At 37.8% G+C, this 282266-nt stretch overlaps 3 protein-coding genes and 4 pseudogenes across 10 annotated transcripts in view; 3 read left to right on the top strand and 4 right to left on the bottom strand.

Annotated features, from left to right (window-relative positions):
* Positions 1-43922: 43922 nt before the first annotated feature.
* Positions 43923-152158, bottom strand: LOC147825816 (G protein-coupled receptor associated sorting protein 3-like; annotated as a pseudogene). The gene is made up of 3 exons (XR_015439976.1): positions 151944-152158; positions 85017-85139; positions 43923-76093 (listed from the first exon to the last, which is right to left on the bottom strand). The product of XR_015439976.1 is annotated as a G protein-coupled receptor associated sorting protein 3-like (transcript).
* Positions 145223-145749, top strand: LOC101716351 (histone H3.3A-like; annotated as a pseudogene).
* Positions 152159-154001: 1843 nt separating the features above from the next.
* Nr4a3 (nuclear receptor subfamily 4 group A member 3) lies at positions 154002-196442 on the top strand. Of its 3 annotated transcripts, XM_021244549.2 has the most exons (10): positions 154002-154515; positions 157693-157866; positions 158613-158655; positions 158738-158809; positions 160057-161021; positions 164809-164938; positions 165386-165558; positions 175036-175235; positions 178312-178490; positions 193181-196442. In XM_021244549.2, the coding sequence occupies exons 5-10, from the start codon at positions 160059-160061 to the stop codon at positions 193426-193428; spliced, it is 1893 nt and encodes a 630-aa protein (XP_021100208.1). In that variant the 5' UTR covers positions 154002-154515; positions 157693-157866; positions 158613-158655; positions 158738-158809; positions 160057-160058; the 3' UTR covers positions 193429-196442. The 3 variants fall into 3 exon arrangements, with proteins under 3 accessions (XP_021100208.1, XP_004864992.1, XP_087039737.1); XM_004864935.3 differs by lacking the exons at positions 158613-158655; positions 158738-158809; XM_087183611.1 differs by lacking the exons at positions 158613-158655; positions 158738-158809 and having other exon boundaries at positions 154089-156112.
* A 24040-nt stretch (positions 196443-220482) lies between these two features.
* Positions 220483-282266, top strand: part of Stx17 (syntaxin 17) — a 106194-nt gene continuing 44410 nt past the window's right edge. For 2 of the 5 annotated variants that reach the window (XM_087184247.1, XM_087184244.1), the window contains exons 1-3: positions 228779-228830; positions 240104-240286; positions 267127-267192. In XM_087184247.1, coding sequence (XP_087040373.1) covers positions 240164-240286; positions 267127-267192 — 189 coding nt within the window. In that variant the 5' untranslated portion in view covers positions 228779-228830; positions 240104-240163. The other 3 variants (XM_087184246.1, XM_021244506.2, XM_087184245.1) reach the window with 3 other exon arrangements.
* Positions 235370-282266, bottom strand: part of LOC147825814 (uncharacterized) — a 49768-nt gene continuing 2871 nt past the window's right edge. The window contains exons 2-3 of the mRNA XM_087184248.1: positions 263016-263118; positions 235370-235607 (exon numbers count right to left, since the gene is read on the bottom strand). Coding sequence (XP_087040374.1) covers positions 235577-235607; positions 263016-263118 — 134 coding nt within the window. The 3' untranslated portion in view covers positions 235370-235576. The remainder of the gene's footprint in view (positions 235608-263015; positions 263119-282266) is intronic.
* On the bottom strand, positions 248193-248731 carry LOC106007795 (non-selective voltage-gated ion channel VDAC1 pseudogene; annotated as a pseudogene).
* LOC147825815 (U4 spliceosomal RNA) lies at positions 272248-272327 on the bottom strand (annotated as a pseudogene).

The following is a 282266-nucleotide window of genomic DNA, read 5'->3' as shown; positions in this document are numbered from 1 at the left end:
CCATCAAGAAATTTCATTCAAAGAAAGCACATTTCATTTTCACTTGGCTTCCCAACAAAATGTTATTAATGATCTGTTTAAAAGTCTCAGAAGTATTTCAGTGGTGTTCAGCAACATCACAGGAGCTCCTAAAGACCCCCAGGACAGCTATGATTTAGAGACAATCTGCTCTTTTAGAAGGTGTTAGTGACTGAGCAACACCTAGAGACCCCTGCAAACCCTTCCATCTCGCCTGGTTTCACTACCGCCTCCTTTATATCAGCCACTTCAGCACATCATTGAATGGCCCCATCTCTTTTCCTGGCACTTTTTCATAAAGAACAGAGCAAAGGGAATACTGGAGATCTGACATCTCATACCTGGAAACACACTGGCCTTTTCACAAATGTAATTTATGGGATAGCATAAAGCAAATGGATAAGAGATGGGACTGTGAACTGGTTTGCCAAGTTCGCAACTGAAGTTACTAATTACTGTGTAAGTGATGATAATTAAAAGGTATAAGAAATATACAGCTGATGTGGAACCTGGATTCCACGTTTTTGTAACTCTTTAGAATGCAGGAATTATTCATTAAATATTGACAAGAACTCTTAGACTAAGGAGATGGTCCATTGGAAAACACAAATTTGTCCCTGTCCTCTGGTCTGTAGGCACTCTCCTGACTCCTAGAAACAAGGAAAGAGCTCTACAGTCCAGAAGGGATTTTTGACTCTAAAGTAACTAGTCAAGAATTATAAAGAAGTGCTCCTTCTAGGCAGGAATCACAAAATTTGAGAAGACCTAAGAGGCTGCGTTAAGGTGAAAGTGCCTACATAATGCATGAATGGCTTCTACAGCATTCCAAATGGGGAACAATGCAGATCTCTTGGGAGTGCACTCCTTACAACTGTTGGAAGAGCTTTCTTCTATATCCAGAAATGAATCCCTGTCCTGGAAAGTTTAACCTTAGGCCTAGGTGGTCCTGCCCATGTCACTTGGAAATCAGTCCTGGATGCTTCTCTCTAATATTGGAAAGACATGGGCAAACATGATGTTATTAATCTAGTAAAATAGTATAGTTTGTGAATGGGACCCATGAGAAGGACTCAGCTTTATCCATCCTCATCCATCCTTTCTTCCTTCTCTCTGAGGTTCTATCTTCTAATCAAATGTTACCCTTTATATCTGTATTCTATGCTGGTGGTTCTCAAACCTTAATGGTATATCAGAACTACTTGCAGAGTTTAAGAAAACATAGTTTAAGAAAATCTTCCATCCCAAGGGAAAGGAAAAAATGATGAGAAATGGAAAAAATGGAAATGAAGTCTTTGTAAATAGGGAAGGGTGGAGCGGGTGAAGGGAGGGCTAGGAATGGAGAAAAAATAAGAACCAAGATGCATTATATAAAGGTACAATTCCCAATGAGAAATGTAATTGTGTTGTATACCTACAATGTACCAATAAAAGAATTTAATACAAAAAAAAAAAAAGAAAGAAAATCTTCCATCCCAAAGATTCTAATTCCATAGCTCTAGAATATACTTTCCATAGCCCAAAATTTCTAATTCACTAGGTCTGGGGTGTAGCTCAAGAATTTGTATTTCTAAGTTCCTAGGTAATTCTGATGTTGCTGACATACTTTGAGAACCAGCATTCTAGATGAAGGGTCAAAAATCTGTCAAGGGCCAGATAGTAAACAGCTTAGACGTTTCAAACCACATAGTTTCTGTTGCAACTATTTAACTCAGCTATTGCAGTATGAAAGCAGACAGAGACAATGCGTTCTAGTCAGTTTTCTTACAAAAACAGGCCGTGGGTCACCCTGTAGTCTGTCATTTACCTTCATTGCTCTAAGTTCTTCTCTTAGCCTTCCCTCTACTGCCAAGTTTCTTGAACAAGTCAGCATTTATTGTCTCTGCTTTGACACTTCTCATTCACTCTACAACCCCTGTAATCTGCCTTAAGCACTCTCTTCTTTTTTTTTTTTTTTTTTTTTGGTACTGGGGATCTAACTTGGGTCCTTGCACTTGTGCAACAGGCGGCAAATCCCTGAGCTAAATCCCCGGCCCTGGCTTATGCCCTTTCTGTTCCACTGAAATTGATCTAAGCAGTCACCAGTGATCTCAGTCTTTCTCTTTCCTAACTTTTCCTTTTGCAATGAGTATGTTACCTGTTCTAACATCTTTTCTGGAACATTTTCCTCCAATGGCTTCTATTGACACTATTCTCTGACAGTTTCCCGTCAGGTTTGTCTTTTTATTTCTGCTGCTCTCTTTCTGCTATTTCTGAGTTTTCCATTTCTCTGAGCAGGGCCAGCTTCATGGGACTGAGACCAGTACAGCACGAATAATTGATAATTTCAAATAGGAAAAGATCCAAAGATGTAGGGGTGGAGGGAGGGAAAGGGGAAAGAAAAGAAGGGAAAGGAAAAATTATGAGAAAAGAAAATAATGCAAATGAAATCTATGTAAATAGGGAAGGGTGCAGGGGGTGAAGGGTGCACAGGTAATGGGGAAAAAAATAAGAACCAAGATACATCATGTACAGGTACAAGCACCCAATGATAAATGTAAACATATTGTATACCTAAAATGTACCAATAAAAGAATTTAAAAAAAAAAAAGAAAGTCCCCTACCTGGGGTTTAATATTTTGCAGTCACTATCTTGAAATTCTTCATTTCATCTTTGAACTCTGTTTTATATGTGAAGTCCAAATGGGACAAGAAAACATTATACTAAGCTTGAAGCCTCAACTCATGTTCATCCTGCCTCCTACAATCTCCCAGAGGTGGGTTCTCAGGGCCCACTCTTATTCTGCCTTGCATCTCAGGTCCTGCCAGGTGTTTCCCTCCTCACCTCCACCTCAATGTCTGGCTCTGGAAAGTGCCTGGACACCGTACTGTGAGGATCAGGGTTAGGCACACATTCTACCTGCCCTTCATTAGCAGCACTATAGCTGGCATGGTAGTGACTAACTGGGGCTGAGTGCTGACCCACAAACCTATTAGCCACCCCATCCAAGTAATAAGCTCACTGCGACACAAGAGAAGTTTAAAGATCTTTGGGGGTCACCTGTATGCCATGAATTGGAGCAGCATACCATGGGTAGAGGAAATGCCAGGCTTGGTTTCCCCAGCCCTCACCCTTGGTCAGGACATACGTGTGACAGAAGGGAAAATATAACAGCCTTTAGGCCCAGGCAAACAAGCATCCCATGTTATGGAGCAGAGTACCTACAAGGGTCTGTACCTGCTCCACAACCATCACTTTTGCCCAGAACTTTTGTGGCTGGCCCCATGGGAGTCGGGGTGGTGATCACCTCTTCCTTCTTGCAACTCCTCTGAGTTTGATTTGAATTTGTCTCTTCTATCCAGCTCAAGACACCCTCTAGAGATAGTTATGAAATAAAGTTATATTATTTCAGTGGTTCCATGTGTAAGTTAAATATTTCAATATTTTCACTGGAAATTGGCATTGCTGAAAGAAGCAAGTCACAAAAGACCACATAGGCTATGATCCAATTTATATTGCGTATCCAGAATAGAAAAAAACTATAGAAAATAAGTAGGTTGCCTGAAGCTTGGTAAAGGACTAATTAAGACTGCTCATGGCTACAAGGGTGTTTCTTTCTGGGATGACGAAAATGTTCAAAAATTACATTGTGAAGATACTTCCACAACTCTGTGAATGTACTAAATATCGAAATGAGTACTTTAAGAGGGTGAATTTATTATATGTAAATTATGTCAACAAAATTGTCTTCAAAATGGACATTGCCCAATATAAAAATACTGTGGACCCTTGACTTACAAACTCAGTTCATTTGCAAGGGCAGGTTGTGACTCAAGTTGGTCAATGAAGGCTCAGCCTCCTCTACATGGCCTTTGACATCTCTCTCCTGTATACAGACAGATCTCAGTGTCCCTAGAGAGACATTGGCCCAGGATTTCTCAATTAACTCCACACAGGAAAGGATGTTGTAATGTTCCTTCCAGAACTCTTTAAGAGTTAAATCTGTATCTCAGACTGTCTGGAAGCACAGGTGGCCAGCATTCAGTTCGTAATTCAAGACTTTGTTCATAAGTTAAAATTGAAAGTCCGATCATAACCCAAGTTATTCATATGTCAGGGCATAACTCGTAACTCAAGGGTCTGTTGTAAATGATAAAACACATGATAATAATTTTAATTATTTTATTTATAATTTTAATTATTAATAGTTTTAACTTGACTTTATTTGGAATGACATTAAATATCAATCAAAAGTCAATGTTGGCAAGAAAGATACCATATAAGATAGAAAAATGTTTTGCAGTATATCTTTATTTTGTATTTTATTTTATTAGTACGTTTATAGTATGTGAAGTTTACATTCATCTTAGGGAGTAGGAACATGAACTTAAGATATCTTGATTGGTTTTTATAACCCTCCACTCCCCACCCATCTCTCTCCCTGCATCTCTAGAGTCCCTTTCCCCATTTTCATTATTATATTATTATTATCATTTTAGCTCATATTTGTGACACATAATGCTTAGATTCATTGTGGGTATTTGGTACATGTACATAACGCATCTTAAACATTTTTATGATCCTTTGCTCTCCCTCCTTCCCCTTATCCTAAGTCTCTTGGACCCCTTCCCATATGCAAATTCCAAAATCTTTTATTTTGCTCATTATTTGTATTTTGCATTACTCAAATGAAAGAAACCATGTGGTATTTAAGCTTATATATCTGATTTATTTCACTTAGCATTATGCTCTCTGATGCATCCACTTTCCTACAAATGCCTCAAATTTATTCTTCTTTATAGCTGAGTGGTATTCCATTATGTAGAGATAACACATTTTTTTTATCCATCCATCTGTTAATGGACATATAGGATACTTCCAGGATTTAGTTTTTATGAGTTGTACTGCTATAAACATTGGAATGCATGAGTCACTGTAATGTGAAGTCTTTAGCTCTTTTGGGAAGATACCTAGAAGGGGATTACCTGGGTAGAATGGAATTTCTATTTTTAGTTCTTTGTGGTATTTCCACAGTGATTTCCATAATGGTTTTACTAGTTTACATGTCCACCTACAATACAGAATAGTTCTTTTTTCACCATATGCATGCCAGCATTTGTTATTTTTTGATTGTTTGACAGCCATTCTTTCTGGTGTGAAATGAAATCTTAGTGTTGTTTTAATTTGCATTTCTCTAATGGCCAGAGATGTTGAAAATTTTTTCATACCTTTATTGGCCATTTGTACTTCTTCTGACAAGTGTCTATTCATTTCACTTGTCCATATTTTGATTGGGTTTTTTATTTGGGATGGTGTAATTTTTGAATTCTTTATACATTCTACATATTAGCTCTTTGAGGAATAGCTGGTAAAAATGTTTTCCCATTCTGTAGGTTGTCTCTTCACTCTGTTGATTGTTTCCTTTTCTGTGCAGAAGCTTTTTAAATTGATATAATCCCATTTGTTGATTCTTGCTGTTATTTCTTGTGCAGTCAGAGATATGTTTAGAAAGTCCTTATCTATACCGATGACTTCAAGACTTTTACCTATTTTATCTTCAGTAGATTGTTTCTGTTTTAATTCTTAAATTTTTGACCCATTTTGAGTTCAGTTTAGTACGTGGTGACAGATATGTGTCTAGACTCAATATTCTGCATGTGAACAGCCAGTTTTCCCAGCACCATTTGCTAAAGAGGTTATCTTTCCTCTAATGTATGTTTTTGGCCCCTTTATCAAAGATCAAATAGCTGAATGTGTCTAGAATTGTTTCTGTATCCTCTATTTTGTTTATTGATCAATATGTTTATTTTTGTGTCAATACCATGCCATTTTTATCATTGTGTCTTTAAAGTCAGGTATTGTGGTGCTTCCTGTTTTGCTCATGTTGTCCAGGATTGCTTTTACTACTCTGGATTACTGCTTCTGGTTCTGTATTAATTTTAGGATTGCTTTCTCTAGTTCTGTGAGGAATGCTGTAGATATTTTAATTGGGATTGCATCTATGTATCAGGCTTGGAAATATGACCATTTTGACAATATTGGTTCCACCTATGCAGGAAAAGGGGATATTTTTCCCTTTCCAACATTCTCATCAATCTCTTTTTTCAGAGCACTGTAGTTTTCATTGAGTTATTTCACTTCCTTGGTTAGGTAAATTCCTAGGTATTTAATTTTTCTTGATGCTATTGTGAATGATATTATTCTCCTAATTTCTCCCTCAGTGAGTTCATTATTTGTGTACAGGAATGCTATTGATTTTTGTGTGTTGATTTTGTGTCCTGTTACATTACTAAAATTGGTTTTAATTCTAAGAATCTTTTGGTATTACCTGATCGTTCTGGCTAATGTTTTGAGTACTTTGTTAAACAAAATTGGTGAGAGTGGTCATTCTTGTCTTGTTTCTGATTTTAGAGGGAAAGCTTTTCCCCATGATGTTGCCTGTTGGTTTGTCATAAATGGCCTTTATCAGATTGAGATGAGGTCCTTCTATAACTATTTTTTCAGAATTTTTATCATGAATGGGTGCTGGATTTTGTCAAAAGCTTTTTCTGCATCTATTAATATGATTATATGGTTTTGTCATTACTTTTGTTTATGTGGTGTATTAAATTTATCAATTTGTATATTTTGAACCATCCTTGCAACCCCAAGATGAAACTTACTTGGTCATGATTTATGGTCTTTTTGATGATGTGCTACATTCCATTTGCCCATATCTTATTGAGGATTTTACCATCTATGTTCATTAAGGAAATTGGCCTGTAGTTCTCCTTTTTAGTTGGGTCTTTGCCTAGTTTGAGGATCAAAGTGATGCTGGCTTCCAGAAATGAATTTAGAAGCACTCCTTCTCTTTCAATTTCATTGAAGAGTTTGAGGAGTATTAGTACTATAACCTCCTTAAAGGTTTAGTAGAATTCAGTAATGAATCCATCAGGTCCTGGGCTTTTTTTTTTTATTACTCAATTTTGTTGCTTGTTAATGGATTCTTCAGAATTTTTATGCCTTCTTGGTTTATTTGTGGTAATTTGTATGAGTCTAGGAAGCTTTCTATTTCTTCAAGATTTTCCAATTTGTTGGTATATAATTTTTCATAGCAGTTACTATGTTCTGGATTTTGATGGTGTCCTGTAGGATTTCACCTTTTTCATTTCTAATTGTATTGATATGAGTCTTTTCTCTCTTTTGGTAAGTTTGGCTTGGGTTCATCTGTCTTGTTTATTCTTTCAAAGAACCAGCTTTTCAGTTTGTTGGTTCTTTGTACTTTTTTATTCTCAATTTCATTAATTTTTGCTGTGATTTGATGATTTTTCTCCTTAAATTCCATTTGGGTTTGGATTATTGTTGTTCGTGTATCTTGAGGTTCATCATTAGGTTAATTTATTTGAGCTCATTCTGTTTTTCTAATGTGCCAATTGATTGTAGTAAGTGTCCCTCTTAGGACTGCTTTCATTGTAGTATATCTTTTTTTTTTTTTTTTTTTTTTGGTACCGGGGATTGAACTCAGGTCCTTGAGCTTGCGCAGCAAGTGATGAAACCACTGAGCTAAATCCCTGGCCCGCACTGTAGTATATCTTTAACAAAGTTTTTTTCCCTGGATTTTGAAGAAAGGCTCTTATATTTTTACTTTGGTTCTCCCTCTGACCTCTTAAATATGGTGCTTTCCATGGTTCTGCCCTGAGTCTTTTATTCCTGCACAATTTCACTGTGCAGTCTTATTCAAGCCCCTAATTTTAGCTACTACACATTCCACCAATATCAAAGGCATAGAGAGAAAGTGAAAGGGAGAAAGTATACATATGGAGAGAAACAGAGAAAAAACACTCCAAGGGTGTTTAAAGCTCAATATGCCAATCTATACTTATAGTCTGTTCTTTCTCTGTATTTCAGACTTTGTTGAATTATATTATAATCTATTAAATAATTAAAAACAAATACACTGGAATCCTGTTATTTCTTCCTACCCCTTTCATCTAATCATTCACCAAATTCTTTTTTTTCTTCTTCTTCTAGGAATGGAAGTAGGGTTTATTTTAAAAGAAACAACTCCTTAGGAAACAAAAAAGGAATATTCTGCACTAGGAAGAAAGATATTCGGATATAAAATTACAAATGTTTTAACTCTAGCCCTGTCCCCAACTCCAAGAGAAGAGTGGAAAGAGACAGCTGAAGCAAACAGGCAATTCTGTAAATTACACTTAAAACCCTAAAAATTTGATTAAAATCTAAACTTGTTTTGCTTTTTAAAAATTTAATATATCAAAAGGCCTGTTTTAGTAACATGCTACCCCTACTGGAAAAGAACTCCAGTACCCCTGTAAGACATTCACCCAATTCTACAAATCATCAAACCCACATCTCTTTCAATCTAGGCCCTCTTCTTAAATTTCTTTTCTTCTGACCTAGTTCATAAATGCATTAAATCTTACCTACACTATTAAAATGGCTTTGCTATACATTTTTCTTTTACTTTCAACCACTTGCAACTCATTTTTCACTTTCTAAAATGTAAATCTGACCACATCACTTCCCAGCTCAAAATAAGTAGATATGTTATCATAACTTAAAGGATGAAATGAAAATTCCTTGTCATGGTATATAAGACCCTTAGATACATAAAGTACTTTTTAACTTCATGATAGCATTTTTATAGCAGAGAAACACTCAAAACACCCTAAATGGAGAACAAAAATATGGTTAAGAAACTTGTGGTACATCAGCTTCTTGTGTGGATGTATTTGTGTTAAAATATTAATTATAAAAATAAATGGTGGCATGTTATGTGATATATTATGTTGTCACTTAAAATCAAGACTTTAAAAAACAATTTGCTAAGAAACAACTAGAGTAAAAAGACAATTTACAGAATAGGAAAAAAATTTTTCCAGTGACTCCTCAGAAAGAAGATCTATATTTAGAATATATAACCAACTCAAAAAAATAAGATCCACCAAAGTAAAAGACCCAATCAAAAAAAATGGGCAAGCAAAATGAATAAACACTTTATGGAAGAAGTACAAATGACCAATAAATATGTGAAGAAATGCTCCATATCACTGGCTATTAGAGAAACGCAAATTAAAATGCAAATTAAAAACAGTGAAATTCTCTCTTACCCCATAAAAAATGGTAATCACCAAGAAATCAAATAATAACAAATGCTGGAGAACCTGCAGGGGAAAAAGATCCCTTCTACACTGTCTGTGGAAATGTAAACTAGTACAACCACTATGGAAATCAGTATGAAGAGTTTTCAAAATACTGAAAATAGAAATTCCATTTGACCCCAGCTATTCCTCTTATATTCCTCTTATTTCCTCATTTGTGTCTTTCCAAATGAATTAAAGACATGATATTACACAGATATATGTATACCCATGTTTATAGCAGCATAATTCGAAATAGCTAAATCTTGGAAGCAGCCCATATGTCCATCAACATATGAATTGATAGAGAAAATGTGGTATTTACATTCTAAAGCATATTGTTTTTCCAAAAAGAAAGATAAACTTGAGTCATTTGTAGGAAAGTGGATGCACCTTGAGGCCATAATATTAAGTGACATGAATTAAATACACAAGCTTAAATATCACATTGTTTCTCTTATATTAGAAACCCAGAGTAAAAATAAAGATCAAAATGAAAAATGGATTCTGGGAGGTAGGGAAGTGGTTTGTTCTCAAAGAGGAAAGGGAGGATCAAGAGATGGAGGGAGAAAAGGGATAAGGAATGAAGAAAAGTAATTGGGATGTGTTATGTACATATACCAACTCCACACAAAGAATGTAAACATTGTATACTGTAAACATGTACTAGAAAAGAGAGAAGGGGATCAAGGGATGGGGAGGGGGAGGGTGGGAAGGGAATGGGGTTAAAAAATGAATTAAGATGATTATGTACATGTTTATGTACATGTGTTATGTATATGTACCAACTTTCCACAAGAAATGTTAACATTATGTATTACATACATGTACTAATAAACTAAAATAATAAAAAGTAAAGTAATACTAAGCAATTGGGAAAAAAATGCTAAAACCAATGCCCATATTAGTGGCACAGTGGAGTAAGTGCCCAAATTGACTATCTCTGCTAAAAATGTTACAACATGAATACTAAAACTGAAAATCATTATATCTTCTAAACTTATTTTGTGATATGCCAAAAAAATAAAAGACACCAGTCCAAAATTAAATGAAGGCATAGGTTCAGAGCAGAAAAGGATATTAAAAGAAACTTTTACTATGATAATGCTTGCACAACTAGTTAAATCTGATTTTAAGTTTTCACAACCTCCCAGAGATTACCCAATGTGGGAAATCTAATAGGCAAATCTGCTCCTAAAGTTGAGGTTTCCAAAGGCTATGTTTCCATGATAAGAACAAAGCCAAAGTAAACTGACTCCCACCTTCAAAGAATATATGAAGACATTTTTTTGTGGATCTTCATAAGAAGCAATAACAAAATTTAAATCTCCCTTGAGAACTCCTCATAAGGACTTACACCCAGTCCTTATGTGAGTTTGCACACAAAATTAGCATTATTTGATAGGTTTAAAAAAAATAAATTTTTTAAATGAAGCTAAGAATTTAGTTGAAAATTCCACACACTATCACCCCAGGCACTTGTCATAAACAAATGCAAATTCTTTCTAAAAGGAACTACCTTCATCACAATTTCAGAGATCCACCCAAAGTTCCAAGGCACAGGACATGGTCAAAATTCACAAAAAATACAATGGAAGAATCAAAATGAAGCAATAGACAGCAGAATCAGAGCTGCAAGAATCAGAGCTTAATCAGAGCTGTTACTATTAGTGCCTGCCATTCTAAGAACATTTAATATTTTCAGTAAATAGTAGATTTGAAAATTAGATTGGATGTGAAAATATTAGCAATTATACTTTTAAAAGAGCAAAAGAAAATCTAGAAATTAAAAAATACATAATTGTTGAAATGAATATTTTAATTGAGAAATTTAAGAACAGTTTAAATGCAATAGAAAAGAGAATCGATTAACTGGAAGATAGAATTGAAGAAGTTATCCAGAATGCACTACAGAGGGACAAAGAGAAGGAAAAAAATGTGGAGGGGGGGGATAAAAACATAGAATGTGAGTAAAAGTCTAATATGTATTTATTTCTAGTTCTAAAATAATCTCATAATCTTTCAAAACCACAATAGTCTTATAATCTTTAAAGAAATTGGATCACAGATATAAAGTTTCTACATAAAGAAAATTCCACATCCAGATGGCTTCATTAGCAAATTTTCCCAAATATTCAAGAAAAATGTAATTTCAATTTATAAAAACTGCTCCAGAAAATAAAAAATAAGGAAACAATTTACAATTAAGTTCTCATTTTATAATGTTAGTGTAGCCTTGGTTCTAAAACCTGACAAAGACATAAGAGAAAGAAAAATTTGGCCAGCCTCAATTGAGAACACAGATTCAATAATTCTAAGCTATATGCTACTAAATCAATAATATATAAAATCCTATAAGTATATGAAAAAGATAAACTATCAATATTAAGTCAGATTTATGCTAGGAATCTAATATTAGCTTAATAGTGGAAAATCAATGTAATTATCCACCTTAATAAAGGAGAAAAAATATTATCTTAATAGATGAAGAAATTTTTTGAAAAAAAATCCTTTCATTATTTTAAGAAAAGATCTTAGTATTCTACACCTAGAATTAAACTTCTATAACTTGATAAAGAATATCAACAACAATAAACATAACCCTTTGGAAATCATCACAATTGTAGCTAAACCTTGAAAGCTTTTCTTTTTATACAAGGAGCAAGATAGAGCATTAACCCCACATCAATAAAGCATTATACTGGAAAATCCAAACCAGTATAGTAAGTCATGAAAAGAAACAAGTGATATAACAACTGGAAAAGAAAAATTGGGACTGTCACTTTGGGCATGGGGTGCGATTCAAAAATTCACAAATAAATCATTAAAATTAAAAAGAAAATTCAGCTATTTTGCCAAATACAGCATTAATTTACAAAATCAATTGCATTTCCATTACAGAAGAAGGAAATAATTAGAACATGTATTACATTTTAAGATATGCTATTTTCAATAGCCTCACAAAGAAATTGAATGAAAACATACAAGTCCTCCATGAAAAAAATCACTTTAAAAGTTAGAAAGAGCATTGGAGTAAACTTAAACCAAATGAACTATATATTCATTGAACTAGAAGACTCAGCATTGAAAAGGTCCATTTCCCCCAATTAATCTATTAATTCAATAAAATTCCAAGTAAAATCCCAGTAAGTTTTTTCATTGACTTTACCAAGTTGATTCTAAAGTTTATATGGAAAAATGAAGGGCCAAGATTAGACAATAAGTTCTTGAAAAGCAAGAGGGTTGGTTTTACCTGATATCAAGGCTTTATATGAAGCTGAAATAATGTTTAATGTACTGTTGGGATAATGACAAATTAAATAAAGAAACAAATTTTAGAGCCCAAAAACTGATCCGCATGTTATGACTCACACATATACCTCCACATTGCAAATCTGTGGGAAAATAAAGATTTTTAATTAAATTATGGTTATCTTTATTGCTATGGTTTGAATGTTCCCTCCCCAACTCATGTTGAAAATTAATTGCCATTTTAACAGTTTTAAGAGATGAGACATTTAAGAAGTGATCAGCCCATGAGGGCTCTGCCATCATGAATAAATCAATGCTATGATATTTTTATTATAGAAGTTGGTTCTTTATTTAAAAAAAGATGGTTTCAGCCCCCTTTTATGCCTTTCCCTTCCTTCTCTATCTTTGCTTTTGAACATGTTATGACACAGTGAAAAAGTCCTCACCAGATACTGGCCCTGGATCTTTGGGCTTCCCAAATCTAGAGCCAATGAGGTTCTGTTCATTGCAAACCACTCAGTCAGTAGTATTGTGTTATAGCAGTGCAAAACAGACAAGGATATTTATTTTTAAATGGAAAAAATGTACTTTTACCTCACATTATACACAAAATCTATTCCAGGTGGGTTAAAAACCTAACAGTAGAAGACAGAACTATGACATTTCAGAAGAAAATGTAGAAGAACATCCTTAACACTTTCAGGGAAAAAAAATTCTTAACAAGACACAATTGTCAAAAGAAAAGTTTCGATGAATTTGTGTTAAAATTATCTGTTCATTACTAAAGTCATAAAAATAATGAAAACAGAATGGGAGGATATATTTGGACTCATATAACTCAAAGAACTAATATCCAGAATATATAAAGAATGACTATGAACCAAGAAGAAAAGAAAACTCAAAAGAAATACTAGCAAAAGATTTGAATAAACACTTCAGAGAAGAGAGACTACATGAAGACATTTTGTCTCATTACTAATTGGAAAAGTGCATATTAAAACCAAATAAAAGGGCCTGGGATTTAGCTCAGTGGTTCCACCAACTGCCTCGAAAATGCAAGGTTCCAAGTTCAATCCCCGGCACCCAAAAAAAAAGCAAATGAAAAAGCATATCAAGGGGAAAGGGAAAGGGAAGAAGGGAAAGGAAAAATTATGAGAAAGAAAAACAAAATGGAAATAGTCTGTGTAAATAGGGAAGGGTGGTGGGGGTGAAGGGCACATAGGTAATGAGGGAAAAAATAAGAACTAAGATACATCATGTTCAGGTACAAACACCCAATGTTAAATGTTAATGTATTGTATACCTAAAATGTACCGATTAATATATAAATTTTTTAAAAAGCATATCACATCCACTACATTAGCAAAAATTATACTCTCTTATAATATCAAGCACTGGCAAGAATGTAAAACCACAAGAATTATCATACTTTGATAACGGGACCATAATTTAGTATATCCACTTTGGAAAACAATGTGGCACTACCTATATATTTGAAGAAGTACATACCATATGACCCATAGAGTCATTTCTAGGTATAGATAGGTAGATATAGATAGATGAACTACATCATAAAGAAACTCTCAGATATTTGTAATAAAATTTGTGTATTAAAATATCCTTTATATTACCAGTTATAATAAAGAAAAATGGAATAAATTATGGTATATGTATGTAATGGAATACTTGACAGCCATGGAAAAGAATACAACATAATGTACAATGACATGCAAAAAACATAGACAGACAATATTAGGTTAAAAAATCACAGGAAAATGCATCCAGTATGAGGCATTTAAATATAAATAAAAATAACCACTAAACTGTATGTTCCTTAGGTATACAATTCAATATTGTAAAATCAAAAAGAAAACCAAGGTTATATTAAGCAAAAAGATTTAGTTTGTCGATTTCATGGGTTTGGGGGGGAGTGAGAAAAACAATGAGATGAGAAAAAGCACGCATGGATCCTTAAAAATATTGCAGTGTTTTTTATCTTAAACAAGATGATAGGTATAGGAATGTTGCTTTATAATGTTTATTTATTCATTGTAGCTTATATAAAACATAAATTTTTGAATATACCCAACATTTAACAAATAAGAAAGACTAGTGAAATGTGAAAATCTGTCATATATTGTTTAAATCATCATTACAAAGAATACAATGTACTAACATGAGAACATGCTTTACTATATTATTTAAAAATTAAAGAGAGGCCGGGGATTTGGCTCAGTGGCACCACTCCTGCCTTGCAAGCGCAAGGTCCTGAGTTTGATCCCTAGTACCACAAAAAAAAAAAAAAGAAAAAGAAAAATTAAAGAGAAAATTCCATCTCAAACACTATGAATATAACTGCATATAAATTATATTTGTAAATGGACACGAAGCAAGGGTAAATAAAAGACATTTGATTTTTCCCTTAATTTTTCATGTTTATTTTTCTTTCCATTAACATGGCCATAACTCTGTGTCAAAAATGATGTGATGCAAGTAAAGCAGAAAACTGATGCTCTGAACTGGTCTTTCATTAAAGCTGTTTGGACTGTAGGCCAAATAACCAAGGTACCACCATTCACTTGGTAGCAGCTTCTCTCAACTGCAAACAAAGTATCCGAGGGGAAAAATAAATCTCTTGATTGCAGCACTTGTGACCTAGCTTTATATAACAACCAACACAGACCTCATTGCCTCCTTCATATTGCTTTTTAAGCATAATCCTGAAGGCCATAGGAATATGGTAAACAGCTGAGAAAAGATACTGCCACAAAATCTTTCCTAAGGCCAACTCTGCAACCTAATGACCTCATTTTGTAAAACATTAGTATTAGATCTACAGAAAAGAAAGATCATGACCAACTTATTCCTTACTACAAAGAGACTAAGAAAAGGGAATATGGAGTCACGCGGAAGACGCCGAATCACCCCGCTGCAGACAGGCAGCCACCTGGTTCCACACTACAAAGACACAGAGGACACCAGACCACCAGACCACGGTACTGAGTCTCTCTGCTCCCAGCCCAGAGGTAGGGGCTTCTGAGCCGCTGTCGCACTGCTCCTGGTCCAGAGGAAGGGGCTTCCCAGTCACCATCCCTCCCGCTGCTCCCAGCCCAGAGGAAAGGGCTTTTGGGCCACCTTCTGTCCTGCTGCTCCTGGCCCAGAGGAAGGGGCTTCCAGGCCACCATCCCTCCCGCTGCTCCCAGCCCACAGGAAAGGGCTTTTGGGTTACCATCCCTACTGCTGCTCCCGGCCCCTGTCCCACCTCACCCAGCTCAGAGGAGGTAATCCATGCAGGCGCTAACAGCCCCCCGCCCCAGTCGAAATGAGAAAACACGTAAAGAAGTCTCAAAACCAGACTTCCAGATCACCTACAGCAACCCCAAAGGGAAATGAGATGGAACACTCTGATACTCAACCACCTGGACCCACTGAACTGGCAAAAAAAAGGGGATCTGGAAAAAATGAAATCAGAAATAATTTCTCAGATAACAGGAGAAACTGTGCCCCTAGTGCAAGACATGATTAATAAATCTAGAGAGGAGCTCAGGAACATGATGGAATCCCAACATAAGAAACAAATGGAATCCATAAAACAGATGCAAATAGATTTCCAGGACATGAAAAACTCCATTGAAAATCTACACAGCAGAATGAGCCAATGTGAGGACAGAATTTCAGATATAGAAGATAAGACTGCAATTAGTGACCAGGAAAAGAAAAATTGCTTCAAAATTATAAGGGAACATGAGAAATCAATCCAGCAGCTGCTAGATGAGGCAAAGAAGAATAACATAAGACTGATTCGGCTCAATGAAGAAACAGGAGAGAGTGGAGATGACATAAAAAAATCTCTTCACAAAAATAATGGCAGAAAACTTCCCAAGCAGGGAAAAAGAGCTTGACATACAGATAAGTGAGGCATATAGGACTCCAAATAGCCTTGATCAAAAAAATTCTACACATAGGCATATAATTGTTAAGATTCCAGAAACTCAACAGAAGAACAAAGTTCTACAAGAAGTTAGAGAAAAGAAACAAATCACACACAAAGGAAAGCCCATCAGAATCACAGCAGACTTCTCCACACAAACCCTCAAGGCAAGAAGAGCTTGGAGTGACATATTCCAGCCCTAAAAGAAAACAGCCTTCAACCCAGATTGATGTACCATGCAAAACTATCTCTCAAAATGGATGGAGAAATAAGATACTTTCATGACAAAGAGCACCTGAGGAACTTCGTGAATACCAAACCAGCACTCCAAAGAATTTTACACAATATCCTAGGGACAGACATTGAGGATCATAACCCCAGGAAGCAAAGCAGAATGAACCCATCTGGCATGACAAGAAATTAAATGTAAAGGGGGAGAACCCAACAAAAAGAAAAAGTCATGGCAATGACAAGTCAGTATGTTTCAGTTATAACCATCAATGTTAATGGTCTCAATTCAACAATCAAAAGAAACAGACTGGCAGAATGGGTCAAGAAGCAAAATCCAACAATATGCTGCATACAAGAAACACACTTAATTCAAAAGGAAACTCATAGACTGAAAGTTAAAGGGTAGAAAACAATACTCCATGCGACCGGAACCTGAAAAAATGCGGGAGTAGCTATCCTCTTTGCAGATCAAATAGATTTCAAACCAACACTGATTAAGAGAGATGAAGAAGGACACTACATCCTTGTAAAGGGAAGAATCCAAGAGGAAGAGATGACAATCATACATATCTATGCACCAAACACTAGTGCACCCAACTATATAAAACAAATACTAATAGACATGAAAAGTCATATATGCACTAATACAATTGTAGTGGGGGACCTCAACACCCCACTGTCACAAATAGATAGGTCAACTAGACTAAAAATAAGTAATGAAATACTAGAACTCAATCGAACTCTTGAAAAAATGAATTTAACAGATGATTACAGAGTCTTCCACTCCACAAAATCAGAATACACATTCCTCTCAGCTGCACATGGGTCATTCTCCAAAATAGACCACATACTCACACATAGAACATGTTTAAGTAAGTGCAAAGGAACTGAAGTTATCCCCTGTATATTATCAGACCATAGTGCAATGAAATTGGAGATCCACAGCAAAAGAAACTCAAAAAATTTCATAAACACATAGAAATTGAGCAACACACTTCTGAATAACCAATGCATCACAGAGGAAATTAAACAAGAAATCAGACAGCTCCTTCAATTAAATGACAATGACAATACAACATATTGGAATCTATGGGACACAATGAAAGCAGTCTTACGAGGGAAATTCATAGCAGTGAATACTCATATTAGGAAAACAGAACAAGCCCAATTAAACAACCTGATGCTGAATCTCAAGCTTCTAGAAAAAGAACAGGGCAACCCCAAAGCTCATACAAGGGAGGAAATTATAAAGATCAGAGGAGAAATCAATGCAATGGAGACTAAGAGAATGATACAAAAAAATCAATGAAGCCAAGAGTTGGTTCTTCAAAAGAATAAACAAAATTGACAAACCCTTAGCCAACCTTGTCAGAAAAAGGAAAGAAAAGGCCCAAACCCATGCAGTGAGGAATGAAAAGGGTGAAATTACAACAGACCCAGCAGAAATACAGGGGATCATCAATACCTACTTCCAGAACCTATATGCCAATAAGATGGAAAACACAGAAGAAATGGACAGATTCCTAGATACATATCAATTACCAAAGTTGAATGAAGAAGACCTAAAAATTCTGAACAACCCAATATCAACCAATGAAATTGAAAATGTAATTAAAAACTTATCAACTAAGAAAAGCCCAGGCCCTGATGGCTTCACTGCTGAATTCTACAAGACATTTAGAGAGGAACTGCTGCCACTACTGTTTAAACTCTTCAATGAGATTGAAAGGGAAGCAATACTCCCAAATTCATTCCTGGAAGCAAGCATCACCTTGACCCCCAAAGCAGAGAAAGACCCAATCAAAAAGGAGAACTATAGGCCAATCTCACTAATGAACATAGATGCAAAAATCCTTAATAAGATACTGGCAAATAGAATGCAGAAGATCATCAAGAAGATCATACACCCTGATCAAGTGGGATTCATCCCAGGGATGCAGGGATGGTTCAACATATGCAAATCAATCAATGTAATACACTGTATCAATAGAGCCAAGGACAAAAACCATATGATTGTTTCCATAGATGCAGAAAAAGCATTTGACAAAAGCCAACATGCATTTATGATAAAAACCTTACAAAAAATTGAAATAGATGGTCTCTACCTCAAACTGATAGAAGCCATCTATGAAAAACCAATAGCAAATATCATACTAAATGGTCAAAAACTGAAATCCTTCACACTAAAATCAGGAACAAGACAAGGATGTCCACTATCACCACTCTTGCTCAATATAGTTCTGGAAATATTAGCCATGGCAACTAGACCAGAGAAAGAAATAAAAGGAATAAAGATAGGAAAAGAAGAAGTCAAATTGTCATTATTTGCAGATGACATGATACTCTATATAGAAGACCCCAAGAACTCCACCAAAAGCCTTCTAGACTTAATAACCAAATTCAGTCAAGTAGCTGGTTACAAGGTCAACACGCAAAAATCAATAGCTTTCCTCTACACCAATGACAGACTCACTGAGAGAGAAATAGGGCAAATAATTCCTTTCACAATAGCATCCAAAAAACTGAAATACCTAGGAATCATCCTAACAAAAGAAATCAAAGACCTCTTCTCTGAAAACTATGGCACTCTGAAAAGAGAGATTGAAGATGATATCAGAAAATGGACAGAAATCCCCTGCTCCCAAGTAGGAAGGATTAATATAGTGAAAATGGCCATACTTCCAAAACTGCTATATAGATTTAATGCAATTCCAGTTGAGATCCCAGCAACATACTTCACGGACCTTGAGAAAACAATCCAAAAATTCATTTGGAACAAGAAGAGACCCAGAATAGCAAAAGCAATTCTAGGTAACAGAGACATGGCAGGGGGTATCACAATCCCCAACCTGCAACTCTACTACAAAGCTACTGTGATTAAAACAGCATGATACTGGCAAAGAAACAGACTTGAGGACCAGTGGAATAGATTAGAAGATGCAGAAACAACGCCAGACACACTCAGCCATCTCATCTTTGATAAAGGAGCCAAACACCCTCACTGGAGGAAAGATAGCCTCTTTAATAAATGGTGCTGGAAAAATTGGACTTCAACTTGCCAAAGATTAAAACTAGATCTGTATCTCTCACCATGCACTAAACTAAAATCAAAATGGATTAAAGATCTAAATATTAAAATAGAAACTCTGAACCAGTTGGAACAGAGGTTAGGTAGAACTCTTGAAGACATCGGTGTAGGAAAAGATTTTATGAACAAAACCTCAGTTGCCCATGAACTAGCACAAACAATCAACAAATGGGATCTCTTCTCATTAAAAGGCTTCTGCACAGCAAGAGAAACCACCAGCAGTGTGAAGAGACAACCCACAATGTGGGAAAAAATCTTCACCTGCTCTTCCTCAGACAAAGGTCTACTATCTCGAATCTATAAAGAACTTAAAAAGATGAGACCTCCCAAATTTAAAGACCCAATCTAAAAATAGCCATCTGAAATGAACAGACATTTCTCAGACAAAGAAGTAGAAATAGCAAATAAATACATGAAAAAATGTTCAATGTCACTGGTCATTTGAGAGATGCAAATGAAAACAACGCTGAGATTCCACTTCACTCCAGAAAGAATGGCTGCTATCATGAAATCAACCAATAACAAATGCTGGTGGGGCTGTGGGGAAAGAGGAACCCTGCTCCACTGCTGGTGGGAGTGTAGACTGGTGCAAGCACTGTGGAAATCAGTATGGAGATACCTCAAAGAACTAGGACTGGAAGTCCCATTTGACCTTGCTATTCCACTGCTGGGGATCTTCCCCAAAGAATTAAAAGAATCATACCGCAGTGATATATGTGCACCCATGTTCATAGCAGCACAGTTTGTAATAGCTAAAACTTGGAAACAGCCCAAATGCCCATCAACTGGAGACTGGATAAAGAAAATGTGGGTTTTTTTTAAAAAATGGAGTACTACTCAGCCATAAAAAATGAGAAATTAAAGACATTTATAGCTAAGTGGATGCACATTGAGACAATACTCTTAAGTGAAATAAATAGGACACACATGAATAAATACCGAATAGTTTCTCTGGTGTGAGAAACTGTAAGTGTAAATAAGGACTAAAAATGTATAATAGGTAATGTGAAATAGGAAGAAAAGGGGCAAAGGGGAAGGAAGTGGGAGGGCTAGGGGAAAGGATAGAAGGGAATGGGATTAATATGAGAAAATGGAAAAATAGGAACAAAATCTTTGTAAATAGGGAGGACTGGAGGTGTTGAAGGGAGGGCTGGGCAAGGGTGAAAAATAAGAACCAAGAGAGATTATGTAAAAGTGCAAATTTCCAATGATGAATGCCATTATATTGTATACTTAAAATGTACCAATGATTAGAATGAATAATTGATAATGTAAAATAGGAAGAAAAGATCCAAAGGGGTAGGGGTAGTGGGAAGGGCAGGGGAAAGGAAAGAAGGGAAAGGAAAAATGCTGAGAAATGGAAAAAATGGAAATAAAGTCTTTGTAAATAGGGAAGCAAGGAGGGCATGAAGGGAGGGCTAGGAATGGGGAAAAAATAAGAACCAAGATGCATTATGTAAAGGTACAATTCCCAATGAGAAATGTAATTGTGTTGTATACCTACAATGTACCAATAAAAGAATTTAATAAAAAAAAAAAGAAAAGGGAATATGATTGAAAGAAACTGCATCAAGTTGTTTCATTTGCTGCCCAGACTGTCCTTAGTATTCTGCATTCCAGTGGCATGGATAATTCAAAGTCATCAGAGACACATAATCTCAATCACTTAAGGAATAATCTAAATGTTTCTCAAAGAGATTTAGAAATGAAATTCAGGAAACATTAATACTTACAGTTGTAGCTGCCCAAATATCTAAATTTGCAAAAGAATAGAAAAGGAAGTACAAATTATTGATTGTGCTAAAATGAATTTAAATTACAACTGAAGTGTTCAGACCATCAAACTTAGAAGAAAAAAATCAATGCTGCTATGTTGAAGTTAAGAATAAATTAAAGGCATGTAAAAGTCTGGAATAACAATATGCTATAAAAATTACTGATATAAAAATATGCCATTTAGCAAATTTGATACTACAGAGGCATAAAATTCTACATAGAGTCTGGAAGCAACCATGTGAACATAAGGAGGTAGCTGGGGTAATGCCAACATGGTTAATTCAGAAAGAAACTCAAATTTATAACGGGTTAGGTTTAATTTCTGTTTTGAAGATAAATTACACGCCAGAAATCTATATGCTTTAAATTTTTTCCTACTTACATTTAAAGGTAGAAACTGGACAATATAAAAATATATTTTCAGTAAATATCTTCCCTCTTTTCATCTCCAAATCTCAGAACACCTCAGTTCACATACATGTATGCACATACACACACATACACACACGTCTTTAAACTGACTTTCAATAATGAACAAGTCTAAGTTATCAACTCTAGCATATAGGTAAAAAATGTAATTATTTAAAAACTAGTTTTATAATTTTGGTGTTTAAAAACTGTCCAAAGATTTTTAAAGGAATTTACTTATGAAAAGTTGGAAAAGAAGCCCAAGTTGATTGACAGCTTGGAGTTTGTGTTTCCACCATCTGATCATAGCCAAAATGCAAATGTGATTAAGTTCTGAGAGACAGGAATCTGGGAAGTGTCTGTAGCTTATTAGAATCTTCCCTCTGAGTCCCATATAGCAAGGGCATCAAGGGTGACCTTTTAGCTTACTGTCTTAGAAGCCCTTAGGTTAGAGATGGAAAAATAATCTTTATTCCATGCACCAAATCTGATCCATTGGTGGAAAGGTAGAATTATGAATTTATGCCTGGGATCAATAGAAAAAAGAACTGATGGTTTATCTGCAGTGGCACATGAGGAGAAAATGGTGAAAGGGTAACAAATCTTTGCCCTAAGCAAATTCTGCAAATACCTACATCATTAGGAGGTAAAACACAGTCCTACATGTATATACAAACCACTACAAGTACAGTTCTCCACATACATAAAAGTTGCATAAACACAAATCAATTAAGTGTAATCCATTCAACAAAGATATTCAGTAGTTTATTTAAAAATCCATTTATGCCTATTAAACAAACTGAATCATAATTACCTGTATCACACATTATTCTAGGCACCTAAAAATATAGAATAAGTATTTGCTCATATCCCCAACAAATTCACAATCTAAACTCAAAGATTCAAAATCATCAGTGTATACCATGCCCAGTGGATGAATGTAAAAGTATTAAGTTTACCTAGAGAAACAACAACTAACCCTTCCTAAGAGAACTCACAGAGTTTCCCTATAGGAAGTGACATTGCTTTTGGTCTGGAAAGATAGATAGGAGGCATTTGTCACATGGGGAGATTGGCAAAGGCCATTCATCAATTAGTCAACAAACAAGATCTTTTACTTTTGCCAGGAACTGTACAAGTTACTGAAAATAGAAATAAATGTCATGACATACCTTCCAGAAGGTGTAATATAGAAATTTAGGGGCAGGTGAGTAAGATGGTAATGGAGATTGTGATTCAGAAAGATAATAGGAAGTTGTCTTACAAAATGAAGAATACCTTTATAAGTCACCATCTTGAGAGTTCTGATTCCTATCATAAACTGTTAAAAAAAAATGAGAAAACATATCTGTCCAAACCTCACAGATGAATAGACTGGATATCATAGCTTTTCTTGAACTATCACTGAGCTGTGGAACAATTAAATAGTCTGAGTTCTGAGGAAATAAGGATCTTTCCAAGGAGAGTGAGGACATGAGCTCTGCTTCACCTGAGTGATACCACCAGAGGAAGAGATACTGGGTACCATATAAGAGGATAAAAGGAATTCAGCTAAAATTTTTACCTAATTGCTAAGGGTCAAATGTAAGCTAGCTTTTATCTGTCTCATGACAGCTACCCTGCAGCTTCTTAAGATAATAGTCTTAGGTAGAAAGGCAGCAGCTTATTTAGAACCAGAAATAGTTGATTTTTCTAACCTTATCACCTCCTACATTTCTAGGTTCTCTCTATTTCCTCTGTTTCTGTTACCAAACCAGCTAATTCTGGCCTGATCTCATATCATTCTTGGAAGATACTGCTTAAAGCAGAAAGTAAAAGCCAAAACACACTAACACTTTGGCTCTTTGTAACTACTTCCCCTATAGCACTCACATGAGAAACAAACAAATGATCTTGTGTTCCTCAACACAAAAGAAAATCTTTAAAAAAAAATGTTTACAATAGGACTACACCAACTCGTACGCCTCTATATATCAAAGAATCTCAATCCAGTTCTCTTTCAAAATCAGTACTAACGCTTAGATGAGACAACATGATCAGAAACAGAACATTGTCAGGAAATAGACCCATTCACATACAGTCTCGTGACTTTTGGCAAGGCCACCCAAACAATTCATTGAGGAATGGAAAGTCTCTTCACCTCGTTTGGAATGACTGGATATTTCTACAGAAAGAGACATGTGGGGCAGGCGGGGTCTTTGCTCCTACCTCATACCATACATTAAAAACTCAATTTAAGGGCCAGGGATTTAGCTCAGTGGTTCTGGTGCCTGCCTCGAAAGCGCAAGGTCCCGAGTTCAATCTCCGGTAACAAAACAAAAAACAAAACAAAACTCAATTTAAGATGAGTTGCAGGCTTCACTGTGAAGGTAAAACAATAAAATTACAAAGAAAAAAAGTATAAAAGAAAAATCTTTACAACTTGGCAGGGGGGAAAAAAAATTAAAAGACATACAATGACCATATAAGAAAGACAGTCATAAGTTGTACTAACTTAAACTGTAAAATGTTTGTTCATCAAAAGATGCCATCAGGAAAATAAATAGCAAGCCATACATTGGACAAATATTATCAATCTATTGTGTCTAGAACATACAAATAAATTCTATAATTTAATCATAAAAATAAAACCCAATTTTTAAAATAAGACTTAGCTCACAAAAGAATATAAATGGCTAGGGGCCGGAGATTTAGCTCAGTGGTTCCAGCACCTGCCTTGCAAGCACAAGGTCCCAAGTTCGATCCTAGGTGCCAAAAAAAAAAAAAATATATATATATACATATATATATATATATGTATATATATATGGCAAACAAGTACATATAAAGGAACTCAACATCATTTGTCATCAGATTAATGTGAAGAAAAATACACACAAATAATTATAATTTTGAAAAATTAATACTGCTAAATGTTGAAGAGGGCATGGAGCAATCCCAATTTTAATTTGCTGCTGGCATGATTGTAAAATGATACAATTGCTATGGAAAACTATTTAGTAGTTTCTTAAAACATTAGACATACAACTGCTCTATGACCCTGCAATTCTACTTTTATTTTCACAAAAGAAATGAAAATGTGCTTATATAAATCCTTACATAAGAATGTTCATAGCAGCTTTATTTATACATAGGAAAAAACTGGAAGGGAGAATCTAGAAGTACATCCACAAGGGAATGGATTTTTTAAAACTTTGATATATTCAAAGAATGAAACATGATTCAGCAATAAAAAAACTATTGATACACACAACAAATATATTTCAAAAATACCATGCTCCATGAAATACACAAAACACAAAAGAGTACATATGGTAAGATTCCATTTAAAAGAGAGCTTAGAATAGACTAAACTAACCTATTGTATGAAAATCAGAATATTAGTTGGTTGGGTAATGAGTATGGAAATTGGGAAGGACCATGAGGGAATATTCTGGGCTGATAAAAATAGTCTATGTCTTCATATATAATCATCAAACTGAATTTCAAGATCTGAACACTTCACTGTATATAAATTATAACTCAATTTTTTAAAAGGTTAATAAATGCTGTTAGTAAAGGTTTAGATTTAGGGTGGTAGCAGCATAGACATAGTTTACAAAAAATGTAAACTTTTCCTGAAAGTCTGATTCTGCATTGGCTTTGACATATATAGATATTCTTATCTTTTTATTTTTTATTTTTTGTATCGGGGATCAAACTCAGGACCTTGCACTTCCGAGGCAGGCATGGTGCCACTGAGCTAAATCCCTAGCCCAGATATATATAGGTCTGGATTCAACTTGTACTTCAATGAACCTCTTGCACATAGGTTGAATGTGTGACCACCCTACACATCTGAAATTTTACATCAAATCTTAGGGTGGGGAGAATAGTACTCCAAAAGAAACTGTGAAAATGGGGTGGGATAAATCTACCCCACCAGGGGTAAGATACTATAAGAAGTATAGTATCTTACTTCCATGGAGGTAAGATACTATAAGAAGTATAGTATCCTACTTCCATGGGGGGGGATACTATAAGAAGAGTAAGAGCTTTACCACTCTACGATGGTACAGTGATTCAGAGCTAACTTGCCAGGTGCAAAACCATATAAGATGGTCATCAGGGAATGATACCCACTCCTCTGTGTGCAGATGTAAAGGGGTAACAAAGTGGTCTTGTGTTTTCAGCTAACCATCACCAGGATAAATTACTCAATTCTTTGATTGAAACTTTTCCATTTTGTCTATAGAGCAGTCAGCTTTCAATTTAATCTTGGCTGGATGAAGACACCTGAGCTTAGCTTTCACAAAATACCTTCTAAAGAAAGGAACACAATTGACTTTCACTTAAATGCTTTGTCTTTGAGGTACATTAAGTCATTGGTGCCAGCCTCAAGTTGGTCTTGCATCCAAAAATAACCAATTTGGCCCATAATTCTTGACAGCGGCTGGCACAAATCGAGAGTGCTATCATCCTTTGAAATCTTTGGGCATACCTGTAAATGGATGAAAAAGTTTCAGCAGAGGAAGTCAATAACTTCATTTTTAATGTGCATATTCCAATGCTGAGACAAGAGTTACTGGATTTTAGAGACATTTGGAATAAGAATGGAAGTTTGGTGTACTTTGGTCACAGGAACACACTGTGACTTCTCAAATATAGAAACACATTACTAATTCTTTAGAGGAAAAAAATGAAGCAGCTTGATGATTTTAGGTTGATGGTCTACTTATTTACAAATGGATGGGTCTTGTGAAATCTGATTCTGGACCACGATATTCACTAGCAAAAACTACAACCTAAACGTAGTTTACCTGCTTGTGGCCAGTAAATGCAAGGGTGGAAGCCTCTATTCTCATGGCTAAACTAGCCTTAAGTTTGATTTATATTCATTACTATATAAGTATCAAACTCAAGCATCCTCCTTATGATAGCAACACTGTTGGCCCCCAAGTAATTTCCTCCCTGGCAGACATCTATTGTTATTTAAGTCAGAGAGGTATATAGGAGGCTATAATTTTTAAAAATAAATAAATAAACTGGCCAATGTTTAAATTTCTGATTTCCCTGCTGTAATAAAATGTTTCTACCTCTGTGGCCACTTCTTTGCAGGTTCATCCTACTTGGCAGTTCATCTGACCCAAAGCTGCTATTCCACACAATTCAATTGCTGAGTGCTGTAGTGTTTTTCTCACTATACCCTTCACTTGTAGATTCCTCCTTTCACCTTATTTTAACCACCACAACTTTACTGAAAGTCTCCAATATCACAACTGCAATTCTTTTGTCTTTTTTCAATCCCAGTTCTACTGCATGCTACACACACTTGCACTTAGATAGCCTTTCGTGTCCCTGAACTTGAACCACCACTGCCTTCCAGTTTCCATAATATCCCTCAGTGGCACCATGGGGAAGCAAGACTCCCATATCTGAAACTCTTGTTTTATTTTTCTTCTTTCCTCAGTCCCATCCTATCAGTCCTCAAGTTCTGGTAAGTCTTTCATAAAGTTCTCTCCTCCCTGCCATCTCCCCCAGACTACTAACCTTTCTCTTGGGCCACTGAAACAGTCTCCTATCAGTTTCCCTAAGGGTTCACCTCCCCTGGAAAGCAAAAGCATCCATTTCAAAATGCAAAACTGAACATGTTATTTCCTGATTAGAATATTCTGATGCCTTTTTTGTTCAGAGAGAGAGAGAAAGAACAAAAAAGAAGAAGAAGAAGGAGGAGGAGGAAGAGGAGGGGGAAGAGGAGGAGGGAAGGAAGGAAAAGAAAAGAAAGAAGAAAGAAAGACAGAGAGAGAAAGAAAGAAAGAAAGAAAGAAAGAAAGAAAGAAAGAAAGAAAGAAAGAAAGAAAGAAAAAGAAAGAAAGACAGAGAGAAAGAGGAGAAGAAAAGAAAACTATTGTCAGGTCCCTGGTTTTCTTTCCAGCCTCATTTCAGCCACCTCTACTTCGCTTTCCTTATACCAATCTACCAATAATCCATGAAGGCCACCACAAGACCTTTGCACATTCTGTTTTCATCATCTGGAATGCTTTTATCCCTTTTCTTGCCTTTGTATAATTTACTCTTATTCACCCTCCCAATTTCAATTCAAACATCACTTTTTTTTCAAAGAAACCATCCCTGACCTCTATGTGATCCAAATTTGATCAAATTCCACTCAGGTATACATCCTCATATGTTTTTTAACTTTGCATTCACAGAATTATCATATTTGTTTACTTGATGAATGTCTGACTCCCTTCCTGGGCTGGAATGACAAAAATCATGCCTATTTGGATCACTATTAATCATTGGCATAGAACATGCTGCACTGCACTTTCTAAACACTCAAAGATCAGCTGTGGAATTCATGAAAAACTTCGTCCCATAATTCCTCTTATTTTTTTTGTCCTAGTCCCACTACTGCTGCTCAGGCCCTTCACCTCATGTTTGGGTGGACAAAATATTAAATGACCACATACCCCCAACCTCTCCTCTTTCCAATTTTGTCTGCACATCTTCAGTTCAGTTAACTCAAAGCATTGTTTTGTGACTTTCATCTGATTTAAGAATTATTTAATGCCATGAATTAAAACTGAAAATACTTACCTAATTTTCCCATCTCTTCACCATCAATTCTTCACCTACCTTTCCTGGTTTCTATCTCACTCCTCTACTAAACTCTCTAACACAGTCCTATTGATGCAACATTCAGGGCTGCCCCTAGAACACTATGCAGGTCATGCACTGAACAATCCCTGGAGTGCTATTTATATAAGTCTATGGAACAACACCCATGGAGTTATGCAAAGACAGCAGCCAAACGTGTTAGCCCTATGAACATCTCTTTAAATTTGTTCTCTCTCAGCTCTCAGCTTTGATGAGGCATTTGCTGTCTGAAGTGCCTTCTGTTTTTCTCCACCCATCAAATTCCAATCTATTCTGTATCTTATCCCTCTTCTCTAGCCAGCCACAGTGATCTGCATATTGGTGCAAATTCTCTTCGTAAATATTGTAATCTGTGCGTTGGTCTTTAACTCTCTGTGTGCATGTTAATGTGGTATGGTAGACATAGAATTAGAACAGGAGTACAAAGACCTGCCGGGATCTACTTCAGCAAGAGCGCAGGCACTTCAAATAGCATGAGCTGGTCAACTAAGCTAAGCTACTAAACTTCTCAGAGCCACAGTTTCCTATTTTTTTCAAAAAGGTAACAGTACCTCATAGGTTATTGTGCCAGTACTTAAAGAGTGTGATCCACAGGCAGTTCAGAGGAGAATGATTTTCCAGAAGCCACCTTGTTAAGAGTGAAGCACTATGATGGTTAATTTTATATGTCAACTTGTCTGGCCCATGGGACTTCCAGATACCTGGTTAATCATTATTTATTCCTTAGTGTGTCTGTGAAGGTGTATCTAGAGTCTTCTGGGACATTTGAATTTGTGAACTGAGTGAAGCAGACAGCTCTCCACAACACAATGGACATCATGCAATCCTTTGAGGTCCTGCAGAGAATAAAAAGGCTGGAGAAGGTTGAATTCCTCCACCTGACTGCCTGATCTGGGACACTGATCTTCTCTTGCCTGCAGTGCTCCTTCAAACTCACCCTAGAAGCTACACCATCTGCTCTTCTGTTCTTAGGCCTTTGAAATGCACCACTAGTTCTCCTGGGTCTCCAATTTGTAGACAGCTGATCATGAGATATCTCAGCCTCCATAATTATATGAGCCAATTTCTTAAAATAAATCATTATTAATAAGTAGTTGTAACCTATTGGTTCTGTTTCTCTGATTAATGCAACTCTATCCAAGTACTATACAAAGTGTTTGCTGTTAATTCATAGCTGTCTTCCAAACAGGAAACTTTTTGCCAAACAAGAAACTTTTTGCCAGAGAGGGGCCACGTGTCACACTCCTGGGTGTCCTCCTGAGTGCCTAGCAGAGTGTCCTCCACATGATAAGTGGTTGATAAATATTTACCATAAAAGAATGAAGTCATCTTGGCATCTGCAGGCAACAGATAACCATGTCCCACCATTCTGCCCTCCTGGCTGTCATTCTGTCCACCATGGCTGTGTTCAAGTCTGTGTCCCACAGTTCTGCCACTCCTAGCTGTCATCCTGTTACCATGGCTGTGTTCAAGTGTTCCTTCTTCTGCTTTTTCCACCCCCAGCCCACATAGCCCAGCCTTGCAGAGGCAACAGACACTCAATACATAGCCATTGACCAAGTGGCCTTGTGACATGGGAGCAGTGGCTCCTGGATAATTTTAAACTTTTTCCATTATCAATATGGAACAGGAGCAAAGATAAGATGCCAGCAGATTCTGCTGCAATATATTTGGCACCATGGTAATTAGCGTCATGAGTTCTCTCATGAGGTCATTCAATTATCTGTTTTATGCCCCAGGGAATCTACATGTGGTAGAAATCACACCTTAGTCTAATCAATAGAAGAAGTCAGGAGTTCTTATGTAATCACTTAAGAGTCTAAAGTCTCCATGGAGAACGCAGAGGTAGAGGGTAAGGATGAGAAGTGAAGGAAAAAAAACCCCATAAAATGCAAAATATTCCCTAGACTCTAGAATTGAAAGAGATCTTTGGTGTCAAGCTGAATTCCAATCAAATCCTATATAGATATCATTATACCTTTCTATCTCTTAATATGTCTCATAGCCTCTACTTTAACATTTCTAGTGACAAGAAACCCTGTATCTGGGAAGACAGCCCATTGGTAGACCAACTGTCATTTTCACTTGACAGCATATCTAATCCAAACTCTGACTTTAGATTATGAAACTGAGGCCTGAATTGTTGAGAGATTCAATATCATATAGTAACTTAGGGGCAGTAAGTCCCACTTTCTGTCACCCCCTCCCATAACAAAATATAAAAACATTTCTGTACCCCACCCCCTTTCACTTTTACCCTTTGCTCTGGTTCTAGTTTCAGAGCACCATGAACTCAAATTCAAATGTTTCAAGAAAGTTTTATTTCAGTTTCTGGTTCTGTGTGCAAAACAATTTATGTTTTTTGTCCCAGTCCTTTGGACTTTCTGCACTTGGTATAATTCTAATACACTCTTTGCTATTTCTAGCATTTAATTAAGCACAGGGCTTGGACACTTTAGGGACCCCCCAGAACTGAACACAAAATCTTTCAAGTAAAGAATATGAGGACCAGGGACCTAGCTCAGTAGTAGAACACTTGCCTAGCATGTTCAAGGCCCTGGGTTCAATCCCCAGCACTGCTAAAAAGAAAAGAAAAAAAAGAATACAGAAGGCCATGAGCTTCCTTTGATCTTGTACCATTGTACACGAATATTTCTTTATCTTTTTAGCAACCAGTCCACATTGCTGAACCTGTTCTAATATTTACCTGTTGAGCACATAGTGTGTCCCAGGCTAAGTAATTTAAATGTCTTAACTCATTAATTTTTACAATTCCAATAATATTATTTGGAACTAATATTATTATCCTTATCTTATAGGTAAGAAAAGTGAAGCTGCTTTTAAGGAATATACCCAAGATCATAAATCTTGTAAGTGGCAAAGCCAGGATTCTGACCAAGGCAGATAGCTCCAAAGCCTGCAATCTTAATTTAATGCTACAGCTGACTTAATAAAAAATAAAGTTCATTTAAAAAATTTGGTTGATTCTGTTCATTGCTGATGGGTGATCTCTTACAATTGAAGAAATGGAGTGTTTTACTTTATTTTGCACCCATCCTTATTAAATTTCAGATTTTGAGTTTGGGTGTCTCTTCTTTCTCCTCTTAAAGTTCTATTCTAGACTAGCTATTTTCTTTACATTGTGTCATCTTTATATTTGATAATATGTAACTATTCATTTATATTTTTGATTTTAAAAATATGACTAACAAAAGACCTAATGACATAATAACTTGATTGGTCAAGAAGGTTGACCCTTCTTTGCTGTCTTGTGTAACCAGTAAGAAAACTACATAGATATTCTGTTTTCTGCCTCACATTTTTTCATTCTATCAGAAAGATATAATAAAGCAATTTAACAAACACTTCATAAGAATTAAGGCATACTAAGGCTACAGAATTTACCGATCTTATATGCCAGAATAGCTTTGAAAAATGTAAGTCAAGGTAGTACAGTCTGACTTGCTCTTCATGAATCTATATTTCCTCCAAATTATTACAAATGCTGGTGAATTACTCAAAATCATCCATTTAATGATTTAGAAATGGCTGTTGACAAGTTTACTAACCTGCAGTGTCCAATATTCACCTTTTATCCTTTTTGAGATTTGTAGGAACTTAGAGCTTTGTTACCCCACATGCTTTCTTAGAACCCTAATAAACACTACCAGCAGTGCTACTTCCCACACATACACACATTCTTTTAGTACCACGGGCAGTTAGTCAATTGAACCTAGGAACTGGAACATATTTTTAAACTTCAGATTGTTAGGTCAAATTGCTTACCTGACATCCTCATTTATGTCTTTACTAATTTATGCTTTTTTGGAAAGAGAGTCATGCTATGTAGTCCAGGCTGGCCTTGAACTTGCAGTGATCCTCCTGTCTCAGCCTCCCAAGTGCTGGGATTACAAAGGCATGCACTTCCACATCCAGAACAAATAGTGCTTCTAATTATAACCCCATTCCAAAACCTGCTCTTCCTACAGTCTTCCCAGGCTCAACATATGATCAAGCCAGTGGAGTCATCCTTTTTCTTTTTCTTGTACATTCTGTAGATAATCTATTAGCAAATCCTGTGGGCTGCACCTTCAAAATATATTGAAAATGCAACCACTTCTCAACACCTCCCCTGCTATATTCTAGTCCCAGCCAAATTCACGTAGAAGCTATAGCTTTGTAAGTGGGTCTCTATTTTAACCCTTATATCATGTAGAGATGCTACTGGCATTTCAGTCAGGTATCCTGGAATCTTTTCTCAATCTAGGGGGTGAGCCCTTCCCCAGCTATAAGAGTGTCCATGAGACTTGTCCTTTGTTAATGAAAACCACTGCAACTGTATGTGCCTGGGATTTATTGTGTTCATCCCTTTCTCCAGAGTCTTTTTCCAAAACCCAGGCTGACAGTAAAAAGCCACTCTCCCTTGTCTCACTTTTCCTCGTGGGAAAAACCCTACACCAGAATAGATCTCTCTTTAGTCAGCTGAAGCTGAACAGCACCTGTAGTCACATTCCTGCCATTCTCCTTCCCATCCTCCACCCTGCTTCCCTCCCCCACTATTCTCACTCCTTCCATAAATCATGCACATCTCCACCACAGTTTCTATCTCTAGGGAAGTCAACCTAACACATTCCCTTACTGCAGTCACAGTGATCCTGTCAAAATTTTCACATCATTTATTGCTTTAAATCCACCACTGGTTAGATATTTCATTAAGAAAATAAACATCCAATGTCTACCATGGCCTATAAGAACCTATATGACCTTCCCCAGCTAACCTTCTGACTCCATCTCCTTTTGCTCTCCCTTGCATCCATTGCACTCCATTCTCACTGGTCACCTTAATATTCCTCAAAACATTGGGATCCCCTGCCTCAAAGCCTTTGTAGCCAAGTTTCCTCCACCAAAAAATCTCTTCCTCAATATGTTCGGTAGGCTTGTTCACCTCTTTCAATCTCTGTTCAAATGGCACATATTACAGAGATCTTCTATTCGTAATATAAAATGACACACACTTCCCACTTCCTTTCACTCCCTGCTCATCATCCATCTCCTCTTGCTACAAGAATGTAAGTTCCCTGAGATCAGGAACATTGCTTTGTACACTCTTGTATCCCCAGCACCTCGGACAGTGTCATCATATACGAGACACTAAATGTTATTTGTTGAAATATTTAAGTAAAGCATCTTTTGACTTTCCATACACAAATCACACACATATGATAATGATGATGATGATGATGACAACAACCTTTGATTTTAAAGCTCTAGCAACAATATTGTTCTATTTTTCTTACAGCTTGGAAACTATTGCCCAGAATGGAAGCAATAGAAGCAAAGTAGAAATTTGATTGTTATGACTTTTTTTCCCTGTAATCTTTTAATGTTGCTCTGTTGGAAGAAAAAAAACATGGATAATATGTGGAAGTCAAGAAACAATAGAACTTTGCAACCCAGAAAGCTTGAGAATTTTACTGTTAGTTTGAATGGCTCATAGTCAAGTTGCTAGGCAGATACCTCCAAAATATGGAGCACAGTTGCTATCATTAGTGAAAACCTAAGAAATGAAATTTAAAGTTAAGAAAAACTTATATAACAGTGATAATTGATATTTAGAACCAAAGAAAGTCAAATATTTATTTAATCATATGAAACGTGAATAGTTCATTACTCATAGGAAGGATTTTGTGGTAGGTTCTTGGAGGGACAAAAGGTGAAGAGAGGCATTTTAGATTTGCAACATTGTGAGTTATAAGTGGACCATGGGAATGAAATAAATGCATGTCATCCATAACTTTTCAATGTATAAAACTGCCCCTTCTGGCACCAGGGCTGATAGTATGAGAGTCACAGTCTGATCTGTGAAGGAATATCACACTTCACTTCGATCAAATCATAATTCCAAAATTTAACATGACATTTCTTACCCCAAAGCTCATGATATCTCCCTCCTTTGCCCTAAGAGCTCTTAATAGTCCTTTATTTTTTCCAAAAAAATTACAAAGACATCACAAGAAGTCAGTCTGCACAATGCACATATTAGCTAACCAGTTGTCAGGCAGTGTTCCAGTGTTTACAATCATTGGAGGGAATAAGTGAATGAGGAAGCAAGTGAATGACTACACCAGGCCCTAAAAAAGCTTCCCCTCCCACTTCAGGTTGGTGCCCAGTTTTCTGACTCCTCACCCCTCAAAGAGATTTCTCCACTCCCTTAGAGTGGAGCCCCCCAGAAAGAATCATCATTTATCTCCCAAAGGTGACCTCTTTTGCTCTTTGACTTCCCCCACAGTTCCTTCTACAATCTGCTGCAGTGTTTTTCAGAGTTATCCCAGCCCCCGAGCCAAGATCTTGGATCTGGGGCAGAAATTCTCAGTGCATCATGTGTCACTTCTAACAGGCTTCCTAGGAAACTTTGCCCCATGTGTAAGTTTAATAACCACTGCATTCATCCATGAGGGAGTGTTTTTGTAAATCACTCCAGAACAATCACTCTTCCAACTTCTTCCTGCAGAAGTTTCCACCACTCTTGGTGACAGCATCAGTGGGAGAGAAGGCCTAGGGTCCAGGCCTCTTAGAGGTCACTTCACTTCCAAGTTTTGAGAATGACAGTATTTTAGAAAACAAAGAAATGCCGAAAGCATTACAAAAACTGTAATATATTCTAAATGCTTATATATACAAAGAGACAGATACAGAGATATAGTGCAATATAGGTTTGCATAGGTTTATAAGTTCTAAAATTTATAGTACCCAGTAGCTAATGTCATCTGTCCATAAAACACAAGTTTCAAGTCAAGTGTTACTTTTTTTCAATTAGATCATCATATGCCTGTGGCTATATATTTAACCCCATTTGGAAATAACATCCAAAGTCTAAAATTGGGTCTGCTCTTGATGGTGAGACCTTGATAGTGTGACCCTCCTGGTGGGCACTGTGACTGGTCATATCTGTCATCACTACTCAAATGCCAAGAAGCCATGTCCAAGAATGTAGCCCTACACTTGCAATGGTGAAAAAAGGAATGTCACACTCCACAAGGGAGCATGTACCCCAGATGCAAGTGGAATGGCTAGGAGGGCTGGAGGAAATTCAGAGGACCAGCTCTCCAGCTGGGTGCAGTGGGACACATCTGTAATCCCAACATTCTGTGAGGCTGGGTTAGGAGGATGGAAAGGTCAAGCCCAGCCTGAGCAACTTTGAGATTTAGCAAAGGTTTGTCTCAAAATTTAATAAATAAATAAATAGAACTTAAGATGTGGCTCACTATGAAGTCTCTGGGTTCAACCCCCAGTACTGGGGGCCGGGGTACAAGCTTTCTTTAGCTGTGTTCACTTGCTCAAGGCAAACCCTGCACATGCCATTGATTCAGCCTAAGGAGAGAAAAGTATACCCACAGAGCCAGTTTGCACTTTCATTTTCTGTGGACACTTTTTTGACACCCTCATTCCCCACCTTAATCCCGCCCTGAAGAAAAGACTTGATTAAGCCAGCCTGGTCTCCACTTCCAAAATCTAGGGAAGATATGATACCTGTTTGGGCCAGTGTGGCCCTGCTGATGGACATGCCAATGACTAGTGAGAGACTCCCAAGGAAAAAGGAGATGACAGGATCACAAGTTTCTCTTCCCAGAGCCATGGACACCCTGCAGGGTGGGATTTGGTTCCAGGAAGAGAGCTAGGGGAGTTCATCCTGGCTTTCTAGGTTAAAATTTCCTCTATGCTCACCTCATTTTAATCAAGAAAATATGAGCTTTACAATCAGTGACACTCACTAGAGCAGTGTGGTTCTCTAAGGAAAGGTGGCTTATAGAACTTGGGGCCTCACTCCCGTGACCCTGAAAAGCCAAGATTAAAATCTGCAAAATTTAACAGATACTTAGTTTTGGGATAATTCTGTTCATCTATTTTTCTCCCCAGAGAGAAATAAAAATCCTCTCTACATCTGAAGGCTTTCTACTTTCTGCCACTGTATCCTAGTAAAGCAGAATCTCCTTGGCAACTTGTGTCTGGGGTAAGAAAATGAGAAGCCCTGGGTCAGGTGCCCTTAGCTCCAGTCTGTGAGGAGAAGTCTTTAGACTGACTCCTTCTCCTCCCAAACTGGCATTCTGATATTACATACTCTCCGTAACTATGGGTTTATTTAGCTACAGTGTTATCATCTCCATTAAGCCACAAGGAAGAGACAATTCTCTGCTTTTATTTATAACCTGAAGGGATTATTTTTGAGTTAAGGCTTTAAGAATTCAGATCTATCAGGAAAGAACAGCTTGGGTAATGAACTTCCTGTTTTCATCATATTTGGACACCAAGCCTCCTTGTTGCCTGTTATTATTACCCAGTTAATATGAACTGCCTGGAGTTTATTTTTAGCTGTGCTGACTCTATTGTAAGGACTGCATAACTGCTTTCAAAATGGGAAAATGTAATTATGGGATCTAACACTAAGTTGGGGATATTCTTAGTCCTTTCACAAGGCGATGGCTTAAAAAAAAGTGAAAATAGACCATTTAAATGGCTAAAGAAAACACAGTTATTTGATCCAAAATAGCCCATTGATCCTGTTACAAACTACACATTTTCTTTACAGAATAAAGTCTCACTTTTGTTTAAGTGGCCTCAACATGTGAATTTATTTCCAAGTTCAAGGTAGGAAGAGGAAAGTGAGGGGAAAAAATTGTAGAGAAAAGAGGCAGGAAGGTTCTAAGTATCTTTTACCAAAGGATTAAAACTGTGCTGAAAGTACCAAAACACTAGCAGTGGTTTGAAGGCTTGGGAATATAAATCTGAATGCCTAGTGTGTCTTTCTGCTTTCTGTGCAAAGTGCCTAAGTCCACTGTTTGGTGGGAGTGGATGGAGTTTCCATTCAGTGGACTGCTTAAGCTTACCTCTTTGCTGTAGCCTTGAGTTAGTCACCCACACAGGCCATTTATTGCTCACCTTATTGATATACTTGCCCACCCTGTTATTTGTTAATTCATTCAACAATGATTTATTGAGAACCCAACATATGCCAAACTCTGAGAAAGAAATGGCACAGAAAAGATCATCTTTGTTCCAAGTGTGACAAGCGCATCAGTGGAAAGAAGTTCAGGAAGTTCTAGAAAACGTAGATAGAGGGATACCTAGTCCAGGGGGTGGGAATAGGAAAAGCTTCCTGGAGGAGATGACAACCCCGAGGTACAAGCTGAGGTACAAACTGCGTTTATCTTAGAAAAGTGATATTATAAGCCAAGAATCTGGAGCAAAGACCCAGATCTGAAAGAGACTATAGCAAGGTCTAGAAGCTATAGAGGGAGAGCAAAAAGAACAAAAGCAATAGCATTAGGTGGGAGCCCTGCAAACCATAGTGAAGATTTAGTTTTATCCTAAGAGTGATGGGAACAAATTTCTATAAAGTCATAGAAGCAATAATATTTTTAAAATGTCACTGAAGTTCCCCTGTTGTACAAATGAGTAAACAAAATGTGATGCATACATATAATGGAACAGTATTCAATCTTTAAAAGAAGGGAATTCTGATACATAATCTAACCAGGGTAAACATTGAGAACATTGTTCTAAGTGAAATAAGCAAGTCACAGAAGGCAAATATCATATGATTTCACTTATATAAGGTACCTGCAGTAGTTAAATTCATACAGACCTGATTACCAGGGACTTGGGGGAGAAGAAATAGGAAGTCCTTGTTTAATGGGTTCAGAGTCTCAGTTTGATATGATGGAGAAAGTTCTGGAGATGGACAGTGGTGATGGTTGCACAATAATATGAATGTACTCAGTGCTACTAAACTCTAAACTTGAAAATGGATAAAATAAGCTTTATGATATTTATATTTTGCAAAAAAATTAAAATTTACTAAGAAAAGAAATACCATTGTGGTTGCTGGAGATATATATATATATATATATATATATATATATATATATATATATATATATGGTTGTTGAGAGAGAGAGAGAGAATATGCATGAAGACAAGTTAGTAGGCTGTTGCAATAATATGAGAGATACAAGTTGCTTGAACTTAGGCTGTGTGAATAAAGACAAGACAATAAAATCAAGAGTCATTCAGGCAGTAGCATAGGAAAACTTTGTATTGACTAGAAGTGAGTATTATAAGAAAAGAAGTTAGGATAAAATCTAGATTTCCGAAACAGAAACGAGGTGGATGATGTGATGCCAGTCACTAGGAAGAGTCAGTGATCAAGAAAAATCATCTCATTTCACAAGGAATTTAGAACATAGGTAAAATGAGATAATTTCAATAAGAAATCGTATTCATAGAACAGAAAAATATAAATAGAATGTAATTAAAACTACATTTAAAATTCAAATTTTCTTTGCAAACTCTCAAAAGGAAGCAAACATGGCCATGCATGGGACTAGCAAAACTCAGAGGAGTGAGACTGAGACAGAGGGTTAGACTGAATCCTGAGGATTGGCACATATTGCTTGGTAGCTTTTCATGTATTTTTACTTTCTGACCAAGTGATTTCACATGACTGTTTCCTCTGGCCCCATTATAATACCTTGCATCATTTCAAAGTCATCTCCCATCCCTCTTCTGAATGTTCCCTCCATGTCACTCTTACAAAACTTAGTCACCATCTTTCTAACACACTATACCTTAGACACCTCAGTATCTTCTCACCAGTTCATGCCTCTGTCTTAAGTGCCCTTTTCTGTCCTCCTGGGCCTGGAAATACTCACCTATTCTTCATATTCACTCATTTTGAATCTGTTAACATCTGTTGACCTGTGTTACAAACTATTTGGGGATAAAGATAAATAAAACACAGTTTCTGCCCTTGAAGAGTGTAGATCAACCAGAGAAGTGGACAGTAAATTGATAATTATAATAAACAAGGTACTGCTGTAATTAGAAGCAGGTTGCAAAGTGTCAGAGGAAAATAAATTGCCTAGCTAAGGAGATGAGTGGGAATCACAAGAAGAAGGAGGAAGAAGAGGAGGAGGAGGAGGAGGAGGAGGAGGAGGAGGAGGAGATGAAGAAGGAAAATAAAACTTTGATAATGAAAATGGTACCTGTCTCAGGAACCCTTTCTAACTTTCCAAGAAATTACTGTTCTTTCTTCTCTGGTTTCATGGGATTTTGTTTTGCCACTGTGGAAAATTTAGCACAGTTCACTATAAAGGTGGATTTGTTCTTTCATTCAACAGCAAACTTCTCAAGGTCATAATTCTTCACTGAACTTTTCATAGTGTTCAGCCTATTGTATATATTTAATAAATGTGTATTGGGGGCATGGGTGGTTATTTCCATGACAAGGAACTCACTGAACCTCTGCTACAATTTTCTGTGAAGCCTATGGATGTTACAGACATGAATTAATGTGATTCACTTACCATCTTATTGAAAGCAGATAATTGTCTTGGATATTATTTAATCCTTTGAAGCCACTAATATACCACTCAGACACTTGGTATTGTATAATGTATCTTAATATTCCAATATTTTGATATTCAACAAGTGTATGTTTTATATATGTTAGGTAGACTTTGTACTGAAGCAGAATCAGACCTGGGCAAAGCTGTGATGTGGGTCCATTTTCTTCTCCTCATTTAACAGCATTTTCTCAGTCGAGACCCTCAGAGTTTCGAGAATGAACCTGGTTCTGTTAATTCAATCACACTGAAGAGTTAAGCTGGGTATGAGTTTCCCATCTCAATAGTGTTTGTGCTTTGGAGACGGTTAGATGTTTTAGAGACCAAATTATCCAAACAGCAAGTATTTTTCTGAGTACTTGTTATACACAGAATCATGTGCCTACTGCTTCAGGGAATACAAAGAAGCTATGACATGCTTCAGTCCTTACATGTGTAATTACAGTGTAATTTAAGAGAAAGTCATAGTCCCATGAAATCACAAAACACAATACAAGAAAGAATATTCTTCATGGTATATTGTCCCACAGAGGGCTTTGGTCCCTAAGAAAAACACATAGAAATGAAAAGGAGTGGATATTAGAGGCCACCTAACTAACTGCCTCCCACCACTCTCCTCCTGCACTCAGTTCCTGCCACACCTGTCTTCTCACTTTCCTCAAACACACCAAGCACACACCTGCTACGGAGTTTTTGCACAAACTGTTCCCTCTGCATGGAAACTCTTTCCGGAGAGACTCACATAGCTTTCTCTTTCCAATCTCTGCTCAGATGCCACCTGATCACACTATTTAAAATAGCAAATTCCACCCCCACACAATGCACCCTCTCACTCCCTTACCTACTTGACTTTTCTCCATGGCATTGAACACCAACTGTAAATCCATGTATTTTTAATTTATTTATTATTGACTGTTGCTTCCACTAAAATGTAAATTCTGTAAGACTGAGGGGTTCTGTCTGCCCGGTATATTGATGGCATCTAAAATAGTCCTTGGACTTGCCCATTGAGTGGCTGAAAGAATGAGTGAATGAGTATGTTCTCAATGTATTTATAGGGTGAGACCTACAAAAACAAATCTACTCAGTCATTCACATGTTCCTCTCACTTCACAAACCACCAGAGTTTTACCTACCATCTTTCACTAGTTTCCTTTCAGAATTTGGGCAAAGGTATTGACTTAATTCAATTATGAACCTTATGTCATGATTTCCTTAAATAGTGGAGCTGTAGATGCTATAATAAAATGGATCTCTTCGCAGTTTAAAAAATCTATGAAGAACATTCTTATCTAATTTTAAATTTTAATGAATAGTTACAATGATGAGTAATTAATTTTGATATTTATAGAAAATGAAATGCATTTTTTTCTTTGTGAAAATCTAGCACTTTAGGAACAACAAATTCTTGGGGGAAAAATTTCTAATGAGATCATTAAAGTTGGAAGTATTGTATCTTACAAGGCACAGTATGCGCAGCAACTGAACAGGAACCAAATGGGAGCTTCTTCCTGCTGCCCAGTGTGTGATCAGAATGTGTCGATTCCCCTGATAGGTAAGAAACTGCCTGTGGAAGAAGACTAGGGAGATTAAGTTAAGCATGAGTTTCCCAGCAGCTAAGGCATAAAGAGAAACGCAGTTTGCCTATGCTGCAGGCAAAGAAAAGCTAATGTCCTCAGTACAGAAGGAATGTATCATGTCATTCTATAGTAATAGATTTTAGCTTTATATGAGACAAGACATCTCCAGCAACAATATTTGGAAAAATGCAAAAATACTGATTCAGTGGACAATGCTTTTATTGGTTCTCAAAAATGCTCAGAGCATAATATTAAATTTTAAACTCACTGAGGACATTTCTATCAGAAAAAGAGGTAATCCAGTTCAGATATGTTGCTTCCTGATACTATAATGAATTTCTGGAGCAGAGACTGGAGAAGAGGAATAGAAAGACACCTGTTCATTAAATCATCTCTCCCCAGTACTATAAATCTTGGGTGAGATTTTGGAGAGTGCACAGTTACAAGTCACTTCAGGATTGAATTCACTGACACGCCTAAAGTCCCAATAGTGTATGCCATTGATTGCCCATATGCTTAAAACAGCAGATGTGCAAGAAGTGAGACTGACATGCCGTTGTCAAGTTTCTAAAAACCTGACTTGTATTCTTGCCTTTCCATTTCTATACAAAGATAAGCTGTAGGGGATCCTGCAGATGATACCAGTATTTCCCACAAAATGGAGTTTGAATCCATTCGCACATCTATACTCTTTTGAGGACCCTGAGTTTTTCATGATAGTGTAGTAGATGATTTGTTCCAAGAAATTTCTGTGGGTGGGTGTGACCAATCAACCATTTCAACTTTTTTAAAAATTAAAACAATAAAGTTACTTAAAACCCTCATTGTGGCCCCAGTTGAACCTGATAAGCCTATAAGAATGAGTTTGCTTGGGAAGGATGCTGCTATGGACCAGAAGGAATTGACTCCTAGTTAAGTTTATTTAACATTATCAATTTAAAAGTTGGACAGTATCTGCCCAAAGTAGCAATTTTAGCTCTGATAGAGTTGATGCTAAGCTGCTCTTTCTAACAATAATTAGTCAGCAGGTTCAGCTGCTTCTTTTATAGTATTGTTTATTACAAAACATTACAAAAACATTAACAAAATTCAAAAGAAAGAAAATCCACCCAAAATTCTGCCATCCTACAAACCAAACTGTTTACAATTTTTTTTTCCTGCTCCCTTTCAGTCCTTGTCCATATGCAGACAGAATTTTTATAGTTGTAATCATAACACAGACACAATTTGGTATTCGGGTTTTTCTCAATTAGAGCTGTTAAAGCATTTTTACAGTTTATTCTATCCTCTTCGTTTCTGTTACTAAGAACACTTTATCCCACCATCCTGTGTAATCTTTTGAGATCAGAAAGGGTAATGAAGGCTTAAAAAGAATAATTACTAATAGAATTAAGGAAAAGAGTTATTTTAAATTCCTTGTTTAAGGAAAGAAATCTCTAAAATTAAATTTGTAAAGAGTTTCTTTTAGCCCTTGATCCCCTTGCTGGAAAATTTTATGAAGACAGTCATATTTCTCTCACCTTCCCCACCATCCATCATGTTTTTGTTACCTTAAGAAAGGCCCCTTGCAGTTATTTTCTCCTTACCAGTTCATTTTGAAGATCTGCTCAATATTTAGGATATAGGCATACAGAGGCATCTTTTCTTCTGATTGCTTTGAAAGATTTTTGTAACTGGGAGTTGTTTAAAATGTGGAGACTCAATGTTGAATCTATATGAATGTGAAGTGGCATATTCACATTTTTAAAAATCAGTCAAAACACTGATCACCTGGATGCATTGTTTATACATTTCAATTTGCAGCACATTAGATTTATCTGGGGGAGGGGGACTGGTAAAAGCCACAGATCCCAGAACTCACCCTTGAACTTTTGAAGCCAATCTCTGGGACTCATCTATGGACTGATATTTCCTAATACTGCACATCACAAAATTTTGGGGGTCACTCTTTCTTGGTAATAGCTCTGATCATTAGGAGCTGTGGGTTTTTAAAGGAAAGAAAAGGGAAAGATCTGTAAGGATTTGAAGATGGGATGGTAATATGGAAGAAGGGTATGGCTATGTGAGCTTTGTTGACTTTTCTTCTAGATAAGTAGGCCCGAAATATGAATCATCTGCTCCAATAATCCTAGCCAACATCATGAAATTAATAGTTCCCCATCTTTTGATGACCCAACCTAATCTTTATTTTTTATACACAACCCTGGAACCCCAAAGGTTCATGACCACTATGGGACAGGATGTCGGATGATGATAATGTTGGAGGAGTAGTAGTTACCAAAATACTTTTTTTTAAATTATGATGCTTTGAAAGGTTTTGTTTTAATTTTATGGTCTGCATTGTCTGGATTTTTTTAAAAGCATGGATTTTTGTATTAATTGGGTAATTTTGTTTTTACTTGAAGAAGAGGTACTTTTATGTGTCGCTTTTGGAGGAAATGCCCACTCCCACCCTTCACTCCACCCCCACCCCCCCATGTCCGGGAACTTGGCTCATCAGATGGCTGATACTTCCTCTTTGAAGGAAAACAAAGAAGGTAGTAAACAGAAGAACAGAATCTTTTCCTGCATGAAGCAAAAGAGACAGGGGAGAGAGAGGGAGAGAGGGACAGGGAGGGGGACAGAGAGAGAAAGAGAGATAAAGAGACAGAGAGAAAGACGGAGGGGGGTGAGAGATTGATTGATTCCAGGAACAAATAACACCAGAAAAGGAATGGAGGTGCTGCATAGCCTGGTATGTGGAAAAAGTTTGTGTTTCACCATTCAACTCCTATTTATAAATCAGGGGGCAATTTTGCTCCCCAGAAGACATTTAGCAAAGCCTGAAGTTTTGGTTTTGGTTTTGGTTATCAGCATCAATGAATGGAGTCCACTGGCATCTAGGGAATAGAGGCCAAGACGTTGCTGAATACCTATAATACACAAAATAGTCCCTCACATACACACACAACAAAGAATTATCTGGCCCAAAACATCAGTGGTGCTGAAGCTAAGACATCTGATACAATGTGAAGTATGAGGCAGTGAGCAGCAGGTAGAAAATAAACCTGATAATGCCAAATCATGGAAGACCTTGGATTTTATGTCAAGGAGGTTGGACAATTTTACTGTGGATGATGAAGAGCCACTGAAAGGAAATTACATAATCAAATTTGTATTTTAAATATGTCACTCTCGGGCACTCTAAAGCATAAATCTGAGGCATCCCTGCCTGGTGGCAAAGAAAAGCCCAGAGAGGACTTGGGCTAAAATAGATGCCCAGAAAGGATCAGGGGAAAGAACAGAGTCAAACATATCTAGGGTGTAAAAACCCACAGGCTTTGGGAATTGAGTGGCTATGGTGAGGACAAGTAATATTGCTGGATAAATCTCAAGTTTCTCAAATTATTGGATAGATGATGGTTACAGGTACTGAATACAGGAATAGATTGTGGAGTGAAACTAGAATATCCAAATAAAAGTTTCATATAAAGTCTTAGGTAATCTTTGGAGGAGATAAACTAGATAATAGAATCTGCTCATTTCACAAAAAGCAATGATCTGTAGGAAATAGTTTACCCCTAAAGGTAGTTAACTCCATATGCAAGCAAACTATTAGACTGATATTTAGCCTTTTGATTTTAAGAAAATTTGGTATTATTTTTGAGGAAATCTCTTATGAGCCTTAATGATTCTATAATTTCATGAGATGGAAGGTTTCCCTTTTTGAATCTGGAGTCATCTACACTCAGGGTTCTTCTTGAGGGAACCATACCTGTGGAGTTAATTAAAGTAAATAGGTTGGCAAGGAATTCAGCCAACTACTCAAGCAAGATTAAAATAATTCTGGCAACAAAGATTTTCTTCTGGAGCTCTTTACAGCCTTGAAAGATTGGATTTTTTTTTCTTTAGGGTTGATGAAAATATTGGATTCCAGCAATGTAGAAGACTGAAGACAATAAAATGCAGAGAGGTGGAGCAGAAATTGAGGTGATTTGTTTAGTAATCAATCCGTACATGTGGTTCTGAGTTTCCTTGAACTGAATAAAGGAAAATTAAGAAAGCTAACTTCCCTAAATCTGCATTATTAGTGTCCCTGCAGGTGATCCCAAGATGAACAAAAATATTTTTATGTAATTTAATTTATGGAAAGGATAAACTACATTGAAAATGAATTACAATGTAATGAGTCTGTAGATAGTTTAATCTCAGTTATTTTTTAAATAATATCTTGATAATATGGCCTAGAAATTATTTTTTGTTTTCATTTCAGACTGCTTTTATGAAGCAAGAGAAAAGAAATTATTCTTGAATCCCTATGACATAGTAATATAACCATAACTTTTTAATATTACAAATAGCAATTATTGAGATCTTCAAAATATATGCCATAAAGTCTTTATAGTCCATAAATTTGTTCACTTTAATTTAACCTTATCCCAAAAATCTCACCAATTGAGCTATGTATAGGGACAGATCCAAAGAGTATTTTGAAAGCTCAGATGATCAAGTTTAAGAGAAAAATATTTACTTTCAATGAATTTTAACTATCCAGCAAAAAGATGTAGATAACTTCAAAGAGCTAATTCTTCAATCAGCAATATTGCTGCCTCTGATTGAAAATGTAAATGAAAGGCCACAGATTTATCCCACAGCCTGCTATTTACCATTACTGGACTATGATTAGAAATGAGTTTGACCAGATATTTTCCTCTTTGATTCAGACAGTTATTCCTGGAGAAGTGCCTTAAAAGGAAGAACCTGACAATTGCAGTTTCTAATGGATGTAACTCTGGTGGAACCGCTGCCAATCCTGGCATTCAAGTCCCCTGAAATTATGTCAGCTAATGAATACCTAGAAAACACAAAGTTCAGAAGGCTGTCAAATTACTGAACAATTTAAAGTATCAGTATGCACACTGTAGAAAAAATACATATACCAGAGCCTAGATCAGCTTTGCCAAGGGCTAGATTAGTCTGCAAATTCTATAAAATCTATGAATGTAACTTTTATTTGTCCAGTAAGTGTCATCTCTATGCCTGCCACCCTGTGAGATGTTTTCGCAGCAGTGAATCTCCATTAATCTATACAACAGTCCTTTGAAATAGCTGTTATGGTCTCTTGTTTACATACTAAGAAGAAAAGCTAAAGTCCAAAGACGTCTTTCTAATAATTGTGGGAGTCAGAATTCAATCCAGGCCTTTATACCATTCTACCTCCTGCTCCTCCAACATCAGGAAATCAAGCCCAGAAAGTCAATCTGAGTTCATCATTGTCCTTCCCAACTTAGCGTCTTTCTATTAAAAACACACCAGTCCTGTCTGTCTTCTCAAATCCTATCGGTTCTATCCTCAAAATTCTTACCAGTGTGATTTACAGCCCACCATCATCGGAACCACCTGGCATCTTGTTATAATGGACGGATCTCAGGCCCCACCCAGACCTGCCAAACCAGAATCTGGATTTTTACCACCTTCTCTGGTTCACCTCTGATCAGGAGCATTTACTAATGCTCTAGTCTTTCCTCAATTCGTCACCAGCAAGTCCCTATTTATGAACCACTATTGAGATAGATGAGAACCACCTGACTCTCCTATTTTTCCCTCCCTAGCTGGAGGGGCGTGGCTTAGCTGGCAGCGATTGTGCCCCACCCCTTTGCTTCCCTTTGTACCCCCTCCACCCACCAATGGACTGGGACAATTTGTTTCAGTGTTCTCCCTGGCTACCTAGTGGCCATTATGCTCCACTCCATTCCAACATGAGAAGAACTCCACTGTCAGCACAATGCCCTTCCCCTACTCGAGCCACTTCAGAAGCTACTGTTGCTTTTTGAAGAAGGGGGATGAGGCTCCCTGGCAGTGGCTAAGACCAGGGACCGAGGGGGTGTCATTAATATTCCCAACTTCCACAGCTGGCCCCTGCTTTCAGTACTGCCCCCTAACTGGATCACTACCATGACAACTGAGTCCTGCACTAAGCACAGCCCTGTACTTGGTCCAATCACAGGCCTGTAGCTGCTATATAAGCAGCACTCCCCCCACACTTCTGGGGTTACCCTAGGAAAGCTCCCGCTGGTATATTGACTCCCTTGTGCTGCAGCACAGGCCCTGATGGAACACTCACTTTGGTGGTCTGGTAAACCTGCTCACGATTTATTTCTGATAGTATGGGCTCTGAAAGTCCTGTAAATCTACTCGAGATTCTTACCCTGAGTAGTACAGATACAACAGTCAGTTCAAAAGAAAGAGCAATAAACACTAGGGGTTGTTAGCACTGAAGAGCTCCAGAGACGAGCAGCAGAGACCAGCACCCAGCAGAGTCAATTCACAGTATCCGACACAAGCTGGCCCTAGATGGTGACAGCTGGCGGAAGCAGTGACCAGCAGCTGGCCATCTCAATCATTGGCATCCAGCTTTATCCAGTGTCATCTGGTGACATCAGGACTGCTAGCTGGGCTGCACTTTGCAATTCACGATTTCCATCTGAATCAAGTCAAAGAATACCACCAGATTAATTTTCCTAAAGAAAAGATTGAACTACTCTCTACCACACCCCTATCACATCCCACCTTCCACCTTCCACCCAACCCCTCTCCCTCAAATCAAAAACTTCCACTGGCTCCTTGTGTCTATTTAAAATAAGTAATGGAGCCAAACACAGTGGCACACACATGTAATCTCAGCACTTGAAAGACTGAAGCAAGTTTGAGCCTGTGTGAAGGTCCTGGGTTCATTGTCAATAGTTAAAAAGGAAAAAGAAGGGTGGAAGGGGCGAAGGCAGGGCTGGGAATGGGGAAAAAATAAGAACCAAGATACATCATGTAAAGGTACAAGTTCCCAATGAGAAATGTAAATGTATTATATACCCAAAATGTATCAATAAAAGAATTTAAGGGAAAAATAGCTTTTAAAATTTTCTTTTCAGAAATGACACAAAATATCTCCATTCACACATTATTGGGCAGAGTAAAACAACAAGCCCACTTCTAACTTCTCAGAGAGTAGGGCTGTTCAACTGTTCTATTGACAGAAGAGAGATTTGGAATTTCTTTGAACAACCCTAATGATTATGGGAAGGAGCATGCTATGTATTCCTTTTCTCCGGAGTAAACTCTTATATTAACACCAATGTGGCTAGTTTATTATCTCAGCCCTCAAAATTTATAGCAAGCAGTGGGAAGAAAAACTAATGGGGAAAAGAAAAAATATGAGAAAAGGAAAAAAATGGAAACAAAGTCTTTGTAAATAGGGAAGGGTGGAGGGAGTGAAGGGAGGGCAAGGGAATGGGGAAAAAATAAGAACCAAGATACATCATGTAAAGGTACAAGATCCCAATGATGAATGTAACTGTATTGTAAACCTAAAATGTACCAATAAACTTAATGAAAAAAAAAGGAAAAAGAGTAGTAAGTACATACAGTACTTTGTGCCATGTATTATAAACACTTTATGTGAACTAACTCCTTTATCCATCACATCAACCCTATAAAATTGGTACTACATTTATCCATATTTTAAAAAAGAAAAAATGGAGACTGAATTTTAAAAACTTGCCCAAGATCATCAGGTAGTTAGTAAATGACAGAACCAGAATTAAGTCTCTGGCAAACCTCTTGGTGTGGTTTCCAAGGTCTTCTAGGTATACATAAAAAAGGAAGGAAAGATCTTTATCAAAGAATCCACATTTTGCCAAGAACTTTGCTAGGCATCTCCACTTGTTTATACCATTTAATCATACAACAGGCTTGCAGCCAGGCTTTGATATTACTATCTCAATTTTTTATATAAAGCTAAGAATTTTTAAAAAACAAAGTTTAGTCAAGTCCAAATCAGAACACTTTCTACCATACAGGGCCACTCTTCCTACCTCTCTGAATGCTCTAATTTCACTGTTTTTTTAAGGTAACTGCAAATCTTATGCACAAAATTTTTTCTTTTCCTCCAATTTGGAAATAATCTTTCTCTTTTCTGAAATCTTAATAGCACTTGCCTCCATTTTTCTTTTAGGCTATTTTAAAATTTTCTTTTATAGCTATTTATACATATGTAAAGATATGTTATAAAGATATATGAAAATTTTCAGAATAGTGGACACAACTTTCTCTCAAGTTACTGTGGTTATTGTTCTTGAATTTTTAAAAGATTAATCTAAAGAGACAAGTTAAATTAGGGTCATAATGTTCAGAAAATGTAATGTGAGCTCATAAACAGAAAAAAAATTTCCAGTATGGTAATTGAGAATTGAAATAAGAATTATTATCTTGGATAAGAAAAACTTGAGAAACAGACCAAAATTAATATTTACTATTTTCCTCTAAAATCAAGCAAAACTCTGTTATGAGTTGATTTTTAATGCAAGCTGTTTTCTGGATTTTTCCACCAGCTCATCAGTTATTTTCTGTCATTTTGCTTACATCGTTCATTCTATTTTGTTTCTCCTGACAGCCACTGTCTGTTATAAACAGTCCTTTTGAATGGCTCCATTTTAATAATAGTTTCTAAATTACCTCAACATCATTCCAACACTTCCTTTCTTCCTGGTATATAGCATCCCAAAGTATAGCCCCACTTTAAACAAAATGAAATAAGAAGGAAAAAAAGAAAATTTGTAAATATTCTTTTAAAAAGACTCCTATAACATTAATAACCCATTGGCAAGTAAGTTTAAAAGTTTACCAGCCCACTATCTCTCCAAGGCATATGTCACCTACTAGATTATCACCCAGATACTTAAATTTATATTTTTTACTCTTACCCTCTGTAAATGACTTCTGATACCCAATAAAGAGTTTTATGCTCTATTCTGAATACAATCTTATAACTCAATAAATGTTGTCATTTTAAAAGCAACCAAGAAAGCTTCTATTTCCTCTTTTACTGATGCTATCTCTCACATCTAAATAAAGGTAAGGTAACAATTGTTCCAGTTATTCTTTTCTTTTTTCTAAAAGTGCTTCAAAAAGCTGAGATCTGAAGTGTATTTTCAAAAGTTTTTGAAGATGCACTTTAACAAAGGATACAGTATGCAGCTTTTGACCTGAATCCTTTCTAGACAGAGCATCTTCCACAGAAACCAGTGTAAGATACAGCAAAATTTCCTTTTACAGCAAATTGTGAGGTATTTGTTTTAAGCCAAAGGAATCCCCCCAAAAACAGCAACAAACTTCAGACCTACTATAAGGGTTTTTATCTGTGTTCAAACAAGAATTGTAACTAAGTGAAAGGATCCTAGTACAAACAGCACTGTAAACTCAAAAGGATCTTGGAGTTTATGTGACTTAAAAGTAGAATATACATTTTATCAAGGGAAGCATTTCACTCTTCGGTTCACAGGAGATTTCTCAGCCCCTGGCACAGTGCCTAGCGTATACTATTGCCTAACAAATACTTGTTGAATAAATAAATTCCCCTAATTTCACATTTGGAAAACTTGACCAAAGCAGTTGAATGACCAAAGTCACACAGTGATTTTGTAGCAATTCTGACACTAGAATTTAGTCTATAGTCCCTCATTTGGTGTCATTTTCATTGATTTCAACATAAGCAAATGCAGATGGTGAGGTGGAAAGAGAAGTGAATGAAAACTGAAAATAAAATAGAAATAGTTTTCAAACAGCTGATAAAAAGTTGCAAACTAAAAATAAAGTTGTATATAAGATTGGAAAGGTAGTACCTCCCAAAACTAATTTAAAAAATTTTAACTTTCTCATGAATACACAAACAAAAACTCCATCTGTCCAATTAATGGCCAATGCAATAATTGTAGGGGTAAAAAAATTAGTTTTTAATAAGAGAAAATTAGCCCATATAAAGAAAACAAGGAAACCCACAAAGCATAGCAGGTTAGCTATAAACTGAAAACCAGGTCAAATATCATTTGAGAAATTCTTTGAAAGGGATTCCAAAGACAATAAAATATTTTATACACATTTTTTAAAACAAAGTGGGCTGAAGAATCTGAATAATGATTTAATTATCAAGGTCTTAAAAAAGTACACTCAGGGAAAAGATCAGAGAGCAAATAGGGTGAATGAATCATTTTTCTTGGCCTTCATGGAGGGAAAACACTACAGAGGAGGTGCACAATGCATAGAGTCTTTCGAAATATACAAGTCAAGCCTCCTATATCAAATAGTGGTAAATCCCACAAATAAACATAAAAGGGGCAAAGAGGTTTAATGTATATTAAGTATATATTTATGCAACTGGGGAAGATATTCTCAAGCACATATTATGACATGCCTCAACCCAGGGAAAGAATGAAATCCCTTAAAGAACACTGCCTCAACAGGATGCTGCAGCCAGAAATTCAGTGAAAATGCTCCTGAACATTATCAAGCACAGTGTTGGAAACAGACAGAAAACATTGCTGACGTCATTTTAAAACTGGTTTATCAGCCACTATGAGCCTTTTCACCAGCCCACTCTGCACTCTGCTGAGCACTTCTTTTCAGAGCACTTCTCCCTTCTTTTCTTATCTTTAACACCTTTAATAAATGTGAAACCTTGCTACATTTTTCACTTGCCTGTCTAATTCTTTGAACAGAACAAAAGCCTAGAAAGGACTCCTGGGAAAAGACCACAGCACCACAGTATCCTGCTAAGAGTTTGTGGCAAAACCAGCCAGAGGGTAAAAAAAATGAATAGAAGCTGGTCCCATTAGTGGCCACAAGAGGAGAGCCTGGGGTGGACAGCACAGGGTCAGCGAGCACATAGTGGTGCAGCCCCATGCAGCCACCTTGCTTGGGTCCTGCTGTGAAGCCAAGCTGAGCACTTCCTGCTGCCAACACCCCTTAATGGAAACACAGCCTTGGCACATTGGCTGGGGTGGGGGTGGGGTGCCCGCAGCCTACTCCCAGGGAATGCAGCCCAGATCGCCGCAGAACCTAGGCTGGAGCTGGAGCCAACGCTATGGCTGCTAGTCTGCCCAACGGCTAAAGCCATGGCTGAGCCACAGCCCTTCTATGCAGGTCCGGATAGCAGTGCTGCTCCCTGCTGTTGTGGGAAGTTCTTTTAGAAATGGCGTGCCAGTTAAGCGTACCCCAGGTCCTTCTTGCCTCGAATAAAAAATTGGAGGAGACAAGCCAAAAATGGTGCCAAAAGTTTATTTGAAAAGTGAAAGTGAAGAGGTAAGGAAAGAACTAGCTCTGCAGAATGAACTTGGGCCAGAGAGAGGAAAGGATAAGGGCAAAACTAACAGTGCAGAGTGCGCTACTGTGAGTCACGATAGCGGGCTCCTCCTGGTCTCTTCTCTCTTTTATTCCCACATTTGGTGGGAGCCCAGAAGAAGTTCCACATAGGAAGTCCTGGGAATTATTCGACGGCATCCTGGGATCTTGTATTTGACAGGTCCCGCTTACTTTCACAGCCAGTTTTGTTGTGCCCTACCTCCTATATCATTGCCACTTCTTCCACCACTCTCCCTTGCCCCTGCACACACACACCCCGCTCTGCGCTCCTCCCAGACAGGTTTCCGTGGCGGCCTGGGGTGGGGTTGGAGGCTGTTCCGGGAGGCGTCTTCTGTGGCTGCATGGGTTGGGCACTGCCAGAGATCCTGGTCAGCTTTCTCACACTTTGGGGAGAAATAGCTAGGGGTTGCTTTTCCAGAGAGCCAACCCAGTCCACATGGTACCGTCATATTTTTTAACAGAAATTCAGATAATTTTAAAACATATGTTTGAGGGCCTAAGCGGAACAAAAGGACAGCCAATAAAGGTCAACTCCACTGGCTGTGACTAAGTTAATAGATAACAAACTCTATCCTTGTACTTGGAACTTTCAAAGTTTTTTTCTTCTTCTCTTAAATACTAAAAGAGAGGGTTCTACTTCTACTGCCTTAACCTAATTACAGTATTTGTAACAGGGGACTCCACCCTTCTTTCTAGAGTCATAGTGGACTATAGAGGGTTTTAAGAAAAAAATAAATAAGAAGGCACCAATGTGGCTTCAGTCAAAGACATGTGCCTAGAAGTAGTTGAGTCTCATGAAGGAAGCTTTGGAAACTCACGGATCTCCTCCTTCTGCAGAGGATGCCCTCTGAAGGACCCCAGACCTAGTCTTCCTTCTCTCACCATAGGCTCACAAAACACCATGGGAAACATCCTGCATATCCTAGCAACCTTGCCAATACTCTGTATCTTTAAAAACTGGAAATTATTTGACCCTGATAATTTGAAAAAAAAAATGTATCTACTATTTGGTAGGTACTGTTTGGGTTCAGTTAAAAAAAAAAAGAAATGGTGAAAGACTGGGTTCTGCATGGCAGTCTAAATTACACTGTTTTTCAGCTAGATCTCTTTCGCAAAACTCAAGCAAATTAAGGTGAAATCCTTTATGTTCAGGGTTTTATGGCTCTTTATCTTTGTCAAGGCCCTAGAACCATGGTTCTTATAGAGGTCTCCAAAAGAAAAAAAAATGATATCATTGATGATCCAGATGCCCACCTGTCTCTGGTCTTCCTCACGTATTTAATGAAAACAACCACATTGGGAGCTCCCTTTGACCTCCTCCTTGTAATACTCAGGCCAGGAATTCAACCAGAGCCCAATGCCCCAGAAATAACCAGTATTTTCACAAAATTTTGGTAGATTTGCAAAAAGGACCCAGACTCCTATGACCCAATTGTTAGACATGGCATTTTCTGTGTTCAGCAATCAGGATCTAGGTGAGGATGAGAAGAGCTGATAAAAAAAAAAAAAAGATAGATTGAAATTATGTTGCAAATGGTAATGTAAGCATACTCAGCTCTTCCAAGGAAAAACCCAAGGCCCAAAGGAAACCGGACACCAGACACACAACTGTACCAAGTCTCTGCTCCGCCCCTGCTCCATATATTGGGCAGCTGATGTGCCTAACTCATGTCACTGAGGGACTGACTCTCCCCACAACCAGAGAGGGGCTAGGTCAGGCAAAACCTTCACTTTCTAATCTGATGAAGAGGACTAAAGGGGCCCAGGGCAATCTACATTGCCCTTGTCTATAAATGTCTCCATCTTTTGCTAGAAACCACAGGTGAGCCTGGATGTCATGGGTAAGCAAATTCAATTACTCTGTTTTAGCTTTCTTCTCTAAAAAATACCCTTCCCTAGATCTGTACACATAATTGGTATTAAGGGGAGTCTTAGTTTCTTTATTCCAGCTTTGACATGTCAATTTGAAGTCAAATGTTTAACCATGAGTTTTTAATTGTCCCACAGTGTCTACTCCTTTACTAGGGAGAGACTTACTAACAAAATTAGGGGCAATTCTCCAATTCTGGCAAAGGCCAAAGCAGATTTTACTTGTTGGGACTACGCCAAGCCATGTTTCTAGACACCCCAAGGTCACCATAAAGGCTTGCACTACTCTCAATCCTGCCTCAGTGATGCCTACAGGCTCAGAGTTTAGCCTAGACCTATGCAAGCAGGCAGGACATCAATGATCTGCCCTTCCAAGGCTCTGATGAGGTGTAGTTCACTTTAGAAGTAACTTTGTCCAAGAAGGACATAAAAAGGCAGGTTATACAGCTGTCAGTTCACAACAGGTTTGAGGCCAAACCCCTTACCCAAAGGACCTCTGCTAAAAAAGCAGAGGTGATAGCCCTTACTCAGGCATTGATTTTAGGAAAAGGCTAAAAGCTAAATATTATATGGACTCCAAATATGCCTTGCTAGTGCTGCATGCCCATGTAGCAATCTGGAAAAAAGAAAGCTTGCCAACCAATAAATAATCATCTATAAAGTACAAACAGAAAATTCTACAATTCCTAGAGGTAGTCTGTCTTCCCAAGCAGGTTAGTTATTGCAAGGTACATCAAAGAGACATGTCTAAAGTCTCTTTGGGAAATCAAAAGGTTGACAGGAAGATAAGAATGGCAGTCTTACAGCCCCTCAATATCCTAGCTTTATTACATGTTCCTAAGAAGCCATTCTGGTCCTTCCTCAAGGGATAGTCTGGAAAGCTATAAAAACCCTACATGGGAAATGATCACTCATATTTTCACAGTACTAAGACAGTACTCCTGTGAACCTCCAAAAGACCAGGGCCTCCTCAAAAGAAAGTCTCCAGGACTGCTTTGGGCACAGATAAGTAGAGTCACTAATATCTACCATATCTTGAATGGATACTGGTAGCCTATCTAATATTCTTCTTTGGAAGTATGAAAATCTGACCTTCTCTAAATCCCCAACCTAATAGTAAAATGACTCTCTTGACAAATTCACCAAGCTTTCTCCCATTGAATAGGCAGCTCAACAATTCTCTGCATATAGGCAGTCACTGCTTTCTCATTGTCCTCTGACAGGTTTTTCTCAGCACAGTCATGAGCCATAATAACTCAAGGTAGTTAGAGAGCACATAATCCCCAAAGTAGGGCCCATAGCCCCTTTCAGCTAGATGTAGCTATATGAAGACAGACATCCAAACCCTCAGCAACCCATAAAAAATTAAGGGGATTTATGTCTCTCGGGGAAATGAGGCAGAAGATTAGGGCATGGCAAAGTGACTGGGCAAGTGGGTATGACCCGTCAATCATGAAGATCCAAGACATGCACCCACACCCTGCACCTGGTACCAATCAGAGAATGATATCTTCAATCCTTCTGGCACAAGATCAAGTCAGTTTTTGATAGGGTGGCCTAGATTTGACATCAAAATTGGGGATATGAAAGATAGCAGCCATTAAACTTGTGGCTACTATGAGCCTTTCCTTGGGACCACTGTGCTCTCTGCACTTCTTCCTATTTCTTTTCCTACTTTAAGTGGCCCAAAGTCATACTGCAGAACACTTGCTTCCAGAACACTTATTTTTCTTTCTTTCTTATCTTTAATAAATATAAAACCTTGCTACATTTTTTAAAAACTGATTTATCCATACTGGATAACAAACATTTCTGATTGCTGATGTTAATAATAATATAAAAGACCTAGACCAGAAAAGGAAAAAGAAAAAAGTAGAGACTAAAATGGTCAAAGATATTTTGGAATGAACACAGGCTGTCTACAAAGAGTTTATGCTCTTGAGAGTTGTGCTTCACCTAAATACACAATCCAACTAAGCAATATGCTCCAGTCTATGAATGTGGCTACCATTGTACCAGGATTTCTATTGATCACTTTATATTCATGATCTCTTTAAATTTAAAAATAATATGAGACTATGGGTACTATCATCCTCCCTTTCCAAATTAAGATATTGATCTAGATAAAGTAACTTGTCCTATTGCATGAACTAAATAAGAGCCCATGTATTCACCATTGATGGCCAAACTTCTCTATCAAGATTGTAGCCACCATATAACAACACCTTCCCTACCCTCACTTCTACCCGTTAATTGGACTGTTTGTATCCCTCCTACTCCTCAGGTGTGTCTGAATTGGTATCCCTACATCTCACCATGATACAACAAATTAAATAGCTGTAATTCTAAATAACTTGTCCCTCTACATCTGTAGGTTCCACACTAGTGGTTTCAACCAACTTTGGGTGAAAACATTTTAAGAAAAAATTATGTCTGTACCAAATATGTACAGGCTTTTAAAATTTTATTCCCTAAAGAGCACAGTATAACAATTATTTACATATCATTTATGTTATATTATATATTATAAGCAACCTAGATATGATTTACAGTATATGGGAGCATGTGTGTGGATTGCATGCAAATACTGTGCGTTTATATATTAGGGACTTTAGAATCTGTGGATTTTGGTACCTGAGGAGAGTCCTGGAACCAATCTCTCATAGATTATCAAGGGATGACTATATGTAAAGAAAGGACCATGTTTTACTTGACTTTCTGTCTCCAAAGCCTGATCATCACCTAGCATAAGGTAAATATTCAGAAGATGTTTGGTAAAGTGATATGAATTCAATAAACATGGTGCATATTGTAATGCAGCAAATTTCTGACAAGAAACACAGTTGATTATAGCTTGGTTATGAATTTTAAAAATTAAAATTTAAAGGGTTGCAACAGACAAAAGTCAAATTTTTATACAGTAAACACATTTGATGTGACATAAAAGAATGGTTACCATAATAGTAGGTGTAGAATAGGATCCATACACAGATGTCAAAAATAAGTGCAATTGAACCCATACTCTTAAGTGAACTAAATAGGTCACACATGTGTAAATACCAAATAGTTTCTCTAGTGTGAGAAATTGAAAGTGTAAATAAGGATCAAAGTGTATAATAGATAATGTGAAATAGGAAAAAAGGTCTAAAGGGGAAGGGGAAGTGGGAGGGGTAGGGAAAGAAAAGAAGGGAAAGGAATAAATATGAGAAAAGTGAAAAATGGAAACAAAGTCTGTGTAAATAGAGAGGGGTGAAGGGGTTGAACAGAGGGCAGGGGAATGGGGAAAAAAATAAGAACCAAAGTATACTATGTAAAGGTACAAATTCCCAATGATGAATGTCAGCATATTGTATACATAAAATGTACTAATAAAATTAATTAAAAAATAAAATAAAATAAAATTTTAAAAGTTCATTAAGGAGGGTTCTGGGCTGCAAATAATGGAACCCAACCCTGGCTAATTACTAAGAAAAATGAATTCCTTGAAAGAGGATAACTCACAGAATCAATACCTAGCCTAAAGAACCAAGCTCAGAATATAAGCAGAAACCAGAAACATGTAGGTAACCAGAAGCCCTGCCAAGGCCTCAAGAGTAGCCTGTTAGGTCCTGAGTTGTCATCACTGAACTTTGAGCCATCACCACTGAACTTTAGGCATCACCACAGGCACTGCCACCGCCTGCAGCTTGGGGAATTCTGCTAAAATTGCTAACAACACCTCCTGATTCTGGATGCTGTAGCTATCACCACTACCACCACAAGAAATTCTACAGGCCTCAGCTTCTTTAACTCCCTTAAGACTCAAATTTTTGGGCAGGAGAATCTCTGGCTGAGGTTAGCAAGCCTAAATTCAAGCCACAAGGGAGGACAAATGCTTGACTTTTTTTTGCCTCTATATGGGATGGGCCTTGCTCCTCCCCAAGATTCAGACAGAATTCCCCAAACATTTAAAGTGAATGAGGATGCTAAGGGAACACAACAAAAAGTTATGTATTGACTACAAAAGTGTGACCTGAGAAAGGGATCTAGAGATAGATTAGAATCGGACTCCCAGATAAGGGAGTCTCCCAAATCTAGTAAGAGAGACTACCCACTCCCCAGCTTGACTCTGTTTAGCAAGCAGGTTACATTTTAGAAAAACGAACACTGAACTGAATCAGCACCAAAGAGGGACATTACCACACATCATAAACTGGCAATTACAGTGTCATTCTTCCCTTCAAAGTCCCTGAAGTAATGACATGCCTGTGGTCATAATTTTCTTAGCACACTTATTAAGACATTAGTCAATTACTTCTTCCCCTACTCCAGGGATGCATATGATGCCCTTCATAAAAAATGAGTGGTTATACTTATTGAATATTTACTAAGTATTGGGAACAGTGCTATTGGCTTTACATGTACTAAATGATTTTATTCTCGTAATAGCTCTGTGAAGTAGGTGCTGTGATGACACTCATTTTACAGGTGAGGAAAGTGAACAAGTACACAGCAGTGAATATCCATACACCAACCAACTGAACTTTATACTTAATATTTTGTTCTATTTTCTTTATCATATCTATCCATCTGTACATCTTTCTCTTTACCCATTAATCCATCTAAATTTTTAATGCATTTCAAAGTAATTTGTAATATCAGAGCAGCTTCCCTTTAAATGCATCGGAGTGCATATGATTAATTAGAGGTCAACATTTATTTTCAGTTCTGTTTTTGAGACAAAAACATAAGTTCTGTAAATCTAAATATCTTAAGTGCAGCAATAGATGAATCTGACAAATACATATCTACATAGCCCAACATTTAACAAGTTATAGAACATTACTATTATCCCAGAATATTCCTTTCCAGTTGATCTCAGGCCACATCCCCCAGACACAACCACTGTTCTGATCTTTGTAGATTAATGTCTCTTGCTCTAGAACTTCATACAAATGGAATCATAAAAGATATACTTTTGTGTACTTTTTTCACTCAACATACTTTTTGAGTTTTGAAGATTTATTTCAGATTTTTTTCATGCTGTTGCACGTTGAATAGTGTCATTCTTATCGCTGCATAGCATTCATAGTTTGTATCATCTTTTCTTTATTCTCTTCTGGATGGACATCTAGGCTGCTTCTAGCCTTTATTTATTATGAATGAAATTGCAATGAACATCCTTTTATAGGACGTTTGTGGACATACACTTTTTCTTTTCTCTTGGCACTGCTGAATTATAAAGAACTTGTACAATTAACTAGTTAAGAACTGCAGATCATTTTTCCAAAGTGGCTAAACCATTTTACACACTCATCAATAATGAATAAATGTTCTAGTTGTTCCATATCCTGTCTAAAATTTGATGATAGCAGACTTTTTAATTTTAGTCATACTATTGAGTATTAATATTAGTCATTGTGATTTTAAATTACATTTCTCAGATGATTTTTGCTCCTATGCATATTTTCATGTCCTCATTATTGGCCATCTGTATATCTTCCTTTGTTAAGTGTTTAAGTCTCCTGTTCGTTTTTCTTAGGTTGTTTTTATTATCATAATATCTTATAATTTTAGCAGTACATGTTTGCTATACATAGTGGCTACATTTAGCTTGGAGGTTTGATGCATATACATATTGCATATTGATCATTTTTACTCCCCATGCCCCATCCATTCTCCTCTCTCCCTCCTTCCCTAGACCCCCTTCCCATCTCTAGAGTCTACCTCCCTGTTTCTTAACATGGTTCTTTATTTTGCTCTTTAAATTGTTTGTATTTTCAATCACTTCTTTTAGAGAGACCTATATTTAATTTTTGTGGCTGACTTATTTCACTTAGTATTATGGTCTCAAGATACATCCATTTTCCTACAAATGACTCAAATTTAATCCTTCCTTATGGCTGAATAGTACTCCATTGTGTACATATAGCACATTTAATTTGTCCACTCATCTCTTTGTGGGCATAAAAGCTGTTTCCATGATTTAGCTATTGAGTTGTGCTGCTATAACCATGGATATGCATGTATTGCTGCAGTAGAATAATTTTAGCTCTTCTGGGAAGATACTCAGGAGAAGTATAGCTGGGTCAAATGGAATTTCTATTTTTAGCTTTTTGAGAAATCTCCATACTGATTTCCAAAGTGGTTGTACTAGTTTACATTCAACAACAATGTAGAAAGGTTCCTTTTTCATCATAATGTCAGCAGCATTTGGTGGGGTTTTCTTTTTTTGTTTGTTTGTTTTTGAATCTTTGATAATGGTCATTATTATTTGGGAGAGGTGGAATCTCATTGTTGTTTTGATTCACATTTCTCAAATGGCTAAATACGCTGAACATTTTTCCATGTATTTATTGGCCATTTGTATTTCTTCCTCTGAGAAGTGCTTTCATCTCAATTTCCCATTTTCTGATTGAGTCTTTTCTGGCAGTCTAAATCTTTTTTAGTTCTTTATATATTCTAGATATTAGTCCTCTTTCCTGAAGAGTAGCTGATAAAAATTTTTCCCGTCCTGTAGGTTGTATCTTCTTTCTGTTGGTTGTTCTTTGCTGTGCAGAAGCTTTTTTTTTTTTACAGAACCATATTTATTGACATAGAAAGATGTTCACAGTATATAATCAGTGGGGGGACAAGTTACAAATATTTATAGTATGATCTTGTTTTGATTTCTTAAATGAAAATCTCAAAGCATGTACTTGATAGTTTCACACATAAAGACTTCCTCTACAGCTCAGACCAGGCGTTGTAATTCCTTCTGAATCTCATAACCTCAACCAAATACCTGAAATGTTTTTTGGGCAATAAAGACTTCCAAGAATCATTATCTTGTAGTTTGAGACAGTAGCCTCTCCCCTTGATTTCTTGTTCTATATGGGTGGAACTTCAGTTATGGGTTCAAATTTCTCCAATTAAGTTTACTCTGTTTTAGCTAGTACAAATGCAAACTGGGCTTGCCTGCTAGTAAAAGATTGAGTTCTTTGGGCTTTCATTCATGTGACACACAGAATAAATCATAAAAAAATAAAGTATGATTTTGCAAGAGAAAGAAAGCAACTATCTTTTAAATGCAAGGTATGAAACAATGTTTAGAACAATTCCAGGTCTTTAAAATACAAGGAACAGATGGACAGAAAAAGTAGGATATACGCTATTTTACTTCCTTATATGATTCACATCTTCATCTTGTTTGTTCAACAAAGTTTTTGATCCCCATTATTTCCCAGATACTGCCAGGCAAAATATGTACATCCATCTCAGACTTTTTTCCTGATCTTCAGTCCACTATAGCCAAATGTCTAATGGACAATTGCATTTGGAGGAAGTTAAGAATTGTAACACCTCACAGAGACATCATCTGCCACAAAATTAAACCATTAAAAACAAATGCTAGAGGGTGGGGATTTAGCTCAGTGGTTCCGCTGCCTGCCTCGCAAGTGCAAGGACCCGAGTTCAATCCCCAGTACCAAAAAAAAAAAAAAAAAAAATGCTCTCTGAACTTTGAATGCCACTACCTAAAAAATTGAAGGACCATAAGGTAGTGTCGAGAGATGGGGGTTGGTGTCAGACAAAACAGCTATGTCAACTGCCTGTTATGAGGGTCCAGAAAAAGGTATTTAACCATTGTAATTCTCCTTGAAGGATGCCCAGAATACTGAGTTCTAATAAAAAATATTCATATCTCATTCACAATCACTGTAAGAGGAAAATATTTCCAAAACACAGTGCCAACACAATGTTTCATGAAGAGCACTCAATAAATGTCTTCTCCCCATGCAGAACACCCTTTTCTTCTATAAAATAACTTTGACACAATGAAACTGCCTAACAATTTATGAGTTGTAAATATAATAACAAAATTTTAAGAGTAAACAAACATCACATTTTGTCTAAGATTCAGTTATTTCTGTTTTGAATGAGTTCTGATGTATCTGGAACAGGGGAAAAAATAGAAATCCCTTATGATAACCTAAGCCTCCTAAATGTATTGATAGGGTACACATTCACATGCCACATATACACCTATAGGTACTATTATTTATGTGTCCATACCTTATTTCTGGAAGTCAATTACAAATTCAACATTTCCCCCCTCCCCCACCCCGGAACCAGGGATTGAACTCAGGACCTTGCTCTTGGGAGGCAGGCACAGCACCACGGAGGTAAATCTCTGGCCCCAAAATTTTCTTTTTTGCCATTTGAAGCTACAAATGAATCTAAGCAGATACTAATGATAAAGCTAAGCTTATTAAGAATGAAATGGCTTACTCTAAGTAAAATTTTAAATATGCCAATCTAGACAACATAAAAATCAAAAAATATTTTCAGATGTTAGCATTCATTTGATACACACAAAAAAATGTTCTAGCTCAGAGCTACAGCCTCACAGGTAACACTGTTGAAGATGTAATGTATAATGTGTGCAATATAATAAAAATTATGCAAGGATCTTTGGAAATGTACAGCCTTTCAGAATCTGGAGATGATTCAGTATTCTCTTTCATTTCTGGGTGATTTTACATTGTTTCAATCATCTCTTTAACTTCACAGAAAATGGCCATAAGTGTATTATAGCTCAAGTGATCAACGACTACAATTGAGCCCTTTCTTATATGCTCCTTTATGTTAATAAATATGGCCACAGCACTAACAAGATTGGCTTTTGCCTCTTTCTGGTTAAAGATGAGTTTTAATGCTGCCAATGCCTTCATATTGATCAGGTCTCTGGCTGCAGTTGGATTTTCAGACATATTCAAAAGTACTTTCAAAACAAGATTTCTGCTTTTACGATTCCCCTGAGACAGCAAATGGAAAAGCTCTGAAAAGTAGCTAGCAACAATATAGTGATGGACAGATTCAGTAGTCAGTTGCCCAAGTATCTTTAATCCAGTCTGCTGTCCAGGTGAGTTTAAGGGGAAAGACACAGTTTCCTTACACATATGCTTAACATGTAATTCAATCTTTTGTTGTCTTTCATCCCCAGAAAGAGGATTCAGAGTAATTACAGTCTTTTTCCTCCTTTCAGGGGAAGGAAAAGTAAGTAAGCTTTCAATAAGTGTCACTACACCCACTTCATTAACGAATTCTTGGGGAAATGGATGAACATTATGGATACCCATTGCAATCTGTGCTATTTTATAAATGTGTAGAGGATCAGTGGTTGACTTCAGTATGCTAACAAGTTTTTCAAATTCCTCAGAATTCAAGTAGCATTCCATTTTGCAAGGGCAAGCAAATGGCTTAATCCCATTCACCTCCCTAATCTTAATTTGTTGCCTAATTTCATCTATGGTCTGGATGCAAGGGTCAAAACCAAATGGGGACTCAGGAATAGACTGTGAGCTTGAGCAGGTGTTCCTAGAAGGGCAGGCTGCTGCTGCGGCAGAAGAATGAGTACTTTCTTCAGTTGAGGAAACAACAATATATGAAGAGGGCCTTGTCTCAGATGGGACCTGAGATCTAAATCCTAACGCTGCTGGTGTTACAGCAGGGGCTTTGGGCCACATAGTAACCTCAGACCAGTCCTTGGGTCTGTTTTTTTGATTAATTGCATCCACAGGCTGAGGTCTAACTATCCTGTATACAGGTTTGGGCTCAGGGTCAAACTAGTGTCATCTCCTTCCCAAAACCAGTTCCCTATAACATTTTCTTCCTCCTCCTCATCAACCCCTGATACAGACTTACAGCTGGCCCCAGCCACAGACTCCAACTTCTCAGCACAGACCTGGGCACCAGTATCAGCTTTATTCCTGTCTTTGGCACTGGAATGATTACCCGCCTCTTCTCCCTTGCAGAACTAGGAACCAATACTGGCCTCTTCCCCAGCCCAGAACCAGGTATCAATGCCAGCCTTATCTTTGCATGTGGAGTGGGTAACCTCATTCATTCTCAGCTTTGGAACTGACATCTGCTATGGCTTTCACTGGAGCCTTAGGTTCTGACAGCACTCATTCCTTCATCTCAGCAGCAACCCTGTTCTTAGATACTACCTTCATCTCTGTCACTACATCTGCTTTATACCCTGCTTTGGCTTTTGTTTTGGACCGGGTCTTGGCTACTGCTTTGACTACACCTGTAATCTCCTTCTCTGCTCCAGCTTTAACAGGTACTTTTGACCTTTTTTCAGTTTTGACCTGACCTCTAGCCTTACTCTTTGTTCCAGTCATGGTTAAAGCTCAGTTATATAGTCTTGTCCAGTCTGATCAGTGTCTTTATACTTTTTTACAGGGTTAGAGATGAACTTGGTAGTAAGAGTTAAAGAGTCACTTGTCAGTTTAGCAGTCACACAGTCCCCTGTCCAAACACAACCTTTGTCAATGATATGGCCCGAGTAGAGGCACACCCAGGCTGCAGGAAGATGATGGTTTCTGAGTGCAGACCTGTTGAAGGTAATGATCTTCTACCAATCCAAAGCCAGCACAGTTACTAATGGACATAGACCTTGAATCCAAATGAACAGCTTTCGTTCTGTTTCTTAATTAACTTGCAAGTGAACAGCTACCTGAAGATCTTTGTAGGAAGCTCATTTACTGTCAATGCTCAGAAAGCAGGGGTTCTCAGGAGATGCTATCTTTCCAACCAAAAAGAATCCTGAGGCTGGAGAAAAGTCACCACCTTTGTGATGGTCAGGAACAATGTAAATTAACTCCAGGAACTCTCAAGCCTCCCCAGATAACCATGGGCCACGTCAGGAAATTTTCTGGAGGGACTGCTTCTTCCGCCCTCTGTGCTGGACACGGAGTTCGCACGCCAGCCCCAAGTCTTCCCGGCGGCCTACCCGGATGCCCCCGGCTCCATCTGCCAGGCCGCCATTTCTCCCGCAGCGGCAACCCCACCCCCGCCACGGCCCTCTCCGGGCAGGCACTGTGGAGGGCGGGGCACGGGCGCCTGGGAAGCGGGCCGGAGAGCAGTCCTGTGCAGAAGCTTTTTAATCTGGTACGATCTTTCCATTCCTATTCTAAACAAGGCTCTTGTCTTCTGAAGGATAAATCTTGACTGACTTTTTATTTGCATCAGTCCTTCTGACTTACCTTCTTGGTGTTCTGGAATCACCCCATTTGTGTTATCTAATCCACACCTGTAATCCCAATACTCAGGAGGCTGAGGCAAGAGGATCGCCAACAGGCTCAAGGCCAGCCTGGGCTACATAGTGAGTTCAAGGTTAGCCTGAACTACATATTGAGACCTTCTCTCAAAAAAATGCAGGGAGATTCATTGGTGGTTTGAGTGCTACAAAAAGGGCAAGACTACAGCAAGACCTCGAAGACAGATATTTAAATATAAGCAGCTTCACAACCAGAAATCTGAATACCACAAAGACTTCTTGTCTCCTCATTGCTTTTCTCTGCAAATATATCTTACTCTTTTAAACTAGCAACCAGCATGTGATGAGGAAAATCACAGTCAGGAGCTACCATTGCTACCAGAGAAAACACAATACTATGTTTTCCTTTGTTTATCCATAATACATTTTAAATGATGAGTTCTGGCCACCTTTCAGCCATCAATTAGACCCACAGGAACATGGTAGCTCACATTCAGGCAAACTGGCTGGAGCGCTAGGAGAAGCATTTCCCAAAGAATAGAAGAGTAAAATCTGTGAAGCAGGCAAACTTTTTTTACCAACTTTTCCTAACATCTCTCACCACTCCGTCCCATTTGTATTTATTGTTCTTGTTACAGTGAACTCACTGCATTCTCATGCTTGTTCAGATCTCTGTTTTTGCACAGTTTTTTCTTATCTACAATTCCTTGACTTGCTTTGTTCCCTTAATGAACTCACAGGATTTTCTTGTCTTCCTCTCTCCACAGAGAGGTAAGCTTTTTGTTCTCTTTACTTCTATGGATCCTGATTTACTTAGTTAATAAACATTTATGGGACAAGGCAAGTCAAGGAATTGTAGGTAAGAAAAAACTCACATTCAATACAATAGAAATTTTAAAATAAAATTAAATATTAAACCATTTTTGGCTTCAGTACATGAATACATCTATTTTGGATAAAAATTAAGCCTATCCTTAGAGTGAGATAAATTACTAAGTTTTAGCCAAGACAGTTTTATTCAACTATTTCTGCATTTTCCTCCAAATAATTTATGATATATTGATGTTGAAAAATAAATGCAGCTCATCTTAAGGGTAGCATCTTTATTTTTATTTATTTATTTATTTTTTGTACTGGGGATCGAACTCAGGACCTCGCACTTGCGAGGTAGGTGCCTGAACCACTGAGCTAAATCCCCGGCCTGGTAGCATCTTTATTTTAAGCAGGTAGTGAGTCAAAGTTGTGACTACCTTCTGGTTTGTTTTTTGTTTGTTGGTTGGTTTGTTTTACCTACTTATAATTTTCTCAGAAAGTGGGAAATTTGGCTTATTAGACTAGAGAATATCTTGTGTGGTATTTTGACATATTTGTTGGGGAGAAACAGCACAGAAATGGACTACAGATGGTTGGATTAAGGGATTTAGGGTCTAGTCTGTACAGTGGACACTTCACTTATGAACTCAATTTGTTTCCGAGGGCTGGTTGTAACTCAGGTTGGTCAACTGAAGGTTCAGGCTCCTCTACCCAGCCTTCAAAGTTTCTCTCCTGTATAAAGGTAAATCTCAGTGTCCCAAGAGAGACATTGGTCCAGGATTTCTCAATTAACCCCCCACACAGAAAAGGATGCAATGTTCCTTCCAGAACTCCTTAAGGGTTAAATCTGTATCTCAAACCATCTGGAAGCACTAGCAGCTGGCATTTGGGTTGTAACTCAAGACTCTGGTCATAAGTTAAAACTGCAATTCCAGTCATAACCCAAGTTGTTCATATGTCAGGCTGGTTGTAACTCAAGGGTCCATTGTATTGCATTGGGTTTCTTATAAACTATAATTAGATGTGGAAAGCAAGGAGCTGGGATATTTTAGGGCTAGCATTACTTATTTGTCTAAAAGAGCTTATCTAAGAGAAGGCAATGGAGAGAAGTCTATCTCTGTGCAAACAGGTTTTGCTCTTAGCATCCCACATTAGGTTTTGCTCAGTTCTCCTTTACTTTTGACTGCTTTTTCTTTCACCTGTTATTTTGTCTGCATTACAGATTTTAGTCTTCTACCCCTCTGGAAAATACTCCTCCTAGTTCTCCATCTCCTTAGTCTGAATGTGAGCCACCGTGTTCCTACAGCTGTAGTTAATGGCTGAAAGGTTTATATACACACAATATATGGTATGGTTGATTCACTTAAAGGGAGATAACTACATTCAGTGGAGCAGCCCATTCAAAGGCTCATGAGTGGAAATTCTCTACTTTTAGCTCAAGTGGGTAGTGGGCAGGAGAAGAGCAGAGGCATCTCCCACACAGAAATTCTCTCCAAGGGCTATCTACTAACCAGAGTACTTGTCATGCTTGTACTTGGGAAGTTAGAGAACATCCTGAAGGGCATTGTGGATGGCTTGTACCCTCCCCAACCCATGAAAGACTCCATGATGAGATAGGTACAGTGAGTTAAAAGGAAGTAGAGGGGCTACAAACAGTGACTGTTACAGAAGTGAATAAATGCTTAACAGGCAGCAAGTTGTGGCATGAGATTCTGTGACAGTAAGAAAGGCAGATCTCAAAATGTCCTGGAGACTGATATTGGTTGCGGAAATGATAGGTGAAATAATACAGTTGTAACACTTGAAATAGAACCAACCACCCTTTTACTGTCCCGATATACTTCTCTGACTTGACAGATCCTCTGAAGGGCAAAGCAAGTCTTGCTCTTGGGTTCTCAACTAGCACACATTTTTAGTTGACCAAAAGATCCTGCAGGAGGCTTGTAAAAACTATCCAAAAACACAACTCCCAGCACAGAGGAGGCTTCCATGTCAATGTGCCATAGCTCCCAGCGCAGAGGAGGCTTCCGGGTCAATGTGCGACAGCTCCCAGTGTAGAGGAGGTGAGCTGCGTGGGTGCCAGCAGCACACACACACCCCCACCATCGGTAGAAAAGAGAAGACACATAAACAGGCCTCAGAAACAGACTTCCAGATCACCTACAGCAACCCCAAAGGGAAATGAGATGGAACACTCTGATACTCAACCACCTGGACTCCCTCGACTAACAACAAAAGAGGACCTGGAAAAAATCAAATCAGAAATAATTTCTCACATAACAGCAGAGATGATGCCCATAGTGCAAGACATGATTAATAAATCTAAAGAGGACACAGATTTTAAAAAATAGAGGAGCAGGGCCGGGGATTTAGCTCAGTGGTTCCACCGCTTGTCTCACAAGCGCATGGACCCAAGTTTGATCCCCGTACCAAAAAACAAAACAAAACAAAAAAAAATAGAGGAGCTGAGGAACATGATGGAATCCCAACATAGGAAACAAATAGAATCCATAAAACAGATGCAAACAGATTTCCAGAACATTAAAAACTCCATTGAAAGTCTATGCAGCAGAATGAGCCAATGTGAGGGCAGAATTTCAGATATAGAAGATAAGATTGCAATTAGTGACCAGGAAAAGAAAAATTGCTTCAAAATTGTAAGGAACCATGAGAAATCAATCCAGCACCTGCTAGATGATGCAAAGAAGAATAACATAACACTGGTTGGAATCAACGAAAATACAGGAGAGAGTGCAGATGACATAAAAAAAACTGTTCACAGAAGTGATGGCAAAAAACTTCCCAAGCAGGGGAAAAGAACTTGACATATAGGTAAGTGAGGCATATAGGACTCCAACTAGCCTTGATCAAAAAAAATGTACATATAGGCACATAATTGTTAAGATTCCAGAAAGCCAATAGAAGAACAAAGTTCCACAGTTAGAGAAAAGAAACAAATCACATACAAAGGAAAGCCCATCAGAATCACAGCAGAATTCTCAATGCAAACCCTCAAGGCAAGAAGAGCTTGGAGTGATGTATTTCAAGCCCTAAAGGAAAACAGCCTCCAACCCAGATTGATGTACCCTGCAAAACTATCTTTCAAAATTGATGGTGAAATAAGATACTTTCATGATAAAAAGCACCATAGGAACTTCATGAATATCAAACCAGCCCTTCAAAAAATTTTAGACAAAATCCTAGGAAAAGACAATGAGGATCACAGCCCCAGGAAGCCCAGCAGAATGAATCCACCGGGCAAAACAAGAAATTAAAAGCAAATGGGGAGAATCCAGCAAAAAAGGAAAAGTCATGACAATGATAAGTCAATAAATATCAGTGATAACCATCAATGTTAATGGTCTCAACTCACTAATCAAAAGAAATAGACTGGCAGACTGGTCCAAGAAGATCCAACAATATGCTGCATACAAGAAACACACTTAATTCAAAAAGAAACTCATAGACTGAAAGTTAAAGGGCGGAAAACAATACTCCATGGGACAGGAACCTGAAAAAAAACAGGAGTAGCTCTCCTCTTTGCAGTCCAAGTGGAATTCAAACCCACACTGATTAAGAGAGACAAAGAAGGGCACTACCTCCTTGTAAAGAGAACAATCCAAGAGAAAGAGATGACAATCATAAATATCTATGCACCAAACACTAGTGCACCCAACTATATAAAACAAATATTAACAGGCATGAAAAATCATATAAGCACTACTACAATAGTAGTGGGGGACCTCAATACCCCATTATCATAAATAGATAGATTAACTAGACAAAAATCAAGCAACAAAATACTAGAACTCAATCAAACTGTTAAGCAAATAAACTTAACAGATGTTTACAGAGTGTTCCACCCCACAAAATCAGAATACACATTCTTTTCAGCTGCACACAGGTTGTTCTCCAAAATAGACCACATACTCACTCATAGAACATATTTAGGTAAGTGCAAAGGAATTGAAGTTATCCCCTGTACATTATCAGACCGTAGTGCGATGAAATTGGAGATCCATAGCAAAAGAAACCACAAAAATTTCATAAACACATGGAAATTGAACAACATACTTCTGAATAACCAATGGGTAACAGAGGAAATTAAAGAAATCAGACAGTTCCTTCAATTAAATGACAATGACAATACAACATATTGGAATCTATGGGACACAATGAAAGCAGTCTTACGAGGGAAATTCATAGCACTGAATACTCATATTAAGAAAACAGAACGAGCCCAATTAAACAACCTGATGCTAAACCTCAAGCTTCTAGAAAAACAAGAGCAGAAGAAACCCAAAACCCATGGAAGGGAGGAAATTATAAAGATCAGAGCAGATATCAATGCAAAGGAGACTAAGAGAACAATACAAAAAATCAATGAAGCCAAGAGTTGGTTCTTCGAAAGAATAAACAAAATTGAAAACCCTTAGCCAACCTTGTCAGAAAAAGGAAAGAAAAGGCCCAAATCCATTAGGAACGAAAAGGGTGAAATCACAATGGACCCAGCAGAAATCCAGATGATCATCAATACCTACTTCCAGAACCTATATGCCAATAAGATGGAAAACACAGAAGAAATGGACAGATTGCTAGATATATATGAATTACCAAAGTTGAACAAAGAAGGCCTAAAAATTCTAAACAACCCAATATCAATCGAGGAAATAGAAAATGTAATTAAAAACTTACCAACTAAGAAAAGTCCGGGTCCCGATGTCACTGCTGAATTCTTCAAGACTTTTAGAGAGGAACTACTGCCACTACTGTTTAAACTCTTCAGTGAAATTGAAAGGGAAGCAATAGTACTGAATTCATTTCCTGGAAGCAAGCATCACCTTGATCCCCAAGGCAGAGAAAAACCCAACCAAAAAAGAGAACTATAGGCCAATCTCACTAATGAACATAAATACAATAATCCTTACTAAGACACTGACAAATAGAAATCAGAAGATCATCAAAAAGATCATACACCCTGACCAAGTGGGACTTATCTCAGGGATGCAGTGATGGTTCAACATACACAAATCAATCAAAGTAATACACTGTATCAATAGAGCCAAGGACAAAAACCATAGGATAAAAATCTCCATAGATGTAGAAAAAGCATTTGACAAAATCCAACATGCATTTATGATAAAAAAAAACCCCTACAAAACATTGGAATAGATGGTCTCTACCTCAATCTGATAAAAGCCATCTATGAAAAACCAACAGCCAATATCATACTAAATGGACAAAAACTGAAATCCTTCACACTCAAATCAGGAACAAGACAAGGATGTCCACTATCACCACTCCTGTTCAATGTAGTTTTGGAAACATTAGCCACAGCAATTAGACAAGAGAAAGAAATAAAAGGAATAAAAATAGGAATTGAAGAAGTCAAATTGTCATTATTTGCAGATGACATGATACTCTATATAGAAGACCCCAAGAATGCCACCAAAAGTCTTCTAGACTTAATAACAAAATTCAGTAAAGTAGCTGGATACAAGGTCAACACACAAAAATCAATAGCTTTCCTCTATATGAACAACAGACTCACTGAGAGAGAAATAGGGCAAACAATTCCTTGCACAATAACATCCAAAAAACTGAAATATCCAGGAATCAACCTAACAAAAGAAAGCAAAGACCTCTACTCTGAAAACTACAGCACTCTAAAAAGAGAGATTGAAGAAGATATCAGAAAATGGAAAGACATCCCTTGCTCCTGGGTAGGAAGAATCAACATAGTGAAAATGGCCATACTTCCAAAACTGCTATATAGATTCAGTGCAATCTCAATTGAAATCCCAGCAGCATACTTCATGGACCTGGAGAAAACAATCCAAAAATTCATTTGGAACAAGAAGAGACCCAAAATAGCAAAAGCATTTCTAGGCAACAGAGACATGGCAGGGAGTATCACAACCCCCAACCTGCAACTATACTGCAAAGCTACTGTGATAAAAACAGCATGGTACTGGCAAAGAAACAGACCTGAGGACCAGTGGAACAGATTAGAAGATGCAGAAACAACTCCAGACTCACTCAGCCACCTCATCGTCAACAAAGGAGCCAAACACTCTCACTGGAGATAAGATAGCCTCTTTAATAAATGGTGCTGGAAAAACTGGGTTTCAACTTGCTAAAGACTAAAACTAGACCTATATCTCTCACCATGCACTAAACTAAAATTGAAATGGATGAAAGATCTAAATATTAAAACAGAAATACTGAACTGGCAGGAACAGAGGTTAGGTAGAACTCTTGAAAATATTGGTGTAGGAAAAGATTGTATGAACAAAACCTCAGTTGCCCGTGAACTAGCACAATCAACAAGTGGGATCTCTTCTTACTAAAAAGCTTCTGCACAGCAAAAGAAACCACCAGCAGTGTGAAGAGACAACCCACAATGTGCGAAAAAATCTTCACCTGCTCTTCCTCAGACAAAGGTCTACTATCTCGAATCTATAAAGAACTTAAAAAGATCAGACCTCCCAAATTTAAAGACCCAATCTGAAAATGGGCATCTGAAATGAACAGACATTTCTCAGACAAAGAAGAAGAAATAGCAAATAAACATATGAAAAAATGTTCAACATCACTGGCCATTTGAGAGATGCAAATGAAAACAACACTGAGATTTCACCTCACTCCAGAAAGAATGGCTGCTATCATGAAATCAACCAATAACAAATGCTAGTGGGGCTGTGGGGAAAGAGAAACCCTGCTCCACTGCTGGTGGGAGTGTAGACTGGTGGAACCACTGTGGAAATCAGTATGGAGATACCTCAAAGAACTAGGACTGGAAGTCCCATTTGACCGAGCTATTCCCCTACTGGGTATTTTCCCCAAAGAATTAAAAGAATCATACCACAGTGATGTATGTACAGCCATGTTCATAGCAGCACAATTTGTAATAGCTAAAACTTGCAAACAGCCCAATTGCCCATCAGCTGGAGACTGGATAAAGAAAATGTGGGGATTTTTTTATAAAATGGAGTACTACTCAGCCATAAAAAATGAGAAATTAGAGACATTTATAGCTAAATGGATGCACGTTGAGGTGATATACTTAAGTGAAATAAATAGGACACACTTGTGTAAATACTGAATAGTTTCTCTAGAGTGAGAAACTGAAAATGTAAATAAGGACTAAAAGGTATAATAGATAATGTGAAACAGGAAGAAAAGGGGCAAAGGTGAAGGGGAAGTGGGAGGGGTAGGGGAAAGGAAAGAAGGGAATGGAATCAATATGAGAAAATGAAAAAATGGAAACAAAGTCTTTGTAAATAGGGAGGGATGGAGGGGTTGAAGGGAGGGCAGGGGAGGGGGGAAAATAAGAACCAAGAGAGATTATGTAAAGGTGCAAATTTCCAATGATGAATGTCATTATTTTGTATGCCTAAATTGTACCAATAAAATAAAATTTTTAAAAAATAAATTAAAATTAAAAAATAAAAACTATCCAAAGCAGGAACTTATGTGACAGGAAGCCAGAGAAGCATATCATGTCACCCAAAAAGACCATGATTCTTCAGTCCCAGCGTTCATCCAAGATGTTATTTGTTGGGTGTTGGAAGATGGCCAAAGAATGCATATGCCAAACTGTCTCACAACATATTCAGACTCATCAAAATATGCCTGGAAGGATAGCATCGACTTGTTACCTTTCCAGGAACAATGTTACAACTGTCCTGGCTGTCAAATACGGGGCATAAGTCTTTATGCCCCACATTTAGGAAAATAGTGATAATGATTATAATAAACTTATTTATTTAGTACCTATCATGTGCCAAGCCCTATACTAAAAACTATGCATGTATTGATTCTTTTAATTCTTGTAATAGCTCTATAATAAACAGGACTTACAACTCCCACAAATTCACATGATTAGAAAGTAGTAGATCCAGGAATCAAAGCTAGGTCTTCTTATGGCCTCAATGCCCTTGCTCTTCACTATTATTTTGTCAGATCTGAGAGCCCATCGGTGCTGTATACTATGACATGTTGAAGTAACAGTTGCCCTGCTAGATATGGTAAACAGCATGTCTTCTTTATGAAAGAGAATCAAGATCACCCCTGCAGGAGCTGGTAAAGTGTAAGTGTTGTCATGCTTGTAAAAGAAGTGCAGTCTTGGGTTGACAAAAAGGAACAGCCTTGGCGCTGGGGCAGCAGAAACACCAGGTCCCAAGTCCCTCACATTTCATTCTGGTGATGAGCACAGCAAGTGAGGACAAAGGTCAAATTTCTGCCTTTGCATTTAAGGGGAAAAAAAGAGAATGGGAGGGAAAAAATGGAAACAAAGCTCTGTAAATGAGGAGGCGAAGAAGAGTTGAAGAGACGAGAGGAGAATGGGGGGAAAGAGAAAAATTAATATATATTATGTACAGATACAAATTCCCTATGATGAATGTATGGCAAATATATACCAATTAAAAAAATGAAAAAAGAACCCTTACCTGTATGTGGGGGCATTGTACAGAATTCCTGGCACAGAGCTGGCAGATAGGATAGCACATAGCTAGGGAGCAAGAAAATGATGGTGGCAGAAATATTAAGTGTATTAAGAGTGGTCTGGTGAGGATTTAGGGGAAGCTAAAGTAGCTTGAGCGTCTGAAAAGTGGGCACTCTTCAGACACAGTGTTAAGGAAGGTATTCTCTTCAGAACGTGGCCTTACAAATAAGGACAACATGGGCCAGGGATTTAGCTCAATGGTTTCGCCATCTGCTGCGCAAGCACAAGGGCCCAAGTTCAATCCCCGGTACCAAAAAAAACCAAAAAAACAAATAAGGACAACATGGACAATGTCAAGGCTTTTGAGTCAGGTAGGGAGCGTGGCCTGCTGAATCAAGGCTTCATCCAAAGAGCTGCCTAACACTTCTGTAAAGAGGCTAGGTTCCTTGATCAGGAGTAACTCTGAAATGTGCGACACCCTTCCTTAATTGAGACCTAAGAAATAGGTTCCCTGAGGAGTTGTAAGTGTGAACTGGCAGCAACAGTGACACACACACATGCCCACACACACCCCAGTAGAGAGGTGTCTGCATCACTAGCATTGCCTCTACTCTGAGCCCAAGGTCTGCCAGTTCAGAAAAGTGTTAAAAGGTTTCAGTACCAGTTCAGTGTGAAGGGCTCTCCTGAGGCCTCTGTGGAATTCAGCCAAAAAAACTGAATCATTCTTTTCCGTCTCCTGGGCAAGAGGCCAAAACAATCCCCGACCCCACCTCATGCTGACGCCTATGGACATCACGGATGGCATGCCCATCTGCTGTCACAGCAGGATGAAGAATAACCAACAATTACAGTGTGCTTTAAAAACACAGAATGTCTAACAAGACGTTCAGCTCTTTTCTGGAATCACTTTCTATTTAGTTTCAACATCCAAAAAATGGGGAGGGGAGATCTAAAAGTTTGTCTGCCAGGAATAATAATATTATGCCTATTATCAGAGCAGTTGTTTGTTCTATGACTACTAAAATTGCATGTGTTGCATGTGAAAATGATACAAAAGACTTGTGATCATTGTATTTGGCCCATAATGATCACTACTTATGTTCCATATACACTTACTATTTGATCTTTTCCACAGTGGCAAAAGAAAATGTTACTTCACTGCTACTTCTAAGGGAATTCAATCTTTCTTGGAACTCTGCTAAAACAATGATTCTTCAGAAATTCAAAGCTTTGCCGGGCATGATGGTGTATGCCTGTAACTCCAGCTCTCAAGAGGCTGAAGCAGGAGAATTGCAGTGAGTTCAAGGCCAGCCTGAAGTGAGACCCTGCCTCAAAAAAAAAAGAAAAGAAAAGAAATTAAAAGCTTCATCTTTAAGTTGACTTACAGAAATTTAAGGAACTAAACCTTGAGATCTGAGAATAAATACTTTTAAGAACACTTTAAATAATGTTCTTTTTCCATTCCCAGAAATGATTGATTACTTCTAAATGTGTAATAATGTTTCACATTATCTTCCCAAATATAACTTTCAGACTGAAAGCCAGACTTTCACTATAGAATGCACACTGTAATGACTAAGTTTCTTTTAGATAACAAGGGAATTGGCAGATATTTTGTATAAATCAGATGCTTAAATATGTATATAATAATAATTATTTAAATATTTGACAAAATATTCTTACCCAGAACACATACTATAACTTAGAGAATATTCCTGAATCATTTCTTGTGATTCACTGACCAAGTATTATGTGTGTTCAATATGCACAAGCATTGATCTCGTTGTTGGGTCAATTTTATAGTTTCCAAATCCAGTCAGATTTAGCCAATTCCCAAAAATAACTTTAAAATCAATCGTCACATCTAATCCAGAATGAAGGGGAGTAGAGGCTAGAACTTTAACAAACTCACAAACAAGTTGCTTAACTGCTCTGGGACTAAATTATTTATTTCTAAAATAGTTGAGGTTGAGGGAGAGAGGAACCTAAAATTCTGAGTGCTACTATTACTTGACATAGTTTTCATTTTCTTATTTCATCTCTCAAGTCTCATCTTTATTTGTCTCCAAATTATCACTCTAAAAGCCTCTTCTTCACTTAATAAGTCCTTATTTCAACTTTATTAAGTCCTTATTCCAACTTTAGTGGCCTTTCAAAACTTTCTCTTCCTCTAGGTTCCTAAAATTCCCCAATCACAAGACTCCACTTCCAGCTTACTACTTTTCTGAGAAAATAGAATCTGTCTGAGGAATTTTTTTTCTTTTTACTTCCTTTCTCTTCCTTTCTGAATTCCTCTGTCATGTATACTGGATTCCTCCTTTCCATCTTTCGCTCCAGGATAAAATATCTGTCTTTTTGGCAAGTTTATTTCCTTTATCTTCAGTTTTGCTCAAAAACACCTCTATTTCTTTACTTCCTTGCTACTTCATCTCCTTCTTGAATCCTTGATCCCTCCTAGTTTTTCTCTTCTTCTGCCTTAAGTAGACTGAGTCTTTCAAACTAATGTGTAAATCAAAACCTTGCAACTCTCTTTCAAGTTCCTCCACTTACTATTCCTTCAACACCCACATTATAAAAAGAATTCTTTACACGTGCTTTCTACATTTCTTCACCAGTCTCTTACTTGCCAGCTCCTTCTAGATCACAAACGGCCTACACACCAAACCAACTACAGTTGCTCAAGCTTTCTGCAACATTTAATGTTGCTGATGGTTTTGTATCTCCTCCTTTTTTGTTTCTGTTTTTGTGGTTCCTTTGGGGATTTTTGTTTTAGTGTTTGACCCTGTGCTATGCTGTTTCTCCTGAGCCTCCCCTGGTCGTGTCTCCTCTGGCCCTCCTCCCTTCTCTTGCCCTGTGCCATGAGGTATTCCCCCACTGTTTTACCTTTGGTCCTTATCTTTACACCCTTCACTCTATTCTTTAACCCCCTAGTTTTTGGAGGGACTCCATTAACAGCTAGATCTCCAGCCCACAAGTCCCCCTTACCCAAGCTCCAAACATACATCTCTACCTGACAGACAACTTCATCCATAAAACCAGGAATTCCTCATAAACTGTATTGCAGTTAATTTTGTACCTCAACCCCCTGCCTCCATCATCCAGGGACAGGACAGGGTGATAAATTCAATAAAAGCTACTTAAATTGCACTAAACAGTATCTTCTATCATCACCTGAAACTCAGTTGACACAGAACTAAACAGCTGTCAGGCTTTCCACGAACAAAAACAACCCAAGTTCTTAACTTCCTTATTTCTCTTAATGCTATTACCAGCTTCCAATTCCCAAAACTTAAAATCTCAGCTCCAACTTAATTCTTTTCTTTCTCCTCTAAATCCATTAAATGATGATACGTTGTTTTTTGTTGTTGTTTGTTGTTGTTGTTGGGGTTTTTTTGTGGTGCTGGGGATCGAACTCAGGACCTCGATCTTGCCAGGCAGGTGCAGCACCACTGAGCTACATCATGTGTTGTTGACTCTGGCTTTGTCATGTTTTACATCCATTTACTCATTTACCTTCCTTCTACCATAGCCTTAGTTCAAAGCTTTAATTACCTCCCACATATTTTACTGTAATAACTTCCCAAACCAGTTTCTGCAGCTCTCTAGATTAATCTTCACTTAATATAATTATAATATATATTACTCTGCGTTTCAAAAATTATTAATATTTATACCTTGTCTAGCAAATTACAAACGTCTTGCTCTAGCAAAGTTCTTCATAATATGGCCCTAAAATGCCCAAATGTTTGAGAGGACCAGCTCTACTGAAGTTAAGAAAAGAAAAAAATTGAAAAAACACTCATCGATCAATTAACAACTGGCAGGAAACAGGGAAGCTCTAAATTCAACTACTCTCTCTTTCTATCAGTGTTGTTGTTTCTTTTCAGTTTCCCTTTTCTTTACTGCCTGGCTTCCTCTGGTATTCAGTTTCCATTCCCTCAGAGTTTCAGTTAGCACACAGCATAATATGACTACGCTCAGACCCTTTTAAACTTTGGAAACTCAACTCATCCTTACAGTTTCTGCTCCCTCTCCTCATTGGCTCAGTCTCGTGATTTCCCAATTCTAAATTCTAAAGAGTCCAAATGGCCTACCCCATCTTTTCATGATGAGTTACAAAAATGTCACAGAATGCCCTATGGATTTTATGGATTGTCTTTGATTGGATCTGATATCCACCCTATTCCAATCTGCTGTGATTCAGTCATGCGGGAATGAGAAGGACAACAAATTCAGGGAACGGACTCTGGAAGCAGAGTTGTGGGCAGAAGATTCTTTTAGAAGGAGGTGGGAAGGGCAGGCAGAGATCAACATCTTTACATCAGACCAGCACATATGATATAAATGTATCTCATTAAGTATGTACAATTATGTGGTTTTTAATTTTTTTAAATGTTTAAGGAAATGGAAATACTAACTATTCTGATTTGAGATATATATATCTCAAATTATAGCAGTATACCCTATACATTTGTTCAATTAAAATAATAATTTAAAAATTTAAATATCTTCCCTATTCTATGTGAACACCACAATCCTACCAATGTGGAACTGCTGTCTCACAAACTCATTCCACAATTTTATTATTCCATGACTCTCTGCTCAGATTATTCTGCTTAGAATAATCTCTGTCACCATCTATCTCAAAATCTACTAATCTATGAAGGATGTGAACGCACATTATTCACAAGACAATGCACAAGAAAACAAAGCTAAAAAAATTACTTGAGCACAGTCAAAAAACACTGAAAGTAAGGGCAATTTTGTCAATTAAGTTAGCATGTATATTATAATAACAGATATGTGTCTTCTTATAAAATATAGTGAAAAGTAAATGCATTTGCAGTGTCAAAACTCCACAAAGATATTCAAATATAAACAAAAGAAGAGCATGACTAAAATCAAGAATTTAAAAAAATAACAGTACCACACTAAGTAGTGTTGAAAATACAATAAAGCCACTGGTCTTTTAAATGGCTGGTGATATTGTAAAACAGTGAATCCTTTTAGAACATGATTTACCAACATGAGTGATTTTGGAAAATTCAGAAAAAAATCCAAATAGGAAAACAAAATTACTTTTCAATATGATCAGAGAAAAGATCTTTCAACGTTGATACATAATCTTCCATTCCTTCCTACCATATACATTACCTTTCTCTTTTTTTAATTGAAATTTGGAATTAGGTATACTGTTAACTGTTCTATTATCCTTTTTTAAAAAACTCCATCAACTATCTTATCAACAGTCTTCAAAAATACTGTTTCTGTTGGTATAACATATGAATAGATAAGAATAAATCCTCTTTCTCTCTTTTGAGCTGGGGTTTCAGGATGGCATTAAATTTCTGGGATCAAGCTATCCTGCCTCAGCCCCTAACCTCAGCCCCCCTGCCAAATGACAGGCACATGCCACCATGCTCCACTAGATTTTTTTTAACAAAGAAAAATTCTTAGTGCTAGTTTTCAGATTTTTTTCTACATTTTCATAATTACTGATAGACTATAATGAACATCCCTGTATGTAAATCTTTTGTGCACACCTTTGATTATGATCTTAAAATAAATTCTCAGAGATAAACTTGATAGGACAAAGAGTATAACCACTAAAAAGAATTTTTTTAAAACTTCTAAATGTCAGCCCGGGGATTTAGCTCAGTGGTTTTCGCCGCCTGCTGTGCAAGCGCAAGGACCCAAGTTCGATCCCCGGTACCAAAAAAAAAAACAAACTTCCAAATGTCAATTTAACCAACATTGTGGTATTGCCTGTATTAGAATAAGGAGGGAGAGGCCCTGGGGATTTAGCTCAGTGGTTCCGCCATCTGTCTTGCAAGCACAAGGTCCTGAGTTCCATCCCTGGTACCAAAAAAAATTTTTTTTAAATAAGGAGGGAGAAGCAGAAGAGGGAAGGAATGGATAGTAAAGAAAGCTAAAGCCCAGTCATCCACAGCAAGTCATTGGAGCATAAAATGAAAAAACTTTGAAGTTAATATAAGCCTCTTATTTTAAAATAAAGAGATGAAATAGTAAAGTACAGAAGTGAATAGAAATCAAGCACGGAAAAATATGGGCCAGGATACTGCTATACTCTTTGTCAGCTTTTTCTGTTTGACTTTTAAACCACGCACTTATATTGATTTGATGAAGATACAAATCAATGTTAAAAGATAAAAATAGAAATATAATTCAGATATAAAATATAGTAGATACACAATTTTGGCCTGTGAGTCCACAATTCTTATAATAGGGTAGAAAAAATTCATACCAGGTACATTGTCTAGTAAAGAACTTATATTATTAATTTTGTGAGTTTCTACTGAGAACCTTCCATAAACAAAGCATGTGACTAGATGCTGTGGGAAATACTAAGAAATACTCTATCTTTTTATTCTGTCCAGAGAAAATAATTATTGTCATTAGGAGAAATAGTCCCTCCTTATGATTCAGCTATGGAACATTAGAAAACTGACTATTCAAGAAACATTCAAGTCCTCTCTGGAAAGAAATATTTAGATACCAATTCCCCAGGTAAAGTTGAGAGTAGTGATTTTTTTCCTTCAGAAATGTTTTGCATTTTTCCACAAACTTAGGAAACATACCTTAGGCAATCCTCAGCAAAAGATTTATCAGAAAACTGGAAAGATCAAAGGAAACTAAGGATAATGGAAATAAAGGGAGTGTTAAGGGGTCTTAATTCTCAGGCAATTTCCTCACAGAACTTGCCATTGGTCCCAGATAAATGTTTAGTTCCACTTTGTGTACTTTATTGTAGGGACAGGAAAACTAAAGAGAAGGAGTTTTGTCTAAAGAAATCATAGTGGCAACATGCCCAAATTATTCCCCCTCTTTACACAACCCTGTTGCAGGGCTCTTGCTTAGCAAATAATGAATCAGACATGTTTCCATTTCCAATGATTAAGTCTCTGTCTCCTTTATGTTACTTTCAGAAAGTACAAAAAGAGAAGACGGTGACAGACTCCTGTCTCTTGTCCCTCCCTCACACTCTCCTTTTACCCTCTTCCCCCTCTCTATTGCACATTTCTCCTTTAATCTCTTCTCTTACTTTCTACTTCCTCCTTTGCTCAAACCCCATTTCTGGGTTTCCCCTGCCTCTCTCTCTCCTACTACCCCCTCACTGCAACTATACCCATGTAAAAGAGCTGAGGTGAGGAAGGAGAACATTTGTAGTTCTTTCTCTACTTTCCTGCATGAAGAAGAACCATAAATTTACTTTGGGGTAATAGAAGTCTGGTAATGAAAACACCTAACAAAAGTCCAGCTAATTTCAAATACAGGTTAAACAATTGTTAGTTAATCACAACTTCATGAACTACTTTCTCTTTGTGTTTGAGTAAGTACAAATTTGGTTATATTTACTTTGATTTTCAATGGTAAACTAAATATATGATTATGTTCCTCATAACTGCTATTGATTATGTTTGTTTTTACTCTTTAATGCTAACCTAAATATATGATTGTTCTTCATTTCTACATTTATTAAAATCCCTTTAAAATGTTTGTCTAATGACTATAATGTACTTGAACATCCACTCCCATAGTTCTTCCTTCTCCAGCCTTGAAGATCGTGTCCTACATGAAGTGAACTCTGAAAAATGTGACTTAGACTCTCAAAAAAATCTGACTTTTGGACTAAACATTCTATCTTCCAGTCAGAAGGAATACATTACAGGAAGATCCTGAAAGGAGAGGATGAAATCAGTCTATCATATGAATATATCAACTAAGAAATAGGAGAGGACACCAGAAATAGCTAAAAATACAGCAAATATTTAGATTATCTTAGGAAGTTTTCACAAACTATCTAAATTTCAAAAGATATTCAAAATTATGCTTAAAGTATAATAAATTCCAAAATATCACCTTAAAACAGTCTATGACTAAGAGAAAACACATCACCAATATTTCTTAGTGAATAGACAAACTGGTGAATGGGATTAATACTTACATTTAGGATTCAAATGTTCTATTTTCTATCAGAATGACAGGTCCAACTACTATCACACAGTTTTCCTAATTCTTCCTTTGTGGTATCATGGGGGAATTAATTCATAACTGATGGAAAAAAACTTACAGGCCCACTATATGTTAAGCTTTGCACTAAGGAACTGAGAGCATTTCTGTGCCTTATGTGATGTACAAAATGTCAAAATTCTAAATAATACAATATAAACAATGTAAGTATTGCCTAAAACAAATATACATATAAAGTATATAAGTAATGCCTCAGGCTCCAATGTGGCTTGGCAAGGTATAGTTACTGACTCTATCCTTATTTAAAATTTCAACATTTTGAGCCAAGGATTTAGCTTAGTGGTGCTGTGCCTGCCTGGCAAGTACAAGGTCCTAAGTTCAATTCTGGTATCAAAAAAATAACTTTTTTCAACATTTTGTCCATCATGAATTTTTTTGTGTTAATATTTATCTTTTTAAGTATCATATTAAAATTTATTTACCCTTGATTGCTAGGCCCCTTTAAATTTCATCTTGTAGGTTAAACTTAATTTTTTGTATCAGCTTGACTGAATCATAGGATGCCCAGATCAACTCTTATCTCTGAGTATGTTTCTAAAGATGGGTATTTACATCGGTAGACTGAGTAAAGTATATTGTTCTCCTTAATGTGGATGAGCCATCCAATCCATGGAAGGCCTGAATAGAACAAAAGGCCAACTAAGAGAGAATTCTCTTTCTGCCAGCATCAAGCTGGCAGGTCAGTCTTCTGCCTTCAGACTTAAACTTGGAGTGACATTTACACCCTTTTCTTCTCAAGTCTTCAGACTCAGACTGGAACTAAACTATTAGGTGTCCACTTTGCTGACTTCAGATCTTGGGACTTCTCAGCCTCTATAGTCACATGAGCCTATTTCTATAAAGAGTAAATGAATAAGGGAATAAATAAAACTGTTGGTTCTGTTGTCTGGAGGAACATACTATACTAGGCAACTGCCTCACTTTCCTCATCATAGTTCTGGCACTGCTCTGGGTTTACGATCCACATGAGGAGTTAAGAAAATTCTTCTGAAAAGAGCCAGATAATAAATATTTTAGGATCTATGGCCATGTAGTCTCTTTGCAACTCCGCATCTCTGCCAATGTAACACTGAAATATTATATACAATACTTAAATGACTCAATGTGGCTGTGTTCCAGTAAAACTTTATTTGCAAAAACAGTTTTCAGGCCAGACTTAACCCACAGGCTGTAGTTTCCCAACCCCTAATGTACAGTAACTCCTCACCTAGTTATCAGTGCAAGAGAGTGAAGTAATCTTCATTAATAAGTTGTCTCTAAATAGCTAATGCTTATGCTTACAGAAGCAATGCTTATAGTTTAACCTGTTTTGATCAAAACTTTCCTAAAATGAAGAGAACGTAGAACTTCTTTGCTTTAAAATTTTTTTACACAGAAAAAGTTGCAAAAGATATTTTAAATTAAATTTTAATTTATTAAAAATTTTATTTCCCACTCTGCCCATAAAATTATTTTATAGGCTTCTTCCCCACATCATTAAATCTCTTTGTAGGTATATAGATATAACTATGTTATCAAGTCATTGTTAATTAAATATTATGATGTGTCAGTCATTTCCCTAAGTATTTTGCATATGTTTTTCTTTTTTTTTTTTTGGTACCGGGGATCAAACTCAGGACCCTGTGCTTGCAAGGCAGGTGGCAGAACCACTGAGCTAAATCCCCAGCCTGCATATGTTTTTCATTTAATTCATGTAACTAATCTATGAGGAAGACACAATAGTATAGTCATTTTATAGCACTGAAAACAAAGGCCTAGTGTGGTGAAATAGTTTTCCAAGGTCACACAGCTAGTAAGTGACAGATAAGAGATTCAGAATTATCAGATTTTATTTATTTATTTATTTATTTATTTATTTATTTATTTATTTAGAGACAGGGTCTCACTATGTAGCTCAGGCTGGCCTTGAACTCAGGATGATCCTCCTACCTCAGCCTCCCAAGTGCTGGGATTACAGGGGTGTGCCACCACAATTGGCAGGAATCATCAGAATTTAAAGCCTATCCTCTTAATTGATATGAATGCATATTAAAGAGGTGTAGTGCAGTTGTAAAACTTCTGCTGCAATGGGTTACTGACCAGAGAAAGCACATCATTGAAAGAGTGAAAAATGTTGCATCACACCATAAAGGACCAAGTATTATCAGTAATTTGTAGACAACAGAAACTATGGTTAAGTTAAAAAATGGGACCCACCAAAGGATGATCAAATTTTCCAGTCCTTGTGTTGGGGGAGGAGCTCAGTGGTAGAGCATATGCTTAATGTGACTGTACTGCTCGTCTTTTCCATCACTGGGAAAGAATATCCAAAACCTACAACTGAAAGAAGGAAAGGCTTAATCATGCCCACAGTTTCAGAGCTTTTAGTCCATAATCAGCTGTTTCCAAGGCAAGTACATCATGGTGGAGGGGTGTGGTGGAACAAGGTGCTCACTTCATGGTGGTTAGGAGGCAAAACAAAAGAATAGCACCAAAGAAAGGAGAACAAATACATGGGGAACTGTCTGTATTTACTGCATAATTTCCCTGTAAAGCTAAAATTGTACTAAAATAAAGTGTATTTTAAAAAGACAATAGGGTGAAGAGAAAATGGTGGAGTGAAGGCTGGTGGCATATTACAGACTCTTTAGGACCTGGAATTCAGACTCCTAGAAAACAACAATTTAGTGAACAGAAAAGGAAGAGCTTTGGAAATCAAGAAAAAGCAACAGAAAAACTAGAAATCACAGAAACTAGAGAAACTGAACACAATGCAAAGAAAAGAACAAAGCAGTCTGGAATGCTAACCCTGCCTCCATGAACACAAAATAAGCCTGGAGTGGGTCATCAACTCCAGGGAGAAACAACAGATTGGGCTGGCAGCACTAGTCCCAAGAAAACCCCATATTTATTGTAAGCTTCAAATACAGTATAAGATTTTACTCTGAAAGTAATTCTTTCTGTATGGCAGGCTAGAGTTGGAAAAGAAATCAATTGCAGGACCTGCCATATTTGAGAGTGTTTAACAAGGATCCATTTTGGGAAGACTGAGCTACAGAAGAACTACACTTAAGGGTTCCTGGAGTCACCCTACCACAGTGACTGGGTGGGAGACAGCCATAAGAGACAGTGGCAGAGAGATAGTCCAGATATAGACCCTCTGAGAAGTTTAAACTGAGACCAGGAAAGACATGGGGGTTCCACCCTCTGTGGTGAGAAGCCAGGTCATTCATGTGTGATTTTCAGTGGGCCCGGGTCAGAAAGTGCATGCATTAAGTCCAGTGGACTGCTTGACTCTACCCTCACCCCTGGCTGTTTACACCCAGTACAGAACGCTGATCTGTTTGCTCTCACTATCTGCAATGTGATCAAGGATACACCTCAGTATGGGTAGTTGCCATAGCCTGGGGTGTATGGACAAAGGGACCTCTGGGAGAAGTGGAGTGGAGGCAGACCTTTCAAAACCACAGGATGTAAAGCCAGGCAGAGAAAGGAGTGACTTGGGGAACATTGAGGGAACATGGAAACTAGGAGCAGCTGGAGGGAATACAGCTGGAGGGAAGACACCATTGACCAACCCTTCCCAGCAAGAAAGGCAGAGTAGTTTCAGCATTTACACACAAAAATGTGAGAGTGGAATCAAAATAGGACTAAGTTGTGATTCACTATCCTTCTCCCATATTTGGTAGATTTCAATACTACAGACCCTGGAAATAAACTACTCATTCACAAATACAGAGGAATTTTATGGACTAATTTCTCTTCAATGGTTTTTTTGGTATTTGGGAGTTTTTCCACTTTTTCTTTCTTTTGGTCTCTGTTTTTTCTTTTTTCTTCCTTTTCTCGTTTGCTCTTTTCTGTTACTTTTATCTCATTCTATTAATTTTCTTTTACTCCTTGATAGGATGCTTCAGCTCATTTTTCTCTCTTCCTTCTCATCTACCTTTTCTTTATTTTTCAAATCTTACCTCTTTTTCCCCTTCCCCACCCTCTCAATTTTTATTAGTATTACTATTAAGCTTTATTAACCTTTAGCTATTTAATAAAATCTATACAATTATTGTTTAATTCTTTTGTCTTGTTAGTGGTAGTATAAGTTGTTGGATTTAGTAGATATTTACTGTTTGTTAACATTAGGTTTGTCTTTGCATCTATATTACTATGGCAGATCTCTTTTTTATTGTCAAGGATAGTACACTGGCAGCTTTAATTGGTTCTTAAAATATGTCAATATCCAGTTTCTCTTTGACTCTATTATTGTTGCTGACTTCATTGCTACTGCCAGGATGCCAAAATTGTTGCTATTAATTGGTTTTTAATGTATGGCAATATCTAGTTTGTCTTATTATTGACATCACCACACAAATGGACTTCAAGCCAAAACAGATCAGAAGAGACAAAGAAAATCATTACACGTTACTTAAAGGAATAATTCAACAAGAAAAGATAACACTTAGACAAATATATACACCAACCATTGGTATATATACACCACCAAATTCATAAAACAAACATTCCCGAACATAAAAAATTAAATAAACATCAACCCAATTATAGTAGAGAACATTAATCACTAATCACAGTTAAATAAACAGTCAAAAAGAAATATCAGAGTTGAACCACACCTCTGAAAAAATGGCCTTTATAGATATCTACAGAGTGTTCCACACAACAACAGAATACACGTTCTTCTCAGCAGCACACAAACTGTTTTCCAAAATAGAACACATACTAGCCCATAAAGCAGGCTTAAATAAATACAAAAGAAACAAAATTATCCCATGCTTATTATCAGATCATAGTGCAATGAAACTAGAAATCAAAAGATACCAGAGAAACTTCAAACACATGGAAGTCAAAAAAAATACATGCTTGTTGCACACCCACCCAAGCCAAAGTCCTGCCCAGAAAAGACCTGCACAGGTGCACAACCTTCAGCCAGAGGCTGGCCATTCCATCAGTAAGTGCTCGCAGATCCCAGGGAACAGCTGTGAGGCCCAGACCAGCACCGCTGCAGGAGAATCCCAGCTAGGGCTCCGCCCCAACCCCAGAGGCTCCTTCACACCTGCCCAACCCAAAGGCCTGCCCAGAAAAGAACTGCACAGGCACACAAGCTTCAGCCAGAGGCCCGCCATACCACTGGCCACAGCCAAGGACCCTCCTGGAAAGGAACTACACAGGCACACAAGCAATACCGAGACGCTCACCCCAATACCATTGATAAGTGCATGGAGACCCTAGCCAAAGCCTGTGCAGCAACAGGGATGCACAGGGATGCACAGGGATGCACAGGGATGCACAGCCCCCAGGCAAAGGCACTCCCAGATAACAGCTACATAGGGGCCCTGGCAAAAAGCATTCCTAGACACCATCCCAAGTGTGCACAGACCCCAGCCAGAAGCCCACTCAGACAACAGGTCAGCTCAGGGATCCATAAGGCCAACACTCTGAACTCAGGAATTGGTGTACTTGGTAAGCAGCAGATTAAAGGCTGCTCAGTGGCTTACTGAGAATTCAAGACCATTGGGTGAGCGAAAAGTTGCTTCAACAAAGACACAGCAGACTGCATCTATTGAAATGAGAAGACACATAACTACCATCTCAAAACCAGACTTCCAGATCACCTAAGGCAACCCCAAAAGGGAATGAGATAGAACAATCTGATACTCAACCACCTGGACTCCCTGAACTGGCAACAAAAGAGGATCTGAAAAAAATGAAATCAAAGTAATTTCTCAGGTAACAGCAGAGATTGTGCCCATAGAGCAAGACATGATTAATAAATCTATAGCAAACACAGATGAAAAATAGAGGAGCTGAGAAACATGATGGAATCCCAATATAGGAAATAAATGGAATCCATAAAACAGATGCAAACAAATTTCCAGGAGATCAAAAACTCCATTGAAAGTTTACACAGCAGGATGAGCCAATGCGATAATAGAATTTCAGATGTAGAAGATAGGATTCCATTAGTAATCAGGAAAAGAAAAGTTTCTTAAAAATAGTAAGGGACCATGAGATATCAGTCCAGCAGCTGCTACATGATGCAAAGAAGAATAACATCAGACTGATTGGAGTCAATGAAGAAAGAGGAGAGAGTGCAGATGACATAAAAAAAAACTGTTCACAGAAGTAATGGAAGAAAATTTCCCAAAGAGGGGAAAAGAACTTGACATAGAGATAAATGAGGCATATAGGACTCTGACTAGGCATGATCAAAAAAATCTACACATAGGCATATAATATTTAAGATTCCAGAAACCCAACAGAAAAACAAAGTTCTACAAGCCATTAGAGAAAAGAAACAAATCACATACAAAGGAAAGCCCATCAGAATCACAGCAGACTTCTCAACTCAAACCCACAAGGCAAGAAGAGCTTGGAGTGACATATTCCAGCCCTAAAAGAAAACAGCCTCCAACCCAGATTGATGTACCATGCAAAACTATCTTTCAAAATTGATGGAGAAATAAGATACTTTCATGACAAAGAACACCTTAGGAACATCATGAATACCAAACCAGCACTCCAAAAAATTTCAAAGAATATCCTAGGAAAAGACAATGAGGATCACAACCCCAGGAAGCCCAACAGAATAAATCCATTGGGCACGACAAGAAATTAAATGCAAAGGGGGAGAATCCAACAAACAGAAAAAGTCATGACAATGATAAGTCAATACATATCAGTGATAACCATCAATGTTAATGGTCTCAACTCACCAATCAAAAGAAATAGACTGGCAGAATGGGTCAAGAAGCAAGATCCAACAAGATGCTACATACAACAAACACACTTAATTAAAAAAGAAACTCATAGACTGAAAGTTAAAGGGTGGACAACAATACTCCATCCAACAGGAGCCCCCCCCAAAAAAGCAGGAGTAGCTATCCTCTTTGCAGATCAAGTGGATTTCAAACCAACACTGATTAAGAGACAAAGAAAGATACTACATCCTTTTAAAGGGAACAGTCCAAGAGGAAGAGATGACAATCATTAATATCTATGCACCAAACACTAGTGCACCCAACTATATAAAACAAATACTAATTGACATGAAATATCATATGAACGCTAATACAATAGTAGTGGGGGACCTCAATACCCCACTGTTGCAAATAGATAGATCAACTAGACAAAAAATAAAAAATGAAATACTAGAACTCAATCAAACTCTTGAACAAATGAACTTAACAGATGTTTACAGAGTATTACACCCCACAAAATCAGAATACACATTCTTTTCAGCTGCACACAGGTCATTCTCCAAAATAGACCACATACTCATTCACTGAACATGTTTAAGTAAGTGCAAAGGAATTGAAGTTATCCCCTGTATATTATCAGACCATAGTGCAATGAAATTGGAAATCGATAGCAAAATAATAGCAAGAATTTCATAAACACATGGAAATTGAACAACACACTTCTGAATAACCAATGGGTCACAGAGGAAATTAAAGAAGAAATCAGACAGTTCCTTCAATTAAATGACAATGACAATACAACATATCAGAATCTATGGGACACAACAAAAGCAGTCTTACAAGGGAAATTCACAGCAATGAATACTCACATTAGGAAGACAGAGCGAGCCCAATTACACAAACTGATGTTGAACCTCAAGCTTCAGAAATAGAAGAACAGGACAAACTCAAAACTCATACAAGAGAGGAAATTATAAAGATCAAGGCAGAAATCAATGCAAATAGAGACTAAGAAAACAATACAAAAAATCAATGAAGCCAAGAGTTGGTTCTTTGAAAGAATAAACAAAATTGACAAACCTTTAGCCAACCTCATCAAAAAAATAGGAAAGAAAAGGCACAAATCTTTGCAATTAGGAATGAAAAGGGTGAAATCACAACGGACCCAGCAGAAATCCTCAATACCTACTTCGAGAAGCTATACGCCAATAAGATGGACAACACAGAAGTAATGGACAGATTCCTAGATATGTGTAAATTACCAAAGTTGAACGAAGATGACCTAAAAATTCTAAATGATGAAATATCAATCAATGAAGTTGAAAATGTAATTAAAAACTTACCAACTAAGAAAAGCCCAAGTCCTGATGGCTTCACTGCTGAATTCTACAAGACATTTAGAGAGGAACTACACCCACTACTGTTTAAACTCTTCAGTGAAATTGAAAGGGAAACAATACTCCCAAATTCATTCCTGGAAGCAAGCATCACCTTGATCCACAAAGCAGAGAAAGACCCAACCAAAAAAGAGGACTATAGGCCAATCTCACTACTGAACATAGATGCAAATATCCTTAATACGATACTGACAAATAGAATGCAGATCATCAAGAAGATCATACACCTTGACCAAGAGAGATTCATGCCAGGGATCCAGGGATGGTTCAATATATGCAAATCAATAAAGGTAATACACTATATCAATAGAGCCAGGGACAAAAACAATATGATCATCTCAGTAGATGCAGAAAAGGCATTTGATAAAATCCAACATGGATTTATGATAAAAACTCTCCAAAGACTTGGAATAGACGGTCTCTACCTCAATCTGATAAAAGCCATCTATGAAAAACCAACAGCCAATATCATACTAAATGGACAAAAACTGAAATCCTTCACACTAAAATCAGGAAAAAGACAAGGATGTCCACTATCACCACTCTTGTTCAATATAGTTTTGGAAACGTTAGCCATGGCAATTAGACAAGAGAAAGAAATAAAAGAAATAAGGATAGAAAACAAAGAAGTCAAACTGTCATTATTTGTGGTGATATGATACTCTATATAGAAGACCCTAAGAACTGCACCAAAAGTCTTCTAGACTTAGTAACCAAATTCAGTAAAGTAGCTGGATTCAAGGTCAACACATAAGAATCAATAGCTTTCCTCTATATGAACAACAGACACACTGAGAGAGAAATAAAGCAATCAATTTATTTCACAACAGCATCCAAAAAATTGAAATACTTAGCAATCAACCTAACAAAAGAAATCAAAGACCTCTCCTCTGAAAACTGTAGCAGACTGAAAAAAGAGATTGAAGACAATATCAGAAAATGGAAAGACATCCCTTGCTCCTGGGTAGGGAGAATCAACATAGTGAAAATGGCCGTACTTCCAAAACTGCTATATAGATTCAGTGCAATCTCAACTGAAATCCCAGCAGCATACTTCCTGGACCTGGAGAAAACAATCCAAAAATTCATTTGGAACAAGAAGGGACCTAGAATAGCAAAAGCAATACTAGGCAATAAAGACAAGGTAGGGGGTATCTCAAGCCCCAATTTGAAACTATACTACAAAGCCACTGTGATAAAAACAGCATGGTACTGGCAAAGAAATAGACCTGAAGAGCAGTGGAACAGATTAGAAGATGCAGAAACAACTCCAGACACACTCAGCCACCTCATCTTCAACAAAGGAGCCAAACACCCTCACTGGAGGAAAGATAGCTGCTTTAATAAATGGTGCTGGAAAAACTGGGTTTCAACTTGCCAAAGACTAAAACTAGACCTATATCTCTCACCATGCAGTAAACTAAAATTGAAATGGATTAAAGATCTAAATATTAAAATAGAAATGCTGAATCAGTTGGAACAGAGGTTAGGTAGAACTCTTGAAGACATCAGTGTAGGAAAAGATTTTATGAACAAAACCTCAGTTGCCCATGAACTAGCACAAACAATCAACAAGTGGGATCTCTTCTTACTAAAACACTTCTGCAAAACAATAGAAACCACCAACAGTGTGAAGAGACAACCTATAATGTTGGAAAAAATTTTCACCAGCTGTCCCTCAGACAAAGATGTACTACCTAGAATATGTAAAGAACTTTAAAAAATTAGACCTCCCAAATTTAAAGACCCAATCCAAAAATGAGCATCTGAAATGAACAGACATTTCTCAGACAAAGAAGTAGAAATAGCAAATAAACATGAAAAAATGTTCAACATCACTGGCCATTCGAAAGATGCAAATGAAAACAACTCTGAGATTCCACCTCACCCAGTAAGAATGGCTGCTATCATGAAATCAACCAATAACAAATGCTGGCAGAGCTGTGGGGAAAGAGGAACCCTGCTCCACTGCTGGTGGGAGTGTAGACTGGTGCAATCACTGTGGAAATCAGTATGGAGATACCTCAAAGAACTAGGACTGCAAGTCCCATTTGAACCAGCTATTCCCCTGCTGGGGATCTTCCCCAAAGAATTAAAAGAATCATAGCTCAGTGATATATGTGCAGCCATGTTCATAGCAGCACAGTTTGTGATAGCTAAAACTTGGAAACAACCCAATTGCCCATCAACTGGAGACTGGATAAAGAAAATGTGTTTTTTAAAAAATAAAATGGAGTATTACTCAGCCATAAAGAATGAGAAACTAGAGACATTTATAGCTAAATGGATGCACATTGAGGCCATACTCTGAAGTGAAATAAATAGGATACACATGTGTAAATACCGAATAGTTTCTCTAGTGTGAGAAACTAAAAGTGTAAATAAGGACTAAAACATACAATAGATAATGTGAAATAGGAAGGAAAGGTGCAAGGGGGAAGTGGAAGTGGAAAGGGTAGGGGAAAAGAAATAAAGGAATGGAATTAATATAAGAACAAGAAAAAATGGAAGCAAAGTCTTTGTAGATAGGGAGGGGTGGAGGTGTGAACGGAGGGCAGGGGAATGGGAAAAAAATAAGAGCCAAGATGGATTACATAAAGGTGCAAATTTCTAATGATGAATGTCATTATATTTTATACCTCAAATGTACCAATAAAATTAATTTTAAAAATACACTCATATAATCAATAAGTCACAGAAAAATCAAGAAATTAGACAGTTCCTAGAATCAAACAATTATGCCAATAAAACATTTCAGAACCTATGTTACACAATGAAAGCAGTTCTAAGAGGGAACCTTATAGCTGACAATGCCCACATCAGATAGCCTAAATAAATAACTTAATGATGCACCTCATGGTCCTAGACAAAGAAGAAAATCCAAATTCAAAGCTATACAAGGAAGGAAATTAGAAAGATCAGAGCACAAATTAATGAAATTGTGACAAAAAAATACAAGAAATCAATGAATCAAATAGCTTGTTTTTCAAAAGAATAAACAAATTAGACAAACCTTCAGCCAGTCTTACCAATAAAAAGGAAACAAAAGATGCACATCAAAACAATTGGCAATGAAAAAGGAGAAATCACAATGGGCAATGCCAAAATCCAGAACATTATTAGTAACTATTATAAAATCCTTCACTCCAACAAATTAGAGAATTCAGAAGAAATGGATACATTCCTAGACATACAAGAGTTATGAAAACTGAACCAAGAAAATATTTTTAAAACCTGAATAATCCAATAATAGGCAATAAAAAATGTACCAACAAAGAAAAAACCAATGGATTCACCATGGAATTCTATAAGTACTTCAAAAAAGATACAATACTGATATTCTTCAAATTCTTTAATGAAATTGAAAAGGAAGGAGTACTGCCTGCTTTGGGTATAATCAGCAGGGTGGTCTGCCACTAAAAGCTAGCATTACTTTGACTCCAAAATCAGACAAAGACTCAACTGAAAAAGAAAACTATAGTATCATTTCTTTAGGAAACACAGATACAAACATCCTCAATAAGATATTGGCAAACAGAATGCAATAAATCATTTAAAAGATCATACATCATGACCAAGTAGGCTTCAACCCACAGGTGCAAGGATGGTTCAATATACACACATCAACAAATGTGATTCATCATATAAATAGAAGCAAGGACAAAAATCACATGATCATCTCAATAGACAAAGAAAAGCTTTTGACAAAATCCAACATCCATTCATGATTTTTAAAAAAAACTAAAGAAAATAGGTACAGGACTTTATTTCAATCTGATAAAATCCATTTATAACAAATCTACTGTCAACATCATATTAAATGGTGAAAAACTGAAAGCTTGTCTCTCTAAAATAAGGAACAAAACAAAGATGACCACTATCACCGCTCTTGTTTATTATAGTACTCAAAACTTTAGCCAGAGCAAGAAAAGGAAAAAAGAGGGATACATAAAGGAAAGGAAGAAGTAACTATCCTTACTTGCAGACAACATGGCCCTTTACATAGAAGAATCAAAAAATTCCACCAAAAAAACTCCTAGAAGTAAAAAACAAATTCGGCTCAATATTAGGATACAAAATGAACACATACAAAAAAAAATAGCATTCTTGTATACCAATAATGAACCCACTGAGAAAGAAATTAGAAAAAAAAGTATCACTCATAATAACACTAAGAAAAATTAAATACTTAGGAATTAACCTAACCAAAGAAGTGAAGGACCTCTATAAAAAAAAACCTGTGATTTCCTCTGAACAAGGAGATCAAAGAGGGCACCACAAAATTGAAAGATATCCTCTGTTCTTGGATAGCCAGAATCAATAGGGTCAAACTGGCCATACTTCCTAAACTGATATATAGAGTTAATGCAATCTAAATCAAAATATCAACCACATTTCTCACAGAACTAGAGAAAACAATACTACAATTCATATGGAACTAAAAGAGACACAGAATTACAAAAGTAATCCTGGGTAACAAGAGCAAAGCAGGAGGCATCACAATCCTGGATTTCAACTTATAATACAAAGCTACAGTGATAAAAACAGCATGGTATTGGAAAAAAACCAGACATGTGGGTCAGTGAAACAACAGAGGATGTAGAAAAGCCGCAGGCATATTCAGCAATCTGATCTTTTTTTTTTTTCAGTACCAGGAATCAAACTCAGGACCTTGCACTTGTGAAGCAGGCGTGGCACCACTGAGCTAAAACTCTAGCCTAAACTGTCTGATCTTTGACAAATGGGCCAAAAACCTATGCTGGAGGAAAGAGTACCTCTTTAACAAATGGTGCTGGGAAAACCTGTTATCCACATGCAGAAGATTGAATCTAGACCTGTATCTCTCACCCTGAATTAAAATCGTATCAAAATTGATCAAAAAATCTAGATATTAAAAAAGATCTTCTGGAAGATGAAGTAGGTAAAACTCAAAGACATAGATATGGCCAATGACTTTCTGAACAGAACCCCAGTTGCACAAGAAATCATATAAAAAATCTACAAATGAGATCATATTAAATTTTAAAACTCTGCGCAGCAAAAAAAACAACCAACATAGAGAAGAAATGACCTACAGAATGGGGAAAAACTACCAGCTCATCCTCAGAGGACAAATATCTAGAATATATAAAGAATTCAAAAAATTAGACTCTCAAAATAAAAGACCCAATCAAAAAATGGGTAACTGGGGCCGGGGATTTAGCTCAGTGGTTCTGCCGCCTGCCTCACAAGCGCAAGGACCTGAGTTCAATCCTCAGTACCAAAAAAAAAGGGTAACTAAAATGAACAAACACTTCTCAAAAGAAGTACAAATGGCCATTAAGTATGTGAAAAAATTTTCAACATCTCTAGTCATTAGAGAAATGCAAATTAAAAGAAACAATGAGATTTTTACCTTATCCAGAAAAAAATATCTGTCATTAAGTAATCAAATAATAACATACTCTAGTGAGGCTTTGAGGGAAAAAAGTAACCCTTCTACATTGTTGGTAGGAATGAAAATTAGTGTAAAAACTATGGAAATCAGATTCCTCAAAACACTAAAAATAGAAATTCCCTTTGACCCAGTTATTTCTCTTCTAGTTATCTTCCCAAAAGGGTTAAAGACATCATATTACAGTGATACACACATATCCAAGTGTATAGCAGCACAACTCAAAATAGCTAAATCATAGAAGCAGTCTATATGTCCATCAACAGATGAATGGATAAAGAAAATAGGTAAAATTCCTGAAGACATAGGCATAGACAAGGACTTTTGAACAGAACCTCAATGGCATAAGAAATAATATCAATAGTCAACAATGGGATCATATCAAAATAAAAAGCTTCTGTACATCATAGGAAACAACCAACAGAGTGAAGAGACAACTTACAATTTTTGCCAGCTATTCCTCAGACAGAAGACTAATATCTAGAATATATGAAGAACTCAAAATATTAGACATACCATAATAAAAGACCCAATCAAAAACTGGGCATCCTAAATTAATAGACACTTCTCAGAAGTACAGATGCACAATAAATACATGAAAAAATGTTCAACATCATTGGGTATTAGAGAAACACAAATTAAAACAACACTGACATACCATCTTACTCCTGAAAGAATGGTTATTACCAAGAACTCAAGTAACAACAAATGCTGGTGAGGCTGCAGAGGAAAGGAACCCTTCTGTATTGTTGGTAGGAATGTAAACTAGTACAACCACTACGGAAATCAGTATGAAGATTTCTCAAAAAAACTAAAAATAGAAATTCCATTTACCCGGTTATTCCTCTTCTGAATATCTTCCTGTAAGAGTTAAAGTCATCATATTATAGTAATACATGCATAGCCATGTTTTTAGCAACACAATTATAAAAGCTAAATCTTGGAAACAGCCTATATGTCCATCAAAAAATGAATGGATAAAGAAAATGTGGTATTTATACACTGGAGTACTACTCTGCCATAAAGAGGAATAAACTTGAGACATTTGCAGGTAAATGGATGGACCTCCATACCATAATGTTAACCGAAATAAACACACAAGTTTAAATATTGCATGGTTTCTCTTACACGAGAAACATAAAACACAAATAAAAAGCAAAATCGAAGATAGATAATAGGAAGTAGGGAGGTCTTTTTCAAATGGGAAGGGGAACAAGAGAAAAGAAAAGGGATTTTAAAAAGGAGAATTGAAGAAAAATAGAAATAGGGCTTTTGCAAATGGGAAAGGGAACAAATGAATTAAAATGCTATGTATATGTACGAATTCCTCATAATAAATGTAATCATTATGTACTGCAAACATGTACTAATAAAAAATTTAAAGAAAGTTTGTATTTGCACACAATGGAATACCACTCTGATATACAGGAGAATAAATTTTAATCATTTGTAACAAAATGGATGCACCTTCAAACAATGATGTTAAGTAAAGTAAGTCAGACACATAAGCTTAAATATCACACGGCTTATCTTAAATGAGAAACCAAAAGTATAAATAATTTAAAGAGTAAAATAAAAGATAATAGGAAACAGAGAGATAGATCTTTTGCAAATGGAAGGGGAACCAATAAATAGTGGAACCAGGGAGGGAAGGGAGAAGAAGGGGAAGTAAAAAGAATTAAGATGTGTTATGTATATGCACCAACTCTGCATAATGAAATTAATCATTATCTGCTGCAAACATGTACTAATAAAATTTTTAATAAATTTTTTTAAAAAGAGAGAAAAGGCCAGGGACCATATATAGTGCCCAAGGTCATGTTTCCATGACATACCAGAAAAAAATATCCAATGCTGGCCCAGGGATTTAGCTCAGTCGTTCCATTGCCTGCCCCAGAAGGGCAAGGTTGCCAGTTGGATCCCAGGTATAAAAAAAAAACAACCCAATCCTTTCCTCTTTCTCCATGAGCTATCTGGAAAGATGACCGGCCTCTTCACAAGGTGCCTGGATTCTTAGACCATTTTGGAGGAGGAATCCTCAAGATATAATGTACTGCTGGTACCTTGGAAATCTGAAATTAAGCCAGGTTTCAGTAAGGAACAAAAATAGCCGGGTGTGGGTGGTGCAAGTCTGTAATCCCAGTATTCAGGAGGCAAAGGCAGGAGGATCACCACAAATTCAAGGCCACTGTGGGCTATGTAGTGAGTTCAAGGCCAGCCTGAGCTACATAGTGAGACCCTTAAAAAAAACAAAAAGAAAAAATAAGAAAAAAATTAAAAATAGTAAACAAAAGAATCTTCTTTGAAAAAAGATATAAATACCTAAGCTACTCAGTAGATGTTCTCCAACTAGAGAAAAATCGACATGGTGTCTGTTGCACACAACTTTATGTTTTTCTTGTATTCATGTCTTGTCACAATAATTCTACAAATTGTAGGATTCACTAGGTATCATCACATATCTTAGATTTTTATTGAACAAAAAAATTTAGATTTTAAAAGCACTAATAATATAGTCATTTAATATTATTACAAAAATTGTGTTTTAAGTAGCAAACCAAACCATGTATCAAACTTCAGTATATCAAGTTTTGTTTCAATAATAAGTCCATCCCTAGAGTTATCATAGAGAAAATAGATACATGAGAAATTTCTAATAGTTTAATTTTGTTTACCTAGAAGATGTATTAGTTTCTTAGGGCTGCCATAATAAATTATGATAAACTTAGATGGCAAAAAAATTACAAATTAAATGTTTCACAGCTCTTATAGCTAGAAATCCAAAATCAAGGTGTCACCAGGGCCTGCTTCTTCTGAAGTCTCTCAAGGGGAATACTTCCTGCCTCTTCCTGGATTCCTGGTAGTTGCCACTAATCTTTGGCATTCCTTGGTTTAAAGACCTATCACCCCCATCTTAGCCTCTATTGTCAAATAGTATTCTCTTTGTTTTTGTGTCCAAATTTACCTCTTTTTATGAGGATACTAAGGCCTACCTAATCTAATATGACCTCATCTTAAATTGTTTGCATCTACAAATATACTATTTCCAAATAAGGTTACATTAATAGGTACCTAGGGATAGGATTTCAACATATCTTTTTGACAGTCACAATTCAGCTCACAATGGGAGGCATAAATGTGAGAGATGATCAAAATATACAGTGAATTTTAAATTTTTAAAAAATTAATTACAGCAAAAGATACTGCCATTAATCCCCTTCAAAATACTCCCCCTCACTTCAACACACATTTATCTCATCATTCTTGCCACTTTCTGATGCAAGTTTGGAAGTCTTTCTTGTCTTTATGAAATAGGATTGAAAATAGAGTGAACGCAGCTGCTGTATGCCATCAAACAGAAATACAGGTTCATAAAACATTACAGTGTGTCCTCCTCAGCCTTATACACTGGATCTGACATTGTATGACTTCTGAATCTTCCCCAAAGCAAAAATAACCATGAAAGGTAAATGTTTTGAATCGAATCTGGACATCAAGGCAGCCATGACAATGCAACTAAACCTACTCACAGAAGAACGTGTCTAGCACCACTTCAGAGTGATAAGAACAATGGGTTAAGTGAGCCTGAAGTGAGGGAGAGTATCCTGAGGCAGATTAATGACATTGTCTTTTACTGTAATAAATTTTAAAAATTTAATCAATCACCATAATTTTTGATCATGTCTTCTTTGAAGGTGTGAGGACTACAGAAAAAGGATTACACTCCACCAACTCTAATGAGAGACTGTGTTGAGACTTAATAAATTTTTACCAGTAGATCCCAACTCAAACACTCCATTATAGCATTAAACACAGTTTCAGGTCTTCAGTGGCTTTTAAGGAGAAAAACTAGGTATATATATGCCCATATATAACATTATTTATTTTTTATTAATAAGAGGGACCTCAAGTTCAATTTGGCAACCAATTCATTTGAAAATTAAGAACTATCTATCATTTCTACCATTACTCATTTTTCTCCCTTTTTCTAAGAGCAGGGACTACATTAGTTAATACATACTATTTATAAATGCTACTGGACCTTACAATAACCCCTATCTAAATGATAAGCAACCAACATTAACAGATGAGGAGGGTGATGATGATGATGTAAATAATATCAATAAATCTAAATAAACATTTCTAAGACTGCAATAGCCATCTGTTTTTGTCATTTGAAGTAACGTTTTAAACTAGATAAATGTATTCGAGTGTTTATTTCTTACATAATAAGTACAGATAGAGATCTGGAGTTTATTTTAAAAATAAAAAATTTACCAAGGCTCAAAATAAATATATTCAGTAGGGAACAATAGTCTTATAACAATGTAGCCTTTAGCAGAGCACCTTGGAGTGATGAATCATTGTACTTGATGATTTTAAACAAGTTTACATATAATTAGAGAGGCATGGGAGTTGGGGGGGTGCTGGTATTGTTGTTTTACACAGAAACCTAGCACCAGACATCTAATAAACATTCAGAGATTTGTACTTGTATTATGTAAGAATTACAACCCTAAAAGAAAAAAAACTCTAGTCAAACTGTAAAATGATTTTTCACTTCCGTTTCTGAGTCACTTTTTGCAAATAGCAAGCCAAAAATAAAAGCACACAATTGGGAAGAGAATCAAACTAATTTTGTAACATATATATTAAACTTAATGTCTACAGCATCAAAGCTCCCTTCTCTCTCTCTTCTCTCTCTTTCTCTTTCCCTCTCTTCCTCCCTCTCTCTCTTTCTCCCCTTCCCTTTCTTCCTTTCTCCCTCTCTCCTCTATAGATTTGTTTTGAAGACTTATACACAGTTTTTAGTATATATAGAGAGAGAAAGAAAGAGACCTTAAGATACATTTAACTTAATATATATACTTAAGATATACTTATATACTTAAAATTTGAGAAAAATTTGCAGGGAATATTCACAAATACGTGCTAACGATAGATTTTTTTTAGCTTTTAATCTAATTGTTAATAGTTAAATCATCTAGAGGCCAAATGTTATTTTAAATACTTTAATAGAGAATTTTTGGAATTATATATTATATAATACATATTGCTCTTCTACAAATTAAAATCTTGAACAAAATTTCTGTTTCTCAAAACTCTGGCTTTTCATTGCTAGCACTCTATCCCTATCTGTTAGGCATACCCTTGCTTGATTCTGATGTCTAGTTCTTGCTTTTTAATCTAAACACTGGACTATCTTATTACTTCAAACTCTGCTCCCCTGTGTCTATTCCTGAGTTCCCAACTCAATTGCTTCTCTCCTGGGTCTTGACACTTTCAGCTGCAATCAATCCCTCTGCCAATGGAGGAAAGCACCAAGTAAGCCCTTACCTCCTACCCGAGGAGCAAAAACATGAAAGGTTGCACTCAAGGAGCAACAAACTCTCCCTTCCTGGAATCAAATATAATTGCATTTATGAGTAATACCTCAGCTGTGTCCAGCCTTCCTCTTACTTGCTGTGTCCAGCCCTCTCCCTGTTCATCACTTTATCAGAGCCTAGGAGCCAAATCACTATTACACCTCTAAGGGCTGAGAACTATTCCTTCTGGTTGCTTAGATGCTACTACTCAGCCTGTAATTCCCATGTTGGCAGGCCTTGGAACAAGTTCTATTTCCTACTACCTCTCCTGAACCTGCTAAAGAAACCTCTGATACATTAGATAAGGTTATAAAAATTCTGCCCCACAAATCCTTAAAAATGCCAAAGCTCCAGAAATAGCTGTTTATTTTTCCCTAAATCCCTGAATGCTCAAATCACTCTATCTCTTCCACACCAACTCTGTCTGATTCTTAAATGTCAAAAAAATCTGCCTGTTTTCCACAGAAACCTTCTGTTGCTGTTCCCGTAAGCTTACAATATCTGCAGGAATTGATTCCAATAAATATCATTTATCCATAGAATCCATGAATCAAGCCTTATCCAGATATCTTAACCCATTGGGGCTGTTATTTCTTCTTCTGTGGAATGAAAGAAGAGGTACAGTGATTGGTGAGTTGGTCAAGTCAGGAAATATTAATGCATATTACACCCAGAAACCAAGGAGCTAGTAGAAAAAATTCACTGCAACTTGCTCACAGAATTTTAGGAAATTGACTAAATGTTCATGCTTTACTTGGTAGCAATAGAGTAACTATATTTCTTTGAGGTCCTTATATGAAAGAGACCAAGAATCCAAATGGCAGCAAAAATTGAATAAGAAGGTCAAATGCCAAGTGTTAGGGCTTGGGTTTAGATGTCCCCCCAAAGCCTCATGCAGTCCAGGTGGGGCTTTTTCTGAAATTGATTCATGGTGCAATGCTAGGCTCAAGGGCACTAGGATTGAGGGTGTGAGTGCTGCCTGCCCTAAGTAATTCCATAAGATAGAAGGGGCAGAAAGATAATGTTCAGGGCCCCTCTCACTTCCCTTGTTGCTTTTGTTACCTTCTGGGTGCCATGAACTGTTTCTCCTCTTCAAGCCCTGACTGCTACCCCACCCTGCCTTGGAGGCTGCCAGTTATGGACTGACCACCTCTAAGAATGGTAAGCTAAATGAACATTTCTCCCTTTAACTTTGGGTGTTGGGTATTTTGTCTCAGCAATGAGAGAAAATTAAGACAGTAAGGAAACCTTGATGGTATTGGAGTATACTTCTGTGAGTGTCACTGTGCAACCAGGACCTTTGCCCAGAGACTATGCTCATATGGACAAGGTCACTTTATAAATAAAATCTAGAGAATGATACAATTAAAGTATTCTAAAACAGATATGAAATAGTTTAATATTTAAGTACCACTATATGAATATAAACATATATAGATAGTTACAATGTTGTTAAAGTGAAGTAAAAATTAATTCATGAAATTAAGCAGAAGGAATCCTTACTAATCTTTGTTATAGTCAGTCTCACAATTCTAGCCATTTGCCTCTAGCTGATAATAGAAGAATTATATACACCAATAGGCATTATATTCATGAGCTTGATGTAAGGGCAACTTCTCTCACTTGGAAAATTGAATTTTCTGAATTAATGGCCACCAACCTGATGCAATGTATTGTAGAAGTGCATTACTGATAAGAACAAATATGGCATAATAACAACTAATGGCTCTACAAATGGCGTAGAAGCAGACTTTCTTTTTAACTCATCTCTTCCTGTTAATGAAACTGAACATGATATGCATTGTTTCTTATCAGCACTGGTAGTGTTGGACTTTGGCCATATGTGGAAAGATATAATTTTGAATGAGTTGTAGTACCACTTATTAATTACATTCTGAAAACACTGAGTCTATACTAACATGGAATGGAATACCATGATATCCAAAAGAGATGCAAAAGGTAAAATATACAACTCAAATATCAGTAATTACATTTACATATCTCAAAGCAATATGACTAAAAGATCCCTTTGATATTTTTGAAATCAATAACAGAAGTTATATAAAAAGTGCTTATTATACATAAATTTAATTTATGATAAGAAAGATCATAAATCAGTGCAGAAGAGAGGGTAATGCACAATAAACATAACATGATAAATTTCTATCTTCATCTAACAAACTTCAAATGAGTAACAGAGTTATATGTGAAAATAAAATTTTATGATGCCTATAGTAAAATATGAAAATTATACGTAAAAAATGTACAGTAGAGAAAAGTTATCAAAGTCATCTTAGAAGTCATCTTAAAATCATGAAAGAGTTTTTAAAGTAAAAATTTATATATTTAATACATAAACTATTGAAGTTCCATATACTATAAAAGGGAAATAATTAAAAGACAGATACACCTGGGAAAAATATACCTGATGAATACAACTGGCAAAGAGTTTATATATCCAGAGCAAACAGAGATTAAGACTAGAAACCTTAAAATTTAAAAAAAATTATAAATAGTATAAGTAGATAATTCACAAAAGTAGAAATACAAGCACCTAATAAACATATAAGAAAATGTTCAATCCTACTTATGATAAAAAAATTAAAATTTTAGTAAGATTTTTTTGCCTGTACAATTAGCAATAATTTATTTTTTAAAAAAATACTTAATTCTACTTTACTCCCACCAGAATTAGTAAGAAAAGGGAAAAAAACAGAGGAAATGAGACCTACTGATTGTAAGAAAAAATATTTGATACCTTTGTGCTTATGATAATTAACTTGGTAAGTACTTACAAAATAAATGATGAATTTGATGTTGACAAAAATATTTTTAAGATGGGTGCAGGGAAAGAGGAAAAAAAGAATTGAGATGAGTTATGTATATGTATCAATTCCCCACAATGAGTATAATGCTTGTGTATTACAAACATGGACTAATAAAAAATTTTTAATTTTTAAAAAATATTTTATTCCCTCTGGAAAAAATAAAAATTCTACAGAGAATTAATTATCTTCTCTTATACTTCAAACAGCATTGATATCAGAGGTCCTGGTTTGTTCTGATTTACAGTCCCAGGTCATCAACCCTCCAAAATGGTTCTTTATGTTTCAGATCTTTTAAGCTTTATTCATACCATGCTATACTTAATTTTAAATTATTAACACTTTGATCTTAATTCTTGATCTTGTACCTCCCTGTCTCTGAGATGGAGTCACTAATTTCCTTTCCTGCTTACACAATATATGCTCCTTCTGCTCTATAGAATTCCCAGTCTTGGCCTCCCCTACCCAGTCTGACATGTTTCCTTTCAAATTGTATATCTCTGTGTTTTCTGTCTGTACAATAGAAACAATAAGAAGAGAGCCAACCTTATTTTGTACTTTCCACGATCCAGGCATTGTGTTAAATCATTTACATAAATTATTCAATGGGATCCTTAAAACCCTCTGAAATGAGTAGGTATTATTATCTTTACTTTACCTATGGGAAGTTATAGTGACTTCCCAGTCTCATACAGCTGCCGATTCTGGCCCTGGCAGATTTGACACCAAAGTGTTCCCTACTCCCTCTTTGGGCACCAGGAGCTGTGATTACATAGAACACACATCTGCAGACCATGATCTGACTTACAAAAGCAATCCTTATTATAATAAACAATGTAAGTATAAAGTCTGACTGCATCTACAGCAACTAGCTGGAAAAAGCAAATGTGTCTTGGGAGCCAAGTTGATACTAAAATAAACAGAGCTGTGTATTATTTTTTTATAAACCATTATTCTCTATGAACTTTCTAGCAATAGGAATTGACAGATTAAAAAAGAACAAATAAACAAAAACCACCCTATCCCATAACACTGAAAAGCCACTGACTGACAGGAGAATAAGGTCAAATGCAAAACTAGGTATCAATGTGCCAGGATGTTGAGTGGGATTTCTGTGATGCCAAAACTGGCCCTGGAGCATGTAGATGAATCCAGGGGCATTGAGTCTCCATATCAAAAAGGGAAGGCATGTTCCCTCAGGACTTACTAGAAAGCAAAGCCAACCTTACCAGTGACAACCAAGAACCCATATTGTATCCTCTTTCCAGACCAGGTGAGAAGCCTAGGGAAGAAGAGGAGCGTGACCAGAACCCCCAGCCTTACAGGCAACACAGTATTTACAGTTTTATAGTGTGGACATTTTCTTCCCCCTGTCTTACCAGCCAAGTTGGTTGGAAGGAGAAGAGATGGAGAAATTTCCCTGCAACTGGGAATGACTGTCAGAGAAGAAGACTAGATATCTCTCACCTCCAATTCATTCTTTGGGTTCTTTATACAATGGTTTAAATGGAATTTTTCAAATTAGAAATGAGACTGGATTAAGTTTTACTTATCAAAAATGATCAGGGTATCAGTGGTTGCCAAAGTTAAGAATGAGAGGGGCATAACTAGGTAAAGCAGAGAGTATTTTTAGTGCAGTGAAAATACTCACCGTGGTACTACTATTTTGGTATATAAGTGTCATTTTATATTTGTCCAAACCCATAGAATGTACAAGACCAAGACTGAACCTTAATGTAAACTATTGTCCATGTAAGTTCATTAATTGTAGCAATTGTATCACTCTGGTGGAGAATACTGATGATGGCTAAGGCTACCTATGCATCAGGTCAGAAAGTATATGGGAAATCTCTGTACTTTCCTCTCAGCTTTTCTGTGAACTTAAAACTGCTCTTAAAAAGCACCTGAAACATGGTTGGCACTCAATTTATAATCTGTAAAATGAATCAATGTATAGGTATGTTTTATCCAAAAAATAAAAAAGTTTCAATACAGTACTATCAATACCAAAAAGGAATGAACTATTGATATAGGCAACTATCAGTACTGATCTCAAAATCATTACAGTGAGTGAAAGGAGACAGATTTTAAAGAGTAAATGCTATATGGTTCTATCTCTATGAAATTCTAGAAAATTCAAACCTATCTCTTGTGACAGGAAGAATGTAAGGGGTCTGGGGAGGGAAGTGGAAGGATTACAAAAGGACACCAGGAAACTCTGGGGTGATAGAAATATTCATTATTTTTTATTGTAGTGATAGTTTCACAAGTGTATACTTGTGAATACTGTCAAAATTCATCAAGTTTTATGTTTTAATATGTGCAGTTTATCATATGACATTATACTTCAATTAAAATTCTAAAAATTAAGTGGTCAGAAGGTTTTGGTACTGCTTATGATGCCATTACAGAAGAAAAAAGACCCTATAGGATGTAGTGGAAAGAAGTCATCTGGGAAATAATAAAGTTCTGAGCATATCCCAACTGAATTGTCAATGAATAGACCACATAAATAACACACTATATTGGAAGAACTCTTTTCAGAACCTTTCCAAAAATAACCCACTTTAGAAAACAATGTGCAAGGATGACTGGGGTACACTCTAGTTTTCTAATCTTGTTTGGGGTGGGGAAAAGCACTTAATATAATTTCCCTTCCATCACTTAATACAGTCACTAGAAATCAGGGCACCACAAGTTTAAATATCAAATCAAAGAAATAAGTCAAATTCATGTATGACAGATGAACCTGAGATGGGACCTCCAGCCCCCTGCCTTGTGAGTCATCTTAAAACTACAGAAAGCTGTGACCCTACATTTCCAGGAAAGCCAGCTATACCTCTCTGCTGTGTAGATGACTCATGACAAACCTGACCAGCCATGCTTGACAACTTCAAACCACCTCCCGTGGAGCTGCCCGTTTTCTTTCTGCTCATCTTTGTGCTTTTTGCTCCTTCATTTATATTTCTTCATTTTTATTCGAGTTTGTATAGTAAGAATATCCTATCTGCTGCCTTATGAAAAGGACAATAAGACTCTCTAAATCACTCAACTACGAAATGATTCTACTATATGTTTCTTCTTACTTCCAAAAGTAAAATGAATTTTTTTTTCTCCACCAGAAAAAGAGTCCAGATTCTCCACAATCTCAAGTCTCAGTTTGATACCATGATTGCCATAAATAAATTTCTTACGCACTCCAACCAGTTTTGCCCTTTTCCCAGGAGACTTTTGTAAAGCTCAACATAAACTCAGTTATCTCATATGATGCAATTGCGATTTAGGAAAAGCAAAGACCATCATCAATACACAGTTTCATCCACCCACTCCAACAGCCCAATCTAACTGCAGCCAAGTCCCCAAACCCTGAAACTCCCACCCACAAGCTGCCAAACCCTCTGGTTGCCCTATCACTGGCAGATGCTACTATGCTCTGTCAGTAAAAGGTTTGTGAGAAACTGAAAAGTGTACAAAATCAAACAGAATGCAAAGACATTTTTACTGAATTCAGTATTTCCAGATTCTGGAATACTTAATGCTTCAGAACAGAGAGATTTGGGGATCCATAGCCCTGTGCTTCTCTCTTTGGCCCACTACAAAATACACTGTAGTGACTTCCTGCTTACTCCCATGGAATCAGAAATTGCATTTGGCAAACTTTGAACTTGCCCCACAAAAAGCAGATACACGCTTCTGTGTAAATATAAAATATTTCCATCATGAGAAGCTTATATCTTCCATGGTCAGTACTTCTATATTTAAGCAACACAATGGATACATCCAAGTGAGATGAAATTATTCTGTTAAGGGGGAAGCCATATTGCATTGTGACCAGATGTGCTAGACTGAGCTGTGCCCAAGATGTTAAACTCCCGAGACGTACACTAAAATGCAAGGACCATAATCACATTATTCCTAAAGAATCCACTAAGGGCTATCACCAAATTGTATAGTTTTTGTTTCAATTTAGAAATAAGTTCCAATATTTGAGCCTCTCATTTTTATACAGGAAAAGTGAGGCCCAAGGATTTTAAAGATTTTAAGATATACCCGAAGGAATCTCTAAGCCTCCATCCTAGGCTCCTAGGGCAGAGAAGCTCAGCTGGTCCCAGCACCCGGAAGGAAGCTCCCCTGCTGCCATCCCAGGCTCCTAGGGCAGAGAAGCTGAGCCGGTCCCAGAACCTGGAAGGAAGCTCCCCCGCTGCCATCCCAAGCTCCTAGGGCAGAGAAGGTGAGCCACGTGGGTGCCAGAAGCACCTCTCCCCCTGTGGAAATGAGAAAACACATAAACAAGCCTCAAAAACAGACTTCCAGATCACCTACAGCAACCCCAAGGGGAAATGAGATGGAACAATCTGATACTCAACCACCTGGACTCTCTGAACTGGCAACAAAAGAGGATCTGGGAAAAAGGAAATCGGAAATAATTACTCAGATATCAGCAAAGATTTTGCTCATGGTGCAAGACATGATTAATAAATCTAGAGAGGACACAGATAAAAAAATAGAGGATCTGCGGAACATGACGGAATCCCAACATAGGAAACAAATGGAATCCATAAAATAGATACAAACAGATTTCCAGGAGATTAAAAACTCCATCGAAAGTCTGCGCAGCAGAATGAACCAATGTGAGGACAGAATTTCACATATAGAAGATAAGATTGCAATTAGTGACCAGGAAAAGAAAAATTGCTTTAAAATTGTAAGGGAACATGAGAAATCAATCCAGCAGCTGCTAGACAATGCAAAGAAGAATAACATAAGACTGATTGGAGTCAATGAAGAAACAGGAGACAGTGCAGATGACATAAAAAAAAACTGTTCACAGAAGTGATGGCAGAAAACTTCCCAAGGAGGGGAAAAAAACTTGACATACAGATAAATGAGGCATATAGGACTCCAGCTAGCCTTAATCAAAAAAAATCTACACATAGGCATATAATAGTTAGGATTCCAGAAATCCAACAGAAGAATAAAATTCTACAAGCAGTGAGAGAAAAGAAACAAATCACATACAAAGGAAAGCCCATCAGAATTACAGCAGAATTCTCAATGCAAACCCTCAAGGCAAGAAGAGCTTGGAGTGATGTATTTCAAGCCCTAAAGGAAAACAGCCTCCAACCCAGATTGATGGGCCCTGCAAAACTAACTTTCAAAATTGATGGAGAAATAAGATACTTTCATGATAAAGAGCACCTCAGGAACTTCATGAATATCAAACTGGCACTCCAAAAACTTTTAGACATTACCCTAGGAAAAGACAATGAGGATCACAACCCCAGGAAACTCAGCAGAATGAATCCATTGGGCATGACAAATTAAACACAAAGGGGGAGAATCCAACAAAAAGAAAAAGTCATGATAAGGCTTTTAAAACTTTTAACTTCATCTCCCTAATGAGTGTATAATTCAATCTTATAATTGTACTGATTAGTATTTTTCTGATTCTAGAGTTGTACACTATTCCTTGTGCTATACTGGCTATTTATCATCTTATGTCTACATTTTAATTGGGTTGTCTATTAATGAGCTCTAAGAATTCTTTATATATTCTGGTCATAGGTTATATGCATTGTAAATATGGTCTGTTTAAGGACTACTTTTCATTTTAATGATGTCATTTAAAGTTTTAAATTTTGATGGAATCTCATTTATCAATTTTTTTCTTCTATACATCCTGTCTTTTGTATCCTAGGTAGTTCTTGCCTACCCTGAATTCATAAATATTTTCCCTTAAAATTTCTTCTTAAAGTTTTATACTTTTAGGCTTTCATATTTAGGTTCATAGATCCCTTCAAGTTATTTTCATGTATGGAAAAAAGGATTGAGGTTAATTTTTTATATATGGATACCAGGTGTTCTAGTGCCACTTGCTGAAAACACTATCTCTTCCTCGGCTCTTGAACTGAGTTTATATTCTATAAAATGCTAATGTTAAATAATCTTTCAAAACTCAGTGGACCATATATGTGTGGTTCTAGTTCTAGATTCTCTGTTTTATTCCAATGATCTATATGTCTTTCCTTACACCAATACTGCCTTGATTACTGTAGCTTTAGAAGAAGTCTTAAAATTAGGTACTAAATGTCTTCCAACACTGTTTTTGTTTTTTGTTTTTAACTTTTCTAGGTCCTTTGTACTCCTACATAACTTTTAAATTTCAATATCCAATTCTTCATTTATAGCAAGTATACACAGACCTGAATTTTTGTATATACCTTGTGTTTTCTAATCCTGCTAAATTCAAGTACAAGTTCTAGGGGCTCCTAGAGATTTCTTAGTATTTTCTCTGTAGATGATCATTTCATCTACATATAAAGATTTTGCTTCTACCTTGCCAATCCTATCCTAGTTGTGTCATTTTATTGCCAGACTATTTTGGTGGGGCCTAGGTTTCAAAGTTTAATGGACAGATAAAGACTAAGCATATCTGCCCTTGTTCCCCACCTGAAGGAGAAAGCATTGTATCTTCTCCATTCATATAAGGTGTTCTTGCTGGAAGTATGGAGTACATGTCTTTAATCTGTTGAGAAGGTTCTGTTATGCTTCTAGTCTCCTGATAGCTTTTATCATGAAACAGCTGTAGAATTTAGTCCAATACTTTTTCTCCAACTAGTGACAGGATCATATGGCTTTTTCCTTTCCTCTGTTAAAATGATGACTTTTGGGGGTGGATCTTCCAATGCTGAACCAACACTGCCATCCCTATAACAAAATCACTTTCTACATACTGCCAGATCTGACTTCTAATAGTTTGTTTTGTTAAACAAATTTCTATCTGTGCTCATACTTTTTTCTTCTATTATCTTTATCCAGTTTTAGGATTAGCACAATGTTGAGTTCCTAAAATGAGGGGAGAAGTGTTCCTTCTTTTTTCTGCTTTAATTGTTTGATATAATTTATCAGTTAAAATGTTTATGAGCCTGCTGTTGTCATATAGGTAGGTTTTCAAGCTAGGAATATACTTTCTTTAATAGGTTCTATTCAAATTTTATATTTCCTCCAGAGTTAGTTTCACTAATTCGTGTTCCAAGTTACTTCTTAGAAGTTGTCAAATTTATTTCAAAAAATATTTTTGTAATGTGCTTTCTATATCCTTTTAAATTCTGTAAAATCTGTGGTAATGTCTCCTAGATCTTAATATTGTAATTTAAAAAATGTATAACTGATATTGTGTAACAGGAAGAAAAGGTCTAAAAGAGCAGGGGAATTGGGAGGGGTAGGGGAAGGGAAAACAAAAAATATGAGAAGAGGATTTTAAGATATATCTGTGTCAAACAACTCAGATAGCAAAATGACTAAAATTCAAGCATCCACCCCTTTTTCTGTTTCCCAGACTAATACAAACCCACTATTTCCTCCACACACTTTCCCCATCCATCCCTCACCTCTGTGCTCTTACTCATATACTCCAACCCCTCAAACTGCTTCTCTGACTGCTTAGGCCAAACCTCTCTTTTCCTGATTCTTAATGCAATCCTTCCTGGCATGGCAATGTCTTCTCCCTAAGACCTAGCCCCTTAAATTTAGGCTTCTTTTCCATCCCAACCAGTACCCACTACCTCAGATTTTACTCCACTCAGTCCCAGGAAGCATTTCTCTGCTATTTGGGCCTCCAGCCTACCTCCATTGCTGAAACCTATTACTGCAGTAGTGTATTAACTTTCTATTGCATCAGCATTGTATCAGTATTCTATTGTGCTGCAACAAATTGTTACAAATTCAACAGTTTAAAACAACACAAGTCTATTATTTTACAGTTCTATAGATTGGAAACCCAACATGGGTTTGACTGTGCTAAGTCAAGGTGTCAGCAGGCTGCATTCATTTCTGGAAGCTTTAGAGAGAATCCATGTCCTCGCCCTTTCTAGATTCCAGAGGCCACTCCTATTTTTTGACTCATGGACCCTTCCACCATCTTTGAAACCAGCAGTGTGGCATCTCTCTGACCCAAGTGACATCACATCAGTCTCTCTGCCTCTCTCTTACACATAAGTACTCTTATGACTGCACTGGGTCCACCAGAATAACCCAGCATAATCTTCCTATTTTAAGGTTAGTTGGTTAGCAACCTTAATTCCCCTTTGCCTTGTAAACTAATATATTTACAGGTTCTAGTTATAATACATTCACAGGATGTGGATATCTTTGGGGGCAGCGGGGGCATTATTTTGGCTGTCACAAGTCATTTCTCAATTCCTTTTAGCATGTTCTCCTCCCTTGACACACTGCCCCTAGATTCTTCTGGAGAAGAGTGGGTTCTGGATTAACTGGATCACCAAATGACCATGGGGGCATATCTTACTCCACTACTCTCCTCAAAGGTCTAGGAGGACCACTGGCCAAACCACTCCATGGCCCTCTGTCTGCATGATCTTCTTAAAGCCAAGGAGGACTGAGGAGCATAGCGGTAGAGAAATGTGGGACATGATGTGGAATCCAAGTATCCAAAAAGACCAGCACAGTCAATACTATTGCTAAGGCTGGCCTGGGTACCAATCAAACACCAACAGAAACACACAGGCCACTGAATGTGCATGTTGAGCCTTATCAGGAAATTCTTTGAGGATAGATTTCAAATTCAAAATTATGAAAATCTATTGCATTTTAGGTCATCTACATTTTGCCTTAGGAAAAAAAAGCCTAATTCACACAATTGTGGAAGGTAAAAAATCAGCCTTACAGAGTCCTATATATCATCTTAGAAGTCTTACTATTTTTTTTAAACTTTGAAACAAAAAGTCATAGGAAGTGCAAAGATAGAACAGAGAGGTCCTTCATGCCCTTCACCCAGTTTCCCCCAGTGGTTGCATCTTACATAACTGAAGTACAATATCAAAATTAGAAAACTGACATTTGCATAAAATGTATATATAGCTCTATGCCATAATACTTACATTTAAAAACTATAAGTGGACAAATATATATATTCAAATTCACCACCCCACTGGAATCCTACAAAGTTGGCAGCAGCAGTCTATGAATTTATGGACTCACCTTCTACAAAAGGTCTGGATTGGGTGGCTTCTAAGCACCCACACAACCCTAACATCAAGTATACAGTAAAGTACAGAGAACTTGACAAGAATCTACACCAGCAATGTGAAACCACTGCCACAGACTTCCTCTACCCTGCCGGGAGCTCTCAGTTTCCCTTGGCACACCTGCTGAAATGAGGAAATGCTCCTCGAACATTGTAATACAGTTTTCCTCAAAGTATGGAAACTCTCATCAAACTTCAAGATGCCAGACATCTCAGAGAAGAAAGATAAGAGAGCTGACTGAAACACCATCTTAGGCCCTCAACTCTCTCTATCCCAAGCAAGAACTCAAGAAAAAGTTCTTTGAATCAGCTCACAAAGCATTACAGAGTGTTAGATCCACAACGGCCCTTAAAGGCTTCATAATTTCTGCTTTCATTTACAGATGAGGAAACTGAAACTGGGGGGATGGAAGTGTTTGCTCAATCATGCAGCTACTTAGTGGTTCCAGGATTAGAACCTGAGTCTTCTAATCCCAAACTGGCCCATTTTCTAGTATACATGCTATCTACCTTCAAATATATCCTCCTGAAATTTCAACATGCTTTTTTTGTTGAGATTTCAAGAGCATATATTTGAAGGTAGATAAGAAAAGGAATAATACAACCAGATGAACAGTGCCATGTACAATGAATCTGAGTAAGGCAGAAGTTGATAGGAGACCAGTAAAGAGGCTATTGGAATAGGCCAAAGAATGTATATCATGGAGGCTTCAATTTAAACTGATGGCAATAAAATTGGGGAAAAAAGCAAAAGATATCAAGATATATTTAGAAAGTAGAACCAGGATGAGCTGAACTCTCATCTGGATCATCAGCTACAAATTTCTGAATCATTCAAGGAGGCTTAAGCATCCAGACTATGACTATGGAACTGAACAAAGATGATAACCTGTGTGGGCTAATACCCGAAAACTTGACCTCTTTGTCACTGACATTATTAGGATCCACCAACAGCTTCTTAGTGCAACTGTTCCATTTGTCTTGGCAAGAAACATTTAATTCTTTCACACAATTATAGACCAAGTTTTCTCCATGTATTTAGACAGCTATCTGTCTGGAAAACTGACCAGAAGCTGGGCTCCAGAATTAGGCTCCACTGTGCACCTAGAGTGAGTCACTGATCATCCCTGTGTCAGCTCTGCCCTATATGTAGATAAGAGCTACTTACAAGTTACATCAGCACAGGTAGAGAGGGATAGTTAAGAGCTTCTTCCCACGTGTGTACAGAAAGGCAGAGCAATAGGTGCTGGTATAAACATCAAATGAAGCCTGAACTGTCTAAGCACTGAGCATATGGCTGGTTCATGCATCTACTCTTTCTACCAAAGATCCTCCAGCCCCTTAAGGAGCTGGAATCCAACCCTGCAAACCTAACCAGTGGGCCAGAAGAACCTCTTATCTGATATCTGCAGCCCTTTCTTGAGACAAGTTCTCCACACTCCTCACTCAATCTCCAACATCCCTCTTGGCAACACAGACACAAACCAACACCAAGAACAATCACTGCCCCAGAGGCCTGTTGCTGCTTTCAGAATGTTTCTCTTGGATAAGAAACAACCACATGAGGGCTGATTTTACCACATCCTTCCAGGGTTAGTTTTGGTCTTCCCATTGGGGATAATCTGCCTTGTTTGTTTTACTGTAGAAAAGAGAATGTGTAACTCTCACACACTGCTAATTGAAATGTAAATCCATGTAAAAGAAATTTGACAAAATCCTGAAGTGAGATGCATGAATCCTGTAACCCTACTCCTAGGTATATGCCCCAGAGAAATGAATATGTTCACCAAAACAAAAAAAAAATTTAAGATTGTTCATAGCCACTTTATTCTTAGAAGCAAGAATAACCCAAATGTTCAACAAAAAGAGTAGATAAAATGGGGCTGGGGATTTAACTCAGTGGTTTCACCGTCTGCTGCGCAAGCACAAGGGCCAGAGTTCTATCCCCAGTACCAAAACAAAAACAAAAAAGAATAGATAAAATGGAATATTGTCCAGTATTTAAAAACTTAACAATGTATGTGTTATGGCTTATGTCTAGATGTCCTCCCAAAGTCTCATGTGGTCAAATTTGAGGCTTTTTCAGAGGTGGCTGGATCTAAGTGTGTGAAGCTAGAACTGATTCATGGTGCAATGCGAAGCTCAAGGGTGCTACAATTAAGGGTGTGAGTGCGACCCATCCTAAGTAGTCTGGATAAGATTAAAGGGGCAGAAAGAGTTGTGGTTTTCTCCTTGCTTGCTTGCTTGCTATTGCTACCTTCCACCCACCATGAACTGTTGCCCCTCTGCCATGTGCCACCCTGCCTTGGAGCCAGCCATTTAAGGACTGAAACCTCACAAGCTGTAAGCCAAATGAACTTTTCCTCCTTTAACTTTGGGGGGTCAGGTATTTTTGTCTCAGCAATAAAAAAAGAAAGACAGTACACAATAATATGAGTCTCAGAAATACTGAGCAAAATAATCCAAACCTAAAAGATACACACTGGATGATTCCATTTATAAACAAGTTTTATAACAGACAAAATTAATCTAAACTAAATCAAAATAATGATTATTTCTGATGGGACATGAGGAGTAGGACTAGAGTAGGACATGAGGGTGATTTCTGGGGTGATAAAATATTCTATATTTTGATCTGGATGGTGTTTATGTGGTCTCTTACAGAGGTGAAAAGTTATCAGATGGTGGGCTGGGGATGTAGTTCAGTGGTGCCATGCCTGCTTGGCAAGAGCAAGGTCCTAAGTTCAATCCCTGGTACCAAAAAAGAAAAGAAAGAAAAGTTATCAGATGGTAACTACAAGTTGTGGATTTTACTGTATCTAAGTTATTACCTTGAAAGGTATATAAAAAAACAAATAACTTCAATATGCTAGCAATATAAACTGTTTTAGAGATAAGTGAAGAGCAGATAAAATTATTTACTTCTACCTCAGATACAAATACCTTTTTATAGTTGCTTTTTAATTTATAAATCATATTTCTTTGCTGGTTTTTTTTTTTTTGGTACTGGGGATCGAACTCAGGACCTTGTGCTTGCAAGGCAGGTTGCAGAACCACTGAGCTAAATCCCCAGCCCATGTATAAATCGTATTTCTTTATAAATCCATTCTTCTCTATTGAATATTTTATCTTTTAGTTGTTTTTATAAGCAGCAATCTTCAGAACTTTTAGAAACAGAAACATTTCCTGAACAAGATTTTATGTGAACCATCAATACATAAATAAGGCCCTGGTTAAACCATATTTCAAAAGTCATACCCCACCTGCTCACCCGGTCTTTTGGTCTCCTCTGGCAGCTTCCAAGCCATCCTAACAGTGCTCAAGTGGGCTGTAATCACTAAGTTTCATTTTTAATGAGTGTATTCCAGTTCACGCATGACCTGCAATTTATTTAACCCTGATAGTGAAGAAAAGATAAACACCTGAGTGAATATTCACAAACTCTTCTTTCCCACAAAGGAAATCCTGTAGTTGTCTGATGAGAATTGATCCTATTCAACATCAGCTCACTCCAAATGTCCCTCCAAAAAACAATGGTTTTGTCCAATTCAGTAATTAGGACTATTGAAGGGAGATAGGGGTATAGAACTGTGAGGTCTTACACTAGGAAGGAGAGAATTTTAGTTGGAAAACAGGCCCAGGAAATGGAAAGCTGAGGATAAAGAAGATAAGCTGGATTCAAGAAAGTACTTGGAGAAAACTGGACAAAGAAGTAATGAAGAAAACTGTTTTGAAATACTTTTTTTTTTTTTTTTTTTGGTACCAGGGATCGAACTCGGCAGCAGGCAGCGAAACCACTGAGCTAAATCCTGGCCCCTTGAAATACTTCTTTCTTTTCCCTCCTCCTTCTGCCTTTCTCTTTTCCCCTCCCCCTCCCTCTCCTTCTCTTTCTTCTTCCATTATAGAAATGCTAGCAAAGTCAAAAACTGATGCAATAATTTCTTGACTTCACTAGCATTTCTATAATGGAAATTTTATAAGTTTAATTCATTAGCAATAATTTTATATATGGAGTACAATGTAGTGTTTTGATACATGTTTCCATTGTGGAGTGATTAAATTAAATTTGTTAAGCCAATTAACAATATACCTACATACTTAATCATTTTCTTCTGGTGAAAACATTTAAATTTACTCATTTGGTCTTTTTGAAATATTTAATGCATTGTTTACTATAGTTATTATTCTGTGGAATCCACCACTAAAGCATATTTCTCCTAATTGAAACTTTGCACCCTTTAATTAATAACCCTTTATCCTCATTCTCCCCCTGCCCCAGTCTCTGGTAACCACCATTCTATATTTCTAGGAGTTCAACTTTTTTAGGCTCCACATAAAAGTGAGATTATATATTTGTCTTTCTATGCCTTATTTTACTTAACATAATGCCCTCCAGGTTCATCCAACTTATCACAAATAATAGAATTTCCTTTTTTAAAAGAAGGAAATGTACACTCATTGGGTGTACATGTCACATTTCCTCTATCCATTCATCTCATCGTGGACACCTAGGACCCATTGTGGACAATGCTACAGTGAACATGGGAGTGCAGCTATCTCTTCAGGAAGATAATTTCTATTCCTTTGGATACAAATTCAGAAATGGGATTTCTGGGTAAATATTAATTCTGTTTTTTTAATGTTTTGGGGACACCTCCATACTATTTTCCATAAAGGCTGCATTGATTTACATTCCTACTAACCATGCACAAAGGTTCCCTTTTCTCCACACTATCACCAACATTTATCTTGGGTTTTTTAAAATAGTGATTGTAATAGGTGTGAGGTGTTATCTCATTATAGTTTTAATTTGCATATTCTTAAATATTGGTGGTGATGAGCATTTTTTCATTTATCTGTTGGCCATGGAATGCTTTTTTAAAGATAACTACTGACCCACACAATGCAATTTTTTGTAATACAACATTCTCCTGCTGATTTTAAATGAATTAATAATTGCATTATATGCTGACATGTTATATACTCTTGTGACTATTTCAAGACTTTTGATTCTATTCCTGTGATCCACCTATTTGTTTCTGAAACAGTTCTAAGAAGAGCAGATTTTCACAGCTTCATAATATGTTTTGATAATGTAGAGGGCAAGTCTCCATTCAATGCTTTTAATTCAGTGCTTAGATATTTTTGAATATTTGTGGTTTCATGTACACTTTAGAATCACATTGTCAAATTCCCTAAATCTGTTACAATTTTTGTTAGAATTTAATTTATTAATTTGGAGGAAAATCATTTTATAACTTTTGAATCTTTTCATCCAAAAATATAATCTTCCCTCTGCTTACTCTTCTCATCCCTCAGAATGCTTTGTTGCTGTTCTTTTTTTTTTCTTTGTTGCTTTTTTCATATAGTTCAGCATATTTCTTGCTAAATTAATTCACAGTTTTCTGTATTTTTAATTGACTGTGAAAAGGATATTTTTCCATTATTTTTCTAGCTGATTTGTTTGGATTTCTAAGAATGTCATTATATAAATATATGCATATGTGTGGATACAGGTATATGCAAATATAAGTGTACATATGTGTGTACATATACACATTAACCAGACAGCCTATGAAACATTGTTAATACCTCTAAAAGTTTTACATTTGATTCCTTTACATTTTTTATGTATTTTTCTAGGTGATAATGATTCTGTCTCTTTTTCCTTTCCAATATTTACTTATTCTTAGTTCCACCCAACAGCTAGGAACCAGCATAATAATGTTAAATGTTTTCAGTCCTATTTGGCACCTTTATTCAATGTTTCTAAACCTCCATCATTAAAATATTTATTCTTAGAGCCGGGTGTGGTGGCACACGCCTATAATCCCAACACTCAGGAGGCTGAGGCAGGAGGATCACTGCAAATTGGAGGCCAGCCTGGGCTACATAATGAGTTCAGGGCCAGCCCGAACAACAAAGGGAGACCCTGCCTCAAAAAACACACACAAGGGCTGGAGATTTAGCTAAGTGGTTCCACCACCTGCCTCCAAAGCACAAGGACCCGAATTCAATCCCTGGTACCAAAAAAAAAAAAAAACACAGAAGAAGATTTTTATTCTTAGTTTTTCATGAACAGAACTTAGTGTATTAAGAAACTCTAGTCCTACCTTGCTAGGAGTTTAAATTGATAACAGGTAGTAAATTTTATTAAATGCCTTTCTGGCATCCTGTTTGTTCTTCTTTTATCTCATTTAATGTAATGAATTACATGAATAAATTTCATGTGTTTAACAAATTCCACAAATTCCTGAAATAAGCCCTTATCTACATGATTATAGAAATGTTTTTAGCATATTGCAGAAAACAATTTTCTAATATTCCTATAGATTGTTTACTTCTATTTTCATAGGTAAGGTTGAAACAATTTTGTATGTTTGTGTGGGTATACTAGTTTTGTCATATTTAGTATCAAAATTATACTTATTTCAAAAAATGAATTGACAGAATTTCAATATATTTCTAATATCCAAAATAGTAACTTTAATAATGAGATATCTATTCCTTGAACATTTCCAAGTATTTTCCATAAAATCATTAGTCTAATTCTTTCTGGGTAGAATAAACAATCTCTATGAAATCTTTATTTTTCTAATATGCACATATCCCTTTAGTTTTGAAAATGTTTATTTTTCCTTGGAAAAAGATACGTTTTATCATGACTGATCCTTTAATTAATGATGGGTGTCATGTTCATTTGTAATACCTTCACTATTTGTGGTTTCATACCCCTTCCTTGTTTTATTGTTGTCTGCTTTCCTTTCTTCTTTGACTCACCTTATAAGAAGCTATTTTTAAATTTTCTTGGCATAATGAATGGATTTTTCAGCTACTCTCTTTATATTTACCAATTCTGTCATGCTTGCATTTACCTTTGTTAGTTTCTATTTCTTATATTCTCAAAGGTAAATATTATTTCTAATTTCTTCATCCAGTCTTCTCATTCTTCACATTTATTATTAAAACATGTTTAAGGCTACCGATGTGCTCTGAGTACTACTTTGGCCATACTGTTAAGTTTGTAGGAGTAGTTTCCATTTTCATTAATGTATACATTTTATCTTTGCTCCAAAAAGTGATAGTTTTTCAAAATATCCAGGGTTAGATGTTTTTACTTTGTTAATCTTTAATTACAATTTAAATTTTATGATATTGTAGTCAGACTCTAGCCTCTATATCTTCTGCTTATACAAATTTTCTATCTGGAACACTATATAACCACATTTTGTAAATTTTTAATGTGGACATTGCCAAAGAATGTATATTGTCTCTTTATAGGATATAGAGTTTTATATATAACATCAATTTTTTTCCATTCAAATTTTATACATCCTCATTCTGTCAGTTACTAAAAGAGTTGTTTTAAAAGTTTCTTCAATTATTATGGCCACCTCAAATCCCTTTTTATTTATAATAGTTTGGTTTATTTATTTCAATGCTGTATCTGCTAGATGTAATAATTTCTAATGAAGTGTACCTTTAATCAATAAAAATGCATCATTTCATTTCATTTTAACGTTTCATGTAATGCTTTTTTCTTGAAATCTACTATGTCTGATAACATTGTTATCTATTTGTTTGTTCTTTACTATAATTTTTGCCTAAATTCTTGGGTCATTATTACAACAGCATATATATTTCTATTAGTTTGGTTTACATAAAGGTAAAATATACATACAAGTGTGCTCAACCCTAAGTAATAACAAGTTTTGATTAATGTGTATACCCATTTAACCACTATCCCAATCAAGACATCAAACATTGACTATTCCAAAGTTACCACATACACTCATAGGCAACCACTATTCTTACTTCCCTCAATATGTTTACCTGTTCTTTTAACTTTAAATAGAATCATTCAATATATTGTTTCTCACTTCTTTCACTCACTATGATGCTTTCAGGATGATTGACTCTTGTTACTACAAATAGTTCATTTTTTTTTCCTTGCTGAGTATTACTCTTCTGCATAAATTTTATCACATTTATCCTCCTCTTTCCCCCCCCCCAATCGAACTCAAGACCCTGCGCTTGTGAGGCAGGTGCAGTGCCACTGAGCTAAATTCCCAGCCCACATTTATTCTCCTCTCGATAAGCATTTATTTCCAGCTTGGATCCAGTATAAATAAATTGGAGTTAACATTCTTATACGTGTCATTTTGTGGGCATATGTTTTCATCTCTCTGGTCCAAATACCTAGAAGAATTTCTGGGTATAGGCTTGTTGTCAATTTTATAAGAAACTACCAGAAAGTTTTCCAAAGTGAAGTGCAATTTTATATTCCCACCAATAGTTTTCCCACATCTTCCCCCTTTATTGGTGCCTCTTTTTAATTTCAGTCATTCTGGAGGATGTAAAGTGGTATCACATTGATTTTAATTTTGATTTGATTTTAATTTTAATTTGTATTCTCCAAAGACTAGTGGTATTGAGAACTTTACGTGCTTATTTGCTATTCGTATATCTTTCTTCATAAATTACCTGCTCAAATCTCTTGCCCACTTTAATGGCTTATTACTGACTTATAAGAGTGATTATTCATTCTAAACACATCCTTTTTCAGACATTTATTTTGCAAATATTTTCTCCCACTGTATTTCCTTTTCATTTTTATTATGGTAATTTTTGATGAGCAAAAGTTTTTAATTCCAATTCATCTATATTTAGATAAACTGTTAATGTCTCTCTTCAGAAATCTTTGCCTAACCAAATTTGTTAAGTTATTATGTATTCTTCTTTAAAGTTTTAATTTCATGTTTGAGCCATTGATCTAGCTCTAACTTTATTTTTTGGTAGTTTTATATAGGATTATGTTCTTTGCTGCCTTTTCCATTTGTTTGAGGCTGATATATAAATGTTGTGGTTTATTTCTACATGTCCTCCCAAAGCCTCATGTGGGGCTTTTTGGAGCTGGCTGGATCTAATGTGTGTGATGTTCAGATTAAGTATATGATGTTGAGATTGATTCATGGTATGATGCTGGGATTATAGGTGCCACCACCTGGGTGTTAGTGCTACCTGCCCTAAGAACAAGAAGGCTGAACAGAATAAAAAGGACAGGAGGCTGCTGTTGTCACTTGCTGCTTGCTACTTCACTGTTTTGCTGCCTTCTGCCTGCCATGAACTGTTTCTCCTCTGCAATACCCTTCTGCCATGCCACTTTTCCTTAGAGCCAGCCAACTACAAACTGAAACCTCTCCAAACAGTAAGCTATAATAAATCTTTCCTTAACTTTGGGTGTCAGTATTTTGTCTCAGCAATGAGAAAAGTAACTAAGACATAAACAAATTTGATTTTTTATATACTGACTGTACATCATATGGCCTTTCTAAATTCACTTATTAGTTCTACTAATCATTTTCTAGATTAAGATTTTTCATGTAAATAATTGTGTCCATAAAAAAAGAGATTTTACTTCTTCCTTCCTAAGCTTTATGGCTTTTACTCCTACTTACCTTGTTACAATAGCTAGGACTTGGAGTGAGAAGACAGCCATACTTTGTTCTCAACTCGGGGGAAAGGCTTTTAAATTTTCATTGTTAAATATCATACTACAACAGGTGTTTTATAGATATTTTTATCAACTTAAAGAATTTTTCCATTCCTAATTTGCTGAGTCAAGAATTGTTGAATTTTAAAATTAAAAAATATATTTAAAAAAGAATTGTTGAATTTTGAGTTTTGTGCAAAACTTTCCTGAATTTAAGAGTCATATATAATTTTTGATTTAGGGGGTCTATCAAATTTATCATAGATTTCAAAGAACAACTTTTGGGCTTTGTTAATCTTCTCTATTAACTATTCCTTTCCAACTTAGCTAGTTTCTGCTATCTTTACTTACTTAGGGTTTAATTTGGTCATGTTTATCTAAGTCCTTATGGAAGTTTGGAGACAGAGCAGGCAGCAAGCAAGATTTGTGCGTAGAACATACCAAACTCAAATTTGAATATCACTTTTACTTAAGTCTTGGAGACTACCTCCAAGTTATAAACACAAACTCACACAGGATGCTTCAGCTCTGGGAGATGTTTTTCATCTTTGGACTCACATTGAGTGTTTCTATATAATGCAACATGCCAAACAAAATCCAGGGCTCATCAAAGTTCTAAAGGAGCAGGTACACTATTTTGAACACACCTGAATAGCCCAGTGGTGCATGATCATGACCCAGACTCAACACAGATCTGGGCTTTTAGGTGAAGATTAATGTTCTAATTTTTTAAGGCTTTTTTTTTTCACATTCCTTTTCCTAGGAAACTAGCAAAAATGTTTGTCTTAGCATCATCTATATAAACTGAGCTCTTTAGATATCAGAACTATGAAGGTTGTTCTGGACTGTGAGACATGGATATCCACTGCTATAGTTTTGTGGAGTTTAGTACCCTGATCAAATGATATTAACCAAGCTGAAATAATTAAAATTCCTAAAAATTTGAGTTGATGAGAAAGATATATGGGAGGGATAGAAAGCAAGGAAGGAAGGATGGATTAATTAATTACTGAAGTGTTTCTTTATTATCAAAGACAATGCATTATTCTTGGGTCCTTGAGTCAGAAAAAATAGTAGTTATGCTAGACCCCTGATGATATGTATGGCAGGAAGTGTGATTATTTGTGCATATGTGTGTGTGTGCATGTGACAGGTTTTGGAGAAAATAAGGAAGCATAAGGAGAATACCTCAATTTCTTCCCAATAGAAGTGGGAGGATAGAATCACTGATGTTCCAGAAGCTAAGAAAGGAAAAATGTAAATTATTGTCTTTATGTATGTGGTTTGCACAACATCCTCCAACATAAGACTCCCACAAGGGTCCTAAAGTTGGAAAAATCTGGGGAGTATGAGGAAGGGGAACAGAGCAACAAGACTTGATACTTTACATCAGATGTCAGCATGAGATCAACTCCTAAAGATATTCTGCATTTAGTCATGTGCACAATGAACTTGTCATTAATGACATTTACTTAAAGCCTAGAGATTTATTTTGCACACAATTCCCTATGCACAGGCAGGGTAGCACTGGAAGAGTTAGGTTGGGATTATTTGAAAAGCCCACAAGAACTCCCTAACCCAAATGGTATTTCCCATTTTCACTGAAATTCTTCATTTAATTTCATTGCTTCAAAATCCATCAATCTATAATCATCTAAGCAGTTATACTATAGTATGGTATGGTATACTGTAGTATAGTATAAAATAGTAATTAAAGAAGGTGGATTCTGAGATTGCTTTGTTCATCCTGGGCTTCTCCACAAATTGTTTTTGTAACTTTGGAACATATTTCTTAATAATAGCCAAAAATATTTACTTCACATGCAATCACATAGCAAGTAGAGAGCCTAAGTCTTTAAAGTTATTAACACACATCACTAATCCTCACAACACCCTGTGACAATATCTTCATCATATTATGGATGAGGAAACTGAGAAACATATCTAACTTTCAAATCCAAAACTAGTAAGTGAGGAAGTTGAAACTCAAACCTAAGTAGACCGAATTACTACGCCTCACTCAAACCCTGTAAGCTATGATACTTACCTCATAGAGTTGTTGTTAAGGACTAGGTTTAAGATATTGCTTAGATATTTGATGAAGTGTAGAATGTGTTCAAAACTATTTGTCATTATTTTGGATAAACCAATTCTTTAAAAAAATTAGAGCAGTATTCAGAAAATTCACTGAACCTTGATTATACTTTCTTAGGTGCTAAGGTAATACAGTGATAGGTAAGACTTGATCTCTGCCTTCAAGAGGATCACAGAATTGGAGGCTTTCTTATATTACTCCCATAAACAAAGTCCTTTAAGTGTTCTTACACTGCTTACGAAAAACTCACCTTGGCCAGGGATTTAGCTCAATGGTTTCGCCGCCTGCTGCACAAGCACAAGGACCAGAGTTCAATCCCCAGTACCAAAAAAAACAACAACAAAAAAACTCACCTCACCTTTACTAGCTTGCACAAAAGCCAATCACAATTCTACCTTTCTTGCTCTCTAGTGTCATCGCCTACTTCCCTCATTCTTCTTTCTTCAAGCATGCCATACATGTTACATCTCCATGATCAACTTGCTATTCCACCAACCTGAATAATTCCCACGCTCACCTCTATTTTTCCACATTCAATATTCAACTCACCTCTCTCTGTAATGCCCTATTCCATTAGCTGCTCCCACAGAATTTTCTACACACACATTGCACTTTTCATACCATACTGACACTGTCACTTGTCTGCCTCCTCCATGATTCTGTGAACTTCTTGAGGACACACAGTCTTGGTGGTCTCCTTACTCCCAGAACAACATATGCACAGTAAACCCTCAATAGGTGTGCACAAAATGGCTGAACAAACTGTAATTAGTGCTCTCATGGAATATAATGATTTAAATGAAGATGAGAAATGAGAAAAAGAAGAAACTGACTGGAAGAGTCTATGACTTCTTTCACAAGGGTGACATCTGAACTGGCTCTTTATGAGAAGGTAGTCATATTAAGGTTTTCCAAAGTTAGAACCAATAAGAAAGGAGGGAAAGGGAGATTCAGATTATGAGGAATAGGCTCACATGAATATGGAGGATGAGAAGCCCTACCATCTGTGCTCTGCAAACTTTAGATCCAAAAGAGGTGATGGTATAGTTTCAGTAGAAGTTCAGAAGTCTAAGAATCAGAAGAGTTCTAGTTCAAGGCAAAGGCCTGAGAACTGAGATAGATGACCATTTTCCTAATCCAAGTACAACAGTAAGGCCCATGTCCCAGCTCCAGTGGAGACAGAATTCTTTTCCTGCATCTCTTTGTCCTATTCAGGCCAGTCACAGATTTAATGATGCCCACTCACATGAGAAAGGGCAATTTGTTTTATTCAGTCTAAAGATTCAAATTTCCCCTAGAAACACCCTCAAAGATACACTCCAAAATAATTGTTTAAGCAGATTTCTGAGCATCCCATAGCCCAGGCAAGTTGACACATTAAACATCACACAGTAGAACTTGGATCAATGGTTAGGTAGAGGATGTCTCAAAAAAAAAAAAAAAAGTATGAAGAAAACCCCTGGAAAGACCTTCTGGGATGTGATAAGTAGAAAGAACTGTGACTAGAACACAGGTTAGAAACATACACAACAATGTTACAGTGGCACTAAAACTCGGAAGAACAGAGATCTCAAGCCATCAAACCTATCCTCAAGCAATTTTCAATTAAAATCTTACTTCCAAATTTTCTCAGCTTCCAATTCTTTTATTTGTATTTTTCCTCATTCATGCAGACACCTAAAAACCTATGCCAAAAATATTCCTATGTGTACAAGGAGGGACTACAGCAAAAGGATAGAAATAGGAAAAACATACTATAAAAAGTCGATGAAAATTTCTCTAAATTATACTACCAGTATAGGGACCATATCATCTTGATTATTCTTATATCTAGTTTGATCATTTTTCACTATATATACTTCTATAATAGCTCCAAGCTAATCAACTTAGGATGCAGACACAGAAATCCCTGGAAGCAACCAAGTCATTTCAGAAAGGAAATCTTTGGCCCACATGCTTTGAACTGCACCTAATAAACCACTGGCATTACTAATGAGTCAGTGATATTTGGGGTATATTACTGAGGACAGGTTGCATCACAAAAGAACAGAATGTACCAATTTACTAATTGTGCTCTCTGCTTTAAATTCCAACTCAATATTTATTGCATAGCTTTGTCCCAGTGCACTTGGGGAGTATATCAAATGAATTTTGTATGACCCAAGTACTCTAAGAATGCACAAAGTAGGTGAACCAAATGTGTACATGATAAGGCAATTCAGAATGTGATGAATGTATGGAAAACGGAGCATGGAAGGAATAAGGAGGCACTCATTTAAGCTAATAGGAGAAATAGAGGAAGATTTCATGGCAGGGCCAACAAGGTCTCATAAGAAAAGCTTCACTGTTTTTCATAATTTTTAAAAATTTCTTTAAATTTTTTTTAAAGGTGATATATGTTTATTATAAAAAGATAAAAAATACAGATAGGCAAAAAACACAAGTAAACTATTATGTTTTTGTATATGCTATTTATTTATAAAAAAGGCCATATTGTCCATGCTTTTCAGTAAACTGTTTCTCAAGCAACAAAATATTCCAACCATCTTTCCATGTTATTACCACTCTACAACTGATATTTACCTTTAAACAGGTACACATTAAAGATATCAAAGCACACACAGTACAAGCATGTCTTTTCCTTATCCCATCCCATTACTGTACAGTTTTGGCCAGAAGCAAGCCCTGTCACCAGCTTTGTGTGATTCCTTCAGTTCTTGGTAATTCCACAAATATTCTATATAATATAATATAATATAATATGTTCTTTTTAAATAAGTGGTAGCATTGCATACAAATTTGTGCCTTGATTTTCTCTCTGCAGTTAATACACATATTCCTCCCTTTCTCCTTAGTAGCTCCAGTATTCCATTCTACAGATATACAATACTATTTTCATCCAAACCCTTTTGACATTTAGAACATTTTCACCTTTCAGTGTATAATAAATGTACACTATTACAGTACTGTTAGATATAACCTTAAAATGTAAGTATACACATATTTGTGAATAATTCTGTAGAAATATCTGCTACAAGAATTTTGAGGTCAATCCCCAGTACCAACAACAACAACAAAAAAAAGAGTTTTGAGGCTAAGGGATATATACATTTTTTAAATTTGATAGATATTACTACAATGCCCTCTATTCAGGCTCTAATTTCCACTCTGTCCGCTACAAATAAGAATGTCTATTTCCTTTCCAGTGGCTACCTAGCCAAATACTGTTTTTAATTTCCTACCCACACACCTTGTACACAGTTGAGGTCACATGTTTGGTTCTGGCTAATGGAATGTGGGAATGTAAACAAAAATGTGTGCTGGGCCAGGGATTTAGCTCAGTGGTTTCGCCACCTGCTACACAGGTGCAAGGACCTGAGTTCAATCCCCTGTACCAAAAAAAAAAAAAATGATGTGTGTCACATTCAGGCCAAGGTAACTGAGAAGGCACTGTGCATTCTCTACCCCATTCTGCAATCCCACCAGCTGGAAACAGAGGAGTTCAAGCCCCTAGGAAATGATCAGTCAAACCGGAGTCCCTGAACCACCGCAGAGCGAAAAACTGTCTAGCAACATGGACAATTACATGAAGGAAAAATAATCTACTCTATTAAGTCACAAAAATATTAGTACCTGTTGTAAAATCTGCTTTACCAATACACCAAGATACCCTTTTTTACACAAAATACCAGATCCACAGTTCTGAGGACACACTTGGGGAACGTTGCTCAAATATTTCAATGTAAACTTTCAACGTTAACTATCACATTGGCTATTAAATATTCTTAATTCCTGGATTACCAAGAGCTGTTCTTTTTTTTTTTAACAAGAATAAGGATTTATCAAACATGTTTGCAATATCTGTGGAAATGACAAAGTATTTTTTCTTTGATCTAGTAAAGTGATATATTACGTTAATATTTCTTAATGTTGAAATAGCCCTGTCTAAAATAAAGCATGTGTACTTGTATATGCTGCAGAATGTTAGATAGTAATAATAGATTGTGGAATTCTTCACACATGATTTATAAATTTTAAATTCCAACTGTGAAAACAAAAAGTGTAACAGATTCTCCAAAGAATAAATTTGTTATTTGCCAAAGCAGGTGAAAAAATATCACACTATCCAGACCAAAAATAAAAAGAAATGGAATTCCTAAATGAAAAGAAGGAAGAACTAGAGGGCAGGCCTAGGAGGTCTAAAAAAAGTTCCAGGACAACAAAGAACATACAGGAAAAGTAACAATCAAAACAATTTACAAGAAGACTTCCCTCAGGAGGAGACAGAGCTGTTAAATAAAAAGGACTCACTAAATGCCATGCAGGATAAATGAAAACAATAACAACAACAACAAAAACAAAACACTGTGATATGTCCTGGAGAAATTGCTGAGCTTTACTAGTAAAGGAAAAAAAATAAGCTTTTGTAAAAAAAGAACAGGTTACTTATGAATGAAATCAGCATGAGGCTGTCACTGGACATGATTAAGAACAGAGTTCTGAAGATTATGTGGGTTCAAATTTTGTTGTGTTGAGCAAGTTACTTAATTTCTTTGTTCTTCTTAAAACAGAGACAATGATAGTACTTCAGCTTCTAAGGTGAGCTTGAAATGAACTGAGAGACAGTACATGGAAGATCTTGGTACATACTTAAAAGTTTCTCTACTTCCATCTGTTAACAAAAGCTTTATCAATAATCAAACTTCGCAGACTTTTCAGAGAACAGAAGCCTGAACCTTCCCCAGAGAACAACATATAATACTACAATCTGAAGAACTGCACAAAAGCCTCAACCTAACACCTCTGCTGGGAGCTAAGCCCCACACTAGTGAAAAGTGAACAGGCAGAAGATACCTCATTGGCAAAGACAATAGGTTTTTGGCCAAGAGTTCAAGATTATTAGAGATGAAAAGGTTGCAGGCTGTGTTATGATAAATGGACTCAGTGGATTCTCTTTAGTCAGCAAGGACACTCCTATAATAACTAGTCATATTACCATCCAAGATTTTCCAAAAAGCAATATGGTATGGAACTTGTAGATACCTGATTTGGTTGTCATAAAATGTTATTTCATTCATATAGCAAGTGCTGTCTGAGCACATCTACAACGTGTCAGGAACTATACAAGTGATCTAACTGTAAGATTTGCCAAGTGCCCATCCTCAAAGAATTTACATGCATAATCATCTTGACTTATATGACCAAAGCTATAATGTATACCATATAAGAAACTGATTAGGGCCAGGGATTTAGCTCAGTGGTTCCGCTGCCTGCCTTACAAGCACAAGGACCCAAGTTCGATCCCCAGTACCAAAAAAAAAAAAAAAGAAAGAAACAGATCATACTAAAGCCAGCTACAAAATGTATCTCTCTCCCTTCTCTTCTCTCTCTGCCTAATTATGTAACAAACGGAGACATCAACTTTTAATACTGTCAATCATACATGTGTAAATAGGGAGGGGTGGAGGGGTTGAAGGGAGGGCAGGGGAATGGGGAAAAAATAAGAACCAAGATATACCATATAAACGTACAAATTCCCAATGATGAATGTCATCATACTGTATACCTAAAATGTACCAATAAACTTAATGAAAAAAAATACTGTCAATCATACAAAATCAGATGTAATGCTTTAACTTAATTCAGTCATTTATTTTATAGTTTCACAAATGTAAAACTAGCACAAAAATCGGGTGAACTTTTGAATTAATTACTTCAGTTTTTCTGTCAAGAAAACGTCAGTGACTGTCTTTGGGAGAAAATATCACATTTTTCACTTTATATCACTTTACTCTTTTTCCGGCTTGTGTCCAACATATCCAACATCTGAAAGTTTAACAAGCACTTCCTAAGCACTTAGGACCAACTAGAAATATTTCAAATGTTCCTCTCTACCTCTTATTAAAACTTCCCTCATCCACTTGCCTATCTTCAGACAGAGCTTATTTCCTCAATCCAAAGATACACATATAATGAATGTAATGGGTTGAATGGTGGCTCCTGAAAACGATATGTCCACATCCTAATCCCCAGAACCTGTGAGTGTTACCTCATTTGGAAAAAGTCTTTACAGATATAATTAAGAATCTTTCTGTATTACCCAGGTGGACCCTAAATCCAATGACAAGTAGATTCCTTTAAAGTCAATCCTTATTAAACAAAGGTACAGAGATTTGAGACAATGAGAAGACACAAAACAGAAAAGAAAAAGCCTATACAGGGCCAGGGATGCAGCTCCTTGGCACTGCATCTGCCTCACAAGTGCAAGGTCCTGAGTTCAATCCCTAGTACTGCAAAAAATAAATAAATAAATAAAAAGCTATACAACCAGAGAAGCAGAGAATGGACTAAACCGACTACAAGTCCAGGGATGCCAACAGTTACCTGAAGCTGGAAAAGGCAAGGAACAGATTTTTCCCTGTAGTGCCTCTGAAGGGAATGCAGCCCTGCCAACACCTCAATTTCTGACTTCTGGCTCTCAGAACTGTGACAGACAGAGTAAGTTTCTTTAAGCCACCCAGTTTGGAGTAATTTGTTATAGCAACCAACCATGAGAAACAAACAGTACACAAAGGCATTTTGGTAAAGAGCCCTGAATTCAAGTCCCACTCCTGTCATTTAGTCCCTTTTTGCTCTTCAATAAGCTGTTAACCTCTTGGAGGCTCCACACATGTACTCCAATCCCCAGAGTTCTTTTAAGAAGGAAATGAGGGGCCGGGGATTTAGCTCATTGTTTCCGGTACCTGCCACGCAAGTGCAAGGTCCCGAGTTCGATCCCCAGTACCAAAAAAATAGTAATAAGAAGCAAATGAGATAATGTATAAGAAAAGTCAGAACAGGCAGAGGACAAGAGGCACCCGGGTGCACCGCGCCCGTGACCGGCCCAAGCAGGAAGCCCAAGCCACACAAGACCAACTGAAACTAAGCCGCCGCGCCCGCCCCTGCGAGGGCCTCCGAGGAGCTGTAGGAGATTCCTATCACATGGAGTATTATTTTCCATCCTTTCACTTTAAGAATTTATTTTTTGGTCCTGAGTCGCACAGAACACGCCGAATCACCCCGCTGCAGACGGGCAGGTCTGCCCACGACCTACCAAGGTCCCCAGTCACACAGAACCCGCCAAATCAGCCCGCAGTAGACAGGCACCCACCTGGTTCCACACTACAAAGACGCAGAGGACACCAAACCACCAGACAAAGGTACTGAGTCTGAGTCCCGCTGCTCCCAGCCCAGAGGTAGGGGCTTCTGAGCCGCTGTCCCACTGCTCCTGATCCAGAGGAAGGGGCTTCCCAGTCACCATCCCTCCCACTGCTCCCAGCCCAGAGGAAAGGGCTTTTGGGCCACCTTCTGTCCTGCTGCTCCTCGCCCAGAGGAAGGGGCTTCCAGGCCACCATCTCTCCCACCACTCCCGGCCCAGAGGTAGGGGCTTCTGAGCCGCCATCCCACTGCTCATGGTCCAGAGGAAGGGGCTTCCGGGCCACCATCCCTCCTGTTGCTCCCAGCCCACAGGAAAGGGCTTTTGGGTCACCATCCCTACCGCTGCTCCCGGCCCCTGTCCCACCTCACCCAGCTCAGAGGAGGTAATCCATGCAGGCGCTAACAGCCCCCCGCCCCAGTTGAAATGAGAAAACACGTAAATAAGTCTCAAAACCAGACTTCCAGATCACCTACAGCAACCTCAAAGGGAAATTAGATGGAACACTCTGATCCTCAACCACCTGGACCCACTGAACTGGCAACAAAAGGGGATCTGGAAAAAATGAAATCAGAAATAATTTCTCAGATAACAGGAGAAACTGTGCCCCTAGTGCAAGACATGATTAATAAATCTAGAGAGGAGCTCAGGAATATGATGGAATCCCAACATAAGAAACAAATGGAATCCATAAAACAGATGCAAATAGATTTCCAGGACATGAAAAACTCCATTGAAAGTCTACACAGCAGAATGAGCCAATGTGAGGACCGAATTTCAGATATAGAAGATAAGATTGCAATTAGTGACCAGGAAAGCCCATCAGAATCACAGCAGACTTCTCAACACAAACCATCAAGGCAAGAAGAGCTTGGAGTGACATATTCCAGCCCTAAAAGAAAACAGCCTCCAACCCAGATTGATGTACCATGCAAAACTATCTTTCAAAATTGATGGAGAAATAAGATACTTTCATGACAAAGAGCACCTGAGGAACTTCGTGAATACCAAACCAGCACTCCAAACAATTTTACACAATATCCTAGGAACAGACATTGAGGATCACAACCCCAGGAAGCAAAGCAGAATGAACCCATCTGGCATGACAAGAAATTAAATGTAAAGGGGCAGAACCCAACAAAAAGAAAAAGTCATGGCAATGACAAGTCAATATGTTTCAGTTATAACCATCAATGTTAATGGTCTCAATTCACCAATCAAAAGAAATAGACTGGCAGAATGGGTCAAGAAGCAAAATCCAACAATATGCTGCATACAAGAAACACACTTAATTCAAAAGGAAACTCATAGACTGAAAGTTAAAGGGTAGAAAACAATACTCCATGTGACAGGAACCCGAAAAAAAGCAGGAGTAGCTATCCTCTTTGCAGATCAAGTAGATTTCAAACTAACACTGATTAAGAGAGATGAAGAAGGACACTACATCCTTGGAAAGGGAAGAATCCAAGAGGAAGAGATGACAATCATAAATATCTATGCACCAAACACTAGTGCACCCAACTATATAAAACAAATACTAACAGACATGAAAAGTCATATATGCACTAATACAATTGTAGTGGGGGACCTCAACACCCCACTGTCACAAATAGATAGATCAACTAGACTAAAAATAAGTAATGAAATACTAGAACTCAATCGAACTCTTGAAAAAATGAACTTAACAAATGTTTACAGAGTCTTCCACCCCACAAAATCAGAATACACATTCTTCTCAGCTGCACATGGGTCATTCTCAAAAATAGACCACATACTCACACAAAGAACATGTTTAAGTAAGTGCAAAGGAATTGAAGTTATCCTCTGTATATTATCAGACCATAGTGTGATGAAATTGGAGATCCGTAGCAAAAGAAACTCAAAAAAATTTCATAAACATGTGGAAATTGAACAACACACTTCTGAATAACCAATGGGTCACAGAGGAAATTAAAGAAGAAATCAGACAGTTCCTTCAATTAAATGACAATGACAATACAACATATCGGAATCTATGGGACACAATGAAAGCAGTCTTATGAGGGAAATTCATAGCAGTGAATATGCATATTAGGAAAACAGAACGAGCCCAATTAAACAACCTGATGCTGAACCTCAAGCTTCTAGAAAAAGAAGAGCAGGGCAACCCCAAAGCTCATACAAGGGAGGAAATTATAAAGATCAGAGGAGAAATCAATGCAATGGAGACTAAGAGAATGATACAAAAAAATCAATGAAGCCAAGAGTTGGTTCTTCAAAAGAATAAACAAAATTGACAAACCCTTAGCCAACCTTGTCAGAAAAAGGAAAGAAAAGGCCCAAACCCATGCAGTGAGGAATGAAAAGGGTGAAATTACAACAGACCCAGCAGAAATACAGGGGATCATCAATACCTACTTCCAGAACCTATATGCCAATAAGATGGAAAACACAGAAGAAATGGACAGATTCCTAGATACATATCAATTACCAAAGTTGAACGAAGAAGACCTAAAAATTCTGAACAACCCAATATCAACCAATGAAATTGAAAATGTAATTAAAAACTTATCAACTAAGAAAAGCCCAGGCCCTGATGGCTTCACTGCTGAATTCTACAAGACATTTAGAGAGGAACTGCTGCCACTACTGTTTAAACTCTTCAATGAGATTGACAGGGAAGCAATACTCCCAAATTCACTCCTGGAAGCAAGCATCACCTTGATCCCCAAAGCAGAGAAAGATCCAACTGAAAAAGAGAACTATAGGCCAATCTCACTAATGAACATAGATGCAAAAATCCTTCATAAGATACTGGCAAATAAAATGCAGAAGATCATCAAGAAAATCATACATCCTGATCAAGTGGGATTCATCCCATGGATGCAGGGATGGTTCAACATATGCAAATCAATCAATGTAATACACTATATCAATAGAGCCAAGGACAAAAACCATATGATTATTTCCATAGATGCAGAAAAAGCATTTGACAAAAGCCAACATGCATTTATGACAAAAACCCTACAAAAAATTGGAATAGATGGTCTCTACCTCAAACTGATAGAAGCCATCTATGAAAAACCAACAGCCAATATCATACTAAATGGACAAAAACTGAAATCCTTCACACTAAAATCAGGAACAACACAAGGATGTCCACTGTCACCACTCTTGTTCAATATAGTTCTGGAAACATTAGCCACAGCAATTAGGCAAGAGAAAGAAGTAAAAGGAATAAAGACAGGTAATGAAGAAGTCAAATTGTCATTATTTGCAGATGACATGATACTCTATATAGAAGACCCCAAGAACTCCACCAAAAGCCTTCTAGACTTAATAACCAAATTCAGTCAAGTAGCTGGTTACAAGGTCAACGCACAAAAATCAATAGCTTTCCTCTACACCAATGACAGACTCACTGAGAGAGAAATAGGGCAAATAATTCCTTTCACAATAGCATCCAAAAAGCTGAAATACCTAGGAATCATCCTAACAAAAGAAATCAAAGACCTCTTCTCTGAAAACTATGGCACTCTGAAAAGAGAGATTGAAGATGATATCAGAAAATGGACAGAAATCCCCTGCTCCCAAGTAGGAAGGATTAATATAGTGAAAATGGCCATACTTCCAAAACTGCTATATAGATTTAATGCAATTCCAGTTGAGATCCCAGCAGCACACTTCACGGACCTTGAGAAAACAATCCAAAAATTCATTTGGAACAAGAAGAGACCCAGAATAGCAAAAGCAATTCTAGGTAACAGAGACATGGCAGGGGGTATCACAATCCCCAACCTGCAACTATACTACAAACCTACTGTGATAAAAGCATGGTACTGGCAAAGAAACAGACTTGAGGACCAGTGGAATAGATTAGAAGATGCAGAAACAACGCCAGACACACTCAGCCATCTCATCTTCGATAAAGGAGCCAAACACCCTCACTGGAGGAAAGATAGCCTCTTTAATAAATGGTGCTGGAAAAATTGGACTTCAACTTGCCAAAGATTAAAACTAGATCTGTATCTCTCACCATGCACTAAACTAAAATTGAAATGAATTAAAGATCTAAATATTAAAATAGAAACTCTGAACCAGTTGGAATAGGGGTTAGGTAGAACCCTTGAAGACATCGGTGTAGGAAAAGATTTTTATGAACAAAACCTCAGTTGCCCGTGAACTAGCACAAACAATCAACAAGTGGGATCTCTCCTTATTAAAAGGCTTCTGCACAGCAAGAGAAACCACCAGCAGTGTGAAGAGACAACCCACAATGTGCGAAAAAATCTTCACCTGCTCTTCCTCAGACAAAGGTCTACTATCTCGAATCTATAAAGAACTTAAAAAGATCAGACCTCCCAAATTTAAAGACCCAATCCGAAAATGGGCATCTGAAATGAACAGACATTTCTCAGACAAAGAAGTAGAAATAGCAAATAAATACATGAAAAAATGTTCAACATCACTGGTCATTTGAGAGATGCAAATGAAAACAACGCTGAGATTCCACTTCACTCCAGAAAGAATGGCTGCTATCATGAAATCAACCAATAACAAATGCTGGTGGGGCTATGGGGAAAGAGGAACCCTGCTCCACTGCTGGTGGGAGTGTAGACTGGTGCAACCACTGTGGAAATCAGTATGGAGATACCTCAAAGAACTAGGACTGGAAGTCCCATTTGACCTTGCCATTCCACTGCTGGGGATCTTCCCCAAAGAATTAAAAGAATCATACCACAGTGATATATGTGCACCCGTGTTCATAGCAGCACAGTTTGTAATAGCTAAAACTTGGAAACAGCCCAAATGCCCATCAACTGGAGACTGGATAAAGAAAATGTGGGGTTTTTTTATAAAATGGAGTACTACTCAGCCATAAAAAATGAGAAATTAGAGACATTTATAGCTAAGTGGATGCACATTGAGGCAATACTCTTAAGTGAAATAAATAGGACACACATGTGTAAATACTGAATAGTTTCTCTGGTGTGAGAAACTGAAAGTGTAAATAAGGACTAAATGTATAATAGGTAATGTGAAATAGGAAGAAAAGGGGCAAAGGGGAAGGAAGTGGGAGGGCTAGGGGAAAGGATAGAAGGGAATGGGATTAATATAAGAAAATGGAAAAATAGGAACAAAATGTTTGTAAATAGGGAGGAATGGAGGGGTTGAAGGGAGGGCTGGGCAAGGGTGAAAAATAAGAACCAAGAGAGACTATGTAAAGGTGCAAATTTCCAATGATGAATATCATTACATTGTATAATTAAAATGTACCATTGATTAAAATGAATAATCGATAATGCAAAATAGGAAGAAAAGGTCCAAAGGGGTAGGGGTAGTGGGAGGGGCAGGGGAAAGGAAAGAAGGGAAAGGAAAAATGATGAGAAATGGAAAAAATGGAAATAAAGTCTTTGTAAATAGGGAAGGGTGGAGGGCGTGAAGGGAGGGCTAGGAATGGGGAAAAAATAAGAACCAAGATGCATTATGTAAAGGTACAATTCCCAATGAGAAATGTAATTGTGTTGTATACCTACAATGCACCAATAAAAGAATTTAATTAAAAAAAAAAAAAAAGAAAAGTCAGAACAGTAAAACTATGCAAACATGAACTACTGTATTGTATTTTATCTGGAATTTCAAATGAGGTTTGGAGCCTGAGTTCTTTATTCAAGCCTACTTGCTGCAACTCTTTACACAAATCAAAACTTTCCTAACTTCAGCAATGCTGACATCAATTCTTAATAGTGTCAATTTTCATTTATAGAGTTAAGCTGTCACTATGGATTTAGTATTTCTTTAGTCCTAGGATTTAATGAAGGTCTAATTACCACTAACCTTATCGGCTTTTTCACTTCTCTCCAGATATCCCCTACTATTAGCACACTAATTTAGTAAAGACATCATCTAATTGGTTTATTGTTCTCATATATATTAACAAATCAGTTTTAACCAACTGGCTTTCAATAATATCTGTGAACTCACTTAATATAACCATAATTCTTTCTCTAACTCACTTTAATTATTCCATACTGAATTTTTCTCTTGCTAAGAATGAGCCACTAGTAATCTCTTCCTCCACTTTCTGGTATTCCCCCAACAGGTGGATCTTGATATACTGCCAGACCTAGTTCTTCTTTCCTGAAATAAAATATATTCATGAAGTATAACCATAAGGACATTAGTTTCACAAAAATTAATTTCATAATTCTAAAATATGATTTTATCCATGTACACACAAAGTGTACATTTATATTTTTAGGGAATTTTTCCATTACTATAATACCACCAAACATATTAAAAATTATGGAAAAGGATGGGCATAGCAGCATGTACCTGCAATCCCAGCTACTCAGAAGGCTAAGGCAAAGGATTCCAAGTTAGAGGATACTATGGGCAACACTGTAGAATCTTGTCTCAAAATAAGGGCTGGGGATGTAGCTTAAGGAGAAGGCCCTTGGTTCAATCCCCAGCACTGGAAAAAAATTATGGAAAGGATAGTCTTCTCAAAGGCTCCTCTACTGAAAGCTTGAGATTTCTTCGGGGCAAGAATGTTTGGCATTAAAAAAATTTAATGCTGGTAGTGCAGTCTTGTACTAGAATTTACTTTCTTGTACTTTAACTCTTCTTTTCTTTATTAGCATTGAAATCTTCCTTAGATATCACACTGAGTATAATAAAAATGTTACTCTGAAACTCTGCACCTTTAGAAATATGTGAATACACTTAAAAGAACTCTTCCCAAATTTGCAACAATAAAATGTCAATGGATTCTGAGATATGTAATCACTTAAAACTGTTATCAACAATATGTATCTGTAAGGTATCTTTCAAGAATACATCAGTTGTCCCTTCTCAGCCACTGAAATCTTGAGTAATATGTCATTTTAATATACTTGACCTTACTGCCTTTCCAAAGGCAGCAATTAAATCACTTCCAAGATTCAAATTAAATGTCTGGTTCTCTGTATCACCACTAAAAATGTCAAATGAAAACTCATACTAAGGAAAGCATAGCCACTATTTCGTATGAACATAGATGAATACTACTCTGTGGCACTAACCATGATGTGAAATATAGGATTTATTCCCTGAATGTTATATTATAAAGGCACCTATTGGATAATCTTAGTTCAATAAGAAGTTTAGCAACAATGGTCTAATTTTCATGATCTCTATGTGGCTTTCATAAAAGTAAACTGAGTTTCTCCCAACAACTATAGCCTCTACATTTGTCAGACAATTCAACATGAGGGTTTATCCTGAGAAATGTGTTAAACTCTGATAAGGAACACCTGAGCTAAAGATCTCCCTTAGATATTCTAATTCTAGATCCTCAGGATTCCTCTTTAGAAATTTATCCTCGAAGTCATCTTTTTCCAGTCACCCACTGTAGCAACCAAATGTAGAACCTGACCCCTCACCACTAGAGGGGGGTGTTTCTCCTATTGGTTTCATTTTCTCCTAATTTGGCTGAAATGAACTAAAAACAAGCCTCAAGATCAACATCCTGGCCTTTATTTCCCCCTTAATACTGTATGGCATTGACTTTTTTCTTCTTCAGACTTGAGATTACCAACAAAATATAAATTTCAATTTCTTCTTGTATTATTTGCCCCATATCATACTCCATTGCCTTTCTCCAAACCTACAAACTACGCAGAGGTTATTCTAGAGACTTTGACATTAGTTCACTGGAATATAATCAGAAAACCTAACTAAAGCTGAATATCTTTTTTATTGTTTTTTTTCATTTTCCAAGTTCACATTATTTCAATTAAATCACAATAACCATGAAAAATTAGGCAGTCATTAGTAACACATTTTAAAGAAAAAATTCAAAGGGACTTGCCCAAGATTTTGAGAAGAAATAGTGAAGTCATAATGAAAAGTCAATGCCGTCACTCCCTGACTATTTCTGGGTCTACTTATTCCATGTTATGAGTAAAATGTGCTGGGTAAGAAATGGACCAAGTGCTGACCTACACTTCCTTTTTACCAGACCAGTCTAAAACAATAGCTGTATAAATACTTATTTTAACTCACCCTCATTCCTGGAAAACATTGCACATGCTTGGAATAGTCCCAATTGGCCAGAAAGTACAGTCATTAAATGAGGATGCAACAGATGAAGGAGTTAAGAAAAAAGAGGCTTGAGGAAGAAGGAAGAGAGGAAATAATTCTATCAAACACTCTTTTAAGTCCAGGCATAAGACACAAAATATGCAAGACCAATGACCAACACTAAAGCAAGAAATCACAATCACAAATGAATGACAAATGGAAACAGTCTCACCAAACAACCCAAGAGGCCACAGAAGAGATGGTGAGTGTTACCTGATTCCTCGCAGCTTTCTGTAAAGAACCATGATCTACAACAGAAACCCTTACAAAAGACAAAGATAAGAAATGGCCACTTAGAGTTTCCAACAACTTTATGAAGCCAGATGATGGGGAAAGAAGAACCTGGATAAAAAGAAATCTATCAGCATAAAATCAAATCCACCTGATGTGAATCTGATTAGGTCAAAATGGATATACTATTAGGGCCGGGGGCTTAGCTCAGTGGTTTCACTGCCTGCCTCGCAAGTGCAAGGTCCCAAGTTCGATCCCCGGTACCAAAAAAAAAAAAAAAAAAATGGATATACTATACTATTGAGGATGCTTTGCCTGTAAGAGACAAGGTTCTAGATCACAATGGCTTACACAATGAGAAACCTCATTATTGCACGGAACTGGAAGGTCAGAAGAAAGGAAGAAAAAGCACAGTAAAATCAGCAGTTTGGTAAGATCATCAATTTCAGGCTTCTTCCATCTGTTTCACCATCTTTGGGATCAGCTTCAAAACAAAACGAATTTTTCTCACTGCCCCAAGATGGAGTAGTTATCACTATCATACTTAGATACAACATCAGAAGAGGAAGTACCATCTCTTGTCTCACTTTTAAGGCCAAGAAAGTCTAACCTAGAAGCACCTGGTCCCCCTCCAGACCTTTCTTCACATCTCATTGGCCAGAATAGGTTCCAGCCACTCCTAATCCTTCACTAGCAAGGGAAATGGGATTATCCACTCTTGCCTACACTCATCATCTAGAGTCAAAAAAAATGCTGGAGAGTCAATCACTTGCGACTGCACAGTAGGCAATTTATAAGGGGAAGTATCATTATGCCACTGTTTTCACTCTACAACAAATCTATTATGTAATATACTGCTTCCCTGATCTTAACTAGGAAACATGTGCTTTGCTTGCAATTCAGATAATTACTCTTTGCTCACATCCCATATTTATCACCATAAATTTATCAGATACAAAACATTTTACTGTAACTTTCTTGGTCAATTGGTCAATCCACTAAAAAAAAAACCAAACTTACATTTTAAAGCAAGAATCGTAAATAAGTTTGTCTCCCACAGCAATTCCAATGGAAAAAGCAACCTGGAACCCCATTTTGACAAAGATTCAAAGCTGAATCTGGATCCAGTAAGAAACAGTGCCATGATTGATTAATGAGTATACCATGAACTCAGGTTTAGGCACAACACGTAGCACATATCTGCCAACATTGCTTAAGGAAAAAAAATTTTAAGTCATTTCAATGAAAATGGATTTCTCTGCTACAAATCCTCTTCATTTTTATTTTTATGGAGATTCCTCTATCTTTGCTCCCCCATCTAATTTACATAGCTCTATACATACATCAAGCATGAACTCCAAAAAATATTTTATATGTAAGCAGAGAGTTCCACAGAAATTCTGGAACTAGGCCCCTTTAGTAACTCCATAGAAAGGCTTGGCGGAATGGCTTCATTTACAAACTGTGTCACTTAAAGCAAACAGGGGTATTTCACAGCCCAGGCTGCATGCAGGCCTAGGCATAATAGAGGGACATAAGGAGAAAGAGAATGGCAATCTATTCCCAACTGTAGGTAGACTAGCCTGCAGACGAAAGACATAAAGGAACAAAAACCTAGTCTTGGACAAAAATGACTAACCAGTAATTGGAAAATGCTTAAATTATGGCTATTAGAAACAGTAACCAGAGTTTATGTGTATATAATACAGTGTAAAAGAGAAAGACAATAGTGATTATTCCTGGGTGATTAATTTATGGGTTTTTTTCCTTTTATTCCTTATCTATATTTTTCTGAGTGTCCTACTGCACAAACACAGCCTTTTTAATGATGGAAAAAGGAAAACAATAAAGCAAACATTTTATCTTACTGGATGTTTTGCCTTTTCCAACCCCTTTACTGCCTTTTAGTTATGATTACTTGTATCCAACTATTCTACTACTGTTGAGAAAATAGGTTCATTTAATTTTTTTTAAATCACAAGAAACAAACTGCTGCTGTAGTAAATTTAAATTTAAAATGTAAAAAATCAGAAAATGAACCAAAATGTTTAATTACACCCATAATACACTAAAATTACTACTCAAAAACATAGTAACTTATAATATTCATTTTTGACCAAATCATTATTTTAACCAAATTATCCAGTTGACAAGTTTGCTTTCAACCCAAATGTACTTGGCCAAAATTTTTGCTAACCAAAATAACTTTCAAGTCAAGCTGGCATTGGGCAAAGAGTACACTACCAGTATTAGGGGAAAGTCTAAAGGCAGAGATAGAAAAACAGGTTCAAAAAGTAAGGCTCAATAACAAAGACCAGGTAAGATGGCCTGGGCAAGTTTAGAAGGGAAAGATGCCTAGAGCAGTGGCTCAAAGTGGAAGGAAGTCTTTTATCAAGGAGTTATGAAACAAACCCAAGCAGCTCAGAATAGCTAGTAAGGGATCAAGTGAATTAAATTCCATCTGCCTCCTTAGACATTCTCTCCTAATAGGACAAAGCTGGGATTGTCTCTAGGTGTGACAGGTGAAAAGCTGTATCTCTAGGTATCATAGATGAAAAACTTAATCTCTTTAAGGTTCAAATTAGGAGACATAGTTTCAAAATAATTTATCTACAATCATATTCCCAGTAAATAAGGTTCTGGAGCTGACTACTGCAGGATGCAAACTCCAGCATTACTATTCTCGTATATCACGGTTCCTCCTCAAAAGTATAGGAGGCAATATCCCATACCATTAGACAAAGCAAAGGGGGCATCACTATAGAAAGTGTTCTAAAGGAACGGAAACAGAAGATTGTATTCCTATTTAGTCAGAGCAAAGAAGGTGTGAAAAAGAAACAGATGGGGCTGGGGATTTAGCTCAGTGGTTTCGCCGCCTGCTACGCAAGCGCAAGGACCCAAGTTCGATCCCTGGTACCAAAAAAAAGAAAAAGAAAAAGAAACAGATGAATCAGTCCTTTTTGGTAAGAAGCATATAGTAGAGTGGCAAACTATTCACAAGTTGAGGCAACTGAGTAGCCACGTGGAAAAAATAAAAGTTGGACCTATCCCTCACCCCATGTAGCAAGAAAAATGAACCAAAAATTCAAATCTAAAATAGAAACCATAAAAGTATTAAAACATCAAAATGAAAAAAAATTCTTTCATAACCTTGAAGAGTATTTTTCTATGACAACATCTACAGGTTATAAAAGAATGACAAATTCAACTACACTTTTAAAATCTACATAACAAAAACATAAGCAAAGCTGAAAGACAAATGACAAACTAGAGGAAAACATGTTGCAACTCATATTATAAAGGGCAAGTCTCCATATTATAAACAGCAACTACAAAGTAGTTCTTAAACTACCTTCAGCTCCCAAAATAGGCAACAGATACAAGAGACACTTCACAAAAAAAGATGAAATATAAATGACTCTTACAAATATATGAAAAGATGTTCAGACTTATTCAGAAGAGAAATAGAAATTAAAACTACACTAACATTTTTCACCTACCAGTCCAGAAAAAAACCCAAAGGTTAAATAATGCAATTTGCTGGCAAAAATATGAGTAATCAGGCTTTTGCCTATATATCTGATGGGATATAAATCTTACAACTTCTATGGTGCATCAAAATACAATGATATTTACCCTTTGGACCAGCAATTCTACTTCTAGGGACTTACTCTACAAATATACTTGCACAAGTATGAAATAATCCATGTAACAAAAGTATTTATTACAGCCTTTCCTGTAAGAGCAAAAGACTGAAATCATTCCATATGTCCATCACTGTGGAACTGGTTAAACAAATGATATTATATACAAATGACATGCAAGAGATCTGCAGGATACGTTATTAAGTGAAACATACCTTGGATTTCTTTTTCTATAGCTATGTAAAGAACTCCAAGATACACCGGTAAGCAAAAAAAGGCAGAAAAATGTATATTTGCTTTCATTTGTATAAAAAAAGGAAAACGAAATTTATATTTGTATTGGCTTGGAAATACTTTTTAAAAATTTTTTTATCCCATTCCCCCCGCCCTTAACACCCCTCCCTTCCCAATGTACAAAAGCTTTGTTTCCATTTTTTTCTTCTATTTTCCCTTTTTTTTCTTGTCCTTTTCTTTCTTTCTCCTTCCCTCTTCTTGTGTACCCTTTCCCATTTGAACATTTTCTTCCCATTTCCCATAGAAATACATTTTAAAACTGCGGAAGGATAACTTAGTAGACGCGATGGATGAAAGGGAAACTTCATTTCCAAATGTTTTGTTGTTTGAATCGTGAGAATGTACTACCTTTTCAAAAATTAAATCTTAAAATGTTTAAATATGTGAGGTAGATAGAATTCAAGTCCCTAGTTAATATTCCACCCTTTAGTCCATGGGTGACACAAAGACAAATGACTGTGTACTTGATGGCCTAAAGGGTAGCACCCAGAACTAGAAAGCCCAGGGCAGAGACAGTGATAGAAAGAGGGAGAACACAAGCTCATGAAAGCATCATAGCAAAAGTGGCATATCAAAGTAGAGATAGTGTTAGCAGCTGCCGCTGCGCCGCCGCTGCTCTCCAATGCCAGCGCTGCCTCCAGCTCGCCGAGCTCCAGCCGAGGGAGAAGGGGGTCAGGAGGTCCCTGTACCATGGCTCGTACAAAGCAGACTGCCCGCAAATCCACTGGTGGTAAAGCGCCCAGGAAACAACTGGCTACAAAAGCCGCTCGCAAGAGTGCGCCCTCTACTGGAGGGGTGAAGAAACCTCATCCTTACAGGCCTGGGACTGTGGCGCTCCGTGAAATTAGACGTTATCAGAAGTCCACTGAACTTCTGATTCGCAAACTCCCTTTCCAGCGTCTGGTGCGAGAAATTGCTCAGGACTTCAAAACAGATCTGCGCTTCCAGAGTGCAGCTATTGGTGCTTTGCAGGAGGCAAGTGAGGCCTACCTGGTTGGCCTGTTTGAAGATAATCAACCTGTGTCCCATCCATGCCAAACGTGTAACAATTATGCCAAAAGATAACCAGCTAGCACGCCGCATACGTGGAGAACATGCTTAAGAATCCATTACGGTGGGAAGCATTTCATTCTCAAAAAAGTTTTTTCTCTTCTTCCTGTTATTGGTAGTTCTGAATGTCAGAAATTTTTTTCCCGTGGGGTCAAAAGGTACCTAAGTACATGATTGTGAGTGGAAAATAGGGGACAAAAATCAGGTATTGGCAGTTTTTCCATTTTCATTTGTGTGTCAATTTTTAATATTAATGCGGGAATGTAACGCATTAATGCAAGTCAAAATGTTTCAGTGAACAAGTTTCAGCAGTTCAACTTTATAACAATTATAAATAAACCTGTTAAATTTTTCTGGACAATGCCAGCATTTGGATTTTTTTAAAACAAGTAAATTTCTTATTGACGGCAACTAAATGGTGTTTGTAGCATTTTTATCATACAGTAGATTCCATCTAGTCATTATACTTTTCTGAGTTGTCTTAAACATGCTAGTACATGTTTTTAATGTTGTCTGTCGTTCTGTGCTGTTCCTGTAAGTTTGCTATTAAAATACATTAAACTGTAAAGAGATAAACAAGAGATTAATTATTGAGGGTGTTTGGGCCAAAATGTGATGTAACAAATCCTTTGAACACCTGAATTGTTCTGAACAAACACAGATTTCACAGAACATCCAGGCCAAGGGTTTCAGAAGTCTCCGCAGACTAGCTGCAGTGGTGGGACAGGGCAGTATGGCAACAGCAGTATAATGATGCAAGGCAGGTTTTCTCCGCTCCTCTTATGCCTAGCTCCTCAGTAAAACTATCTCAGAAAAAAAATTAGCCCACACAGTAAGAATCAAGAAAACATAATATTTTGAATAAGGCTTCTTGAAAATTGGTTTTATTCATCAAATGTTTACAGAGCATCTACTCTATACCAAGAACTGCTCTAAGTGCTCAATAAATTTATCTCAAAGAACAGTCAACCCAAATACACAGGTCTAAGGCATTTGAAGCAAACAGACATTTGAAAAGACTTTGAGATAAGCTCCCATAAATCTTGTTTTAAATATGGAAAGGTCACTAAAAGTTAATTTAACAAGTATAAATGCCATGCAACTATGGTAAATGGATTTCATATTGTATCTATTTTATTCTACTGTTTTCAAATATGACAGCTGGGTATAGTGGCACATGCCTATAATCCAGCTACTACTTGGAAGGCTAAAATAGGATGATTGCAAATTCAAGGTCAGCCGGGGCAAATTAGCAAGAATCTGTCTCAAAATAAAATTTTGGAGGATGTAGTTCAGTGGTAGCGCACTTACCTAGCATGCACAAGACCCTGAGTTCAATCAGCAGTACCACAAAAAATAAATATAATGGCGATTTAACATATGAATTTAAAACAATCATTTTCAGAAATTAGAAAAAGTAAGGTAGTTTATTTCAATTTTACTAAATTTAAATAGCAAAAACCTTTAAAATGCAGCTTTCTATTCTCCTTACCACGATTGATAAAACAGGAAAACATAACTGGAAAAAGGAACTAATTCAGCACAGATGTCAGGGAAGAATTTTTCCAGTAGTGAACTATAAACATGCAAAATAAATACTGGAAAATGTATTATGGTAAAAAATCAGAATCAGTTACTAATTACATGATTTAAATAGGAAACCGGATACCTAAATTTGTAGAACAAGTATTTAAAAGGTAACTCTAAATTAATGGACAAACCATATTTTTACTGTCCAAATCTGACTTAGACAATATATAAACTTAAAATCTGTTAAAATCTAGATACTTTCTATGCCTAAAAAGTCAGCTATTTATCCAAAAGATGTACCCAACTACAAACCTAACAAGTTTGCAAATAAAATTTACTGTACTCTTCCTAAATTTTATGCCAAAATTTTTCAACTTAACCACCTTCTTGGTACTTCCTACAACCTGACTTAATATTTCACTCTATCTCCTCACACTTGAAAAGGAAATATAAAGACTTGCAACCCTACGGTCACCAGGCCTTCTTCTCTAGAAAAAAAAGCAGAAAGAGGACAGTTCTGCCCTGAGAAGAAATGGCTTATGTCTAGCATGCAACAGAATCAGAAAGGAATTGAAGAGGAGCAAACAACAGTATCCATTCCAAGAAAGTTTGCTAATTTGTACAAAGTCAATTTGTGACTCATCCATATTCAAATGAATGTACAAAGACAAATTCCAAAGCTAAATATAAAATGACTTTTGGACTATCCAGGTTTCTGCTCATTTCTACTTCATGGGCAAGAAAAGGGCGATAATGCTGGTAGTACATTAACTCTCTGAAGCCACCAAGAACCCTTTCAATGGCCATAGTAAATTACCATATGGGCTAAAGCTGTGTTATAAATATTACTACTAATATAACATTATTACTAAAATCACATGTGTTATATACAAGAGTTAATGAGTCCATTGATTAATGCAGATAGTAACTTAGAATACAGGCCCAAAAAAAGCATCCAACTGTAGAACCGGAAAGATCCCTAAAGATCATAAACTGAACTATCATTTTACATATGATGATGTTTCAGTCTCCCAAAGGAATAATTCCTCAAAGGTAAATTTGCAGCTTAATTGCAGCAAAGCCATCCCCAGGCCTCTGAGAAGCAGTCAAGTAAGTGCCTTTGACACACAGCATCTAGCTATAGGACACCATGCTGAAGGAACTGAACTTTTTCAGAGGTCATTTTTTTTTTAGAGCTGGGATGATGGGAAAGAATTATACCTACATTTGCTAAGAAGTATTTACTTTATCAACTCAAGCTAAAATATGATTAATCACTCGTAAGTAACAACTTTTCTCTCCCAAATTATTGTGGTCTTCCAGGGTTTACCAGTGATTGGGAAAAACATGACTAAGAAATAAAACTATCCTTTTAACCAGATTGCAAGCCTTTCCTGACTATTATTATTACAGATAGAAAATCATTATTTAATAAGATTCAACTCTCCATTAAGTAATCTTTTCATCTCAGATTTCCACTTTTTTCTAAATTTTCTATAATACAGAAATTCTTTCCTGACCTATCATACTGCTTTTTCCTTAATAAAGTAAAAATTTTAATATTCTAAATAACACAGGTTTCTAATAAATCTTAACCCCAAAATCTTTTTGCCCTGTTTATCTCTTCATATGCATAGTGTCATACAAACCTATTTTGGAAAAGATTTGAAATTCAAGAATTTTTACATTTAACTAGTTATACATAAATGCCCTAATTTCCAAATTTCTAAACATTAAAACATCTTTCTTAAAAAATTGATACTAATATTTTCTAGCGTTCAGCATTTCTCATCGAGAGAAAGCAGCATAAGAGAAAGTGCTAACAGGGGGAAAGGGGTTAGAAGAAGAGTCAAACCAAAAGTCTACCAGGAAAAAAAAACATTTTTTTAAAGATGTTACAAATCTGCCTACGCAACAAGCCAAACTGCCATTTCCTTGTATCACCTCAAAGCTGTCTGCACTTCTGGCGGACACCTTGACATAGGATGTTCAATCAGGAATATCAAAAGTTCAGGCAAAGAAAATAATGTACGACCTCATATAAGTCCATTTGTGCCAATAATATTCTAATACATATAATCTGTTACTTATGACTGCTCTATTCATATTCAAGTTAGATGAGCCAATATTTTATGGACATTTACTCTATCTATGCTGAATATTATTAGATGTTAGAGAAAATTCAAAGATGTGTAATGCATCGTTTTTCAAGCTTGACAAGGTTATAGGATCTGAACACAAGTATTCAAAAAGAAGGCAGTAAAGTAAGAATTTAATGAAAGACAATCTGAGTTCACTTCTTCAGCTAGTTTTAGGAAGGGTAAGATTTCTATAAGTGGACAAGGAGGGAGAGAATGAATACCATAAAAAGGAAAACTACAAGCAAATGTGGGAGGCTGAAAGGATGTTTGAAGAACAATAGGATACAGCCTGAGTAGGACAGAGAAATTCTGCGGAAATTTGAGTGGCCTTTGGTTATATTTTACAGATAATATCCAGCTGCTGGAAACTTCTTAGGCTGAGTGATATAACAAAAGTTGTATTTTAGGAAGACTAATGATAAAATTCGTAAGAGAGGAGAGTACGAAAGAAGATCAGATAGAAAATTACAATAGTCCTGGATTCTTGAGCCAGGTACATGTTAAGTGCATATATGTCAGTTACTACTAAATTTTATGTATGTATCTTAAATATAGTATAGAACTTTTTATTTCAGAAAATCTCGATTTACAATTCTTGGGCTTCCCCTTTTATTTTCATGTTAGGTAGCAACTTCTGGCTTGGAATTTTTATTTCATTTTTCCTCATCCTATCTTTGTATTAATAAGAATAATCATTATTCCTTACACACTAGCAAAACCAAGATTTCCTTTTACTGCTTCATCAAAAGAACATTTTAAGCAATTTTTAAACCCTCACTTTGTTAAAACAATTGCTTTATATCACACACAAAAATTTCCCCAAAATTTCACATTTTGTTCTCTGAGAAGAATATTTTCTTTCCTGCACGTAGATTAGGCCTACAAAACCAAAACAAAATGAAAGGTAGTTATCAAGTGAATCTGTAATAGTTACTTCATAGAAAGAGTTTTTAACAGATTGGCTGCTGAGAGCAACATGAGAGCAGAAACTGCTTCCTTTATTTTATGTATGCAAACTAGGCCACATTCTAGAAAAGAAATTCCCTCCACTAGAAAAACAGACCAAACCAAGAAAGTTTTAAACATGTTACAGATTAGGGAAACTTTATTCTATTTGTTTCCCCAAATGAAAAAGACTTAACTATAAAGTATTAAATTTCACTTTAAAAATATGGTCACCAAAAATAATGTAATTACTGAAACAGTCATATTATATAAGCCTTACAGAATTATTATGCCTGATTCCTAGTAAATCACACTTTTGAAAATGCACACAGTAGATATTAATTTGGAAAACAGAAAAATTAATTCATTTGGGTCATTGAATTATGTTTAAGGACACAGGATTAAGCAGAAGATAGTGTCCTAGTTTGTAAGACAGCCTTGTTTTTCCTTCCACACTTTCCATTTGAGTATAAAAAAGCTGCCACTTATCAGTGACCACTGGAACTTCTCCAACGAACAGTCAGTCCACTTCCTACCAAGAGGAGCAAGGGGAGAGTAACCGTAGTTTGGCTCAGCAGTGTCAATCAGCCCCTGACACTCCGGAAAGAAAGGATATAAAAGAAGCTGATGGGTGGGAGAAATAGGAGGGAGGCTACACAGTACTATCCAAAATAGTGGTCTCCAGGGCACACCTAATCAAAGAGAAAAATGCTTTACCAGAAGTTTCTCAGCCAGGGGTGGATTTTTTAACGTAAACAAGGTTACTAGTTTGAAACTCACTGGAGCCCAATTTACATGAACCAACTTGGTTGCATTATAAGGACCCTGAATAGGCAAGGACCTTTCATATATTAACAGTCAGAAAACGAAGCTTATTCAATAAATTCATTGCAAAATGTCATGCTTCCTAAAAACTGTACCTAATTTTAGGGTTCCTACAAAGTGATTCCAGTTCTGCATGAGATTTTAAACCCAATGGGGAATGGGTGGGGTGCAGAACACAGATGAAGTTTTTACAGCATGGAAATAAAAAGTATTTTTAAACCTTCTTGAGGGTGAAGAGTTAGGCAAGAAGCAATACGTGGAAACTGTCAAGTGCTTTACACACCCACCCACCAGATACCATCGCAGCCGGCTGGGGGAGTCTCCCTCTTCTAGCCTGACAACTTCACTTTCTTTGAGGTCTGGAGCTGGTGATCACACTGGCCCGTCATGGTATTTTCAGTTAACAAAGCAGTTACTCAACAGGGGAAAAAGCCACAAAGGAGCAGAGCAGCTGCTGCTGCACCCGTGATGCAAGTGCAGGATAAGCCCCGGGCCGCCACCGCCGCCTCGGCTCCTCCGTGACGTCCGGGAGGGGTATCCCCGGCTCTCAGGAAGTGGTGGCCGCGGGCAACTCCGCCCCCACGCGACTCGGGGCGGGCCGGGCCGACCGGTGGTGGGACCGCCGCGCCTGCTGAGGGAGCGAGAGCGGGCGGGAATCACCGTCCCTGCACCTAACGCGCGCGCACGCGCGCGCCCCGCTCCGCAGCCCGCGCCGCCACTCAAAACGGACCCCGCGCCTAGTCCTGCTCCCTCGGCTGAGCTTGCTCGCTGGAATGACACATGCCCGGGCCCCCTCTCGCCACAGCTCACACCCACTCACCCTGACCCCCGGCGCCGAGCCCGGCCCGGCCTCGCGGGTCACCAGACAGGGTCAAGCCGAGTCCAAGATGGCGACTCCGCCACTCCCGCCCCCTCCGAGCTGCAGGCAGGGTCAGGGCGCCCCCTCACGCGGCGCGCTCGCGCCTGAGGCCCCGCTAAAAATAGCCAGGCCAAACTCTATGTTTGGTTCGGCCGGATCCCGGCGCGGCCGCGCGCGCTCTGCCCCGCCCCGCGCGCCTCGCCCCGCCCCTCCCCGCCCCTCCCCGCCCCGCGCGTCGCTGAATGGAGGAGAGCGGGGGTGACCAAGGGGAACCTACTCCGCTATCTGCGGCGCGCGCCGGCGGCTGGGCCAGGCCAACCGCCGAATTTAGTAACATCGCCTGCGTCAATCACGCGCCTCGCGTGCGTCAGCGCCGCGCGGCTCCAGGTCCTGCTCCCCCTGCCAGCCTTTGAATGGATACAATGTAGCAGCGCCCTCATTCCTTCTGAGACTGGATTGGAACCTGCGCGGTGTAGAGGCTGGGTTCTTCCCGCCTGGATCAACTTTTGGCGCATCTTTCCAAGATCTCTACACCACCCTGCTTGAAGTGAAAGTGGAGGCGAAGAAAGATAAGTGCCATAAGATGATAGTATTGTTTTTAAGTCTCTGATCATACCTCGAACCTTGTTAGAGTCTGAAACGTGCTCTCCACAAAGGGATCCTCTCCCTCAACTCTACCACCGTCCTCACACACATACACAAGCACGCAAAGATTGGGACAAAATAAAATGTCTCACGTGATTGAAGTGGACCACGTGGGGACCATGTCTGTCTGCATTGTTTCACTCAAATATTTTCTCCTCAAAATTTTATTTCTGAAAGAGGCTGCTATCACTCAGCAGCAACCTTTGAAACTGGGAGTCTTTAACTCTGATAAATTTTGTTTTGTTTTCAGTAAGAAACACTTAAAACTCATCTCCAGGGGAGAAAATGCATACATTTTATGTCGCCCAGGCTCTCAGCACATTATTTCAAGATAAATGTGTCCCCGGAGTCAGGAAAATATCCCCTAGCTAGGGACTGGCCAAATAAATCCTGTTGATTGATTTTGAAATGTTTCATTTGAGAGACTGGAGGGAGCTCCTACAACTTTTTAAAAAGTGAAAGCACGAGTTGAGAGCTCCATTTCTGACAGAGTGATGGGGAGGAGGGATGATTTGCAACAGTCACACTCGCTCAGCTGTTCAACACGTGTGTTTGTTTTATACACATTAAATAGTTTCTGCTGCAGCGTGCGCGTGAATGACGGATGTGCATTTCGTTGGGTTATGTGTCCAGTTAGGAAACCCGCGCAATAAATGTAAAGAAATAAAACCCCTAAAGCCATCTGCATCCCTGTGCTAAACGTGTACCTAACGTCGGAGGGAGGAGGAGGCGAATTAGCCTAGGCACAGAGGACCTGAGGGACGTAAACAGCTTTAGAACCACTGCGGGAGGGAAGTGCAGCTGCACCTCAGGGAGTCTTCGGGCTGGTGCCAGACTCCTCCAGCAGCGGCTGCCAGGTCACTCGGAGAAGCTGGCTGGCCGAGCCTTCCCTTTCGGAAGAGCTGTCCTCTCCCCTACCCCCTCGCCCTGGCTCGGTGCCTCGGGGCAGCCTCGGAGGCGCGCCAGCAGAACTCCTCCAACTCTACTCCACCCGAGCCTGACAGCTGGGCGGTCCCGCCTGACCCGCGGGCGGGCCGCTGCGCCCTCCCGAAAACGCGCGCCCTGGCTAGCAGCGCCGCAGCAGAGCGGTTCACAGCGCGAGTCCGACAAACCCCCGGGATCTGGGCTGGCAGCTGGGAGCTGTTTCCGTGGTGCGGCGGTGCGAATGGCCGAGGAACGGGCGCGCGCGCACACACACACACAAACACACACACACCCTCCCTCGCACACGCGGAACCGGCTGGGCCAGGGGAGGGAAGAGGAGGGTGACGTAGCGTCCCATGGCGTCACATTGACGTCTCGCATTCCAGGCACTCTATGGAGAGGCCGCTAGGGCTCCTGTGGCATAAATGACGTGCCGAGAGAGCGGGCGAACGCGCAGCCGGGAGAGCGGAGTCTCCTGCCTCCCGCCCCCCACCCTTCCAGCTCCTGCTCCTCCTCCGCTGCCCATACACAGACACGCTCACACCCGCTCCCTCACTCGCACACACAGACACACGCGCGCACACACACTCCACTCTCCCGCGCGCTCACACCCCTCTTGCCCTGCGCCCTCGCCGTTGCAACGCCGCCGCGCCGCAGCCGGACGCCCCTCCTAGGCTCACTTGGCGACGCTGACAGCGCTGGCGGTGGCCGTGGAGGTGGGAGCTGCGGCAGCATCCTCCCCCTTGGTCGCAGCCAGAACCAGGACGCCGGGGGAACCTCTGAGCGGCGCTCTCCCATGAGTCGGGATCACAGCATCCCTCACCAGCAGCTCACCGTCTCTGGGAGCCCCTGGGCTCGTGCACCGCAGCCCTTCCGGGACAGCAGCCGTGACTACCCCCCAGTGCAGATTTCGGGGCAGCTCTCTAGAAACTCGCTCTAAAGACGGAACCGCCACAGCACTCAAGTATGTATGAGATTTACCCAGTTAATAAGGGGACTTGCTAAAAAGTTGGCGCGTTGGGAAGCGTCGCTCCCAAAATTGACAACTTTGAGTGCGGGGTTCCCCACACACACGCACCCGCCTTTCCACGCTGGCTTTGCTCGCTCAGCGGCCCGTGGGTTCTGATCTAAAACTTTTCCCCTGTAGCAGGCTAGCGGGGACTCTGGAGCTGGTGGGAGTCCTCTCCCCACCCAAAGAGGCAAAAAGCCTCTAACAAAGAGGAAGACCGGGATTTGTGCACTAGCAGCTCCGGCGATGTAATTCAGGGTATTTCGGCTCTAGTTGTCATGGTAATGATGCTCTCGGCGGCGGCGGCGGCAGCGGCAGAGGCTGGGAGTTGCAGCCCCGGTGATGAACGGCAGTAATTTTCCTGCCTTTAGTAGGATTGAAAATAGGAGCTCTGGTGGATCCAAGTTAATGTACCTAATAGTGGAACAAAGCTGGTTGTCTGGGAGAAAGCTTAGGAGGGTAAAGGCCTGGGCAGCAATGGCCGGAGTTTGCTGAGGCGCTCAGAGGATCTCTGGAAAGCGGGCGTAATTGTAGGAATGTGGCTTATTGTATTGAAATGAACCTGGGGCTACACTAGGCACGTTTGCCTGGCGTCGCCGACTTACGGGTTTACACTTTTCCTTTCGAAGGTAATCAGTGGTAATTGTCGACTCCCGCACCTCAACACGCCTGGGCATCTCTTGGGGACCTCTCCTTTTGGCCTTGGCTCGGTGTAAGAAAGGCATGCTTTACTTGTCACTGGCAGAACGCGCACTTTTGGAGAAGTTGCTTTAAGTGTATTATATTAGAAATGAAAGCTCTCAGTCGCGAAAGCAGAGCGGTCATTCGAGCTCAGCCTGCGGAGACTGAGTTCCAAAGGCACTTTCTGGAACCTGTTGGAAGCCTGAGCAGTTCTGAGGGGGACAGCATTGGTCCCTTGATTTCCAAGAACGTTCCTGGAGATTGCTTTTTTACTTATGCTCCCGGATTCTCCAGAGGGAAGAGCTGCAAAGAGTTTGGTAATCAGAAATCTCGGGCTGTTATCCCAGGGCCTTGGATTGCCCGGAGGGAGGTGCCCGGGAGGTTCGGTCATTCCATCGCAAATCCAATCCTCAATCTCCTTTTCCCACGACAGGGAATTGGGGAAAGGAAGCTGCACAACGCAGATACAGAGCACAATGAATGAAAATTACTTTATTCCAGTTACTTTAGCTTAACAAGATGCGCATACCGTGAATATCAAAGACTTCTCAGGCTACCGCACCCTTCCCATCGCCCCCCACCCCCCGCCCCGGCAGCTCCCTATCCCCTCTCGCCGAAATTCTCCCCCAAGGTTTGCCTCGTCTCTCTCGCTGTTTCTGAGAGTCTGTCTTTCCCTTTCTGTCAGTCTCTCCTCCACCCCTCCTGCCCCCGCCCAACCTCCGCCCCCGCTCCCCCGGGTTGGAAACTCCGCGGAGGAGCTCGGGTCACAATGCTGCGTTTCACGGTTTCCTCCACACACTTCTCCACGGGGAGGGGAACACGGGGGTGTTCCTTTCGTCTGCCCACGAGAAAGAAAGGAGCTTTGACAGAGGTAGTTATTGCTTCCTAATTTACAACCCCGAGGTTCTGTGCTGCCGGCCCCGGCGGCCGCGAGCAGGAGCGGCAGAACGTGTTTCCAGGCGCGAAGGCTTTGCCTAGGATACCGGCCGTTTGGGGGGCGGAGTGAGCGGTGGGGCGCTGGTCTGGGCTGTAGGAAGGGTGGTGTCGCTCTCTCCCAAGAGCGCTGGGCTCTTGAGAGGAACTCCTTCCTTGGGGAGGCGCGAACCCGGTCCACACGAGTTCAGAGGCCGGCCCTCGGAGAAAAGCTGCGCTTAAAGGCCCCCGGGGAGGGGTGGGAACCCCGGCACCCACTGGAGGAGGGGTGGGAGAGTTGCCGAAGACACCTATTGAAGATGCTTGGGGACTAGAGGCCCACGCTACAGTCGTGGAAAGATCCTCCGTGCCAGCGCTACAGTAAGCGCGAGCTTTCCGTCGTAGCAGCTCAGTCTGGGGGTGGCAAGGGAATCCCCCATTTCCTGGCCGTCGAAGGTGTCCCAGACCTGGGGGCTTCGTCCCCCTTTCGCCCCTGCAGCCAACCTCCAGACCCAAGAGTGTCTGGAGACAAAATTTACAGGACCCTTGTGGCCCACATACCCGCGGAGGTTTTGCGTTTGGTTTGGGGGACCTTAGGGGTCCACATTCCTACTTTTCAAGCTGTGCCCACCCCCAGCAAAGGGGGCGCTACAGACCAGAGTCTGGGGCCGCCGGATCCTTTCCCCTAGGCCAGCCAAGCCGCGCTTTCAGCTGCAAAGTTTCGCTAGGCAGTGCGCTGAGACTTTTCGTCCGGGAGCCGCGCAGGGCGCCCTCTGGAATGTGTCCCTCATCGGGCTGCAGGGTAGTCCGGAGCCTGGAAGCCGCCCACGGTCTGGGACACCGCCTGCTGCATCCAGGGGACCTCCCTCCGCCCGCCCCACCAGCCGCGAAGGCCGTCCCATCCTCGCTTGGCTTCCAGCGCGGGCCTTCTTTCCACTGTGTCCTTTTGTTTGCTTGACCCCTGGCCCCCGAAACTCGCGGCTAATAGAAGCGAAGCTCCATTAGCATTTAGAATGAAAAGCGCAGACTTTCTTAATTCCTTGGGGCATTCATGCATTCGTTCCGGACCTTGTGCATTTCCTATGCAACGTGTAAAATTTGTATTTGAGGGGTGGAGGCAGGCGGAGTTGGAAAATGGCTATTTTCCGCTCGTGCACACTCACTGACCCCCAAATTCAGGTGGAACTAGATCCTCAACTGTTCTCCGTTCTTTAATTTTCCTTACTTTGTGAGCTCGGAACCAATAAAGGAGCAAAGAGATCAGTTTCTGGACGACGACAGGTTGCAGGGCTTTTTTAGCCTCCGTTCCAGTGCCACAAAACTGCAGTGAATGCAGTGGGTGTTGACAGCCTTTCCTCAGCCTTCCCCAAGGCTACACGATTCTTGCCCAGGGACTCCGGCACCATTTAAACACCTTTACTTACTCTTAGGATAATTCTTTGTAATTAACTAGCCTTTCTAGACACCACTCCCCCAGTTCGCCTGGCCCAGAGCTGGGTGATCCATCCTGATCTCTTTCCTCTCGCCCGGTGCTTGCAGAGCCCACTGCGGGAGAGCGCAGCCCGGCAAGCCCGGGCCCTGAGCCTGGACCCTCAGCGGAGCCAGGCAGCACCGCCGAAGCTTCGCCTCGCCTGACGTCCCTGCCTCCAACGCTCTCAGCCTCTGCTGGAGAGACCCCCAGCCCCACCATTCAGCGAGCAAGATACCCTCCAGGTAGGTCTGAAACTGCTATCCCTTTTTCTCCAGCACAGGGAGAAATGGGTGGGGGAACCACACGTCCAGTGGGCAGGCTGGTCAACTTGTCACCGCCAGCACAGTCACTTCTGGCCAGGCATTTCACAGTACAGGTGACTTCCCTACACGAAGCTCTTCTGTGTACCACACCCTGTTGCTAGGAGTGGAAAAGCCAGAATAAGCGTTGGATTTCTCGGAATTATTTTTCCTAAGCAAATTGCAAATACTCCAATATATTGGGGTCTTTTATACATTTTAATGTCTTAATTTTTGTCCTTTTATATCCTAGGTATTTGCAAATTATGGAATCACTGAGAGCAAAAGGGGCATTTTTGTTTGTATAAACCCAATATCTTAGATCAGTGAAGCTCGGAGGCAAAGGGAAAAACATTTGAGCTGAAAGCTAAGGAGTAAATGTGAGTTTGGCAAAAGAAAGGACAGCAGGTTTGATTTGTACCACCTCTTTACAAATTTGTTAAAGGGATACTAGGTGCCAGGCCTCTGTAGGCTCCAGAGATATGCAGATAAGTAGAACACAGTCCCAGCAAGCTCATCTTCCAGCTGGAAACTTCAGAAAGCCACAAAGAAGAGCAATAGGTAGGGAAGGGCAGTAAAGAATGACAGAAAAGACTAGGAGAAATCCTAGAGGTGCTGCAGAAGAATAGATGAAAAACCTGGTAATATTCTTTCTTGTAAATAATTAGCCTTTCACTTCATCCCAACAGCTGGACAGACACCAAGATAACTAATCCTTTAGCGTCAAACCTAGTGAGTGTGCTTGTAAGGGCCTGCTTAAAAAAGGGGGGGGGGGCTTGAACTGGCCCCTCCTCATCATTGCTTCTTCCAACAGGCCCTCAGCACCTTTTTTCAAGTCAAGATTTCATCCCATACACGCATGACTCAATCAGAGTTGGAAATGTGGGTAAGAGAAAGATGTTAAAGGAAATCTGAAGTACTCACGTTTCTATTAGTCACACCTTTTACATTGTAGACTCTAAACAGACTTTAAGCACCTGGTTTTCCTTTGGCTCAGAAAAACCAACCACCAGAAACTGCCCATTTTATCACTTCTGTTTAACCATAAAGGAGGAAAATAATTAGATAAATCGTTCACTAGAGCCAGTAATTCTCAAGACTTCACCTAGTTCGGCCTCTGAACAATAGAAAGCACCTTGGATACCAGTCACTTTGGAGGCTCAAAATAATCAAACTGGCAAAGAAACCAAATCTATTCAGAAAATGCTTTCTTCTTTTCTAGGGAACTAATTCCTTTGTCATAAGAAAATACCTCAACTAACTTGCCTATTTAATGATAGGTATTAATTGTTAGAATAAAACAGTTACTGATATGTATCTTATTAGTCAGAATTGATATATATATGCACACACACTGTATAGCAGAGAACAGATTTGGTGAGTTTTTTTGTGGGTTTTTTTTTTTCAGCTGCTGATTTTTTTCTTTGCAGATGGCACAAACTCCCCCAGTCCATTTCCTGGGCCTCTGGGCCTACGTTCCCACCTCTCCAGCTAGCTGGCTGAAGTCATCACCAGGGGTCCAGTTTGTGCAGGCTGCTAGTCTTGTTTGGAGGAGTGAGGAGGGGATAGGAAAAAGCAACCACAACTTGTGTGGGCAGCTTCAGTTGGCACTCAGAAAATGTTAGAATGTTACTGTCTTTCTTGGCCAGTAAGTCCCACACAGGACATCTTTTGGACTAACTCATAGGCTTACGAATCATTGTGTGTAACTTGAGGGACCACTGGTCTCTTTCTCCCAAAATTAACCAACTGAGCATTTGCAGTACCCGCCGCCCCCCCCCCCCAGCTTGTGGCTTAGGAAGCTACTCTAATTAGTTTATTGGACTCAAAGCCAGTTTTAAACACATCTTTGGGCTTATCTTATGAGGGAAGATATCAAGATCTCAGATCTGTTGGAGAACAGAGCAAAAGAGAGAAGATGGGTATTGAAGTCCCTTTTGTCTGTCAGGGATTCAGCTGTCTTCTCAGGGAGGAAGAAAGTAAGAGTGGGGCGTTTAAGTCTGTGCTACCAGAAGGAGAAGAAGATGTCACTTCCTGTGTTTCCCAGATTATACAGCAGTGAATCCAGCACTGCCTATTAGCTAGGGAAAGTGCTGACTTGCTTCTGAGCCACCTTTCTCCCTGGCCCTACAGATATGCCCTGCGTGCAAGCCCAGTATAGCCCTTCGCCTCCAGGGTCCAGTTATGCAGCACAGACGTATGGCTCGGAATACAGCACGGAGATCATGAACCCTGACTATGCCAAGCTGACCATGGACCTTGGTAGCACAGAGATCTCGGCCACAGCCACAACGTCCCTGCCCAGCTTCAGTACCTTCATGGAAGGCTACTCCAGCAGCTACGAAATCAAGCCCTCCTGCGTGTACCAAATGCAGCCTTCTGGGCCACGGCCTTTGATCAAAATGGAAGAGGGCCGCGCACCTGGCTACCACCATCACCACCACCACCACCACCACCACCACCATCATCACCAGCAACAGCAGCCTTCCATTCCAACCCGCTCTGGCCCAGAGGATGAGGTGCTGCCCAGCACGTCCATGTTCTTCAAGCAGTCCCCGCCGTCCACCCCTACCACGCCGGGCTTCCCGCAGCAGGCGGGGGCGCTGTGGGACGATGCGCTGACCTCCTCGGTGCCCGGCTGCATCGCGCCCGGCCCCCTGCTGGACCCGCCCATGAAGACGGTGCCCCCGGTGGCGGGCGCGCGCTTCCCCCTCTTCCACTTCAAGCCCTCGCCGCCGCACCCGCCCACACCCAGCCCCGCCCCCGGCGGCCACCACCTGGGTTACGACCCGACGGCCCCTGCTGCGCTCAGCCTGCCGAGGGGAGCCGCAGCCGCTGCGGGCAGCCAGGCTGGCGCACTCGAGGGCCATCCTTACGGGCTGCCGCTGGCCAAGAGGACGGCCGCGCTGGCTTTCCCGCCGCTCAGCCTCACAGCATCCCCTACCGCGTCCAGCCTGCTGGGCGAGAGCCCCAGCCTGCCGTCCCCGCCCAACAGGAGCTCATCGTCTGGAGAGGGCACGTGCGCTGTGTGCGGGGACAACGCCGCCTGCCAGCACTATGGGGTACGAACCTGTGAGGGCTGCAAGGGCTTCTTCAAGGTGAGCACACTCCTCCTCCTAGCGCCCCCTCTCCTCCCCCTTCCAGGCCAGCCCCTTCCTGCAGCCAGTGGTATAGGAGTAATCATTGTCTTTTCTAGTTTGAGAAGTGTAATCAATAAGCTGTGTGTACCTATCACCTTTCCTAGCATTTTCAGGCCCATTTTCTCAGGGGTTTTTAACTTGAGGTCAACTTACAAGAAGGCCACCCAGATAGACTTGAGGGGTCTGCAAATCTCCTGGCCTGATATTGCCTTATGAGCATTTTTTTTTTTCTGAAGAGAGCTTTCAGCAGATTGTCAAAAGGATCTGTGACTTCAACAATGCTGAAAGCTCTTTACATTCCTTTCAGTCCCTTCAGGATGTCAGAGGGGAGGGTCCACATGGCAGGCTCTGGACTTTTTTGTCTCAGTCTTCACAGTAACAGCTAGGACTCTAAAATCAGAAAGACCTGATGTGGGATTCTGGCAGCTCACTATATTTATCAACAACATCTTGAAGGTAGATAATAATTATCCTTGTTTCATAGATATGGTAGTTCAAAGAGGCAATTCAGAGGCTGGAGATTTAGCTCCTCCCAAGCGCAAGGTCCTGAGTTTGATCCCCAGGACAGAGAAAAAAAAAAACAGAGAGGCAATTCATCTGCCTCAGGACACACACTCAGGGAGCAAAATGGAAGCAGGATGACAACTCATGCTTGCATGACTCCAAATGAACGCCCTGTCATGGCACAGTAGACAGGGGCAGTTGCCCACATGCGGTTTGGGGTAGCTGCATCATAGAAGATAGAAGTTAGGGTCTCACCAATCCACTGTATCTTCTAGGAACCCTTTCTTACCTCTGTGCCATATACAGTACCAGGTTTCACCACTGTCCATTCTCTCAGACCTGGAAGAGAATTTTGCAGTGGAAGCGTCTGAGCCTCCCCATACCTTATCCCTGAGGAAGCTGAACTCTAGAGAGGCAAACCCTTGGGCAGGCTTTCCACAGTGGTTTAGCTACATGTGGGCATGTGGGATGGTCCAGCTGGCCTCTCAGTTCCAGAATTCCATGCTCTTTCCACTGCTAGAGGGGTTGAGGGAGTGGGCAGGCAGAGAAACCCAGTTCTCTTATTGTTCTGCCTTCTGTCATTGACTCCTTCAGACACTTCTGTGGCACTGTCTTCTCTTCTCACCCCACTGACCGTTATTTCAGACCCGCACAAGTCACCGCCTAGGCTCCAATGCTGGGCAGGACAGAGGAAAAAGGGAAATGAGATGCTGCTTGAGTAACTAGCATTTAGGACTACAATAGGATGTATCTGGGAGCAGTGCAGTAATATCGAGTCCAGAAGACTCAGATAGGAGCACTGGGCATGACACTTCTCTCTCTAATCCTCTGTTTCCTTAACAGGAAATAAAACTCAGAGAATGGCTGTAGTGAATGAGATTTAAACTTATACAAGAGCACTTTATAATCTTTAAAAGGCCATAAAATAAGTTTATTATTAAATGAAAATTACAAAGTATCTGTAAAAATATATGTTTATAGGTGGCTATTCATATGAACAACCAACAGTTATTTTTTATGTGAGGATGGTAATCATGTCATTAATTGAATTCTGTACATAAATGGTAAAATGCTTGTGGAAAGACTTTCCAATATGTTAAATGCCCTACAGGTGTGCACAATTATGAAGTTTTAAATGCAGAATCTTTCCCCTTCTTTGCCACTAAGATTAGTCTTTTTTTTCCTCCTCTATCTTAACTAGTCAAGTTTTACTGGGGCTACTTTCAAGTAACTGCATTCCTTTAGCAGGTTTGATTTTTACAGCATTTCAGTGGAAATGCTGAAGGGCAGTGGAGCAGAAATCAGAAAGGGAGAAAAGAAAGAAAAACAATTAAAAGAAGTATGTATAATCTGCAAATAGAATCACTCCTAAATAATTGAGAGTTTACCAAAATCTGAGAGTAGTTATTCATTATGAATCTAAAAATGTCCATTAAGTGTTTCCCAACAGCTTCCCTTTTTTGCAGCAATCCCTTGAAAACAAATCTATACTTAAAAGGAGGGGGAGACAGGATGGGGCAGAACCACCCCACAGATCTGTTAATTAAGGGAAGAGGAGCAGGTTTTACCCAGTGGCTTTCTACCATTAAATTGAATTCTTTAAAAATGTGACATGAAGTGCAGTTAATGATGAGAATTCAGTGATTGAACCATAACGATCTCTCCCTGTCCTTCAACTGTGCAGGCACACACAAATGTGGAGGTGGCTTCAGGTTATTGGGAAAATTTATACCTGAAGCAAAATGCCACCAGCGCTTAAATTGGTGTATTGTCTTGAGGACAATACCAAGAAATAGAGTGTTAGATATTACTGCATGTTCAATGAAAGAGAGCATCATTTGGGAAACACGAGTTTTCTATCCTTACAGACTCCTGAGAATTTAAATGCTGAAACTCAGGAGTATGTTTGTGTCTTAGAATTTTGCATTTCAAACTGGAAAGATATGTCTTAGACTTGAAATAGGTTGGCTTCATTAAATTTTTTAATTTACGTGACGGTGGTTTACTAGCTATACCCTAAGATAAACTTAAAATGTGACAGGGTGAAAATTGAAACGTGAAAGTTGAGGACCACTGAAAATAAAGAAAAGGTTGAAGGTAAACCTAGAATTTTGGATACAAAATAGATCACAAACCCCAAGTTATCTGGGCTTTTTTCTTTTATATGCAGCTCAGACTTTCCAAATAAATAACAACTTTCTTCTCTATTTAAAGTTGTATACATCCAGATAATTTCTGAACAATTTCACTGTAAGTGGTAAAAATGTATCCACTTGCACAAATATTTTCACTTACAAAAAACAAGCATTTTTTTACATTTGGAGCATAAAGTATGTTTAATTATTTTTCCATGTGTCATTTAAAAATTCAATGTGATTCTGAAAAATATGATGTTATTTTTATATCCAAGCTCAGTTTTTATGATGTTCCTTTTGCAATATGGCTATTTTGGTGTCTGTGTCAATAGTCATTTATGAAATAACCTCTTAATGGGAAGTTTCACTGAAAATATATGGCTTTCATATTTCTTTCTCTCACTTTTATTTATCTTTGGGGATTTTTGTTTCTTTCTTGGATGTGATAATAAATTCTATATTCAATTTAAGATTTTGTTTTCAAAAATCAAAAATGGCTAGTGTATTATATATGTATATGTATATCTATATATATTCTTTGAAGATAAACTACAAAGACCAATTAAATGAATTTCTTTTTAATTAGAATATTATTTCCTATATGTTTTAACAAAACATATCCTGGTTTTGCTTTTTATGATTTCATCTCTATTGAGTAACAAAGCCAGTTACTGTGATATTTGACTTACAATCATGATAGCATACAGAGTACATCCCAGATAATTTTGATTTTATTTTAATAAGGTCAGCAATAATCAGGGGAGTGGAACAAGTAGAAAATTGTCCCCAAAGGGATATTAAAAATGGAGGTAATCTAATCCTCCAAGGTATGATATGTTGACCTGGTAATTTCAGATATGATTTTATCCTTCAGAGTTGGGTTTCTCCTGAGACTTGCTTCAGAACAATCCGAGATGATTTTCATTGTCAGCAGCTAACACTAATAAAATTGTTTTTCCTGCAGGCTAGCGTGTTAGGAAATTAAATTTATCTAATTATACGAATTGCACTGTCGCTTTTCACATTGTAATTAAAATACATCTTGTCAGATCCTACCTCTTTCCAGAAACTATTAGTTGACTATCTCTGTATTGTATTTTTCTCAGAGAACAGTGCAGAAAAATGCAAAATATGTTTGTCTGGCAAATAAAAACTGCCCAGTAGACAAGAGACGTCGAAACCGATGTCAGTACTGTCGATTTCAGAAGTGTCTCAGTGTCGGGATGGTTAAAGAAGGTATGGATATTATGCTTTTCATCCAGTTTGCTATTCTCAGACATCACTGAAAAAATGTTAATATTTATGTAAGGATGGTGAATTTTCCTAGTTACTCTTTCATTCCAACATTTTATTTGTACGGAATATATTTACATTTAAAAATACCTGCGGACTTCTTGTTCTGATTTCTCAAAATCAATAGAGAGCTTGTGTGCATGCATATGTGTTCTATTTAAAAAGGAAAATTTCAGGCCTAATTCACTACCAACTGTAACTATGGAGTGTCTTTTTTGATATTAGCTTCAACTCTCATGAAATTACTGAGTAATATTCCAAACTTATTGTCACTTTTAAGTGGTTGTTGTTATTAATGATTGCCCTACTATCATGTATTTTGATTTTTTTTGAGAGTTATGCTTTTTCATGACATAATCTTTAAAGATTGTTTCTTTCTCTCTGTATCAGTTGTGCGTACAGATAGTCTAAAAGGGAGGAGAGGTCGGCTGCCTTCCAAACCAAAGAGCCCATTACATCAAGAACCTTCTCAGCCCTCTCCACCTTCTCCTCCAATCTGTATGATGAATGCCCTTGTCCGAGCTTTAACAGACTCAACACCCAGAGATCTTGATTATTCTAGAGTAAGTCTTATATATTCTGATTTTGACTGAATTATCAGTATCTCTATTCATGATACTTCCATACTAATAAGAATTGATTGAATGACTTTGGGCCTGGCACCATGGTAATCATTTTTGATACCTTTTCTGTGTTTCTCATTTCATTTAGCAGTTCAGTCCATCCATTGCACCAAATCATGTTTGCCTTATTGGATCTCTAAATGCCTTAACAAATGACCCTAACAGTGCTGCACCTGTTATACTCATTGTTGCAGGATTCCTGGTGGTTGTGCCAATGAAAATCTGCACAGGTGAACTACAATTTGTAGATGGATTTCTTTCCTGATCTCTACAAAATGGCTACTTCTTTTTTCATGTTGTTATCAAACTATGTGACTGAGCCTCAAGTTATCCTTAAGCAGTTTGTCTATTCCATCAGTATTGACTAATCTGCTGCTTATTCAGAAGGATTAGACTATTGATGGCTAGGAAGCTCTGGCCTGGACATCAGGAAGTGTGAGGAGGACTGGAATGGATTCCTCTGCCTCACTGCTTCCTGCCTGTGTCACCTGGCTCCTGCTCCTGGCTTTCTCTTCCCTACCATGGAGATGATTATGATATTTAACCCCAGAGGGGTGTAGTGAACATCAGTCACACAGAATGATGGGAACATTTTGAAAACCATAATATTACCAGTGTTGTTATTTAACTCAACCAAAACATCAACATTTTTTATTTCATAGGGATGTAATAAAATCTTATCAGTATGAATTCTACAAATTCCCTTCAAATTTGAATAATACAGTGAAGAGCCATGAAACAAGATTTTCTGAGAAAATGTATAAATGTTACTGTAAGGTCTTTTAAAAAGAGATTTAGAAACGAAAACTTCTAGTAAAACAGGGTCTGACTGAAGAGAGAAGGAAAGAGAAAAATATCACAGATACTGAATAATTTCTATATGCTAGACATAGTAGTAAATTGTTTCATTTGATCCTTTAAACAACCATGAACTCTAGGAATCACTATCTCCACTGGAAGACAAGAAAACTTGCAAACATAGATAAAGAGAGAACAGTGCCGGGGTCCCCAGTTGGTTGATCTGACTGGCAGCCACTATTTGGTTGCCTTCCCCAGATCTAGCCAGCATTTCAAGCATCTGGCTGAATGTCTGGCAAAGAGTGTAAGTGTGCCTTTGCTATTGCCCTCCTTGCAGGTTGCAGTGTTGACAGAAATGATTGGTTACCTGCTGTGATCTTTTTTCTCTCATCTCCACCCTCATTAGACTGTGAAGCCTCCTCTCTGCACCTGATCATAAGACTCCATATAAAAAGCATAGTAGATTCTTAGCACCAAATGTTGAGGACTCTTGTTCTGATTACAAGTAGCATCTCTTGACTAAACTCAAGTCTTGAATAATAATATTACAGAATAATGCAGTGGTTAAGGGTGTGGGCTTTGAAAGTATGCAGGCCTAGATGAAAATCCCAACACCATCATTTACTGACGAGCTGAATGACCCTTACTAGCAACTGATTAAACCTTTTGATGCCTCAGTTTCCTTGTCTGTGTTATGGGGTAATAATATGTGCTTCTTGCAGTTGTTTATGAAGATTAATACGATATTATGTGTCAAAGATTTAGCACAGTACTCTATTATTTCCTTAACCAAACTTTCTTCCTCTACCCACTTGTTGAACATACTAGTAAGTATGAACATTACATATATCAGGCACCATTCAGCAATGCCATTAAGATAAGCATTATGATCTGTATTGCACAGATGAGGAAATTAAAACTAGGAGGGCCTAACAGGCTGACTTGTCCAAGGTCACATAGCTAACATACATTCGAGATAAAATTAGGAGCCAAGTATGTTGGACCCAAAATCTGTGCTGCTTAATACCAGGTTTCATTGCCTTGTTGATTTCAGTGAAAGTGGGTGCTAGATAAATATTTGGGAGTGAAGACTTCTCCTCCCTGAAGCACCCTGGCCTTCTCCTTATGTAATTGGTCTGCATTAATTGAGCTTCTAGGCACTGCTTTGGCTAAGGCTACAGCCCACAATCTGATATTGTTCTAGGGCATTTGACATCACTATTGATGGAAAGTCCAGAGAAGATGGGCCCCCAAAGTGATATTTTGGCCCCAAATTATCTAACTATCACTCTACATGGCCTAATTACTCATTCAATGGCAAACCCTCCCCAGCCTCTGAGCTGTCCCAGCTGTGAACTGTCTCCACACTGAAAAATCAATCTAGTGTGTTTGCTTGCCTCTGCACCATTCAGTCTGTTAGTCTAGAGTCATCATCCTCATCAACAAACATTTATCCAATTTAATTGTTAGCTTTGTCCAAAATAGCAGATTGACCATGCCAGAGTCTGTGTCATATTGATAATACCTATGGGCCTGGCTCGATTTTGCAAAGCATATTTATTTTAATTGCATTGTTTGGAATCAAGTTGAACCTCATAGCTTGGGTTCTCCTGCTTTTAGATAGCTTTAAAAAATTATCAAAAATTGGACCAAAATCAACTAAATTAAAAGACTTTTTAAAAAATACAGTGAGTTTTCATCAAAAACTTGGATGAAGGCATAGGAGCATGCTGATCACATTTGCAGATGACAGAAAGCTGGGAGGGATAGCTAATATGATGGATGTCAGTATCAACATTCAGAGTGATCTCGACAGGTTGGAACAGGAAGGGCTGCAACCATCATGAAGAAAGTTAACAAAAATAAATGTGAAGCTCAGCTTTTAGAATTATATAAAAAATGGGAAAGCCTTGGCTTGTCAGTGGTTCATGTTAAGAAGAAGCTCCGGAGTTTGTTCCATAGACATTCAATGTAAACCAACAAAATCTGTGTCTGGTGAAAGTGAGGGATGCTGAATTACCTGCTGCAGTGCTAGAACTATGAGACCAGAACTAAATTTAGAGTGGTCCCATTGACTCTGTCCTGTTAGATCATACTTCAAGAATTGAGTCCAGTTCTAAGCTGGGGTTTAAAAGGCATATGGATACGCTCTTTCTGGAAACTTGTAAGGAATGGTTGGAGGAAATGGACATACAAATACAGAATAGGAGAAGATTTGGTGGAATTAGGTCACTCTTTTGCCTTCTGGCGAGAAAAAAAAAAAAAGGGACTGTCACTCCTGCTGGCAGATGTAGGGAGAGAAGGAGAGGGACAGGCGAATTCTTCTGGCCATATAAGCAGCTGTCAAAGTATGAGATCAACAACACGAGAAGTAATCAAGGAGAACATGTAACAGGATTCCTCACAAGGGGAAAGGTTATGCTAGATGACATTAAGTCTCTTCCAACTCTTAAGATTTTATGATTTTGATGTTTACTTTATTGTCTTTAAATGCCCGTATTTGTATATGCATACACATATAAGACTATATATGGTTAAGTAACTTGGTATTTACCAAAATTGAGCTTGCTTTCTTCTCAAACCATTAGTACATGAAATGAATGAAACAAATAAATTTTTTGAGTACCTACTTTGAACTGTTCATCACCATATATTCTTAGATAATTTCACTTAGGCCCCCAGCTCTGTGGGGCATAATTTATGGTTTCAGTCATTTTTAAGACTGTCATTTGTTGAAATTCAACTTTCATAATGTCTTCCCCTTAGTATTTAATATTTGCAAATTCATAGAACTGGTAGGGCCCTGAGATCATCTAATCCAACCCCTATAACTTTAGACAAGTAAAATAAGGGTTAAAGGGGTTAATTTGCTTGCCAAAGATCAGTGGCAGAGCTAGGATGAGATCCAAATCATATCACTCAAGGTAGTGTTTTTATTTTATCATACTGCTTCTGTTATTTAATGGCAATTTATTATATTTTTAATAGAAACTGTATTAGATTTTTCTAAAATTACAACAACAGTAAAATAAAAAGGCAAACCATTTAGATGTGGATACAATGAAAAACATCTTTTTTCTTTTATACCTGCTGATTCCACTCCTCAACAGTAACTAATGTGAGCATTTTAGTATGTATCTATAATGTACTACATTTTAAATTTACCCTGTCATGTTTGAGCCTGAGAGAGTTGATTTGACCAATACACTTTATTAAAGGTGCCATCTTCCCCCAGTGAATCAGGTCAAAAAAGAAAGAAGATTTTTTGCCAGCCTAGTATGTTTTAACCCTCATGTATCAGCATATGTGTCTTTAAGGTAGAAAGTGAGCAGTTTTCTCCCTGTTAGTGGGAAAGGGAAGAGTTTTGTTCCAAGTCACAGAGAGAATGAATGTTTCAAGGGGCCAGAAGAGAGCTCCTGAGCTCTGACGCATTCCTGGCTCTGGGACCTTCGCTTCTCCTTTGGGCCAAACTCCTCTCCCTCATAAATGAGCTCAGATCATTGTACATCAGTGCAGTCAAAACATGTCACATTTGATTTGTTTCTCCTCAAAATGCTGCTATTCTCTGCCCCACAGTTGCTTTTAATTTAGCTGTACAAGTATATATAGACACTGAGCTTGGCTTCAACGCCTGCATAATTACTTATGAGGAAATATACTTAATGTCCTCATTGTTGGTCACTCCAAGTATTTTTCAGCACACTAAGATGATTTCTGGTAATCGGTTCCAGTTAATGCAGACACAAACTGCAAATACAAGAAATATTGCTCAGATAAAACCAGGCACCAGCAAATGGCATTTAAATGTTAACAAGATAGCCTGTAAGAAACCATGTGCCTAGCACGTGTTAGACCTAGGGAGTAAGCAGCATGAAGACTGGCAGAGTGGTTTCATGAAGCTTCTCAGAAAGCAGTCTCAAACTGACACCAGTTAATTCACTAGATGATTTTAGGCCAGTTCCTATCCCTCTGTGGACCTAAATGTCCTTATATGAGTAGTGTAGAGAATGGACCAACTGCATACCTGTGATCCCTTCCAGCCTTGTCATTCCCTGACCCATCAGCCCTTATTCCTGCTACAGTTCCACATAAGAGTACAAGTTAGCATTTCCCTGAGCTGGAACCCAGTCTGCCTCTACCAGAAAGAGCTGTGGTGTTTCCTTTAAAATGCAGATTTCCAGACCATACTTAGACCTCCTGAACCAGAGTTGAGGAAAAAAGGAAACAGGCAAGCATCTGTATTTTAATAAGTGCTTTGGTGGATGATTCTTTGGCACACTAAGGTTTGAGAGCCACCAATATAGATTAATAATGACAATTTAATTTTACCTTGAATTGCCCAGTTTTTGTTAAAATTGAGAAAGGACAATCAATAGAGATAATATGTTTTCCAGAAAGCAATGAATTCATTTAACAAATAGCTATTAAATGCCTGCTGGGTGTCAGACATTGTTCTAGGACAATGGACACATTGATTGATGAATAGGACAAAGACCCTGCCTTCATGGAACTTACACAGCAGTAAAAAGTGAAAGTAAATACATAACAGCAGTGAAGTCATTGGTGAAAAGTGGGGGAATTTTTGGTTTCTTGTTTTTTGGGGGGCAAAAGGACAGGCAGTTAGGTCAGAAAAAAGAAATTTCGGGAAAATATATTTATGGCCAATTTTCTTTTCATTGACAATTTTTTAGATGGCCATTTTTTAAAAGTGTAAGAACCTAAGTATATAGATAGTTTGACAATAGAATGATCAGATCTAAAATTTTTAGAACTATAAAGTCCTAGGGAAAAGTAACATACTAAAGGGAGAAAAACAAGTCCTTAGGCTATTTTACATATTTATCCAGGAATGAAAATGAGATAAATATTCAGTTCCACTCTGCTGTTAAAGCATCACATCAATAATTTTTTTAGCACTGGTGGTCACCATTCAAATAACGTATTTTAGGAGTAAGCTATTGCTGAAGTCTGATTTTTATGGGCTGTGTTATTGCCCTATGAGATTCATTTTAGTTAAAGTAATGTCTATTGGTATTATTTGTAGCTCTAGATTCTCATTCCAGGTGCTTTGGAGAAATTCACTGAATGTAACATTGTGTCTTTGACTCCACTAAATCCACAATCCAGTGGATCGAGTATTCATGCAGGCTGGAATGAAAAATTAGCATAAGCAGGATAAAAGTTCATTTAAAAAATCTGTCTGTATTTGTCTTGTGTTGGCATAACAATAAACAGATATTTCTAGATTTTCTTTGGTGAACCCAAACCTGTCCCACCCAGAAAAAATGGGCTACTGGGGAGCAGAGAAGCAGAAAAGGGCCCCAGTTCTTCCAACTCAAGGTTTAAACTACTAGTCCAGGCAGAGAATGTAGGATGTTTTGTTTTATTTCTTTAAATTTTATGTGTAATAAAGGAGATGGTTTTTCTTTTCTCCCAGCATTGGATGCTGACCCTCCAGTCACCCTCAGGGTACTGGTGGATCAGGCTGAATCCAGTTTGGCTCCAAAATTCTGGGACTTGGACCAGAATCACTGCAGGTGAAGCCTACAGGGTCTGGCTGAAGACTGTCGGGCCAGGCCTGCTGGCTTTCCTTCTTGCTGAGCTCCATCAGAGAAAAATACACACACAGAGTAGGCAGAGACTGCTCTTCCCTGAGTGCAAGAGGCATGAAATATAGGCCCAGCAGGAGCAGAAGCCTGCAGAGTATGCTGGGTGAAAGCTATACGGTCTGGTGGATTCTGAACAAATACTGAGAGCAGAACAATTGTTGAGGTGTAAGCCATGTTACAGGGCAGTCAGTGCAGAGAGGGTGTTAGATTCCACTCCTGGGGAAAGTGTGTATCTTTTTCTCTCTGTTTAACCCACTATTTAAAATAATGCTAGATTAGTGTCAAATTTTAGGCAATGACATCATACCTGGTATGATTTAGCAATATTTGGAATCTTTGATTGCAAGAGGCAGAAGAAATCTGAGGGAGCAGCAAATCCAGTCAATTTCTGTTTGAGACAAAGAGACCCAGAAAGATTAAGTGATTTGTGTATAGCTGCACAGTAGGTCAGTACCAGAGACCTTACAGTCAGTCCTGCAACCTAGTCTAATGTACTTTACTTCCTTTTACCATTTACTCAGAAGTTTCACATGTAATTCTGCCAGCTTTTCAAAGGAGTTTCTGCCCTGAATTTTATCCTGCCCTCAAAGAATATTATGAAATTATCTTAATAAAACAGGGGAAAGTTTAAAAAAATTAAATCCTTTTTTTGCCCCACTTGTCTCCAGTTAAGAGTGTATGCACTGAAACGAGGTGGCAGAAAGTGTTTCTGACACAGGGTCACGCAGCATTCTTGACTGTCCTTGGGAAAGGGGTCTGGCTCCTTCCCCTGGACTTTGCTTCCAAGGCCTGTGACTTTATGCAATGTCCAGAACTTCATAGAACCCAGGTACTTTGTGGGATTGTTGGGAACAGGGGATCCTGCACTCTAAACTGGACTCAGTGCCGTAGAAAGTCAGGATGAAAATTAGGAAACCCTTGCTTCAGCCCATTCCTCCATTCAATAAATGTGTAAGCTAATGAATGGCGAGAGATCCAAGTATCCAGACCCTTCTCAGTAGCATCACTGTCATCATTTGTTAAACTTGTTCTACATGTCTGATCTTTCCCTTATCACATTTAATCATAACTACTAAATTTTGAAGAAGGTATTATTATCCCCATCTTACAAAGGAGAAAACTAGGGCTCAGAGACATGAAATAACACCATATTAATTTATAAATCAGGGACCAGGACAAAACTTGGATTAAACTATCTAGGCTCTCTATCTGATTTTTTTTTTAGTTATGTCTTGCTGCCTGTTGGAAAAACACAAAGAGAACAAGACCCAATTAAGCCTAGTGCCTCATTTCCTCATACCTAGGTAACTCTACAGTAAATACATAAATTCTGCTTATTAACTGTTTCTCCTCCAATCAGGCTTGGCCTTGTGGTAAACCTAGGCAATTTTTTCTCTGAAAAAAGCTATTCAACAAGCATTTCATCAGTTATGTGCCAGTCACTGTGCTGTTGACAGAAACATGGGGCCAGTGAATACAATTCTGGAGAGTTCCAAATAAAGAAACAGAATGGTTTTTAAAGATCCCAAAAACCATCCCACCAGGCTACCAGCTAGTAACATCAAGCATATTAATACCAGGAGGTGTAGGACTTGCAATCCCACGGCCAGTTTAATTCCTGCCAGATCACTGTTGGTTCCTAACTTGGAAAAGTTTCTTAGCAATACAAGTTAAAATCTCTGTCCCATGAAAAGTAATTAAGAGACACAATACAAATTCATACTTACCTGTGTTATAAAGGTAATGATGTGTACATTTATATGTGTTTTGTATATCTCTTAAATCTCTATGCTACTGATTGTCCCTTGATTATTATCTTGCTACATCAATCTTCCTGCCTGAAGCAGAATTTTTCTTCCCTCAGTGATTCAAGCAAACTCATGTTTCTACCAAAATATCCAAAAGCTGGGTAGAGACATAAAGACTTGTCCCTGTCCCTGTCCCCTCCCTCTCTTCCTGTTTTCCTTCTTTTCTCCTTCTCTTTCCTCTTTTCTTTCTCTCCTTCTTTCTTTCCTTCTTTCTTTCTCTCTTTCTTCTTTTCTTTCTTTCTTTCTTTTCTTTTCTTTTCTCCCCTCCCCTTTTCCTTCTCAATCAGTGCTGTCCAGTGAATTTTCAGCAGTGATGGAAATGTTCCATTTCCACATTTTCTATTAAGCATTTGAAATATGGCTAATGTGATGAGGAACTGACGTTTAAATTTTATTTAAATTTTGATAATACAAGTATCCATAGGTCCCAAATCTAATGTCACACAGCCACATGGGCTCTGCCAGGAAGTATACACCCTGATTTGTTTTGTCTCACAGAAATCCATCAACAGCAAGCAAAACCCATTCATTTCTCATACTGGTTAATTCTGTGTATACACAAGAGCCACCTGGAGGTCTTGATGAAACAGTGTGCTGAGCCTTTTCCTAGAGTTCCTGGGGTGAGGCCTGTGACTGTCCTTTCTAGCACATTCCCAGGTATCCCTGATGCTTCTGGTCCAGAGAACATATTTGGAGAACCAGTGGGTTCTGTGGCATCTTGTGGGGAGACTGTTATGCTATAATAGAATCAGTAGACCATGGCAATTCACTCAGACCCAGACCCTTAGAGTGGTGGTTCTCAACATGAGCTGCCAATTGGAGTCACCTGGGGAGCTTTTAAAATTTCTATTGGCCACGCCTAACCCCAGACCAATCAGTTAGAATCTCTGGGCATAGGACCCAGACAAGAGTGTTTTCTTAAACTTCCCCAGATGACTGCTATGCACAGTCAAGGTTGAAAATCACTGCACTAATGGAACTTGTGCAAACTTCTTAATCTATTTAGTAATAACAATAAATCATTTTATTTAAGTCAGAGGACCATTGTGAGAATCAGATGAGACTATGAAGATAAAAGGATTTTGTAAACCTTGGAACCTAAAAGTAAAGATTTACGGACTGGCAGTCTGGAAGAGCCAATTTGCAAATGATGTATTTCCACAGAAATGGGATGACACTGTTCTCTGTGTTTTGCATTTTAGTATTGTCCCACTGACCAGGCTGCTACAGGCTCAGAAGCTGAGCATGTGCAACAGTTCTACAACCTCCTGACAGCCTCCATTGATGTATCCAGAAGCTGGGCAGAAAAGATTCCAGGATTTACTGATCTCCTCAAAGAAGATCAGACATTACTTATTGAATCAGCCTTTTTGGAGCTGTTTGTTCTCAGACTTTCCATAAGGTAATTAATGTTATTTTATCTTCCCTTAATCTACTCCTTTCTTTGAAGAACTTTGCAACCTTCTGTGTTTGTAATAGAATCACCAATGAAAAGTTTGCTGAAGGACCAAATGTGAAATATGATCAAGCAGTATGAAAAACTGAGCAGTGGGTGATGGAAAGAGCACTGGTGTGGCAGCCAGGACCTTTACATTCTAGGACTAGTTCTAATGTGAACTGGCTTGGAGACCCTGAGCAGGTCATGGCCCCAGTGGAAACTCAGCTTCCTCTGTTATTTAATAAGGAGGTGTATCTCTGGATTTGGTGATCTGTGATGTTCTTGGCAGTCCGACATTCTCTGCTTCTAGGAAGAGTTTCATGATGCATAAGATATTTCCTGGGAGCAAGTATTTTCTTGGGAACACTGAGTTTGTCTCATGGTAGAACACCTAATGGTAAAGACTTCTCACTGCTTCTCAACCCCCAGCATTTACTCAAAAAGAACAACTCCTCAGTCAAAAAAAATTTAGTTCAACCTTTCTTTCACAGTGAGACCAAACACAAACAGGAAGTGATTTTTCAAAAACATGAGTCTCAGGGCCGGGGATTTAGCTCAGTGGTTTCGCTACCTGCTGCGCAAGTGCAAGGACCCGAGTTCGATTCAATCCCCGGTACCAAAAAAACCCTCCAAAAAACCATGAATCTCAGGTCTAAATTCCTTTCATAAATTCCACATGTTATCTTTTTTTTCCAAGACTTTCCTACACCAGTAATGACAAATGGCTTAGATAATGCTGAACATGAACCATTGACTAATATGAGTTTTAAATATGAAATAAATTATTTTTAAAAAAGCAAAACAGCTGGGCATGATGGCACACACCTGTAATCCCAGCATTTAGGGGCCGAGGCAGGAGGATCACTGCAAGTTTGAGGCCAGCCTGAATTACAAAAACAAGACCTTATCTCAAACCTCCCCCCCAAAAAGAAAAACAAACAAAACAAAATCCAGTTGTATACAAAAGGTACAAGGAATCCTTAAACTGATTCCAAAAATGAAATGAGTTTATAAAATCTGTGGTGAAACCATAACTCCACCCCTGATTTGGAGAAGGAGTATAGTACAACATTCAGTCCGCTGAAGATGATTTGGTAGAGGTGTCTGTATATAAATTTCGAGTCATCTTTGCATGTGCAGAATTGTCCAGATCTTCCGAAGACTGAATGGGCAGTCCCATGGCTTTCTACCTTTTCCATATTCCCAAAAAGGCTTCACATGTAGCTTTTTTTTTTTTTTTGGTACTGGGGATCGAACTTGGTACCTTGCTCTTGCGAGGGAGACAGCAGCACCACTGAGCTAAATCTCTGGCTAGCCTTTTTAAAACTGTACTTTAGCACTGCTTTTATTCATACACAGTATGTTTAACTGCATCTTCCTTGCTTCCTTTCAGTTATATATTTTTAGGAGATGGCACCAACATTTCACCAAATATTAGTGGAAAAAGTATAATCTTTCCCCTCTTTCCCTTTCCTACCCTCTTCCCAGTTTCATACCGTGGTAACAGAAACTTCTGCTTAATGTATAGGCATTCATGCCTCATTCTCATCTATTTTGGTTTGGTAGACTTTGGAAGAAGTCTAGAAATCTGCATTTTTATCTTATGCTTGAGTGATTCTGAGCCCAGTGGTCAGAGGTCTATGTTTAAATTCTGACATTGAATCATTCTGTCCTGTGTGTGCCTTGTGTAAAGGGATCAGTGGGAGAGACGGGGTGGAGTTACAACCACTGTCAGTAATTAGTTTCATTTATACCCAGTCTAGAGTACAGCAAGTCCTCAATTTATGAACATTTGAGTTGTCAACATTCACCGGTATATTGTATAAGATTCACTTTGTTAGATTATGAATGAATCCACCTTACAAACATTCTCCCAGAACAGAACTTGTTCGTAAGTCAGGGACTTACTATATACCAGAGCCAAGCAGCAATGTGACTTGTCTATTAGGCATCCAGCAAAGGATTAAATAGATGATAAGCTCCATGCTGATGGATACCATATCTGTCCTATTCACCAGTTGGTGCTCAGTAAATACTTACTGAGTGAAGGAATGAAAAAATGCACAGTTAAAGAGATTAACTTTGTTAATGCAATAGGCCAACTTAGATAAATAGATAGGAAGATACATTAAAGTTAAAGGAAAGCTAAGATTAAAGTATGAATAACATTGAATTCAGAATTAGTTACACCTAATGCTTTTTACATCCTCTTGTGTACAAGGTTCTTTGTGTGGGCTTTCAAATCCTTTATTTAATTCCCTTAACAGTTTTTGAAGGTAGTAATTAGAATTACTGTTTTATAGGTACAGAAAGGGAGTCCAGGCACTCTTTAACAAGGAGTGCCCAGGGTCACACTGCAAAGTGATGTTCAATTGGAGGTTCCAGCTCATTATATGAGAGAATATGGGATGATTATGGACATAATATAAATTTATAAATAGATTTACAAATAGCTCTTCACAGTCCTGGTGTTCACAACAGAGAAGGCAATACAAAATTAGGACTCATTTTATGTTAGTTCACTTTTTAGTTTGTTGTTGACTTCTTGCACTTGAAAGGACTGGATGCTTTGGATCTACACGTGGGATTGTAGTACCTTAGCCTCAGGTCTTACCAGTTATTGACTGATAAATAAGAGATTTGCCCTGACTAAGGAGTCCTAACAGTGTCATGCTGATTGCAGAGAAAGGCAGTGCAATGAGCTTCCCCTCCATAGCCCCTGAGCACCTGCTCCTCCATGTCTTTTCCCAGAGCAAACTGGTAACTGCTTTTAGGAATAAGGCAGCAGGTGCCACAACCCCATCATGCTCTGGGCTCATGCTCCCCAGGGTCCTTCACACAGAGAATTGATGTTCATCGTTTATCCCCCAGAGCAGAGTCTTGTTCCTTGGAGGTGTCTGGACAGGCTTTTACACCACTGTACGAGGCCCTCAGCCCCATCCCGTGCCTGTCTGGGTGCCTGTATGTTGTGATGTTATGATGTTGGTCAGACTTGGCAGACTGGGCAGTTTAATGTGTCTCCCTCCTCCTCTACTTGCAGGTCAAACACTGCTGAAGATAAGTTTGTGTTCTGCAATGGACTTGTCCTGCATCGACTTCAGTGCCTTCGTGGATTTGGGGAGTGGCTCGACTCCATTAAAGACTTTTCCTTAAATTTGCAGAGCCTGAACCTTGATATCCAAGCCTTAGCCTGCCTATCAGCACTGAGCATGATCACAGGTGAGCGCCACCTTGCTGAAACGCAAAGTGATCACATCCTCTTTCTCTCCTATCCTGTGTCAAGGTGTATTTTGGCCTTGACGGTCACACTAGAAAATTAGGAAAATGACTGCCACTTTTCTGAAATCTGTAAAACTTAATTCAAGCAAGGAGACATACATCTACAACTTGTTGTCACAAACTTCTAGAAAATAGGATTTTAGTCTCTTTAGTTATCATTGTCAGCAAACCTACTGTATAAAAATCTAACTTTCTATCCAACCTCTGTTGACAGTTGGAGTGGCTGTTTCAGGGTTATTTTTACAAAGGGTTTCCATGGAATATTACCTTAACCACACATTCCTGTGGGGTAGAGGTGGCAAGACTCCCTTCCCTAGTCCTTATATAGTGACTCAAAGCCAAAGAACTATAGACATATAAAAGACAATTTGATTTATTAACTTTGATTGGGAGAGGACAAAGGAAAATTGATAGTAGTAAAAAGCAAAAATGGCTCAACTCAACAGTTTTTAAAAGAACTAGAAGCATAAAACTGAATGACTTTCTATATTATTCTACTCTCCCTCTAAATGTCTCTTCCTTCCTATCTTTTGGAAAATAAAGAATGGGGGGTGGCAGGAGAGGGAACACTGGCCATCACTTCCCAGCCTACCTGCAGTTCTCTCTGCCCTTCACACTCTTGCAGTTTCTTGTTGGATTTCTTCCTGTCTAGTCTGCCTTGATCAGTGACAGGAGCTGAGCACTTCAGAGAAGCTAACCAGATCTGGGCCCATCCCTGTCTTTTTTGGTCAGATCCAAGAACAGGCCAGGCAGTTGTGCTGAGGGTAAAGTTCAGAGTTGATATGCTCTTGGCTGGAGGAAATGGTATTCAGGTAGGCAGTGAGTTTCCAGAGGCCTGAGAGCATCCTCTGGCACAGATGCCCCCTTCTTTCAGATGCATCAGAGCTGTACTTTGGTTTCCCCAAAGATATATGCATCTTCTTGAAGTATTTCCTGTGAGCTAAAATAAAATGTGTCTTTGTACTTTCCAAGGCTGGGGTGGTTCATCATTTGACTATTTACATAAATGCAAAGCAAAATAAGTAGTATGTGCTGAAATTAGGAGTCAGACATTAGCTTGTACCAATGGAGCCTGACTTCCTCCTGGTCTTGACTCTGGATGAGGACTCACCTCTTTTTATTGGGCTGCCCCAGACTCCCAAGAGAGCCATTAATAAAACAAAAACCAAAAGCAGCTTCAAAGGGTATGGATTCCACTTAGAGGGCTTGCAGATGGCATACTAGAGCACCTGAAGAAGGTAAGCACATTTAAAGCACAAGATATCACCCTACCAGGATTGTAATAAAAATGGCTCAAAAGCCACCTTTGCATTAAAACTATTCAGCTCAATTTCTTTTTTTTTTTTTTTTTTTGGTACCAGGGATCAAACTCAGGTCCTTGCGCTTGCGAGGCAGGCGGTGGAACCACTGAGCTAAATGTCCAGCCCCTATTCAACTCAATTTCACAACCATTCAGCTCTTCCTAAGAAAGTTAGACATTCAAAATAGGAAAGTATGGAATTTAATCCATTTTTAATATTTGAAAAAAACTAGAGCTATGGGCTGGCGATTTACCTCAGTGGTTCCACCTCCTGCCTCAAAAGCGCAAGGTCCCAAGTTCGATCCCTGGTACCAAAATAAACTAGAGCTATCTTTGGCTTTCTGCAGGCAAAACCAGTCTGTTGCCACTTCTCTATGGAAATGGATATGAAGTCTACTTAATCAGTACATACTACGCTGTATGTCATAATCCCTGCAGGAGACAACACACAAGCCATGCATGTGGTGTAGGGTGTCAAGTGCCATGGTAGAGATGTGGGAGTGGGTACAAACCACCAAGATACTGCAGGTGCCACAGGTCTTCTCAGAGGGGATTACAGGAGCTGCTCCTTGAAATAGAGCAGAGGCTCCATGGAAGGAGTATTGCAGCATAAATAAAAATTTGCCAAAGCTATTGAAAATGCAGCTGTCATAAATTTCAGGAAGGAGACAACTAAAAGAGTAATGGAAGATACCACTGGGCTGATGAGTAAAGGTGGGACAGGGCATGAAGAACCTTGCACACCTAGATGAAACACCTAGAATTTGTCTTGAGAGCCTTGGGGAGCCACAGAAGGTTCCAAACAGAGGAGCAGGATAGCTAAGCTTTCAATTTAGGAAGAGCTACCCTGACAGCTAGTTTCAGCACAAATTAGGGCAGGAAGGAGACAACACAATGTGGGAGCTGTGGCTTAGGGGGAGGGCCTGCCCCAAAGGCCTGCTTTATTTATTTGTTTGTTTGTTTATTTTTACACTTTAAATGGAAACTAATGAACACCTACTGAGAGACTAGGTCATGTGGATGCCAGGCAGTCTCAACCTGGAGAGATCAGCAATTCAACACAGACAGGACAGAGTAGGAATTAGGGGTAGGGTGGTGCCAGTCTCCGGATCCCATTTGTTCTGTGCTCTGTGGTTATAGCTCAGCCTGTTGCCCATTTGTTTGAAGACTTGTCGGGGAGGAGGCAGTTTAGCATGGCAGAAATACCATGGGCTTTGGAATCCAGCATCCTTCGTTAATCTGGGGTGCCATTTTAATGACTATGTAGTGTTGACTAATGCATTTTGTTTCTCTGATCTTCCATTTTCCCATCCACAAAATGAGAACAATATCAATTTCAGAGTGGATTATGGAAAGTTGGGTTTGTGATGTGGCCAGACTGGATTCAGGATAGTCACTCAGTCCACTTACATTCTTCCTTGGAGTGATGGTGACATTGCTCTCTCAAATTAGCACATGTCTGCCCTTTCTCCTTGGAAGCCCTGGCTGGTCCAGAATCAAACTCCATGCCATGAGGAAAGAGGTGGTAGCCTTAGAACGCAGTATGTTCAGTGACTATTTCCTTGTACAGTTGAGAGAGAAGCTTGAATAAATGTAATTAAGTTACACTGACAGGAGCCCCAGTGCTTCGTGGTGGTGGCTTTGGGCCTCTCCCTCAGGGCAACTCCAGTTGCTCCCCTCACTTCTGCCAGCCTGTGCAGAGCAGCTGTTATGGGTGCTGCGGTTATAGCCCAAAGGAGAATAAGCCCTCTGTTCTCCTTTCTGGCCTGGAGGAGTTTGAGATGCATGAAAGCATCAGGAAATGGCAGAAGAGGGGATGCCTGGGAAGCAGTGCACATTGTTGTGATTATTAACTTTCATTTGAAATGTTGGCTTCCATGAATCTTGACTTTTTCTTCTTTTTTTTTTTAAATTCAATATTGGGGATCAAACTCAGGAATGCTCTACCATTGAGCTACATCCCCAGCCCCTTATTATTATTATTATTTTTTTTTTGAAATAGGTTTTTGCTAAGTTGCCCAGGTGGGACTCAAACTTGCAATCCTCCTTCCTCAGCCTCCCTAAGTGCTGTGAGTAGAATCTTGACTTCTGAATAAGCTCCATCATCATAAAGAATAATTTGGAATATCAGCTGAGCCATTGGTATTAGAATATTCATCTTCAAATATTTGTTCTTAAACTAGAGAAGAACTCATGAAAGGAAAATAAAGTCTTAGAAGTTTAAGTAGTCTGGCTTCCAGGAAAACTGTTAAGAACCTGGATAGTATTGATGGTTTACATAATCATACCCCTGCCCCAATTCTATTCTTTCCTCCTTCTCTTCTGTCTAGGCCCCTTTATGAAAAACTAGGTGGCAAGGTGGGGCAGGAAATGGTTTCTTTCAGGTCACTCTCCCTTCCTACAGTCATAAGGGAGTTCCCCGTAGTTGTGGTTTTCAAATGTTTTTTAGGCCCTCGGTTTGTCAGAACTAACCATTGCCTTTTGCCAGTGCTGCATCCCTGGAATAATGAAAATTCTTTGCTTCTGGTCAGATACCAGTGTATTGGTGACTGGTTGCAGTTAATTGTGTTTGATAAATAAGCCCTCCAAACAGACAGTAGGGTGGAATTACCATCTTATAAATATCTATTCATTAAATAACTTGAAGGTTTATACATGCCAAACACTGTGACAGTCACCAGTAATGAGAAGGTGAGCCAAGCTGATGGAATTTTGCTGTCAGAAAATGTACAGTCTCCCCAGAAATCGTGAATGGTTATGATACAGTGAGTTCATTGTATGGTGGTCAGTGCTCAAGCCCTTAAAAAGAACCAGTTCTGTGTAAGGGAACTCCAGATAATCACCAACATTTTTGGGGTGAGAGAAGGTGGAGGGGTCATGAATGACTTCTCAAGGAAGTGGCATCTAGACAGAAGATATAAAGAAAATTCTGGCTAACGAAAACTAGAAGGCAAGGGTATGGCAGTGGAATATCTCAGTGAATTTGGGGGAAAAACCATGCATGGTGGAGTTTAGTTACACATGTGCTAAATCACATATATGATCTCTGTAGAAAGAAGAGAAAAATTATAAGGGTATAGGCTATTACACTCAGTGTCCATATGTTCTCAATCAAGCATGAGCGAGCAGATATGAATACACTATGGGTCACAATTTCACTGCCTCTGATGGTGAAATCTGAGAACATGTCCTGTGCTTTGGGGAAATTTAGAGGATTTTCAGGGAAACAACTATGAGATGTTTACTTTATGGCCTGCTATTATGACCTAACTTCTGGATACTGTAAAATGCACTTCCCATATAATAATAGGGGCAGTAGGAATGGAAGGATCATTTTGGACCAGATGACAGAGGAAATCTTCAATGCCCAAATGCCATTTTGCAAATCACTACACTCTAAGAATGTCCCCCATGGCTTTCTTTTCCATACTCAGGTCTCCTGTCAGGTGAGACAATAACTTCTTTCTCTTCTATCTGTATTTTTTCTGATCGTATTGGAACATGACCTCTAAAACTGAAGAGGAGGAAGGAAGGCAGAACCAGGTGCAGAAAGCAGTGAAACAGTGACATGTCAAGACCAGACAGGTGGCTGATCCTGCCACGCCCTCCACCACCTGTCTTTCCAGACCTCTCTTGCTCACTCTAAATGGTTACCTGGTTACTCTGTTTTTGGATCAAATATAGCCATCAGCAACATTTCAAGGAAAACTACATTTAAAATTTGGCTGGATAATATAGTTTGAAAAAGAGGTGGGTGGTTTTAGGATTTGGATATTAAAGTTCTGAGTTCAACCTTTTACTAAGCCACTTCTGAGGTATACAATGTTGGGCAATTCATTTCTCTCTCCCTCTCTGAATATCAGTTTTCTCATTTATGACAGGAATAATGCCTTAGTCTATGTAGGCTGCTATAACAAAAATACCATGGCTAACTCTTACTTTTCTTACATACTTCCAGGGAGAGCTAGCTGTGCTCCTAAGTATCCATAAACATTTTCATGCTTCTCTATTATTGTACATATACAACTAAGGGATTTCTGTCTTGGTTTATTTTCATTTAATCTTCTCATATTCAGAGATACATACATTTCTTTTTCTTTAGACAAAACTGTGGTTGCAGTGTATATATAGTCTTGCAATCTATTCCTCAAATGTATTGTGAACATTTTTCCCTGTCAATTTTCTGTGGTGCCATGTGTTTCATCATTCAATTCAAATCAATCTGATAAAATGTATTAAAGCTCAGGGCTGGGGATTTAGCTCAGTGGTTCTGCCACCTGCCTCACAAGTGCAAGGACCCAAGCTCGATCCCTGGTACCAAAAAAAAAATTATTAATGCTCATTCTAGAAATTTGAGGTATACATTGGCACTCAAAGAATCTAAGGGCAGGGAGAGTCGTATGTATCTTTTTGAAAGTATCTGGCATATGGCAAATATTAGTTGAATGAATGAGTTAACTGTATCAGAAAGTCTCCCAAGTTAGGAAAATCCAAATTAATTATTATTAGGCTACCACTGCTGTTAGAAAATAGCCTGAATTCTTGAGAATTGTCTTCTTTTTTTTCCTTATTTTATTGGTACATTTTAGGTATACAATACGTTTACATTTATCATTGGGAACTTGTACCTTTACATGATGTATCTTGCTTCTTATTTTTTCCCCATTCCCTGCCCTTCCTTCAACCCCCTCCATCCTTCCCTATTTACAATTACATCCTTCCCTATTACATCCTTCCCTGTTTCCATTTTTTCCTTTTCTCATAATTTTTCCTTTCCCTTCTTTCCTTTCCCCTACCCCTGCCACTTCCCCTACCCCTTTGTACCTTTTCTTTCTATTTCACCTTATCAATTATTCATTTTAATCCTTATTTACACTTTCAGTTTCTCACACCAGAGAAACTATTTGGTATTTATACATGTGTGTCCTATTTATTTCACTTTAGAGTATGGCCTCAATGTGCATCCATTTAGCTATGAATGTTTCTAGTTTCTCATTCTTTATGGCTAAGTAATACTCCATTTTATTAAAAAAAACACATTTTCTTCATCCAGTCTTCAGTTGATGGGCATTTGGGCTGTTTCCAAGCTTTAGCTATTACAAACTCTGCCGCTATAAACATGGGTGCACATATATCGCTGTGGCATGACTCTTTTAATTCTTTTGGGAAGATACCCAGCAGAGGAATAGCTGGGTTGAATGGGACCTCTAGACCTAGTTCTTTGAGGTATCGCCATACTGATTTCCACAGTGGCTGCACTACTCTGCACTCCCACCAACAACGGAGAAAGGTTCCTTTCTCCCCACAATGCTGCCAACATTTGTTACTGATTGATTTCTTGAGAGCAGCTATTCTTTCTGGGGTGAGGTGGAATCTCAGTGTTGTTTTCATCTGCATCTCTTGAATGACCAGTGATGTTGAACCTTTTTTCATGTTTATTTGCTGCTTTTAGATGTTTGAGAAATGTCTATTCATTTCAGATGCTCACTTTTGAGTTGTGTCTTTAAATTTGGGGGGGTCTGATTTTTTTAAGTTCTTTATATATTCTGGATAGTAGTCCTTTGTCTGAGGTACAGCTGCTAACATTTTTTTCCCACATTGTAGGTTGTCTCTTAGCTCTGTTGGTGGTTTCTCTTGCATTGCGGAAGCTTTTTAATAAGATGAGATCCCAGTTATTGATTCTCTGTTCTAGTTCCTGTGCTACTGGGGTTTTGTTCATAAAGTCTTTTCCTACACCAATGTCTTCAAGAGTTCTAACTTACCTTCCAGCAAGTTTAGTAGTTGGATCTTTACTCCACTTTGATCTTAGTTTAGTGCATGTTGATAGATATGGGTCTAGTTTTGATCTTTGGTAGGTTGAAATCCAGTTTTTCCAACACCATTTATTAAAGAGGCTATCTTTCCTCCAGTGAGGATGTTTGGCTCCTTTGTCAAAGATGAGGTAGCTGAGTATGTCTGGAGTTGTTTCTGTATCTTCTAGTCTATTCCACTGATCCTTGGGTCTGTTTCTTTGCCAGTACCATGCTGTTTTTATCACAGTGGCTTTGTAGTATAGTTTCACATTGGGGATTGTGATACCCTCTGCCATTTTTCTGTTGCCTAGAATTCCTTTTGCTAGAGAATTGCCTTATTTCAATTCAAATTAATTCAGTAAATATTTTGTGAGCATGTGCTATGTACCAGACACACAATTTCTTATCTTTTAAGAGTCTGTCCTCTTGTGGGAGAGGACAGACACCTACTCAAAGACAGACAGACTGAAAAGCACTATGATACCTCAACACAGGCTGCCCACTGACATGAGGCATTCTGACCAGCTCAGGTTCACTGTGTCTGGAACTGCCCATTGGAAAAGGATGTTATAAATAATGTGAGAAGCAACAATGACTTGACTTCCTAGAGAAAGAAGTGTCACTCAGAGGAGGAAATCCTATTTGTTGGTTGGTGTTTCAGCTACAAACACCTCTGTGGAGGAGCCAGCCTCCCCTTCCCCTTGGCAGGAGCTGAAGCCTCATCTCTGAATTAGCCTGTGCTCTGAGACTTGCTCAAAAAGAGAGGTTGCTTTTCCTTGAGCGGCCTCCTGATACCTCCTCTCCATCCCTTTTCTCATCTCCTGGTCCCACCATCAGGAAGAAAATTTAATATTTCTCAAAGGCCCATGAGGCAGAAGTGGAAGCTATCAGATGGCAAAATTTAGCTCAATAGAAGAAACTAAGAACTGTTTGAAATTGGAATAAGCTCCCTTGAGGAATGAGTTCTCCTGGACAGAACTATTTGAAATTGGAATAAGCTGCCTTAGGGAGTGAGTTCCTGCCTTAGGGAGTAAGGTTTGCAAACAGAGACTAGATAAGCTCTACATATTGACTGAATCAAGTATCTTCTGGGGACTAGGATTGACTAGAGCAAGTCTTCTCCTGTAGTCATGTGTACACTAGGCATCTTGTTAAATTACAGATTTTGAGTAGGTGAATCTGGGGTGGCACCTCAGATTCTGCCTGTCTCACAAGCTTCTTGTTATGTTGATCTTGCTGGTTTGGGGACCATCCCCCTAGTAGCAAGGAATAAGGAAACCTATTGGTAATTGAGATTCTCTGAAATTAATAATAACTATCACTTAAAAACATCTAGTGCCAGACCCTATACCAAGGGATTGACATGTTGTTTTGTTTAATGTTGTTTAATCAGTAAATAAACTTGGAAGTACTTGGGATGAATTACAGCAGAGACAGGAAGCAAGGAGACCAGTTAAGAGTTATTACAACAATCTAGGCAGCAGATATTGAATATCTAGTCCAGAGGCAGTGGTACTAAAAAGAGGAGATAGATTGCAGGGAAAAATCGCAGAGATAATAACTAAAGTTCTTGGGATAGATGGGCTATGGGGAAGGAATTGATAGAGATTATTATGAGGGGTAGTAAAGATTGTGATAACACTAATACACAACTCAGATATGGCTGATTTGGAAAGAAAGGTAATAAGTTTTAAGCATAGGAGATATTTGCACACATATATTACATGTTTACTATATGCTAGGCATTATTCCACATACAAATACATGTGATAATTCATTTAATTTTCATAACAATCTGCAAAGAAACTACCATTATTAACCTTGTTTTACAAATGTAGAAATAGACCCAAAGTCACCCAGCTAATAAGTGATAGAGCATGGATATACAGCCAGGAAATCTGTTTTTAAAGATTCAGATATGGTAGGTTTTGAGTTTATAATGTTATTTACTATTGTAAGCTTCTTAATAACCTGCAACATGTTTATTTGCACCTGTAATCATTTAATCACTTTACATATCCTTTATTCTCCATCTGTATATTCATTTAACAGCTATTTATTGAGTGTCATGTATGTACTAGGTTTCAGGCTGGAGATACAGCAATGAGCAAATACAGTCCATGTCCCCATGCAGCTTACACCTACTGAAAGAGACAATTGTTACATAAATATCTGATCCCAAACTATTATGTCCTGTGATGGGAAGGAACAGAGAATGTGACATAAACTAGGGGCAAAGAGGGAAGCTTCCGTGAAGAAATATTTGATCTGAGATTGAAAGCATAAGTAGACCGTAACCAGCAGAAGATGGGAAAACATGAACACAGACCTAAATGACTCTATTATTTCATTCAGTCAGCTTCCCCCCATTTTATCCCTTCCCCTTAACCCTGCCTCCTATCCTCTCTCTCAACAGAGATGTCTGGCATGGAGAGTAAAATGCACAGGATCCAGCTGTGTCTTTAGGTGTTAACTCCACACACAGATCAGCATCAGTTGCCTGTTTTCTCTGCTGCTCTAAGACCAGTAGCTATAACATTGCTTTCCATAGAATAGAATTTACTCCATAAATATTTGTTCAAAGAAGTAATTAATTCACTAGTTAATTAGGTACACTAAAAGTAGGAAGGTTAGGGAGGCTTGTTCATCTCTGGATGAGGAGAAACTTTCTAACAACTAGAGGTATTCAAAGTAGGAGGCAGCATATCGTAGTATAATGGAAGTATCTGGACTTGGCATGAAAGAGATTAGCCACTTGCTACTTTTGACCCTAGCCAAGTCACTTAAATGTTTGAGTCTTAGTTTTCATAACTATTAATTAAAGATAATCTTTGTCCTGCCTAATTTACAGGGTTGTTGTGAGGGTAAGATAATCCAAGTAAAAGAGTAAAATATGAGGTATTACTGAAAAATATGGTGTGTTTAAATTTTTTTTTAAGTATTATAATCAAAGATGAATTGCCATTAGTCCTCCTCAAAATACTCCTCTCTCTTTGAACACCCTTATCCCATCATTCTTAGCACCTTCTGAAGCAGTTCTGGAAGTCCTTTTTCGTGAGTGTCTTTAGTTGCACAGTCATGTCCTGTCATGTCCTCTTGATGTCCTGCATTAATTCAAAATGTTTACCTTTCGAGGTCATTTTGCCTTTGAGGAAGAACCAGAATTTACATAGTGGCAGATCCAGTGAATAAGGTGGATGAGGACACACTGTCATGTTTTCAGAAGCCTGCCTTTCTGTGTTCAGTGGTACTTGACAGGAGCATTCACTGTATTTTTGATCACAGCTCATAAAGACATGAAAGGGTTCTTCCAGAACTGCTTTAGAAAGTGGCAATAATGATAGGGTAAGTGTATTCCAAGCAAGGGGGAGTGTTTTGAGGGGGATTAATGGTAATGTGTATTTTTTTTTGATACCTGGGATCGAACTCAGGACCTTGTGCTTGCGAGGCAGGCAACAGCACCACTGAGCTAAATCCCCGGCCCCTTGGTAATATGTATTTTATTGTAATTTTTCATCATATTTTTCTATCATCTCTTATATAAAGTTCTGTTAGATACATTTCTAGTGTCAGGTTGAAGTAAAGGAACTTCCAGTCCATCTGGTATTTGACACTCTCTTTGTGGTATCTTGTAGTGGAGATTATTCTGTTAGATGGGAATTTGTGGTGGAGATTATTCTGTTAAATGGGAATTTAAATGATCAATCCCTTCCAATTTATGTTTGCAGTGATTATGACACATAAATTATTACCATTTCTACATGTTGTACTTTGAAGTTTTGAATATGTAATACCTGAGTTAAAATATCAGAATCAAAATATAGGATAAATATTATAGAGATCAAAATGCAAGAAATACTGACAAGCTTGTTTTCTTTAATGGTAGAGAAAGATCTTAAACTAATATATTCTGTGTAAAATTTCCTAGAAAAGAAGAAAATCCAATTGTCTAATTTGCCCCAGAATGTATGAACTCTCTGTATATTAGCTCTGCAGCTATGTTACCATGCTGCAAGAAGAAAGGAGGTCCCTTCATCTTAAGGTCAGCGATTGGGGTTCTAAGGAATTTGAAATTACTGGGGTGGTCCCAGATTCTTAGTGACTCCCTAGTGATCAAAAAGTCTTGCTGGCTGCTGGCAGTAGTTTGCATGGAAACTGAATTTTACCTTAAACCTTTTGGAAAAGCAAAGAGGCCACAAATCCAGAGGCTGTTCAGAACAACAAAGAAGGATTGAGGTGCCTTTGGCTTCTGACAGGAGTGTCTCTGAATTCCTCAAGGAATTCCAGGCCTAGAGTTGATCCAGCTGGCAGGAGGTATCGATCTCCACTTGAATTCACTGAATAAATAATGGTTGCCATAGCTATTGAGCCGTCACAACTGGCTGCAGAGCAAGGAAAACTCGGAGGCCTCTTTCTGTGAGTTTGGCCCTGAGAAAGTCTGGCTACTAGGTTCCACAATCAACTCTCTCTCTGGAAATTCAGCCACCATATTGCTCAGTTTTGCCTCCATAATGAATATGGGATCACAAATACTGGTGTAACTTGAAGCACTGAAAGGAAGGGGAAACTTAAATCAATAGATTGGTATTTTATTCTGAGAAAAGCATCTCTCCCTAGCTTATGAATCAGATGTGATATATCTCAATATTAACAGAGCTTAGTATTAGCAAAAAGGTGTTTGATCGTGTTACAGTTACTAGAAGGCCTCACAAAAGACCAACTGCCATCTTGTTGTTTTAACATTGCTATAAGAACAGCACTAACCTAGAAATTTCATAAGACAGTAAAAAATCTTATCCAATCATCTCTTAAATATTTTCATATTTTGCTTTCTTTCATCCTTTTCTATATGCAGAAATAATTTTTACAAAGATATAATTACAGGTTAGATACTACTTAATATTGTAGCCCTCATTTAATGTTATGGGTATTCTTCCATGTTGCTTCAGTCTTTATGCTTGTCCTTTTCCATGCCTGTAGAATCTCCCATTATATGGACATACCATTATTTACCTAGAAGCTCCCCTATTCTTCAACCCTTTATCTTTTTCCAATGTTTAATTTTGTCCTTGGGTGGTAGATGTTGGTAAAAGGATAACACTACACCAAATGTCTCCATGTATAGAGTTTTATTTTTCTGTCAAATTTTTCCTTTGTATAAATTCCCAAGAGTGGGATTACTTGGTCAGAGGCTATGAACATTTTATAGCTCTTGAAATTTATTGCCAAATTTGCAGCCTGCTTTTATGCTTTTGGAGGGGAAATAAAACTTTAGGCAGAACACCACTGCAGGCAGGATGTCTCTTGAAGTTCACTCTTGAGCGCTTCCTCTGAGACTAAACACAAAGCTCTGTGTTTAGTACAGATAAGCTAAAGGGAAAAGTTTGCACCAGGGCTGATTAGCAACTAGTTTCCCAGGGAAAGCAAAGTCATGCACTGCAAAGCTTTTGAATTAAGGAACTTTATTGCCTTTGTTTGATCTTGCAGTTGTCAACCACTTGCCAAGTATCAGGCATTTTTTTTTTTTGGTACCGGGGATCGAACTCTGGGTCCTTGCAGGATATCAGGCATTCTTAGGTGCTTCCTGTCCTTGTGTGCAGCACACTACAGTTGACACAACGCTTTTAAGTAATATCATCATAGTTGAGCTTCACCACCATCCACGGAGGTGGGTTTTGTTATAATCACACTTTTATTTTAATTCATTAAGTAATATTTAAGATAGACAGGAAAAATATAACAAAGACTTGTGCATTTACTGCCCTGTAACCCCCATTTTTCTATGAAGACATTGAGCCTTAGAGAGGTTAAGTCACGTGGCTAATAGGTGACAGAACCAGAACTGCAATTTGGATCTCTTGAACTCCAACCCTAGTGCCCCTTTCTCTATGGAATATTGCATCAACATGCAAATTAGAATCCACTGAGATGCAGCTAGCAATTTTCATGGTTTTAATTTAATATAATTTAACACACCAGGGCTGGAAAGGACCTGAGAGGTTATTAGTGTAACCCCTTTTTTGACATGATTCTGAAGAGCAAAAGAATTGCCCAAGTCATACACAACTAACCAAACTGGGGAAAATACAGATTTGGGAGAAGAAAAAAAGAAAATGTCTGGATAGTGGCTTCATTTTCCTGGTTGGCTTTTGATTTAAAGAAATTAATAACAAAAATTTCTCCAACTAAAATTACTAAGTCTAGGAGAAATCAGAAACTAACCCTTGATTTCCCATTAAAGATATCTGTGTCTCTCAAGAATTGATTTTTACGGGCCAGGGATTTAGCTCAGTGGTTCTGGCGCCTGCTACACAAACGCAAGGTCCCGAGTTCCATCCCCAGTACCAAAAAAGAAAACAACAACAAAGAATTGATTTTTACATGTAAATAGATGGAGAAAGAAAAACTTTGAGATAACTGAGACCAAGCACTTCCCTTGGAGAAGAGGCTATATTATCTAAAGGCTGAGGGGAAGCAAAGGGTCTTGTACTGTCAGGCTCCTTTCTCATCACTGGGAAATGCAGCAGGACTTTGTAAGAGGACAGAATCTGCTTGGAAGATAGGATTCAAATCCATCTTTTAGCATCTTTGTGACTTTGGGAAAACAATTCAAACTTACATATAAAATAGACTATAATATGGGCCGGGGATTTAGCTCAGTGGTTCCGCCGCCTGCCTTGTAAGCACAAGGTCCTGAGTTCGATCCCTGGTACCCCCCCCCCCAAAAAGACTATAATATTTAACATGGGGATTCTTTTCTATGTTGTTTTATAAAATATGAGTGGCATTTGTGTGTGGATATATTATAAAATGTCTGCACCACATCCTTCCAGGTCTTCTCTTTTTCTCTGTGAGTTTTTCATCTCCACAGCAGGAGGACTTGTATATTTTGCACAGAGTGCCAGGTATAGGTCAATAGGAGTTTCAAGGAGAGGCAGGGGTGGGGGGCAGTAAAGTTGGGTTCTTCCCAATGCTGGTTAACATGAAAATATAAGAATACACTTTGGATTGGGTCTTGCAGGGCAGCCCTTGCATGAGCAAATAGAATTGCCTCCCTATCTCCCTGAAGTGAGTCTGTTGAGATGGAAACATTAATTCATTTATCTGGATCCACATCCCCTTCACTCTGAAAAAGAGTTGCCTACTAACAGGGCTTCTGTAAGATCTTAACAAGATAATGTGTACAAAATAATAACCATTTGTCATGCATTTGTTGCTGCTGTGTGCGAAGAACTGTGTGTTACACGTGTGTTATTTACCTGTTGGTCCTCCCAGAAACCCTGGATTGGGTATGATCATTATCTTCATCTCATAAAGAAACAGGCTTGGAAATTAAGAGACTTACTCAAGAGAATGCAGCAAGTAAGCGACAGTATTGGAATTTAAACCCTGGTGTTGTTTGATACAAAGGCCATAACCTGCCTCTCAGAAGGAGGGTACTTTATTACTATTCCAAAAGGGACAGACCTTGATTAGGGATTAAGAGTGTCTTAAGATGTATCTGCCTCCTAAACTTGCCCTTTTCTATCTCTCTGCAGAACGACATGGGTTAAAAGAACCAAAGAGAGTGGAGGAGCTATGCAACAAGATCACAAGCAGCTTAAAAGACCACCAGAGTAAGGGACAGGCCCTGGAGCCCACCGAGCCCAAGGTCCTGCGTGCACTGGTAGAACTGAGGAAGATCTGCACACTGGGTCTCCAGCGCATCTTCTACCTGAAGCTGGAAGACTTGGTGTCTCCACCTTCCATCATTGACAAGCTCTTCCTGGATACCCTACCTTTCTAAGCAGGAGCAGCCTGAGCAGGGAGGCCACTTCATCTGCTAACTCCTGCTTGTTAAGCAGAAAGGGATGGGGCTGGACACCTACCATTTTTCTGTCCTTCTTTCAGAGAAAAAGCAGCTCCTAGAGAAAACAAAGACATTTTTCTGGAATCTTCTTGACAAGCTAAAACCAGAAAACTTGCAGAGTATTGTGTTGGAGTTGTGTTTTCTATTTAGGCTTTGGAGGGTGGGGTGGGAAGGGTTATAGTTCATGAAGGTTTTCTAAGAAATTGCTAACAAAGCACTTTTGGATAATGCTATCCCAGCAGGACAAAAAAAAAAGGATAATATAACTTTTAAAACTCTTTCTGGGGAATACAATTATGATTGCTTTGTATTTAAAAACAAGAACAGCCAAGGGTTGTTTGCCAGGCTAGGATGCGTCTTAAGATTGATCCCTTTAGAATACTCTTCCTGTATCAAGGGTACATATGTGGTACAAATAAGACAGAAATTCCCTTTTTGTAATTTCTTTCTTTCTTTTTTTATTTTACTTTAACATATGGTAAAGATGAAGAATTACCTACAAATCAGACATAGCAAAACAATAATGGCTGTTTGCTTCCATATACAAGTGCAATTTTTAAAGTGCTGTCTTACTAAGTCTTGTTCATGAACTCTCCTTTATTTTATATGGAAATAAAAATGAAGCAGTCATGTTTGCAAATAACATGCTAATTTTCTTAGCAAAGGCTTGGTCCACATGCCCTGTAAGAACCCTTTTGAGGTATGTCCATCCAAGACTTTTAGGCCTTTCTTCTAGATCCCTGCCGAGACTTTAGCTGTCCTGATAGGGGATTATGAAATGGATTACACACAACTGTTTTGATTGTGTTCTACCAACCCTGCCAGAGTTCTCTAGATATCCTTCAGTTGTACTGACTTACTGATACATTCATTCAGAAATCTAAGGAGCATTTGATGAATCAGTCAAGTATTTGATCCACAGATGAAAACATGCAAATAAGTAGGAACTGGGTCATACAGGGTAAACACCAGGGGTAGTAAGGATATATATATATATATATATATATAATTTAATTTTTGTTATTGGTTAAAGAGATAATTTTGGAGAGTGAGCAAGTCTTTTTTAAAAAAAAATTAGTATTAATGTGAGTACTAGAAAAGATTAGTGGGCTGCGTTTCAACATTCCGTGTTCGTACTCCCTTTTGTATGTTTATACTGTTAATGCCATATTATTATAAGATAATTTGTTGCATAGTGTCCTTATTTGTATAAACATTTGTATGCACGTTATATTGTAATAGCTTTGCCTGTATTTATTGCAAGACCACCAGCTCCTAAAAGCTGAATTACAGAATAATTAAGTGGGATGTTCACAGTGACTTGGATACACCAATTAGAAACTAAGCAAATATATATATATATATATAAATATAGCAAGTCACATATATATATTTATAATGTCTTTTTATTAACCATTTGTACAATAAATGTCACTTCCCATGCCGTTATTTTATGGTTCATTTGCAGTGACTTTTAAGGCAGTACTGTTTAGCACTTTGATATTAAAATTTTGTTTATGTTTTGCTAAATTCAAATAATGTTGGAAGATTTTTAGGTCTAAAAGTCTTTATATTATATACCCTGTATCAAGTCAAAATATCTTTGGCCATTTTGCTAAGAAACAAACTTTGAATGTCCAACTGATGTCACAGTAGTTTTCGTTAACTTTAAATCATTTTTTCTTTAGTCTTTTTAAAGTAAAAATAACAAAACTATGCTGTTTATATTGTCATTAAATCATACAATCAAATGCCAAATGAATTGCCTCATTGCTGCAAATTATAACCCATATAACAAATCATATAATTTTTTCTGAGTCATTCTGATATTTGACCATATATTATGTTTGTGTGAGCTTTTATGAAAGATTATTATTTTTATATCAAGATGATAGGACCTGGATTGCTATGGTTTTGAAATGTTAGACTTGGAAAGACCCTGGTTTATTAACCATTCCTATCTGCTGCAATTCATAGAGGAGAAAACTAAGGTCCATTGAAGGGTGAAAGAGTTTTACAAAGTCAACCAGCTAATAACAGATTCAAGAATGAGATTTAAGTCACCTTTCCATAGTCTTTTTTTCTCAACTTCTGCATCTGTAAGAAAACAGGCTTTTAAATATAATCACTAATATTAACATATTACCTGAAGATAACCACAAATAAAGTAGTACTTTTGCATTAATTTTTTGAGCTTATATGCAAACATAATAAATATCAGGAAAGCTAACATTTCATAAAAGATAGCTTCAGACCAAATTCAAATTGAATTTGAATAAATTAGAAGTACTGTGCATACATAACCTTCTTGTGCACCATGAATATTTGGAAAGTTAATCCTTGTTTTTGTCATGTCTGAAAAGGAAAAGCAAAGCAAAACAAAAACAGAACCCTAGAAAAAAATGCTTTACTTGTTATTTTTACATCCATCAGATTTAAGAAAAAGGACTTTTTAGCTGTCATATCTTATCAGCTGGAAGGAATAATGAAGCTTTTTTAGCTATAGGTCCAGACACTAGTGCTGAAAATGATGATTATAGCCAGTGTACTTCTGTCTTCCATAGTTATTACAACTATGAGAGCCTCACAAGTCATGCATCAATTCCTCTCTTTCTCTCTCTTTCTCTCAATGCTAACACACAAGTTTATACAGAGTGAATGACCATACTAGCTCAGAAGAAGACGGCAAACATTAAAGCAGGTGATTCTTCCCCATGTGGGAGAGCTCTCTCAGTATGAACATGCCTTTCATGGGCAGAAATCAGGAATCCACCAGCTATTAATGGAGAGTGCCTTGCTTTTATTTCAGACAGCAGAGTTTTCCCAAGTTCCTCTACTCCTCTAACAGCATTGATCTTTAGTGTGTGTTAACCTGTGGTTTGAAAGAAATGCTCTTGTACATTAACAATGTAAATTTAAATGATTAAATTAAATTACATTTTACCAATGGCTACTGGTGTGTTGAGTAAGCATGCTTCATTTAACACTTTCCTCTTTATCATTTATATAATAGTATTTGCTGTGAACTCTTAAACACATCCCAAAATGGATTTTTAAAAAGGCTTAGTAATGCTGGAAAATTAATAGGCATTCTGAATTGGAAATAGATTAAACCTCACTGATTGGAAGGAAGGACACTCTAAATTCAATAACCATTTATTGACTACTTCCTGGGGGCAAAACTGCTGGGTGCTCTGAAGAGATACAGACATGCACAGTGTATGAAATTCTGTTTCTTTTCCAACTGTATGTAACTTAAAGGCAGCTAACAGTTTGTTGCCTAACAGTATTCTGTAGAGCTATGAAGGATTCAGTTTTATATCAAGATGATAGGATATTATTTGAGAACTAAAATAAGCATCAGGGCTATAGTTTTCAAAGATTGGGCAGTGTTCTCTGCCTTTTTGTTTAAACCATTGCTATTACATGGCTTAGAAATCTCTTTTTTGAGGGAAATGCAAATGCAACTTTTATTCAACTCTACCTAAAACATCATATATTCTCAGTGCAGATATGGTTTTTGTGTGATGATGACTCAAAAGTAGAAACATGAGAGCTCCCATGATTTAGCTCATTAATTCGTACTAGTTCTGTGACATTTAAGTACTTTGTGTGGTCTAAGAGCCAAACTCTTCCAGTTGCTTCTCAACAGAACTTTCATTACCATGGCTATAAAATATGAATAGTAAGAAAAGGAGGGATACAGTGCAGCACCATCTTGTGTATGAATTAAAATACTGGAATTTCACGAAAAAGAAAAGGAAGAAAGGGTTAAGCTCCTTCTGTTGGAACAATAGGAACAAAGGGTTGTTTTGAATAGGGAGAAAGGTTAGGGTGAAATAAAGGACACTTACCTGTAGTTGAATTTCTATTTTAAATGTGCAAAGATAAACACAAAAAGCTCATTGTTGACTCTTTCTTAATTGTAGTAAAATACACATTCCATAAAATCTATCATCTTAACCATTTTTAAGCATACAGTTCACTAGTGTTAAGTATATTTATAGTAGGCAATCATTCTCCAGAACTCTTGTATTTTGCAAAACTGAACCTATACCCATTAGAAAACCGTTCTCCATTCCTCCCTTCCACAACTGCCTAACAACGGCCTTTCTAGCTTATATGAATTTATATCAATGGAATCATACAGGATTTGTCCTTTTGTGACTGGCCTATTTCACTTCGCATGTTGTAGCGTGTGTCAATATCTCCTTTGTTTTAAAGGCTGATAATATTTCATTGTACATATATGTCACATTTTATCTATTTATCCCATTGAAGGACACTTGAGTAACTTCCATATCTTGACTACTGTATTGTGAATAATACCGCTGTGAAAATAAGTGTACAAATATATTTATGATATCCTGCTTTCTATTCTTTTGGCTAATGATGACTTTTGAGCTGTTATGTGAGTATGATTTAAGTGCTTTCCAATGATAATCACAGTTTTATGTGGTTTTTATTGTTTTTTGTTTTGTCTTAGGCACTGATTTCTGAGGATCTCCATTTCTTCTTTCAGGAGGTACCTCTGATTTCTTCATGAGCAAAGACGCTTATAAACCTGTTTTTAAGCACAGGCTAAAAACTAAAAAGACTAAAATCTAAGAGTGTTAACACTTGTCAAAATACTTTTCTTTGAAAAGGTCCAACTGGTTAAAAATCCCATCAAGTGTCGAAGAGAGTTTTTGTATTTTCTTTTATTTAACAATCCTCACCATGAATAAGATTTCTCAGGAAATGCTTCAGAAAATTCCTCCTTAGGATTGTCCCTGAGCTACTCTGTGACACCGATGCAGCCAATATTTTCTTTGGCTTATGTTGCAAGCACACTGTCACTCCTGTTTTATTGTTTCTATCTCTGATCCATTTGATGCCTTCATCAGCCCAGGGATCATTAGCCTCTTCTCTGATCACCTGCTATGATACTGGCTGTCCCCCAAGACGAGCCTCCAAGATTATTTGATTTGAGGGGGAAGAAAAGAGAAACCTAGTTTATTAAGCATCTACTGTGTGCACCAGATACTCTAGTAAACAATTTTATCTATGATTTCATCTAATGCTCACTACTTCTAAGATAGCATGGTTATCCTCAGTCTGAAAATGGGGAAAGAGGCAACTTGGGTAAGTACCCAAGATCTCACAGGTAGGAGGTGGAGTTTGAGTACTCATCAATTCAGTAGACTATACTCCCCTGACTGCCTTCTTGGAACTCAATCATTAAGCCCTGCTCCTGCCCAGAGCACACAGTAATTACCCTCGGCTCCTTGCCCATCAATAAATGGTAAGAACTCTACCTGAGTACCACAGCTACTGTCCAATACTCTGACTCAACTTCAGTTTCCCCTGGTGTTGAACTTACCACCTGTCTTGCTAATTCTTCTGACTCTTTGACTCCCATGGTTTTGTCTCCAATTTTCTAGCTCTGTCCCTTACCAGACTTAGACACACTGAGCCATGTAATAATGAGGGTCTGCTCTACTCTTGGAATCCCTCTGGTTGCTTCTCCCTATGAATATAAATGTTCCCTACCCTTGGAGTAGACTGCCATTTTTCAACCACTCATCACTGTTCTCTGCTTCTGACCAACATTCCAAATTTCAGGTGATTTAAAACTTCCACACAGGCTGTAGAGTCAACAGCATCAGAGGTGTCATCTGGACTCTGCAACCATCTCTCTGTTCCCTTCTGGCTATTTCCACTAAATCTCCAAAGAGCAAACCCATCACTCCCAGTATCTGCTTTACTTGTTCCTGCAGAGAGCTATTGGAATAATACAGAGAATGAGGCAATCTCTGTTCATCTTAGAGTTGTTCTCTTCCTAGAAACCTGGCTTTTATTTTGCCCTATGAATTTATGAGTCCTCTTACAAACTTTCTTTCATTCCAAAAACCCTAATTTCTTTAACCAACTAAGCCACAAGGCCCTGCACCTAAAACCCTCATTTCTTCCCCCCAACCATTTCATCTTTATTCATTTTTTTCTTGCCAGTTTTCTTTTCTTTTTGGCGGGGGGGTCAAACTTGGAACTTTGCACTTGCGAGGCAGGCAGCAGGACCACTGAGCTACATCCCCAGCCCTCTTGCCAGTTTTTAATCAATGGTTCAGAATCATACAAAGCTGTTTTTAAATACAGTCATGTGATTTAAAAACATCTTGGTCAAAGATGAGTCATATATATCACAGTGGTCCCATAAGATTATAATGGAACTGAAACATTCTTATTACCTAGTGATGTCATGGCTGGTGATGTTTGTCCTTTCTTCCTAATCCCCCATGCAACCTTGCCACCAGGCACAAAGATGCCCCTTAGTTCATGGAGATAAGGATATCTCCAAAGGATTGTAGAGAAGCAAGAGTTGGAAGGAACCTGGCTCCTGAGAGTTTGTGGAGCAGTTACCCTATGAGCCCCAGATTACTTATAACTAGGCTTATCATGAGAAAGAAATAAACTCTTTGTTAAACCACTGTTATTTTGAGTTTTTCCATTAACTTTAAGCTAAACTATATTCCAACTAGGACACATAGGATGCAAAACTCATGGCTCATTTGCAGTATAGGTAAAAAAGTAAGTGACAGTGACTCAGTGTGAATCACGTATGTTCTGTGGACACCAAAATAAGCCAAGACAACTAAAATCACAGATTATTTGTTCATATTAATTCCTTTACTCATTCAACTTTGAATTCAGTCCTGTGTCTCTTCTTCCTCAGAACCTCATAGACCAGGTAATGCCTGCCCCCTCAAGGACTTAATTCTTTCTAGCTTGTGGTTTTTCTTTTACAATCTATTAATTTCACCTTTGTCCACAAACACCACCTTCAGTATCTTCTAGTTCCTATTCCTGAAAGAGAAAATCTGATTGATCTAGCTCAATTTTTCATGCAAGACCATGTTGTTGATGTCTGGACAATCTGTGAATTGGGTGCTCTTGGCTGTCTCTGGTCTAGTTGGCTATGGTTGAAGAGAAACATAAACTGACCTTTCAGAAAATATTGTCAATTGAATAGTTTTACCCTGGACAGGCTGTGACTATTATAGGCACTCTATCATGTGCACTATAGTAGGAAGCTTGATTTGGGTTATTGGGTCAACTGTAGGGAGGCGGGTTTGGTAGAACCATTTCTTCCTGATCTCCTTAATGCCTAGAACGATGTCTGGTTTACTGGAAATTCTTAGAAAATTCTTTTTTTTTTTTTTTTTTTTTGGTACTGGGGATTGAACTCAGGACCTTGTGCTTGCAAGGCAGGTGGTGAAAACACTGAGCTAAATCCCCGGCCCTGAAAAATTCTTGTTAAGTAAATTAACATTAAGCATGCATTAACAAGGGTAGGAGGTGAAAAAAAATGTGTCAAATTCCAAAGAAAAAGACTATGTCATGATTTCCAAAGATGATATGCAGAACCAAGTGTTTAGTTTAATCTTTTTCTGAACTTCAATGCAAAAGAGAGAGGGAGAGAAAGAAAATCAACACAACCCCAAGGAAGGTTTGTTTTTTCCTTTCCTTTAGAAAGCAGCTGTCAGTTTAACTTATCCCAAAATACTGTCAGTGATGAGCATGACTGAAAATGCATTTTATCTGTAATTAGAGAGATTACATTAAACACTATTATTTGCAGACACACATTGAATTAACCCTAATCGAGTCTAGCAAATAGTAGAGCTTGCCTATTTTTCACCTTAAAATTTTTAGAAAATTGTGACAGTTGACTCACAAGGGACAATGCTGACAAGATTTCTTTCCATCAAATGCCAGACAGTAATTGTAATTGCCTTTAAAAATGTTTTAAGCAGTTTTGTTAGTAAATCAGAAGTTGCCACAAATCATGCTGATAGTTTCTAAACATGGGGGTTGTTGACTGTGCATTCCAATACGAGTTTAATGAATTGATTTTCTAAGGAATTCAACTTTGCATCTGTTTTCAGGTGTAATTAATTCACTCTGATTAATGTGATTAGCATGGATATCAGTGGATTATACACGATGCTCCTTATTTATTCACTTAATTCCAATCTGCTGCAATGTCCATTGGGAAATTATGAAAGTGATTTTAGGGGACATATCTTGCTGGTGGTGCTGATCATATTGGATTTCTGCAAAAAAAAAAAAAAAAAAAAAATCCTGGTAGGAATTTACTGATTATTCACTACTGCAGCAATGTACTTTTGTTTGAGGGATTTACTGAAGTTTACACAGTCCCTGCCTTAAGGAGTTTATAATCCAGAGGGGAAAATGAGACAAACATTCCAATGCAAGTCACTCACAAGGAAGAATAGATGTCTTCAGGTTCTTTCTCTCAGCACTACTCCTTGCTCTCCTAAAATGTATCAATGGCCCTCTTTGTGGTAATGCTTTCCACTCTCCTGAGCAGTCTCACATGTGGTGTCATCTACTGCTCCTAAATCTGTATCTCCAACTTAATCCTTTCCTCTGAGCTCCAGAAGCCTTTAGATATCTTCATCTGGATATCCCAAAGATACTTCAAATTCAACATACCAGATCCAGAGCCATGCTTTCCCTCCAAATTTATTCCTCTTCTGTCTTCCCAACCTCTGTAAATGGCTCTTCTACCCACTCATACAAGTTAAACTATGAGTCTAACTCTATGAGTCTCAGGATAGGAAGGCAGTCATTTATTTTCTGTAGTTCTCAAACTTTAGTATTCATTTGAAAATTTATTGGAATCATCTGGAAAGCTAATTGAAACAGGGTGTGTGTGTGTGTGTGTGTGTGTGTGTGTGCGCGCGCGCGCGCACATGCATGTGTGTATTGTTTTTTTCTTTGTGTGTTTGCTTGGCAGAGCAGGGAACTAGTCCTATGGCTTCCAGCACGCTGAGTAATTGCCCTGCCACTGAGCTACATCCTCAGCCCAAAACTGTTTCTTGATACTTTTGCAAAGAGATTCTGTCTGATTCAATGGTCTGGAGAGGTGTCCATGAATTTGAATTTCTCACAAGTTCACATATGACACCAATGCTGTTGTTCCAGGAACTGAATTCTGAGACCCCTAGAGAATGAATGGAATACAGGCACATTTCCATGACCCACCAAATCACTACTATGTGAGTAATCATTGCCAGAAAATGAAGGCCCAAGAAGCAAATTTTCCCCGAGGAGAGTATCTTGCATTATGAATGACAATATAAACAAATGGAACTGCATGTTATCTAATTATTCCTTCATCCATCAACTATGTATTGAGTCCTGATCTTTTGCTAGGTACGGTGTATGTCTCTGAGCAAAGCTAGAGTAAAACCATGATGCAATATGCAGTATGTTTCCAATCTAGTTTTCATTGTACCTTAGTGGTCTCATCTGTAAAATGGGTATAACAGTGCCTCTGTATGTAGACTTTATGAAAGATAACAAATAGAGAATTCTATTAAATGCTAGGTCAGTGTCTGACATACTGATTCACAATAAGGATACTTAATACATTGTAGTTAGTTCTTATCATTTTCATGCTAGAATTATCTACTGTAAAGTGCTTGCAAATGCTGATTTATTTAGTTAGTTATTGAGGGGTGCTGGTAAATGAACCCAGGACTTCGTGCATGTGAAGTGCACACTCTACCACTGAGCTATACCCTCAGCTTTTGTTATTATTTTTAGCCTTATGTCATAGACTCCTTCAATGAGCATAATCAGCTAGTCTGTAAAAATATAGAAGAACCTTCAAATAACTGAAAAATTCATGGAATTTGGAAGGTTGTAGAATCCAAAGTTTCATTCATTCTTCAAAATTATTGCTGTCTGAGTATTAATAATAGTTTATAAACTTCCCTCCAAAAGACCCTTTTTCCAAATTGGTATACTGTTTTACTATGTGTAATTTTTTCCAGGTAAATTGGAATTGGCTGAGAAACCAAGAGGATTGACAGAATCTGATCATGCCTATTACATTTTAGGATATCAAGTGTGTTCTCTGAAAGGGAATGGATGTGGACATAAAAAGAAAATTCCACTTGATATTAAAGACTAAGTGAAGTGCAGCTATGGAAGGCTATAAAACCTTTGAAAGTGGTATTAATTTGAATTTATTCATGTGGAAAAAACAACAAAGATGGGAGATAGACAACAAATTTTTTGTTGAAGAGTATAGGTTTAGGTTTTTTATGGGTATCTTGAAGAAAAAAATCTGAGAAATCTTGTCAGCATTGTCCCTTGTGTGTCAACTGTTTTGTGTCCCTTGTGTGTCACAATTTTCTAAAAATTTTGAGGTGAAAAATAGGCAGGCTCTACTATTTGCTAGCCTCAATTAGAGTTGATTCAATGTAATTCAAAAGATATACACTGAATTATTAACAGTATTTTCCTGTTGCATAATTATTAATCTTCAAAGATTAATGTCTATTTTCTAGATTTTATTCAGTGACTACATATGATTGGTATATGCATTAAGAAGACAGAGAATGAGTCCTCAAATCCTACAAGGATAAAGTAAATGGTGGAAGTTCTCTAGCAATGTCTCTCAAGCTTGGATGCATCTGGGAAGCTTTAGAAATATTTAAATGACCACACTGTCCCTGAGACCAACTAAACCAGGGTTGTGACCCAGGATTCAGTATTTGTTTAAAGCTTCCCAGGTGTTTTCAATGTGTAGCCAATGTTAGGAACCACTGCCTCAAGAGAACTTCTCCTGAATTTCTTGCTATTGGAAGGCCACTTTGGGGCTCTGGCTTATGGGGTCTCCATGGTTTTCCACAACCAACCTAATCACCAAGAGAGACACCAGTGTTCCTTGGTTTCAAATATCAACATGGTTTTATTTAATTTTGCAATGGGTTAGAAATTACTTTAGCTATGGGATAGATACAGGAGGTGGGAGGAGGATAGCAATTAGAACATCTAGGTCCTCTGTCAGGTCTGTCATCTAATAGCTGTGTGATCTTGGACAAATTACTTTTCTCTGAGCCAATGGTTCCTTATAGCTCTGCTACTTTGGGTTGCTATAAGGTGAACTAAAATATGTGAAAAAAGTTTTGTAAACTATATAAGTACTATCATTTTATTTTGCAACAAATGACATAGAAAATATACTCAGGGAAAGATGATACCTGAAGACAAGAGAAAGCTTGACTTTGTCTCCCAAAGGAGTCTTGTGCCTCTGTATGGACAGGGAGAACTATATTCAAAGAAAATTAAGTAAGAGGTAAATCCATGGGCTGAAATTAAAAGTAAGTTGACAAGCCAAACATGAAACCCTTCTTTCTCTGAGCTCCAGAGAAGAGACTCTAAGAAGGATCTTCTCTTTGCTTTTCAGATGGCTTCCAGGAATTTATCCCAAAGCAGTGATGCCCCAGAATAAATAGGTTTTCTTCTCATAGTTAAGCCAGAGGTTCTGGGAATGGGCTGAGTACAAGGCTGAATTTATTATTGAAATTGCTTGCAATTTAATTCAGGTTTCAAGGAGGTGGTTCCAATGTGTCATCAGAAAAGAATCCTTGCATCTAGACAATGGTCTACATATGTCTCTAGATTGACTTTGAAATGGGGACTTTTTTCCCCCTCTTGACTTAATTTATTCCCTGAAAATAATAGGCCTTGGAAGGAACTTCACTGCTCTGTCTATGGAAGGAGCTCAGCATCAGGTGGGACCATCTGAGACATCATTTAACAGGAGTAATGACTGAAGAGTGTTGAGTGCCCCTTGGGCATAGAAACCATGAATTTTTCTTCTTTATATTCCCTGCATGTTACACAGACTGGACTCACGAGAACACAGTAAATTATTGCTTTAGATGCTTTTCCTGAAGTGTCAGTTCCTAGTGCATGGGAAAAAATGAATAAATATTTGTGGAATGGATAGCATTGCCATCAGGCCTAAAATACTGAAAATGTCTACTTTGTCCAAGGGTGTTTTTCTTTTATTCATCTCAGCCCATGATTGGCTACAATGTCTCCCATAAAATAGATGTATTTCCCAAATTCTGAGGGTTAAAATGGGTCTACATTGAAGATAAACCAAAATATTTACATGATGCATGCTACTTGTATTATAAAATCCAAACCTCACAACTTCAGGAAAAATGACTACTTCATTCTTCCTATGAAAGAGATAAGAGAGACTTAAGTAAGAATAGGGACTGGAAGGCAAGTGGAAAGCCTTTAAACCCTATTTCTGGCTTAGAGATCTAGGTGGATGATGATGATGCTATTCAAAGACATATAAAAGACTTGTAGTTTTGAGGGGAAATGCAATGAGTTTAGTTGTAGACATGCTGCACTGTGCTCATCTGCCATCCAGCTGGAAGTGTTAATTAAATAAATGAATGTGAAACTCAGAGGAAATATCTGTGATACATATTTTTTTCTTGAGAACTACCAACACATAATAATAATAATAATAATAATAATAATAATAATCTAAAAAGAAGGAATACAGGGAAAAGGGCAAGAGAAGTTTTAGAGGAAAGGAGATGGCCAAGGGTAGCAGCAGATCTAGAACAAAAGTGAAATAAACACACCTAGCATGAAAGGAGAGAGGGTGGCATAGAATGAGACATGAGGTTAAAAGGGAGGTTTTAAATATTGGAAAGACCTATTAAATGCTAACATGAGAGAGAGAGGAATGACAAGATGGATCCTCCGGGCACCTCTGTATCTTTCTGTGAGCACATTTGACCACAGCAACTTTTAGAGAATAATGATAAGTTTCAAATTTAGCACAAGTTTCTTTCATGGCCAAGTCTAACTAAAAATCCTACAAAAAATAGATTTTTAGGAAATGCAGTTCTCAGTTTATGCATGTTGACATCACATAATCCAGCACTGTCCATCCTATAGTGCAATTAACCTGGTACCCACACATATGCTTCTGTAACTGTACTTAATATCCTAATAAAAACCAAAGCAAGACTACACTTTTGCATAACATGATTCAACTAATGAGTTTTGCCACTCATCTGGCACTAAACTGAGTCTTCAGAGGTTATTACAAAATTCTATCAGGTCAGCTGCTTCATAATATTGTGTTCATTCTCTGTAAAATGAATTCCTTGGCCCAGAAGCAAGGCTGTTTGGTGTACCATGATGTCATGATGATTAAGTAATTCTGTCAGAACAATGAATGTCCCCTTCCAAGGTGAGAATGATACAATATAATTAGCTTGAATTAAGTGCCCTGAAAAATGGTGCCAGTCTCCAGGTGGTATTGGTCTTTGCTGTTGGCACTTGGAGATCCAAGCATAGAAGTAACCCAATTGGCTTTAGTAATAGAAAGTTCATGTTGCTGGTTAACTTCAAACTTTGCAGCCATGGCCACTGTATTTCTGGTTGCACTGGACAAGGACAAGAGTGACTGTGTGAAGAGTCTGGCTGATATCCACAAAATAAGTGGGCCGGGGATTTAGCTCAGTGGTTATGGCGCCTGCCTTGCAAGCGCAAGGTCCCGAGTTCGATCCCCGGTACCAAAAAATAATAATAATAATAATAAATCATCTTGTCTGCCCCATTAGTAAGATCCTTCTCTCGTAAATGTGCCCTTTTGTGAAAACATTCACCTGAGAAACAAATATTGTCATATTCTGTGCTCATTTAGAGAGGTCTGTCCTCCTACTTTTTCTCCAGACATCCTTACCTCCAACTTTCCAATCATCTTTCCTCTAAGTTCATTATCAATCAACCAAAACATTAGTCACTAGTTGTGAAATGTTAGATTATGTTAGAAATGTTAGAGATAACTCTGACCATCTCTCCTTCCAGGAAAATTAACTACCCAAGTGTGCTACCCACCGGGGAATCTTTTCTTCCAACACCATCTTTCATGGCCACACCTGTGTGTAGCAATAATGTGGCAAGTATCCAATTTCAGCTTCTTCCAGTACTTTTGGAAAACTTATCTGTAAATCTGTTCTCATCTTTTTCTTCCTCGATCAATTGGTCATTCAGAACTCTATAAGGAAATAGATACAGACTGACAGAGACAGAGAAATATAATGGAAGCGGAGCTAATGGTAATCGGAGCCACTTGCTGCTGTAATTTATTTATGTCTCCAGGACCTGCTTGAAGTTGACTGCATGCCTACCACTTCCACTTGAAGATGAAATGCTACTGTCCACACCCAGTTTTTTGATTAGACATCACCCACTTTGTGATGGGCAGCTAAGGTTGCACAGTAACTTGGTATCCTATAGCTAAGTGTTTTGTCTGTACTAGGACCCAGTGGTAAGCCAAAAGTTATTTCTCAAAAGAGAATAGTTATTAGGAGAGAAAGAAATAATTTTGCTCCAAAAATTCAAAAAGATTCACTCATAGTCCAAGAACCTTGGATCTGCTGGGTTAGATACTTCCTTTAGGTTAGGCATGGAGCGGGGGAAGGAGGCTTTACCACATCAATAGCTCCCAGAGGATAAGTTATTTTGCTTCAGCAAAGAAATCACCTCTGGAACTGCAGTAGGGTAAGCAGGCAGAAAGAAGTACTACTGCAGGAAAGCTGAAATTTGCTGGGAACCACTGGATCTATCATACATCTGACTTTGACACCTCCAGGGTATAGGAGCTGATGCCCCACTTCTATTTTCCATACTTTTGTAAGTACCTCTTTGGGGCCAAATCGCAGAGTAAAGGAAATATTGATAGCATTGTTACCAGCTAAACCAGTCCCTTGGATTTTGTACATTGTTATTATTTTTTATTCTTTAACGTACATTATGTTTATTCTTTTGCACATATGATTTAGTTCCCAACTGAAAAGGAAGGGGTTTAAATCAATTTAAACTGTTTAGAAACACTTCCAATAGAGATATTATCTGTGATTGGGAAAAAAAATATTTGAGAGTACAGACTCTTCTCTCTTCCAAAGAGGGCGCTCTGTTTCTGAGTGCTGAGCAAGGTCTGAGAATAGAAATTGGAGAGAGAAGTTCGTAATGGGGCCCACGTGATGAACTGGGATGAGAGGTTGAAGAGGAGCATGAGTTTACAGAACAATCATAGAGGGAAGATTTTTGAAGAGACATGAATGCTTCTATCCACAGTGAAAAACTGGGGAAAATTACAGAGAAATTCAAGTAAGATTTTATTAATTTTTGAAATATGCTTTTACAATGTAAACCTCTTCCACTAGTGCCTTGGAATTTTCAGTAACATTGCCACTTTTCATCCACTTGTGGAAGAAGTGGGGCGTGTGTGTGTGTGTGTGTGTGTGTGTGTGTGTTTAGTAATGTTTGCAGTACATAATGTTCACATTCCTTGTGTGGAGTTGATCCATGTATATAACACATTTTAATTCTCCTTTTCACCCCTTTCTCTTCCCCTCCCTTTCCCCTCCCTTCATTTCTTGATCCCCTTCCCATCTAAGAAAGATCTATCTCCTTACTTGGTATTATCTATCTTTATTATTGCTCTTTATTTATATGTTTGGTCTCTCATATAAGAGAAACCATAGTTTTACACTGGGAAAATATTGGTGTTGGGTGAAGCCTCAATAAGAGAGGTATGGCTGCTACCAGGAAGCATGTTACACCCCAGTGACATTGGGGAATAAAACAATGCAAAGCACTGTTAGTAAAGAGCAATAAGCAGCTTCTGCCCTACAAGCAGATACTTTGAAACAGATTGTTCTTTGTTTCAGGGTGATAAAGTCATGAATTGGCCCTTAGTTACACAAATATAAAACAAGCTACCACCTGTTACTCTCGGGAGGATGTGTAGTGTAACCTAAATGCAAATATTTTAATTTAAAAAGCCAAGTGACTATTCTATAATATAAATTGTCCTGGAGAAATTTAGCAGCCAGAATTATGCATCTGCAGACTTTGTTGCTTCTTTGAGAGAAACGTTTGTTTTCTTTGTACAGAATTAAACTGGATGTTCTATACCTAGAAACAGTTGCTTTTTCCTGTGGAGATATTTATACCCTTATGTGCAGGAAGGGGAAGCTGTGAGCAAAAGAAAGATAGGAAGGACATATAAGTAAGATCTTCACATCACCCTGCCACAGCCTTTTCAAAGACTAGTCTCATGCTGGGTCTGTAATGCTAGAACCCTGGGAGACTGAGGCAAGTTCAAGCCCAGCCTGGGCAATTTAATGAGAATCTGTCTCAAATTTTAAAGAAAATGAAATGGGCTTAGAAAGTATCTTTTTTTTTTTTTGGTGCTGGGGATTGAATTTGGGACCTTGCACTTGCGAGGCAGGCACCGGAACCACTGAGCTAAATCCCTGGCCCTAGAAAGAATCTTAATGTAAAGGCCCTGGGTTCAATCCTCAGTATTGCAAAATACTACTACTACTACTAATGATGATAATGATGACGATGATGATGATGATAATTTTTTTTTAAAAAGACTGAGATTGGCTTGTTGCGTACTGGCTATTTAATGTTCTGTACACAATAAGAACGTGGGCTCTAACTCTAACTCTCTAGAGTTAGACCACTGCCATCTGAACTCCCCTCCACTGTTTACAAGCAGTTCTGCCTCAGACATAGTGCCTAATTTTTCTGTTCCTTGCTTTCCTCAAGTTAAAATAGAAAGAAGTCTAAGGTATTTGGAAGGCTTGAAAGAGGCATGGAAAGAAGTTAGCACAATATTTGGCACACACTGACATCTCAATAAATTTTAGATACTGTTGTTATCTTGGTATTAAGGCTCAATAATCTAGAAAATATTAATAATCTAGAATATACTAACAATTATATAATGATATAATTGTCAGAACCAGAAGATGAGCTCACATTCTATGGGCAGTTTGGTGTCTTAGTCACTTTCCTCATTGCAAGGACAAATACCAGATACCCACGACTTAAAGGAGGACAGGTTTACCTTGGCTCATGTTTACAGTGCATGGTTGGCTGGCTCCAGGGCAGGAAGCACATGGCAGAGAGACACAGAGAAGGAAAGCTTCTCACGTCATGGCAGCCAGGAAGGAAAGACAAGGAAGAGAGATACATCTGTCCTGGTCACAGCTCCAGTGACCTGCCTCTCAACCAGACCTTACCTAACATCGCATTTAGCTATGGTGCTCCTATGACTCAATCACCTTTCAAAAGCCCCACCTATGAGTGCATGAGGCTAAGACTTTGAGGAAACATCTAGATATAAGCCATAACAGTTGGACTGTCTTCAGAAGAAGTGAAATTCCCAGTGCCACTTGTCCCTTGGGAATACCAGGGACAAATGATAAAACAAAAAACTAAGGATAAGCACTGTGAGAAAGGGGCCAGAAATGAGTGAGACAAAATTACTTACACATGAAGTTCCAGATCTCCTGAGAAAAATGGAGAAACAATCTTTGAGATTAATGGAAGGACTACTGGGGTACTGTAAATAAGACCCTCAGAAACAGAAGAAATAACGGCTAGTTCAACTCTGCTTACGGGAGATGCTTCAAGGTGGCAAAAACGTGTAGAAAGAAGAGGGGAGTTGGAATTGCACCATCTTAAACTTGCTCACAATTTGTGAAAAATGGGCCAGGGATTTAGCTCAGTGGTTTCGCCGCCTGCTGCACAAGCACGAGTGACCCGAGTTCGATCCCCGGTACCAAAAAAACAAAACAAAACAAAAAACAATTTGTGAAGAAGACATTAACTAGGATTCATTTTCGTGCATTGTTTTATAACAAACTAGTCTAAAAACGGTGTGGCATAAAACAAAAATTTTGTTATACTCTCCCCATTTCTGTGGATGAGGAATTTGGACCAAACACACCAGGGATGACTTTCTTCTGCTTTATAATGTCTGACCCTTAGCTGTGAAGCCTTGAAGGGTAGTAGTGACACCGTGACTAGAACTATAATCACCTGGAGGTATGTTTGCACTTGATATTGGCTGATGCCAGGCCACAACTGGGCTCAGAGCTGGAAGAAGGACAAGTGACCTCTCCTTGTGGTGTCTGTCACTGCATGAACTAGTTTGTTTGCTCACAGCTTGATGGCTGGGTTCCAAAAGTGAGTATCGCAAAAGAACCAAGCAGAAACTTTATCACTTTTCATCATTTGACCTTGGAAGTTACATAGCATCACTTCTTACAAAGTCATAAACTCACCTAGATTCTAGGGAAGAGAACATAGATTCCATGTTTTGGCAAAAGGACAAATAACATTGTAAAAGAAATAAAATAAAAAGAGTATGTTGAATGAGAGTGATTCTTTTGGTCACCTATAGAAATATAATCTGCCTCAAATGAGTGGTACTACTAGCGAACTCTCTTACCTGGACCTTGGGAAATTCTTTTTATGTTCCTCAATACCTGGTACTCAAATGTTAAATGAGTAAAGTATTTAGCATTTGGGAGTCCAATAGCACCACACAAACTTCTTTCAAAGCTAGATTGGGAAGGGAGGCTGGATGATGCATAAAATTTCTTCTAACAGAGATACCGGAAGAATAGAGACAAAACATCATTTTTGGAAAAATAAGAAACAATAGGAGCAGACCCTGTTCAGAGGAGCAATGAAGAATAATGGAGATAGAATAGAGAATGGGGAGAAAGCAACAAAAACCACTAAAGGAAATGAACTGTTTCTGTGAAATGTAAATAACCTTGGCTGCCAGACGTGGTGGCACACACCTGTGATCCCAGCACTCAGGAGGCTGAAGTAAGAGGATTGCCACAAATTCAAGGCCAGCTTAAACTATAGAGACCCTGTTTCAACCCCCTGCCAAACAAATAAATAAACCTTGGCTAAATTAACCAATCTTAATATAGGATGAATAGATAGAAAATTTTTTTCAATTAGGAAGGCTATTAATTGAGGAAAAGTATTTGTTTTTAATATGTATAAAATTAATTATTCTCCCATATTCAAGAGTGAAAACTCTAATGGGGACTTTACAGACCATACATCTAAGAGATGGTGATAGCGCAGAATCATATTGTGATATTACTATTACGTCTTATAAATGTGTTACAATGCATATACCATATTTATTATTTATTATATTAAGTCAGTTGTCTCTACTTTTTTTTTTTTCTTGGTACCGGAGATCGAACTCAGGTCCTTGCACTTGTGCAGCAGGCAGTGAAACCACTGAGCTAAATCCCCAGCCCCAGCTGTCTCTATTTTTAAAAATATTTTATCTTTTATTTATTATGTTAAATATCCAGCATCTTAATTTGTGTTGTCTCTGAATTTAGGTTATGCTTTCTGAGGTTTGTCAAACTATTTAGTCATCATTTCCTGGAACATTTTAGCACCAGGTGGCAGCAAAATCTGAGGGCTGAGATAAAATTCTTGGCAGGGAAGTAAACACCTAATTACATATTCACTTTAAAGCTCAGGATAGTTAATAAGGAATAGCAAATGCATTACTTCCTCACTTCCTTTGTTTCGGTTTAGCTATCTTGTGTGGTTCCTTCTCTCTGTCTCTGTCTCTGTCTCTATCTCTATCTCTGTCTCTGTCTCTGACTCTCTCTCTCTCTCTCCTCTGATTTTTGAAATTGTACATATACCTTATTCTCCCCTATACCTGCCCCCTGCCCCTTACACTCACATACATTCTTGCAAAATAACACTCAAGTGGACTCTGCTGGAAGTTACCTTCAGAAGAGCAAGAACTAGGGTAACTCAGCTCACAAAGAGCTGGCAGCATAAACCAAATCAAAGTCTATTAGGACAATCCAGAATCTAAAGAAACAGAGATCAAATTCACACAACAATTCTGATGGGCCGGAAGCAGAGCCAAAGTCAAGTAGCAGAAGGGGTCAAAAAGACGAAAAACAACAGCAGGTAAGAAACATAACAATGACTTACCCAAAGAGGTCAGCAAGGGCATGTGTTGGTTATTTTGAGCTGACCTAGAGACAGAGAGGAACTAGACTCATGCTGTCTTCTTAAATGTATCCAAGAGTTGGACATGTAAGGTCTAAAATATTCTCCATTCTTTGAAGGCTGGCCAAAGAGCAGAGTGATGGGAATCTTTTCCAGTTTTATCCTCTACTTGATTTAAATTGGCTGTTTGCAAGTTTGAGGTGACTCTAGCTGAGAGTGTGAGTGCTGATAGTCTTGTCTGAAGAGATGGTAGTGATTTGGAGTGGTAGGTCTAATTTGCTCTTATTTAAGAAACACTGCTTTAGTCACTTCAGATTTTGTCTGGCCAGAGCTTGGTACTTCTGCTGTCAGTCTGAGTAGAGCTGCATACTTTTAAAATACAAGTACAGGACTGGGGATTTAGCTCAGTGGTTCTGCCACCTGCCTCGCAAGTGCAAGGACCCGAGTTCGATCCCCAGCACCAAATAAATAAATAAATGAATAAATAAATGTACAAAGTCATTTTAAAGTCCATTAAGCAGATGTTTAGAGAGTAAATCAAAACTGCTGAGCACCTTTATTTTCAGAGGCTTCCTTAATCATGATGTAGTCCCAAATAGTATTTTTCAATAATTATATTTTGCAAGCATCTTTAAAAATGAATACAGAGCTGGGGATTTAGCTCAGTGGTTTCGCCGCCTACTGCGCAAGCGCAAGGACCCGAGTTCGATCCCCGGTACCAAAAAACAAACAAAAGAAATGAATACAGAGATTTTAGGGACTTTCAGTCTTTTTTCCTAGTTGCTATAAAGGCCTAAATTCAGTCCTTGGAACATGTATCAAACACTCAACGTAGACACCATTATTTAAAGAGTTCCTAAAAGGAATCTATTGTAATCTTTCTATATTCCTGAAGCTTTCTGTGCAGCTGCATATTTCACTGGCTGTAAAAATGGATTTTCATGTCATATGCCTAAAAAAGAAACAGCAGTCTTTGTTTGTGGAGCATATCAGAAAATTCACAAGTGTTAACAGGTGGAAGGCTCCCAGCTTTTGCTCTTAGGAAGAAGAGATCTAATGTGAGCAGTAACTTAGCTTTTGAGATGTAGCTGTGCTTACGTCTGGCCTCACAAACCAAGAGGTGGTCTGTCTTCACAGAACAGATGTTCATAGATAACTAGCAACAAGATGGAGTCAAAATTGTCCGTGGAGAATGGTTATGAGTGTTCAAAGAGGCCTCAAAGGGGACCCTACTATGATCTCCAGGAGCTATAGTTCAGAAACCTGATTTAGCAGCATGGTAAGATCTCCCCGTCCCCAGTGATACCCAATAACAAGCTCTGATGTGTAAACCAGGATGCTCATTTGTTGACTTATAGATAGAGACTTGGATATTCTGGTAAATTTATTCCTTATCTGTAGAGCAATCTACATAGAAAACAAATTATTATAAAGAGTCTGCTCTATATAAGCATAAACTCAGAACAAGGAGAGGTAGTACATAATACAAATGTTTAATAGTATTATTTTTATATAGTTAATGCACTTGTCTCATACAGAACAGGATAGATTAAATTCCTCTTTTGTTTCTTTGTCTGGACTTGATGTAATAACTTTCTGCTTCTGACATTTTATACTCAATTTCAACTTAATTTCCATTTTCTTCTGCTACAATGGAATCATAGTAGGAACTCAAAAGAATTAGACAAACCATAAAAGCTGAGAACTGTGTTTCAAAATACATGAGGAGAAAGAAAGAGTACCCTTAACTACTTTGCATGTCTTCAAATCTGTAGACCTAGATAAATTACCCCACAATGTGCAAGAAACATTACTCATTCTTTGAAACATTTGATGACATCATAGAGATGAGAAGATAGTTGAACCCTTGAAACAAGCAAATTTCTGATTTTCTAAATAGAAGAATGATTTGAGCCTGAAAGGACAGGAAAATAGTTCTAAGGTAAATCTTTGGAAAAGCCTAGGATATTACTGAGTATTGGAAAGAGTATGATGATCCCAGAAAGCATGAGTTCACTACCATTATTAACCATACTTATTTTTCATTTAATTTCTGGGCTGGATTATTAGCAGATATATTTACTTACTGGTTTGTGAGATTTAAAATCAAGTCCACATTTTAATCATAAAATTAGCTGGAGGGTTATTGTATGTTTTTCTATATTTCAAATCAGTTCATGTAGAGCAATTATTTCTTCATCAAGTCTGGGTACGACTCTGCCATGAATCCATTCTACTACTTCCTGTAAAATGATCTGAAGGCAACTTTGTAGTTTGAGCAAGAAGGCCTTTATTTGGGACATCTTAAATTTCTTTTTTCAGAATTTCTCTCTAAAGTGTACTTTTTCTTTTCTATAGGCACATTGGACTTTGGAGAATAAATTGTTAACTGTTCAGAAGCAGTCATGTCCTTTTTTTTTTTTTTTTTTTTTTTTTGTACCGGGGATCAAATTCGGGACCTTGCGCTTGCGAGGCAGGCGGCAGAACCACTGAGCTAAATCCCCGGTCCAGTCATTTCTTTTTAAAACAAAAGAGATGAACTTTGACCATCTAGTCAATTAAAGTGGGGGAGAGGAAAGCAAAAATTAAAGGTATACCCATAAACCAAGGGAACTGATTTAGTTGTGGGTCTTGAAAATTATCCCTGAAAGTAATCTCTAAAGAAGGATTTTTTATTGGAAGAAAATGACTTTCATATTTTCAGATATGTACAGATTATCTTGCTTTCCAGTGTTCAAAACTGCAAGTTTAAAATGATAAGGTAGATTGAATATAGGTTTGTGTGCAGATTTTTCTATACCTTTCTTTCTTCTGGTCTAGTAATATAATGTAAGCATTACAAATACCTTTTAGTAACAGAACAGATTTTATTCCATTTCAAATTCATTTTCATATGTATGGTTTTAAAATTGAGATAACAGATTTTTTCTTCTAATGTTCTGATATGCTATAAATCCTAGCCCTTTTATTTAAACTTAAATAGAATTTTTAAAACACACAAGAACAGAGATATAGATATTTTTAAGTTTGCATCTTTCCTTGAATTCTTTTGAAAATAAAATTCAAACTAACCGTAAATGCAAAAATATTCAGTTACCAATAGATTCATATTATAATCAAGTGTTATGTCACATATGACTTTAACCAAATTTTAAAAGCTGGGAGACAGCAGTAGTGCCAGAAAGTAACATCTGTAACATTACTTTTCAAATATACTTCATCCATGCAAATTTCCCTGGGACACTTCAAATAACCTTCACCAAAATTTAATTAAATAAGAAATAAAAAAGAAATGGTATCTATTCATTTATAATTTACCTTATTATAGAATGGATTAAAAGTGATTACCAAATTACATACAGTGCAAGAAATCTTACAAAAAAGAAGAAAAAGATTAAAAATAAAGGGAACATGGGAAAAATCAACCAGAGCTGAAGGGAAGATTCACATCAAAATACTTTGAAGTCTTGTATACTAGCTAAATTTGACTCAGTGTTTGTAGTAGCCATTGCAAAGAAAGTTCATAAATTTGTTTTGTTTCTTTTTGTTTGTTTGTTTTGGTGCTGGGGATCAAACTTGGGTCCTTGCGCTTGTGCAGCAGGCGGTGAAACCACTGAGCTAAATTCCCGGTCCAAGTTTGTTTTTTTTAAAGTCTAGTTAGAGGAGTACAAAATTCTAGGCTCTTGAAGCCTGAGGATTGAGGATTTCAATCATCTGCTAACCTAAGATATTTCCTGATGGTAACCTAGTTGGAAGCTGAATTAGGTATTTTTAAGAAGGACCCAAAATGCAACTCAGACTTCTCTGCTCTAACAACTTCAGTGGCTCTCCGTACATCAACCAAACTTCCTAATTTCATATTTGAAACCATCCTAATAACCAAACTAAGGTAAGCTCCCTGAAGGCAAATGGCATTTCTTATTCAATCTTGTGTTATCAGCATTATCCCAAGACCAGTGATAAGAGTCCATGTCAACACTCAAAAGCAATTCTGTTATGTAGAAGGGTTCTCAGTCAGCCAAGAAAGGTGACAGAAACCTCTCCAGTTTTCTTCTCTATGCCTTTCCCTATCAGCTTTACCTGTTCAATGACAATTTCTTCAGTGTTAATAGCAACAACAGCAATAATATCTCCATCACTAATAATAGCTACAATAACATCACTTTGCATTTGTTTAATGTTCTCAAGCACATGAAGTACAGACACACAAATCTTACTCTTATAACTCACTGTGTATTGTATTCAGGATAGGGATTATGATTGTCAACATCGAAACCAAGTCTTGTAGTAGGTCACATCCTTGTTAATTGGAGATACCAGGTGTTTTTTCTCTCCCCTTTAAACCTTTGTGGAATTCAGTTTGTACATCTCCTATGACAAAAGTAACTCTTTACATTTTCTATAGTGTGAAACACTTTCTTATGCTAAATTCCTTTTTCTTTTTTCATTCTCACCATAACTTCATTGGGAAGGGGAAAAAAAAATCCTCTCCCTACTTTGGAGGACCCTGATGTTCTTTCATTATTCTCTAAAATTATTTATTTAAATACTTTTTTTTTTTGGTACCGGGGATCAAACTCGGGTCCCTGCGCTTGTGCAGCAGGCGGCAAAACCACTAAGCTAAATCCCTGGCCCTAAAATTGTTTTAAAAAGAGAGCCAGTCAGTAGTTTAACTCACCCATCACTACCACCACTCTCATTTTATCATCTTCCAAAAATAGAAACTAAGATATTTAAGGTCTGTGCGTTCTGGCAGGCGTTAGGCAAATTTTAAAAATAGATAATGCTGCCTTCATTTTATCTCTTCTTTGCCCCTAGACTGTTAAATTTGACACACATACCCCAAAACAGGTGAAATTTGGAAATAAAATGTATATTTTCCTCTCTGTGGACGCTGACTAATGATGAAAGGAAAAAGACTGGCCATGCTGAGGAGGAACTGACATCTTTTCTGGAACTTGCTGCAGTAACTGATTTAAGGACAGAGTCTGGCAGGAGTCCACCAGGTGAATCAAGGAGGCGTTGACAAGAGCTACCCATTAGGGGAATTTCTGATGAAGACATCACCAGCTAGGAAAAAAGATTCCAGCAAGATTTTTTCTTCTTTTTTTAAGGAGGCTCCTCATTCCTTATCTTGGCTCAGAGTGACAGCTGCCAGCCAGAAGAAGGCTGTGGAACAGAACAAAAGCAGAGGCCACTATCAGAAATTTACTGCATCTGAGAACTAGAAGCCCCCGTCCCAACATGCAGCATTATGCAAGTCCAGGAACACAAGATGCATGGTGCCTTTGGAGCTGTGTGACATGGGGTCTTATCTAGGGTGTCTGGCTCTGGCTTTCTATTCTACTGCATAAATGCCAAAGAGGACATCTGTTTTATTCTATTTTCTGCTGCTAATAACACAATACAACATTCTTGGTAAGTTATAAAGAAAACATATTTATTTTGGATCATAGTTCCTGGTCTAAAGTCAAGGACCACATCTACTGATGGCCTTCTGCTGGCAAAGACCCAAGGCAGCACAGGACATCATGTGGCAAGAGATGGCATGTGTGTCTGTGTCTGTTGAGATCACTCCCTCTTCTTGTAAAGCCATGGACATTCAGTCATGGGGGGCTCTACTCTACTGACCATATTTCATCACCTCCTGAAAGTCCTACCTCTGATCATTGTAGTCAGATTAAGGACCCACCTCTTAATATCTCACAATGAGAATTAAATTTCAGCATATGTTTTTGGAGGAGAGAAACCATAGCAACAATAAGGGAGCAAGCTTTCCCAGCTCTTGGTGATTTGGTGATCCACATTTTGATTTCAGTTCATTTTGTGGATTTTTCTTTATGTTACAGATGTTACACCAGTTGAGTGATTCTTCCCCCAGTGTAACTCAAGATCCTTACAGCAAAGATTTCTCTGGGGAAAGGTTGATTTCATCGAGATTGTGTTGCCTCCATTTGAAAAACTACATTTTCCTAGAAAAAGTCTCATATTTTGAGAAAAGTGATTAGAAATTATTCTAAGGTGAAAAGAAAAGAAAAAATAACATGAACTTCTTCTAAATCATATATGGTGCCTGGTAACTATTCCTTATTACAAGCTGCCTTTTAGATCTGTAGTTCTCAAAACTGAATGTGCTAGGGGCCGGGGATTTAGTTCAGTTCAGTGGGGCTGCGCCTGCCTCACAAGTGCAAGGTCCCGAGTTTGATCCCTGGTACAAAAAACACACAAACAAACAAACAAAAAAACAAACAAAAAACAAAGCCCTGAATGTGCTTTAGAATTACCTAGAAAATATTTTCATTGTTGTTGTTTGAGACAGGGTCTCATAGCAATCCTCCTGCCTGAGGCTCCCAAGTGCTGGGATTATTGGTGTGCACCTGGCTGAGAACTTTTAAAAATATAATAATGCCTGGTACTACAATTTGGATATGGAATGTCCTCCAAAGGCCCATATGTTAAAGGCTTGTTCTCTATGGTGGTACTACTGGGAGGTGGTGGACTCTTTAGGAGAAGGAACCAATTAGAGGTTATAGGTCATTGCAGATGTGTCCTTAACAGGGATTTGGGGATCCTGATCTCTTCCTTTTCTGGTTTCTCTCTTGTTTCCTCATTGTAGAGTGAAAGGTTTTGCTCCTTCATGTGCTCCCCGCCATGATGCACTGCCTTACCACAGGCCCAGAAACAGTGGAAGCAACCCAAGAGGGATTAAAACTTCCAAAACTGTGAGGCAAACTAAATATTTCCACTCTATAAGCTGATTATCTTGGGATTTGTTACAATATCAGAAAACTAACTAATACATTTTGTTTATACTCGAAGACCAAACAAATCAGGATATCTGAAAGTGAAGCCTAGGCAATTATATCATTTAAAGTTTTCCAAATGACCTTGTTGTGCTGTGGCCTTTTTCCATTTCCAGGGAACGAGGGATAAGAACCTATGGCTCAGGTAGCTTTCTTATTCTTCCTCTGATCCCAGCCTTGGTGATAAACTAAACTTCAGAAAGTTTGCCCAGCTGGAGGAGCTCAGTTTTGAAACTGAAAAAGACACCCATGAGATCACAATGCCATGAGACAAGTGTGTTGTCCAAAACAAATATTTAGCAAACGTCACATTCCAGGCCATGTACAAGGTGTTAGGAACATAAAATAAATAAGATAAAGTTCCTGACCTCAAAAAATTTCTGCTCTGATTAGAAAGACAGATATGAGTGTCAGTCATACAGAGCAAAAGGAAACTGAAGTACTTTGGGAGCACAGGCTGGGGAAATAAGGGAACATTTTGAAGAGAGAAGAGAGTTGAGGTAAGTTTCAAGCAGTAACATTTTGATCAATGTAAATGAGGCAGAAAGATTCCAAAGAAATGAATAGCTAGAGCAGTCATAGGAACAAGTGAATGGGACATTGAGGAATTATAGGAACCTGTCCTAGAAAATGGTGATGAGGTTGGAGATTCAAATTATAATTTGGAGAAGGACCTCAGAAGCCCCCTACGAGGAATTGACAGTTGTCATAGAAGTCAGCAAGTCTGTATATTTGTCTTCAATAAAGGAGGCCACCACAAAGGGTTAAAACTAAATAGTGCCCCAACCAAATCTGAAACAAATGGAGCCGAATCTATATGAACTTTTTGTTGTTGCTGTTTTTGTTTGTTTTCCATATTATTTACTTTTTATTGAATTTGTTGTTACAGAGTTTATATGAACTTTGATAAGTGCATCTGAAATAGTTATTCTCCCTGCCCTCTGGAAACTTTCTCTCTGTATATCTCTTAACACATTTAGGTTCTATATCATCAGGCAAAAAGGTGCATAGACAAATCACTTAAATTATTGTTCCTAAGTCAAATGGAGTTTAACAGCCTGGGTGTCCCTCTTGCTGCTCCCTCTACTCTGGGAGATCTGTACATACCACTGTTGAATTTTTTGTGCCTTCTACATGCATTCTTTCTGTTCAATGTTCTTTCTTCCCTTCTTTGATAACTCATATGTATTGACTAAACTCTTAAGTCACTGGCTCTGTGCTCTTTCAATAGTATTTTTGTAGGACTGGCTAGTATAGCACTTGTTAATTTTATTGTATTCATTAACATGTCTATTCCCCCTACCCCAACAGCTGCTGGAGGATAGGAACACACTCTTGCAATCATCAGGTCCCAGCATAGAGGTTGGCATGTCAATGATGCCAACTAAATAAATGAAAAAACATCCACCAGATGTTGTAAAAGCTCCAGTTTGGCCATTATGCCCTTTAGTGTTTAAGTACAGGGATTCAGGACATTTTTTTTCCATATTTAAAACCATTTCCTGAGGTTTCAAACATTGCTTTTCTGAAAAGCTCATTTATATAAGCAAAATGACAGTTTACCAATTTATTTCTGTAGAACAAGTGGCAAAATTGCCTTTTTAAAAAGTGATAACCTGCTGAAGAAAAACTAAAGTTAATGTGTCTTTGGCTAAATAAAATATAAATATCAGTCAAAAAAGCTTCTGCAAAGCACTGAAGCCTATAGAAGAGGTCACATATCCCCTAAGGGCTGTGACAATGGGATTGAGGACTTGCTGGGTGGTGAAAGAGGGAGGGTGGGGCGTTTTGTGGATTTTGTTGATTTCCAGTTCCTTAAATGTATTCCACTAGTTGGGGGATTAAGAGGTTTACTGGTGAGAGTGTCAGTTGTCAAAAGACTGAGGATAGATTCTATAATCCTGTGAAAGAGAGCTCTGGCAGCTTCTGAAACAGGAATCTAGAAATACCATATTTGGTGTCTCAGAAGTAATTTTGCCCTTTGTTATACTCACTTGGTTCTTCTCTAACAATTCTGCTTCCCCTGGAAGAAATGGCAAGTTTCATGAGCTTAATTTTTGCACTGTTGCACTCATGCTTTGTTTGTAAGATGCTTTGTCTATTTATCCTTGTAGTTCTATTAGTTTTGGTCTCCTGTATTTTGACACTGTTGTTGGGGGCATACACATTAAGAGTTGTTTTGTTTTCTGGGAGAATTGAGCCCTTTGCCATTAGGTAATGTGCTGTGCTATTCCTGATGATTTTCCTTGTCCTGAAGTCTACTTTGTCTGAAATTAATATAGCAAACCCAGCTTTCTTTTTTTTTTTTTTTTTCTGATACCTGGGATCCAACACAGGACCTTGCACTTGCAAGGCAGGTGCGGGGCCACCGAGCTAAATCCCTGCCCCCTCCCAGCTTTCTTTCAATATCATTAGTATGTATTGTGGGCTGAATTGTGTCCATCACAAAAATTCCTATGTGAAGTTCTAATCCCTAGTCCCTAGAAGGTGCTTGTATTTGGAGATAGGGTCTTTAAAGAGGTAATTAAATTGAAATGAGGTCATTTAGGTGGGTTTTAAGGACCATGAATAGTGTCCTTACATGAAGAGGAAGGTTGGATACAAACATGTACAGGGAAACGACACTGTGAAGACTTAGGGAGAAGATGGCCATCTAAAATCCAAGGATAGAGATTTGGAACAGGTCCTTCCCTCACTGCCTTTAGAGAAAAACAACAGTTCTGGCACCTTTAATCTCAGACTTCCAGCCTCCAGACTGAGAATGTAAATTTCTGTTGTTTAAGACTCCCAGACTGTGGTACTTGTTATGACAACCTTAGGAAACAAATACAACATGGTATCTTCTTTCCTATCCCATTTCTTTTTACCTATGTGTATCTTTATATTTAAAATGGGTTTCTTGTAGACAACATGTAGTTGAGTCTTATTTTTTTTTACTTCCTTTGACAATCACACTGACAAAAAATTGGTATATTTAAACAATTCACATTTGAAGTGGTTATGATGTAGATTGTTTAATATTTATCATGTTTGTAATGTTTCCTATTTATTGCACTTATTCTTCGTTCCCTTTTATTTCCCTTCCTTTTTTATCTTCTCTGGCATATTGGTTATACTTCTTTTGGAATATTTTTAATGATTTCCCTAGAGTTTGCAATATACATTATAATAAACCTAAGTTCACTTTCACATAACACCATATCATAGTGCAGGTACCCTATAACAGAATATTTTAATTTTTCACTTTCATCCTTTAAAACAGTATTACCATTCATTTTACTTATCTACATACGCTAACCACCCAATACATTGTTACTATTATTTCTTTGAATAGACAGTTGGAAGGTTGAAAAGCACTGGAGCAAAAAGGCAAACAGCAAACTACTGTAACAAAATGTAGATACTAATGTGCTCCCCACCAAGTTTACAGTATAAGGTAGCCATCTGGAGGAAAGAGGCATTAAATCTAGAAATTTCATAAATATTAGCTAAGGAAACATTTGGGATGGATGTGGAAAGATGAATAATATTTGGACATGCAGAGAGCTAGGAGTAATTGGTTCAGAATATTCCAGGCTAAGGCGAAGGAAAAGGTTAGGATAAAGAATATTAAAAATTTCAGTTTGAGTAGAACAAAGAATGTGTGGAAGTAAATAATGGAAGAGAAGGTGAGAAAGCAGGGTTGGTTCTGTGTGGAGTTTCTATTGATCTGCACATTTATCATGTAACATTAATTGATATTCATGATAATAAAGATAGTACAAAATTCAAGGTGCCTTATAAATTGCTAAAGTTTAAATGACATTTGATACCATTTTAGTGCTAGGAATGTTTAGTGTGTTCTAGTTGCAAATGCAGTGTGAAGTTGTATCTTTGAGGGTGAGTTGGGATGCTAAAGGTTGTGAGTATGAGGAATGAAGGTCAGAGAGTGAAGCAAAAATTACATAGTCAAAACTACTCTTGAAAAACATTTAAATTGTCTATAAGATCCATTAAGTATGGCTTCACAAAAGCCATGCAAAATAACTACTAACCTTACAAAATAACTACTAGGCACACTGTTTTGTGAGTAGCTAAACTAGCTAATCTAAAATACAAAACATAGGGTGGGGAGAAGACTAGGGTATTTATAAGCAGATATTGGGCATTTAATCTATTCCACATGTTAAATGATTACAAAATTCCTATATGGTGAGTGGAAGATGAGTGGGAATTCTAAGTGTTCTTGTTTGCTTAGTGTTTATTCCTAGTTTGAGATTGGTCTCTACAACCTTAATATATGTGAACAGATTGTTTGGTGATGGAGTGTGTGTGTGTGTGTGTGTGTGTGTGTGTGTATGTGTGTGTATGTGTGTGTGTCTGTGTTCATGTTCATATGTGATGCCAGGAAACAGTAAAACAGATAGTAAAGAGTTTTAAGTGCTGAAATCATTGAATACATTACATTTAAGTTTAAAATTATATCATCATATAGTAGAAACAAATACAGTTTTGTGTGTATAATAGTTAAAAATTCTCTCAATTGAAAGCACTAGATGTTAGCCAGGCAAGGTGATGCAGGCCTGCAATCTCAGCACTCTGGGAGGTTGAGGCAAGAGGATTGCAAGTTCAAGCCCAGCCTGAGCAATTTAGGAACTTAGTAAGACCCTGTCTGTTTTGGCTTTCATCTGGATGTCCCCCTAAAGCCTCATGCAGTCTTTTTCAGAGGTGACTGGATCTAGAGTGTGTGATTGATTCTGGGATTAAGGGTGTGTGATTACTAAATCAGTCCACTGATTGGTTTGGCACTGCCCTAATCCTGGTAGCCTAGATAGAGTATAAAAGGGGCAGAAAAAAGCTGCTAAGGTCCCTTGTTGCTTTTGCTACCTTGTAGGTGCCATGAACTGTTTTTCCTCTGCTATGCCCCTCTGCCATGGGCCACCTTGGCTTGGAGCCAGCTGATTATGGACTGAAACCTCTGCAAACTATGAGCTAAATAAACCCCTTCCCCTTTAACTTTGGGTGTCGGGTATTTTGTCTCAGCAATGAGAAAAAAGTGACTAAAACACTGTCTCAAAAAAAAATTAATTAAATAAAATGGTAAGTGTGAAGGCCCTGGGTTCAAACCCTACACGACAACAGTGAAGAAAGTAGTAGAAGTTCACCTGAGCTTTAAAATAGTTAAATAAAAAGAAAGGGTGGTGTTTTCGAAGATTTGAGGGTATAACCAGACCTAAATGTACAGATGCAGGTAAACCTGAAATGAACTGGAGCCAGGAATTCAAATGTGCTCCAGATTCTATTTTGTGTGTGTGTGTCTAATCATTGTTCCTCCCATTTCATGACTTTTAAATTAAATTTTCAAATGGGTCTAGGGCTTTATAAAGAATAAGAATTATTGCTATTATTTCACTGGTTTCAAGGAGTTAATAGAAATAAATAATAGTAAAGGCTTTATTTACTGTAAGTCATGAATTTCTAGCTTTTTATTTTCCTTTTTATTGAGGTAAAACTACATGAAGTACACAAATCTTAAGTATACAGCCTGATGAAGCATTACATATACAATCACACTAGATCAACACATAGAACATTTCTGGCACCCCAGTATGCTAATCTCACCCCAAAGGTAATGGCTGTTATCACTTTGCTTTTAAGTTTTCACTGTCTCAGTTGACAGGATGGTGGAATGACAGAATGCACAGAGAAAAATAGAAGACATTCAGAACTGCAGTAGGTAATTCTGTAATTCATTATTAGCGAAAGAACCTAGCGAAGTAAGTGGCTTTAAAATTTTTAACGTGACATACCAAAAAACCACTATTTTGTAATATCGTGACTATATATATGTCAAAATATATAGATATTTTCACCTCTCTACACTTATAATAGGGTCTACAAACACAGTGGCTTCTTCTTATTCTCTGTAGAATGAAAAACATGGTGCTAGGGGCTGAGAATGTTTGTGGCTCCTCTCCAAATTCATATGTTGAAATCCTAACCTCCAATGTGGTGGTATTAGGAAATGGGGCCTTTCAGAGGTAATTAGGACCTGTGGGCATAGCCCTTGTGGGTGGAGTTATTACCCTTATAAAAAAGACCCCAGAGAACACTCTAGTACTCATTTTCTACCAAAGGGGCATGAAATGAGAACTTAGCAACCTAGAAGAGGACCCTCATCAGAACCCAACCATTGCTGGCACTTGATTCTAGATGTCCACTCTTCAGAACTGAGAAAAATAAATTTTTGTTGTTTATGCCACCTAGTCCATAGTATTTTGTTATAGCAACCCAAACTAACACGTGGACACCAAGCATTTAGACAGACAAAAAGATGAGAAATTCTATTAAATATGGTAAGTGCTACTAATGAGATAAGTATAGATTACTACAGGATATTAGCATGTAAGGGGACATTAAACATGAACTTGAGAGGTTGAAGAAAGCTTCCTAGAAATGACTTTGAAGTTGAGTCTAAAGAATAGAGTAATTTCTTTGCTCTAAAGGTGAGGGAAGAAGGGGGGAGGAGATAAGCAAAAATGACATTCCACGAAGAGAGTGTAACAATTGCAAAATTTGATTGAGATTTTAAAAAAATGTTTTATTATAGAAACTGTAATGGGATTTTGATGGAGATATTGATAAATGTATTATTTTTCTATATATGTGAGTTTGTATATTTTATGAAATAGAATGATGAGGTTAAAAGCACAGGTTTTGTTCTTAGATAAGATTTGAGTGCTACTCCTGTTATCTACTAAATAAAACCTTGACCTTGGGCCTCAATTTTCTAGTCTATAAAATGGGGATGACTACAGTATCTACTTTTGGGGTTGCCTTCAGGATTTCCTCCATTCCCTTTGTAATCCTTCTTTCTGCCTCCATTCACCATTTGGCTTCTCAATTTTCCAAAAAGGTCTTGTAATTCCCTAGAAACATAAATTATTTTTGTTATTTTTGAATGTGATGTTTTCCCCTCACTACACTTTCAAATTGGTGGTTGTTTTTTGGGAAAAGTGTTTCTTTTACCACCTTTGTGAACTTCTTTAAATTAATTCCCATGGATTCTTCAAGAAAGCAGTCATAATACCAGAAAGGATATTTTTTTCCCATTTTCTTTCCAAATGCATACATAGTGTTTTGTTTGGCCTTACTAAGTTCTGTTAGGATCTCAGGAAAACAATGTCTAGTAGTTAGGTCTGACCCCTAATGACTTTATGGTCCAGGGAATGAGAGAGAGAGAGAGAATTCACACACCATATGCCCATATGTCTAAATATTTATATATTATAAATCAAGCTAACCAATTGAAAAGTTTTATCTTCTTACATAGTACCCTAATTTATAATATACATATAATGAAAAAGCCAGGTTTGTATTTAAAATTCTTAAAGTACTTCATTATATTTGAGGTATCTTTTATCAGATCTGAACACCAATACTTTTACTTCAAAAGCTGTTGTTTGGGCCAGGGATTTAGCTCAGGGGCATCTTGCCTGCCTTGCAAGCACAAGGTCCTGAGTTTGATCCCCAGTACCAAAAAAAAAAAAATCTGTTGTTTAACTGTCTCTTGCATAACCCCCCCCCCGCCAATTTTCCCATGTGATTGCCTAATACTTTAATTTTTCTCCTTAGAATAAATTTTTGTGTGTGTGTGTGTACGTGGATCAAACTCAGGACCTTGTGCTTGCAAGGCAGGCTCGGTGCCACTGAGCTAAATCCCTGGCCCTTAGAATGAAAATTTGATAAACATCTCATTCCTATAACCAATTAATATCAGCATCTGGTATGCTCTCAAAGAAAATCCAAATTACTTAGTAAATTTTTAGAAATGGCTTTAGTTTAGAAATGCCTTTGAAGAACTTCTTAGGGCCAGAATGTTCCATGGTCCACAATTGCTATCTCCACTTCTATTTCACTGGAAGAGCTTAAAAACTGAATTTCCATACAGGTGGTTTGACTACCTTATGACTTCCAAAGGGAACACTATAAGTGGATACATTCTAATCAAGTCATCTGAATTACGCATATTTTATAAAGAGCTATGTGTGGGAAGTTAGGTTACCAAGAGAAGAAGACCAGTGACCTGCACAGGGCTTCAAAGCCAGCCATCTGCTTGTGATGGTGGCAGCTGGTCTAACTGGAATAACTTGGGAAGGAAATTATGAAAATCAGTTGTGAGTTCCAGCCCTGTCACAAACAGGTTGAACTAGCCTGAGTCACTTAACACTCTTTGTTGAACTTCAAAGTCTTTACTTATAAAATCGGAATAAGGACCTGTATTAAGCACTCCACCAGCTACTGAAGAGAAATCACAATTTGTCTCTTCCGTTTCCGTGCTTGTTGCAGTTAACATATGCACCCGTGTCCTGCCTGCATCACTGGGCTTTGGAGATGAGGGGGATAAGGCACAACCTTTCTGAGCTTCAGTTTCTACACACGCCAGCCTAGCAATAGAATTCTAATAAGAACAGAAGAAAATATGCAGGAAAGCTGCAAAATACAGAGGGCATTACAAATGTAAATTATTTTAAAACACACAAAGAGACCTAAAAACTAGTACTTCTTTTTCCTCCTGGTTTTAGGGTTACAACCCCACAATGTCAATCAAGACCACTTTTTAGAGAGCTGTTCGCTATCCAGAGCAGTGTCTGCTTTGGCACTCGGCACTCAGGTCCCACACGGCGGCCGCCTGGCCTCAGGGATCTCCGGGGTGGAGAGCCCAACCCACTATCGCCCCTAGAGACGCCCCGCCCCCGACGACGCCCCGCCCCCGACGACGCCCCGCCCCTTTGCTCCCGCGCTTGCGCTGTGTTCACCAACCGGCCTCGAGCGCCCCGGCTGGAGGTAAGGGGCTCGCGAGAGGCTGCTGGGGACGTCGGACCCCGACTGGCACCAGGGGCAGGGTGCCCACCCTGGGCGGGGAGAGGTGCCGGCGGAGAGTCGGGCCATGGCTCGGAAGTGTGAACCTTGTGGGTGCTCCTTTCAGCACCAAAACTGGCACAGCCCGGGTCGGTTTCGGTTTTGGAAGAGCTGTTCCCAGCGGGTGCAGGGAGGCCCCGGACCGGGCGAGAGTGATGGCTTCCCCAGTTGCGAGTGGAAAAGTTTCCGGCGCCTGCTCGGCCATGGCGCACTGCAGGGCCCAGCGCACTGGGTCTCGGTCCCGGGCGGGCCTGCCCAGTTGTTCGCTGGTTGGAGCGTCTGGTGTGTGTGGCCCAGGTGTGCCGTAGGTGACTCTGCGAGGGCCGACGCGACGCTCTGGGATAGAGGGGACTGGGAGCGAGAGGCAGCAACCTCCCGTCAGCCGAACCAGGAGGTGATTCCCACGTCTCACACCTAGCTCCGACCTTTCAGGTGTGCGAGGCTCAGAGAGGAGACCGCAGTGGGACCAAAGGGCTTGTCTTTCCTCTCCAGATTCCCTTCCCCCTTCCTTCAGTCTGAAGCACAAAGGACGAGCCCTGGGAAATGGGGTGTCACCGACACGCCCACATATGGCACCTCTGGGTATTTCTTTGAAGCGGTGGTGTTGCCAGCGATTTGGGCCTTTTTTCCCCCTGGGAAATAGAACTTTTCACTTACAAATAATCTTTTGAGAAATTTTCTTAACCTGGAGTACCTCCTCCAAATCAGGAATAAATACTCATATTAGTTGTAAGCATTAAATGACAAAGTTTTTAAAGCACTTGGGACACCTGGCAACTCTTCCTGCAGATATTAGTGCAGTGACAATGTTTGCAGTTTTATGACTTTTAAATATTTCTGTCTTCTCTGAAGCTTTACATTTTTTGGAGGGAGGGTTGAGACAGGATTTCACTGTGTAGTTCAGGCTGCCCTTGAACTATGTAGCCCAGGCTGACCTCAAACTCAGCGATCTTTCAGCCTTAGTCTCCCTAGTGCTGTGATTACAGGCATGTGCCACTGTGTCCAATGAAACTTTAATTCTTGTACATTATTTAAAAAACCTCTATTGAAATATTTTTACAATTGCAGAAAAGTTTAAAAAAGTAATGGAGAATCCTCTACAGCTTCCATTAATTATAACATTTTACATACCATACTACAGTTATCAAAAGCACGAAATTATCAGAACAATACTACTACTGAGGATTTTAAAGTTTCATCATTATTTATTTTTATTTATTTATTTATTTTGGGGAGATGCACTTTCTGTTTTTTAGGAGCCAATCTAAGACCCACATGTTGCAGTTACGTTGATTAATAATGGCTACTTCATGTTTTCTACTTTGTGACAGCTCCTCAGTATTTTCCTGTCTTTCATGACCTTTGCACTTTTGAAGAGTTCAAATGGTGCTTGTCCAGTGATTTGTCATGATTAGATTAAGGTTATACATTTTTGTTAATACCACAAAAGTATGTCTGCCCTTTTCAGTTTATCCCATCAGGGTGCATGATACGACTTACTGCTTGTGATATTAATCTTGATCATTTGGTTAAGATGGTGTCTGCTGAGATTCTCCAATGCAAAAGTGCCATTTTTCTCGAACTGATATTTAGGAAGAAACTTTTAAACTAAGGAAATATGTCTCTGCAAACTTTCCCTTCATAAATTTAGCATCCATTGGTGGATCTTGCCTTCAATAATTAATACTGTGGGGTTCTAATTGTGATTTTCAATTTCCCTCATCCCTTCTCTATTTATTAATTGTAATTCTTCTATAAGGAAGAGTGGTCCATTTTCCCCAGTTATTATTTGTATTCAGCTATTCTAGAAGTATAGACTCATATAGTTATTTTTCTATTATTTTATTATTCATTTTATGTCTTATTCACCCAGCCTCGATGATTGGGAATTTTGAGAATTTTTTTCAGGTTGCTTTTTTTTTGGTACCAGGGATCCAACTCGGGTCCTTGCGCTTGTGCAGCAGGCAGCAAAACCACTGAGCTAAATCCCTGGCCCTCAGGTTGCTTTTTGTACCCTTCTGACAGGCCTCTCTCCTTTTTAGAGATCTTTCTTTTTTGCACCATAAAATGCTCCACACCCTCTCGTATTTTCCCTGCCCCAGACCTGGAATCAGTCACTTCTTCAGGGACCTCGTGATTTCTTTTCTCGGAGAAAAGTATTTAGACACCAAGATCTCTGTTGTAGCTGTGCTCATTACTACTGAGTATTATTGTTTGTAGAGCCTGGAAGAAGGCAGCAGTGTATGTGTATACACACCTATGCATACAGTAAGATCTCTATTTCTGTACTTAACTGTGTGTTTTTATTTTTATTTTCTTTTTAGTACTGGGAATCAAACTCAGGACCTTGCGATTGGGAGGCAGGCGGTGGCACCACTGAGCTAAATCCCCAGCCCTTTACCTGTGTATTTTTAAAACACAAACTTCAGCCCAATAACGGATTCTATGCTAACATCACTGGATTCGTCCTAGTTTTGTCTATTTGTAACTTCATTTTCAGACAATGAAAAACTGGCACTCATATTCTGTGAAATATTTATTTGTTCAGTCCTCTTATACACTTAAAGTAATTTTGAGATTTCTAACATACACACTTGAGACAAACATATAGTGCTGGTATATGGTGAAGAATTTTTGTCTTTAGCCTTATTAGTATTCAGTGAAAATATTGTTTTCTTACTCTCCACTCATTTCCATACTGTTATGCTAGTCATTTATAATGAGGCTGATCTTATTTTTGATAGTTTATATTACATTTCAGGTTTCCCCCACATCATTTTAAAAAAAATTTATAGCAGCATTCACTCTTTTTGTTATACAGTTCTGTATAGGTTTTGACAAGTGCATATAGTTGTGCATATGCCATTGTAGTCATAATGGAAGAATAATCCCATACATCAAATATTTTATCATATTTTTTAATATTAACAATTTCACAGAAATTTGGGGAATTAGGCATTTTTGTGTATTTTGTTTGTCTTTTTTTAGGCATTTTACACAGGTGAAATCTTCAAATGTAAATGCAGTTAGTTTCTTCATGCTTTAATTATATCAGAAATATGTTCTAATTTTAAGACTGAAAAATCTAGAAATGGTGAAATATATTTTTACTCATTATTCAGTCACACTTCTAAACCATGTTTTGATATTGGATTAGTATCTTCCCGTAACACCATATAAATGTTTGAGCTATGTATGATCAGATCCACTGCTGAACAACGTTTTATTTCCAGACATGATATTGCAGTTATTTGAATTTTATGTTCTTAGTTTTATGTGGGAATTTTATTATAATTTTGTAAAAATAAAAAAATGGTAGAGAAAAAAACATTAAATACTATCTAGAAAGAGAGCAAGATTGGAAAGATCCTTGGGAAGTTCATGGAGCAGATTATCTTCCCTGAGAAATCATTGTTGCTGAGGGAGAAGGCTTTCTTTATATCCACAAAACTCGGGCAGACGCATGTGTGATTCTGATCTGGAAAAGATCACTTTTGGAACTCAAGAAAGAAAACTGTAAGGTAACACCAAAAACAAGTGGCATAGTTAATAATAAACTGGGAATTGTTAATGTTAGACAAATAATTGATATATTAACATATAATAGACTCTTATAAATTAACACAAAATAGAAGTACCCTGTAGTAAAACAGATGTATAGTATGAACAGGCAATTCATGAAAGAAAAGAAGGAAATGTGTAATCAATCAATCCTATTAGTAATTTAAGGGACTCAAAGCAATTATTAGATACCATTTTTCCTCCAATCCAATGTCTTAAGAAGAATGGAAACACCCAATAAATTCATAGGAATATGGATAAATGGACATTGTTCTGACTTGCTGGTGGGAATATAAATTAGCATGCCCTTTTGTGGGCCATTTGACAATATGTATATTAGAAAACTTAAAAAGTGTGACTACTTAATATTTCTATTTCCAGGTATTTAAAGAATCATAGGTGAAAGTATGAATATATGTGTAAGAAGAGTAATTACACTAGAGTTTATAATAGTAGAAAATTAGGTTCACCCTTAGCCAAAAATAGATGATTAAATTATGAATATATACATAAATGTAAAAAGTTATAAATAGAAGTTATTACATGGAAACATTTTTCTTATATTTAATCATTATTAAAAGTAAGTCCTTTGTCATTCTGATTATAGGATGTATGATATGTGGACATCCAAATTATATAAGGAAAATATTATAACTCACAACCTGCTAGATGTCCAACACGCCAAGTTCATGTTCTCTAAAATCGAAGAATGAATTCTAGGAACAACAGAGGTTAAGAGTAGGAAAAAAATTGCCCCTTTCCTTCCTATTTCACATTATCTATTATACCTTTTAGTCCAAAGGGGAAGGGCAAGTGGGAAGGGTAGGGGAAAGGAAAGAAGGGAATGGAATTAATATGAGAAAAGGAAAAAATGGAAACAAAGTCTTGGGAGGGATGGAGGGGTTGAAGGGAGGGCAGGGGAATAGGGAGAAAATGAACCAAGAGAGATTCTGTAAAGGTGCAAATTTCCAGTGATTAATGTCATTATAGTGTATACCTGAAATGTACCAATAAAATTAATTTTAAAAAGTAGGAAAAAATTTATTGAGAGAAAGATAGCTTCTGTCTAAGATAGACAGAAGGGGGACCAGAGAGTGGGTAGCTCACCTTCTTCTCAAAGGTGTTTTATTGAGCAAAGCCCCAAGGTGAGGCGGGTTCAATGTGGGACAAAACTGTAGTCAATTAATAAGATTACCAAGTATAGTCTCTCATGTAATACAGATTAAATGGTGATCAAATGGGGAACCAAGTGTAGCAAGCATACATGGATTTTCTGGAAATGAATGGGCTCAGAGGTTTTGGTCCCCACCCAAGGTGATTGATACTTATTTAGAATATCAATCACTGCTGTTCATCCTAGGGGAAGTATGTGAGTGTAGTAGTTCCTCTTTTTCTTGAATCCTGGCCTTCAGTGAATGTGCCTCCAGCCATAAAGGTCTTCCGTGCTGAGGGCCCAGCCCTGCCTTACTGCCTTATAATATTTTCTAACTAGTTTAGCTGTCTACAATAATTCCACCCCTTTGGGGTTATCTTCTTTATTGTTGAAATATGACCTTTAGGGGCTGGGGATTTAGCTCAGTGGTTCCGCTGCCTGCCTCCCAAGCTCAAGGGCCGAGTTCGATCCCCAGTACCAAAAAAAAATGTCCTTTAGTAGTATTTTTAATGAGGGGCTTGGTAGTCAACTCTCAGTTTCCCTGTGTCTGAAAATGATTATTTTACCTTCACTGTAAATGATAATTTACTTGGGCTTTTTCTAATGCCTTAGCACTTTGAAGCTATCTCTATCTTTTGATATTCTGCTTTAATGAAGTTTACTGCTTTTGTTTTCATGTATCGGGTTTTTTGGTTTTGTTTTTGTTTTGCTGTGTGGCCAGTGAACCCAGGGCCTTCACACCCAGCTACCTCCCAACCTCACCCCACCCCCCTTTTTTGAGACAAAGTCTCCACAAGTTGTTAAATTGCCTTATGATTCTCCTGTCTCAGCTTCCCAAAGTGCTGGGATTATAGATGTACAACTCCACACCTAGCTCATTTATCTGTCTTTTATCTCTGGCTTGCTTTCTTTTTTGGTTTGGTTTTGTTTTGGTGCCCTTGGCAGGCAGGCCAGGAGCCACTGAGCTACATCCCTAGCCCTCTGGTTTACTTGGTAAGGTTTTTCCTTTGTCCTTGATGTTCTGTAATTTTCTTTTCATGTTTTTAGGCATTTTATTTTTTATTTATGCTTGGGGCATATGTGCTCTTTCAGTTTGAGATTTTTAAAAATGTTTTAATTCTTAGCATAGTCTCTGAGTAATTTCTTTTCACCATTTTCTTTACTCTTTCCTATTTGTTGTTCATTTTATTTTATCCTTTTATGTCCCTTATCTTCTTCTTTTTTTTTTTTTGGTACCAGGGATCAACTTGGGTCCTTGAGCTTGCAGGCAAGCAGCAGAACCTCTGAGCTAAATCCCTGGCCCTCTTATCTTCTTTTTAGTGTTTTTTAAAATCTTTTTATTTCTCTGTGTTCTGAATGATATTGTCCAATCAATAATTTTCTTTTTGGCTGTATAGTTTACAGTTTAAACCATCTTTTGAGGTTTTAATTATAGATTTTTACTTGGTTTATATTCAGATTGGCCTGTTACTGTTTCATAATGGTATCTCACTTTTCAGAGTATATTCCTTCCTTTTTATCTCTGGATATTTAAAAATAGACTTATGTGATTTTCTTTTTAGATTACTCTTATCTCTAGTCCCTTAGCTATGAATTTTCCTGTCTTATTGGTTCTGTCTCCACTTCCATTCACTAAGGCAGCAGTTTTAGCCTCTTTGTTTTTGGTGCCTGGAAATTTTCTTTTCTTTACTTGTAAGCTTATATCAGACATAAGAACCAAGTTATTAGTGGATAGGTAGTTCAGGCAGTCTTTATAACCAACACTTGAAGATTTTCAACTGTGAAAGGAAAAAAATAGAATATTTAAAGTAGTGACTTTTTAAAATTAGTGCATATTATTATACACACTAGTGGTTTTCATCTTGGCATATTCATACATTAATGAAACATAGTTTGATCATTTCCCCCACTTACCTCTTCTTTTCCTCCTCCCTTGATCCTTTTTCTCTTTCTATTTTCATGTCATTTCTCTCTCTTTTTCAGATGTCCTGGTTTTAAAAATTTTTATTAGTACATGTTTGTAGTACATAATGATTACATTCAGTATGGGAGTTGGTATATGTACATAACATATCTTCTTTTCTTAGATTTCCTCATAGGAAAGAGTAGAGTAGTAGTTATTAATGTTTTAAGGATGATAGATCTCTTTGAGGATCTCTTGATACCAATGGAGACTGTTTTTCTTATATGTGAACACTTAATCTCTATGATCCCTGGACTAAAACACCATAATCCAGTGGGATTAACCTGGTCAAACATTTTTGTATGGGAGAGATTGTGGCTAGTGAAGTAGCATGAAAGTGTGGCATATAACTGATTTTCAAATTTGGCCAAGCAGTGGAACCTATTATTCACATAAGATCTCATAAGCTGCACTTTACAAAATAGATGTAAGTAAATTTTATCCAGTTGAACCAAGGGTTGGGTCATGGAGCCTACTCACTTTCTGCCCAAAGGCATAGCCTTAGAATTTCTGGAACATTGGTAAAAACCCCCTTGGTTCACACCTGTGGTCCTAGCACTCTAGAAAGCTGAGGCAGGAGGATCCAAGTTCAGGCCCACCTTGAACAATTTAACCTGTCTCAGAATAAAAAGTACACAAAGAGCTGGAGATGTAGCTCAATGTGAAGGCCTTAGGTTTACTCATCAGTAACACACACACACACACACACACACACACACTCTCAACTGCTGATAGAGTAGGAACAAAAAGTTATTCAATGTCCAATATAGATGAGGAAATAAAAACTTCAACTGTATACTCCTAATATTTTAAAAAAGGTATGCATACTTATGTAGAAAAGGCCCAGTGATATATATCAAAATGTAGAATAGTTACCTAAGGGTGAGGAGATCATTGTTGTTTTTATTCTCTTCATTTATTTATATTTTCTAAACACTATATAATATGCATAACTTTCATAAAGAGAAAAGGATTTTGAATTACATGGTTTCATAAAGAAAACAAGCCATTCAGGTTCAGCATTATGTTGAATATGTAGAATAAATGATAAATATAACTAATTGTTGACTTTTAAAAATAATGGAAACTGAGTTTAAAACATTCTTTTTTTTCCCCCCATTAAGTTTATTGGTACATTTTAGGTATAAAATATAGTCACATTCATCATTGGGATCTTGTACCTTTACATGAGTATCTTGGTTCTTATTTTTTTCCCCTTCACCCCCTCCACCCTTCCCTTTTTGCAAAGACTTTGTTTCCATTTTTTTCCTTTTCTCATATTTTTTCTTTTCCCTTTGCCCTACTCCTCCCACTTCCCCTGCTCCTTTAGACCTTTTCTTCCTGTTACACAATATCAATTATACATTTTTTAAATGACAATATCAAGATCTAGGAGACATTACCACAGATTTTACAGAATTTAAAAAGATATAGAAAGCATATTTCAAAAATCTGTTTTGAAATAAATTTGACAATTTCTAAGAAGTACCTTGGAAGATAAATTAATGAAGCTAACTCTGGAGGAAGTATAAAATTTGAATAGCACCCATTAAAGAAAGTATATTCCCAGCTTGAAAACCTACCTATATGACAACAGCAGGCTCATATACATTTTAAATGATAAATTATATCAAACAAAGCAGAAAAAAGAAGGAACACTTCTCCCCTCATTTTAGGAACTCAACATTGTGCTAGTCCTAAAACTGGATAAAGATAATAGAAGAAAAAAGTATGAGCACAGATAGAAATTTGTTTAACAAAACAAACTATTAGAAGTCAGATCTGGCAGTATGTAGAAAGTGGTTTTGTTATAGGGATGGCAGTGTTGGTTCAGCATTGGAAGATCCACCCCCAAAAGTCATCCTTTTAACAGAGGAAAGGAAAAAGCCATATGATCCTGTCACTAGTCGGAGAAAAAGTATTGGACTAAATTCTACAGCTGTTCATGGTAAAAGCTATCAGGAGACTAGAAGTAGAACAGAACCTTCTCAACAGATTAAAGACTTGTACTCCATACTTCCAGTGAGAATGCCTTATATGAATGGAGAAGATACAATGCTTTCTCCTTAAGGTGGGGAAGAAGGGCAGATAATGCTTACTCTTTATCTGTCCATTAAACTTTGAAACCTAGGCCCCACCAAAATAGTCTGGCAATAAAATGACACACTTAGGATAGGATTGGCAAGGTAGAAGCAAAATCTTTATATGTAGATGAAATGATCATCTACAGAGAAAATACTAAGAAATCTCTAGGAGCCCCTAGAACTTCTATTTGAATTTAGCAGGATTAGAAAACACAAGGTATATATAAAAATTCAGGTCTGTGTATACTTGGTATAAATGAAGAATTGGATATTGAAATTTAAAGGTTATGTAGGAGTACAAAGGACCTAGAAAAGTTAAAAAAAAAAACACAACCAAAAACAGTGTTGGAAGACATTTAAGTACCTAATTTTAAGACTTCTAAAGCTCCAGTAATCAAGGCAGTGTTGGTGTAAGGAAAGACATATAGATCATTTGAATAAAACAGAGAATCTAGAACTAGAACCACACATATATGGTCCACTGAGTTTTGAAAGATTATTTAACATTAGCATTTTATAGAATATAAACTCAATTCAAGAGCCAAGGAAGAGATAGTGTTTTCAGCAAATGGCACTAGAACACCTGGTTTCCGTATATAAAAAACTAACTTCAACCCTTTATTTCCATACATGAAAATAACTTGAAGGGATCTATGAACCTAAATATGAAAGCCTAAAAGTATAAAACCAAGAAATTATAAGGGAAAATGTTTATGAATTCAGGGTAGGCAAGAACTACCTAGGATACAAAAGACATGATGTATAAAAGAAAAAATTGATAAGTGAGATTCCATCAAAATTTAGAACTTTACATGACGTCATTAAAATGAAAAGTAGTCCTTAAACAGACCATATTTACAATGCATATAACCTATGACCAGAATATATAAAGAACTCTTACAGGTCATTAACAGGTAACCCAATTAAAAAGTAGACATAAGAAGATGATAAATAGTGAATATAGCACAAGGAAAGGTGTGCAACTCTAGAACCAGAAAAATACTAATCAGTACAATAACAAGATTGAGTTATACACTCATTAGGGAGATGAAGTCAAAAGTTTTAAAAGCCTTGTCATGACTTTTTCTTTTTGTTGGATTCTCCCCCTTTGCATTTAATTTGTCACGTCCAATGGATTCCTTCTGCTGGGTTTCCTGGGGTTGTGATCCTCATTGTCTTTTCCTAGGGTATTGTCTAAAATTTTTTGGAGTGCTGGTTTGATATTCATTAAGTTCCTGAGGTGCTCTTTATCATGAAAGTATCTTACTTCTCCATCAATTTTGAAAGCTAGTTTTGCAGGGTACATCAATCTGGGTTGGAGGCTGTTTTCCTTTAGGGCTTGAAATACATCACTCCAAGCTCTTCTTGCCTTGAGGGTTTGCATTGAGAAGTCTGCTGTGATTCTGATGGGCTTTCCTTTGTATGTGATTTGTTTCTTTTCTCTCACTGCTTGTAGAATTTTGTTCTTCTGTTGGATTTCTGGAATCCTAACTACTATATGCTTATGTGTAGATTTTTTTTGATCAAGGCTTGCTGGAGACCTATATGCCTCACTTATCTGTATGTCAAGTTCTTTTCCCCTCCTTGGGAAGTTTTCTGCCATCACTTCTGTGAACAGTTTTTTTATGTCATCTGCACTCTCCTCTTTCTTCATTGATTCCAGTCTTATGTTATTCTTCTTTGCATCATCTAGCAGCTGCTGTATTGATTTCTCGTGTTCCTTTACAATTTTAAAGCAATTTTTCTTTTCCTGGTCACTAATTGCAATCTTATCTTCTATATCTGAAATTCTATCCTCACATTGGTTCATTTGGCTATGCAGACTTTCAATGGAGTTTTTAATCTCCTGGAAATCTGTTTGTATGTTTTATGGATTCCATTTGTTTCCTATGTTGGGATTCCATCATGGTCCTCAGATCCTCTATTTTTTTATCTGTGTCCTCTCTAGATTTATTAATCATGTCTTGCACCATGAGCAAAATCTTTGCTGTTATCTGAGTAATTATTTCTGATTTCATTTTCCCCAGATCCTCTTTTGTTGCCAGTTCAGAGAGTCCAGGTGGTTGAGTATCAGATTGTTCCATCTCGTTTCCCTTTGGGGTTGCTGTAGGTGATCCGGAAGTCTGTTTTTGAGGCTTGTTTACATGTCTTCTCATTTCCACGGGGGTGCGGGGTGGGGGGAGTGCTTCTGGCACTGGTGTGGCTCAGCTTCTCTGCCCTAGGAGCTTGGGATGGCGGTGTGGGGAGCTTCCTTCCAGGTGCTGGGACCGGCTCCGAGTGAAGCTAGGTTGAAGGAAGGACATCAATTGGTAGAGGTTTCAGTCCATGATCAGCTAGCTCCAAGGCAGGGTGGCAGAGGGGCAACAGTTCATGGCTGTGGAAGACAGCAAAAGCAACAAGAGCTTAAAACATTGTTAAAGAAGTATTTTCTTTTTAGGTTTTTGTATGGGTGGAGAAGACAGTTGCTGGAAGTGGAAGTGACAAAATACTTTTTAGGATGTTTGAAAATGAAGAAAAAGTGAAATTACGCCGTCTTGAACCAGCTATTCAGAAATTCACTAAGATAGTAATCCCAACAGATCTGGAAAGGTTACGAAAGCACCAGATAAATATTGAGAAGGTGAGCTTTTTCATTTTCTACTGCAATAAACAGTTATATAATGTGATTTATATTTGTTATACATTTCAGCTAAATTGAGATTAGACAAGAGATTTTGTTTTAACTCCTGTTGATTTAGCAATATTACTTATTTTAAAAGTTGATATTTTGAATCCACAGATCTAACTCTCATATATTCCTTTTTTAGGAAGAGATGTAAGGATCAAGTCTATACCTTTTTAATTGTACATGTTGAGGTTTTATTTCATAGTTAAAATAGTGCACCATAATGTGAAGGTGAGAAACTTTGGATAACAGACCTGCTGTAACTTTATTTACTCTACCCTTTAGCACTTTTTTAAACCTTGAGTGTGTACCGTCAGTAACTCTTAATCCTCTTCAGGTACACTCATACTAGAATAAGTTATTGTGTGATGTGAGCAAATTTCCTTACTTCACTACTTCTCTTAGAGGAAAACCCAAAATTGAGAAATACTGCCTAGGCAGTTAACAAAATAGGCAGAGGGAAGACAAACTAGTCTAAGGGTCTGTGGTGGAAGTTTCATAGAACCTATACTGGCCAGGCTCTGGTGGAGTAGTTGTGACATTTATGGCAGTAGCAAGTTTACTGAGTACTGAGCATTGATTTGGCAGGTTGTCTTATTTGTTGTTGCATAGGTCAGTGATCCTTGTTCCTTGAAAAGGACCTCTCCCAGTGTAAATTTTAAGCTGTGTCCCTCTAGACAAATTGTTTTTCTGAAGGTTGGGCTAGAGGATGTGATTATAAAGCCTTTCAGTATAAATGCTATTCATCATCTTCAGCTCAGTAGCTTATACAAGAAAAGTAGTAGCTTTTTCTACCATAGATACTATCTATTTTATTTACATTTAAGACCTTTAAAAATTTTTTTTAAAATATAGAACTTAAGTGCCAAGAATTCTAAGATGAAAATTTTAGTGCAAATATGAAGGTGTTTCTAAACTTCAGGATTAGTATTTTATCATCCCTTAATTTCTTTTTTATTCATTAGCAATAAGTGATGCTGTGATTTTTAAGGATGGAGGCGTTGTCTAGTAAACTGGTTATTCTTGTCATGAATGGAAACAAATTAAAGGGTTCCACATTTTGGTTAATTAGAAGGGCTGGTTTTCTTAGTGTTATAACAATAAATAAATAGAATTGTTTACTTTTGATTGATCCTTTCCAGGTGAGAAGTTTGATCAATTATGTTTCAGAGTCAAGCTATACTGAAGTGCTTGGTTGTGCAGATGATGCGAGTTGAGTAGATATAGTAAATTGATGTGGAAAGGTAGAAACAGGTGGATGACTAAGCCCATTTCTTTATTGTTCTGCTTAACCTTTGAGGCTTAGCGTGTCTTAGACTTTTTTCTTTTTCTTTTTTTTTCCATACAAAAATACCTGCTATCATTACCCTCACATCGTAGCTACACATACAACCCAATCAGTCATCAATGAGAAAGCTAGAACTCTGAGAAAGGGAGTAGGGATAAATGGTTCAATTACTGATTTGTTTAGTTGTGCCAGATGTCATAAGAAAATTATATAAGAATTAATTACATCAACTGCCTCTGCTGAATATTTTTCTTTTAGCATTTTGTGAAATTTTTACTTATTGTGAAATTTTTAGACATTATCAGAATAAATATAGTTTACAATGTAGGTAATAGTGTTAAGCCAAACAGTTAAACTCATAATGATTGGTTTTATTTCCTCTTCTCAATTATTCCGCTGTCTATAGGATTTCTAGTATATTTATGAAAGTAAATTTTGATCTAGATAAAATTGAATAGCATATTTTAATAGATATGTTATAGCAATGTAAAAACATTTAGAAGCTGTGGTGCTTACTCTGGACAAAAGAGTTCAGAACGAAGTTTGGACTCCAGGTGTCTGACAGTGCTTCACTGTCAAAAAGGCATATTCTTCTTAGGGAAAAGGTGTAGAAAGATAAAATATTTATTATGCTGGCCATCAGTCATCCAATATGAATTTAAAAGAAAAAAGTTTCAGACTGAAGGGAAATTGAAGGTAAGCCTTCAGTGGAGTGATTCTGCAACATCTGAAAACAATGAGAGTAGTGTGCTGTGGACACCTGGGGTTGTATTCCATAGGTCCTTCAGCATTGCATTTTATTACACATGATAAAATTTATTAATATGTAATCCTCAAATTTGAACTGTTAGCACTCAGCTTTCTTGGCTAGTGTAAGATAGACTTAAGCATAGTTAATAGAAACAACAAGATAATAAGCTTAGAACATACTTGTTTTTGTTTCATATAGTAGGGATTTGGAGGAAAACTTACTGTGTAGCACATATGCAATATTACATCATGTATATTATATATATATTAGTAGTAGTATATAGTTAAGATGCAAGTAGGAAAAAACTTGAAAATTATGCATTAAATAAGGTAGAGTTTCTTTTTCAGTTGTTTTACTTCTGTCTTTAGTCTCTCAGGAGGGGTGCCAGGGCTGCAATGGCAGCTCAGCAGTTCTAAAGATCCAGGTTCTTTTTCTCTTGCTCGCCCATCCTAAACTTGTTTCCATCTCTACTCTAGCACCAGCTATCCCCTTAGACGGCATACCCCTTAGATGACATACCCAGAATTATACATTTTCTAACTGTGTTCTTTTTTCTCTCAATGCACCCATAAATATTCTCTTTTTTAAAAAAGAATACTACTGCTCCCTTATGGAAGAAGTATCATATCATGTCTCTGTGGTATTACATTTTTAAAAAGTTTTCTACTTTCTTGTCTTTGTTTTTCCTGATCCTCTTCTCTCTTCCTTTTCTTCTGCATCAGCATACATTACTATAAGCATTTCTTGGCTGGCTGACATTTAAGAGTGCTGATTAGAAGATGTAGGTACAAATGTGTTTGTGTGTAGGAGAGTAGCAGGGACCTTGTTGCCTTGAGGGGTGGACAGGTGAAGATCTATTTCATGGGGATCCACCAGATGTCAGTACCTGTAGCTATTCATCATCCCGACTTAGACTTAGCACTCAGCAGAGTAGTCCTTCAGTTTCCTAGCTGTTGGGGTGGGCTGTGTGATCAGAGGTGATGGTTGTGGCAGGATGGGGGTGAGGAGATCAGAAGGATGGTTGTAATGTAAATTTTGTGACCACTCCTCTGAACTAGGGGATGGAAGGTAGGCAAGGAAGAAAGCTGGCTCACTGCCATTCAGAGATTCCTTTACCAGGTCTAATCTTCCTGGTTGTGATACAGTATCTCCTCCCTGCCCTTGTGCTTAGAGTCTTGGACCTGCAGCTTCTCCACTTTGGCCTCTCTATAAGCTAGAGTGCTGTCTTCTGTTTTAATGGGGGCAGGACAGTTGCTTGGGCAAGAGCAGAGGTCATCTGGCAGATTAGCTGTTCCCTATATTCTCACCCAATCCTGCTTTTTGCCCCACAACACACTTCCACTGGTTACCTGGTTGCTTAATGTTTCTGGAATAGAGAAATACCTGTGTCCTGCTTCTTAATGGCTATCTCACCTATCATCCACGCTTTTTCAGGCTTAAGTTTCAGCCTTATGTCATCTGCTGAGTTAAGTGTAACATGCTTATTCTTGCCAGGTTCCAGAATTTTTTTTCCTTTTTTACAATTTTTATAAAAAGTTTAATTTTTTTATTAGTGTATGTTTTCAGTACATAATGATTACGTTCCTTGTGGGGAGTTGGTACATGTACATAACACATCTTAATTCTTTTTTATCCCTTTCCCTTCCCTCTCTCCTCTCTGTTCTCGGTCTCTTTCCCCTTTGCAAAAGATCTAAAAAAACCTAAAAACCTAGAAGGGGATTACCTGGGTCAAATGGAATTTCTAGTTTTAGTTTTCTGAGGAATCTCCATACTGATTTCCATAATGATTGTATACATACTGACCAAGCAATGTAAAAGAGTTCCTTTTCCCTGCAGCTCACCCAGCATTTGTTATTATAGTATTTGATTTCTTGATGATAGCCATTCTTTCTGGAGTAGGTATCTCAATGTTGTTTTAATTTGCATTTCTCTAATAGCCAGAGATTTTGAATATTTTTTCATGTATTTATTAGCCATTTGTTCTAAATATTCTGCAAAGTGTCTGTTCATTTCAATTGCCCATTTTTTGATTGGGTCTTTTATTTGGGGGATCTAATTTTTTTTAGCTCTTTATATATTCTACATATTAGTCTTTTGTCTGAGGAATTGGTGGCAAAATTTTTTTTCCCATTCTGTAGTTTGTCTCTTTATTCTGTTTCCTGTGCAGAAACTTTTAAATTTGGTATGATTCTATTTATTGATTTTGATGTTATTTGTTGGGCAACTGGAGTTCTGTTCAGAAAAATCTCACCTATGCTCATGTCATCAAGAGTTTTAACTATTTTATCTTCTCGCAGATTGTTTTTGATTTAAAATTTAGATCTTAGATTTATTTTGATTTTTGCTTAGAGCATGAAGAGAGATATGGTTCTAGATTCAATCTTCTGGATGTGGATAGCCAATTTTGCCAGTGCCATTATATAAAGAGGCTCTTTTTCTTCCAGCATACAGTTTTGGCCCCTTTGTCAAGGATCAGAGAGCTGTGCCTCGGGTTGTTTCTGCATCCTCTATTCTGTTCCATTGATTTGCATGTCTGTTTTTATGTCAGTACCATGCTGTTTTTAATCACTGTAGCTTTTTAACTTGAAGTCAGGAATTTTAATGCCTCCTCCTTTGCTCTTGTTGCTCAGGATAGCTTTTGCTATTCTGGGTCTCTTCTAGTTCTATATGAATTTTAAGATTTTTTTTTGGTACCAGGGACTGAACTCAGGTCCTTGCACTTGTGCAGCAGGCGGGGAAACCACTGAACTAAATCCCCGGCCCAATTTTAAGATTTTTTTTCCCCTAGATCTGTGTGAAATGCTATTGGTGTTTTGCTTGCAGTTGCATTAAATCTTTATATCAGTTTTTGAAGTATGGACATTTTGACGGTGTATTGGTTCTGCCTATACAGGAACAGCAGATATCTTCCATTTTCTGATGTCCTCTTTAATCTTCATTTTCCAGAAAACTTATTTTCATTGTAGAGGTCTTGGGGCTGGGGATTTAGCTCAGTGGTTTCACCATCTGCCTTGCAAGCACAAGGACTCGAGTTCAATCCCTGGTACCAAAAAAAAAAAAAAAGTTTCAGGCTGGGGGAAAACATTGTAGAGGTCTTTCACTTCCTTGGTTAGATTAATTCCTAAATATTTCATTTTTCTTGATGCTATTGTGAATGGTATCAGCTAGCTCCTTCTAAAAGTGGCTCACCAATCAATCAAATGTTACCGGGTTTTGAGTTGCTGACCTCTCCTTCTGGAGTTGGATTCCAGGTTCTTCTCATCTTGAACAAAGAATTGAATAAAACAAGCATAAAGCACTGGCAAAGTTTATTTGAAAAAGTAAAAGTGAAAAGTGAGAGAAAGTGGCTCTGCAGAACGAGCTTGGGCTGAGAAAAAGAGGAAAAAGCAAGATAAAGTTACACCCTGGAGAATAAAGGGCGGACAATTGTGAGGAAAGCCATGATGGCCCGCTCCTTGGCATCTGTGTCCTTTTATACTCCCCACATCTCACTTCTGCATACAGTTCCTGAGAGGAGCTGCTGGCATCCCACATCTCAGCTCATCTCAGGTCTAGGCTATCTTACTGAAAACCTGCACAGGGCCGGGGATTTAGCTCAGTGGTTCCGCTGCCTGCTTCGCAAGAGCAAGGACCCAAGTTTGATCCCCGGCACCAAAAAAAAGAAAAAAAAAAACAAACCTGCACAAGTTCTCTAGAGAAATCCATATGCAGGGCTTTGGGAGCTGTTCTGTGCATGTGTTCTGGCATTTTGTAATTAACAGGTCAGGCCTCCTCCGCCAGTTTTGCCACGCCTTAATCTCCTAGGTTAGTATTGTTTCCCTAATTTCTTTCTCTGTGAGTTATATTGGCGTATAGTAATGCTATTGGTTTGTGTGTATTGATTTGCATGCTACTACACTACTGAATTTGATTATTAATTCTGGGAATGTTTTGGTGGAATATTTTGCCTCTTTTATGTAAAGGATCATGTCATCTGCAAATAATGATAATTTGATTTTTTCTTTTCCTATACCTGTCCCTTTTATTTCTTTCTCTTGTCTGATCACTATGGCTAATGTTTTGGTACTATATTGTACAGGTGCGGTGATAGTGGAACTTCTTGCCTTGTTCTTGATCTTAGAGGGAAATTTTTCATTTTTTCTCCATTTAATATCATGTTGGCAGTAGTTTTATCACAAGTGGCTGTCATCAGGGTGAGATAAGATCCATCTATGCCTATTTTCTTCAGGATTTTTTTTTTAAATCATTAATGGATTTTGGATTTTATCAAAGACTTTTTCTGCATCTATTATGATCATGTGATTTTTGTCCTTGCTTCTGTTTATGTGATGTATTACATTTATTGATTTGCATATGTTGAATCATCCCTTCATCCCTGGGATGAATCCTATTTTGTGATGTTGTATGATCTTTTTGATGATTTGTTGCATTATGTTTGCCAATATTTTTTTGAGGATGTTTGCATTTATGTTCATTAAAGAGCTTGGCTTGTAGTTCTCTTTTTCGGTTGGGCCCCTTTCTGGTTTTGGAATAAGAATAATGCTAGCTTCCAGGAATGACTTTGGGAGTATCCCTTCCCTTTCAATTTCATTAAAGAGTTTGAGACGTATTGGCATTAGATATTGCCCAAAGTTCTTATAGAATAGAATTCAGTGGAAATCTATTGCTTTCTTATTTGGTAGATTTTTTTTATTATTGCTTCAGCTACATTGCCTGTTACTGGAATATTTGGTGTTTTTATATTTTCTTGATTCAGTTTTGGTAATTCATCAATAGCTAGAAATCTAACCATTTCTTCTAATTTTTCCAATTTATTAGACCACAGGGTTTCAAAGTACTAATGATCTTCTGGATTTCAGTGATGTCCATTTCAATTTCACCTTTTTCATTTCTAATTTCACTGATTTAAGTCTTTTTTCTCCTTCTTTTGGGAAGATTGGATAAGGATTATTTTGTTTGTTCTTTCAAACTCTTACGCTTTGTTTTATTGATTGTATTTTTTTGGTCTCAATTTCATTGATTTCTGCTCTGATCTTTATAATTTCCTTTCTTGTATTAGCTTTGGATTTGGATTGTTCTTTTTTTATTTTTGTGTGCATGTGGCTGTTATAATGGACGTTTCAATATTTTATTCAAATTTTATCTTAAGAGATGTTAATTACAGCATTTGAAGACAAAGATCTAGTTCTGCACAAATGGAAGACTCTAAAATGTATACATTAAACTGCTAAACTATAAACTGAGTGGTGAGAATACAACAGCCCAATTTAGATTCCTAGTGTTATCACCATGTAATTATAGTCACACAGACTTCCCAACTTGTAGCTGATCATACACTGGTGCAAGGGCAAAATAACTACAGCATGAAAAGGAATTAAGACCTGAATGCTTGGTTTCATTACATCTACCCTGCCTACCCCAAAGTGGCATAAATAAAACATACCATACCCTGTGAACTACTTTTGGTGTGAAAGAGGTGATGAGGGCCTACATTGGGAATAGGTCATGAAGATCAGTCTAAAAAAATCCCTTTCAGATGAGTTTGTATATGCCATCAAGGAATGAGCTTTTCATCAGTTATGGTTAGGAAACCAAGGTTCAATTATCAGGAAGTCAATTCATTTGCTAAATGCAGATTTACAAAGTGCCTGTACATTGTCAGCTTCCATTTGCAGCCATATCTAATTTTTCTTTTTTTAATGAACCTGGGATGTCTAGAGGGACCAAGTTCCCCCCCAAGTCTACAGCTGAAAAGACCTTTAAAATCATGTCTCTTCTGTACTTCTGAATTAGTAACACCTTAAAGTGGAATCATCTTTAACCTGGACTTCTAACACGATTTCTGGCAGTTCTTACGTCACAGACATACAACATTAAAATACACTAAATTCTGAAGGTAGCTGCAAAATAGTATAAAATTAACCATTTTACAATATTCATTTCTGCTTGAAATTCCAGTCCTAGACCAAGTTTGTGGCCACTGTTGTTGACATTCTTGCCATCCAGCAGAGCTGACAGTGTCTGTTTGATTTCTGGCTTTAGGGTCTGAGTATATCCTAAACCAATCAGCAGGTATTGGGGTCAATCTGATACTTGCTGCTATTCCAAAGTAACCATTCCTGTTTCAGGCTATCCAGGGAAAATTGACAGCAGTCTCCAACTTCTTGTTCACCTTCTGGTGATTGGGCCACCAAATCATTCACATTAATATGAAGCTGGAACTCAGTCTTATAGTCAGTTGCAAAGTTGTTCCAGGTCATTCAGGACTTCACAGTCTCAAAATTCATCTGCCCTTGTTATAGCCCTTGTAACCCTGCACCAGGGGTCTGTGGATCAATGGCCCCACAGTGTCAAAGTCCATATCTCAGCTCTGGTTGATGTGCTCCCACTTGTTCCCAGCCATGATTTTAGCATTTATTTTCCTAGTGTTAGGTGAGTAGGATTAATTGAAGGTCAGCTTCAGTACATGCACAAGCCAGTCCACAGTGATCTCAGTGCTTAGTGTGTTGTCAGTATTCCATTTCTCTGTGAACATCAGGCTATATTCAGTTCATCTGTACTTGGTTTCCAGACTGCCTGTCACTTTGGTAATCTGTGTTGGCAGAGCCTGAGCTTGTAAATTCCAATCCATTCTCAGACTTGGTTTTCTTTCTTTTTCTTTTCTTTTTTGGACCGGGGATCGAATCAGACTTGGTTTTCAAATCAAGTTTTATAAGCCAAATCCATAGCCCTTGGTGAGGATGCCCCTAGCAGATTTACTTAGATTGGTGTATGGGAGACACAGCCATCTTCTGCTCAGTGGTGATGCCAGTGGTGGCCAGTAGCTATGGCATGGGTACGCCATGGGGGAGCAGAACAGAGCCTGTTTTTATTTCTCTAGGACCTTGAGGTATATCATTAGGTTATTTATTTGGACTCAGTTTTTTTCATGTGGTCATTTATAGCTACACACTTCCTTTAATTGTGTCCTATAGGTTCTGGTATGTCGTGCTGACATGTTTTGATTCTAGGAACTGTCTAATTTCTTCCTTGATTTCTTCTGTGATACATTGATTATTCAAGGGTATATTATTTAAATTCCACAATTTTTGTTGTTTTTTGTTTTTTTTGAGACAGGGTCTCACTGTGTAGTTCAGGCTGGTCTTGAACTCACTATGTAGCCCAGGCTGGCCTCAAATTCACAGTGATCCTCCTGCTCAGTTTTCCAAGTGCTGGGATTACAGGGATGCACACTACGTCTGGATCCATAATTTCTTTAGTTTCTTTTGCCATTGAGTTCTACTTTCATTGTTCTGTGATCTGATAATATATATAGAATAATTTCAGTTCCTTTGCATTTACTTAAGCATGTGTTATGGGTTAGTATGTGGTCTGTTTTGGAGAAAATTCCATGTGCTCCTGAGTAGAAGGTGTATTCTGTCATAATTCTATAGAATACACTGTAGATATCTATTAAGTCCATTTATTTGAAAGTTTGGTTCAAGTATGATATTTCCTTGTTGATTCTGCAGATATCTATTAGGTCTACTTGTTTAAAGGTTTGATTCAGCTGTCATATTTCTTTGTTGATTTATTTTTTGTCTAGTTGATATGTCTATATGTGACAGTGGGTTAGTGATGGTGCCAGTATAAATGTGTTGATCTTTACCTGATATTTTATGTCTAGTAGTGTTTGTTTTATGAATTTGGTACACCAGTGTTTGGTGCATATATGTTTATAATTGTTATCTCTTCCTGTGCAATAATTTCCTTGACCAATAAGTAGAGAGTGACCTTCTTTACCTCTTCTGAACAGTTTTGGCTTGAAGTCTACTTTGTCTAAAAATAGGATAGCTACTCCTTCATGTTTTGGGTTCCTGGTACATGGAATATTTTCCATCCTTTGATTTTTAGTTTATGTTTTTCTTTTTGGATTAAATGTATTTCTTGTATACAGCATACTGTTGGATTTTGTTTCTTAATCCATTCTGCCAATCTGTGTTTTGACTGGGGCATTGAGAACATTCACATGGAGTTATTACTGAAAGGTATTGACTTATTCCTGTTATGCATTTCCTGATCCCTCTTCCCCTGCCTTCTGCTTAACTGTTCTCCCTGTCTGGTGTATTCATTTTATTAGATGTTTTCATATTTTATCTTCATTGTCACTTTCTAGGATATCCTTGAGAATTTTCTAGAGTGCTGGTTTGGTGGTCATGAATTTCTTTTTTTCTTTTTAAAAGTAAATTTTATTTTATCCCATTCCCCTCCCTTACCTATGTACAAAAGTTTTGTTTCCAGTTTTTCCTTCTATTTTCACTTTTTTCTTGTCCCTTCCTTCCTTTCTCCCTCCCTCCTCCCTTGTTCTCCTTCCCATTTGAACATTTTCTTCCCACTTCCCATTTCCTAATGTCTATTATACATTTAGTCCTTATTTCCATTTTCAGTTTCTCACACCAGAGAAACAATGTGGTATTTAAATGTATACATCCAATTTATTTCACTTAAGAGTATGGTCTCAAGGTCCATCCATTTAGCTATAAATGTCTGAAGCTCATCCTTCTTTATGGCAGAGTAGTACTCCATTGTATAAAAGAAATCTTATTTATTCATTTGTTGATTGACGGGCACTTGGGCTGTTTCCAAGTTTTAGCTATTACAAACTGTGCCACTCTAAATATGGGTGTGCTTATATCACTGTGGTATGATGCTTTTAATTCTTTTGGGAAGATACCAAGAAGAGGAATAGCTGGGTCAAATGGAACCTTTAGTTTTAGTTTTTTGAGAAGTTTCCACACTGACTTCCAGAGTGGTTGCACCAGTCTACACCCCCCCAACAGTGGAGAAGGGTTCCTATTTTACCATAGCCCCTCCAGCATTTGTTATTGGTTGATTTCTTATTAGTAGCCATTCTTTCTGGAGTAAGGTGGAATCTCAGCATTGTTTTAACTTGCATTTCGTGAATGACCAGTGATGTTGAACATTGTTTCATATATTTATTTGCTGTTTCTACTTCTTCATCTGAGAAATGTCTTTTTATTTCACATGCCCATTTTTGAATTGAGTCTTTAAATTTGGGGGTTCTGATTTTTTTGAGTTCTTCATATATTCTAGATTATAGCCCTTTATCTGATGAATAGCTGGTTAAAAAAATTTTTTCCCAGGCTGTGGGTTGTCTCTTCACTCTGTTGGTGGTTTCTCTTGCTGTGCAAAAGCTTTTTAATGAGATGAGGTTCCAGTTGTTGATTCTTTGTAGTATTTCCCAAGAGGGCTGGGTTTTGTTCATGAGGTCTTTGCCTACTCCTATGTCCTCAAGTGTTCTACCTATTATCTCTTCCATCAGATTTATTGTTTCTGTTTTAATATTTAGATCTTTGATCCATTTTGATTTTAGGTTAATTCATGATGAAAGATATATGACTTTCTTAATGTGTTCTCTGTCATGGAAAGAACTCATTTCTCTATCAATTTTGAGAGATGGTTTTGTAGGATATATCAGCCTGAGTTAGTTGGGTTTTTTTAGGACTTGAAACACTTCACTACAGGCTCTTCTGGACTTTAAGGTTTGTTTAGAGAAGTCTGCTGTAGTTCTAATGGGTTTACCTTTATAAGTGATTCACTGATTTTTTTCTAGTAGCTTTTAATATTCTGTCCTTGTGTTGGACTTCTGGAATTTTGCCTATTATATGTTGTCAAGAGGTTCTTTTGTCATGGTTATTTGGGGTTCTATATGTTTCGCTTCTCTGTATGCTAAATTCTTTCCTCATTTGGAAAGTTTTCTGATATTATTTCGTAAACAGGTTTTTTATACCATTTGTGCTGTCTTCTGATTTTTCACTAATTCCAATTAATGTTAAATTAGTCTTTGGGTCATCTTGCAGCTGTTGGATCCATTTTTCATGTTCTTTTGTTGCTTTTAAGATATCTCTAAGTAATTGGTCATTGATATCAGCCCTATCTTATAGTTCTGACACTCTGTCCTCACACTGGTCATATCTACTGCTAATACTTTCAATAGAATTTTTGTTTTGGTACTGGGGATCGAACTGGGGACCTTGTACTTGCGAGGCAGGTCGCGGAACCACTGAGCTATATCCCCAGCCCTTCAATAGAATTTTTAATTGCCTGGATTTATTTTGGTACCTTTTCATAGACTCTCTTTGCTGAGCTGGTCATTTATGTTTTGAATCTTTTTTTTTTAAATACAGCTAGGTTTTATTAGTGTCTTCTGTAAACCTGATATAAACTTGTTTTATTAAGTACATTATTTGTTTTGTTATACAGCAACTCCCTGACTTACACACATTCAAGTAGTAAACTCTCACAGATCTGAATAGACCTCACATCACAGGCAGGCATAGATGTGAACATTTTATGGAAGTAGCTCACATGCCTGCTTGACATCATCACAGTGGTGCTGCTATGTGCTTATTATAATAGTGCAATAGTGTACAGTAATGCAATGCTCAGTCAGAACCCAGGATGTCCAGAAGCAATAGGAAAAGCAGTGGTGATGTGGAGGGGACTGCTAGGAAGTGCAAAGCAGTAAACATGGAAACAAAAGTGAAAAGAATTGACAGATTGGACCGAGGCAAAATGATGGTAGACATGTCTCGTTCTTATAACATGAAGGATTCAGCTATTGGCACAATTGTAAAGAACAAGGACAAGATCTTGGAACATGTGAATTTTTTTATGCTTTACATTGTGTATTTTCAAAGGTTTAGTATAAGGCTCACTTTACTGGACTTAGAAACAAATCCAATTTACAAACGTTCTTTGGAATGGAACTTGTTTGTAAGTCAGGGACTTACTTTATCTTCTTTGAGCATGCTGAGCACCTTTTTATATATGTTTTTCTGTTCTATTTTATGATTTCAAGTAATTCAGCTATGTGGATTTTAATTTTATCCCCCTTGATGCTCCAGGGATCAGCTTTGGGGGAGTTGAGAGTTTTGGAAGCTGTTTTGTTCCCTTGTCTTCTTATGTTTCAGTTTTATTTTTTATTTTTATATGTGTGTGGGTGTGGGTGTGTGTATGTGTACTAAGGATTAAGGGTCTATTGTAGTGGATAGACTTTGTTGCTGTTATGGAGTCCTCTTACATGTATACTTTTCAGTGATGCACCTGGGTGTGGTTAACCTAGGACTTTTTCTCTATCCCAAGATCCAACCACTTCCCTCAGTTTGGGAGGGGAGTATGTGGTGTAATTGGCCTAGCACCTAATTCTCTGGGAATGAATCACAGTATTTTTTAATGAAATAAAAGCAGTTCAGATATTGGTATACATAGGATATCAGTAAATACCAAAAACTGTGCCAACCTGGCAATAGCAACAAAATCAGCAACAATAATAGTGTCAAAAACAAACTGGATATTGACATACCCTAAGAACTAATAATGTACAACCCTAAACTATATGAAAGAGATCTGCAATCACAGTGTAAGCACTAAGACAAACCAAATAATGACATACAGTAAATACTTGCTAAATGTGTTCACTAAACCTCCACTAACGATAGAAAAGTATTGAACAGTAATAGCATAGAGTTAACTATCTTAAGATTTATAAAGTTTGGTACCAAGGTTGTGAGTCATGCGGAACATGCGGAATTGGCCCGCGCCTGGCAGCAATCCACTGGACACCCACCTCCCCCTCCTCTGGCCTCTTCTCTGTGTGGCCACTTAGTTCCACACTACAAAGATGCAGAGGACACCGGACCACCAGACCACTGTACTGCATAAGTTGGAGTCATCTTCACTTCCCATCAGGACCGGGACTATCTTCAGGGGAAGGGCAGCTGGTACCTGCAATGCAACTCTGCAGAGTTCAACCCTACAGGAGGACAGGGAGCTCAACTTGGGACTTGCAGCCAGAAATCTGCCTGAATCTCACAGGTCTGTGACTAGCTTGCTGAGACTCATTGACTTATATCTGCACACTGCTACCCACGTTGTCTATTGTGACAGCAGAGACATACTCTGAAAGAGGCCCTTGATCTTCATTGTTACTTTTTATTCCCAAAATTAGTATTATTAGTTTGGTTTTTTCTCTTTTCTTTTGCTTCTCTTATCTTTAATTTTTTTTCCTACTCTTTGCAAATGTTTGTTTTTCTCTTCTTTTTTTTCTTTTCTTCTCTCTTTTCTCTTTCCTTTCTCTCTTACACTCACTCTCTTGCTCTCCCACATTGTTCATCTTCTCTTTTTGTCCCTGTTTTGGTCCTCATTTGGAGTTCTTTATTTTCCTATTATGCTCTTTTTCCTTCTCACCTGTGTCCTCTGGTCACATTGCTAACCTTACCCTATCCTTCTTCCCATCTGTCCTTCCCTCCCCAGCCCCTACTAACTCCCCATCCCAAAGGGTAAAGTTGTTATATTGAAGAGTTTATTCACTATATGTTGGGTTGGTCCTCGATCTTGATTTAATTCACACAGCTAAAGGCGATAGATTAATAACTACCACAAAATGTCATTTTTGAAGATGTACTTCATACAATGGTGTTGCTGATTGTGTCACTTGGGCTAAGGTGTTGTTATTGATCTAGTCAATGAACCTTCCTAGTATAAGGAAAATGAGATAGCCTTAGAGTCATTAGAGACTCAAAACTTAAAGACCAGCTATATCTGGAAGACGCCTCTGAGAAGCAATCATTCCATAAGCATTCTAATTACAAGCAACAAAGATACCTACAATAAGCAATTTCAAACTACCAACCCAGGAGTTAAAACAAGGACAGTACCAAAAACAAAAATGAGAAGACATTTAAGCAAGGCACAAACTCAGACTTCCACCCCACCAAGGGTAAATCCTGGGGGAAATGAGATGGAAAAGTCCCATAACCAACCACCTGGATACCCTGAACTGATAGCACAGGAAGTAACAAAACAGATGAATGAGGCTCTAGAAAAATTCAAAGCAGAAATAATCTGCCAGATATCTACAGAGATGGTGAGCAGAGTGAAAGACATGATTAGAGGATCTAGAACAGAAACAGATAAAAAAAATAGATGAGCTCAGAAACATGCTGGAAGCCATGAATACCCAGCATAAGAAAGAAATGGAAACCATGATTGCCCAACATAAGAAAGAAATGGAACCCATGAAACAGATTCAAACAGATACTCAGGAGATCAAAAACTCCATTGAAAGTATCCACAGCAGATTAAGGGAATCTGAAGATAAAATATCAGATATAGAAGACAGGATCACGGTTAGAGACCATGAAAATAGAGATTTCTTAAAAATAGAAAGGGACGACAAATCAGTCCAACAGCTGCTGGACGATGCAAAGAAGAATAACATAAGACTGATAGGAGTCCATGAAAAAACAGTAGAAAGCACAATTGACATTAAAAAAATGTTCACAGAAGTAATAGTGGAAAACTTCCCAGACAGAGGTAGAGAATTGGACATACAGATAAGTGAGGCATATAGAACTCCAACTAGCCATGATAAAAAAAAACTACATCTAGACATATAATAGTCAAGATCCCAGAAACCCAACAAAATCCTGCAAGCAGTTAGAGAAAAGAAACGAATCACCTACAAAGGAAAGCCCATCAGAATCACAGCAGACTTCTCAACACAAACCCTCAAATTAAGGAGAGCCTGGAGTGAAGTATTTCAAGCCCTAAAAGAAAATAACTTCCAACCTAGACTGTTGTATCCTGCAAAATTCTCTTTCAAAAGCGATGGGGAAATTAGATACTTCCATGACAAAACACCTGAGAAATTTCATGAACACCAAACCAGCACTACAAGCAATTCTAAACAATATCCTAGAAAAAAGCAATGAAGGCCACAACTCCATGAGGCCCAACAGAAGCCACCAGGCAAGGTAAGACACTAAAGGGAAAGGGGGAAAAATAAGAAATAAACGAGCCAACAAAAGTAAAACATCATGACAAGGATAGATCAATATCTATCAATTATAACCCTCAATGTTAATGGCCTCAATTCACCAATCAAAACAAATAGACTGGCAGAATGGATTAAAAAGGTAAATGCAACAATATGCTGTATTCAAGAAACACACCTAACACAAAAAGAAACTCATAGACTGAAAGTAAAAGGATGGAAAACAGTTCTCCACACCACAGGAACCCAGAAGAAAGCAAGGAGAGCAATCTTATTTGCAGACAAAGTAGATTTCAAACCAAAAGTAGTGAAGAGAGACAAAGATGGTCACTACATCCTTTTGAAGGGAGCAATCCAAGAGGAAGAGATGACAATCCTAAATATATGTGCACCAAATACGAATGCCCCCAACTATACAAAACAAATATTAATAGACATGAAAAACCAAATAAACACTAACACAATTGTAGTGGGGGACCTCAATACCCCACTATCACAAATAGACAGATCATCTAGACAGAAAGTTAACAAGGAAATTCTAGAACTGAACCAAGCTATTGAATGAATGGACTTAATAGATGTTTACAGAGTGTTCCACCCCACAAAATCGGAATACACATTCTTTTCGGCTGCACACGGGTCATTCTCCAGAATAGACCACATGCTAGCTCATAGGACATGTCTAAGTAAATGTAAAAGAACTGAAGTTACCCCCTGTATATTATCAGTGCAATAAAATTGGAGATCAATAACATAAGAAACCGCAAAACCCCAGCAAACACATGAATAACACCCTCTTGAACAACCAATGGGTCACAGAAGTAATTAAAGAAGAAATTAAACAGTTTCTACAAGTAAATGAAAATGCCAGTACAACGTACAGGAATCTATAGGACACAATGAAAGCAGTTCTACGTGGGAAATTCATAGCAGTGAATGCCCATATTAGGAAAACAGAGAAAACTCAGATAAATAACCTAATGCAGAACCTCAAGCTCCTAGAAAAAGAAGAGCATAACGAATCCAAAGCTCGTACAAGAGAGGAAATTATAAAGATCAGTGCAGAAATCAATGCAATGGAGACTAAGAGAACAAAACAAAACAAAATCAATGAATCAAAGAGTTTGTTTTTTGAAAGAATAAATAAAATTGATAAACATTTAGCCAACCTCATCAAAAAAAGGAAAGAAAAGGCACAAATACATGCAGTTAAGAATGAAAAAGGTGAAGTCACGACAGATCCAGCAGAAATCCAGAGGATCATCAATACCTACTTCAAGAACCTCTACTCCAATAAAATGGAAAACACAGAAGAAATGGGCAGATTCCTAGATACATATGAATTGCCAAAGTTAAATGAAGAAGACATAGAAATTCTAAACACCCCAATTACAATGAGTGAAATTGAAAATGTAATAAAATATTTACCAACAAAGAAAAGACCAGGTCTGGATGGCTTCACTGCTGAATTTTACAAGACATTTAAAGAAGAACTAATGCCATTACTCTTTGAACTCATCAAGGAAATTGAAAGGGGAGCAATACTTCCAAATTCATTCCTGAAAGCAAGTGTTACTTTGATTCCAAAACCAGGGAAAGACCCAACCCAAAAAGAGAACTACAGGCCAATCTCCCTAATGAACATAGATGCAAAAATCTTCAACAAGATACTGGCAAACAGAATACAGAGGGTCATCAAGAAGATCATAAACCCTGACCAAGTCGGATTAATCCCAGGGATGCAAGGATGGTTCAACATTTGTAAATCAATAAATGTAATACACCATATTAACAGTCAAGGACAAAAACCATATGATCATCTCAATAGATGCAGAAAAAGCATTTGACAAAATCCAGCACCCATGATAAAAACCCTACAGAAAATTGGAATAGAAGGTCTTTATCTTAATCTGATTAAGGCTATCTATGAAAAACCAACAGCCAACATCATACTAAATGGTCAGAAACTGAAAACTTTCACGCTAAAATCAGGAACAAGACAAGGATGCCCACTATCACCACTCCTGTTCAATATAGTTCTGGAAACATTAGCCACAGCAATTAGAAAAGAGAAAGAAATAAAAGGAGTAAAGATAGGGAAAGAAGAAGTTAAACTGTCATTGTTTGCTGATGATATGATATTTTACATAGAAGACCCAAAATACTCTGCCAGAAGTCTTCTAGACTTAATTGGCAGATTCAGTAGAGTAGCTGGATACAAGGTCAACACTCAAAAAACAATAGCCTTCTTATATACAAATAACAGACTCACTGAGAGAGAAATTAGGGAAACAATTCCTTTTACAATAGCATCCCAAAACATGAAATATCTAGGAATCAATCTAACAAAGGAAGCAAAAGACCTCTACACTGAAAACTACAGCACTCTGAAAAAAGAGATTGAAGAGGATGCAAGAAAATGGAAAGACATCCCTTGCTTCTGGGTAGGAAGAACCAATATAGTGAAAATGGCCATATTTCCAAAACTACTGTATAGATTCAATGCAATCCCAGTTGAAATTCTAATAATATACTTTACAGAACTAGAAAAAACATTCCAAAAATTCATTTGGAACCATAAGAGATCTAGAATAGCTAAAGCAATTCTAAGCAACAGAGACATGGCTGGGGGTATCACAATCCCCAACTTGAAACTATACTACAAAGGTACTGTGATAAAATCAGCATGGTACTGGCAAAAGAACAGACCTGAGGATCAGTGGAATAGATTAGAAGATGCAGAAACAACTCCAGACATGCTCAGCCACCTCATCTTTGACAAGGGAGCCAACTACCATCATTGGAGGAAAGATAGCCTATTTAATAAATGGTGTTGGAAAAACTGGATTTCAACTGACAAAGATTAAAACTAGACCCATACCTATCACCATGCACTAAACTAAGATTGAGGTGGATTAAAGATCTAAATATTAAGACAGAAACACTAAACTTGCTGGAAGATATGTTAGGTAGAACTCTTGAAGACATTGGCGTAGGAAAAGACTTAATGAACAAAACCTCAGCAGCACGGGAACTAGCAGAAAGAATCAACAACTGGGATCTCATCTTTTTAAAAAGCTTCTGCACTGCAAAAGAAACCATCAACAGAGCTAACAGACAACCTACAATATGGGAAAAAATTTTTAGCAGCTGTACCTCAGACAAAGGACTACTATCTAAAATATATGAAGAACTGAAAAAAAATCAGACCCCCCCAAATTCAAAGACCCAATTCAAAAATGGGCATCTGAAATGAACAGACATTTCTCAGACAAAGAAGTAAAAGCAGCAAACAAATATATGAAAAAATGTTCAACATCACTGGTCATTCGAGAGATGCAGATGAAAACAACACTGAGATTGCACCTCACCCCAGAAAGAATGGCTGCTATCAAGAAATCAACCAATAACAAATGCTGGCAGGGTTGTGGAGAGAAAGGAACCCTTCTCCATTGTTGGAGGGAGTGCAGACTTGTGCAACTACTGTGGAAGTCAGTATGGAGATACCTCAAAGAACTAGGACTAGAGGTCCCATTTGACCCAGCTATTCCCCTGCTGAGTATCTTCCCAAAAGAATTAAAAGAATCATACCGCAGTGATATATGTGCACCCATGTTTATAGCAGCACAGTTTGTAATAACTAAAGCTTGGAAGCCGCCCAAGTGCCCATCAACTGGAAACTGGATAAAGAAAATGTGGTTTTTTTAATAAAATGGAGTACTACTCAGCCATAAAGAACGAAAAACTATAGTCATTTATAGCTAAATGAATGCATATCAAGGCCATACTCTTAAGTGAAATAAATAGGACACACGTGTAAATACCGAATAGTTTCTCTAGTGTGAGAAACTGATAGTGTAAACAAGGGTTAAAAGGATTAAAATGAATAATTGATAATTTGAAATAGGAAAAAAGGTCCAAAGACAAAGGAGTGAAGGGAGGGGAAGGGGAAAGGAAAAGAGGGAAAGGAAAAACCATGAGAAAAGAAAAAAAAAAGGAAATGAAATCTATGTAAATAGGGAAAGGTGGAGGGGGTGAAGGGCGCACAGGTAATGGGGAAAAAAATAAGAACCAAGATATATAATGTACAGGTACAAGCACCCAATGATAAATGTAAACGAATTGTATACCTAAAATGTACCAATAAAAGAACTAAAAAAAAAATAAAATAAATTATCATTTTCCTTGAAAAAAAAAAGAGTTATAAAGTTTAATGATTACACTAGTGAAGATGGAGAGAATGGGCTCAGATAAATGGAAAAGTAAAATTTGAAAAATTAAGCAATGGAAGATGAGAAGGAGGAAAGAAAAGTGAGATAAAGGACCCTATTAAGGAATAAAGGGAAATAACAGATTTAAATAAAAGTAACAGAGGGGCTGGGGATTTAGCTCAGTGGTTCTGCCGCCTGCCTTGCAAGCGGGCGCAAGGTCCTGAGTTTGATCCATGGTACCAAAAACAGTAAAATAAAATAAAAATAACAGAAAAGAAAAATAGGAAAAAGAAAAACATAGCAGAATGAAGTAAAAAGAAATGAAAAAAGGAGAAAAAAGCCAAACTCCAAAAAACCAATGAAGGAAAAAAAAATCCAAAAAATGAATTCAAAGAATGATGAGAGGCACAATTAGAGTGTCATGGAGTAATCAAGCAGCATGAAGCCTGAGCTGTATGGTACAAAATTATACATAACCAAGCTTGTTATTTATTTGTTCTTACTTGTTAACTTGTAATGACAATTAAAATCTTACTTCTCTCTTTAGTCTATGAATATGTACTTTAATCTTTTGATCACTTTTTCCCACCCTTTCCTTTTGTCTGACAGAACCCAACTCAGTGGTTCAGGATAAGTAAGTTTTAGCACAGCAGGTAGATGATAATGGGTCTGATATGGATTCCATTGTTGCCAGGGTTCCATTATCAAAGAATAAGAGATATATGCTACAGTTCTGGCCAAGGAGACTTGAGGAAAAGCTTGACTTAAAGGGTATGGAAGCAACTTGGGAGGAGGATTTTACATATTTGGAAAAAGAATAAAGAAACATGTTAATAATATTGTTCCGGGGTTTGAGGTGAAGAAACTAGATAGGGAACTGAGACAAGAGATATTAGACACCAATTAAGTCAGAGCCAGTGAAAGAGCAAATACATAAAAGTAACAACCCAATAAACACAGGAAACCATAAAAGAACATAAAATAACCCTACATTACTAAATAAATCAAGAAACAAAAACTTAAACCTGTAAGATATCTGATGGGAACACAGATTAAATATTCCAATGAGACACTGCATATGTGATTCCCAAATAGTTTCTTTCCCAGAGAGTCTGAGTGCTCACAACTCAATAATTCCTCTGATCCCTACACCACAATACCGAAGGTAACTTAGACTCAAGACTTCTTTCTGCCAGGTTGGAAGCATTTTTGCAGGTCCTGATCCAGTCTTAGTTCTTAGGTTAGGAGTTCTTGCTGTCCCTTTCTCTGGGTGTAATGGTGGATTGGGCAGACAGGTTCACTGGCACAAAACTGTCCACTGAGTCAGGCTGATACAATGGTATCTATTAGGGCTAGTTAAGAAATAACATACCGTGAGACCCTGTTTTGGATCTCCTTTTAGCCTATGGAAGAAATCCACAGTTATAGCATAAGCCTCATAACAATCCAAGTCTTGACCCACAGTTAGTGTGCACTTAATATGATGGCTATGTCTCCTCTAATAGTGAAAAACAGCATTCAACAGTAATTTTATAGAATCAGTTATCTAAAGTGCAGGGGGTTGGGGACTGGATAATGCCAGAAGCGGGAAGAGAAGAGAAAAAAAGAAAAAAAAGTTATTTTCTTTAAAAAATTATTTTAAATCCTCTTTTCTGTGCTATGGGAAGGAAGCAACAGGAGGGTGAAAGGATCCTAATGATTATAAGGGAATGTTATTTATTTAGAAGGAGTAACAAGGAAAACTGGGCACAAATTAGTAGTGAGAAATCGGAATAGGAAAAGATCTATGACTGATATAAATATTAGAGAAAAGGGTAAAGGGAGTTGTCTTTAGACAACAAAGAGGGGGAGAGGAAAGAAAAGAAAAATTGAGACTCCATAAGACACAGGAGAATGAAGTCAGATGAAGAGATGTGGATAAAGGAACAAGGGAGAATTCCCCTGCTCTATAAACTATATTGGGAGAAAAAAAAGCAAGAGGAAGAGAAGCACACATACACAGACAAAAAAATAAGGGTAAAATAATGGAATAAAATTATGGTGAAAGTGTACAGAAAGAGGAAAACAGCAAAGAATAAAAAAATTAAAAAGTAAAATAAAAAAATGAAAAAATATTACAATCAAATAAAGAATAACAAAAAGAAAGTTTTCTATGTTTTGGCCACATGGCTCTTTTCCTTGGCATAGGATTAAGGAGCAGAGCTCAAATCAGGATGTGTCTTTGTTTGTGCCAGAAGTCTATGGTGGCAGTCCACCCACAGAACAGTGCTGGGCACGGAGATCTGCGGTGAGAACACAGCACCAATGTGAGCTTCCAATCCTGTGTAACTCAGGCTAAACCTGGCCTCTGACCCCAGGAGCCAGGTCTGTGTTCACCAGCCCCTGCCTCTCAGCAGGACGCCCCCGAGTCTGCTCTCCAACTCCCTGCAGTCTCCTGTGACTCTTTCCCTCATCTTCTCTGGAAACTTGGCAGTGTGAAACAGCCAAGTGACTGCTCTGGGACCCAGGTTCAAGCACTCAGCCCTTCCCTACAGTGGCATCCCTGTCAGCTCTTGTTCCACAAATGTGGCTACAGGCACGTGTACCAGGGTACTCACCAAGTATTGACTGTGGAAGCCCACTCTGGAAGTATTGTTCCATGTTGTCCTTGCCTTTTCCAACTGCCAATGATTCTTTCGGTCCTGATGCAGTTCTCTGGATCTGCGTGAGCAAAAAAGGTGTTAGTTTCAATTTGCCTCCTATTTGGTGTCTAGCCAGCCACTGTCAGCAGCACTGTGCAGTCTCTCCTCCATGGTGTGACCTATTTCTTCTATATCACTTAATCCTATTTTCTTCTCCTCTGTTAATTCCCTCATGGTTCCTGGGTAGCCTCCACTCACTTTGATTTTTCTTCAAGGTAGTGTTTTCCAGACTCTAGACATGTGGTCCTAGAGAAGCTGAGTTGCTGACATTCACTGCTCAGCTATTTTGGGACTCCTCTGCATCAATCATTTTAGAAATCACTTTATATTTCTGGCTTTTTTATTGACTTTATAATAAACTAAATAATATCTGTAGGACTTTTTAAAAAATTATGTGAGCTGCACCCATTGGGCCAGATTATACCTGTATCTTTTACTGTTAAGTGTTGGACTTTATATTTATAATTGTTATTATTGTTCCTATCATATGCATTTGTGGTCTTTATGTTAATTCTTACATTTTTTGTTGTCTGCAAATTTGGAGTTGTGCATTGAAGTTCTCACAAACCATCTCTTTAATAATCTAGTATAGAATTTCCCCCCAAGGTTTATATTAAGATATACTGTCTTTTGTGAAAATTAGGCCAATATTTACAAGTCTGTAGGAACCTTTTAAGTTTTTGCAGTTCTTTATGAGGAGATGATTAGGTGATCACTTTTGCAAGGTCTTTTAGTTTGCTGAGATGTGATTGCCCTGGGCCTGTTGAAGTCATTGAAAGTTATTTGTATTTATTCTTTTTCTTTCTTGGTTTTTATTTTCCTCTTAATCATTTAATTTTATCCTTCTCTGTTTTTAAGTTTATTTTCCCCAATAAAAAGATGGAAAAATATGGAGTTGAATAGTTTTGCTTTCTCTTACACTGTTAATAATATGCACTTCAGCATTTGTCACCATTCAAGCATTGTTTATTGTTGAAATACCAGCTCACTTGCTCCCTATGGAATATGCTGGGATTGAAGCCATGTCCAGTCAGATAGAAACACTATGTTGACACAGCACTACACAGTACACCTTAACATTCACTCATTTAACATCCACATTTGGTGTTTCTTGGGAAAGCTGCAAATGCCTGTGCCCTGAAACAATTATGGTGGTGAAATTATAGTTATCCTTAAAGATTATTGCATGCAGTGTTGGTACTTGGAAGTGGAGTATGTAACAAGTAAATTTAGCCTACTCAGGTATTCAACATAGTGCTTTTTAGTGAATTAAATTGAGAATATTCCTGGGATATATCCTCTGTATTTGTCGTTGCTTTTATGTTTTTGATATTTGGTAGACTTTCATTATATGAGTAATCCTCAGTTGTGGCCCTCAGTCATTGTTAATATTATGTAGGTTTTCTGTAGATTCTTTGATATGTAGTCAGTCATACCATCTATGAAAAGAGGAGTTTATTTCTTCCTTTCTAATGTTTGCCTTTTCTCCCTCCCACCCTTCTTTACTCTTTCTCTCCACCTTGCTGTGCCAGCTAGGGCCTCCAGTATGATGTTGAGTAGGACAGGTGAGATAAGATATCTTTAACTTCTTCCCAGTATCAGAGAATGGTCCTTTGCCATCAAGTATAACATATGGGTTTTTGTAGATGCCCTCTTTTGAAATGAGGAACTTACATTTTTCATTTTCTACGAGTTTTTATAATGAACAAATGTTCAGTTTTGTCAAATGGTTGTCTTTAAATCTACCATTGCTATTTTTGTCTATTTGTCTCATCTTTACTTGGTTCTCTTTTTCTTCTTGCTGTCCCTTTTGTTGGATTAACTGTATTTATGATTCCATTTTTCTGTTGTTGGATTATTATACCTGTTTTTATTTTTTAGTAATTGTCTTATGGTTCATAATATGCATATTTAACATCATAATCTGCTTTCAAGTAATTATATACTTAGTACATATTATAAGAACCTTTCAATGATTTATTTCTGTTTCTTTTCTTAGGGTCTTTGTATTATTGTTTTTTATATATTTTACTTCCCTCTATATTATTAACAGCCTAATACATTGTTTTGTTTTTTTTTTAAACTTTTTAAAAATAACTTTATTATCAAACACACGCGCATACAAAAATTAAAACCATTCAAAGAAGAACAATGCAAGGGAAAAAAACTTACAATAATATTCAAATACAGTAGAACTCAACCAAAACAAAACTGAAAAGCACTTAAACATTTTTCCATATAACTTAAAAAAGCACCTCAAGCACCAACAAGACACCAGAGGATGTGATTTGTTTCAGAAAGATCCCCAAAACCAACATGGAACAAATAGTGGTCTGGAAAAAAACTCCAGTTAGCTAGCAGACTCCACATAAGGCAAGCTTCTCCCTAATTTAAATTTCGATACAGTCATATGATATGCGATGGAAACACAATCCAAGAAATATGTTATTAGGCCATTTCATCATGTGTATCCTTATTTACACTTTCAGTTTCTCATACTAGAGAAACTATTCGGTATTTACACATATGTATCCTATTTATTTCACTTCAGAGGATGGCCTCAATATGCATCCATTTAGCTATAAATGTCTCTAGTTTCTTGTTCATTTTTTTTTTTTTTTGGTACTGGGGATCGAACTCGGGTCCTTGTGCTTGTGCAGCAGGCGTAGGAACCACTGAGCTAAATCCCCGGCCCTGGTTTCTTATTCTTTATGGCTGAGTAGTACTCCATTTTATAAAAAAATACATTGTTTTTTTTCCCAATACATTGTTGTTGTTTTTGGTGTTATCTTTCAAAGAGATTTAAGAAATAAGAAAAAATTATATTTAGTATATTTTTACCATTTATTTTATTTTATTTTATTTTGGTTATCAGGGATCAAACTCTGGACCTTGCACTTGCAAGGCAGGGGGCAGAACCACTGAGCTAAATCCCAGGCCCTGTTTTTGCCATTTTTACTGCTCTTCATTCCTTTGTGTAGAAACAGATTTTTGTCAGTTATCACTTTTCCATTTTTTTTTTTTTTCCTTGTGGTGCTAAGGATTGAATTCAGGGTCTTGTACATGCTAGGCAAGCACTGTACCACAGCTCCATCCCCAGTGCCATAATCCTTACTTTGAAGTACTTCCTTTGACAATTCGTGTAGTACATGTCTCCACTGATGATGAGTCCTGTTGGGTTTTTTATGTTTCAAAAAAATCTTTATTATGCCTTCATTTTTCTGAGTACACAATTCTACATTGAATTGTCTGTTGTTTGCCAGTGCTTTCAATACATTGTTCCATTGGCTTCTGGTTTATGTTGTCTCTCACAAGAAATTTTCTGTCATTCCTACCTTTGTTTCTCTATATTTCTCATGTCTTTTTTCCCTCTGGCTGCTTTTAAGATATTTATTTTTTTTCAAATTTTAGTTTCCAACTCTTAACACCATTGTTGACAAACATTTAAAAATTCCTCCTCAAGGGCCGGGGATTTAGCTCAGTGGTTCCGCCGCCTGCCTCGCAAGTGCAAGTTCCTGAGTTCAGTCCCTGGTACCAAAAAAAAAAAAAAAATTCCTCCTCAGGGCCGGGGATTTAGCTCAGTGGTTCTGCCGCCTGCCTCACAGGTACAAGGTCCCGAGTTCGATCTCTGGTACCAAATAAATAAATAAATAAAATAAAAACATAAAAATTCCTCATACAGTAGAAATACATAAGGAATGCTATTAATCTTTTTATTCTTTACATTTATGTTCTTTATATTTTCCATTTCCAGAGAGTTTGCAATACAGACAGACTACATACACCTTCTCAGTAAAACAAAGTAACCTGGATCTGGTGATCTTTTGTTTGCTTTATGATTTCTAGAATTCTGTATGTAATATTATTGAAAATTTCCCACTTGTGTGGTCTTTGGAAAGTTAAATACCACTACTAAATCACTATCTTCTCTAGGTGATATATTTGAGTAGGTAAGTAGGGGTTTTTGTGATAATTGGAAATTATCCTTTAGTGATTAAAAATTCAACACCTTACCCTCTCTCTATAGTATCAACGGTGCAGAATCTGGGACAAGTTGCATGAAGAGCATATCAATGCAGGACGTACAGTTCAGGTAAGGCTATTTTATTTTTCTGATAAAACAATATGAAAAAGATAGTCTTAAAAAAATGTAACTAAAATAATATAGATTGAGAGCCGGGGATTTAGCTCAGTGGTTTCACCGCCTGCTGCGCAAGCGCAAGGACCCGAGTTCAATCCCCGGTACAAAAAAAAAAAAGTAATAATAATAATATAGATTGAAAGCTGGGGGTTGAGGCATAAACCTATAATCCCAGCAGGCAGAAGGACTACCTCAAATGTGAGGCCATCCTGGATTACAGAGTGAGTTCAAGGTCAGCCTGAACTTCATAGTGAGAGCCTGTCTCAATAAAAAAAAAAAATATAAAATAATACTAGTTGAGTACCTCTTATTTGAGGCCATACTTTTTTGGTTTTTTTGGGTTTTTTTTGGTACTGGGGATTGAACTCAGGATCTTGAGCTTGAGGCAGGCAGTGGAACCACTGAGCTAAATCCCCGGCGAGCACCCCCTTTTTGAAATGGTTGTGACCAAAAGTGTTTATGATTTCAGATATTTTGGGACATTTGCATAATGAGTTATTGTGGGGATGAAATTCAAGTCTAAAATGAAATTCATTTCACCTTTTATACATAGGCTGAGGGTAATTTTCTACAGTTTTACCTATGTTTTGACTGTAACTTGTCACGTGAGGTCAGATGTGGAATTTTCTATTTGTGGCTTTGTGTTGATGCTCAAAGGATTTTATTTCATGTCACCAGACTTTCCTCTGGAAAAGGATCATCAGCTTATACTCTCACAGTCAATACAATGGACTCTTGACTTAATGAGCTCAATTCATTTGTGAGAGCTGGTTGTACCTGAAGTTCTTGTAAATCGAGACTATTTTTCCCACAAGAAATAATGGAACTACCCATAATACATTCTGAACCTCCCAAATCACTCCTTAACTAACCTTTTCATATAAAAAAGGGTTGTACACTGTGTGTAATGTACTAGAAACACCAATAATTTTCCTTGTGTATTCACCAAAAAGTTATAAAATGTGCCTAGTTTACCAGAAAAATCAGTTGCATACTGTACTCATCATTTCAGTTGACATCTCTGGCTTGCAGGAAGGAAAGATGAATTAGAAAATGGTTTTATTTTGGAAGGGGAGAGTACCCTTCCATAGAAACATCAGGAGTCTGACCCTCTGGTGCCCTTTCTCCCTTGGGAGAGTCTGTAGCCCACTAAGACCTGCTTCTGGATCAGTAGGTCTCAGCTTTTTCAGAACTAAAAATTGGTCTAAGGTTGTCTGTTTCTGTCTTTTCTTTAATGCTGTTCTATAGTATGATATGACATTATCATTAAGCAAGTGAATGCAACGATTGGCTTTTTCTCTGTCTGGGTGGGTCTCTTCTATAAATATTTTTAGCTCTGTCCATTTTTTCAGAATTTCCTTTATTTCAGAAGAAGAACTTTGCTGTACTGATTGTTGATAAGCCCTCTCCTCTTCAGACAGCTCCTCAGCTGCCATTCTCTGTTGCTCAGCCAGGGGTTGCTAAAGTTCCTCTGTAGATAGTTCTGAGGGCTCCTCCATCCATTCCTCAGCATCACCATTATCTGCAAGCCTGTGGACTCTGCTATAGTGACAGTGTCATCAACCTCAGGGTCAGTTGAAAGCCCAGTCTTCAAAGTCTTTCTCCTGTATAATTTTAGGCTGCTCTTTCCTCCATGCAGATCTCAGTGCCCTTAGAGAGACATTGGCCCAGGATTTCTCAGTTAACCCCACTCAGTAAAGGATGTTGTAATGTTCCTTCCAGAACTTTTAAAGGGTTAAATCTGTATCTGAGATGATCTGGAAGCACTTCAGGATCAGTTCCTTGGCGTATAGCTTCTTAAAGTCAGCTATAACCTGCTTCCATAGGCTGTAGTAGAGGAGTTGTATTAGTGGGAAGAACTCCACTGAGAGCCATGGCAGGGGCGGGGGTCGAGCAGGAAAATTGTCTATGATGAGGAAAGCCTTGAGTAGTAAACCCTCATCCTCTAGATATTTCTTAACAGTAGGACAGAAAGCCTCCCTGATCCACTCAAGAAAAAGTACTTATTAGCCAGGCTTTTGTGTTAGATCTCCACATGACCCCTAGCTTATTCTTCATGACTTTATGTTTTATAAACACTCTATGGGTCTCAGTGTGATAAACCAGAGAGGCTTTATCTTGAGTTCACCACTCACATTGGCACATAGCAATAAGGTTAGCCTATCCTTCATAGGCTTGTGGCCTGGCATTTTCTTTTCTTCCTGGGTAATGTGTGTTCTCCTGGGCATTTTCTTCCAGAAAGGGCCAGTTTTGTCACTGTTGAAAGTTTGATAAAAGCAAAAACCATTTCTCTGTGTCATCATTTCAAAGTGGTGTATATAATTTTCAGCAGCCCTTTTATCACCACTGGCTGCTTCACCATGCCTAGTTGTACTATGAACCCCAGTTCTTGCTTTAAAATTGTGAAACCACCCCTTACTGGCACAAAATGTTTCACCATTATCACTCATTGATGGATTATCCTTTATAAGATCTGCATTTAGGGCTGGGGATTTAGCTCAGTGCCATGACTTGCCCATGACTTAGGTTTCGCCTCCTGCTGCGCAAGCACAAGGACCTGAGTTCAATCCCTGGTACAAAAAAAAAAAAAAAAAAAAGGAGTGATCTGCATTTATAGCCCTAGCTTTTTTACAAATTGTAGACTCAAATAGGCTATAATCTGCCATCTGCCTTTTGTTTATCCACACTAATAATAGCCTTTCTACCTTGCCTAACACTGTTGAGCATGACTTACTAATTTGAGTAACACCCTTAGCAACACTAGCTTCCTTATACAAATCTTTTCTCTGTAAGATTGTTAAGATGGTGGATTTTGACATGCTGTACATGTTAGGGAGATTGATCACACGGATCCCACTCTTGTATTTCTCCACAATTTTCATCTTCTTTTCAATTATGATTACTTTCATTACCTTCCCTTCCTTTCTTAGCTTCTTTTCTAGCCTTTTGGGGGCCATTTTGAGAGCAGTAATCATAGCAGTTGTATCAAGTACTGATTGAAATCACATCCACAAACATGCACACTGGGCTCATACTGACGCTTACTTACATTTACATATGCTTTTCTGGCATCAAGAGTCTTTGTTTACAACTGCTCAAATGGCTGGCATTTGGGTTGCAAGTCAAGATTTTGATCGTAAGTTTAAACTAAAATCCAAGTTATCATATGTGAGGCCAGTTGTGACTTGAGGGTACACTGTACCTTGTCCAAAAACTTAAACTGGTATTATCCATTTCTCAAATTTTTGCTAATTGGTAGGCTAACATAATGTTAATTTGTTATTTTAACTTGACTTTTTTTTTTTACTGCTTTGAAAGATGAAAAGGTTTTTTTTCACATATGCCCTGGGAAATAATATTTCATAATTGTTACCTATTTATTTTCCTTGCATATATTATATTATGTTAATGTCTTGTATATGAGCTCCTTATAATTTGAAAGATATGGATCTTCTGTTTATATGTATTGCAGATATTCTTTGGCAATTATTTGCTTCTTTTTTTAATAAAGAAAATATTTAAAAAGTCTTCTATGAAAAAATAAAGCAAAATTTCATAACAAATTAATTAAAGAATAACACTAGTTAATACACTATGTACCATAATCTTAAAAGAATAGCCAAAATGTTAAGAATACAAGTCATAGACAAAAAAAGACTCTTACAAAAAAGAAATAAACAGATAATAGCACAAAACTTTCTTTTCAATAAACTAAGAGATCCTAGTGGTATGAAAGAAACAAGTTAACATATATATTGAAATATTTTTGAAACCACAGAATGTATAATTTGGGGAATTATTAGAACTTCTTCCTCCTTATTTCTCTATCTTATTTTTTTCATATTTTCTTTAACATTTACTAGAACTATGTACAATAAATTTTAGGGTATTTTACATAAGATAGCCACTGTAAAAATTTACATAAAGGAAGGAAGATAAATGGTTAAGGAGGGCCCAGTCCTGTGGGATATTTTCTCAGAGCATGAAAGTCAGAGTTCAGTTGGGGTAAAGGGTTCAGACTGCCAGATTAAGTGGATGTTAAAAAATTTAAAATCCAGGCCTTTGGGTAGATAACTAGACACTGGGACCACCAGCCCCCATCTAGTCATCTACTAGGATTCTTGCCCATGACTTAGGAAATGCCATTCTAAAGATGTTTTTCCCATTAGGCAAAGTCTCAAACATTCATTCAGTCCCGAACATAGAGATGACCTCTCCTCCTTGCCCAGAATATGAAGGAACCCACAACTTTTGGACACTACTGACCAAATCTCCCCAATTTTAGTCCTTATTTCCACTTTTCAGTTTCCCACACCAGAGAAACAATGTTGCACTCAAACATGTTGTCTGATTTATTTCTCTTGAGAGTATAGTCTCAAGATCCATGCATTTAGCTATAAATGTCTGAAGCTCATCCTTCTTTGTGGCAGAGTAGTATTCTGTTGTATAAACCACATCTTTATCCTCTCTTCAGTTGATGGGCATTTGGGCTGTTTCCAAGATTTAGGAACCACAAACTGTGCTGCTATAAATGTGGATGTGCATATATCACTGTAGTAGGATGTTTTTAATTCTTTTGAGAAGATACCCAGCAGGGGAATAGCTGGGTCAAATGGAACCTCTAGTTTTAGTTTTTTTAGAAATCTCCACACTGACTTCCACAGTGGTTGCACCAGTCTATACTCCCACCAGCAGTGGAGAAGGGTTCCTTTTTCCCCACAGCCCTTCCAGCATTTGTTATTGGTTGATTTCTTGATAGCAGCCATTCTTTCTGGAGTGAGGTGGAATCTCAGTGTTGTTTTCATTTGCATCTCTCAAATGACCAGTGATGTTGAACATTTTTTCATGTATTTATTTGCTGTTTGTACTTCTTCATCTGAGAAATGTCTTTTCATTTCAGATGTCCATTTTTGGGATCATAAATAATAGTCCTTTATCTGATGAATAGCTGGTAAAATTTTCCCATGCTGTGGTTTGTCTCTTCACTCTGTTAGTGGTTTCTTTTGCTGTGCAAAATCTTTTTCAATTAGCAATAATCACGCCTCGGATAAACCTCATTGGCTATGATACTGCCACTGCACAAAGCTTGCAAAAGTAATGAGATGAGGTTCCAGTTGTTGATTCTTTGTAGTATTTCCCATGAGGTCTGGGTTTTGTTCATGAGGTCTTTGCCAATGCCTATGTCCTCAAGCATTCTGCCTATTCTTTCTTCCATCAGATTTAGTATTTCTGTTTTCATATTTAGATCTTTGGTCCATTTCAATATTTTGTTACTGCATGCTGAAAGATATGGGTCTAGTTTCAATTTTTGCCATGTGGAAAGCCAGTTTTTCTGGCACCATTTATTAAAGAGGATATCTTAGATATTTTGCTCCTTTGTCAAAGATTAGGTGGCTGGGTATGTCTGGAGTTGTTTGCATCTTCTGATCTGTTCCATTGATCCTCAGGTCTATTCTTTTTTCAGTACCATGCTGTTTTTATCACAGTAGCTTTGTAGTATAATTTCAGGTCAGGGATTGTGATACCCCCTGCCTTGCCCTGGTTGCCCAGAATTACTTTTGCTATTCTAGATCTTTTCTGGTTCCAAATGAATTTTAGGATTGTTTTCTCTAATTATGTGAGATTTTTGATTGGGATTGTATTAAATCTGTATAACAATTTTGGAAGTATGGCCATTTTTACTATATTGGTTCTTCCTCTCCAAGAACAAGGGATATCTTTTCATTTTCTGACATCCTCTTAGATCTTCTTTTTCAGAGTACTGTAGATTTCAGTGTAAAGGCCTTTTACTTTCTTCATTAGATTGATTCCTAGGTATTTCATTTTTTTGGATGTTATTGTGAAAGGGATTATTTCTCTAATTTCTCTCTCAGCGAGCTTGTTATTTGTGTACAGGGAGGCTATTGATTTTTGAGTGTTGACTTTGTATCCTGCCTATGTCACTGACTTTGGTTATCAAATCTAGAAGTCTTTTGATGGAGTTTTTGAATTCTTTTATGTAGAGTATCGTATCATCTGCAAATAATGACAATTTAACTTCTTCCTTTTCCATCCTTATTCCTTTTGTTTCTTTCTCTTGTCTAATTACTCTGGCAATGAATCATCAAGGAAATTATACACCATGACCAAATTGGATTCATCCCAGGGATGCAGGGATGGTTCAACATATGCAAATCAATAAATATAATACACTATATTAACAGAGCCAAGGACAAAAACTATATGATGCTCTTAATTAGATGCAGAAAAAAACATTTGACAAGGTCCAACACTAATTTAATAATAAAAACCCTACAGAAAATTGGTATAGATGGTCTTTATCTCAATCTGATAAAAGCCACCTATGACAAAAAGATTTCGTGAACAAAACCTCAGTCTCAGGTGAACTAGCACAAAGAATCAACAACTGGAATCTCTTATTAAAAAGCTTCTGCACAGCAAGAGAAACCATCAACGGTGTGAAGAGACAACCCACAATGTGAGAAAAAATTTTTACTAGCTGTTCCTCAGACAAAGGTCTACTATCTAGAATATATAAAGAATTTTTAAAAACCAGATCTCCCGGCCCAGGGATTTAGTTCAGTGGTTTTGCCACCTGCTGTGCAGGCACAAGGACCTGAGTTTGATCCCTGGTACCAAAAAAAAAAAAAAAAAAAAATCAGATCTCTCAAATTTAAAGACCCAGTCCAAAAATGGGTGTCTGAAATGAACAGAACTTTGTCAGACAAAGAAGTAGAAACAGCAAATAAATATATGAAAAAATGTTCAACATCACTGGTCATTTGAGAGATGCAAATGAAAACAATGCTGAGATTTCACCTCACTCCATAAAGAATGGCTGCTACCAGGAAATCAACCAATAAAAAATGCTGGTAGGGCTGTGGGGAAAAAGGAACCCTTCTCCACTATTGGTGGGACTGTAGCCTGGTGCAATCATTGTGGAAATCAGTATAGAGATACTTCAAAAAACCAGGGTTAGAGGTCCTGTTTGACCCAGCTATTCCTCTGCTGGGTATCTTCCCAAAAGAATTAAAAGCATCCTACCACAGCAATATATGTGTACCCATGTTTATAGCAGCACTGTTTGTGGTAGCTAAATCTTGGAAACAGCCCAATTTCCCATCAACTGGAGACTGGATAAAGAAAATGTGTGTGTGTGTTTTTAATAACATGGAGTACTACTCAGCCATAAAGAATGAGAAACTAGAGACATTTATAGCTAAATGGATGCACATTGAGGCCATACTCTTAAGTGCAACAAATAGGACACACATATGTAAATGCTTAATAGTTTGTCTGTGTGAGAAACTGAAAGTGTAAATAAGGATCAAAATGTATAATAGATAATGTGGAATAGAAAAAAAAATGTCCAAAGGGGAAGGGGAACTGGGAGGGGTAGGGGCAAGGAAAGAAGGGAAAGGAAAAAATATGAGAGAAGGAAATAATGGAAACAAAATTTTTGTAAATAGGGAGAAATGGAGGGGTTGATGGGAGGACAGGGGAATGGGGGAAAAAATAAGAACCAAGATATATCATGTAAAGGTATAAGATCCCAATGATGAATGTCATATTGTATACCTAAAATGTACCAGTAAACTTAATTTTTAAAAAAGCCACCTACAGGGGCCGGGGATTTAGCTCAGTGATTCCGCTGCCTGCCTGGAAAGGGTAAGGACCTGAGTTTGATCTCCAGTACCAAAAAAAAAAAAACATCTACGACAAACCACCAGCCAACATCATATTAAAAATACAAAAACTGAAAGCTTTCACTCTAAAATCAGGAGCAACATAAGGATGTCCACTGTTACCACTCTTGTTTAATATTATTTGCTTCTTTAAAAATGAGTTCTAATTATTTTAAGCTAGTTTCTTAAAAGAATATGTTTACATAGTTTTAAAAGCCAAATACCTTTGAGTGCTTATAGCAATTGATCTTTATCTCCAAAAATAAATTTTAATTATTTTTAAACTTTAAAAAGTAATATATTTATGCAGTTTAAAAAGCCAAATATATTTAGAAGGTTTACAGCACCCTACTGTTCTCTCTCTTCACGTCCTGCTTAGAAGCAAAAGCTGTAAGTCCTTTTGGTCATTTTCTATGGTATTTACCTCTTTATTACTAAATATCATTTGTAAACTGGTATTTCTTTTCTTTTTTTTTTTTTTTCTGGTACGGGGATGGAACTCAGGACCTTGCACTTGCCAGGCAGGCGTGGTGCCACTGAGCTAAATTCCTGGCCTGGTATTTCTTTTTTTTTTGGTACCGGGGATCGAACTCAGGTCCTTGCGCTTACAAGGCAGGCAGTGGAACCACTGAGCTACATCCCGGCCCTGGTATTTCTTGATTAGTTGAATTTAGATGTTTTTCATTTCTTGCCAAAATAGGTGGGATGCTAGTTTTTCACTTTGTTCCCCCTTCCATCTATATAATTACATCTATTACAGTCTTTGGTTTAATTAGTGCTCTGTATCTCATTATTATTTTGATTAGTGAAATACAGTACAATCCCTTACTTTTTGTGACGTTAATAATTGCCTCCCATCTTTTCTGTAGTATTGGGAGTTGAACCCAGAGCTTTTCCACTGAGCTCCAACTCCAGCCCCTTTCCCCCTTTTTAACTTTTATTTTGAGACAGGGTTTTGCTAAGTTGCTCAGCTGGGTCTTGAATTTGCTATTCTTGTTCTTCAGCCTTCCAAGTGCTGGGATTACAGGGGTGTACTACTGCACCCTGCTCCATTTTTTTAATTGACTAGCTTTCTGAGTATTTGTGATTAATTTTTTGACTAGTCCATATCTCAGTTACATACTATCAAAAATATTCTTCATATGTTCAGATACATCTGATCCATTTGTTATTTTGAAAATTCCCTCCTGAAGCCGCCCTTTCTCTAGGTCCATTGCGGCCTCATACCCTAAGCTTGCTGCACAGCTGCTCTGGGACTTTCCGTAGATGCTCCCTTGTATCAGGTCCCTATTTTCCTAGATATCATGTCTTCATCATTTTTTATTTAGCCCATTATTTTTCTGGCGTGATTGTTCAGTACCTAGAAGGTTAATTTTGAAGTAATTGTATGTCTCAAAAATGCCTTCATTCTCCCTTCACATGTGATTGCTAATTTCACTAGGTATAGAATTTCATTTGGAATTCTCTTCTAATAGTGAAGTCTCTCCAGCTCTTTTGTGTTATTCTTTTAAAAAACTAATTTTCTATTTTCACAGTCTGCATAAACCACCCCCTTCCTGGGAGCTTTTGTGATCTGTTTATCCCTGGTATTCTGAAATCTGATGATAATGTGCATTGTCTTAGACCCTTTCACTCTGAAAACTTGTATATTTTAGTTTTGGGAAATTTTCTTTGATAATTTATTTGCTTCTATTTTTTCTTTTTCTTTTTAAAAATCTTGAATTGTAAGGGTTAGAAAACTGGCTCACAGGCCATATCTGGCCTTCCATCAGCCTCGTTTTTTAATATATGTCTTTGGCTGCTTTCATAACTACAGTGGCAGAGTTGAATAGTTGCAAAAGAGACTGTGCATGCAAAGCCCATGTATTTATAGTCTGCCCTTCCCAGCAAAACTTTGCTAACCCTTGTTCTATTGGAGTGCATGTTTAATTTTATATTCTAGCCTTTTGAGAGATTTCTGTAGTGTTATCTTCAGCTCTTTATACCGAATTATTTATTTCTACTATTATGATATCTAATTTATTAGAGCTTTTTCATGTCTGATTTCCCCTTTTTCATAGCATTTTGGTTGGGAGGGTTAGTTTTTTTGAGACAGGGTCTCACCATGTAGTTCAGACTAGCCTTGAACTCACTATGTAGCCTAGGCTGGCCTCGAACTTGGACCGATCCTCCTACCTCTACCTCCCAAGCGTTGGGATTACAGGCATGTGCCACCATGCCTGGCAGCATTTTGTTCATGCATATAATAGCTTTTATTTTTCTGAAACACTAAAAAACTGATTGCCCATCTCCTGGTGGATGTCACTTAAAGGTAGTTTGGCAAGCTGGCATTTTTCTTAAGGAAACATCAAAATATCAGTATCTAGAAGTCGGTGTGGTTGAGTTTTCTAAAGGTGAATCCTCATTCTCTCTTTGGGGCAAGCATTTTATAGAGCCATAGAGGCAGGTTAGGCAAAGCTTTCATTGTTCATGACAGGCTTTCACACAAATCCCTGCTTTTAGCTCTATGCCTGGAGTTTTTGAATCTAAAGTCAGTTTCTCCAAAGAATGCATGAGCCTCTTGATTTTCAAAAAGGTTAGTGTGGCTGTGGTGTAGTAAATAGATTGGGGCAGAATGAAAAATGAATGCAAGAGATCATTAGGAAAAGTTGCAGAGGTCTAGGAAGTATGCGTATAGCTTAGTGCTAAGAGATGGGGAAAAACAGATTTGATTTGAGATTTAAATGGAAATATGACTTGTCTACATGGGTATATATTTTACTGCTTGTTAACTAGATGGTAGGCATAGGGAGCAAGGACTCTGTCTCCACTATTTGTATATTCCACAGCACCTGGTACTTGGCAAGATTGAATGATATTGAGCATGTTAATGTTAATGAGATTATTATGACTTGGATTTCTTACCATCTTCACTGTTTAAAACATCATTTAAAATATCCCATGATTTGTTTGAGATATTGGCTATGGTTAAAGTATTTGTTTATTGATTTTTAAAAACGTATATATTTACATTATTGACTTCCATCTGGCACAAGATTTATGTGTGCCGTTAAAATAATGAGATCAAAACTATTGTTAGATATAGGTATTTATTTAATTTTAATCATATCTGTCCTGAATTTTGTGTTTAGGCTTGTTCTTTGGTAGTTTGTGTAAAAGTTATTTTTGGAAAAACAATTTCATGAACAGTTATAGATTTTTTCCAAATTTATCACTATTAGATTCATGTAAGAATTATTTTTTTCATTTTCATCATGAAACTTTTTTGAGAAAAAGAATCTCATTAAAAATTTTTAGCAGCACTTGTTTGCAGTACATAGTGAATACATTCATTGTGGGTAGCTGGAACATACACATAACACCTTAATGTCAGTCTTTCGTGGTTAGTGCTTTTGATGTCTTGTTCAGTGAATCCTGTCTATCCTAAAAATCAAGAATATAAATAAGAATTTGTTTCAAACTATTTCATTAATTTCTTCCTAGGTACCTAATTGTGTGTGTGTGTTGGGGGGGAGAATCCTGCATGTGTACAGAGGGAGGGAGGGGGAAGGCAAAGTGTATTTGGAGGAAATGTTCATTGCCACCTTTCTTTTAATTTATAATTTTTAACTTTTGCTGCTGTGTGTAGAAATGTAGTTATTTTTCATATATAGAGATCTTATACCCTATTATCTTTAAATTTTTATTATTTCTAGTAATTGGTCTATAACCCTTTTGGATTTTTTTTATACTTTAACTTTGTTTGAGTAATATTTTTATTGTAATAGCATTCATTTTTGTCTAATTTCTTTCTTGTTTTGATTCCTTGTATTTTTTTCAATTTGGCTCCCTGGTTATTGGAAGAAACAATTGGTTATAAATAAGCTTATTCAAATATATCTTTTTTTTTTAACAAGTCCATATAAAAAAAGATAACAGTCCCTGCTGAAAAAAAATTCTTAATGCTATTTCTGCGTATTATTTTTTCTGAAAGTAAAATCTCATTATACTATATTATATATCACTTAAATCATATATGGTACTGTTTGCTTGAGAAGTTATTTACTATCTCTGAACTTTAGTTTTCTCAGCTGTCAAATTAGCATAATAGTTTGTAACTTGTAGGACGGTTGTAAGGATTCTTAACGTTGTCTGCCAAAGACCACCACAGCCTCCACCAGACAATAAATATTCAGTAAATAAGAATTAATAAATTTGATTTGATATTTCCACTTTAATTACTACACCAAGCTAAAAAATTTGATTGTTTGTTTAAAACAGAGTATAATTGCATCACTTTCCCCTATTTTCATGAACTTGTCATACAAAAGTATAAAATACATGTTTTAAGGTGCCAGGGATTTAGCTCAGTGGTTTTGCTGCCTGCCTCACAAGCACAAGGTCCCAAGTTCGATCCCTGGTACCAAAAAATAAAAAATAAAATACATGATTTAAAAGCTCAGTGTCCTCTGCCCTCCTCCCCAAATACTTAACATATAGTAATAACACTATTTGATAGTAGAGGACTCTGAAAAAATGTCAAAATTTCTGCCTTAGAAGAACTTACCTAGATAGCCATTCAAAAAAGTTAATTAAATATTTAAATAACAGTTTAAAACTTCAGTATAAGGGCCGAGGATGTAGCTCAGTAGCTCTGCGGCAGCCTGGCAAGCACAAGGTCCTGAGTTCAATCCCTGGTACCAGATAAACAAATAAAAAACCTTTAGTTTAAATCAGTATATGACTGTCATGTGTTATAGAAACCAATAAATGATACCATGCTAGGTATCTGATCTGGGTGCTGGATAAAGGAGAGTTATTTTCATTATTTCAGATGAGAGAAGGCTAAAGAACAGAGAAAGTGTTTCTCTAAAGTAAGAAATACAGGAATCTGGCATAGTCTTGGTGTTCTTGGCTGGCATTAAGTCTGGAGATATTTTTAATATTGACTCAGGTGGATAGGGACAGCAATACTGTACTTAACACATATGTAGTAGGTGCTCATTGGAGTTCTGAATAAACAAATCTTTTCTCTCCTTAAATTTTACTCTTTCTAGTGGTTTAGTTAATAGTCTCTAAGCAATATATATATATTTTTTTGATATTGAAATGTGTGAAGTCATTGCACTACTATCTGTGCCTTAATGTAGTAGTTAAATAACACAAAGAATAGTCCAGATTTATTTTAATTAAATAATTATGACTCTGGAGCCCTTAATAATAAAGTATATGATGTCTAGAGTGTATTTACTCTAAGTTATTTAAATGTTTACCAGTGGACTTGTATTCTGCATTTGCAAAGAAATCAGATAATGATAACAAATGTTTTCTGCTGTATACAATTTGTTCTCAAACTCACATGTTGTAAAAACACATTAGGAATCCTAAATCAATATTTAACAAAAGCAAATATGTGCACAGCCACTCAGCTTTTAATCATTAAGTACATAATTAGTCATTTCTCAGTATTTTTAATTAACTTGGAATAATTACCTTTTATAATTATCAGTATAGATAAGCATATATCTTTTAATCTTTAGACAGAAATTTTAGGATATTCCTGAAAGAAAAAAACCCATAACTAGTTATTAAATTTAGTTATTAAACTAAAGTTCAGTGGGTCGAGGATGTAGCTCAGCAGTGCAGTACCTGCCTGGCAGGCACGAGGCCCTGATTTTGATGAAAGGTCATCTTAATTTTTTTGAAATTTTTGGCCATAGTCTAAAGTCTATTTCTCACATACTGCAAAGCTCATTAAATACTGAGTTGATGTACTTTCTTATTTAAAATTTACTTCACTGATTATAAACCCATTGATCTACCTTGTGAATATTTCTGCAATTCAGAATTTAGTATATCTGCCTTTCTGGCCTGATTATTAGAACAGCAGAAATGTTTGAACATTTACTGTTTTCTAGATACTTAATCTTGACAGTGGGGATACCTCTGTGATCAAAACAAGAAGAAAATTTTATTTGCATAAACTTGTATTTTGGGAGTGGCAAGTGGAGGGAACAAAAATCGATTTATTTTCATTTAAATATTTTTTATGGAGGGCCGGGGATTTAGCTCAGTGGTACCACGCTTGCCTCGCAAGCACAAGGTCATGAGTTTGATCACCGGTACCAAAAAAAAAATTTTTTTTTATGGAACACAGTGATGTTTTGATACATTTATGCATCGCATAATGATCAAATCAAGTATATCCATCACATCAAACATTTATCACTTCTTTGTAGTGAGACCACTCAAAATCATCTCTTCTAAGAGCTATTTTGTTGTTGTTGTTGTTTTTGGTACCAGGGATCAAACTTAAGACCTTGTGCTTGCGAGGCAGGCAGCGGAACCACTGAGCTAAATCCCTGGCTCCTCTAGCTATTTTGAAATATAAATACATTATCCTTAACTGTAGTCACTGTGCTGGGCAGAGAACACCAGAACTTCTTCTTCCTTTCTAACTTTGTACTCAGTGACCAACATGCACTCTCTCTCCTTCCTTTCTACTCTCTTCAGCCTCTGGTAACCACTACTCTTCTCTCAGCTTCTATAAGAGAAACTTGTTAAGATTCCTCATATGGCCCAGAACCCGGAAGGAAGCTCCCCCGCCACCATCCCAAGCTCCTAGGGCAGAGAAGCTGAGCTGGTCCCAGCACCTGGAAGGAAGCTCCCCCACCGCCATCCCAAGCTCCTAGGGCAGAGAAGGTGAGCCACACGGGTACCAGATGCAACCCCCCTCCCCACCCCCACACCGTGGAAATGAGAAGACACGTAAACAAGCCTCAAAAACAGACTTCTGGATCACCTACAGCAACCCCAAAGGGAGATGAGATGGAACAATCTGATACTCAACCACCTGGACTCTCTGAACTGGCAACAAAAGAGGATCTGGGGAAAATGAAATCAGAAATAATTACTCAGATAATAGCAAAGATTTTGCTCATGGTGCAAGACATGATTAATAAATCTAGAGAGGACACAGATTAAAAAAATAGAGGATCTGAGGACCATGATGGAATCCCAACATAGGAAACAAATGGAATCCATAAAACATACAAACAGATTTCCAGGAGATTAAAAACTCCATTGAAAGTCTGCACAGCCAAATGAACCAATGTGAGGATAGAATTTCAGATATAGAAGATAAGATTGCAATTAGTGACCAAGAAAAGAAAAATTGCTTTAAAATTGTAAAGGAACACGAGAAATCAATCCAGCAGCTGCTAGATGATGCAAAGAAGAATAACATAAGACTGGAATCAATGAAGAAAGAGGAGAGTGCAGATGACATAAAAAAACTGTTCACAGAAGTGATGGCAGAAAACTTCCCAAGGAGGGGAAAAGAACTTGACATACAGATAAGTG

Source organism: Heterocephalus glaber, unplaced genomic scaffold (assembly GCF_053883595.1).
Source record: "Heterocephalus glaber isolate CG9 unplaced genomic scaffold, H.glaber_assembly_v1.0 deba00001481, whole genome shotgun sequence".
Lineage (NCBI taxonomy): Eukaryota > Metazoa > Chordata > Mammalia > Rodentia > Bathyergidae > Heterocephalus > Heterocephalus glaber.
This window is presented reverse-complemented; position numbering and strand designations above follow the sequence as displayed.

Coding starts and splice junctions, on each gene's coding strand:
- Nr4a3 (XM_004864935.3), top strand. CDS start 160,059: ATGCCCTGCGTGCAAGCCCAGTATAGCCCTTCGCCTCCAGGGTCCAGT. Junction 161,022..164,808: donor GCTGCAAGGGCTTCTTCAAG/GTGAGCACACTC, acceptor TATTTTTCTCAG/AGAACAGTGCAGAAAAATGC. Junction 165,559..175,035: donor GAGATCTTGATTATTCTAGA/GTAAGTCTTATA, acceptor TTTGCATTTTAG/TATTGTCCCACTGACCAGGC.